The sequence below is a fragment of the Gouania willdenowi genome, chromosome 8 (genome assembly GCF_900634775.1).
Source record: "Gouania willdenowi chromosome 8, fGouWil2.1, whole genome shotgun sequence".
In the NCBI taxonomy this organism is placed as follows: Eukaryota; Metazoa; Chordata; class Actinopteri; order Blenniiformes; family Gobiesocidae; genus Gouania; species Gouania willdenowi.
Genome location: NC_041051.1, coordinates 29,102,315 through 29,345,617, shown reverse-complemented (window position 1 = coordinate 29,345,617; position 243,303 = coordinate 29,102,315). Strand labels below are relative to the sequence as shown.

Genomic DNA, 243,303 nt, shown 5'->3' with positions numbered 1-243,303 from the left:
GGAGGTAGATGTCTTTATTATTCAAATTTTAAAAAAAGTTTTACTTCAATCAAAAAAAAAATATTTTCAATGAAAGAAAAAAAAGTGTCCAAGTGCAAAAAAAAAATAATAATACTTTAGACCCAAATAATGGCACTTTCATTGAAGTTATATATATATATATACCTCCATAGTACATTTGTGTATTTATTATCCGATCAAAAAATAAAAACAAACATTTTCAATCAAAGTTGAACAGTGTTTAAATGCAATTATTTAGGTCTCAATCTTTTTTCTTTTTTTTTTGCATTTGAACGTTTTTTTTTTCCCTTTGATTGAAAATATTTATTTTTTGATTGAATAACAAAGACACAAATCTATCTCCGAACAAATCAAGGATAAAGTCGAAATACTGGGAATAAAGTAGAAATTTCAAGAAAAAAGTTGATATAATCTTGAGATCATAGTCGGAAAAAAAAAACGAGAAATATAGAAAATAAACTCAAATACAATATTATGATAAAAGTCGAAGGTTTGCTAATAAAGTCATATATATGGAACCGGATTAGGGCCAATTTTGATGGAGAAAATTATTTTGGGCAAAGCAAGAATAAAGTTGAATAATACTAATATAATTATTATTATTATTAATAATAATAATAATAATAATAATAATAATAATAATAATAATAGTAAAACACTTGATTTAGATTTTCAAAATTTTCAAATTAATCAAACATATGCATGTAATAAAATGTGTGAATAATTAAAGTACAATATTTATGTTCATAGAACCATTATGAACAAACCAAATAACAACTAACAAATGTAGTTGTATTCCATTGTTGTAATAAATGTGATTTCCTGGAAACGTGACTCCTGTCCTTTGGTACTGGACAGTTGGTCTCTGCGTCACTATGTGTGATTAAACTTCACATAGTGGTATTTGTGTGACGTTCAGTCCCAAATAAATCCTAATCCTTCTTAATCCTCACCTTTTTAATCTGTGAATATTCAGATTATATACAGTGACATGACTTCCTGCAGAACAGCTGATCTCTGGGTGAGGAACAATGAACAGCTGCTGTAGGAAAAGCATCACAAAGACCAGAACAGAGCAGTGGAAACAAGAGACCACACATGAAATAGAACCATGGTGGGATTATTCCACAAGTGCATCATAAAGACTGTTACTGTTAGTGCATGCTGTGACCGCTAGGTGGTGGTGTTGGGTCACTTGAATGCACAACAATGCAGAATAATGCAAGGATTGTCATTAAAAAAGGTGTAATTTCACCAACATTGAACATGTATAGGTTTAAATTGTTACTCACAGATCACAGATGATTTGATGTGAAACAAAGAATCAATTTGTTTGGTTTTTTTCTTTCTTAGTATGAACTTTACATTTTGTTAAGCGCATTGAGATGACTTTGTTGTAATTTGCGTTACCTACCTATAAAAGCAAGAAACCTGAAACTTTGTCAACGACTTCCACACACTCCCAGTGTGTGCATCTGTTATTTTGGAGTAATTTGGTGTTGCAAAACATTCAAAAGGTTCATTTTAATTTTAAGATTACGGCTCGCTCTCGGTATTGAGCGCGCTACTTCGGGTTCCGTGTGTGAGACTGCGCCCACGGACAGGTAGCGAGACACACACGCACACTTTGCCCTCTGGGGTGCGACTCAGACTTTGAAAAGGTTTCTGTTGGGAAAATGAATTCCCTATCAATAAATATTATATTTAAAAATACATTATGTATCAGGAAACTAAAATCAGATTTAGCAAAAAGTTTTCATTCAAAAAGAACGCATTATACTGCTTGTTGTTAGGGGCTATAGAGTATTAATATGCAACTGATGGCCCAGGGGCCCCATGGGGCCCTCAGTTCTAATTGTTTGTTTTGCAACCGACGCATTGGTACAAACTGTAATTATCAATTCATCATGCGCATGTCCTAAAGAATTAAACCAGGGAAATTACACACACGCTATTTTACTTTGCACCCGCAAATATACCCCTTTAAAACCCTACAGAGTATGTACAGGTTTTTGTACATCCAACCTTCAAACACATACACATTTGGCCATAATTGACAACTCTACTTAAGCTCCCACTTCAATACATACTTCCGACGTGCACTGTACTAGTATAAATAAAGGTGAATTGAATTGAATTTACAAACACCCCGAGCTGAATATGCAGAAGTGGACCAGTAAGCTGATTGACACGTAAAGTAATAATTATGTAAATAAACTTTAGATAATCAGTCGAAGGCTGAATAATATAAGACGTTATTAATTTATCTCAGAAATGTCTTTGTATTGTCATTTTATGTCAACTTTTAGCCTCAAACACTTGTAATGACCATTTTAATAACATTTAACATTTATATTTAAATGTAACATTTAGATTAAACTTTTAGATTTACATGTAGATTCAACATTTAACATTTAGATTTATTAGTTAACATTTAGATTTATTAGTAAACATTTAGATTTAGATATAACATTTAGATTTAATACTAAACATTTAAATTTAGAGTTCATTTTTAACATTTAGATTTCACTTTTAGATTTAGACTTCTACACACAAAGCTCAGACATCCGAAGTCCTGCTACCAATAGGAGTTCATGTTAGAAACAATAAATCAGGACAACCAACACAACTTATCACAGGTGAGGTACTGTATGTTAAAGGTAAAGATTTTTTTTTTCAAGTCACTGCTGCTCCTCCATATAGGGCGCAGATTGTAAAGTTGTGTATGCTAAAATAAGCAACTTTTTGCAGCATTTAGCAGTAAAACACGTTTAAAAACGTTTTTTGTTACTTTTGACCAGATTTGCAGCAATATTTGTGCTGTTTTTTGTGTGAAATCTAAATATGAAAGCTAAATGTTACAATTAAATATAAATATAAATGATAAACATTAAATCAAATCTAAATCTAAATGTTAAATGTGAGCTTTAATTTGGTACTTCTGGTGAATTTGTATATAAGCTAAATATTTAACATTTAGATTTAACATTTAAGATATAGAATTTACATTTAACATTTAGATTTACATTAACATTTAGATTTAGATTTAATATTTAGAATTAACATTTAGATTTAACATTGACTTTATATTTTTATGAGAAACGAAATACCACAAATTTCACAAATATTGCTGTAAATCTGGTCAAACCTAACAAAAAAAATTCACATAAATTTTTTAAACATGATTTGTTGCCAAAAGTTGCTGTTTATTTTAGCATGCACAACTTTACGATCAGCGCCCTATACATACCTCCATGTTTGCTAACCTTTAAATAATAGGCTGCATGTACTGGGAGAACATGCAAACTCCACATTAAAAGGTAGACAAGCTTCCTCCTGCTTTCCAAAAACATGTATTTTGGTTGTGAGTTGGTGCCTATTGTGTTGCTTAATGTTAAGACCTTCATTGTGTTACAGCTGCAGGTATAGTTCAGCTCACACACACACACACACACACACACGCACACACGCACACGCACACACACGCACACACACACACACACACACACACACACACACACACACACACACACACACACACACACACACACACACACACTTCCCTCTAGGGTCCGACCCAGACTTTAAAAAGGAAGTGAGAGCTCTGACGTGGAGCTGCGTCACAGGCCTCATTTTAACAAGAAGTGGTCAATGATTGGCTGGTGAGTCTCTTTGTTGTGAGTGCTCATACAGATAAGGGGAAGATTAGATCTGTATTGGAAGGGGGTGGGGCTAAGGTCTGTACTAGTGTATTCTCAGAGGTGTTGATAGTCAGGGAACATTCCTGGAAACATACACAGTCCATACATGTTGTGTACACACGTGTACAGAGTTACATCAGTCAGCCTGGAACAATATGTTAGTCACATGATGTTAAGGACATCAAAGGTCAGATGAGAAAGCATTGGTGACCCTTCAAAGATCAAAGAGGGAATCATCAAAGGGTTTGTCTTTAGGATCATAATTCACCCTTTGACGACAAGCTGGGACCAAATTATATAGAGGAAAGTATACTTGACAAATATGGCATATGTATTTATATTCCGCTGTAAATTATTATCCTATAGGTTTTTGTTGGGAAAATTAATTCCCTATCAATATTATATCTAAGAATACATTATCAGGAAACTCAAAAACAGATTAATCAAAACATTTTCATTCAAAGAGAACGCTCTATACTGCTTGTTGTCAGGGGCTATAGAGTATTAATATGCAACTGATGGCACAGGGGCCCCATGCGGCCCTCAGTTCTAACTGCATGCAGCCCCAAAAGTTAACTTTGAACACACACACAAACACAAAATGACAGAAAAATACACCAAATGACAAGAAAAATACCCCAAAATAACAAAAAAATATACAGAATGACAAGGAAAACACACAAAATTAGAGAGATAAGTACTAAATGACACTAAAAACACATAAAATGACAACAAAACACACAAAATGAGAAAAATATGTACTAAATGACATTAAAAACACATAACAAAATAAAAACAAAAAAGGAGAATAATTTACTAAATGATGCCAAAAACACACAAAATGACAATAAAGTAATAAATGATACCAAGAACAGACAAACAAGAACACACAAAATGAGATCAAAATGTGAGAATATATATAATAAATTACACTAAAAATGCATAAAATGTCAACAAAAACACAAAATTAGATGAAAAAGTAAAAAATTAGATGAAAAACCCTAACCCTCATTATTCTAAATGTTGACATGGATTAAAAACTCTCTGAACTCCTGCCTTCTACTGGTAGAACACAGGCATAACCCTCTATTTAAATGAAACTTCAAAATAAATAAAAATAAATCGTTTTTAATTGCTGGTTATAGAGCGGGACAATCGTACACAGTGTTGTTACACACACCATCCACACTGTCAGACAACACTTATCTAAATCTCGTTCTACTCCCGCCCGCCACGAACTAACGCGAGAGTGGGGACACAACAAAAGGAAACGTCACAATCACATACATCAACCCAGGGCGGCAAACACACACGGGAAACACCAAACGTGGCAACCCAGACATGGCAACACAGAACACCACCAAGGCTGGATTCACCGGCATCACAATATTTTAACTTGAGCAACATAGCAAATGCCCAGCCACTAAAAATAGATTTTCAGCCCATTTGTGGGTCTAAACGTGTAAAATAATCATTCATGTGGCTTTAAAGGAGAAAGGGCAGAAATCAAGGCTGTCGTAACTTTCATTTTTAAAAATTAGATGTTTTTTTCCTAATTTATTTACATTGTTGAACTATATGATCATTCAACTATAGAAGCATTTGCTCATTATATAATATTATATAATATTATAGACACACTTTAAGTACACACTTAGAGAGGAGAACAAACTGGGAATGTGTGAGGGTCACATTTCGCCTCCTGAGGCCCTGAAGACGACAGCTGAACCTGTCAGTGTAACACGCCCTGGTGGGTCACCCTTCACTACAACTAGGCCCTTGTTGGTTTTTGCCTTTTTTTTTATCTCTTCTTCCTCCCCATCGTTGTTATCCCATTTCTCATCTAAATAAGGGGCGCCGCCCTTGCGGCAAACCACAGTTCTCCCGCTCCTGTGCTCCCATGTTATGATTGTCTTCATGTTTTCTTGGACGGGATGAAACTGAAGTGTAATTTTGTTGCTCTGTGACGTGCAATGACGAATAAACTCAACTCTAACTCTATGGACCCAAAACAATAGGACCACCTGCATCATTATGGGCTTCAAACAAGAATCCACAGACCACAGGTTGTTTTATACCAATTACATGATACCTTTATTTCCATTTATATTCATCAAGTCGACAATTTACATCTCAGCCCAGTCCGACTTCCTGTGGACTTCCTCATGGACTGTGTGTCGGCCGCAGAGGGAGGAAGGGGAATGACGGGAAGACCGAGGGACACCAAAGGTCCTAAACAGAGGGAGCCGGGGGGAGTCAACACATCATCACTCTTCGTTCTTCATTGTAGTCATCATCGTCATCGGCGTTGTCGTTGTTGGGTCCAGTGCTGTTGTGCAGAAGGGAATGCTGGGAACTTAGAGGACTCAGTGCGGTGGACCTGAGGGTGGGATGACAGAAACATTTAGACCAGGTATCACCAACCTTTCTGAAACTAGGAGCTACTTTAAATCATCCAAAGAGCTACCAGTTTCATTACACTTCTTAGATATTACATTTTCATGAGTTCACTATATAATTAGAGGCTAACACAATGAAGGATGGCGAGCAGTAACTTCAAAATGTTTAAGTCTCAACGTACAAAACTACCGGCATATTTTTCTTAATTCATGCAATTGTTTCATTTTCATTACATTTAATAAGAAATCATCATGTCCTGATTTTAGCCACTAATCTATGGAGCGCCGACTGTAAAGTCGCGCATGCTAAAATAGCAACTTTTTGCAACATTTAGCAACAAACCACATTTAACTAACATGTCAGAATTTTTTTAATGTTAATTTTGACCAGATTTACAGCAATGTTTGTGAAATTTGCGATATTTTTTTTCTCATAAAAATAAAATGTCAATGTTAAATGTCAAATCTAAATGTTAAATATAAATATCTCGCAGTAAACTAAATATTTAACTAATATGCAAATTCACCGGAATGAGCTTTTATTTTCGTACTACTGGTGAATATGCATATTAGCTAAATATTAAGTTTCACCCATGACATTTAGATTTAACATTTAGATTCAACATTTAGATTTAACATTTAGCATTTAGATTTAACATTTAGATTCAGCATTGACATATTTTTACAAGAAAAGAAATGTCAAATTTTACATATATTGCTGTTTATCTGGTCAAAAGTAAAATAAAAAAATTCACACGTATAATTCACATATTGTTTTACTAACAATCTTGAAATGTTTATTTTCACTGATAAATTCTGATGAGACAGCAGTATTTAACTCCACAAAAACTCTGACCACATCTGTCATCTCTATCTATCTTTGTGTGTTTGAAGCCCGGCAACTAATTCAGATTTTAAACAGATTAAAGGTTAAATTTGTTGCAAAAAAAAAAAAATAACCCAAGCAGCTCAAACATTTGTTAAAACGATTGACAGAGTGAGATTCCACAGCACAACATGGAGCTTTTTCCAATAATTATTGGCCAAATTAAACATTGTCAAACCAAATTTGGACAGAAATTCACATTTTTTAAACCAATATTGTTGCTATTCCTGGAAACGGCCTCTTCTTTTATCATTATTATTATAATGGAATATATAGTGTGTTTTTGTAAAAGTGCTGATAAAAATAAGAGTTTCCTGTTGTTTTTGTCGCCCTCTAAAGGCAGTGAGAATAAAATGCATTAAACCGATGTTCTCTGTTTATTACAATAATCTTCATTTATTTTTAATCCAAACTCTAATGTGTATAAAACCACATGTGATTGGTGGAAAAATAGATAATACCATTAAGTCTGAATACCTCCTCACTCCCGCCGTTGTATTACGACAATGAGGTAATGATGCTCATGTTTCCTTTAAAATAAATAAATAAAAGTTATGCAGTTAAACTGATTTATTAATGAGAAAAATCCAAAGCTGTAAAGATATTTCAGTTATTTATTAATTTCTGTGTAAATTGAACTGAAAACGTTTAAGGTTTTATTTGTTTTTACGTCTTTGGTTTAAAGTGATGATGTTTGCAAACCATCTCAGTTGCTGCTTTAATGTTGTAATTATATTTTTCATATACATCTTTATATATATACACATACACACACGTACATTTTTTTTTTTTTTTTTTGATGAGCGGGTGTTGGCAGAAAACAGTCAAGAATGGCCAAAAAATGGGCAAATTAAGAGGAACCAGGTGGTATGTAATGGAAAATGACAGTGAAAAAGAGGTAAAATGTGGCAAACAATAGTTAAAAAAAGGTAAACTGTGCCACATTTTCCCTCTTTTTTTACTATTGTTTGCCACATTTTCCCTCTTTTTCACTATTGTTTGCCAAACAATGGTAAAAAAGAGGGAAAATGTGGCAAACAATAGTGAAAAAAAGGTAAACTGTGCCACATTTTCCCTCTTTTTTACTATTGTTTGCCACATTTTCCCTCTTTTTCACTATTGTTTGCCAAACAATAGTAAAAAAGAGGGAAAATGTGGCAAACAATAGTGAAAAAGAGGGAAAATGTAGGGAAAACGGAAACAAGTGGTATTTATTGGGCAAAAGTTAGCTTATTTGGATGAAAAGTGGCCAAAAAAGGAAACGTAAAGACAAAAATTGGATAAAAGGAAGTTGCAATATAGCTAAAGGAAGTAGGTTAAAAGAGGTTAAAAAATTACCCTGTTTTAAGGTTTTCTGGGGGAATAATAATTAATATTAAGACTTAATAACAGCTTCTAATGGTGTTTCTGATAATGTAATGGGCTGGTGTGGACACAAAATACCAGGGCTGAATTTTATCCCAGTCCACCCCTGCTCAGCACGTGAATGACTCAGCATATTATGTAACACCCTTACATTGGAGGATGGAGGGCGACTCCTCATGATGTCCCCTCAGCGGAGCTCTTCACACAAGCAGCAAACGCCTCCATCAGATCTTTGCAGCCGTCGGCTCCGTTCTCTGCCACGCTGCAAACACACACACACCGTCACATCCCCTCTTTATTCTGTGGGCTAAATATGAGCTTGTTTCATGTGCAAACAGGTTTAAACGTTGAAGAAAATCCAAACAGGAACTAACAGTGAAGTCAGCAGAAATAGGAGAGCAAAGAGTTCAGGCCTGCACTTTGTTTCAGGCTCTCATTCAGGAGCAGCCGAGGCTGCCACAGTGTGTTAGGGTGATGGGGCGAGAGTGTGGGGGTGGGGAAGGGAGGTGTGTTTGATCACAGCACAAGAATAAAGCCCAACAAGACACACATTCATTAATATAAACACAACTAGAGGCTTCGCTTATAGCAGAAAACGGCCATTTTTTTTTTTAACAGTAGAGCCCCAAAAATGTGTTTGTGTCTGATCTAAGGGCCACATTATCAACGTTCGTGTCAGCATTAATAATGACTAATCTAAGCATTAACAGGAAGAACAAAGACTTGTCTACATTTGTGAGGGTTGCTGTTATTTATGAACATTTTTTGCCAATTATGTGTATTTTTGCTGTCCTTTTGTGTATTTTTGCATGCTTTTTGCAGTCCCTGTGCATTTTTGTTATCTTTTAGTATAGTTTTCTGCAATTCTTTTATGCATTTCGTGCGTTTTTTTTGTTTGTTGTATTTTGTACATTTACTGACATGTTTCTCACACTTGCTGCTCCTTCTTTGGTGGCATGCGGGCCACATGTGGCCCTTGGTCTAAATGTGTACGGCCCACAAAAAAAAAAAAAAGAAAAGCAAATCACAAAATTACTCACAATACAGAAAGGACAGAAAAATTCACACGATGACACCACTACAAAAACCCACAGTACCAACACAAAATGAATGAAAAAACAGTGAAAACGATCAAACGTGAACAAAATGAATGCATGCCACACAAAAGGAAAACAAACACACAGAATGACAACAAAAACACAAAATGACAGAAAATTCACATAAGGTTTAAGAAATACATCAAAAACTGCCAAAACGCATCAAATGACTCTAAAAATTCCTTCCTGTATTAATGCTCAGATTGGTTTTTATTCTAAACGCTGATATGAATGTTGATAACGTGGGACAATTGGATCAGATATCATCACAATTTTGCCTCACTGTGATAAAAGTTACCCATTTCTTATGAATAATGTACATATAAAGGACTTCAGCTGCTGTCACATTACTGGGCTACGCTAACACTGGCTACGGCCGCTACGCTAACACTGGCTACGCTAACACCAACATTGGCCCATTTCTGCTGCTTTATCTCCTTATATTGTGGCCGGTTGGCTGTTAGTGACGTAAACCACAGCTGGCCACTAAAGATTATCTCTCTGCACTCAACGCTGAGCCACCAGTGTGTGTGTGTGTGTGTGTGTGTGTGTGCGTGTGTGTGTGTGTGTTTGATCCAGTGCTTATGGATTATTAGCATGCATTCATAAGTGCATTTCTGCTTATGCTAGGCTACAGTCAATGAATGCCTACGGCCACTAATGAGGCTGTACCAGAGATGGAACATACAATTTCTCACGCACACACACACACACACACACACACACACACACACACACACACACACACACACACACACACACACACACACACGCGTATATATGTATACACCCTGAGAAAAACCAAACAATGAAAAGGAGTCTGTAACGCAGGGATGTTAGACTCATGTTAGTTCACTGGCCATATACGAAGCAGTTTGATCTCTAATGGGCCACAGATTTTAATGCGGGAAAACTAGTAATTTCAACATTATTGTGCTTTAGTTTGCATTTCTACGTATACATGAAATACAAAATATGTAAGAAACTGACCATATCCAAGCAATAAGTGACAGATATCAGTCCCAACAGGATCTATACTTTCAATTTACTTAATTTTTTTCCACTTTCTATTTATTTAAGAGAAATGTTGTACAATGTTTTTTTATATTCAACAGTAAAAATAAAAAAAGCAACATTAAAAATGATTGCCGTCATGTGATATAAGCATGGCCGGCCTTCCCGCCAGGCAACCCAGGCGGCCGCCTAGGGCGCCAAATTGTACATTTTCCTCTCAATTAAATATTAATATTTAGTCCAGATGTGTGATGTTTTAAACAACATTAGAGATGTTAGTGTTTATTTACAATGGCCTGCTCTTTATTTGCTGCTTTATTTAGTTATTTGGGGGAGGGGGGGGGGGGGGGGGGGGGGGGGGGGGGGCAAAGTCCACTCTTGCCTTGGGCACTGAATGACCTAAAGCCGGCCCTGGATATAAGCACCAGGAAAACTGTGAGCCCCTGCAAATATTGTTCAGTTTTGTTTACACAGTAATTTATGTTTTTTCTGTAATGTTTTTGCTTTCTCTTGTGGGCCGGATTGGATAATCCAAAGGGCCGGATTTGGCCCCCAGGCCTCGAGTTTGACACATCTGCTGGATCTCATTTCAGATTCATCGGTGTTAAGTCGATGCTGCAAAATTGTGTGCGTGTTTGTCGGATTAGAGCATCACTCGTTTGTCACGCACACACCAGATAGAAAGAAAGAGAAACACTGGCGTCACCATCGCAGCATCACATACACGCAACTTGGCCAGAGGTCACGCCACGGGGTCACGGAGCAGAGCCGCGTTGTCAGGGCAACCAGGAAGCCTGCTCTGAGACCCGCTTTGATCCAATAAATACACTCACGCCACAAACAGGAGCAAAAGAAAAGCTGCAACGATAGCGTCCACGCCTTTTTGTCCTCAGACACAATCAGGAAATGAATTGTGAATTATTTAAGCAGTGACTCCCACTTCCTCCCCAGGGCTAAACATGCATCATCATCATCATCATCATCATGAAGCAAGGCTGGGATAAAGAGCCGGAAGAGGAGAAAAAAAATACAGATTATCACAATTTATATGATTGTGATGGTGTAAATATAAGTCATATTTACTTTATCATTCACGTGTACAGAATTTACCCCCACACAAACTCTCAATGGGGTTAAAATCTGTTTTTCTTTGGTAAGTATGAAATTTTATGAAAAGTAGTACCTTGATTTAACTTTATATTATCTTTTTGTCTTTGAATACTATTTTATTATTACTATTTTCGTATTTGTTATTATTCTATAAAGTATAATAAAATGAAAAAAATGCACCAACTTATCCTGATCCATAAATACTGGTTTATTTCTAAAATTATGAGTAAAATTTTGTATTAATATTTTTTTTTAATGTTCCCTTAAAGCTGAATTCCAGTGATGAAAAGCAGTACCATGATTTACCTTTATTATATCTTATTGTCATTCAATACTATTTACTATATTTGTTATTATTCTATAAAGTATAAATAAATAAAAAAAATACAAAATATAAATAAAATAAATTGCACTGACTTATCCTGATGCATAGACATTTCTAAAATTATAAAAGTTAACTTCTGTAAATATATAAAAAAGGTTTTTTTTAAAAAAAAAAAAAAAAAAAAAAGTTTATGTCCTTTAAACTGAATTCATGTGAATCTGTGCACCAATATAAGCCAACATGGAAATGAGACTCTGCATATACTCTTTTATGGACGTTTGTTTTGGTTTTTTTTTACTGTCAAGCACTTTACCTAAATGTAATTACACATACAACTAAGTAATAGGAATAATCTTTAACTATAAACACAAAACAATCAATTTTAAGCTGCTTTTAGGGACCACAAGACATGTTAATAGGAAACCGACCCATTAATTGACCTAAAAAATAAATGTATTAAAATTAAGTCTGGACATTTCAAGCTGTGCAAATGATGAAAATCTTTGGAGAATACGAGGTGTGAACAGATGAGATTTGTGTGTGTGATGTATTTTTACCAGTGAGGAAGTACGACATGTGACACTGACACAGCACTCAGCTTACACACTTCTGCATCATCACCAGATTCCTTAATGAATGCCAGCAAAGAATTCGTGTGTGTGTGTGTGTGTGTGTGTGTGTGTGTGTGTGTGTGTGTGTGTGTGTGTGTGTGTGGTGATAAGGGACAGAAGGAAAAGTCCCCTGAGTCTGTGTGTCAGACAAAACATGTTTAATGAAACCTATTAAAACATTTTATATCCCTGTGATTAGCAACTAAAATATTCCACTATTAGTCATAAGAATGTTTGAAGTAGAAATGGGAAACTTTTATCACAGTGGAAGCCAATAATGTCATTATTTAGAATAATGACCATTCAGGGGAGAACAAAGATATTTGTTGTTGTTTTATTGTGTTTTCTGAGTCATTTTATGTGCTTTTAAGTCACTTTTGTTGTCCTTTCAAAAGTATACAAACAAACAAAAATACACTTTTTGTGTATTTTTTGCATATTTTTTAGTCATATTTCTGTATTTTTGGTGTCGTTAAGTTATTTGTTTTAGTCGTTTTTTTTTTGTTATTTTGGATTTCCTTTGTGTATTTTTGTATATCTTTTAGTAATTTGTTTATTCTTTTGTTTAGTATATTTTTGATCATTTTGTGTACCTTTGTTGCATATTTTCTGATCAGTTTTGAGTATTTCTATTTTGTATATTTTTCTGTCATCTTGTGTATTTTTGTTGTTTTGTATATTTTTTTGTTAATTTCTGTGTCATTTTGGTGATTTTGTGTATTTTTGTTTCAATTTTCTGTATTATTGTTGTCGTTTTTTATATTTCCCATTAAGTTTTGTTTATTATTGTAATCATTATTTGCAAATGCATTGCTTTGTGTATTCTTCTGTCATTTTGAGTGTCTAATTTAGGGAGCACGTGGCCCCCGGGGCCACCAAGTTTAAAGCTTATAGAACATAATATATTTGAATCAATTTATGATTGTTTAGTAAATCTATGGTAGTTGATTTAAATCCTATATACGTTTTTGTTGTCATTTAAGTGAAAAGCATCTGATAGTCAATAGACAAAGAATTCACTTTGTCTATTGTTTTTATTATGGTTCATTATCTACATATGTGTAAAAAATGTAAAGTACACCTTATTTGCCTTTAATGCAACTTTCCCGACGTGTCCTTGACAAGCTAATATCCATTTCTGCAATGTTCACCATTAAAAGTTGGATTTTATGACACGATGAGGCAGAGAAATGCTACACAGATGATTATAATCCCAGTAACAGATAATCTGAAGCCAACATGGCCACCATCATACAACCCACGCTGTCTGCAGGTCCTTTAGAGAGGTGACACTGTCAAAGTGAACAGCTGTTAGGAGGCACAGTAAGGTGATCCATGTCACTGCATACTGCTGCACATACAGTCCTGACCGGACACTCGACCATACATGTTTCATCTATATATAAACACAGCAGGCTGCCCCGGGTGCTTGTGACTGAGGAACGTGCTGCTTTAACGTCCTTAGTCCAGGTTTGATCTGCTGGGAATTTACGTTCAAATATACATCGGCCTCGTTATGAAACAGCAACACGTGTTTTAAAGTAAATCTGGAGTTTACAGGTTTGAATGACAGTGAGTGTCAGTGTATAGGACGTAACCTTGGTCACAGACGACAAAGGACACTAAAGATATACTGTATGCTTGACTGTCCAGACTCAAAGGTGTTGGTTATTTAAAGCTTTTTGAAGGAAGCTATGGGCAGATTTTACCTGACGACAGTTTAGCAAACAGAAGAACAAGTCAAATGTTATGCAATATAATCTTGTGTTTCTCTTCTGCACATATGACAAAAAAAACTAGTTGAATTAATAAATCCTTAATAATCGAGTTGAATAACCAGTAATGACATCTAATTTGGACAATCAGAAGCTTGAGTAGTCTGAGCATGGTAAGACTTTATTTTATTAATAATAAGATGGAAAAACTCTAAAATCCACAAACCTTTTAATATTTAGATATAAAACCATGAATGTTCTGATTATTTTGTTAGCATAATATGAGGAGCTAAAAACACTAAAATATTACAGTAGCTCAAGGGACAAACTGCAGAATGATTGATTTTATTGAACAATTTCATCAACAGTTTAAGATGCAACTTTTTTCCTTTCAGAATTGCGGGTGTGACCTAAGCAAAGATGCAACTTATGTTTTTCTTTTTTTTTTGCTTGTAATCTGCTTTAAATATTTCTTTTAATTCATCTTTATGGTGTCATATAATGATATTATGTATGATGTCATTGCTATTTTCTCATTTTATGAATGAAAGCTGGAAATTAATCCTACATATGAGTCGCACTTTATGATATTTACATCCATTTGTGACAGTTGAATGGAAAACAGATGGAAAATGCAGAATGTGTTCTGAAAAGCAAAAAAAAAATCCCTCCCCCCAATATGACAGAAATGACTTACATGGATGTTTTGTGAAAATATATTACATTTCAAATCAAATTTTTTTTTTTTACTGATTGTATGGCATGTAGCTATTACCATGGTATTTTACGGTATTTCTGGCTATCTAATTTTGTGTGATTTCACCGTAACCCTTCCAGCTTCCATAAGTTATCTGAAGCGTAAAAGTATAAAATTAACAACAGTTTACTCTATAAACTATATTTAGCATGTTTTATGTACGGGTTCAGGAAGTTTAATAGCGAGTAAACTCATAAAAATAGAGAAAAATTATGAAACAAAAGCAAAAAGGAACTGGGTGAACTCTAAAAACCTAAACACAATCTAGGAAATTTTAAAAGAAAAATCCCTAATTGAAAAAATCCCCAAAATTTGCCATTACTGATTTTTAATCCAAACCCACCAATCAGATTATGGTGCATAAAACCACAGCAAATTGCACCAAAATCTGAATATAAAGACGGTTACTCTAAATTCATGGGATTCCTTTAGAATCAAATCGAAAAAACAAAAAGTGGAATAGTGCAATGTCAAGCTTTTTGCAGGGTTGTGCCTGAACCAGTGCTGACAGAACAGTCGTCCATTATAATCTGGAAAGGTGCGTCTACTCACACATTTCTCTCTTCACCAGTGAAACTTGTTCCGCTAGTCGTCGAATAAAAACACACTTTCTGACGATAAGTGTCAGACATTGGTTTACATTGGGACAATAGGGAAGATATGGTTCATTGTTCCAGGAGCAGAAGATCAGAAGAACACCATAGATAAGTCACTTCATATCTCGTCATGATTATGTTCCAATTATGCTCCCAAATTCCTCTGATGAATCAACACCTCCACATCTTTTCAAAGGTCAGTGTTCTCGCCTCAGGAGAAGCTTAAGCTCTGAGTCTATGATGGATTGTTTGTATGTATGCAAAAGCATTAACATGGGGGTGTGTCCTACAGGAGCTTCAAAAGGTTGTCGTTACTTGTGCAAATGTAACATGTTCAGCCAACCTTCCACGCCCTTGCCCTCCTTATCCTACCTGGACCTACCGTCTTATCTAAAGGCCTCACACGCCCACAAGTCGCTTATCAACCCGCTCAGAAAATGTGTATAAAAGTCGTTGGAAATATCACAGTAGCCATGGTTACATGATGTTTTTTTAATTCGGAATTAAAGTGTTCTGCTTCGTGTTTACATGGAAATAGTTCCATAATTCCGAATTGAGGAATTTACATGGCACACAGGTTTATTCGTCTTTATCTAATTCTGCTTTAAGTCTGGGGGTTGAAGAGGGTTTTGATTGGACAGGGGGCGAATGTGACGTATTCACGTCTATCGGAAAAAACAAACCGCAAACCTTTTCTTTTCGGCGACTACGTAGAAGACCACATAATAAGAATTGTTTTCACTTTTATTTTGATTGTAGTTTTGAAGCAGCAGCTCGACAAAATCATATTGTTTCACTTTCGTCCGTGGAGCAGGAGAAGGAGATAGAAAACCGTACTTTGGTCAATCAAAGCCAACAGTTAGTGCAACAGCTGCTTTACCTCCTCTATACAGGGCGTTGAATGAAAAATGAACTTTATAATGAACTGCGCGTCATTAGTGAAGCTCTGTGTGTCCGTTGCTTCATGGCCCGATGAAGACCGTTCCGTTTGCCATTGTCCATGAGTCTGTAGTAAGTCTGTTTCCGTGTGAATGTCCGCACTTTTATGCTTCCGTCCATCCACTCTTTTCATTATATCCATGTCTTTAAAGGCTCTTATTAAATAAATAGTCTCGGCTCCCGTCTGGGCCGCCATCTTGGATTATATCGTCACCAGCGCGTCATCTCGAAAATTAGAGCATGCGCAGAATGACCAGAATAAACTTAAAGCGGAATTAAGTGTTAGTGGCATCTAATTTGAATTTTAAATTTAATTCGGAATTACATTTGCATTTGGAATTAAGTGTTTACAAGCTCAATTTAAAGAGGAATTCACTTTTATTCTGAATTAAAGAGGAATTAAGGCTCCCATGTAAACGTGGTCAGTGTCCCTTTGACTGAAACCTCATGGTGTCCATTCAAACACGTCCCGTCTTCTACTGTGAATAGTTACATGTGTGGAGGTGTTATGTAATCCCTGGTCACAGTAGAGCAACACTGACTGATGGCTACAGAAAAAAATGGGGACAAGTGGGTCGAGCCAGCGCGAGGCATTCTGGGTAATGGGTGAGCAGTTGTGACGTAAACAGATTCCCAGGCTTCAACCATGCATCAAACATCATCTCTGACCTCTGGATTAGCTCTTCGCCCTGGATTGGTTCAACCAAACTGTCAAATTCAATCAAGCTGTGATCATTTGAATTCATTCCAGCTTGGTGGGTTTGAGGAAGAGACCGTCCTCAATGTTTAATGACGCTGCGGCGTAAGCACAAATGTTGGATGCATTCTTTGCACAGCTGTTGGGAATTCTGTTTGATAACTGCAAACAAACACATCGGAAATGCTTCAGGGCAAGGCTGGTTTGTCTACTCAAAACTCTCCAAGAGTAAAGTGAGGGAAGAAGAGGGACTCGGGTTAAGGAATATTCAGGGGTAAGGAGTAAGGAAAAGTGATGGAAGGGTCAAAGGTGGATCATGCACTTTCCAAAAGTCCTGATCTAGGATCTGAGTGACCTTTCCATGCGTGTGTCATCACCTACCACTTATCCAGGTCGGCCTTGATGCTCGCACAAGCAGCAGGGACAGGTGCCTCGACGGGGGCAGCGGCGGTTTCAGAGTCCGACATGTTTACTGGTGCTGTGTTGTCAGGGATGCGTGTCCTGGTCCTGGTCCTGTCCTCTGAACGTGAGAAAGAGAGAGAGAGAGTGAGAGTGAGAGAGAAAAAGAGTGAGTAGAGATAAGAGGAGGGGAGGACCTCAGGAGGTGGGAGGAGGAGTACAACATGTGAGCGGGAGGCGCACGTGTGTGGAGGGGGGGGGGGCAGTGACCCTGGGTGATGAGCAGGATCAGAGGGCAAAGTAGGAAACCAGGGCAGTGCAGTGGGAACACTTGAGTTTGATTTCAAATGGTCACAACCAGGGTTATGGTCCATTACGTTGTTCAGTTACAATTACGTTTTCAATTAACCACGTTCAATTACAATTAAATGGTGGTGCTTTTCTTTAAATTCTGGAGTAAGAGTCAATAAAAGATTGATGATGATGAATTATAGTTTTACAATTACAGTTTTTACGATTGCAGTGACCAGCATTTTTTACAATTACATTAAATTACAATATTCTTTATCCTCAGAAAGCCAATTACAATTACGTTCTCAATTTCAAATTAATCACAACTAACCTTCATCTTGTGTTAGCGTTCTGTTAGCATCTCTTATGATAACGGGTCCTAAATCATCTGTAAAATACACTAAAAACAAAAATATATATATGTATATACTGTGTATATTGGTTACCTTGTTAGGCTTCCTAATCAATGAAAACACAGGTTTTAATATTTTTGCTGTGGGCGTCTCAGCGTTTTTTTGTCAGTACAGTATACCCCGAGATTTATATACATATATATTTTTAAATGGTAAAATGAGGGAAAGCTCGATATGATACATATTTAATTGTACATAGAACTGTAACCTCGTTTCCCAGTTTTGCGTCAAATTATAATTGACAATTTTGATAGAATTTTCATGGCAATTACAAAGTCAATTATCTGAACCAAATTACAATTTAATTACAATTACGACAGCAACAGAATTATAAAATTACAATTATGTCATAATTGTAGCAAATGATCAATTACGCTATGACAATTATAATTCACCTTAACCCTGGTGTAAAGGTTTAGGAACTTTAAAAATACGTGACAAAATGGCTTAAATTCCTACACTGATGTGTGGCTTTTCTTTTCTTTTCTCTTTCTGCTGAATGCTGCCATCTAGTGGCCGATGTGACACATCACAATGGCTGCCTTTCCTCTCAGTTGTTGCACATGCCTGCTGATCTGTACAAGTGGTCGTGCTCCCAGTGTTGAGGTCAAACTAAACGCGCTACAATAGTCAGTGTACTTACTCTGTGCTACCGGGTTTACAAGTCAAAACCTTTGGGCTGCACAAAGTCACACACACTTCTTCAAAGAACAAGCTCAAAGTCTCAAAGGTCATGGGTCAAGGTCAGTGGAGTTTCAAAGTTCAGACAAAGAATGTGTGAACAGTAAAGATAAAGCAGAAATAATTAATCATTATAAGCAACATGACGATTAAAATGTGGCCATTTTGGTTGTTTTCCCTCATTACAATATGAAACCTGTTACTCCACGTTAATAACGACATCTTTGCTCTCTGAAGTGTAAGACACGAGTTTATTCATCCGTGCAAGATTTTCTTTTATAGTGTTTGCTTGTACAAACAGGACTTTTTCTTGTAAACATTTTGTTATCGCTGGTTGTGTAATGCTACGCCACTGAGTGAAGGTGCCTCACATTTCTCTTGTTGTGCAACAGCGTGAGTAGCTGAAACTTGTTTTCCCTCAAAAGGTTTGATTTGGACCGTTTTAACTTTTTTTACCTTCTGAACCAATTTTTCTCAAATGGGGGTACGTGTACCCCTAGGGGTACGCAACGGCACGACAGGGGTATTTCAGCGTGAGAGAGAAAGAGAGAGAGAGGGGTCAGTCCTGGACCCACCCCAGTCGTGATATGACCAGCTGTAATACAAACTATAGAAATTAATCTATTCAGGAGCCACTGGAATCTGTGTTTTTCAACCTTGGGGTCGAGACCCCATGTGGGGTCGCCTGAAATTTCTGAAAAATTAGAATACATTTTTGAAATTACTTGATTTTTATTATTTTTTCAAATTGAAACAATGTTAAACAACTGTAATTCTATACTTTCACATTGTAAATCTAGTTTATATATATATATTTGACCTCAAACATGATCAAAAACTAATTCTAGAACCAGAAATTCTTGATATCAAAATGGGGTCACGATCCAAAAAAGGTTGGGAACCCCTGCACTAAATACACCTATTTACAAAATGTGTGTTGTCACTCATTCATTCCATCATTATGCTCTATAGTTGTGATGAAATAGTTTTCTAAGCAAAATGTTGTAGTCGGACAAAGGGCGAGCTAACAAGCCTCAGCTCCTCATACCAGAGTGTGTGACCTCTGACCCCTGCACCAGCTGCATGCTGGGTAAAGATCACCAAATGTGACAGAAGTCTATAAACCTGATTGTGGTGATTGAGTCGTCACCAGGCTCTACAGGGGTCTATATGATCACCCGTTCACTTCAGTCAGAAGCAGGTTGGTGGCCCCTGAGAAGAACTCCCATACAAACTATTCTTAAATGAGCTTTGGCTGCTCTCAAAGAAAGTTATGTATGAGTCAGCACTTCTGGAACCAAGATTCCATTTTGACTTTCGTGCCCTTTGTGACACGCCTACAATCTTAGACCCATTTTAAAACCATTAAAGCTTCAATATCTTTGGTTTTTTTAGGCTTTATTTCTAATGCAAAGATGTTTCAGTTTGACTAAAATGTTCTAATTATTCTAAAAAGATGTCTTAACCTCCTTCGAAGTTTGACCTTGAAATACCATTAAACTCCTACCATGTTTCAATATCTGCTCTTTTTATGTCAACATTTATATCTATCTATATTATCTATGTCGTAGAATCTACAAATTTAAACATTTTATGGATATTTTTTTACATTTTAGTGCTTCTAAAAAGTTTTTCTACATCATTTTATTTCAAAACTAATAAAAACGTATTCCATACTCTGTTTTTTCCTATACATCAGTATCTTATAATATTGTTATAATAATTATATTAATATTTTAATAGCTGGTTCAACCTCTTTTTTTTAAAAAAAATAAGCCATTTCAATTTTTTCCCCCAACACTTTAAAGTCCTGAAAACAATCCCAAAAGTGCCGTTTCTTGCTGTAGTCAGACGTTGCAAAAGCTTCAGTTAACATTAAATCACTCTAATGAATACTGGCAGTTGTTGAAAACCTGTTTCCCAAAGTTTCCTATTGGCTAAAATATTAATATTAGGTTTATTACATTTTAATCTGTGGTATGATTTAATTTCTACTCTTTTGGAATGGTGCATAGAGCAATTCTTTCAAAATCCTACAACTTTACCTTTAAAGAATAAGCTTCATTTCCAGCATGTACCAGTTCACTGGATTCAGAGTTCCTCCTTAAGTGTAACAAACTGTTGCATTATTAAATTAAAACTCTTTGAGGCCATGAATGCCGTGATCAGCAGCTTTGTGCACTTTCCTGAAATACCCCATCCTCCTCATTCATATTCTGCTCAGAAACATGCCTTTAAATTACATTAGCATTAAATGTCAAGGAAATTAACTCCCTGCATGGAAAAACCTCCCTCTGCACCTCCTGCACTAAAACAACTAGACGGAAAAAAGTTTGTGAAGGTGCAAAGAGCTCCCAGTGAGTCCACACACAGGAGGGAACACTGTGTACTTTAAGTCCAGTCAGGGGCTTCCTGAGCAGAAAAAGCAGCAAATGAGCTTGAGATCTATTGCTGTTAGTTAGTTCTTACCTATATCTGCTGATGGGACGCCTGTGTCCTGAGTGTGAGGCTGAGGAAAAGTGTGTGTGTGCAGGAATCAGCAGGGAAATGCCAAAGAAGGGGACTTACATGTGCCTGCAACTGCACTGCTGAATGTGATCCCTGTGAAAGGGGGGTGTGTACAGCTCTGGTTAATGGCCATGTGCATGCATGTGTGTGTGTGCATGTGTGCACGTGTGTGTATGTGAAAGACAAAGAGAGAGAGAGAGAGAGAGAGAGCAGGCTATGGGGGAGGGGAAGGAAAGGGAACAGAAAACCTGCAGAAGAAGATCTGAACAGATCCAAAACTAAGGGGACTAAAAAGAAGAATGTCCTGTTTGAGACCCCCCAGGGCTGACATTGAGCTCCATGCAGGGGAAGAACACACTCGCGCACGTGTGTGAACATTCACTGCATGTCGTTCAGGCTGCTGCACTGTGACAAGGTGGATACCTCAACACACAGAGCCGTCACGTATGAATGACTGGTGTTTGATCCAGTTTTTATTGCGGCCTCCTACTTTAAAACATATTATATCTATTCCTTGGTGTGCAAACATGACCCTCTGGCTGCACTCGGCATGTTTAAACATGCACACCACACAAAGCTGACACACAAAACCCCTTCCCCGATAGCATGCAGGCAGCAGTTTGGTATTTCAGCACTAAATGGTGTATGTCCTGTTTAAAAATGTGGTGATAAAAGCTAAAGTTGGTTTTCAAAGTCAGCCTGTAGGTCGCACATGGGTCGCTTGCTGCTGCGCATGTGCACGTTGACACATGTGTAGCTGGTCATGTGCTGCAGCTGCACTGTAAAAAAAAACCACACGTCACTTCAGCTGGAACAGCTACCAGTGGAAGTTCTGTTTAAAAGTCTACGACAGGAAGGAGAAGAAGGAGGAGAAGAAAGAGAAGGAGAAGGAGAACTTTTTGGAACATTTAGCAACAAAACACGTATAAAAAATCTATTTTGACCACATTTACAGCAATAATTGTGATTTTTTTTCTCATATAAATATGTCAATGTAAATATAAATGTGAAATATTAAATCTTAACTAAAAATGTTAAATCTAAATGTCACGGGTGAAACTAAATATTTAGCTAATATGCACATTTACAGGAATGAGCTTTCTATTTTGATACTTCCGGTGAATTTGCATCTTAGCTAAATATTTAGTTTCACCCGTGACATTTAGATTTAGATTTGATATTTAACATTTTGATTCAGATTTAAAATTGACATATTTTCAAGAGAAAAGAAATATCACAAATTTCACAAATATTGCTGTAAATCTGGTCAAAAGTTTAAAAAAAATGTCCACATATAGTATATACAGTATTTGGGTATTTTTCACATACTCAATCTTTGCATACTATCTGTGTTATCTCGTTTATTGATCAATTCCAGTTTCTTTCTCATATACAGGTTTTATTCTGACGGATTACTGACTTCACCACCTCTTTTGATTCATTTTTCACGTTGCATGCTACACGCTACATGCTAATTTAGTGCATTGGGCCTAGTTTGGCTCCTCCTTTGAGGACGTATTGCTTTGGAGTGACACATTAGAGGTAGTTATGGAGTAAAGTGTTGACCCTCTGAGAGCATTAAAAGCACAAACTGAAGGAATGAGGGCACACGGATTTCACTCATGGCAGATTTAAGGCAACAATGTTAGCTTAAACCCATTTACACATGCTTTATTTCAAATCAAACTCAACCAGGCTCACGGGTTGTGTTTTACAGTGCAGCAGACATACAGTACCTTAAAGCAATGCATCCTGGGAAATACTGTATATACTATACACAGGCAACCTGTTTTGGACCCTGAACATGCCCGTTCATGAAGGACACACACAGGGCTGCCATGTTTCAGAGCACAGCACAGAACAAGTGAAAAGTTAATGAGTCATGTCCATAAAACCAATAGTAGCAACTTCACTGCTTACGTTGATGATTTGCTAAAGTTATGTCTAGTAAAAAAAAAAAAAAAAAAATCTATTTATGTAAATTCAGTTTAGAAATGTGAGTTTGGATTTTATTTAGATAAAAAACTGAATCTAGTTTATTGCCCCTCAGTGAAACTATGTGTAGGTTAAAAAAAACCTGTTGATCTGTGGACATTAAAACCCATCCTGTGACGTATAGCCTACCGTAAAAGTTAAGAACTAGTTGAATAGGACTTGTGTCTAGCTGGTCTGTATTTTAGTTTACAAATGACAATATACAAACTGACAAAACAGCAGAGAAATACAGAAAATTACCTAGACAAACACACAAAAGACAGAAATAACAAAATAACTCCATAAACACAAAAAATTAAAACAAAAATACATACATTTTGCCCAAAACACACACAAAATTACCACAAAAACAAACATGAAAATGAACAAAAAAACACACAAAAAAATGAAATGAATCATTAAACATGGAAAATGACAAAGAAATACACAAAATTGTAGACAAAAAATACACAAATTGACAACAAAAGTACACAAAATCACTCCAGAACACAGAAAGCCATAATGAGTTTACACAAAACCACAACAATTATGAATAAAATGACTCAAAAAATACACAAAAAGACAAAAAAAAACACTTTTTCACATCTAACCCCATTGTTGTTTCCTGTGTTAATGCTCTGATTGGCCATTATTCTTAATACTAACATGAATGTATATAATGTGGCCCTCAGATCTGATATCACCCATCTCTGTACGACAACGCACTTCCAAAATCAGTTCAGTTTTACACTGAACATCAGTGTGTCACACAACGTTTGGTGTGCTGTCGTGTTTAAATGCATCCACTTTAATCTTAATTAAACGCACACGTCTACTGCATCCATTCAAAACCCTCGACCACCATGTTTCTCATTATAAACTGGTCCAAGCAAGTTCCTGATGATTAGTGCACACTCCACAAACTGCTGCATAACCAAAGCCTCGAGCCTGGAAAGTATAAAACAAGAGACAAAATGGATCCAGAAGAAGAAGAAGAAGAAAAAAGACAAACAGTAAAAGGAAAGATGGCTCGCAGAAGGACCGATAGAGGAAGAATCTGTGTGACAGGTGAGATCATCTACTTAATATACTGATGATAATACATGTGTCACCTTATTAGGACACACGTGCAGTTAAGGAACATCCCATAAACAAAACTTAAGCAGAACCAGCCTAGTCATCTACTGTACGTCACTGTAATCTTTAGTTTATATCTTTCGCTAACTTTTAACAACCCACAAGTAATTAACTCCTTCTGGGAATTATAAAAAATCCCAGACGTCCCAATGACATCTGATTGGATGGAATGTTGCATGTTCTCCAAACAGTTATTTATTAAAAGGAAAATGAGTTTTAGTTTTCAGGTATTTTCAGGGCTGGATGGTAAGGTTCTGATCAGATCTGGTCACCGTGGGAAACACAATGATGTGATTGTTGATCATGTGACTCTTGGATCAGATACAATCTTGTCAGCATTTAGTATTAATACAAGAAAGAACAAAGGGTTTCTTGTTGTTTAGTAGATCTTTGTGAGCGTTTTGTGTATTTTTGGAATCTTTTATTGTATCTTTGGGCTTTTTTGTATGTTTTTAGAGTATTTTGTGTATTTTTGTTGTTTTTACGCTTATTGAAGGGATTTTGTCCATATTTGTATTTGAACATTCAGATGGTCAGCGCAGTGCGGTGTGAACATTATCAAAGAATAAATCCATGCGGCCTTGGATCAACGGTTCAGGCTGATGTTTGTTTCCATAATGAAATGAGGAGATTGTTGGTTAACTTTGGGCCACAGTTTGATATTTGCAAAACTCATTCTCACCACTTACCATAATTTAACTGACCTGACTTAGTCAAGCTACGCAAGTGTAATGTTGCTTTAAATGTCTTCCAAGTAACATCCATCTTATTTCAAAGCAAATATCAGCTTGGAGCTTTCAGAGTTGGGTTTTAAACATCTGTACAGACCAGCAGGCATGACTCAGCGCTTCTGTTCACAGTGTTGTTCGTGGTCGCAGCAAGTGGCGCCATTCCTATCAACGACCTGCTGGACCGAGCCTCGCAGCAATCCGACAGAATGCATTCTCTCAGCACGATGCTCACCCACGAGCTGGTCAGTGTGTGTGTGTGTGTGTGCGTGTTATTGTGGGTTTGTGTTTTAAAGGCCGATTTAGTGTTACTGCCCCCTTCTGACGTATAGAGGAACACTAAAATAAATCACATTTTTAAACTGTATTTCATTCAACAGTTATTATGATGTCAGTGTGACCCCAAAAACTCTCCCTAAGTGCCATTCCTGCTGGTTTCACGGATTGAAAGTTGATGTCAAAACAATAGTGATGTTTATATCTGGTCTTGAACAGAAACACAGCCGAACAAGGCTGAAACCAGAGTGACGTCATGTCACGTGAAACACAAACAAAGCGGAACAAAAATGACGTCAAGCAAATCCCTGGCTGTGTTTGAAAGGTCAAACTAACGTACTACTCATACTAGATCTGACATCAACATGAGCACGTAGTGCGTTCACATTAGATAGTATGAAAAGATTGAGTACGTAACAAATACTCAGATGTATACTATATCTGGACATTTTTTAAGTAAGCACGGTGGTCACACTCGTGAAACTCAACCCATGATGCATTGCGAGCTGAATGTAAAATGATCCTAGGACGAGTGGGCGTGCACTGTAACTGTTCCCACTCAACGTTCTTGAAGCCAAAATACAGCGCTTCGGGGTGCTTCCATGTTGAAATGTTGGAGCCAGTGTCTGCGCAGTAGGGTCCGGTGGGAGGAGCCCTGGCGAGACGCCCCGCCCATTTAGCGTACTGCCCTGATGACTTACGCAGCTCAGTTATGCCAAGAACTTAAGTATCCTTTGCACTGGAAATTCTACCAATGGCTTGTTCAGAATATAGAGGTTAGTACAAAATCATGATATATTTCAACTCAAATATCTAAACGTACTTTATTTAAAAATGAAGAAAGTTACGCGTCTTGGCTTTCCTTCACGACGTAACTGCTATTCCCAAATAGAGCTACACAAGACCCGCGGCTGTCAATCATCGTCATATATGATGTAAAGTCCCGTTTTTCAACCACAAATAACTTATTTAAAACAAACTTCACAGAAAAATGAGCACTTGAACACAATGTATGGGGATAATAACTAATGAGCACAGCAGAGTTTAGGTTTGGAAAAAAATTATGTGATGAGTATTTTAACTTTACAGTTTGACCCACATCCCATTTGTTATCATTGAGGAGGCAGGGTTTATGACCTATACTCTAGCTCTAAAAATAAAAGCTTCACTCCACCAGGAAGCTTGTCCCGTCCATTCTTTTTACAGTCTATGCCTGGGACCAGCTTCAAGCTGAAAGTCAAACGTCCCTTTTTCAAAATCTTCTTGTCTTTCATTGGTTTTTTTAATGCTTTTGTAAATAGGGCTCTTGTTTTGAAGTTAACTGGAAGTTTAGTCAGTAGCACAATGGAGGGTTTCTGAAGATCTCCGAATTGTCGGCATGAAATGTGTTTCCGTGAGTTTTATGGATCAAATGAGCACATGTTGATATTCTACTTGGTCACTTTCTGACGTAAAACGTTTTCAGAACTTTCAAAGGTGGAGAATCATCGGAGATATTTAGCCTCAGTCTGCTTCAGGTTTTTGTATATTTCAGTGGGAACGATCATCATACTAATAGTATATACTTATTAGTACAGTGTGCTATTTCCAACACAGCCTGTGTCTTCCTTTGTCTGGCAAAGAATCACAAAAAAAAAAAAAAAAAAAAAAAAATCACAGAAAGAATGAAGTAAAAACACTTTTTCACTTTGGTGCCGCCTTGGCCTTCAACAGGACTCCAAATCCCACAATGCAAAGCGTAACGGTGTTTTGAAGTTCAAGTCACATGAGCATTTCTCAATAGACCCATTGGTTATGATGGAGTGAATAAACTTGGGAGCCTAATTGAGCAGAGTTTAAAATTTGTGAGTAACTTAACCCTGTTTTTCAAAAGAAATACCTTTGATATATTGATCTATAAGGCCTATGCTGTGTCTTTATTAATTAGTTATCATCCCCAGTAGCTTTAAATTCACTCGTTTTCATGGCACAACCACACAATCTCTCAACTTTAACATTGCTGTCAGTTTTCATTTATTTTTAAAATTTAAGGATCTTCAATTAAATTTAAATTGTTTGCTTTTGAGTGTGTTGTGTTTGTACTTGAGTATTGTGAATGTAACAGAGATTTTTCTTTATTTCCCTCCTAGGGCTCCCATTTTCCTCCAATAGGCAAAGTGATGATGCCCCGCCCAGGGTCGTGTCACACCTCTTCCCTACAGACACCCAACGACAAGGCTCAGGCTCTTCAAATATCTGTGAGGATTTTTTTTTGCTTCATCTTTTTCAGGCTTGTGTGTGTGTGTGTGTGTGTGTGTGTGTGTGTTTTCAAAAAGCTTCATGAAGGTTTGTGTCAGAAGAGCGTTCCGTCACTGTCTGTCGTGGACACATGTTAGCGACAGAGGTGAAAGTAATGGATTACAAACTCTCATGTTACTGTGTTTCAGTTGCTTTTATGGGTACTTAAGTGTACTTGTACTTAAAGCTGCAGTATGTAGAATCCTCCCTCTGTTCCGTTTTGAAACCGAAACTTAACCTCCCTTACCGGCATCTTTGTCAATGCTCTTAGCGACTTTTTTCTCAACAGAGACTACTGGCAAATGTATGGACTTTATCTTGTGCTATTGGGGAGTTTTCTGGTGTTTTAGAGACAAGAAAACTTGGATTACTCTATGGTTGCTGTCCTGAACAGTGGCTGCTGCCATTAGCTCGTCCCCGCCAGAGAGCACATGCATTCGGCTGTGATTCCACTGCCGCTCTGAGTGGACCGACAACCAACACTCCACATCCAGACTGTAAAATAACTTGCATCTATTCTCTCCAACTTAAATAAGCTTCCCTTAGGTTTACACGTGATTTATCCAGTCTGTTCTCACTCTCTCTCTGACACCAGTGTGTGGGGCGCAAAAAGACGCAAAATGGTCCGTTCCACACAAATATGTTTGAGACTTTAAACTGTTGCCTCTTCACATCTGTCTTTTTCCTCTTGCTTTGCCGTGTAACCGCTGTGCCTAATGCCGATATGGGGATTTTTGCTGGAACTTATGCCATTACACTTTGGTACGTGAACACCCTTGACTTTAGTCGGACAACCAATAGTAATAGCCAAACAGCCCATACAGCACACGTGTTTGTAGAAAAATCTCTGATTGGCTGAAATCCATCGTCACACTCCTGGATTTCGAAATGTCTTTTACAGAACCAGGAGAAAAGATTTACTGTCCACTCAGAACACTTTAAATTATAATATGCTCAAAAATGATCATGGATTTTTGACAAACTATGCCAAAAAAAAACTTACATACTGCAGCTTTAAATACGTTTTAAAAGAAGGTAATTTGTTATATTTCTATACTCTGAGTAATTTTTTTTTTTCTAAATGATTAAGGGACATTGTGGAACCACAAAAAAAATGAAATGACCAGACAACAATCAAATGCATCACATCATTGCCGACCAATCAGATGAAACGTAAATAACTGCAACAAAACAGCATTGAATGGAGGTTATTTTCTATTATTTAGCTATACTTAGAGCCAAGTCTTTTTCTCTTTTTTTCTTTTAACATTTTTTTATTGAATTCATTGGTGTTATTTTATTTAAAAGAATTGTACATTTTGACAAACCTTTTATTTTATACAGATGCCTTTGTGGAAAATAAATGAATTTCCAATTGTGCAAGATTTTGTCTTCTTCCGTTAATACATTCGACGTTTACTTTATGCAAGGGAACCGCGGCAAGATTTATTACCCAAAATTGAGCTACTTTTTACTTGTACTTGAGTACAATTTCAATCCAGTAACAGTACTTCTACTTGAGTAGGACGTATCATTACCCTTTACACCTCTGGTTAGCACTATAGCAGTAATGGCCAGTGTTTCTCCTACAGGAGGCCGACCTACTGTCTCTGGCTCGCTCGCTGCTGCAGGCCTGGTCCGACCCTCTAATGGTCCTCTCCTCCTCTGTCTCCACGCTGCCCCACCCGGCCCAGAGCCGCATTTCCAACAAGCTCCAACAGCTCCAAGAACACTCCCAGAGTTTGGGAGACGGGCTGGAGATGCTGTCCGGCAAGGTGCCACAGTTTGACATGAAACACATTAGCAACTAATGTTTCACGTGTATCTAAGTATCAACAGAACGGTTCTGCTTCCCTCTCAGATGGGTCCAACGGCTCAGACCATCTCTCTCCTGCCCTACAGAGGAGGCAACGACTTGGGTCAAGACAGGATTTCCAAGTTGGTCAACTTTAATTTCCTGCTGTCCTGCCTCCGCCGGGACTCACACAAGATTGACAGTTTCTTGAAAGTCCTCCGATGCCGAGCTGCTAAAATGCAACCTGAGATATGCTGAGTCACTCTTGACTGCTTCTCTTCTGCTAGCACTGTTAGATTAGAGCTTAACCACCGAGGCACGACAATGTTTGAGGAGGATTTACCTTTGCATTTAGAATAGTGTAAAACATAACCTCAGAGCAGCGATAGGACAACTCTCTACCCCATTACAAGGAATGAAGAAAGATACGACCAATGTTTGGGGATTTAAGTCAGACGTGGGAACCTAGGGGGGACATGAGAACCTTTTGGCTAAGTCTGTGCAGCCCCCAAAACAAATCCCCTAAAAATTGTTATTCAAAAAGTTGGACACAAAATAACTCCAATAACGCACAAAATGAGAAAACTGCACAAATCGTCACCAAAGTAAAAAATACACACAAAACCAACAAAAATGCAGAAATTTATTCCAAAAGCGCACAAATCGACAACAGAAATTCAGAAAAATACACAAAAAGCGTAAAAAAAACTCCACAAAAATAACAAAAAACGGTCTAAATCACAACAAAAATGACAAAAATATACACAAAATGACTCCAAAAACATGTAAAAATACTAAAAACTCACAAAATATAAACCAAATCACACAAAAAGGCAACAAAGACCAAACCATATGTTCTTTCTTGTATTAAAACTGCAGATCATAATCATCCTGCTCATCATGTCTTTAAATCAGCTTGTTGAAGTAATTTCTACGATATTGCATATAACCATCTTCCTGATTAGTGACGTGTTGCACTTTAGATATTAACTGATTGTACTTTCAGCTCCTCCCTTTAATTTGAAGCTATGTTTATTATCATTAAAAATCTATTGCACTGAAAAATGTTGAAAATGTGTTTTCTTCCAATTTGAACGTTTGTTTTTGTCAACTATCTATCTATCATAGACTAACATATAGGCTACTAAGAATGGAAAAAATATTGATCCACAACATATCACAATTTGTATAGTGACAATAAATATTGATATGTTTCTTTCTTTTTTTACCATGTGGCTCGTGATATACATAGTTTGTGAAACTATGACTCATATTGATCCTGAAAATAAGGAAATTAAAATTGCAACAATCGTTACTATTGAATCGCATTACTTGTAGAATCGCAAAACATATCTCGAGTTGGCAACCAAGTATTGTGGTAAGGTAAGGTAGTACTGACCAGATACAAACCTAATCGGTAAGAAGGTTGTTTTTTGGCATTTATTGGACTAAATACCTCATTATTTGATTTTTTTTTTTTTTGCAAAAAAAAAAAAAACATTTAATGCCTTTCTTTTTAATAAAGTTGGTATAGGATTGTATCATTAAAAGTCATAAGCCAAATAAAAACGATGACCCTACTATTTTCCCCATCAATATCTCCTATACAGATATATTGTTTCCGTGCTCATAAGTGTGTAATTCAAAGCAACAATTCTCAACTGGTGGGTCGGGACACAAAAGTGGGTCACGGACCTGTACTGAGTGGGCCACGTACAGCTGGTCAAAAATAAATGAATGGTAGCACTTTATAATACAGCGTGCCTGTGTCGGGCTGTATTATAAAGAGTGACCAAATGAATAAATAAAGAAAAACTTAATGTCTCTCATGTTGGAATTGTCTTATTTTGAAATACATTTTTATTTTAAAGAGCATGCTGTGAAATGCATGTCGCACTGGAAAATATGCAGATTTATGTTTTTGAAAATATGGTATGTGTGAGAACCCCTGATTTTTAAAGGATCTTTCGGTGGAACCCTGCCGATTACGCTGCTCAACGCTACGGTTCAACTGGAGATCATTATAGGTAGTGACTAACTATACCCCAGCTAGCTTGTAGTAATAGTAGTTAATACGATATTAGACATCGATTGAAAACGTATATTTAAAATAATAGAGTAACTTCAAAGTAAAAAAAAGATTAAAAAAAAAACAAAAAAATAAAAAACATTAAATTATGGATTTTTTTTTTTTTAAGAAAAGCTACCGTTGCTACAACAACGGTGATTAAACCGGAAGTTGATCACCAGTTAGAAAGGTGACCGGTTGTAGCGGAACACCAGCTCTCTCCGCTGGTTTGTTTACAGCTCAGAGTTCCGGGGGAGGCACAGAGAGTGTAACCCCCGTTTATTAGCCACAGCAGCCCCGGTTAACCGAGCCGTGTTTCCACCGTCCGTGGGTGTGTTTGTTTCGGGTACTATGAAGAATAAACACAACCAACAGGTGCGAGGGTCCGGCCCGGAGCTGGAGCGTCACGACACGGACAGCTTCGAGGTTTCTCTGCAGCAGCTGAACGAGCTTCTGACGGACGACAGCGGCTTTTACAGCTGGCCTACGAAACACTTCCATGAGGTTTACCCCAGGATCTACGTGGGCAATGCGTGAGAATAACACTCTTTATTATTAGTTACATATTTAAAATTTATAATACTTTTATTTTGAAAGCCTTGCTTTATAATGAATCCGTTCAAACAAGTCACGAAGCATCCATGTTCTACAGCCTCTATTATTATTATTATTATTATTATTATTATTATTATTATTATTATTATATATTTATCTACATATTATACAGTAATAATCACCCTTTTTTTTAACTTTTCTATTACAAAATACCAACACTAGTCTCTCTCTCGCTCTCTCTCGCTCTCTCTCTCTCTCTCTCTCTCTCTCTCTATATATATATATATATATATATGATAAAACCCTATATGTCTATTATAATCAATGTGATTATAATATGAATATAGAATTAATATTCAAAGTGTGCAATAAATTTATAATTCTAAAGAAAAATAAAATAAATATTGCAAATGTCTTATATGTTAGTCATGTTTTTATGCTTTATTATTAGAGGAACTATACCACTGGTTTGTTTACAAATGCTGTGATGTTGGAAATGGCCAAATCAACATCAGTAGCGCTTTTAAATATAATAATAAATATTTAGAAATAATGATATTAACATTTTTTTTTAAAAAAAAAGTGTTGGCTTTGCATTATAATGAAACAAACGGGTCACGAAGCATCCGTACCCTTAGCTTCCATATTATTACCTATATATTTATCTACATTATAAACAGTAATCACCATTATTTCACTTTAACAATTCAAAATACCAACACCTGTTTCCATATATGTTAACACACTACATTTGTCTATTATAATATAATTATGATTTGCTGCTTTTAATAGTCAAAGTGTGCATATCAACATTGTAATAGCTTAAATTAATTTATACATTAATACATTATTATGGTATATTAATATACAATAATGAAATGCTTTCATACCTAAGCAAGAAGGACAATAACTTATTAATTCTTCCTACTTTTGGCTTTAAAATTTCACAAGGAGCCAGAGACGCAGATGTTGAATTTTTGAAGAGGAACAGCATTTTGAAGAGGAATTGGAGCAGCGAGTATGGATGGAAGATAAAAAGAATATCAAAAGTTCATTAACACACACAGAGCCTCCGCTTCAAAATTTCCCCAATTTCATTTGATAGTTTACTCATTTCCACGTCAGTGTACCATTTTTGTTTTGTTTCTGTATTATCGGCTTTCCCTAATCAGATGTAATTACTGGCTTTTAAACTTCCCGAAATCGTGCAAAACATGCTAGAAATTAAAGTTTTGATCATATAAAGACATTGTGTAGGCGTAGATCAATAAATCCAAGATCATTTGCTCGAGGAAAAAAAAAAATAGCTGAAATTGCCGCTGGAAATATATTTGGTATAATTATCCCAAGCCCATTATCGTGTATTGTAGGGTTTTTCAATCTTGGAGTCGTGACCCCATTAGGGGTCGCCTGAAATGTCCAGAAATAATGAAATTAAAAGATTACTGATTAAAATTATATTTTTAAATTTTATTGGACCATATTTATTTATTTTTATCTATTTTGCACAATAATAAAAAAACTATACATGATATCACAGAAATAGATGCTTTTTTACATTACCACTAAATGGAAAAGTAATGCAATGGTTTTAGTCATACTTGGAGGAGCGAAGCTATTTTGTAAGCATTGGAAACTTTGAATCTGACAGATTACCAATGTCCTGTGGGGTTCCTCAGGGATCTGTTCTTGGACCTCTTCTGTTTAGCCTTTATATGCTTCCTTTAGGACAAATTTTACAGAACTGTAAGGTTGATTATCAGAGCTATGCAGATGACACACAACTATATCTATCACTGAACCCAGATGACTATGGTCCCATTGAGGTGTTGTGTGACTGTTTAGAAAAAGTAAACTTCTGGATGAGTGAAAACTTAGGGCGACCGTGGCTCAGGTGGTAGTGGGTCGTCTTCTGATCGAGAGGTTGGGGGTACGATCCCAGTACCTGACTATGTGTCGAAGTGTCCTTGGGCAAGACACTGAACCCTAAGTTGCTCCCAGTGGTCGACTAGCGCCTTGCATGGCAGTCCTGTCCCACTGGTGTGTGAATGTGAGAGTGATTGGGTGAATGAGCTGATGTGTAAAGCGCTTTGAGACTGCTTCAGTGTGGTGATAAAGCGCTATATAAAAAAAAAAAAAAAAAAAAACTTCCTTCAACTAAATTATGACAAGATGGAGGTGATTGTCTTTGGTAACAAGGAAAAGAGGACTGCTGTCAGCAATTATCTTCAGTCTGGATCTTTAAAAGCTAAAGACCAAGTCAAAAACCTTGGTGTTCTGATTGACTCAGATCTTACATTCAGCAGTCAGATCAAATCTATCACAAAAACATCTTCTACCACCTAAAGAACATCTCCAGAGTGAAAGGTTTAATGGCGCAGAAAGATCAGGAGGAACTGGTCCATGCTTTTATCTCCAGCAGACTGGACTATTGTAATGGTCTTCTGACAGGAATCCCCCAAAAGAGCATCAAACATCTACAGCTGGTTCAGAACGCTGCAGCTCGGGTCTTAACCAGAACAAAGAGGTCAGAACACATTAGTCCAGTTTTAAAGTCTTTACACTGGCTCCCAGTCAGCCTCAGAATAGACTTTAAAGTTCTGCTGCTGGTGTATAAATCTGTGAATGGGTTTGGTCCAGAATACATCAGTGACATGTTAGTCAGGTATGAACCCAGCAGGTCTCTCAGATCTATGGACACAGGTCAGATAGTGGAGCCCAGAGCTCACAGTAAACATGGTGATGCTGCTTTTAGTTGTTATGCTGCAAAGAAGTGGAACAAACTGCCAGCAGAGCTGAAGTCAGCATCACATGTGAACATTTTTAAATCAAAGTTAAAGGAACTATTTTTCTCTACTGCATATGATTGAGAGAGAGATTTTTTGTCATGTTGTTGATGTCATGATGATTTTACTGATGATTTTAATTGATTTTACTGATGATTTTAAATGTTCTTATTGATTTTAAACAATTCAATGTTTTATCATGTAAAGCACATTGAGTTGCCTTGAGTATGAAATGCACTATACAAATAAATTTGCCTTGCTTTGCCTTGCCTTGCCATAATCTCAAACAACTGTATTCTATAATTTCACTTTTTCAAATATAAATCTAGTCTGAATAAAATGCAGAATAAAAATATTGGAGCTGGCAGTTATTGTTACTACTACTCTGTATTTGATACACTGTATGACAAATATGATTAAAAAATGAATTTTAGAGAAAAAAATGTCTCTGGGGTTGCCAGAAAATTGTGGGGTCACGACCCAAAAAAGTTTGCGTACCACTGATTTATTGTATCATATTGTGAACTTAGTGTATTATTCCACTTCTAATATATATATATATATATATATATATATATATATATATATATATATATATATATATATATATATAAATACAACTATTCCAAACCTAATTTTAATTAAAAAGTGAATTTTATTGAGCAACAAACTCCTAAAATACAAATGACTAAAATGTTTTTTTACAGTGTAGGTTTGTTACATTTCCATTTATTAAGGGTATATAGTTGGTGGTGTGTTGGACAAACTCAGGGTTAATGTGATACATGGAGCTTAAAGCGACACTGTGGATAAAAACATCAGCTGTGAGCAGCCTGAGGAGAGAGAGGTGGTGAAATATTTAGATTCTAAAGGAACGTAAAGTCTTCCATTTCACGTCTGAGCATGGTGGAATATGTGCTACATTTAACCAGACTTAAGTCACTGTTTTTGAGGAGAGAATGAACCTCCCACATGTTGATTTTTATGATGGATTCATAAAGAACATGATAATAATGAGAAGCATCTACAGATCTAGGAGTGAAGCTCTGTGATGAGAACGTGCATCACAGTCTCACAGCGGGTGTCTTCATGCTTTATTCTGTCTGTCCTGATTCCGTTCTATTTTTAGCTGCTACATCTGAAAGGCGGGAGGAGCTGCCAAGTGATGCAGCAGTCTCACAAGTTTGGAGGGAAAAATCAGCTCATCTCTATTTGGCTCTGCATTATATTTATACTGTATGTCAGAGAGAAAACTCCCCATAATCCTCCTGTGGAGTGTCTTAGAGCTGGGACACTTAAATAAAAGGTCGGGTTTAGACTACTCACAATACTGGCTAACTTTAGCATTAGCATTGATAAATGGTTTCATGTCATTATTTGGTTTTACAGTCTTTTTCTACAACGATGAAAAAGTATACAATATGGTTTGAGGGCAACAATTTACTTGACGTTTTATACATAAAGGCTGATATTACGCTGTCATTATTATGACATGACACCTGTCATTAGCATGAATAAGGTGTCATCAAGGCTGTCATTAAGTGTCGTTCATTACCCTCACCTAACCCCTAATCAAAGGTGAAAGTAACAGAATACAAGTGCTCACATTACTGTAATTGAGTTCCTTTTATGGGTACCGTACTTGTGCTTAAGTACATTTTAAAAGAATTAAAGTCATTTGTTACATTTCTACACCAAACCATACAGAGTAAATATTTTTTTCTTTGTTTTAAAATGATCAACGGACATTGTGAAACTACAGAAAATGAAATGACCAGACAACAATGAAATGCATCACATCATAGCCGACCAATCAGATTAAACGTAATGCACAGCGCCCACAACAGCATTGAATGCTGGTTATTTCAACCTGAGAATTTTTTTATTTTGACATAGATTAATTGGTGTTATTATATATATAAAAAAATTATAATTGTACATATTTGACACCTTTTATTTTATGCACAGACTCCTTTGTGGAAAATAAATTAAGTTCTAATTGTGCAAGATTCCTCTGTGTTTGATCTGCGTTAAGGAACCAAATCTTAGGACTGAACCTGGACTTATCGATCTCTAAACCTTTGCGTCCTCTGAGATGATGTGTGCGTATTGTGTAGAACACAAAGGACGTAAAGTCAACAACCATTAACTACTGCACACAGTCAAGACACAAAAGAAGCTGTTCTAGAGCGTGGGTAGTGGCCTTCCTGGAAATAGTAAGAACTCAAACAATCCAGGTTTATTACAGGGCTGTGAAGGGCTAAAAATAAACTACAGTAATAAATAAAAATAATTAAAAGTGACTCAAATGGCCTGGATCAATTTAGTGATCAAAACCAATAAATGACTAGAATTTAGCAAACATTGAGATGGTCACAAAAGTCACAAAATATAGCGACAAAGTTACTAAGTTAGCAACACTGTGGGTCAACACTAGTATACTGTAGCTAACATTAACCCTATAGGCTACTCTACATTACCGTAATGTAGGGAGAAGGTGGGGCTAGAGAAGATCTACCAAATTACCAGTAGTTTAAATAATGTACTTTAATGTAAATGCTAGCCTAACTGTTCATGTAATGTATTTACTGTACCCAAGCACAAGAGTTCTTTAGCATTTTTACTTTGTTGCTATCGTTAACATTTAGCTGTGATTACTGAGGAGATGATTTTGATTGAGATTTGATAATACTCAAGCTCATCTATTCGTGCAATATCTATTTGGTCAGAACTTGACCACTTTTTCACCATGGTTTTTAACACTTGTCTTTCTCCGTTGGGATAAATGAATTATCTTTAAAAGTTAGAGGCTAAAATGAGATCTGAAGGCTTTTTGGACTGTTTAATGCCCTCAGTTTTGCTGTGTACCAATGCTTTATCAAAATACACTTTTTACAATTTGGTACTTCAATAAAGTACTTTATTAGCCCAACTTGTTCTGATGGTGAATGCTTGATAAGAGGAAGCCATTGAAGCGTTCAAGTCCTTTAACTTTGTCCACCTCTTGTGGTGCAGGGATTGTTGTTTTGACAGGTACTTGGTTGGTAAAGAATATGAAAATAGTCCGTTGGTGTTTTGGCATTATTTGCTCTTTAATCCAGGAAATAAACAGGGGATTGTGAATACAAAAAATGTACTATTTAAATGTCTGTCGAAAAACTCCCTGATTGACCACACCTGTGCAATCACCATGGCAACCTAAATAACCCATGTATGGGTCAGGTAGATGCTAAACATATTATACGGAGGTAGCTCAGAAATAAATCATGGCTCCTACAGTAATCTTAAGGTTAAAGTACTCGGTGAAATGAGGTTTATTTTTGTCTCTTTGGTGACATTCTTATGCAGGTTTGTGGCGACCAATGTGATGCGCCTGAAACGTTTAGGCATCACCCACATCCTGAACGCAGCCGAGGGAAACTCCTACATGCACGTCAACACCAACGCCGAGTTCTACGCCGACACGAGCATCGTCTACCACGGCATAGCAGCCAGCGACACAGACCACTTTGACATCAGCGTGTACTTTGAAGAGGGGGCGGATTTTATCGAGAAGGCGCTTGCATATAAAAACGGAAAAGGTAAACTGGCCTTAGAGCAAGCAAAGCTAAACATTTGGGTTGATGTTTTTTTACAGTTTTTCAGAAAATGTATCAACTTGCACTTGGGGGCAGTATTGGTTATCACGGAATAGTTTTGTGTGCCATAAGTTTGATGAAAGCCTGAACCTATGACCGTTTCTTGGTTCCCCTTCCCTGGACTAGTGACTACTGAGGGTCCAAGGAGTGAGGGTGGGGACCCAGATGCAGAGAGGGAGGCAAATGCGGGAGTAATGAAAACTCATAAACTCACTCCAAACAAAGTACCAAAAAAATCTCAAAGAAGTTCAAACTCAAAAGTCCAACGAGGAATCAATCCGACGGAAAAGTAGAAATCAAAATCATCCATTTAGTAGTTTAGTAAAGATGGGCGATATTATTGGCCAATATTTGCCATAAAACATAATAAAATAAAATCACTTTGTTGGATTTGGTTTGGTTTTTCTTTACCCTCCATGTCTGCAACGTATTCATTTCATGTCTGCAATGTATTCTAAAATATGGTTGGGTGGGAGGGGGTAAATTAAGTTTTTGGCTATATCGGATATTGTCAAAAATAAAATATCCAACATCTCCATTTATTGGCTATCCTGGACGTTGGTTAGAGATTCTGCCGAGTCATACTAAATATTTGAGATATCTACAACATCATTCTGTCCAGGCCACATTATGTCACCTTTGCAATTAATGTCTATTAGGTTTGTCAATTAAGATGTCTTCATCTACCCTCAGTTAAATACATCTATATTTTTTGTTTCAGTCATTCCAAATGAGAGGTATAGACTCGATGAAATGAGGTACAAAATACACAAGAAAGGGACCAGTGATGTTGTTTTGTAGAAGCAGAAATACGTTTGAGATATCTGGAAACATACAGTAGGTGGCACCCTGTTAAAACATCCTACCATACACCCAGTGTTCAGACACTCCTTAAGTAAGTGATGAACACCTGGGTGGAAGCAAGAGGTAAGAGTAGGAATTACTCCATCTCACAAATAAAACCCACTGACAAGACAGGGAGTGAGGAAACCTGACGGACAAAGATAAAACTCAAAAGGAAGCCATCAGGTGTTGAACCTGTGACCTTCTGATGACTGTCAGAACAAAGATGATGCATGTGCCACATACCCAGAATAACACGTCATAGACAAATGAACTAGAAACACATCCCATCTAAACAAACGTAGAGTTTGTTCATAAAACACTTGATATTATGACACTGAGCAGAAGCAGAAGAAGAACCGTTCCACGCTGATATTTGGTGATGTTGTGACCCTGTCATCAGGTCTTTCCTCCTACAGTAAATATGTGTTTCTCAAATGGTGGTACGTGTACCCTTAGAGGTACACGATGGAACTACAGGGGTACTTGAGAGTGGAAAATTTACTAATAAAAAGTCTAAATTCTAATAACTATAGAAATCAATCTAAGCCACTAAATCAGTGTTTTTCAACCTTGGGGTCAGGACCCCATGTGTGGTTGCCTGAAATTTCTGAAAACTTAAAGTAGATTTTTTAATTATTCTTTAAAGAAAAAAAAAAAAAAAATGAAAATACAATCTTAAACAGTTTTCACTTTTTCACTCTATAAAAAAACTGTCTTTGGGGTTGCCAGAAATTCTTGATATCAAAATGGGGTCACGATCCAAAAAAGGTTGGGAACCATTGCACTAAATACTGTTTTTTTCCCACAGTTAGAATATTTCAAATGTGTGTTATCATAAATATGCTCTGTTGTTGTTTTTGATTAGTTTTCTAAGCCAAATGTTGCAGTCGGGCAAAGGTGGTACCTGGAGTCAGAATTAATAGAAAGGGGGTACTTGAGGTAAAAAAGCTTAAGAACCTAATCATCTCCTAATCCTGTGCAGGTAAAGTGTACGTTCACTGCAGGGAAGGCTACAGCCGCTCTCCCACTCTGGTCATCGCCTACCTGATGCTTCGCCAGAACATGGACGTCCACACCGCGCTGGCCATGGTGAGGCAGAAACGAGAGATCGGACCCAACGACGGCTTCCTTCGGCAGCTTTGTCTCCTGAACCAGAGGTTGTCCACCGAGGGAACGCTGAGGAACAAGTGAGGAGGCCGACGAGTCGCCTGAACGAGAGAAACAAAAGCACCTTCGGTCACTTTCACTTTGAACGAGAGGCGGATGTGAAAGGACGGTGGCAAAGGTTTTCAATGGGACGTGCTTACTGTAGCTACATCACTTCATATTGCACATCACCTAAACTACGGACACATGCGTACGGTGTTGTAACGTGGACATCACAGTTCTCTGCATTTGGTGCCGTGTCTCATGCCTTGTCTGAACAACACTTGCCTCTTAGAAGCTGCATCGCCCCCCCCCCATATCTGAACCTCCAACCTCTACTCACAGATACAGTTTTTTACTTCAAGTTCAATTGACGGACAAAAGAGATTATTTTCCAAAAATTAAAATATTGTGCTTTATCCCTGTTAGTTACTTAAAGAGTAACTAAACCCCTGCTTTCTCCTGACCTGCCACTAGGAGGGAAATTCAAAAAAATGTTCGATTATGGGCGGGGCTTCTGGAGCAGTTAAGACACTCCCAGTCTATGCTATAAAATCTCCAATGAACAATCTATGCTATGCTAATTAGCTACTCATTACTCAATATACCTCTCTGTTCACTCTTCTCTCAATCCAACCTACTCACCACAGATTGTAGAGCCCACAAGTGCTAGTTTTTATAAAAGGGGTGGGGCTATCAGTTTGTGATACGCCAAATTGAAATACTTTGACTAAAATGGTGAGCGTTAGACCAGGATCAATCAACAGCACTACGTCATGTGGGGTTTAGTTACAGTATGTCGCTGTCAGTGTTGTGCTAGTTACTGAAAAATGGTAACTTAATACCATTACTACAGTAGTTAATTTATTAAAATTGTAACTCAGCTAATTTACTGATTACTTAAATCAAAAAAGTACTTTGTAACTATGAACCTTTCAAATGCTCCAATTAATGCCTTTAAAGCCTTTATGTCACTGCTGTTACTGTATGGAGGGTAGAACACAGTTTAACGTGTTACGTTAAATGTTTTACGTCCTATTTACAGTGTGACACTCAATCACGCTATCATGCTAGCTAGCTAGCTATCTAGCTTCCTTTAAAGCTGCGACTCCACTGTGAAAACAGGCTGCATGTTTTCTGCCACATACCATGCGACGTCTCCGTCAGTTTAAATCCAGCTGCCGTTGCGTTGGATGGAGTGGCTTGACTCGCGTTGGATGTGTCCATCGTCGGTTCTCCTTTAGCTTGTAGCTTAGCCGTACTTTCACAGATTAGAAATAGGGCTGTCCGATGTGGACCAAAACTCTCCTCGACATTTTTTCTCAAAATGTCGATATACGATATAAATCTAGATATTTTTAATTCAAATGAAGTCGGACCAAAAATGTAATTTGCTGATGCAAAATGCAACGTAGGCATATTTATAAACAAACAGCTGCACAATATGTGTCACTTTAGTCTCTTTCTCCCCTCTAAGGGACAGCAAGTGTGAGTGAGTTATGTAATGTGGCTTGTTTAGCGACTCCTAAAACAAGTATTTTAATGCAAAATGTCTAACTCGTATTCAAAAATATATACAGTATATCGATATAGGCGATATTGTCATTTTCTGTATCGCCAAAATAGAAAACTCAGTATATCTTGAATCTCCATATATTGTCCAGCCCTAATTAGAAATTCTGTTTCTGGCTGTAGAAAGGAGGTTTGAACTTAGACACAGCTCACATTTCATGTGTTTTTATCCTCCACATGAGAGAAATAGTGAGAAAACACTCATAATGACAATCTGTGCTGTACTTAAACACGTTTATAAAGTCTTTAAAAAGTTTTTTTGGCTAAAAAAACACAGGAAATAAGATGCTGAGCTACAACGTAATCTACATAAAGACAAGGCAGTAATGCACCGTACGCTAACACACATTCTTTAATTTAATGTTTTTCAACCACATTCTTCATAATCTGCAGGAAGGAGAAATGATTGCTGAGTTAGAACTCACAGTAAAGTAAAGTGATCGATCCATCTTTTTACTTTTAACTCACGCTTCATCAAAACACAGCTTTGAGTTCACATTCATTTCCTGGTTTGTGCAACATTTTTATAATAGACACATGCTGAGCTGATCTTTGGATTAGTCAGTTATTTTATATCTTTAGTTATTGTTCCTAGCAGACACGAGCAACTGGTGGTCCGCGGGCCACAAAAGCAAACACAAAATGACTCAAAAATGCACAAATCGACTAGAAAGAGACACAAAATGACAGAACACACAAAACAGGAAAGATGACTATAAAATAGCACAAAGAAAACCTCAGACAAATGAACAAAATCACTAACAAAATATACAGTAACTCCAGATATACAAAACAGCAAAAACTAAATTATTCCAAAAACACACATTGACTTAAAACCACAAAAAATGACGACTAAAAGACCACATCAACACACAATGATACAATACTACAACAAAAATGTTCAAATTTGACTCCAAAAGAGACAAAACTAACAACAAAAATACACAAATTATAAAAAGAGAGTCCAAAAATACAACAAAAGTGAGAAAATGAATCCATAGACATAAAAAGGGAACAAAATACACACAAAAAGATTCTAAAAACATACAAAACAAAAACAAATTGACTTAAAAAAAAAAAAAAACACACTGAAAGAACAACAAAAATACACAATAACTCCAGACATACAATACTAAGACAAAAATACTCAAAGTTGACTTCAAAAACAGACAAAAAAAACCCACAAACTATATAAATATACAAACACAAAACTCTTTCACTTCCTGTATTAATGCTCAGGTCATCATTATTACAAATGCTGACATAAATGTCTGATTGACTTCCTTTAGCTTTCAGTCTAAGTTATGAACACAGCATGTAACATCAGCCATATTTGTTTCTATTAGCACCAAGCTGCTGCTTTATTTTTGTTTTTTTTTAAATGTATCCTTTATACATTAAAAATAGTAGAAATTTTGAAGTTTTCCCTTTTTTTTTCCAACAACTGTAGTTACATTTAAACTATATTTTATAAAAGAAAAAACACACAAAGCCCTGATCATATAAAGAAAATCAGCTGGATTCACTGAGTGGGTGTGAATGAACTCTTTATCAGGTGTAAATCTGATGTGGATGCTTGGTAACGATCACTGAAACACTTTTAATTAAATGAATCAAATGCATCGAGTGAAGCTAATCTGAATCCCTGTTATCAAGCATTAGATTCACTTCAGCAACAAACGCTTTATCAGTTCCAGCTCCATCCCAGCCAGACTTGGTAGTATCTACACAGCTAAAATTGCATGTGGGGATGATTGATGGAGTTGCCATGGAAACTCTTTGAACTCCCTGGGAAAGCGAGCCCGTGTATGTTTTAAAGGGACGTTAATACAATGCTCTGTCGTGTATCGCTCTCCTTCTTTTGGCATTGGGCTTCTCTATGTAGGCCACATACACACACACACACTATCAACATTCATGTTAGCATTAAGAATAATGACTTTTCTGAGCATTAATACAGGGAAGAACCTTTTATGTGGTTTTGTGAGGTTTTTACTGAATTTTTATTGTCAAATTTGTACATTTTTGGAGGTTTTTACTGTATTTTTAATTGTTTTATGTGATTTATTTTACATTTTTGTGTAATTTTGTATGTCTTTGGAGTCATTTTGTAAATTGTTTGAGTCATTTTGTGTATTTTTTCTGTCAATTTGGGAGATTTTGTTGTCATTTTGTGTGTTGTTCAAGTCACTACGTGTGTTTAATATGTTGTGTTTCTGTATTTTTAATTGTTTTGTGTGTTTTTTAATGGTTTTGTTGAATTTTATTGTTAATTTGTGTGTTTTTGGAGTCATTGTATGTATTTTTCATTGCTGTGCGTGTTATCCTGTGATTTTGTGTAATTCTTTAGGCATTTTTGTGTGTCTTTGTTGTAATTTTGTATGTGTTGTTGTTTTGTGTATTTTTCGAGTCATTTCGTGTGTTCTTCTTGCCACTTGGTGTATTTTCCCTTACTTGAATTTTTCGTGTCGGATTTGTGCGTTTTTGGAGCCATTTTCTGTTGTGTAATTATGTTGTTTTGTGTGTCTTTGCTGCAAATTTGTGTGTTTTAAGGGTTCTATTGTGTATTAATGTAGAGCTCATGTCACTGCCAGTTGCTCACGTCTGCATTAGAGGATGATATTGAAACACGTTTTCCATCATTTATTTTTAATCTTTGTGACGTTCTGCCGTGTCACTGGTAACACAGTGTTTCCAACACTGCCAGAATGTGAAACCTCACCTTTTGTGACGTGAACACCACAGTTTTGTACCACTGTGACTTTTTCTCACTCTGTGTGCAGCAGCTTTGTATTGTGAAGCTTTGTGAATGTGTGTGTGTGTGTTTTTACTGTACATTGTGATTAACCATGTGCACCAATGACTTAAGATGTCTTGTAACCAGGGTTGGGGTCAATTACATATTCAATTATCCATGTACAACTCAAATACAATTACAGTGACCAGCATTTTTTCCAATTACAATTATTCTTTATCCTCAGAAAGCCAATTTCAATTACATTCTCAATTACTGAGCCTGAAATAAATAATTAATAAAAGGTAATCCTCCTCTTGTGTTAGCATCTCTTATGATAACGGGTCTTAAATCAGCTGTAAAATACACTAAAAACAAATCAATTTATTTCCTATCTATTGTTTACCTTGTTAGGCTTACTAATAAATACAAATATAAGTTTTAATATTTATGGTGTCAGCATAGCCTTAGATTTCCATTTTTATGGTAAAATGTGGGAAAGTACGAAAGCGTTTTGCGTTCAGTTGAAAAAAAAAAAAACGTTTTCTGATTTTTGTTTTTCAGGCAATTTTTGTCGTTTTTCAGACTAATTTTTTGGTTTGTTTTTCTGACAATTTTTTGAGTGATTTTTCTTCCGTTTTTCGTGCAAATTTTTTATTCAGAATAAAAAAACGACGCCGAAAAACTGAAAAAAAGTCTGAAAAACTAACCCCCCCCCAATCAAAAAAATATAAATAAAAATTAGGAAAAAAAAGTTTTGTTTTTCTTTTCAATAATACGCTTCCATAGGAAAGCTTGATATGAAACACATTTTAATAATTGTTGACTCCATATGTGTAGAACTGTAACATGATTCCCACAGTTCTGCGCTAAATCATAATTGACATTTTTTTTTTTTTTAAAGAATTTTCATGGAAATTACAAATAAAGTCAATTATCTAAACTCAATTGCCATTTAATTATGATTACAACAGCAACAGATTTTAAAAATTACAAATACGCCACAATTGTAATTCATTATCAATTACAATCGAGCCCAACCCTGTTTGTAGTGATGAGAACACAGCTTTGTACTAAGTGCACTTTATCCAATGATGACACCGCTGAATGTTGTTGTTGCTCTTTTCATACATTGTGTATTAAATAAATAAGATCAACTCCAACCTTTGATTCCATCTGTTTAAAGTTTAATACCGTGTGTGTCCAGCAGAGGGCGCAGTAGCACCACTGTGAATGGAACACTGTGAGGGTCATTGGGTTCGTTTCCTACAGATAAACCTTCCCTCCCACAGCAAACTGAGTGCATTTCACTCACTATTCACATCAAGCTATTTTTAGAACACCAACATATATGGAGACACTTTACAGAATTAAGGATGCTTTCAGGATTAAAATTTAAATACCGACGAGTCGAAAAGATGCTTTTTGTGAACAGACAGGAAGTGTATAATGTGGAAACATTAAATCCTCTTACCTGCTGCATCGCTTCAGCTGGAGGAGTGAGTCATTGAGGTGTTTGATAAGGAGCACACAGGTGTGATCAATCAGGTGATCAGCACACAGGTGTGATCAATCAGGTGATCAGCACCAGGTGTGATCAATCAGGTGATCAGCACCAGGTGTGATCGATGAAAGAAAATAGTTTCATATCAGAAATCTAACTTTTATTTGTTTGAAATTGTATCACATACAAGTACAAGTAAGTCATACATTAAAATAGGAGTAAAAAGTAGCTCAGTCTAATAGAACTAGTGGCAGGTTTTACCACAAACATGTAAATGTCACATCCAAGAACCACGTTATCAAGATAAACAAAGGGTTTGTTTTGTATATTTTCTTGTTTTGTTTTTTTTGTAATTATGTGTTTTTGGAGTTATTTTGTGTATTTTTGTCGTCATGTATTTCTGTAATTTTCTTTCTGTTTTTGTTGTTGATAGAATCAATTTGTGTATTTTTGTTGTCATTTGTGGGGTTTTTTTTGTATAATTTTTGTCATTCTGTGTAACTTTTTGTTTTGGAGTCAGTTTGTGTTTTTGTGTGATTTTTGTGTTGTTTTTATACCTTTTTTTTTTTGTATTTTTGTGTTATCCTAAATTATGTGTATTGTTCTGTCATTTTGTGTGGAGATAGATAGATAGATAGATAGATAGATAGATACTATAGATAGATAGATACTATAGATAGATACTATAGATAGATAGATAGATAGATAGATAGATAGATAGATAGATAGATAGATACTATAGATAGATAGATAGATAGATAGATAGATAGATAGATAGATAGATACTATAGATAGATAGATAGATAGATAGATAGATAGATAGATAGATAGATAGATAGATAGATACTATAGATAGATAGATAGATAGATAGATAGATAGATACTATAGATAGATAGATAGATAGATAGATAGATAGATAGATAGATAGATAGATAGATAGATACTATAGATAGATAGATAGATAGATAGATAGATAGATACTATAGATAGATAGATAGATAGATAGATACTATAGATAGATACTATAGATAGATAGATAGATAGATAGATAGATAGATAGATAGATAGATAGATAGATAGATAGATACTATAGATAGATACTATAGATAGATAGATAGATAGATAGATAGATAGATAGATAGATAGATAGATAGATAGATAGATAGATAGATAGATAGATAGATAGATAGATAGATAGATACTATAGATAGATACTATAGATAGATAGATAGATAGATAGATAGATAGATAGATAGATAGATAGATACTATAGATAGATAGATAGATAGATAGATACTATAGATACTATAGATACTATAGATAGATAGATAGATAGATAGATAGATAGATAGATAGATAGATAAATAGATACTATAGATAGATACTATAGATAGATAGATAGATAGATAGATAGATAGATAGATAGATAGATAGATAGATAGATAGATAGATAGATAGATAGATACTATAGATAGATACTATAGATAGATAGATAGATAGATAGATAGATAGATAGATAGATAGATAGATAGATAGATAGATACTATAGATAGATAGATAGATAGATAGATAGATAGATAGATATTATAGATAGATACTATAGATAGATAGATAGATAGATAGATACTATAGATAGATACTATAGATAGATAGATAGATAGATTATATTTCTACAGAATAATTCAGTCTCTTTATAACTATGACAGTAGATCTATTAGTAATGATCTGTTCATGTAGAGATGTGAAGCCTAGTGTTGCTCACTATGGTCTGTATTTCTTAGTGATTAATGGTGTGAGTGGTTGTGATTCTAAAAGCTTCTCAGTGGCTCTTTTTCACTCCCTCCACTGTTTTCTTTCCTCTCTGGTGTTTTTCTGCGTGATCTGACACAGAGACATGTTTGTTAGCAGTGGAGGGCAACGCTCTTACATAACACGTCTGCATGACTGAGCCCGAGCGGGCGGGGTGTTATGGGTGGGTGGGTGTGTTGGTGGGGCGCCCGCTGTGTGAGGTACATCCTCATTATTTTATCTCCCCTGATAGCTTCTCAACGCTAACGCTCATTGTTAGTATTTAGGTCATGTCCAACTCACAAAGAGCTGTCAAACCTCCATCAGCAACAATTCATATCCAAACCAACAGCTTGTGCAAAAGCCTTTGTGTGATTAAAAAAATTAGCCTGTGAAGTTAGCAAACCATGCTAACATTAGCATCAAACTAAAGCTAAGAATTTTACTTTCCATTCCCCCCCCTTTTTTTCTCTTTTATATGTTATTCAAACTATTTCATACAAAGATCACAGCTAGCATCCGACGTGCTAACATGGTCAGGTGTTTTTATAGCTACGTAGTAACTTTAACTCAACTTTAACCGCTATGTAAGTGGCTAATTTTCCATTTCGATGCTAATCTGCATCAATGCTAATAGAAAAGCCTCCAATTAATTTACTACGTAGTTTATCTGTTAGCGCTGACACAGATTAGCATCAAAATGAAAATTAGCCATAGCGGTTTGTAATTATTATTGACAAGTTTTGTTTTTTAAGGTACACAACACACAGTTTGAGTTTCTGTTATTAGCTACGTAGCAACTTTAATTTCAGGCCTATCTGTTAGCGCTGAAGTAGATTAGCATCGAAATGGAAAATTAGCCATGGTGGTTTGTGATTATTATTGACCATCTGTGTTTTTTCGGTCCACGACAAACAATTTGTGTTTAAAAAACACAAATTCAGTTTGAGTTTCTTTCATTGGCTACGTAGTAACTTCGAATGCAGGCTTATCTGTTAGCGCTGACGCAGATTAGCATCGAAATGGAAAATTAGCCACTTGCATAGCAGTTTGTCACTTGAAAATCTGCATTTTTTTTTTAGCTACACAAAACACAATTTGTGTTAGAAAAACACAAATTTAGTGTGAGTTCCTTTTATTAGCTACCTAGGCTATCTGTTAGCGCTAACGCAGATTATCTGTGTGTGTTTTTATGAAGTATAGAACATAGCTTGTGAAGTTTGAAAAACATACTAACATTAGCATCAAACAAAAGCTAAGAATTTGACTTTACGTTACCATTTTTCTCTTTTTCAAACTATTTCATACAAAGACCACAGTTAGCATCCATCACGTGGGGAAGTGTTTTGTTTTGCAATTTGGAGATTAAAAAATTCTCTCTTTCCTGTAGTTTATTGGGTTTTTTTGGTCAGAAATTGAGAAAAATGAGTGTCGCCTTTTTTTTTTTTTTTAAGTTGGTTTGACATTTTGATTTCTTGGTATTAAATATAAAGTTTCTCAACAGTTTGTGTCGTGTCTTTGTTATTTGAAGGTGACGTCGGGTCTTGAGAATGACTTTATTACACTTATACTTAAAGGTATAGAGGAGGATTTTCTGGACGAACACGTATGACGGCGTTACGTAAACATATCACCAGAATGATTGACAGTTAGGACGACCAATAGTCTTGATGATCCACCCGGAAGTTGAAGCCAAAATAACATCTTCTACAACAGTGTTTCCCAACCAGGGGTACGCGTATCCCTAGGGGTACGTGAGCACATTGCAGGAGGTACGTGGAAAAATTAAGAATTTATTTCCAAGATAATAAAAAATATTCTCAGTCATTTCACAAGTTCGTTAATAAAAAGGTACGTGTGCGCTATGACTTGTTTTTAAAGTGTAAATGCCTGTTTAAAGGGGACAAATTCATAACACTCATAACACAGGCAGGTTGATTATTTGTTTTGTATTTATTTATTCATATTATTTATTATTTTTATTTATTTACCTATTTATTTTCTAATTTCTTTTTTTTTTTTTTTTTTTTTTTTTTTTTTTTTTTTTTTTTTTTTTTTTTTTTTTTTTTACCTTGTCTGCACATGCTTTCGAAGGTTAACACTACAAGAAGTGCAATCTTTTGACAGCAATGCATATTTTATTATTGCAATTAAATAAATTTATTTATTTCATTGCATAATTGTGACCGTCACCAGCCCTCCCTAGGGAAGGGTAAGAAATACTTTATTAAAGGGAGGATGTAAAAAAGAGAGGGCAGTGTTACACCAAGGTGAGGGGTTGGAGGGGGGTGGGGAAGTTAGCAGGGAAGAGGGATACAAGATAGGATATGGAATGGGTGAGGAATAGTTTTAAGTGATGCGATGTGAAATTGTGGTTGTGTATATTGTGTTTATTGTTGTGTTGTCAAGCCAGTTTGGTGACCAGTGTGTGGTTTAGGAATAATGGTGGTGGCTGTGAACAGAGGAAGAGGTGAGTGGAAATTCCATAAAACAGGTATTTGGGAACAACGTGTCTAAGGTTGAGCCCAGTATGAGTGTTATCCCACAGCCCAAGGCCAGTGCATCCATGACAAATGTATTTCCAAGTACCGCCACTGCAAAACCCAAGAGCCGCCCCCGGGCCCGAAGAAGCAGTCAGGCCAGCAGCAAGAGCAGGCAGCCTAAGGGCCCCCGGCGACCACCCCACGGCCAAGCAGTCCCCCGAACGCCCCCAAGATCCCAAGCCGAGAGGCAGCCATCGCCCCCCCATACACACTCGAGAAAGCCCCAAGGAGCCAAGGACCCAGCGCACCACGCCACCGATCCCACCCCCAACCCCCAGACCCCCCACCCCATCGACCCCCCCACCCCCCCCACCCCACCCCCGCGCCTAACCCCCCGAGGGGAGGGCCCAGAGAACTCCCTGCCCGAGGCCCCAGCGGAGGAGCCGAAGCCCACACCCAGCAGACGACCAGAACCGCGCCGAACAGGCAGCCAGTGGGCACCCGCCGGCGAGCCCAGAGCCAGCAGGGGCCCGACCCCAGGCCAGAAGGACCCGGAACGGATGCAGCACCAGGAGCAGCCCGCCCAGGGAGGACGACCACACCCCAAGCCGCATAAGGCACCAGGGGGCCGCTGGGAGTCTCCCCGCCGGCCCCCAGGCACCCCAACCTAGCCCCCCACGGCGCCCCAGATCACCCTTCACTGATGCCGCCCGCGCCACGAGCTTCAGTTCTTTTTTTTTTTTTTTTAAAGCCAGGGCCCCCTCCAAGGGCCAAGCCAGACCGCCCCGCCGGGATGTGGCCCCCTATTCCGGCCCCCGACACCCTACCTCACGGGGCACTGCCCAAGCAGGGGCCGTACCAGTAGGTACGCAAGGGCGCGGCACGCGCCACCCGCCCCGAAAGACCCCCGCCAGGACCGGCCCGGCCAGCAGGCCAAGCACCCCGGGCCCCAGGAGCACCCCCCGGGACCAGGACCCCCCAAGGGCAAGCCCCCGGGCCAAGCCCCCCGGGACGCATCCCCCACCCCCGCCCGGGACCCGGCCACGGCCCAGCAGGACCGCACAGCCCCGGACAGCCCACGGCCAGCAGCCCAGGGCCCGCCGCCCCCCGGACAGCGCCAGCCACGGAGCAGCGCCCCCCGCCGGCCCGCGAGCAACCGGCGATCCCCACCGCGGGGACGGAGGCACCCCAACGGCACACATCAAGTGCGGGACAGCAGCCCCCAGCCAAAGATGCCCCGGACCCACCCACCAGTCCGCAAACGGCAGGATAGACCCACCAGGCGGCCGACAGCAACCTCCACCACCGGAACAGCTAGCGCCGCCCCCAGTAAACAGCATCACCCCGAGGCGCCAAGCAACCCCGCCCCAACCCCGGCGAGGACACCAGCACCCCCCCAGCACACCCACCCCCCAAACCGGCGAGGCAGGCCGCCCCGGGCCCGCACACCGCGGGGCCCGCCCCCAAGGCCACCAGGAGACAAAGCAAGCACCAAGCCACACCCAAGGGGGAGAGGCACCCCCGCGCCCCACCCGGCCGACACAGCCCGGAAAGACCCCGCAAGGAGAGACCCCGGCAAAGCCCCCCCGAGACCCACCGCCACGCCCGACCGCACCATCTTGATGTGCTTTTGCTCTATGCAGTGGCCCAGCCACCAACAGAGGGGCCGGGCCCCCACCGGAGAGGCCCAAATATGTGTACCAACCCACCACCCTGTTATGGTGCCTCTCCATTCCCCAATGGAGAGGCACTTCCCGATCCCCTGTGTGAATGTGTGTGTTTGGTGAATGTATGGGGTGTAATTAAAAGAAGGGGGATGGAGGGGAGCGGTGCTCCCCCTCCAGCCTCTGTGGATTTATGTGTATGTGGTGTAATAGGCCGGAGGGTGTAAAAGATGATACACCCTCCGGGGGGTGACATGTTGAGATGCGATTAAAATTGGAGGGATTAGTAGGGCAACTAGAGGTGGGAGGGCCGCCCCCACGCCACTACATAGTAACACAGGTGGCGGCCCCCTCCACCCCCAGCCCCACCATCCAGCCCCCCAAGGGTTGGGTATTGGTGTGTGGTGCATTTTGTGAGTGAGCCAGACCAGCTGGGAGTGGGGTGAAGTGAACATGTAGGAGGCCTGTCCAGTGTGAGCCGGGCCCGTCCGCGTGGCGGGCCACGCGAGAGGGTAGATGGCGCAGACGGGCAAGTGGCACTGCGGGCCCCGGAACAGCACAGCCGGAGACCCCCCCCCACGGCACCCCCCAGACCGCGCCGGCCCCGCGGAGCACGGCGACACCCCCCACCCCCGGGCACAGCCAGGCACCAACAACATCCCCCGGCGCCCCAGGGGGCGACCCCCGCCGCCCGCCGGCCCGGAGCAACGCCACCCCGCCACCAAGGGGAGCGGCCGAGCGGGGGGGAGGCCCATGCCCGCACCAGGGCCAGCACAGGCCCACCCGGCGCCACGATACAACACTTATTTTCTAATTTCAACTTTATTATTTTTCTTTAATGACAATATGATCATAATATATTCGTATTAATAATACAAACGTTTACTATATTATTATTTCTTATATTTATCATTTTTATTGCCTTAAAAGCAACATCATTTTATGTTTAATTTGAGTTAAATAAGAAGACAGTGCCTAAATATTAATTGTTTAATTTAAGAAGATGAAATAAAATGAGTTAAATATTCCGTTGTGTTATGTTCTACTTTTGGAGAATCATGAACACGTGTGAGTGAGAAGGTACTCATGGTATGACAACAAGGCTAAAGGGGTACAAGACAACAAAGGTCTACAACACCTTTAGGTAAACGTCAAGGACTTTTGGACTAAGCCAAGGTCATACCTAATGTCCTCTTTTATGGAAATATTAATAAAGTCACCTTATGTAATCTGATTCATAAAAATAAAACGTTTGAATCCTTCAGTATTGGTGCATTCTTCACCTCAGACTTTGTCCCTGGAGTCGACTTCCTCGACAAGGTCATGTGAGGCGGGAATCTGCTGCTGATCACTGCGCTACCAATGCGTTTTCATCCATCATTTGTAATTGAATTAATTTGCAGAAGGGATTGTAGGTGGAGACGTGTTGGTGGGTGGAAGGGAGAAACAGATGTTAGCCGTCTGCAGGCAAAATGTCAAACATGTCCGACTGAATTCATTCTTTATTGGAAGAAATGTACGGCGTAGTTTAACGTAATCATCAAAGGGTAACTGGATCATTTAACCTTTAATCAATTTGGGTTGTGTTTTATTTCCATCATAACACAGTCGAGGGACCAGAGTGGTGCATTTTTACAGATGGAAACAAATATGAATGTGATTCAGTTATTTATGAACGATGGCAGAGCTCGAGTCGTACGACAAAGAGCTTCAAACCGTTTTAAACTCACATTTACTTCTTCTGCTCCATGGTTTGGAGGCAATTCTTCCTTTTTCATTTTTTATTTTCATTTGAAATGTTTGACCGTAACAGAAAGTGATATTTAAAAATAAAAAAAACTATAGTTTTGAAGATATGCTTGTATACATATTACATCAGACATGGGTGACTTTTTATCCCAGCCACAATAATGTGATTGTACTGACCTGAGGGTCACAATCAAACAATTCCTGTCAGTATTTAAAAAATGACCAATATGAGCAGGATTTCTTTGTTTTTATTGTGATTTTTGTTTAGTTTTCTACTATTTTCTGTCATCATTTTGTTTATTTTGTTGTCCTTTTGTGTATTTTTCAATTATTTTGTGTATTTTGTTGTCCTTTTGTGTATTTTCCTGTCATTTTGTGAGTTTTTGTTGTCATTTTGTCTATTTTTCTGTTAATTTGTGGACGACTTTTGTGTTTTTGAAATTATTTTGTTATCTTTTTGTGTATTTTTCTGTCATTTTGTGAGTTTTTGTTGTCATTACGTTTATTATTCTGTTATTTTTGTAGATGACGTGTTTTTGAAGTAATTTTGTGTATTTTTCTGTCATTTTGTGAGGTTTTGTTGTCATTTTGATGACTTTTCTGTTATTTTTGTAGATGACTTTTGTGTTTTTGAAATTATTTTGTGTATTTTGTTGTCCTTTTGGATATTTCCTTGTCATTTTGCTAGTTTTTTGGAGTCATTTTGTGCATTTACTTTAGGGGCCGCACAAAATTAAATAAAGGTCACCCGCTTATTGAAGCTGTATTAAACATCCATAGATTACGTATAGTTTTAGCATTTTGATAATATCCCTTAAAAAAGCATGAATAACATTTAAAATAACTCCATTTTTCTTCATGTGAATCACTCAAGTGTGTCTGAACTCTGAGAAACTGAGTTCACGTCTGAAAAACATTGAACTGTTCTTTTCGTTTGATTCATACTGACCTGGGTTTGATGTCAAAGTTCTCCTGAGGTTTGCTTTTCCTCGTCTTGTGCAGTGGAACGTGATGGCTTCACCTGATAAAACCCCTCCTCCACAGACAATCCATCACTATTCTTTACCTTTGTATCAATAATGACAAAAAAAAAACCCTAGAAATGTAAAATTAAGTTTGTTTTGAAGCCTTTATTTCATTTTTGTGGCAAAATTAAACAAAGTTTGTGAAAAATGTATCCAAACGCAGCACAATAATATACATGTACAGATTTTAACAATTTCTTAAATTAATTATTATATATATATATATATTTTTTTTTTTTAAAAAAAAAGCTTAATTTAAACGACTGAAGCATGGAAAATAATTATCCTGCTATTGCTATAGGTCACAGGTTCCCAACATTAGGGTCGTGGGCCTGTGCCACAGCATTAAAAGTGAATAGTGCTTTTATTTTGAAGGGGATTTATTTAGAAATAGTAAAAAAAAAAGATTAAGTATCACATTTTTTTTACAGAATTTTTTTCTTGTTTATATTTATTTATTTATTTTTTTCCAAGACAGGTTTTCAAAGGGAATATTTTCCTCTTTAGCATTAATACCTGCTGAATATTTCTCTTTCATCATAGGTTTCTGTTTCATCTGAGGTTGCAATGTTTTCATTGTTTTTAATGCATTGATATATTAAAGTAATGTGAATAATTCTTTGGTTTAGTCATTGATATTCAACACATTTGTGTTAATGTTAATTACAGCCTTGTCAAATGACTGAATTCTAATATTTGGAACACGATTTATTCATTCTACAGGAAAAAAATCAGGTCTATATCAGACTTTTGTTATTTAATTTAAACTTCCGTCCCATCGCATCCTTATCTGATGTGTAAACTTGTATTTACAGGGTTTAGCGTGTCTGTAGTGGACGATAAACGTGGACAATGATGCACAAATGTTATTAGAAACACATTAAAGCTTTAGGAAAGTTTGGGACTGAGATCCATTGAAGCCAAGTTCAGGGTTAGAAAATACATTGTTTGGTTGTTAATGTGCTGTTGAGATTGTTTGGATTCTACTCTAAACACTTTTTATCAACTCGTGTCTGTCACAAAGCGTTCAGCGTCTGGTTAGGATTTGGTTCCAAACTTTATTGTATTTTATCATTTTTTTTTAAAAATAACTGACAGAAAAAAGGCTTCTGCATCACAGACATTAACACTAATATTTTCATTGATTAGAAAGTCTAACAATGTGACCAAAAGATGAAAAACAAATTAGATGATAGATAATATTTTTTTAGTGTATTTTACAGCTGATGTAAGACATTGGTCAAAACTGACCCGTTGTCATGGAGATGCTAACAGAAAGCTAACACAAGAGGAAGGTTACGTGTTATGGGATTATTTAATAAAGCCTCAGTAATTGTGATTATTTGTAATTGAACTTTAATAATTGAGGACAAAATTGTAATTGACTTTTAGTGGAACAATAATAATTGGTATTACCTTCGCTAAGTGCAGAAGTGCAGAGCGGTAAGATTATGTTTTAGCGTCCGTCAGTGTGTTAGCAAGATAACTTGAAAAGTTATTAACGGATTTGGATGAAATTTTCAGGAAAATTGATCAATGGGACCAGAAACTTGTGATTCAATTTTGGTGATGTTCTGGCTACCAAAATAAAATATATAGATATATATATCTCATTTATTTTCCCATCCACACTGTGGAACTCCTTGTTGATGATGTCATAGGTTCTCTCAGAGTCAACAGCTCAATGTTGAAAAGTAATCATGGTAACACAGCTCAATGTTGACAGGTAGTCATGGTAATCCTGAGTTTACCATGTTAACGTGATCTGAGCGTGTTAGCTGAGCTTGAGCTGCTTGGCGGAGGTCTGCGCTCTCTGAGCGCTTTTCTACTTTTAATTGTAATTGGAGAAAATGCTGGCCACTGTAATCATCATGTAGTTGTACTTGAACATGAATAACTGAAGACGTAATTGTAACTGGAAAATGTAATTGACCTCCAACCTTGGACCACAGTCACCTCCCATTCAACCCAACAGAGACGAGGAAGACGAAGCTGATATCAAATAATTTTATAATGTTTAAAATGAATGTCACGTAGCCACAAACACAAACAGCTTTGAGCCATTGAGATGCCATTCTCTGATTGTGCCATGAATGATTTGTCACAGAAAACAAGACGACAACCGTGCCCATTACAAACCCACGACCGGCATTTTATCAAATACACCATCAGACTCTCATCTCAGGGCGCTTCAACCCACATCACATTCAGCTTTACATTCAACTCTGTGCTCTGCCAAAATAAGTCATGGCTGCTTTTAGCAAAAAAGGTGGAAGTATCCCACTGCCTGTGTAGGCCACATGTCTCTACTCTAATTTGGGGGGGGGGGGGGGGGGGGAGTGTGCATAAAGTCAAAAGGGACGGGAACTGCGGAGGAACAAACCAATAGAAACAAGAGAGGACGTTTTCATCGTGGAAACGGTGATCTAGGACTTTGGGTCCGACACCTTTTTCTTATTCAAGGCACAATTTTCTGGCCTGTGAGAAATTGGACAGGAAGCAGACGGCAGCGAGGGTGGGGGTGGGGGGAGTTGGGGGCTGCGTGCCTGCGCTTGAAGAGATTCAAAGAGGGTGACATGTTACTTGGCAATTGCTACACACGCTTAACTGTAATTCAAACTTGTAAAAATTGTCTTTTTTTTTTTTTTTCGGCCACACGACGACTCAGCGCATCCCTCGTATACACTCTGGACCTGATGAAGCTTCAGTCCTCTCTTGGTTTGTCGGGGCAGAACACACATACCGAGGGAATAAATATCTATCAGCTGATGATACATACTCAAAGCATGGTTTCATATTTCATGCTATAAGTTCCTTATAGACATAACAAAGTTAAGTGCATTGTTTTTCGAGCCACAATATTGTCACAATGGTAAGCATTTTAACCAAATTCACCCAACAATGATGAGAAATCTTGAGCGGTTTTTTTTTTTTTTTGTCTTTTTCTTTTTCAAACCAGGCGAACCTTCATTTCTAGGATGTGAAAAGACTTCAACCAGAAACGTTCAAGCTAAACTTTCCCAGTAAATCTCACTCATCCAAAGCCTCCAAATGTTTTTTAAAACTTTGGGGCCGAAGGTTTGAATCTTCCCCCCAAAAAAACTGCTGTCAGATACTGTTCTGTAATGTTCCATGCTTGAGACTGATCACTCCCCCTCCTTTACTCTGGTGCAAAGCGGTACGATGAGGTATGAACAGTTGTATAAATCTCTCTCTTTTTTTTTTTTTTTTGGTTTCTATTGTGATATTTTTCTCATGTTTTCCATTACACTTTTGTCTTACGCGTGGTGAGGCTTAGTTTCCATCAAAAGCAATGTACTTGTCACAACATTGAGATTTTACATATAGTATATATATGTATGGCAGATTTATACATTGCCAAGATGAGTCCTGGTCTGAGGTTGAGAACGTGACGTGAGTGTTGATTTTATCTGTTGAACCCAGATCAGGAGTAAGAGCGAATGCTCAGCTTAGCAAGTGATACAGCTCAAGCAACTGCAGAGAGCAGGACGGGAGTTCGTTCACCTTCAGTTCCGCCAACGGGACAACGGATTTGGCAAAAAACGTTCAAATTGTAACCTACGACATGGACGAGGCTTTTTTAGGTCAACGTATTAAAGGGTCTGGGGTCAGTTTTTCTTAAAAAACCGTAAAGAAATAGGTGCAACATTGTCAATTGCATATAATTAACCTTTTGTGGTTAATTAGTAATCAAGTTGTACCAATGATGTAATCTTTAAAAAAAAAAAAAAACGATTAAAATGGAAGATAGGACAAATTGCGATGGATACAAACAATAAAAACAGAGCGAAACAACATTTATCGTAAAAACAGATAATCGAAGGCTCTGCTTTTTTTCTCCACACATCAATCATCGTAACATACCATTTAAGTCCTTTTATTTGTCTCATTATTGCAATAAAACCTTGTTTAAATGCATCATTTGCATACATCACAACCTCTACCTGAAGTCAATGCCAGAGCTTTCTAAAATTATAATTAAAGTTCTTTAATTATGGAGAATAAGATTTAAAATAATTTTTTTAAATCTAACCGTCTTTCGTCTGATTCATTATTATTCAAATTTAGAACGTAAATCGAAGCACCATTGAATATTTAACAAAACATGGTTTAACTTCCACAACAAGTGGTTCTTGTTAACAAATGTTAACATGCGAACATCCATATTCTCACATTTAAATGAATAATCTCTATATTTGTAGACCAAATTGTTTGTATAATATATACAGTAGTAGAGTTTGTCAATGTACACTGTCAGCATAAAACTCTGCATTTTTATGCAGCAAGCTATAATAGCATAAAAGTAATCAAACTACCAAGTTAGCTCCACACATATTGTTCAAACATGGTGGAAAAGAAGTTATTACCAATGTTTATTCTAAAGTATTAAAGCACTGGCTGTTTTTGGTCTAATAATCTTGGTAAAAAAAAAAAAAAAATTAAAGTGCTTGGATTTCCATTATTTCCCACTGTACAGCAGTAACATCTAACGCGCTGTAAAGATTTAGTAGTTAGCTAACAAACTGTTAGCTAAAGTGCTTCGCTACCAGCTATAGTAGAAGATTCAATGTTTGTTTTATGACTTTTTTAACCATCGAGGATAGTTTCTGTAAGGTGGTCGTGATGCTAGCTTGCTAGCTGCTAGCTTGAAGTGAAAACTAGTTAAGAGGATCTGTTTTGATATGATTTTAAGGCTTTTAAAGACACTAGTATGCAGTTTTATTTTTCACTTGACTAATAATAGTGGAAGGAAATAACTTTGTATAATCGTTATTCTATGAACATTGTGTAACGTGTGAATGTTCGGCTACACTAGCTTTGCTTTGTGAAGTGTAATTTTTGGTTAATGAGGGTTTGAAAACAATAAGGCGAGTAGTGTTTAGGAAGTATCTGATTTAGCAAAATTTGTGTCTAAAAGAATAAATGTAAAAAAACAATACTGGAATTGACCCCTGCTATTCAGCAGTGACTATTAAAGTGCGATCATTCAAAAATTGTGAATATTGGTTGGCTCTGGTGCCGTATCATCATTATGCAAAGTGACCAATCAGTAAAAAGTCATTTTTACAGATTAAAGATCATTTTGATCTTGATTGATTGTTTGTATTTCCCGATTGGGGAAACTGAAGGTGAACTGAACCCCAACCACTGGGTGATGTTTGATCACTAGCTACCACTGCACCAATGATGGTCTGAAAGTGCATATACAGCCATATTCTCACAGTAAAGCATCAACACAGATAGACAGATATTCACTTAGCAAGAAAATTAGATGCAAATTAAAGACATAAAAGAATTATCTTAAAAAAACATCTTTTTTCTCTACCCAAAACAAAGACACTTCATCCCTTACTTTTTTTTTTTCTTTTTTTTTTTTTTACATCATTGAAGATATTCAGTCCTCACACCACAAGTCTTTTTTTATAAACATACTATATCAAATGATAGTCATCAGTAGCAGTCTTGTCACACAATCTGGGTTTTAAACCCAACCTGCCAACTCATCCATCCCTACATTAAGCAAAACAACAAACACTTGGTGCACAACGAAAGCAACATCATCAACAACATCAAAAACAACATGAGTGTGTGACTCCACACCGTGTCTTTAATCGTACAATTTCAGTATTTTACATTCCACATGCGCACTCTGTGCGAGTGTGTGGGGGAAAGGAAGAGGAAGGTGCGCAATTCAAGGACAGAGACGATTGAAATTGAAAAAAGGGAGCTGGGAGGCGAGCTTGGGATTGGAGATGGAAGAACGGGAGAAGAGAGATGTGAATAAGAGTGAAAGGATGTTAACTTACAGATGTATTTTCCCTGGGTAAGTAGTAATTAAAAGTAGTAGTTGAACTTTTTCAGAGTGGTCGTTACGAGTTTTGTGCCATGCTGCATTAAGTTCACATTTTAGTTAGCTGTAAACGCAAAACAAACCTAAATCTTATCTAAGAGACACAGAGAGAGAGAAAAACACAATTCTGCGGTCAAGGTATAACAAAAATATTTTTCATTTTCTTCTGCAGCTTGGCGGTGGAAAACGTGGACGGGGGGTGGGGGGGTGGGGGGGTTGGTAGTAAAGCGCAGCTTTAGGGAGTCTAATCACTCTTGGTGATACTGCTTTTGTCAAAAAATGATTTATTGCCACAAGGATAATAAATAGATATATTTATTTTATCTCTGTGGCTCTCATAACTTCCCGGCATTTCGGTTTCTCCAACATAGGCTGCAAAAATTGCCTGGCAAACCATTACTTGGGCAATTTTCAAGCATAGAGAGAAAATCACTTTCTCCATCTTGAGATTACTTACATGCTTCACAACCCCAAAACTAAAAAACTAGGGAGACAAGGATGTGCAAATTATTTAAACCATTGATTTACTTGTATAACATTGAAGTATCATGCTGACTTAAGAGGTATTGCTGTATTACATGAAATATATATATACTTATTTTATGCTTATTCAAAACTAAACTATTAAAATACCCTGATTTATCAGAATAAACATGTCTGGATCCAGTCCACGGTAGAAATGTCAAAGTTATTGGTATAAGCATCCAGATACGTAACCAAAAGGTCTAGGTTGAAGGAGAAAGTGTCAGTGGTTGTAAAAGAGTTTGGGTTTGATGGTCAAAGAGTCTAGATACACGTATGAGTCTGAGTTCATGGTAAAAAGAGCATGAGTTCATGGAGACTACGTTCAAGGTCAAAAAGTCTAGCGTAATGCTAAAAGAATCTGGGTTCTAGTTAAAAGTCTACATTATAAGTGAGAGTCCAATATATTAGATGTTAAGAGTTCATCGTAAAAAAAAGTCTGACTTTGCAGAAAATATTGTAAGTTGACAGTAGAAGAGTCTGGGTTTACGGTTGAGGAGTCTAGATTGACGATAAAAAAGTCTGAGTTGAGGGTAAAAAAAAAGCCAAATGACCGTTAAGGAGTTTGGTTTCATTGGTTAAAAACTTCAGTGTCATGGTAGCTAAAGTACCAGATTAGATTATCAGTGGAAGTCCAGAATCTGTATATGGCAAGGGTTCCAGATAGTTGAGTTCCATTGTAAATGAACCACTCCTTAAATCAACAGTAAAGTTCTAGGTCAAAATGAAATGGTATAGTTGCAAAGTAAAGAGCCAGAATCCTTTATAGAAGAGCTACACACCACTATGACCGGTTTATAGCACAGAGGACACCATCATCTGTATCTGACTGTTTCATGAAGGGTTTAAAAGAAATTTGCACACCATTGCTGTGTATCATCCACCATATCTAGACTTTCCTGGACTCGGGTTGTAGAAAAAAAAAAAGGGTTTTGTAAGCACGTTTCTCATCGCAAGGAGGTTATGAAGCCGTTAAGTTATGTAGCCATAAAGTACTCCATCAGATCGAGGCGTGGCAACGCTTGGGAAGTCATGCAGAAACATGCTGGCGTGCCAAGTCTCCTATCGGCGGTCGTAAAGACAGCAAGGCGGTACATTCTGTCCAATGAAGCTAATTAGGAAGCGTCGCTGTTAGAAGATTAGATTGAAGAACTGCACTGGAGTTGCCTGTGGTCTGAGCGTTATAGTTTTGCCAAATGGCGTCTGTGGCCGAGTTTCAATGGCTTTTCCAGTGAAGGAGTATGGTTTGCTTTCTCTCTGCTATGCTGGTGCATCTGATCATGGCTGAAGGCAGTGTGCTCTGTGGTGCTGGTGTGTTTATATTTCTCAAGAGGACAGGGAGAAGATTTCTCCGGTGATCATTTGGCTGAGAAAGAAAGAAAGAAAGAGAGAGAGAAAGAGAGCAAGAGAGAGAGAGATAGAGAGAGAGGCTGAGCTGCCAGCTCAAATCACGAAGCGTGACTCTGACCGCGTCTTCGCAGTCCTGAATCCAAGCGATCACAACAAAAGAAGATGGAGATGTGAAGTCGTTCGGGGGGGTGGGGGTGAACGAACTATGGAGGTGAGCTGATGGGTCACCGCAAGGCAAAGAAGCGTCGTAATGTCGACTGAAAAAAAGAGGATTTTTCAGGAAAAACAAACATGACCTATGACACTCTTTGCTACATGATTGGTCAGACCGTTGATCTGACTGGAGCTGGCAGCGTAGCTTCAGCCTTTGATAGCTCTAATGCCACGAACAACATCTGTAACATTATATATATATCTATATCTATAAATATATGCTTCTATATACTGTATAGTGTATATTTGTATTACCTCTGTGAGGCACATTGACATGTCTGAATTACTAAGCCAGCAGATTCCCTGTCTGAGCCACGAGTCTCCCATTCGCTGCATGGCTTTCATTCACAGTGATAGTGAGCGGAGTACATACACAGCAGGCCTGGAGACACCGGGTGTGAACCTGTACAGCTCGTTCATCCTATTGCTGCGCGCGCGCGCGTGTGTGTGTGTGTGTGTGTGCATGCGTGGATCCCTGTATCATCAGCATGTTCTATTTCAATACCCTGCAACATAGATTAGTAACACTGAGAGTGGCGGCGCCTAAAGGCCATGACACAGTCCACGTAGGTTTTGGGACCAGGCGATGGAGGGTCGAAAGAACGGATCGTGGTGGAGAGAGTATTGTGTTGTTAAGACTGCTACAGACAGAGAGATGTGGGAGAGGAGGCGGGGGACAAAGGACAAACTGGGGTTAAAGGTTAGTAAAGGATACAGACATTGTGGTTTTAGTGCAACACAAAAAAACCTGATAGTTTTGTAGTGGATGGCATTTTTGGGGGATGGATGGTGGAGATCTCTTCAGCAGTGTTCAACTCATGTTGTAAGTTTCCGGTACAGGACGGTCGCTCAGAGAAGTCTTTCGGCGTAGCTTGGTTTCGTTGGTTTCTGTTGCGAAGGCGAAGGGAAGGATCTGAATATTCCTGTAGGGCTTGTATTTTTTGCGTGGGGTTTCCAAGCGGCTTGGCCTCTGCGTCACACCGCCGCAGTTGCACACTTCCCTCACCTCGGCCTTTGGGGGGCGGGGTGACAGCGTTATCCCAATACTGCTGATGCAATTACTGTTTGTAGTTTTCCTCCCAGTCACCACCCACAAGAGTCTGTTGGCCTGACCCAATCAGGGCCATGATGGCTTTCACTGGAGTCCCAGCTTCCTGCTTCTCCTCGTCCTCCTTTGCCACTGGACAGCGGTTTGTGTGAAGTCCCACCGGCGTACTGTAAAGTCAAAAATTTGCCGCCACCTCCCTGTCCTCGTCCTCGCTGTCACGTTGGGTTTATGAATGGAAACAGAATTCAGGCTGACTCTTGGTCCCATGTGTGGTTAATATGAAGAGAGAGAATCCATGTGTGTGTGAACTGGTGACGGTTGATCCATGGCCCGTTTAAAAAAACATAACCAGCACACTCAATTGGTCCATGCTGGCAATTCATGTGTCGATAAATCTAGACATATGATAAATATATATATTTGTATATGTATATATAGGAGTGACAAATTAAAGAGACACTTTTCGACTCAGATTATCCTCTAATGGTCTTTTTGTATGGAAGAGAACCGCAAAAAATCTTAAGGCATCAAAAGTTGTACCAAAGCTACTACAGCTTGTGTTTCTATGACTTCTAAGATAACTAATTTAATCAGATGAAAAGAAAGACTTTAGCTGGTTCCTATTTTATCTTAGAGATTTATCTTAGTACCTGGTAAAGCCTCCGATTGTCCAGGATTACGAGATCGGATGAAAATCATGGAATTGATGGGAAGGGAAACAGCGATAGACATACCCTCGCATTCATGTTTATGGAGAAAATCACATTTACCATATTGAGCCGTTAAACATGTGGGTAATGTACCAAATGATTAAACAAGGCCTTGTCAAAGCAAAATCTTACGCTACAAAATCTTGCGAGAACGCCCAATCTAGCAAGGTTTGTCAAGATTAGAGCACTGCTTCGACTTCTGAAGATTCAACTTAATTCATCTCTATAAAGCATTTTTGGCATTATTTTGCATATTAGTGCCTCAATGATTACATAAAATAAGGAAAGGCAGAGAATTTGGAAAGTTTTTAAATGAAAAATCGGAGGCTCTAGCAAAGACATGTTAGTTCTCGTAAATGTCCTTCCTTATCAGTGGAAGGAACCTAAATATGCTACAACGAGATCTCCGAGGGGGAAAAACTTCATCACGAGAGGCTGTTTCTTTAATTTGTCACTCGTCTATGCATTTGCTATATATTCATGATTATATGCATCTATTCGTGTGTTTTATGTGTTGCAGACAGAGGGGCAGCTGCACAGAGATGTGAGGTAGAATCTGTCGGTTACTGAGTAAGAATGGTTCTGAAACGGGTACATGCTATCGATCGCACAGGCTAAGGAGTACATAATCTCCTCCCACCAGCACCGTCACCAGTTAGCGCTAGCTGGCGCAGAACCGAACGCTGGACGGCGGAGTTAAAATGAGTCGGAGCTTTGAAGCCACCATTCGGGACACGAAGGAGACGCTGAGGTTAAGGTAAGGGAAACGCTTGAGCATTAAAATAACTGAGGTATCGCACGTCAGACAACAACTGAACAGGTATGTGTGAGGTAATGAAAACAAGAGGTATGTGTTGGAGAGGTATTATCACTACTGAAGTAACCGTACTGTGTAAACTGCAGTTATAATATCTGTCAAATTGCTTATGATAAAGATGTCATGAATAAAATCGTGCTTTATGTACAGCTAGCTTAAAGGCGGCAAATCACCCTTCAATCGTATTAACAATGATTAAGTATCTAGCTAATAAAAGTAGCATTAATTTTATTTATTTTTCAGCTTATTTGCACTCACAGTAAATAGAAAATATATATTCAGTCACTTTTTCACTCAGTTTTTAGTCTCCGTTAGCTCTCTAGAAAACAACTATTCAATTACATGTAGCCCAGTATTTACCTTATTTTAGCTAAATGCTACATTAGCCTATGTTCCATTTGGTTTTAAACTGTCTCTGATCACATTTCACAGGATTAAATGCAATATCAAGTGATAAAGCTGTGCATGTTTAGTGTATTAACCAATTAGCATACACGTTACGCTAACCTTTGCTAAACTAGTCCTTGTAGATAAAAAACAAACAACAAAAGTGATAAGATTATTGTTCGATGGACATTGTTTGAGGTATTGAGAAGCTAGGCTAGCTTTGATATTGCAAGTTGAGTAAAGCACAGAGACGGGAAAAAAAAAACACTTAACGTACAAGATAACAGTTCATTTCCGATGAAAACGGCTTTAACAGTTCTGAACTTTTTTTTTTTGTTTGGTTGTTATTTTTTGCTGCCTTCCTGAGAGTTTTATGAGTTTTCATGATTTATTTTTCACAAATAAAAGACAAACAATAGCATTCAGTGAAGTGCTTGCATTCAACAATACCCAAACATGCCTCTGGAGACGAGAGGAACTGGGATAACGCAACACTTTGTTTTAGCTATTCTTGCTAAACTAGGCTTACTCGCCATTTACGTACATTTAGATTGCTGTGAGGGTTTGCGACTCTTTTCTATTTGCTAACTGGATACACAAAGCACAATATTTATGACATCTTTTAAAGGTAAACGTTTTTTGTCGTGCCACTTTCAACGAGTCACTGCAGTCTGTCTGTCTTTCGCTGTAGCAGTTCATTGTTGTTATTAATAGCCACGAACAGCACAGTCTCTCTAGGAAAAGGACAGACTGAAGGCTGGAGTGACTCCTATTGGTACAAAGTGGAATTACAACAAACAACTTACTGCAGCTCTATTCACAGACGTGGTTGTCAAGATGACATCAAAACAGTTTTCTGACATTCGGTTCATTATATTATGTTAGCTTAGCCTTTTGTAGCATAATGTGACATATTGAATCTTCAATAAATTATCTTAATACCTAGCGTAATGCATTAATTTATCTATATAGCATGTGTGAAAAAAAACAATATACTACGTAAAAGACAAAATGTGTTCCTGCTGTATTTTTACAGCCACCCACACAATCAAAGAGGAAACATGTTTTTTGATATGAGGTAATAGTGTGGGTGCTGGGTTTGTTTTTACGAGAACGTTATCGAGAGGTCAGTACGTGAGGGAGGTAGGTTGACAGACACTCACAGGGCATTAACAGACTGCTGGATTCAAAGTTAACGCCTTGAAGCGGATGCGAGGGGAGATGTTTGTTACTGAGGAACTAATGCGAAGGTCCCCGAGATTTAAATGAAACACACAACTCTCATCTGTAGTGATCTGTGGGTGTGCAGCAGTCAATGCTAAAACTGAGCCCCCCAGTTTGCATCAGTCAGACCAGTAAAGGTGCTGGATGAATGAACTGTCGTGGTGTGTGTGTGTGTGTTTGCATAAAAGAGATCCTGGAGTATTTCGTGTGGCAGTGTGTTTTCAACCTGTGGATATTCCTGTAACCTGTTAATGCGCATTTCTACTAATGCTAAGAAGCAATGTCATGTTACCAGTGTGTTTCAATGTGTGTTTGCTGGTGGCAGGCGGAGAGTATTGTGAGTGTCTGACAAAAACAAAAAAAACAAAACAACAGAGGGGAGGGAAAACGTTTCCGCTGAAGGAAAACTTAAAAATCTTTTTCCTCTTGTCCTTCGCCTACACGTCTTCTCCTACCAGTCACTCCACACGTGTACTTTCAGTGGAGCAGGCTGGTTCACACCTCCTGGTCCTCAAAGACCTCCAGGAAGAGCGGGGGAAACAGTTCGTTAGGACACTCCACCTTCATGTGGAGGAAGCGGCTGGCGTGGCACGCCCCAATCATACGAAGGTCCGTCACCTTCATCAACAGCTTGGGCCAGAAATGGGGAATGTTGTGCTTGCGGTAGTTGATGTAGTGTTCGAACGCCAGCAGGTACGCTTCCTGGCACTGCTCGATCTTCTCTGTGCTCGTCAAACCCGAACGATCTTGAGCAAAAGGACAAATAAATATGTCAGATTCTTACATTGTGGTCAGTATATGTTGTAATAGTTCCTGCAAGATTCATTTTGTCTTCTTTTTGAATAGTAATAGTTGTCAAAAAGAAGACAAAATGAATCCTAGATTTTGTCACCAATTTCTATTTAATTAAGGGAAATATTATATCACAATTTGAGGAAAAGTGAAAGATTTTGTACATTTTTGTATTTTTTTTGACAGTTTAACATTAAAAATGACTGCAATTGTTTGATATGAGCATCGGGGAAAACTGTGAGCACCTGAAAATACTGTTGAGTTTCATTTACACAATGATTCATGTCATTTTGACTTTCTCCTGTGGGCCGCATTATGCTAATGAGCTACACAATAGGTTTATCAAGGTTAAGAAGCTTCTTTGATGAGAGATGAAACGTCTTCATGTCAACTAAAGAATCAACATGACCTGAAAACCTTCACAAACCTCTCTAAGTTTTAGATGTTACCACTCTATTAAAGGGGAAGTTGAGAAACTCCTGTTTATCAGGCAACAACAATAACCAAGTAATAACTGACAGATCTCGGTCTCTGCAGGGTATTTGCTGAATTTTCATTGATTTTTGAAAAAAATATTTAAATAACAGTAAATTCTGTGAAATAATTTTGAGTAAAAATTGCAGGATTTTGGCAAAATTTGGAATTCATCAGCAATTTGCAATTAAAAATGACTGGCATCATGTGACATAAGCATGGGGAAACTTTGAATGTGTGCATTTGGAGGCGCTGAGATACCTCAAAGTGAATTAGTTTGGTAATTTACACAATGATACGTTTTCTATGCCATTTTTATTTTTTCCTGCGGACTGAATTTGATGCTCTTAAGGCAAGGCAAGGCAAATTTATTTGTGTAGCGCATTTCATACACAAGGCAACTCAATGTGCTTTACATGATGAAAAAGTGCAACAGAAAACATTCAACAGCTTAAAATCAATAGGAACATTTAAAATCATCAGAAAATTAATTAAAATCATCAACAAACACGTTACATCAACAAAATGACCAAACAATTTCCCGGGCCTTGAGTTTGACACATGTGCTTTAAAGCAACGGGACAAATAAAGGTCCAGGAGATCCAGTGCGTTTCTCCAGAGGCTGTTGCTTACATCACAGGTCACATGTGGACAACTGGGCTCATTACACGTCTAGAGAGCAGTTCAATGCTTTGATTTGAGAGACCATTAAGACATTATGGAGGTGGTCATAAACTTATGGCAGCTCTGCCTCTGGTCAGTAGGAGCTTTTAGTTTGAAGAAATGGAAAAATGCTCCATGAACAGAAGTTTTTATGAGAGCTGGAAGAGATTCAACCTCAGCGGTCAGATGGTTTCAAATGAATATAAAACAACTCGTTCATGACAAACATATGTTGCATTCATTAAAGTACACAAAGTAAAAATTGTGTTTCTCTGTGAAACATGTTCGCATGAATAATAAAAATCAAATTTAGTGAACCAGTGGAGTGATCTGAGCTCAGATGGTTTCATTTATCATTCATGAGGTTCCTATTGGATTTTTGAGGTCTAGTAAAATTGAAGGAGCTTCTGCTGCAAAGAGTTGGCGAAAAAAGAATCCCAGAACGGTAGAAAACTCATAAAAGAGGAACCAGAAGATTTAACCATGGGTCAGCTGTTGATTTTAGACACTTTGCGTTTCCTCACCTGAACTCATGAGCAGCACGGCCTGCATCAGCGCCACCTCCGTGTCGTCCAGGTTGAACTGTGCCAGGCTTTTCCCCAGATCAAAGATGGCGTCCGACACCACGCCCAAACCGCCGTTCTTCAGCTGTTCGCGTTTCACGGCCATCTCGCCGTTTAGCGTGAGCGTTTCGCTTTCGGGGTCGTAGCGCACGGCGGCGCGCAGCGACATGATCTCCATGCAGCAGCCCTTCAGCAAGATGATCTGATCTTCGCAAGGCAGCTGGAAAACACACAAAAGTTCAGAAAACTGTCACAAAAATGACTTTAAAGGGTACCTGTAGTCAAAATGTGTATAGAAAGAAATGTGTTTAATGTGCCATGACACCCCCCATGTAAGCAGAAATGTAGTAGTGCTCTGAACAAGTACGTTTACAAGCTGCTTTGAGACTTTCTGTGAAGAAATTGTGTCGCGACCGCGTCTGATTTCAGGCATAACTTTGGTATAACTTTAGCTTAGCCCGCAGATCCCTCTCATGGTAGCTAGGCTTGAAACTATCCTCGCATATCCTGTGCAAAATGGTGACTCTCTAATCCATAGTTGATGCCCGACGGCACAAAATGGTTCTTAAAGTTATTTTAATGTGTTTTCCTAGAAACAATTCCTTTTTTGTGACAGTGTCACGTTTTCCCATGAGATTGTGTGATTGGCGCCTTCCCCAAACCCATAAACCTTTCTGGGGCCAGACTTGAGGGCGTAGTTCTGGCGCTCCAAACAAACTGTAGTCCAAGGGCCACACATAAGGGGGCCAGAACTGAGAACTTTGTGTACTGACCAGTAGAACCACGAACACACAGGATAGTTTCATCCTACACGATCTCACGGGCAAACGTGACACTGGCACAAAAAGGAATGTTTCTAGTTTTGTGCGTTCCAACACGACTCTCAAACTCGTGCTTCGATTGGAAGTTATTTTGTGCAATTATATCTTAATAGAGCAATTTATTAAGGGTTTAGGTTATGTGATAAATCACATTCTTTGCTCGCAGCTTCATACAAATTCGTCCCGCGTAGCACTCGAAAAACTTGTAAGAAAACATGTTTCTGCGTACGAAAAATCACAAAGTCATTTTTGTGTCACAAAATCTGTGAGACTGGGCTGTTTTATCAGCAATTCCATAACAGAGCAAACACACAACCACTCACATTCACTCCTACTGGTGATTTAGAGTCCAATACATGTTTTTGGATGGTGGGAGACGAGGAAACCGGAGAACCCTGAGAACATCTATGCAAGCACAAGGAGAACATGCAAGCTCCACACAGGAAGAGCTTAAGTGTCACAATGAAGAATATTGGTAGGTTTGATTGAGGAATGTACTCTCTACTGGCCAACAAACCAGCTTCAAGCAATTGTTCCAGTGTCAAAGTGAAGTTGCGTGAAAACACTGAAAGCAGCTGTCCTACACTATTATAATTCAATAATACACAAGTATTGTTAGAATTATTTCCACGTGTGTTGTTCAGAATTTAAAGCGGTTTACAGCACAGCGCTGAGAGATCTGCTTTGCATCACTTTTCTGCAGGAAAAAAACGCTTACACTTTCCATTTCACAACAAATCCCCTGCCACGGCTTATGTAAGCGGGGAGGCCCCTGCAATACACATGATGTGGTGGGGGAAGCACACATGTTCTCTCTCAGGTCGTCTGCACAGAGAGCAAAAGAGTTTTTTGTTTTTTTTTTTACATTTCTTTCCGAGAGCGATGTGTCATCATTTCATCGGTAGGAGGAACGAGTGTGCGGACAAAGAAGGTGTCCATTTAAAAGGCTTCATTTAGATTAATAACCTTGTTTTCTGCACAATATGCACCGTCAGCCTGGAGAAAATCAGTGGATAAATGTAATTTACGGTCTTTTCCCTCCTGTGTTTTTGGTGTCATTTTGTGTATTTTGTTGTTGTTTGTCTGTTCTTTTTTATTATTCTGTATATTTTCATCTCATTTTGTGTGTTTTTGTTGTCGTTTTTGTGTGTTGTTGGTATTATTTAAATTATTAAATCTCAGTGTGTGTTTTTTAGGTGTCGTTTGGTTGTTTTTTATGTTGTTTTGTACGTTTCTCTGTTATTTTGGTGTATTTTGTAGTGATCTTGTGTATTTTTCTTTCATTTAGTGTGTGTTGTCTTGTGTGTTGCTGGTAATGGTACGTATCTTTCTCTCTTAGTGTGTGTGCTTCTGGTGTCATTTTGTGTGTTTTGTTATTGTTTGTCTTTTGTTTTTACACTGGTGGTGGCACCAAGTTAATTGATAGACAATGTGAGAGGGACTTTTATTTTTTTTAATGAGACAGAAAGTCATTGCCTTTAGCTTTTCACTGGGTTTGTATTTGATTCTTTGAATGATGAGTAAAAACTTTACTCTTCTTATTAATAAAACAGTAGATTATACCATAAATGTCAGCTTTACACCTTGTGTTCAGGTCAAAACTTATGTTAGTCTATGGTTTGTATGTGAAGCGCCCACTGCAGACACATTTACACATGTTTAATATTTTCAGCATTACCTACTGATATGAACGAGTACTTAGTTACCCTCCATAAAAAATGTTGAGGGTGTTGACGGTAAATTACCTACCTTACATTAACCTCTTTAGAACAACAGCTTTACACTACACACACACACACACACACACACTGCAATCACAGTTTGTGTTAAATACCATCAATTTGCTGCTCCGCCTACCTCTGAAAACATGGGCAACTTCTTGGCAAAGTCGACAACGCGAGTAATGGCGGGGGTCATGATCTTGGTGAACTCGCTGAAGGCCTCCAGGTCCACTTTATCTCCATCTGAGGTGGGCATCATTGGACCCTGGCCGATGTCATCAGGCTACAAACACAACACAACCACATTAGATGGAGTGAAGACATACACCAAAATAAATCACCCAGAAAAAAAAAAAAAAAAAAACATTCTTTCTGCCGAGACCAGCACCGGTCCACGGCCCAGTGGTTGAGGATCACTGCTGTACATACTGTAATCATAACTGTGAAGATGTTTGTATGATAAAGCAGAACATTATCCAATAAAAAACATTTGCAATAAATTTCAATGTACATTTGAGATCAAAAAAACATTAAAAAACATTAACTTTTCATGGGAATGATTTATGGGAATTAACTGTAAATTTCTAGAGTATTATTTAATACCTGTAACATATCCAAGCATAGATATTGGCATCCCTGCAAAATAATAAATGTCAACTAGGGTTGCAAAATTCTGGGAATTTTCCGTGGGAGTTACAGGAAAAAACGGGGAATTTAGTCAATTGAATATAGTCGGGAAATCATATTTAATCATCATCTAGAACAGTGTACGGAGTACATTATGGCACTACAGAGGGTACTTGAGAGAGAAAGAGAGAGTGAGAGGAAAAAAGATAATCACACCAAATATTACCAACAACAAAAACACACAAAATGAGAAAAAAATATACTGAATAATATAAAGAACAGACAAACAACAATAAAATACACAAAATTACACAACAAACACACAAAATGATGATAGAAATGATAAAGTACAAGAGGGAAATGACAGGAAATGATACAAACTAGAGAAATAAATATATCCAGGAAGCAGTAAAAACTGTTTCATTCACTTATTTACAAAATCAAATTCTTTAAAATGTGTGTTATCACTCGTTCATTCCATCATTATGTTGTAGAGTTTTCACAGTATTCTGAGCAAAATGCTGTAGTTGGACAAAGGTGGGGGGAACTTGCATTCCAAAGTAAGACAAAGGGGTACTGGAGCCAAAAAAAAGTTTGAGAACCACACAAAATTTACTCTTAATTTCTGGTTTATTCCAATAAAGAATATCCATGAAAAGTTTACATTTCTGAATATTTGTTCCGCCCCCGTGCAGCCCTGGTTGCTTTGATGAAGATCTGGTGTCTCACATGACAGCTCTGTTTCCATTAGTGAGAGTTTGTGAACCAGGGAATCAAGTTCACCAACCATTGACGATGCAACAAAACCCCATCAGGATTAATTTAATTTGACTGTTTGCTCTGAACACAGAGGGTTTCCCAAGCATTCTAAGCCTAATTGCACAATGTTGGATGTTGGCAGGCGAAATCCTGTTGGATGTGAGAATGCAGAGCAATCCGACAGCGAGAGGAGCTACAGACTGTAAATGATTGAGAATGAGTGCAAACCCAGCGTTTCATGAAGAAGAAACTGCTCCACAGAAGCTTCTGGAGGTTTAAAGATCGACAGAAAATTTGCATCGCAGACCTTCTTTGAATGTCTGGAGCAACGTAAACCCGCAGCTTTAAGGGAACGCTCAGCATGGGAGTTGATCCTTGATTCTCTTTCTACTTCAAGCCATCTTTCTTCTTTTGCTTCTCATTTGAAAAACTTCACAATAAAAAAAAGAGATCTTTTTTTTTGGTGCCTCGGCTGCAGCTGAAGTGATGAAATAACGACTAACGCTGAGGAAAATCCAGAAACTTCAAAGTGGCTGCTCATTAAATGGCTCTAAATTTGCATGGAGCCAACAGTGTGGAACCAGATGAACCCATTAAAGACACACAATGGACAGCAAGGTGGAGGGAACCTGGGAGCACGTCTTTAGACTTTAACACACTAATGAAAAGATGATGAGAAAAGTCGTATTGCAGAACAAGAACTGGCTTCAGTAGTCGGCTAAAAGGCCTGTAATGAAGTCAATTACTTTTGTCTGACACAGATAAAAACATTTCATTCAGGGAACAATAGCTCAGGGTTGGTCGCGTGTTTTTAATAGTTCAGGAAGACAAAGCATTAGGGGAAAGTCTTTATTTATACACACAAAATGACTCCAAAAAAACAAAGAAATTTCACTAAAATTCACAAAAGGACAACAAAAATGCACCTAAAATGTGTTCTAAATGAAAAAAAAAAAAAAACAAAATTACTCCAGAAATGAACAAAGTAACAAATACGTACGCAGAAAGACTACAACAATGACTCCAAAACACAAAATATGACAGGAAAACCACAAAAATGACCCCAAAAACACACAAACATTACAGAAAAATTCACAAAAGGACAACAAAAATGCACCTAAAATGTGTTCTAAATGAAAAAAAAAACACAAAATGACTCCAGAAACCAACAAAGTAACAAATACATACGCAGAAATGACTACAACAATGACTCCAAAAACCCAAAACAAAAGCAGAAATACACAAAAATGACTCCAAAACACAAAATATGACAGGAAAACCACAAAAACATTACAGAAAAATTCACAAAAGGACAACAAAATACACAAAACTGAATCCAAAATAGAATCAATTTGGATATTTTTGTTGTGTTATAGATTTTTGGAGTCGTTTTGGTTGTTTTTGAAGTCATTGTGTTTGTTTTGCTGTCGTTTTGTGTGTTTTGTTAACACACTTATAGACCATCAGTTGCCTGTGTTTGCTATAAAGAAACATGTTTCTAAAAGTCTTTATGGGGATTTGCTGACATTGAGCTTTTGGGCATTTAAAAACAGAGCGTCGTCAATCTCTGCATGACCTTTATCACACCGTGGTGATTAACATTTACTTTCAATATCTTTGCTGCTACTGGTTTGTCGTCTCCAAATGTAGGATCCACTTTCCCTCCTTTAGATCGATTCCATAAAAAAACAAAAAAAAAAAAAAACTCATATTCATCTGTAAAATCTGTTGCCTGGTAACAGTCGTCTGACCTTTGGGCCCAAGTAGTCGCTGGCACGACTGAGACACGTGTGTTGGCACGTGTGGCTCACCAAAAGGAAGGACAGAGGAACAGTAGGTGGTGCAAGGTCTTCTTTTGGAAATGAGAAGAAGTTGACTTCTTTTATGCTGAGCCTTGAGTTCTGATGTGCAAATGACTTCCGAGCGCACTTTGGGAGGAAGAGTTTGAAATAACGAGCTACATAAAAGGAAAGATTAAAGTGGCTCCCAAAACAACAGCCTGATAAAGAATCCTGTTATCACGTTATGAATAAATCAGGGTTTTAGTAAATTACAACACAAGTGGTTTGGCTAAAGCTGAGCCCAAGTCGAATTATAATTAGGGGTGCACAGAACTTATATGGCCCGGTGCTTCAGGGGAGCACCAGGGGTTGATGTTGGGGCTTGTTTTCCAGAACCACCTCACATGAGGAGCAGAATATGTGGATGACGTGACATTGAACTTTCTATTCAAGTGAAAAGGAATAGAAACAGAACTGTTCTGCCTAATAGAATATGGAGCTTTCTAAAGAATGAGGTGAAAGTAATGGATTACATGTACCTACGTTACTGTAATAGAGTTTGCTTTTGTGGGTACTTATAGTTTTTGGAGTATATTTCTAAATCAGTCATTAGGGCCTGAGCACCAATGGTTTCTGCCCAAATCTGCCTATTTTTCATAGACTGATCAGAGCAAAGTTGTAGGACCTGATGGAGCAGTTACATTAAATTAAAGGGAAACATATCATTAGGTTTTAACGTTTTTTAAAAGAAAAAAAAAAAACACATTATTATTTGTTTACTTACTTTTATACATTATTAAATGTTTGTGCAGCAAAAAGTCCATCTGCCTCCAATTTAACTTCCTCAAATGTCATTGTGTGCTGCTGTACACTCCCCTCTCCACATTAAATGAGCAAAACGCTCATAAAAATAGGGCGGTCTCCACCACTTCTGCACGTGCACTAATCATTGCTGCGATCTTAGTGAATTCCTCGCAGCGGGTGAGGAAACTGCGTAACCAAAGGTTTTAGGGACGCACCTGGTTTACCACCCTTTATTTCAGATCTTAGTAAATCTGCCCCTTAGTGTCAAGGATAAGGTGAAAAACATGGAAGTATGGCACCTGTTAATATCTACCATCTGAGAACAGGAAGAACAAGAAGACATAGTCATCAACATCCCCCGCCAAAAAAAAAAACAGAACAATAGCAAAAACTCCAGAAAAAATTATTATGCACTTCTCATTTTCGAACTCCATTAAGGTATTGATACCCTGAAGCCACACACCAAATTTGGTTATTGTATCTTAAACAGTGAGAAAAGCTGTCACCTTTAACTCGGACGGACGTACGGAGCTCAAACCTACATTCCCTTCTACACTTTTTGTAGAGGGGGATAATAAAACACTCCTAGTGAAGAACCTTCCCCCGTTCGTTCTAACATCTCTACTTACCAGGAACTTGCGCTTCTGTTTCCAACTGGAGCCCTGGGCGTTGGTGTGCCGGTGGGCTTCGGTGGCCATCCGGATCAGCTCCCACTCCGCCGTGTCTGGCTCGGGCCGAACCTGGAGCGTCTTCACCAGCTCCTCTTTCTTTCTCTTTTCCCGATTCTCCTCGATCAGGCGCCGCTTGGCCACTCGCTTCGAATCGTCCAAGACCACTTATAAAAGAAGAATGAAAAAAAGCTTTTGTTGAGCTAAAGTAGTCGCAAGATAGGTAAAAATTACACATTGACCACAGCAAGTAAAATTACTGAGCTTGTAATTACACAGTAATAATTTATCGAGTACGTTTTTATTTACAGCTTCGTACCTTTTTATCACAACTGATGCAAACCTTTAAAATCGCTGACCTTTATCTTGTGTGTTGTTCTCAAGGTTAACAAGAGCACAGTGCATGTTTTGTATTGGTTTTTAAGATTATGACCTTTTCTCTACATCCCTGTTAGGAAGTGTAAGTCTACCACAGAAACCCCTTTAGCGACAACACTTCACATAACCTTTATAAAGGAACTGTTTCCAGGCAATACCGCTGTTCTGTGTTTCCTTTTAAAAATAGCCTCTGTTTTTATGTGGTAATAAATGTCACAGCGACCACAGTGTTAAATACTCTAACACACTGTGCTCTTTAATCTGCTTTTAAATGGATACCCGAGTGGTGCATCAAGGTGTTGAGTCAACACAAGGCCAAAGAGCTTCCGCTAAAAGTTGAGATTAAGATTAATCCATAATACGTGCGACTGGCATCTAATTTTTTGTGACCCCCAAAAGGAAACACACAAAATGACTCCAAAAACACAAAAGAAAAGTGTACAATGAAAAAAAACCCCACAAATTTCTCCAAAAATACACTAAACAACAACAACAATACATCTAAAATGAGTCCAAAACAACAAAAAAAGTAACTAACAAAATGACAATTAAATGTGCAAAAAGACAAGAACAATGACTTCACAAACCCAAAACAAAAACAAAAATTAATCCAAAAACAAAAAATAATATAGAAAAAAGCACAAAAATGACTAAAAAACACACAACCAGCCAGCTGCTAGCTGCAATCCTTTCCTCCGCCCCTAACCCTCAACCTGCACATGTTCTTTGCACCAACTGCCAAGTTAAATTCCTTGTGCTGTTTTAAACTGTACTTGGTGAAAATTACTTCAATAACACAAAAAATTACAGAAAACTCACAAAAATGACTGAAATAACACAAACATTAATAAAAAATGCACAACAATGACTCCAAAAACAACTCCAAAATTTACAAAAGGACAACAAAATATAGAAAATTCAATCCAAAATGGAATCAGTTTTCACATTTTTGTTTGTCGTTTTGTGTGCTATTGGAGTGATCAAGTGTGTTTTTGCAGCTGTTCTGTTTATTTCTTTTGAATTCTTTTGGATATTTATGTTGTTGTTTTGTGTGGTTTTTGTTGTGGTTTTGTATGTCTCGAGTCCTTTTGTGTATCCATATTGTCGTTTTGTGGGATTTTGTTATCATTTTGTGTATTTTTGCTGACCTTTTGTGTGTTTGTATTGCCATTTTGTATGTACAAAGCCATTTTGTGTATTTTATGTCACTTTATGGGTTTTTGAATTCATTTTCTGTGTTAATGATGTCATTGTGTTTATTTTGCTGTCTGTTTTGTGTGTTTCAGGGATCAATTTGCCCATGTCTGCTATAAAGAAACATGTTTCTAAAATCTAAATATGACATTGAACAGTGTGACTTCCACAGGCCCCTGCAAAGGTGTAAATATTTCTTTCACGGCAGCTTTTAATCTCAGTCTAGCTGCTTTCACAGAGACACATTTATGAGCTGGTAATAACTCACAGTCCATGGCCATGCCCACAGAGATGCATTTCTTAAAGCGACACAGCTGGCACTGGTTGCGGGTGATCTTGTCGATAATGCAACAGCTTTCGTATTTACAGGAGTAGGACGGATGGAGGTTTTTCTGAATGGTCCTGCGGAAAAAACCCTAAAAAAAGGCATAGGAAAAAAAAACAGAGTGAGAAGAAAAAACAGATAAAAGGTGATAGCGAAAAGGAAAAGACATTTCTCCAGTATTCACTCATGCATAAAGGAAAGTATGTGAAATCAAAATTTAATCTGAAAATTAAATGTTCTCAAGCTCTGATTGCCATGAAATAAGCACACTCAAAAGAGTTTGATCACATAGTGCGTTTCTAACAGTGTGCTACTGTCCTGTTTCCCCTCAAAGAATGATTAAATAATCAAACGATAGAACACTCAGCATCTCTCACAGTCTGATTGAAATCACACCACATAGAGGAACACAGCGTTCCTGAATATCTGCACAAATAAATGCCTGCTCATGTCTCAATATATCCAGACTCATTGCCAGCAGTCAATAGATTACAGAGGTGTAAAGAGTACTGATCTATCCTACTCAAGTACAAGTAAGTCATACATAAAATACTCAAGTAAAAAGTACAAGTAAAAAGTAGCTCAAAGTAAACATCTGATGTATAAACTCAAAAAGGAAGAGACCAAATCTTGCACAACTGTTCTCAAAATATACATTAAAAAAAAAAATCACACCAATAAATTCATTTCAAAATGTAAAAAAAAATCTCATCCTCAAAGTAAAGCAGTGCCATGTGGGTAACAACATAATAGATAAAAGCCAGAACCATAGAAAGCGGCTGGGCGTTGATCAGAAATGGCACTATATATTATAAAAAAATTCTCTTTATAATGGTTTTGCTACAGTGATAAACATTCCTTTAGCCTCATTCAGAGGAACAAAGTTGAAAAAGTTCTGTTTCCTCCCTCCCTTGTTATTCCACATTTTGTAAAAAGTCAGCTCCAAACGCTACTTGACGGCACCTAGCGGAAACTCCTCCTCCTGACAATCCTGGCTCCTCCTACTCTATAAGAATGTGAGCTCCTCCCTCTCAAACTACCTCACAGCTAAAACAAACACTGTGGTTTAATATAGAATATATATTCTACTTTTTTGTCATATATGTAAAGCTACATATACAAAATGTGTTCTCTCCCTGAAGAGCAGTGGGCAGTAATGGTGTAGCACCCAGGGAGGGGTTAGGGTTAATATAAGGGACTGATTAACATCCCACGGATGGACCAGAGAGATTAGAACCAGTGAGCCTCCCTGAACAACTAGTCCCTTTATCCACAGATAAGATATTTACGTCCAGTATATAGATTATCCAGTAGATAATTCGAAGTGCAGTGTAAGTGCTCACCATCAGTTCCACTTTTAGTAGCCGTTATACCGCCTCGTATCACCTTTGACATGATCTGACGTGTTTGTGACCCAATGCGACGCAGCGGTTGGACAAAACAATGCTATATCGTCTTAAATAGACTATGAGTGGTTAGAATAGTGAGAATGACAAGAAAGTGACGTAGCAGCCCCGGTGAGTGTTTGAAACAGCTGACTGACTCCGCTGCTGATGTGATAAACACACACAGTGGAGCAGCATTCGATGGACTCACGATCACAACAGCCGCTTAAATATGCATGTGTTTTACTGAAATGTGTTTTTTTTGGCCGAAAACAATAACAAGAGTGTGTGGATAGCAAAAGAAAATACGTCTGCATCTACAGACACGCCCACTCATGCATATGAATGAAGGCTCCCCAAAAAAGCTTGTTTTTAGAAGAATCGTGAAAGTGATTTTTCTGAGGCTAAAACTCCAGAAAACAGGCGAGTTTAGGAAAATAAACCTTAAATACTATGTTGCTGGTGTTCTTAGAACAAATGGAGATGGTAAAAAAATTACATAATACTGGACCTTCGAGTACAAGTAAAATGACTGATTTAGAAATATACTCAAAAAAGTACAAATGTCTATAAAAGCTACTCACTCACAAAAATGTGAGTATTTGAAATCCTGTTAGATTACGACCAAATAGCCTTTAACAGATGAGTCCATGATGAATAAGGTGATTTGTTACTTGTCAGAGCCACTGCTGAGCTTAGCTGCGTCTCAGTCTTCCACATGGCAGCGTGTTCAATAATAGCAGCACAGCCATATTTAGAGGACGCAGACAGGCTTCACAACAGAACGCCTATCAACGGATAATAGATCTGCTCTAAGAAGCTTCACACCTACTATCAAAGAACCACCTGCCCTATCAGCACAGCAGTGTAGCAGCTACTTAATCACAGTGTTCTTAAGCAAATGACCTGAGAAATATGGTTTTTTATATTTGAGTAGAATAAATAATGTACTTTTTTATAAACTTCAGCAGAGGTGTAAAGAGTACTGATATATCCTCCCCAAGTAGAAGTACTGTTACTAGACTTAAATTGTACTAAATTAAGTCATACATAAAATACTCAAGTACAATTAAAACGTAGCTCAATTAAATAGTACTCGAAGTAAAAGTTACCAGTTACTTTCACTCCTTATGTTTACTTTCGGTAACAAATCGTGCAATGGTTCCCCTGCATACAGTAAATAAAAGAAGAGCCCAAATCTCGACAGAAAAACACACAAAAATGACGATTTATATATAATTTAATTAATTTAATTAATTTCATTAATAATTTATAATTTATTTTCCACAAAGGCATCTGTATAAAATGTTAATAATTATTATTATTTTTCAAATAAAATACCAATAAATTTAATAAAAATAAAACCCAATAAAACTCTGCAAAAATATTAACCAGGAATAAACATTTCCTCCCTGGTAAAGATAGTAGCTCTAACAACTGGTACAATGATAAACTGGTGATATTACAGCCTGTGCATGCAGTATGGAGCAGAATTTTCTTTGGTATGTCTCCAAAATGTCTCTGGGTTTTAGTATCTCCATAATTACTTAATGTACTAATTTTCTCACATGACAGGCCCTGTTGAAGTTTAATACACTGTGAATTGTCTCCATTTTACTATAATGTATGTCTGCTTCAGCCTGTGATGGACAGTAAGAGTTGTGTGACTGTACCTTGCAGCCCTCGCAGGTGATGCAGCGGTAGTGGTACCCGGTAGCTTTGTCCCCGCACACCACACATGGCTCATCCTTCTCCAGGTAGCTGGGGATGTACCCTGGAACAGAGACGCTAAGAGCTATAGGAGAGGAGGAGGAGGAGGAGGAGGAGGAGGAGGAGGAGGAGGAGGAGGGGGTTGAAGAGAAGGATGAACGAAGGAGTGCCAGCGGAGGAGCAGCGGGCGGGCGGATGGTGCTCAGAGGACTTTTGGGGGACATGGATGGAGCTTGTATGAGGACGGAGAGTCTTTTCTGCATAATCTAAAGCTGCTGGAGTTGATTTTTTTTAATAAAGACATTAGTAGAACTCATAGATCAATAAATCAAAGATCATTTGCTCGAAAAAAGATGTAAAAGTGTGAAAGTAGGGCGGGGCAAAAAATGACTTTTTATTTTGCAAATTTAAGTTTAAAAAATAAAAATAAATTTTTTTTTTTTCCTTCCCCAACACAGTTTTTTCAGACTTTTTCGCGTTCCGTCCTTGTGGGTTACCGTAGCACGATGTGAGCCCGGCCCCTCTTTGTTTACACGTGTTTACCCTTTGAGTAGGCTATATGTGTACCACAAGCATGTTTAATGTTTTATTCACAGTATGCTGAGAGGCTAATGGAAGAGTTTATTATTTTTTGTTATAATTGTAATGTTATATGTTATAAAATATGTAGTTATCTAATTTCTTAATCAGAAATTTCAAGCTACTGTGAAGTTGCTGTTGCACTTTTGCCTAAACCTGGGTTAAAGCTTGAAATTGTTGAATGACAGAGAATCATTACATTTTATTTTGGGATTGTTTTGCATTTTAACAACAATAAAGTTGATGATATATCTGATGTCTGCAGTCATTTTTAAGTACATTGAAAAAAAGAAGAAAAAAAAGAAATCGAACCGGAGATTTTTTTTTTTTTTTTTTTTAGGCAAAATCAGCCAGCTCTACTTGAAAGTTTGTTTCGATCCCCACTGTAAACACTATTTTATCCCATTGCATTATGGGATCTGGAGTCCCTTAAACAGATGCATTGATGTGTGTTGACTTTATTCTGTCTGTGATTTGGTGTGTTTATTTACCAAACAAGGAGGACAGTGATTGAGGTGGATTTGTTGGTTTTTTTTTGTTAATAATTTTATATTTTGATGAGTGCTATGAGATGCCTATTGTTTCAATAATTATGTAATTAATTTCAGGAAGATTGAACATTTAATTTGAAATTTAAAATGACTGCAGTCATGAAAAACGCATGCGGAAATTGTGATCTTCCAAATATTGTGGAGTTTGATTGAATTTGTGTATTTGATTTATCAATAACTGAATTATTTAATAATTTGAAGAATAATTCATGTTTTTTCAGTTTTTTTAATTTCTCCAGCGGGCCGAATTTGGCCCCCGGGCCTTGCGTTTGACACCTGTGGTGTAAAATAAACATCCATTGGTTGTTTTTTGGGCAAACACAAGAAATCACAGAAAGTATGAAGTGAAAACACTTCTATGCATACATATAGGGCAGTGTTTCTCAAATGGGGGTATGTGTACACCTAGGGGTACACGCTAGCACTACAGGGGGTACTTGAAAGAGAGCGAGTGGAAAATTAACAAATGAAATCATTAAAAAATGAGGTTTTATAATGTGTATTTTTAGTTAGAAATACAGTAATAATCGTAATAATGATGAAGGAAAGAATATTGATTAGAATATAAACTGAAAATACAAAAAAAAAAATCGAGTCAGGAGGCAATAAATACTGTTTCATTTCACTTATTTATGAAAATAGGACTCTTTAAAATGTGTGTTATTACTCATTCATTCCATCATTATGGTATAGTTTTATGGTATTTTGGTTAAAATTGTAGTTGTAGTCAGACAAAGGGTACTTAGATTCACATGTAAGAGAAAGGGGGTACTTGGATTCACCAAAAAGGTTTGATAACCACTCATCTAGGGGACTCCATATCCCATGATGCAATGCGCTCAACTTTTTCCAACAATGCAATAAAAACTCACTTTTTTAAACTAGCGTTTAACTTATAATTGTCACATTTTTTCTGTATTTAACTTTGTTGTTAGTTTCTTTTTTGACTTGTGTTTAATTGTTTTAACTGTAAAGTGTCTTTGAGTTTTCTTTTTACATAAGCACTTATAAATAAAATGAATTATTATTATTATTAATATTATTATAATAAGAGAGTTAGTGATCAAAACAAAACTGTTGAGTGGCAATGTCAGCCTTTTACGTCCTTGTTTTTCAGCGAATGATCTTTGATGGTCTCCAGCAGCTTTTACTAGTGACGTTTACCAACACATCTCACTGTTCTTTTGTTAAAAACTCCTTTTGTGTGTTATAATTTTATGATCTTTGCTGTCGTCACATCCTTCTAAAGACCTCTGTTTCCATACAAGCTGCTCATCTAACAGACTAATGCAAACATGCAGGCATGAGCCGCTCACTGAAAAGCCTTCGTCCCTGTACACACCCCCCCCCCCCCCCCCCCCCCCCCCCCCCCCCCACACACACACACACACACCAACAATAACACAAACACAAGCCCAGCACTGAATCACAGCCGCTCGTGCACGTGAGGCGTCAGGCCAGCAGAGGAGCTGAGGATAAAGCCTGATCATTTGACTTTTATTCATCCTTTTTTTTTTTTTACCTGCATTGGGAAAATAAAGAGATTGAAAGTCCTTCACTCTCACGCCTACACACAATGTTATAATGTAACCAAATAGTTAAAGTGCATTGAATGCACTGCATTTCACAGATTCACTGCCAGCAGCTGCTCTGGTTCGCTGAGAGAAAAGGAAAACGTGAATGGAAGCGCCTTAGCCGCTCCTGACCCTTCCTCCAGTTCACTGCTTTTCACTTTGATGGAGGTGCAGATCTACTTTATAGACTTTACTAAGTGCTGCCTACGCATGCCTGTTCTTCCTGCTTCCTGCTTCTAATGATAAAGCCTCAATGATAAGAACCTATCAGTGCATGTTTGATTACTTTTATTAACATCTAAGGAATTCTATGGAGCATAAATCTTTACACCTGTCACTAAATGCTAGGAATGTCCCGCAATAAAAAAAAAGGGTCATTTAAAATTCAAAGGATCACGAAATAAAACCAAGTAAAAAAGTTTTAAAGGAGCACAGCAGCACGATTACATTTGAACCCTCCTGCTTCCCGTAGCAGCTCAGAGGCTGCAATGTTTACGGCACCCGCGGGTGCTCCGTAGACCCATTAAACACGGGACGTGATGTTAAACTGTCCTTTTTGCTAAAAGATAGCAGTGACATGATGTTTACCATTTGAGAGTGAGAGCTGTGTCTCAGATATGGAAATGATGTAATTTGGGATGCCTCATGTTTCGGCCTTTTTACCACTAGACACCCTCATCAAAGGTGGCCAGCTACAGGGTGATCAGGTAGAATCATAAGTGGGTTGTATGTAGTGCGACCCCATCTGAAACAGCAAACGAGTAAACACCGCGGTCAACGAGTGCTTGTCTGGATGTGAGCCAACGTGTCTGTTGAGCGAAGTTGTGCTAATCTACTAGCCTGTAGCAAAACTACATTATACTCAATTTATGCAATGTTTAATTTTCACTCCATTTAATAGGAAATCATCATGTTCCTATTTTAATAGATACTAACAACTTTTAACTAATCGCAAAACATGCACTATGTACAATTTTGCAATTTTGTTACAAAAAACGTCACAAAAAAACACCAAATCTGCAGCATATTTAACAAAATCCTATTTGCGATACTTGAACACATTTGCCAAAATTTGGAATTAATTTTGGCAGGTCCATGAATCAAAACTTATGTTACAGAAATGAAAAATAATGATAATAATAATAAAAACAATTAGATTGGTACATTTGTTTTCATTCCTTATTTATGAAACTAAACACTCCCACACACTGTCTCACACTTTAGCAGTCAACTTGTTTTTCATCAACAAAGATTTGTTACACATTTGTGGAATGTTTTTATTTGATTTTTTTGTATTATATTATTATAATTCCATATTGTATCGTGAGTTAATTATATCATTACACCCCTACTAAACACTGTAACAAACATCTGTCTACAGCTGTGACTCACACCCACTTAACGCTATTAGAAACCAAAGATGACGCATCAGCATTATTGACGCACTGAATTGGCCTCACATGTGACGAGCGGTGAACTTTAGAAGTGCTATCAGCAGCTCCGCTCAGAGCCGCCTCCCCTGGCTCAGCTTCTCTAGCATCAAAACCCCTCTGAGGAGAAAAATCGGAGACGATGCTGATGAGTGGTTTATCATATTAATGCCATCCACAGGGCCCCGGGGGACAGCCAGCTGTGGTGCTACGGGGCCACACTGATCATCAGCCAAGAACCTCCAGGACATGAGACGAAGCGCGGCACAAACAGAGAGGCGACTTTGGATTGTGTGGAAGTGACACAAACAGAGAGGCGAGGGATAAAGGCTTACCCGACATGCTCTTCACCGAACATTGGCTGTTCTTCCTCTTCCTCTTGGGCACATCTGGCCACCTGTGGAGGAGATGGAGATGATCAAGGAGTGCATTCTTTAACTCAATTAGTCATCAAAACACTTAGTTAGTCATAATCTTTCTTGTTCAAGCAAAATCACTGACAAATTGTTACTTTTACCCGTCCATGTACCAACGTTTAGAACCAGTGCAGCACTCTAGCTCTTTATACAAGTATATAGATATAGATATATTAGACATGCACCAACACCCAAGTGTGTACATCCACTGACAGAATTGTTGTAGCCTCATGAGTCATTTTGCATGTGAAAAAACAATGTAAACTGTGTAAAAGGACCTCATTGTTAGTGAGAGTCAGCTTAAAATGTAACTAAAAAATAGGTGCAAACTGGAGTTTTATTTAATAATTTGATATATCATAGAAATTATTTGCATCAATAGGTCAATATCTATCTATATATACATCTATCTATCTATAAATATATCTATAAATCTATTTATACATCTATCTATCTATATATATATCTATCTATACATACATCTATCTATCTATTTATACATCTATATATCTATCTATATATACATCTATCTATCTATACATCTATCAATCTATCTATACTATCTATACATCTATACATCTATCTATATATCTATCTATACTATCTATGTGTGTATGTAAATAATTAAAAATGAAAAAGTCTGAAGACAAACTTCAGATTCACTAAAGAGTGGATGACTCACTGATAAATGCTAAAGTGTAACACACACACACACGCACGCACGCACACGCACACACACACACACACACACACACACACACACACACACACACACACACACACACACACACACACACACACACACATCTGCCTGATAAAGAGCCTGCACACTCATCTCCTCTATAACGTTCTCTTCATCCTTTTGCTGTTGGATCATCATCATCATCATCATCATCATCATCCTCCTCTCTGTGTGAGCACATGACTCTCCATCACTTCCACTCTCTTCTCCAAAAGCAGAAGAACAACTACTTCCTCCATTTTAGCGGGAAAAAAAAAAAAAATCCACATTCCTGGTGTTTTCCTTTCCCAGAGCAGGCGTGGGTAACCCTACTGCCTCCATCTCTCCCTCCCTCTCTGCAGCTGTCACATTCACTTTCTGTTTTCATCAAAACTGTATAAATACATAATAGAGGAAAAAAAAAAAAAAAACTGAAATCCTCTGGCATCTCTTTTATGTTTCCTGCTGCTGTTCACGGTTGAGCAAACTTATTAATTCTTATTGCGTTGCACAAGGTCGGCCAAAGTCCTGTTGGTGAGAACCCGCCCTCTCCCCTCACTGCTGCTGCTGCTGCTGCTGATGATGATGATGATGATGATGATGATGATGATGATGATGATGATGATGATGATGATGATGATGATGATGATGATGATGATGATGATGATGATGATGATGATGATGATGATGATGATGATGATGATGATGATGATGATGATGATGATCGTCATCACTATTTATATTCCAGCATTTAGGAAATGTTAAATATCCTTTATTTTATTTTGTTTTAGAACAACATGGTTAAACACAAGGAGTCCAAACCACTGCCTGAGATGAATGAAACAAGACATTAACACTTACAGTAAGTGAAGAAAACTCTGAGGTTTGGTGCAAATGAAACATTAAACATTTGATATTAACTGAAAAAAACCAACCCTTCCCATAAAAGCATGTTAGATGATCGCTCTAAAGCTGAATAATAAATAATTTCTTACTAATGATACAAATTTGTATCTTTGGGGTCATTCTAATCAACATTTAGCCTCCCATTTAATGTGGGCGTCACCATTTGGGAGATTTCAGCCAATCAACATTCACGTATCAAGTTGTCGCCATGTTAGGCTAACTTTTCATATTTCTGCTCCTTTAGAAAATCTATGGTGAAATAGCACTGATTGTTAAGCATAATATTAACAACAATAACAATAATAATAACAATAATAATAATAATAATTCATATTTTTATTGTTAAGTTTTTAATATTAAAGGGTAAGATTAATGTAAATGTAAGACACACAAATATGAACCTCATGCTTCAACTTGTGCCCTGTCAGTTGTCTGATAATTTTTCTTTAATTTTGGATTTATTTATTTTTATTGTTATGGCATACCAGTGTGGCTGTGGCTACAGATGTAGCTGCTCTCCATAGCTCTTTTCATTTCAGTCAGTCTCTTTGCTCAATTAATGAAGTTTTTGATTTTTCAACAGTGATGAGTCTCAAGTCGATCTTAAAGACGACATTCATCGAGTGAGGATTTATGCTCATGTTTCCACATTTATTCTATTCTATCAAAACAAACTTCCGTGCGACAACTTCAACCTCGTACAGAACATCTTATTTTGTACAAATGATCTTTGGTTTATTGATCTATAGGGCCTAGATCGTCTTATTTGATTTTTTTATTTTTATTTTACCACTATTAATTGTTCCTGCAACCCCTACAGAATGACGATGCCACTACCGTGCCCTACACATAGGAAAGTTTTATTGCGGTAAGAAGAACTTCTCAGTTCCTTCAAGCCTTGGCGATTTTGAAAGACAACCAGTCTAATCTGGGGACTTTTTTTTTTTTTTTTGGGTCCGTCTGGGTGTCTGTGCAGCTCAATTTGCCTTTGAGTGGACGATGGACGCTCTCCAATAAAGCTCAGGTCAGTGGAGCGTGGCACTGATGGATGTCCGGGCCCAATTTCTGGATCTCGACCAGAATGAGAAGCTTGATCCTGATAGTGTTACAAAAAGCCTCTCTGCACCGTCTGCTCAGCACAGCACAGACCACTTTTGAAAAAAAGCCCTCATTGTTCCAAAGTTCTTGAATGTGAGAGTCGAATGAACGCCTGTGCTCTTGGGTTGACCAAGGACACGACCAATAAATTCTCATCATGGTGTTCAATCCTTCTTCTTACTAAAATACATAAATCACTGCATAAATCACAGCGATTCAGGGATGTTGCTCTGGATATTTAATCTGTTTTAGCATAAACGTGAGTATAATGTCATGATATCATTGGCACGATGCTGCTTTTCTCAGTTTTTTGTAACAAACAGCATTTTTAATTTTGATTTTAATGTTCTTATTGATTTTCAAGCTGTTAAATGTTTTCTGCTGAATTTTACTATTTGATCATGTAACGCCTTGGTTCACAAATTGTCATAGGGAGTACGTGAATAAAAATTAAAACCAGCGTGACAACATTGGAAACATATAAATAGAGTAGCAGTCAGGAGCCTTCATGCATTGCCACAAACTACACATTGGCCTTTGCAAATATGACAAAAGCTACACTGCTTTGCGTTAGCCAAACGTGCTTGATGCTCCTTTATAAACTTGTGTGAGAGTGGATTTTTAGCTTTGACAAACATGAAAACAAAGACTTGTGTGCATCTTCTCAACCCTTCTCAGTAAAGTTGTAGTAAGTTGTACTTCACAGTTTCAGGCTGAAGAATATGTTGTATTACTGGTATATGTCCAATCAACAAATGTCCTTTTCAAAAGTCCTTTTCCTCTAACGCGTTTCTAAGCCTGGAATAAGTACAGCGCCCCGATAAGGTGAAACATTATATTACACCAGAAATATGGACTTAGTTACATTTGAAGCCACACGGACTCGTGCGTTGTGAAGCTAATCTGTGCACACCTGAGTTGTGCTCAGCTGCTGCTGCTGCTTGATTAATTAAAACTCTGACAGATGCAGATTTTCTGTCCACATTGGTCACAGTGATTCAACTATTTTCATACTATGTCCAACGTAAAGCCACAGTTTGATCCACTACAGAATAAATAATAATGAAACAAGCCGTCATATGCAGGATGGATACCAGAAACTATTCCCACACATACTGTATTTAAATGAGGCTCAGCTCCATAAGGCATTAAACAATTTGATGAAGATGATGATGATGAAGCGCTGATCAAGGAGAGAGATTTTAACTGTGACTGGGACACAATGCGGCTGATCCTCACACTGCAATAATCTGATCAATGATCTGATCAAATCAACCTGTTACATTGTTTATCAATGAAGGTGTTTCAAATTAAAAGTGAACTTTGTCATTTTCACAGATTTCAATGACATTTACAAGCGTCAGAAAAACTCCATGTTCCGTGACTTCTCGACAGCCCAAAAAAATGACATCTTCGCCTCCTTTCCTTCAGCCCGCCTTCATTCACACATACACGCTTTTTGGCTTCTTATGCGCGGTGGGCGTGTCGGCAGCCTGGACCGGTGAATATGATCAGGAGAGAAGTGCGTAATTGCAGGCATGCAAAAAAAGCGCTTAAGTCCAGACGGGAGAATAGACCCCTAAATAAATAGTGATAATTCTGAAAAAGTAGTTTTCTTGTGTGAAAACAGATTATTATATATTATTCAGGGACAAATTGTACTGTAGGGCTACATTGTATAAGATATTATTGTGTAGGGGGTACATGGCTTCAGGTTAAATGTGTATGGGACTGGGAAAAGTTTGGGAACCATTGATGTAAACTAAGCACATTGAATTACCTTGTGTATGACATGCACTATACAAATACATTTGCCTTGCCTTTTAAAATTAATGCAAACTCATTTTATATGTAGACAACAGCAGTGAACAGGACAGTTAAAGAGTTTTTACCGTATGAGAGACACACATATGCCATTACACTAGTGCTGGGCAATATATCGAGATTCAAGATATATTTCGTTTTCTATTTTGATGATACAGAAAATTACAATATTGCCTATATCGATATATATATATATTTTCTATAGCTTATTTTGAATAAAAATACTTGTTTTAGGAGTCGCTGCTTTTGCTACTTCTTAGAACATCATGAAAAGCTCAGTTAGATGGATTACTGAGTGCGTCCTAACACAAACCTTCCTCTAAACAAGCCACACGACAGAACTCACTCACACGTGCTGTCCCTTAGAGGAGAAAAAGCCAAAAGTGGCACATATTGTGCAGCTGTATGTTAGTAAATGTGTCTGTGTGGCGTTTTGAATCAGCAAATTTAACCCAGAATTGTCTTCCTGGTATGAAATTAGCTGTGTTTCCATTACCTTTGGAAATGCGCAAAATCAAAATAGCGCAATAAAAACTGGAGATGGAAACACCTGAATTTCAAAAAACACTCAAATATCGCTAAAAAGTTTTGACGCTTTCATGAGTAGACGTTTCAATATTACGCCATGGAAACACTTCCTCTGCAAATACACAGGAGTTACGAGGCTTTGGCCTAAAAAAAAAAACAACTTTCAATGGAAACACGTTCAATGTGCAATTATACTTTGTAGACATTTAGAAATACTGCTTTTATTTTGAAAAAACCTGTAATGGAAACACAGCTAATAATTGTATTCAAATGATCGAGATTTACATCGTATATCGACGTGTTTTGGTCCCATATCGCCCACCCTACATTACACCCTGATCCATCACATCACACAGACGTTTTTCCCACTAACCTGTTGATGCAGTAGGGCTGTAAGATATGCATGGTGCCTCTTTTTTGTGTGAAAAAGCCAGCAGACGTAGAGAGTGTGACACAGCACAGCAGCGTCCCTGTGTCGCTGCTCACATTCAAACCAAACCAGCCTCCAAATCCTCCGCAGCCAACGTGCCAGTACAGTAAAGTCCTGCTGCGGCTGCAGTTTGCAGCTACGAAACACCCGAACCCAACGCTACAGTTCTCTGACTCCGACTGGGAGCTGGGGAAGGGATGGTCACTCTGTTTCTCTCCGTCTTAACACCCTCCCTCTCTTCCTTCTGTTTGTCTCCCTCTGCTCGCTCTTCTTTTCTCTTCTCTCCCTCCCTTCTCGTCCACGCACATGTGTAGTTTCTTCCCTCTGGTGACACGTGCTCCGTCATCACAACAAACCTCGTCACGGACTAGTTCCAGCGAGATTCATTTTGTCTTCTTTTTGAATAGTAAATATTGATAAAAAATTCCTGAAAAACCTTGTCTGAATAAACGAATTTAACAATTTAACATAATATTCAAAACAAAGACAAAATTAATCTCGTTGGAACTATTACATGGAAGTCAAATGAAACTTCAAAGGAAACATCAAAGGCGATCAGCAGAACTCCACTGAGGAACACTGGCAGTTAACTGTCGAAACATGACAGGCAGAAATTGCAATTAAATTGTAATTGGGTTTAGAAAATTGACTGTAATTGTAATTTCTATAAAAAATGATCAATTATAAAAGTGGGGAACCATGTTACAGTTCTATGTACAGTTCTAAACATATGTAGTTAATAATTATTAAAATATGTTTCATATCAAGCTTTTCTACATTTTACTATTTAATAAAAAATGAAAGATAGGGGTATACAGACACAAAAAAGGCTCAGACGCCCAAACCATGAATATTAAAACCTATATTTTCATTGATTAGGAAGCTTAACAATGTAACCAAAAAATTTTACAGATGATTTAGGACCAGTTATCATAAGAAATGCTAACAGCAAGCTAACACAAGAGGAAGGTTCACTTTTATTAGGTTATTTATTTCAGGCTCATTAATTGGGATTCATTTTAATCGAACTTTAGTAATTGAGAATGTAATTGGAATTGACTTTCTGAGGATAAAAAATAGTTGAATTGTAATTAAATTGTAAATGAACATGGGTAACTGTAACTGAAAAATGTAACTGACCCTAACACTGTCTGTCACCTTTGCTCTTTTTTCAATTTTTCACTCTCAGGGGGAAACAAAAAGCAAAATGGTTAAGCTTTAACGCTAACTGGATGACATAACAGAGGGTGAATGGAGCCGAGTGGAATCATGTGACCACACAGAAGACGCTACCATCTGATATTGGGCTAACACAGTTTGTCAGAACACGTCGTCCCACATGGCAAATAAAATAGAACAAACATGGGAGGATTTTATCACAGCGGGAGCCACAGAATGTTATTGATCTGAGAGTTATGTGATTAATATTCATGTCTGCATTTAGGAAAGAGGCCAATAGGAGCATTAATATAGGAAAGATCAAAGGGTTTTGTGTATTTCTGTTGATGTTTTGTGTGTTTTTGGAGTCACTTTGTTTTTTATTTCGGGCCTTTTGTTCATAATTGATGTTGTTTTGTGTTTGTGTATTTTTTCTGACATTCTGTGTATTTTTGTGGCATATTTTGTATTTGTATGTTATTAAAGTAAATGTTTGGATTTTTGAAAAGATTTTGTGTATTTTTGTTACATGTTTTAGAAGTCATTTTGTGTAGTTCTTGTGTAGTTCTTGTCTTGTCAAGTTATTTTGTCTACTTTAATAGAATTTTGTTTATTTCTATGTTATTTTTGTTGTTGTGTTATGTGATTTTGAAGTGATTTTGGGTATTTTCCTCACATTTTGTCTATTTGTGTGTATTTAATGTATTTACATAAATTTTAATGTTTTTCAGTTCTTTTGTGCATTTCTGGAGTAATTTCTTTGTAATTTCTCTGTAATTGTGTGTTTTCTTTGTAATTTAGTGTGTTTTTGGAGTCATTTTGTGCATTTTTCTGTCATTTTGTGTATTTTTGTTGCCCTTTTTTAGTGTTTTTGGAGTCACTGTGTATCTGTTTTGGGGGTACACCAATGGTTTCATGTGTCCTGTTGGTTACCAGTTACCCATGTCTGCAGTAGGATGATAATAACTGGGAGTAATGGAAACATTGCATAATTAGGAAGCTAATCTCATTGGTAGAGTTTTTCTGATCCGACCTCATTGGGTTACGAATAAGGTCTTTTTTTGGATTGAATGAAGCAACAGGAAGTTAGTGTAGGAGGCAAATGTTTTAATTTCCAAATCTATTGCAGGATTAACTGAGGAGAAGGTATGAACTTTGCTACATTAAGATATCAACACTGAGTAACATTGATGTGGCGCTGCTGGTAACAAATGGTCGGAAGGATTCCCCATTAATCCCAGTTTATATTGAGCTTTAAACTTACTTCACCTAATGTTCATCCTGATTCCAATTTTACCACAGGGTTTGATGTTTATGAGCCGCCACATCAGACGGTGTCCTTCTCCATCTGATATCAGCTTGTTGTCTGCACACTAAGAATAGCAGATTTATGAGACCAATACCCGGTGTGTGAATGTGAACAACAGCGTAACCTTTTCCCTCTGGGCTTTTTTTGTCTGAACAGTTTTCAGGTCAAGTCTTGGATTGCTGATGTTTGTTACTCAAGGTGGTAGGAACTGGTCTTCCTTAAAGCCAAGGGTTAAGGGTTCAATCCCCGACTCAGCTGTCAAACAGCAGGACGCACGAATGCACATGCACACGCGCACACACACACACACACACACACACACACACACACAGCTGTAAGTAATGACATCTGAGCCTCTCCTTAGCACATTAACACTAAGCATTAACATAATCGAGTAAAAATTATAGAAAAAACATGAAATATTTTGTAAATTACCAACTAAAATTCTATTAAAATTTACAATATTTGCAGGGCTCAGTTTTCCAGATCTTATATCACATGACGGCAGTCATTTTTAATCTCAAATTGTTGAAGCAACTCTCAATTTTTCCAAAATCTTGAAAATTTTCCCTAAGTTATTGCACGTAATTTCCCCAAATCAGAGAAATTTAAAAGAAGATCCTGCAAGGTATCATATAAGATATATTCACATATTTATTAATACTCATTAGTATGTGGAAGTGCAAACCAGGGCACATTAATGTTGAATTTGCTGTTTTTAATCACCTAAACTCCGTGGCCCACAACTGATCCGTGTTTGGCCCATGAACTAAAATGAGTTTGACAGCCCTGACCTAGTGTAAAGCCTTATATTCTGAATCATTTATGTCGGTTCACACTGGTGGTTTTTTACTGTTAAATCATGCGTCATCTCAGCGTGTGCTTGTTTTTCCGTACTACTTCTGTGTATAATTATGAGATTAATGAAAATGATTAACTCCAATGACTATATTTAGCATGATTTCGGGATGATTCAGTCTGTAATGACATCTAGTTATGGAAAGCATCACAAGCATCACAAAAAGAAAAAAGAAGGACCTGATGACGTACATTTCTATTGTGCTACTTACTGCCCCCCGCTGGCCAGGATAAGTATTTAAACACTTTTCAGGCACAGGAACGAGTAAAATACGTACATTTCAAGGGTGTAAGAAAAAATCAATTCAGCAATATATCGTGATATTTATTTTAATCGTTTTTTTTAAAAAGAAAAAACATTTAACTGCATGCATGAAAGAAATGGAAGTTTCTTTTTAGCACTTTTATACATCTATGTGGTTACTTTTTTTTTTTTTTTTAAATAAAAAATTTAAGAACACAAATGAATCAGAGTTTGCTGTAGAAGCAAAAGTTAAACTTTTTTGAAAAATGTTATTTTGACAAATAAACATACCACTTGTTTTTGATATTACGACTTGAATTACAGTTAGTTACCATTTACTTGTTCACGCAAGTTTAAATAAATTGAATCAATTGTATTTCATTCCATTTTGTACTTGTAAAGGTGCACTTTGCAATTATTGATATTGCGATGTATCGCGGTGTATATTGTATTGTTTAGTATCGAGATATATCGTATTGTGACATGCAAATCGTGAATCGTATCATTAGATTCATGGCAATGTACACCCCTAGTAATGGTATTCAAAAAAACATTGGACCAGACTTTGGACGTTATAGGCACTAATCGTCGAAAAAGTTGAATTTGGCATTTTACAATCTATCATTACTAATGTTTGCACATTGCCATAACTCCACCCTTTCATTTCACACGTATGTTTCCCTGCAGTTGTCCGGGGGGAGATTTCCCTTCCTGTATATTTCAGTGCTGGCGCTCCTGTTCAGACACCTGACAGAAACGAATGGGCTGTGATGAAGCTCTGCTGAAGGCTGATAACAACACACTCGTTCCACTCATTGTCCTCCACGCAAACAATGCAAAGACCGCTGTTGGCAACAACGGCCTCCGTGGTATCTCCAGGGGCCACGTCTTTGTAAAAACACATGTTAGGTGAAAAAGAAAAAGGAGGATGTTCCACGAGCGTGTCCAGAAATACCAAATTATCAGCTGACGCTATGAAATAAAGCTTCTTTATTGTCTTCCCCTGATGTTCAGATAATGCCTTTCTGTTATCTGTTGCACCACGTCAACATCACAGTATTTACTTTGACAACATATCTATCCATCTCTCACTCACACTGTACAGGGATATGAACAAGCACAGCTTTTATAGGGAAGCCAACAACTCCATCTGTGTCCAGGGACTCACTTTGTTTGAGTTAAAGACACATGACAGTCATGTGGGGTGAAAAGTACATGCATTAGAAACAGCTGGTTTAAATCTTGATTTCTTTAAAAGAGCCATAACATGACAGCACAGACGAGTAACTGGCTAAATTAAAAAACATAGACACAATTTGTTCTTAACCTGACAATGAAACCAAAAGAAAAAGTTCCTAATAGTAAAGAATAAACATGTAAAAAGTCTTAGAGTGTCAGGTTTTAGGAAGTTCCACATTAGTTTAAACTGTGGGGTTTCTCTACATTTAAAGAAAATAAATGTTATGTATTGACATAAGCAGCTATGGTTAGTACTGTGTAAGAGGCACTACTTTATGTTGCGCATGTGTACAGGCGCATACGTTATGTGTACAGTGTCAGCGCACTAATGTTTGAGTTGTGATAAGGCACCTGTGGAGTAAAAGATGTTTAAAACGTACCGGAGCTTTCGTCTATTATTTTACAAGGTTATGTAAGTGACAAACATAACAATAAAGGTAAAATATTTTTAATTTTTACTCAATAATCAAGAGTGTTATAAAGTTGGAAAGCAGATCTACTAACTAGATTAAAATAAGGGACGAGCAACTTTTATCACAGGCACGATTTGTGTAATTTTGTTCCTTTTTGTTTGTTTTTTGTCGCTTTTGTGTGTTTTTGGAGTCATTTAATGTATTTTAGTAGTCAATTTCTTTCATTTTCTCTTTTTTTGTTGTTTTTTGTATCTTTGGAGGCATTTTTGTGAATTTTTGTCAATTTGTATCTTCTTCTGTCATGATTTGTATTTTTGTGTGATTTAAGAATAATTTTTTTGATGGGAAGATACAAAACAGTTGTTTTGTATCTTCCCATTACATTCTTGTTGTCATCTTATACATTTTTCTCAAATATGTTATATTTTTGTTGTTGTTTTGTATATTTTTAAGTTATTTACATGTATTTTTGTAGTCATTTTGTATGTTTTTTATTAAAAGTAATTTTGTCTATTTTTGTTGTCTTTATTATGTGTTTTTGTTTCTTTTTTTGTGCTTTTCTGTAATTTTGTATGTATTTCTGAGTTACTTTGTGTAACTCAGAAATGCAGAGAGCCACATGTAGCACACGAGCCACCAGTTGTCCATGTCTGATTTAGAGGTAAGCACATAACAGTAGCGTACATCAATGGTCCCCAACCACAGGACCGTGGACTAGTAACTGTCTATAAAGAAAGACTTTAAAAAGTAAATAAAATGTAGTTACATTTCATGAAAGTTCCCGTAATTTTATTTTGAAAAACAGCTATTTCCACCTTTGCGCTAACAACTTCATTCCTTAACTGCACTTACTTGATTACTTTTACCATGACTGCAGTTATTTTAATCCTCCAATTGATCAAAGGACTACATTTTCTTGAAATTATTTCTTGTTATTTCCCAAAGTTAGATAAAAATTTGTAAACTCTGGGAAATTGTTATTGCCCTTGGTCTAAACAGTTAATATGGTACGGTAAATAGTGCCTTTTAATTGGTTGCAGCCCTGTGATGAACCTTTAACCTGTCCAGGGAATGTGCTGCATCTGATTTTGTATTGATTGAGACAGCCACCCGCCACCTGTGACTTGATAAACGATGAAGGACGGATGAATGGCTAATTAGGCGTTAATTCAATAACGCACTGAGGAGAGGAAAACAGAAGATAAGGTGTCCATCAAAGATCAATCAGGCTATTTTAGGCTCTCCTGGCACTGACATCACTGAGCTCTCCTTTTTTCCAGCTGTTTCCTGCAGCTCAGTACACTGTCCTAGAATTCTCTCTTGGCCTGAGACAAACTTCCTGACCAGACCTGAATTCCACACCCACAGCTGTGCCTTCATCACGGCTCCTGAATGTACATCGCATGACAGGTTCACTGTGCTGTGCACGCTGGGGAACTTCAAAGCGTCAACCTTCTGCACCTGCCCATTGGTGCAGGAATGCAGGCCAGATTTTAGAAAGGAAGACTCTCTGGCTGACTAGGTTTGCCTTTCACTCTGCTGTTGGAGATTCCTGTGTGTTGCAGAGCTCAACGCTTCGGGCAAAGCTGGCTTCACTAATCAACATGCATTCAATTCAAGTGCATCATTAGAGGCTCTGTACCTTCGACGTTGTTAGACAGAATTCAGATTTGCATGTGATGAATAATCATTGTGGTAGAGTAAGTCAGGGATAACGGAAAAAGAAATCTGCCTGAATCCAAATCAAAGGTTTACTCATTATGGTATTTGCAATGTGTGGATTGGAGGTTTTGCTGACAAACTGTCCAGAGTGCACCCTGAAGCCTTTAGGCAGCAACTCTATCCAGACTTCAACTGTCAGAACCCGGGTCCAAGGGACGAGGATCATCTCTAATCAAAGAGAAGGTCTTTTATATCCAGGACCTTTGGATGAACTGCTGAGCCTCTGCCATGTTTAAAAGGATCATCAACCAGACTGGCACAAACTCAACTGAAAGACTTTTCTATGTAACCTTAACTAGTCAGATTTAGAGTTGACTTAGAAGCTGCAGACGCAATAAAAACACTTTAAACTCATGCTTGTTGAGGTTGAGATGTTTTACAAACTGTGACGTAGTGATTACTCAAGGAAGTGCTCCATTCACGTAACTCACACTGGATTGATGAGGTTAAAGGCATCCGATGGTTGCCCTGGTAGTGTATACTTCATGTCTTACTGTTTTTTCCTTGTTCAGCTGGAAGTCATGTGTAGATCTGTAGTAAGATGTATGATAGTGGCATCCGCATACTGCACAAAAATCCCATTTCTCATTTCCTGGTAAGTGCAACATCAAAATCCATCCACTGTAATGTTCCAGGTCTTCTTAAAAAGACACATTTTTTCTCTGCAGATGCAAAGCTCATTCTTGGCTTTCTGCAGTTACACCCTCACACTGGATTTCCATTGGATGCGTAACGTCTCCGCTGTGTAACGCCGCCGTGCTTTGCTGTCCATCAATCTCCACCTAATTCACAACTCGCAATATAGTGAATTGTAGTCAATACAAAGAGAACACAAAGCTAAACAAACAGTTCATTGTGTCCTTCGAGACGAGCAGAAAGAAATCGACTCGGTCCTGCCCTGTAGATCTTCAGTTTTTGTAGAGATTATTGTAATTCAGCCATGACTTTGTCCTGCACAAGCTTATCTTTGCTGAATTTATGCTTTGTTGCTTTGGCATCCGGCAAGAATAGAAGGTCTGTGTATCTGGTGGCATGACGGAGTCGTTACGGAGCATAACGCATGCGGTAGAAATTGACACATTGACTAGAATGAAAACGTATCGGCTCCATCCAAATCTGGTCCAGTATAGTTGCGTAACTGCTGCAACATGCTGGAGCCCTCTGAAGCAAATACGTGCAGGACAGGAAGTAGTGAATAGACAGAATAAAATATCCGGATTATTTTCAAAATAAAATACTCCGTGTTCAAGGTGGATCGCAATTCCCTTGGTAGAGGAAAACGCAGACCTTATGGGGCCTCCAGTGGGCCGATTTCAGACTCTAGCCAAAAACCTAGCACATATTCGGACAAAATTTGCACTTTTCTTCGGCCCGAAAATACTGCGTTTGGGCTCTAGTTGGCGCAATTCGGACTCTACACAAAAACCAAGCACATATTCGGATCTTGGTATCAGCAGAAAGGGGACCAGACCTTTCTGCTGGCCTGATCTGACCACTTTTAAAACCGGATTTCACATATAAAAATTGCACTCATCCATGGTTGAATTACAATCATCTCCACAAAAGCGGAAGGTCTACAGGACTAGAACGAGTAGATTTCCTTCTGCTGGAGGCAGTGAGGATTGCTGGACTGCAGATTGCACTCTCGTTTCGCAGCGTAGCAGTTACGGATCCAGTGGAAATTGGGTGTTAAACAACCTCCAGGACCTGCAGACCTGTACATGGATAGATCCCTCCCTGCCTTTGTCCACTCTCCGCACATGGTGAACATTAAACAGTCCTATGGACACAAACACAAGGTGCTGAATATGGCCTAAAAGGCACAGAGCCTTTAATGGCAAAGCTGGATGTTGTGTAGCCTGAAGTCAGTGACTCCAGTGCTTTGTGTATCTGCTTACCTCCGTGTCTTTACATTGAAAGTAAATCCTCGGGTGACCTGCAGACCTACAGTGTGCCGTGTGCGGTAATGGAAAAGAGACGCTTGAAAGGTTCTTATTTGACAGTCCTGAAAACACTGCAGGAGACTTCAACCTCAGCTTTGTGTGTGGAAGTATTTGGCCCGTGTCACCCACTTTAAAAAAAACACACACACACAGCTGTGTTTGCTTGAAGGGCAGCAGATGTAAAACTGCATGTACAGTACAAATGCAGAAAGGACATTAATCAGAGGAAGAGTGTTTCTGCTAAAGCCCATACGGCATGTTTATAAAGTCCTTAATGAATGAAACACACTGTTTCTGAGGCGTGAACCCAATAAAAAAGAAGAAACGTCATTGAAGGCTTCTCTAACATCAGTATTAAGTGATACAACGTGTAACTCAGTGGATAAAAAGGAGCAGGTATTAAAGATCCAAGATCAACATTCTCCCACATGTTGAACCCCCTCCCCCCCCCACACACACACACACACACACGGCTTACGTGTGTGTTTCTTCCATCACTACAGGTCTCTCTGCTGTCAGCAGCTACACGCTGAACAAGTGCCACCATCACAGACCGTTTCCCCGCAGAGACACTACACAGAATAATTTGTTTAGGCTGTCAAAAGGAAATGAAATCAGCTTTGTGATGTGAAGGACGCACTCTGTGTAGAGAAAACCAACCGCCGTGTTTGTGTGTGTGAATGTGCTGGCGTTAAGTGTCGGGAATTGATTGTTTGCTGTATTACAGCGTCTTTGTGAATCTAATTAATGCAGGATTTCAAACAGCTGAGCAGAGCATTGAGCAATGACGACTGTGACGATTCTGCCTCCAACAGATACGGTAAATTCACTACAGACGAATAAAAATAAATAAAACACACCATCCAACCTTGTAGACGACAAAACATAGAGTCAAGGTTTGGTGCCTGAACGAGGATATATTTCATAGTTTCCTATTTCTAATCAGGACAAAGGACTAACCATCCAATTACTTGGCGGGGACTGGATTGTAATCTGTAATAGTTTAATTGTTAATTTTCTCATGCAGAGTCTGATTTACTGCAGGGATGGCAACAGGGAAATCTATTCTGAGCTAAAATGTGTTTGTGGTTTCATTCAATTAGGGGTTCAGGCGGGCAGAGGAATAATGGTTAGAACAAAGTAATGAATTGTAAAAAACTTTTCAGGAAACGTAAATAAGAGATTATTTCCAGTGAAAATCAAAACAAACTTTCCAGTGACAATTTGAAGCTTTTACATCTTTTTTTGAAGCAAATGATCTTTGATCAATCGATCTCTGACACCTACACTATGCCCTTATCTGATTGAAAAATCATCATCTCTGCCATCCTAAAGTAAGCTTTAAATCACCATTACTAATAAAAAACAAATGAATGAATGAATGAATGAATGAATGACATAGTCAACTAGTCTGGGACACTTGGATGGTCTATCCTTCTATCCTATTCTGTTCACTAACCCCAACCAGTCAAAGCTCATGGCTGCCACCTCTGAACCTGGTTCCACTGGAGATTTCCTCCCACTGTTGTTAAATGCTTGTTCATGTGGATCTTGTTGGGTTCTTTCTTTCTTACTATAAACTATGTATTTTGTTAAACGCTTTGAGATGAATTTGCGCTATATAAATAAAGTTGAATTGAATTGAAATGAATGAATGAATGAATAGGCTGACAGTTACAGACAAACATAACACAGATTGGTTCCAGTACTCTTAGTGGTTATTTCGAGGGTCAAAGTAACTAATATATGTTCCTGTATTCTCTTTTGAAATATTTGATCAATGATTATTTAAGAATCAGAATCAGAATCAACTTTATTGGCCATGTAATGTATGTTATACACAAAAGGAATTTGACTTGGTGAACTGTGCACCAAGGCAAAGGTTCTGAAACTTTCTGGATCCAGGGATCCCTTACAGAGGAGAAAGATTATCAAGAATACCCTCCAGCATCTGTATAGTGTAGATGTAAAAAATATTTGTTTTATTATGGCATTGGTCCCAGTATGTAGTTATTATTATTTTTATATACTACATGAATAACGGCACAAAAAAAAAAAAACAAAACAAAAAAAAAAAAACACGGACCCCTAAACTACAGCCGGAGGACCACTGGGGGTCCTTGGACCCAAGTTTGAGATCCACTAATTTCGATGCCTTTGAACCTGCTGAGGGTTGTAGCATCAGGGCCTGGTATTTTACCATGCAGTAATTTAATTCATTAAAAAAAATGCTTTTCTAAATGTAAACAGACCGTATGAAATGTTCCACATGCCAAAGAATTTTATTGGCAATACACAAAGAAAGAGAGGGTGACAGTGCCAATATCTCCACAGGGAGCACAGTGTGAAGAAAGCTGTTGATTTACCTTTTCAAGAGGCTGAATTAATTAGAAAGACATTTATGGAAACAGAATAAACTAGAGTATTTGCATTTCCTGAAAAAAATGCAAGTGAGAATGCAGGTGCTGGCCCACGTCGCACTGCATTAGCTAAGTATTAGCTAGCATTAGCATGATCTAGCATTAAATAGCATTAGCCTAGCATTAGCACTAACCTAGCATTAGCACAAACCTAGTATTAGCACGAACCTAGTGTTAGCATTAGCCTCACAATAGCAGGAGCCTAGCATTAAAATTAGCATTAGCCTAGCATTAACACTAACCTAGCATTAGCGCTAACCTCGCATTAGCATTAACCTAGCATTAACACTAAGTTAGCATTAGCCAAGCAATAGCATTAACGTAGCATTATAGCTTTAACCTAGCAGTAACACTAACTTCGCATTAGCAAGGCAACAGCATTAACCTAGCATTAATCTATTATTAGCACTAACCTAGCATTAACAATAACTTAGCATTAACAATGCAACAGCATTAACCTTGCATTAATTTGTCATTACCACTAACCTGGCATTAACACTAAGTTAGCATTAGCCAAGCAATAGCATTAACCTAGGAGTAGCTTAACATTAGCATTAAGGTTGAAAAAGGTTGAATGATGTGTAATTTGTTAGCATAGTTTTTAAGGTAAAAAAAAAAAAGTAGAGCAGCTCCACTTGAGCTTCACCAGTTGTCCACTCTAAAAATGGGATCAGAGCTGAACTCAAAAAGTTTAAAAGGAAAACAGTAGTGAGGATGCCGCCCTTCATCCAGGACTCTGTCTAATGTAGGACACAGGAATGCTGAGAAAGCATGGATTAGCATCACACTGCTAATACACAGGCATGACAACGCAGCGATAGAACACGGAGCCTCTCAAAGCGTTTCATCACGGTCTGCGTACAAGGTGTGGCACTCCCCACCTTGATCTGCACGTGTGAAATGTTTCCTCAGCAAAACATTCAGATCACACTTCATCTCATCATGACACACACACACACACACACACACACACACACACACACACACACACACTGTGCACACTAACGTCCTCCTCAGCATAGCAAATTCAAATGTGCACCGTGAATCAGGAATCAGGGATGGGAGGGGTCAGGGCATGAGGCAGCGATAGCGGTAACACGTGCGTGCTCCAGTCACACACACACGCACACGCACACACACACACACACACACACACACACACACACACACACACACACACACACACACACAATCCCCATGTTGATGTCACATATTGCAGTCCTGAGCTGTCCTCAGCTTCTGAGAATCCATCTGCCCTCGCTGCTCCTAATCTGGCTCTCCACAGCCCACTAATCCACACACACACACACACACACACACACACACGCAGGTAACGACTGAAGCCTTCAGTGTGTGCTCACACCAAAGTTTGGAGAACTTTAAATTCAGGACTAACAGGTCACGATTAGGGCTGGGCGATATGGACCAAAACTCGTATCTCAAAATTTTTCCTCAAAATGGCGATATACGATATAAATCTTGATAATTTTAATTCAAATAAAGTTTGACTATGACAATTCTAGCTTAAATTTGCTGATGCAAAGGACCACACAGGCACATTTATTAACAAATAGTTATAATAAATGAGGCACTATTTGGCTTTTCTACCTTTAAGGGACAGCACGTGTGAGTGAGATCTGTAGTGTGGGTCGTTTAGGGGAAGGTCTGGGTTAGGACGCACTTAGAAATCCATCTAACTGTGTTTTTAATGCTTTTCTGAGAAGTAACGAAAGCAGCAACTCCTTAAAGAAGTGTTTTAAAACAAAATAAGCTATAAATATTAATATAAATATAGGCAATATTTTCATTTTCTATATCACCAAAATAGAAAACTCGATATCTTGAATCTTTATTTATTGCCCAGCCCTCGTCAGGGTTGATTTAAATCCACCATTTCACATAAATGCGTCTAACTCCAGGGAATGAGAAGCTAATGCAGTAGGTGGGCTCAAAATCAGAACAGTGTTTAGGCTGGGGCAGCTGTGGCTACAGACATAGTTTACTCCCGCTACTATGACTGCGAATAGGATAATTCCATGCTTTAAGTGAAAAGTACCGTTTATTCTGTGACTATGACAATAGTCCCTTCCCTACAAAATATCGCAAGATTTGGTGTGATTTGAGCGTGCAGGTCTGTTCTGCACTTCTGAAACTTACAAAAATAAAACAATATCCAAATTATACATTTTCATGAGTCCAATAATTAATTCCAATTAGTTAAAGACAATAAAAAAAACCTGGGGAACATTTTTAAATGGAAAAATAATAAATGTATATTCATATTTACAATATGTATTTATTATTAATATTAATAACATAATTAGAAATTACGATATTAACATTATATATTAATAACAATACAAAATATCTACAATGCTATTCTCAGATACTCATTATAATACATTTTTGTACTGAATGAAAATTTAATAGAATAAAATAAATCAAAATAGCATGAAATAAAATACGTAAAGCAAAATATATATAATAAAACCAAACTAAAATGAAAGGCTTTGTAATGGTTTTTCTAAAGTGGTATACATTCCTTTTGCTCTGGTTTACATATTGAATAGACACGTGTTGAGAAACCCAGAGCTGATGTGAATCTCTTTTTCAGTCGGTTTGTTGAAATGATTCTTTCATATTTCACTGAACAGATTTGATCGTTTTAAACTTCTCCTTTGGACGGTTTCTTCTATAAAGCCTCGTATTTATGTATTTACCCGCCTTTTTCTAATCCCTGCGCTGGCTTTGTTTGGCTTCCAGTGAGCCATTTCCCAGTGTTGACTCATTTCCATTTTGCTATTGACAGTTTGTTTTTTTTTTTGCCTCATTATGCAAACAACAGCGCTACGGGTCTGACTGACAGCACAATCTATTCACAGCTTTAGCAGAACACGAGGACTGGCACTGTCTGTCGTTGAGGTATTTATTTATGCCCATTTTAAATCCATTAGTCGATCAACCCAATGATCGTCACTCATCCAGCGCATAACGTTGCTTCTTTGCGTTCTCTATTCTGAGCTAATGCAGGAACTTGGCTGAGACTTCCTCCTGATCGGGACGCCGTCACTCGACGTTTATTGCTTATTTTAAATAAGCTCATTTTAGAAATGGGGGCTTATTTTAAACCCCTGTTATTACTTCCTTTATAGCTCTTATTACCTTATCCAGCCAATAAAAAGGCTTTTAAGTCCCTCTAAGGCGAGATACGAGCAATCGTTTTACTTTGCAGGTTGCGTTGACCCTTTACAGTGGCAACACAAATATATCTTATATATGTATATATACAGTATATCACAGAGATACTTGTATTTCATTGTATACTCTAAGTCAGACCTGATGGTGGCGCTAGAGAACAGGTCAAGGTTTCATTATCAAGGGTTGATTTATGTATTAAACAAATAAATAAAATTATACACAAACATGTCATGTATATCCAAGGTGCACATTAGGTTATAAACAGGTGGTGAAATAGTGAAATAGCATTTATAATGCCGGGTTCGCAGAGAAATGTGCATTTTTACACAGACTTTGCAGCCATGTTTTCACAGTACAGAGCTCGACGCCCCTCCCCCCTCTCATGTCCGGTCTAGCCCACGTTCAAAATAAAATTAAAATAAACATTTTGCAACACCAAATAAGTCCAAAATAAAGTATGCACACACTCGGGCTACATGCAAGCTGGTAAAAAAGTTTCAGCTCGATCGGACACCTCGTCAGGGAGATATATGCGCACGCACGCACGCACGCATGCACACAGACATTCCTTGTATTTATAGACAGATGAAGCGTTGATGCGAGCACGTCTGAGAGTGCAGATGGCAGCGAGGACGTTCTACCTTTTCCCAGCTCACAGATTTAGAAAACAAGTCACCAAAGTTCATCTTTTACATGTTTCACTTTTCTTCTTCGTTGGTTGTTCCAAATGATTTTAAACAATATTAGACCGGATCGTTCGTCTGATGGTTTCATGAAGCAAGCACAATATCTCAGTTACAGGTTTAAGAGTTGTGCTTAAAACCCTTAAAACAGAGATGGGCAACAAAAATGTGATTATCTGATCAGAGGGCCACATTATCAAGATTCATGTTAGTAGTTAGAATAATGACTAATCTGAGCTTCAGGACAGGAAAAAACAAAAGGTTTTGTCTTTTGTGTGGGTGTTCTTGGTGATTTTTTAGTTTTTAGACATTTTGAATTTCTATTTTCTTGTCAATATGGCACATTTTTTGTTTCGCGTAATCCTGAAATGCAGGGATTGCTAAAGTGCAGGCCTTGGAGCCCTGGTGGACAGTGGAGGTACTGCAGGTTGAGCCATGACATGTTACTCCTGCTGTCCAGTTACAACCAAGGAAGCTAACGGATGTGTTTCAGGATAGTGTGTACATTTAAGGATATCCTCAGGTCTCAGAATGAGGTATCAGATATCAGGAAAACCTCTGTATTTTATCAGACCAAACAGATTCGAGACTCAGCAAAACTCAGGCCGTAAAACACGATATCAATATGTGCTGCTTTGGATATGAGAGTAAGTTGAAAGCTGTTATTTCATTTCTTTTTAAAGGTTAAGATGTATCAACATTTCATTATTATTTATTAATCAATCAATATGTCGATATATCTTAACTTTTAAAAAAATAAAAGGAGAGAACGGCTTTTCAACTAACTTCGTCCAGTGTACTTTTGGTTCCTTCAAAATAAAACGCCATGGCGTGTTTTAAGGCCTGAGGCCGTTGAGTCTGATGACTTTTATTTTGAAGCCAGAGGCCGTGTCATTGGTTTGACAAGTGAGGCCGTTAGATTTGACGAAGGTTTTTGCTGAGTCATGAGTCTGTCTAGTCTGATAAATGACAGATTTTCCCGATACCTGATACCTCACTCTGACCTAACATATACACCGTAATAGTGAGGGGAATTATACACACACACTCACCCTGGTGATGTGTTGTGAAGGTGAAAGAAGAAGTGTTGAACCGAGCGGACTACAGCTTTAAAACCCATGGTAACAGTATGTGGGCGGTAGGAAGTCTCAGACCCCCCCCCCCCCCAGGACTCACCCTTTCTCATCTCCCTCTGACGAGTTGCTGTCTTGCTTGTTTGACATTGGCTCCATTGGTCCTCAGTCCCGTCCAGCGGTGGCCAATCACAGGACAATAAGGCGGACCCCGGACTCGCCAGCCTGCTCGGCATTCGCCGGCAGCTCTTTCAGCACTCTACGGTCTGAGGCCGCGGGCCGTGACTGGCTGGGAGAAGCACGATGGGCGGGACAAACAGCTGCATTAAGAGAAAGAGAGAAAGAGAGAGAGGATGTTAAACACCTGTTTTAATCTGAACTCGATCACAACTGGTTTAATGTTGGGACCCAAATCCACATGTTGTAAACAATCTGTGACCATTTTTAATTCCTGAAACCAGCAGGTGGCACCATTTGATGTCGGACATATTGTTTTTTGTTTTTTTGTCTAAAAAAAGCCAAACAAAAACAAATATAGCATGTATTACCATTGATAAACACTGAAAAACATTTAGCTTTTTTGCATTGCAGATGATGAAGTACAATATAATTCCCATCAGAGCCATTTCTGGCTGTATGCTGACTATGTAAAGGCTCCGCTTTTTGGTTTTAAAATTCCAGTTTAAATTTAACACATTTCTGTTCCATTCCGTCAGTTTACATATTTCCATTTTGTTTCCATTTCAGTGGATTTCCCTATAATCAAATGTTATTACAGGCTTTTAAAAATCCCCAAATTGCCCTAAACGTGCTTAAAACTGTTAATTCAGTTAACGATTGTTATTCAATTGGCACAAGATTAGAAATCTGTTTGCTAGAGTTGCTACACGTTAGCCACCCGTTTATGATACAAAATTGCGTGTACATGCGTGATGTTATCCCAAAATATGTCAATGAGGGTTTAGTCCGGGTCATATACGGTAGCTATTTCAATATCAAGGGGTAAACTCCACCATACTGCGTCAAATTAACCACATATTTTGCAAAATATTTGACATTTGTGTATCTTTGCCTACCAGATTACGGCAAAAAATAGCAAATAGATGTGTGATATTTTCAGAAAACGAGCACAAGATGGTATTTTACCAGTCATGTTGCAATTTTCGCTTGCTTTTGTCACAAAAAAATCTGTAAAACTATTGAAATTTACTAATATTGTCATTTCAGTTTCAAAATGAAATGAAATCAATTATTTCCGTCCGTTTTCACAGAAAATCAAAGCCCCATGAGCCACTAGGGGGCCCCGAGCTAAGTCCAGGACCTCATCTGAGGAGAATGAAATTTACCAGTTTTATGGGTAACAAGCTTTAAAAAACAACAACGATAAATACTAATAATGGGTAGTGTTTTTTTAAGGTGTGTCATGCTTTCAAATGTTTAGATGAACATTTATCTAATGAAACAAAGGAGTGCTGTTGTCCTAGTATTCTCATTTATTATCACTTATCTGGCTTCAGTGCCTCACCATAAGATGTTTCATTTCAAAGACAGGTTGTAATTACCGTCTGTAGTCCATTTAGCTGGAAAAGTGGAACAGATTGTATCGGTGCGTGGACCATTTAATGGATTAGTTTGGCAAACTCGAACTCCCTGAATTGCATCTAACATAGGGGGCACACAAATATAAAAACGTCTCTGACTGCTGTCAACCATCAGACGATAAATACTTGATTTTCATCATAAAGATTCAAGAATATAAATAGCGTTCTGTCGTTTGAATGAATCGCTTTTCAAAGTGTTTTCCTTATTTGTTCTTTGCCCTTAACAAAAGTGGATCCTGACCCACTAGTTGAGAACCCTGGATGTAGACCATGTGGTTTTATTATTGCACTTTAATCGATCCTATGGTGTAACTTAACACTTTAACTGATACACCTCTTACATTAACATTTTGCATCCAAACTTAAAAATATAGTACTTATATAGTAGTAAAAATATATACTTTTCCCCATCCATTTTTCTACCCTGACTCCCCCTTCCCCGTTCCCTTCCCCCCACACCTAGGTGTAACACTGCCCTCTCTTTTTACACTTTTTTCTTTCGTTAATATGCATTGCTGTCGTAAAAAGATTGCACTACATGTAGTGTTGACCTTCGACAACATGTGCAGACAAGGCAAAAAATAAATAAAAACAAGTACATTTCCTCTTTTTTGTCACATCCGCTTTCTGTAAAGCCTTAAACAGTTGTGGGTTCAAATCCCAACAGCTCCCATTCAATCCCCTTTCTTCTAATTCTCAGTTTATACGTAAGCAGCTCATCTTAAGGAGGGGTGTGCCTAATAATTTGGCTGTTGCACGGCTTAAGTATTTCTTCCGTAATAATAATTAGTGACCTCTGATCTAGCTCAGTGTGAAAAAGGCTTATCTCAGCCTCTGCAGGAGACACAGCACCAGTGTGTAAAAAAAAACCAAAAAAACCTTTGTTTTGCAAACACAGTGCTGATATTAAGTGTCTGGGTTTAAACACAGCAATGTTCAAACATGGTCAATCCAATAATTCTAACTCCTGATGTAAATCTAATTCACCTCAGGCCAAAGCACGAGGACTTGGAAGGAGAAACAAGCTTTGTGTTTTTGTAGTATTGGACCATCATCAGTGATCTAAAGATGAATAAAGTCCTCTTTGTTTGAGGGCAGCACTTCCCCATTACCTAAATGTGTGTCTAACTGTGATGCACTTGGCCTTAAAGGAGACAAATTGTCCATTAGTGCCTTAACCATCTTTAGAGGGAATGCATCGCGTGTTTCCGGCGTGTTTCTCTCCGTCTTCTGTCACACTGCTGACTTAGATCGTTGTGCTTCTTTTCGCCTCTTAATTTAATAATGTGGAGGGAGAAAAAAAGCCACAGTTTGCAGCTTTTTGCACAGACGTGCAACAGCGTTGGTGGAAAGTGTAATAATCGGTTCACGGTATGTTCGCGACCAGGGCTACCACGTGAAGCCCCTCAAAGGGAACGGACACAAAGCCCTGTTTGTTTGTTTGTTTGGGTTCGAGGACGTTTCCAGTGAAGGAGGACGTCCTCAGAGTCAAGTCCTGATTCACATTCAGCATAAAACTATTTTCATTTGCAGAGACTCACAATTTTCCATTTCAAAATTCACAGTTTACGCCAGGGTTGGAGTCAATTACAGTTTTCATTTACCCATGTTCAATTACAATTCAATTACAATTACAGTGACCAGCATTTATTTATTTTTTTAATCCTCAAAAAGCCAATTACACATTCTCAATTACTACAGTTCAATTATAATCAATCAAAAATGTAACCTTCCTCTTGTGTTAGCTTTCTGTTAGCATTTCTTATGATAACAGGTCCTAAATCAGCTGTAAAATACACTAAAAAACTCATATCTTTCTTTCCTATCTATTGGTTACCTTGTTAATCTTCCTAATCAATGAAAATATAGGTTTTAATATTTATGGTGTGGACATCTGTGTCAATATACTCCTAGATTTCAATATTTAAAATGGTAAAATGTGGGAAAGCTTGATATGAAACATATTTTAATAATTGTTAACTCCATATGTGTAGAATTGTACATAAAACTGTCACATGGTTCCACAGTTTTGTGTTAAATTATAATTGACAATTTTTTTTATACAAAAAACAGCAACAAAGAAAATATATTGTAAATTATGATAGCCCTTTTTTTAAATGTTAAATTTCTTTTTTTTTTTTTTTTTTTAACTGTTATTAAATAGGTCATTACATCATAAATAAGCTGAAAAAAATAGCATTTATTTTTCCATTTATGATACATTTTATTTATATTTGTATTTATTTATATTTTTTATACTGTAGAATTGTATTAATTATTTTGTAATATGTTTTTTATTAATTCATCCATTATTCTTCTGACCCCTTATTCCTGTTAAGGGTTTGCTGGTAAATAGTACTCTATAATATATAGTTTAATACTATATAATAAAACATTCATAAAGATAAAATGCAGCACATATATAAATATGCACAAGATAGATCAGTGAAGTCTAGCATGAGTCAAGCATTACTTTTTAAGTGGGTCATAAAAATGTATTTATGAAATGGAAAGTTAAGGACCCTTTGACCTCAGTAGAAGCTCCGCCCACAGGCTTCAAAACCTCAGGAAAAACCAACAGTTATGCTCCTCCTCCTCTTCCTGACAGCTTCATGTTTCTAATTATGAAACATGTCCAGTTTTTACAAAGTTTCACCAAAAATTACACAATAACCATTAATAACAGTGTCATGTTTCAAGGCCCGTCGGCGTCACAGAGGATTATCCTGTTAACTCCACGGACACTTGCCAGAGATTATAAAATGACTGTCTGTGTGTTCATAGTTTAGTGCAGCACTGTTGATCCCTTTGAGGAGACAAATAATAAACATAATCTCAGACTTAATGTATGTCTGGAACCAGGAACCCATGACAGCTGCGTTTCACTTCCAACGCCCGCCACACAAACGAGGAGCGACCGGGGGCCACCCGCTGCACCACAACACCGGTGGACGACGTGGTGTCCTGAGCTGACCCTAATCCTGAACACAGCTCGGCATTTATGGAGGTCGTCCTCATAACGGTTAGCGTGAGAACTGGGCTATGGCGGCCTGTGGAGCGTGGCTGATTCTTTTAAGATAGATACTGGCTCCAGTACACACACACATACACACACATACACCAATTTGTGTGCGTTAAACTTGTGACTCAGAATCAGTGTTGCATTGAGCAGCTCGTGGGCCATCGGGGTCACAAAAACAGAGACTTTAACACAAAAACACCACGAGTTCTCTTCCATGCTCCCTGTGCCTATAAAGCTCTATTACATTAGCTCTTTAGGTTGTGTTATTCTTTCAGCTCAATAACGCCTTTGTATTGTGTGTGTGTGTGTGTGTCTCTGGACAAAAACACTTTTGATGCAGCCGATAAAACCGCATCCATAGATCAAAATCAATTTGTATCAATTATACATACTGTATCAGAGATATAGGTACATGTGACCCTCAGTTTGACACTGTGCAGCCCCAAAAAACAAACACACAAAACAAGAAGACATGCAAAACCATAGAGAACTGGACAAAAAGTGATAAAATACCAAAAATGGCAACCAAAATACAGAAAATGACAGAAAAATACACCAAATGACCCCAAAAACCTACGAAATGAAACAAAGACACACCAAGGCCCTATGCTATGAATCTAGATAATTACATCCTGGATTAATCTCCATCAGCTGGCTTCAACCAACCAAACAGTCCCTATCAGAGAGAAGCTGTCATACGACGGTTGATAACAACACTAATTTAAACCAAGAGTTTTCAGCCCGTGTGTGATAATTTGGCCCTTGGATCAGATAATCACATTTCTGTGGCTCTCGCTGTAATAAAAGCTGCAGATTGCCTGATTTATGGTATACATCTATTTAATCTTGTTCTGTTTGTGTTTCTAATGTTGTGTTGAGTTACTAGTCGTTCTCCTCTGAAGTACGATGGAAGTCCCCCTGACTTTGCTCTGCTGAGCACCACTGTTACAGGCGGGACAGTAGATGGCATCAGAGTGCAGGAGATCCCAGGGACCTCAAACCCTGGTGACACACTTCTTACAAAACAACAGGACAAACAACAAACACTATGTGGCAGCGCAGCACGTGTGCGCTGCGTAAAAACACTAGATGTTTGACATTGATCCTTGAGATGTGTCGGCGTCTCATTCTCAGCTGTGGTTCGTGCACGGCCACAGAGGCTTATTGTGCCTCAGCTCCTCCTCATGTGAAAATATATGAAAATAAACTGTGAAGCATTCACTGTTGACAAAGATGATTTATGGCCTTGAATTTTAATGGGATTGCAGAAAATAGACGGAAATGACGGAATTCACTTTCTGACAATGAAATGGCAATTCTGTTAAAATCACCATTTATATTATAATTTTTTCTAAACAAAACCAAGAGTAAATTGCAATATGACACAATATGACACATGCAGGTTTTGGGACAATATCACACATTTACAGGCAATTTTTCACAGTAGACGAGTGGGAACAGAGACGGAAATGTCAAATCTTGCGCAATAATATCTTTTTACGGAATTCCGGACTTTACAATAGCTGTATGACATGGACTATGTCGAGCAAGTGTAGCAAAAATCAGACGGACATGTCAAATCTCGTGCAACATCTCGCGTGGTTTCAGCTTTTGGCACACTGCTGCAGCATCCAAATATGAATTTACATAATTACTGTAAGTGAAATTAGTTAACCCAATTAGATGTATTAAGGCAAGAGTTTAATATCCAGTAATGACTCTAATTAAGGAAAGCCGATGAAACAGAAGGAAAATGAAACTGAAATCGTAGAAGTTCCTGATTCAGTAAAATAAAGATGAAAGCGTGTTGTGCTTTGGTTGATTGATCACTTATTGATCACTGTGGTACTTTAGTATTGATGAGAGCTCCATCAATCACACTGAGGCTGATGAGAATTGCGGATGTTAAATGTGTCCAACACTTGTTCATTTTAACATTTATCTATAATAAATAAGATGGTTTTGCTAGAATTATGACATCAAAAGGTCATGTGACGTGATGTCATCAACCAACTGATGATAGTGTTTGGATGAAGACTATCCATTCATCTAATCTTATGTATCTATCTATCTATCTATCCGTATAGATCTTTCTGTCCAATGAATGTACATCTACTGTATATCTGTCTTTCTCGCCTGATATATGAAAAACCTTTCTGTATATATCTATACCCGTCTATGTGTCCTCATAAATCCACATCTTTAATTATCTATCCACATACAGTATATCTATATATCTATGTCCTTATATATATATATATATATATACTGTATGTCTATCTATTCTTATATATTTATATCAGTCTATATAGCTACAGTATATCCGTTCATCTGTCCTTATATATCTATATCTGTCTATCTATCCTTATATATCCATATCCTTGCATATCTTTATCCGTCCATCTGTCCTTATACATCTATATCTGTCCTCCCTATTTATGAATAATTGTCTTTATCCTTATATGTATCGTAAATGTGTCTTTTTGTGTGTATATATCTAAATTAATCTATCTATGCTTACATATCTATATCTGTCATTTTACATCTATATATGTCTATCTATCTTATATATCTATATCCATCCATCTGTCCTTAGATACAGTATCTACAATTGTCTTTATCCTTATGTATGTACTGTATATGTGTCTTTTTATCCATACTGTATATTCATCCTTCTATGCTTATATATCTATATCTGTCCTTATACTTTATGTCTATATCTGACTATTAATCATTATATATCTATATGGTCTATCAATCATTATATCTGTCTATTCATCCTTATATGTATATGTGTATTTTTAGCCATATATATGTATATTCGTCCATCTATGCTTATATATCTATATCTATCTTTATACATCTACATCATCTATCAATCATTATATATCTATATGTGTCTTTTCATCCTTACATGTATATGTGTCTTGTATCTATATTCATCTATCTATGCTTATATATCTATATATGTCCATCTATTCTTATATACCTATATCACTTATCAATCATTATAAATCTATATGTGTCTATTCATCCTCATATGTATATGTGTCTTGTATCTATATTCATCTAACGATGCCTATATATCTATATCTGTCTATCTGTCCTTGTATATCTACGTATATCTGTCTATGTGTAAATATATATCTATATCCATCCAATCAGAAAGTTAAAAATAATGTTGGTTTTTCATGAGACCAATAAACATTCCCTCCAAATTGTGACGAATCATACGTTTATTCATGAGCAATATGCACACTTCATTTTTTTTTACTCGACAAAGAAAGTCTGTTTTTTTAGGGACAAAAGGAGGATGTGAGAGGATTGATTCCTTTAAAGTCATGAGACAAGTGATGGGGGCGGGGTTAAACTCTTAAAGAGTGCACACGTACACGTGCACGGCATGCACACGAGCACACGCACGCACATACGCAGTGGGCCGGGGTAAATCCTATGTAGGTCAGTGACGACAGATCAATGTACTGTGCATTGACCACAGACTGTTCAGTACACACTCTGCTGCTGTGTACATTCTGTACCAGTCTGTCTGGAAACAGGACGTGGCAATTAGGAGATCATACACGGGTATTATGCAACACACACACAGAGAGAGAGAGAGAGACACACACACACACACACACAGAGAGAGAGAGACACACACACACACACATAGAGAGAGAGTTTTTCTTTTTACCAAAGACACACACAAACCTCAGGCTTCTGGAACAATTCTATCCATAGTATGTACAAAAGGTATGTGCACTGACACATAAATGCAGACACACATGCACGCACATATGCACATGCACACACACACATGCACGCACGCACACACCTGAGTCTGTCTCGGTGTAGACAGGCTTTGGATGACAGCCAAGCTGATTAGATGGAGCAGCAGCAGCAGAGTGATCAAAGATGACGCTCTCTCTCTTTCTCTCGTTCCATTTTCAACTATACTTTTTTTTTTCCCTCCGTCTCTTCCCTCTCCAAACGTCACTCTCAGCTTATATATATATATATATATATATATATATATACTGTACTTTCAAAGCCAAGCAAAAACCAGGACAAAAAGCATGCCAGTGCACAGAGGGGGAGACTGATCACATTTCACTGCAACTGTTTTGTGGATGCAGGGGATTAAAAGTGTCACAGTAACAGTAGCTGAGAGGAAAACACCAGCGTCCATCTTCATGTTATATACAGACGGATTCACGTTACTGTAATTGAGTTATTTTTATGGATACTTTTTTGAGTCTATTTTTAAATCAGTAATTTTACTTCTACTTAAGTAGGTTTCAAAAGAAATGAATTTGTTACATTTCTACACCCAATCGTTACAGAATAAACTATCAGATTAAACGTAATGCACAGCGCCAAAACAGCATTGAATGGAGGATATTTCAGCCTGATATTATATTTGCTATAAGCCACAGCTTATAGGAAATACTGTATGCTTGTTCTAATTGAGGTCACTGGCACTAGTAGGAAATATCATGATGCTGGAGTCAAATTACAAGCACCGTTTACTAAAATAGTGTCCAATATTTTGAGATACAGCCATAAGGAAAGACATATGGGACCGGTGTAAGGCTAGAAGATATGGAACCAAAACTCATATCTTGATATTGTTGTACGTTCAAGCCCTGGTGGTCACATTATGTGAGGTTTCTCCCTCAGTGTGTTTTGGCGTTTCCTTCAGGTTTCCTCTCACAATCCAAAGGTATGTGTTTCGTAAAGATTCATGTAGGAATAATGCGCCAGAGGACACTAGGATAGGTGAACAAGATAAGTAGGTATACAAGTTGACTCTCAATAACATTTTTTGGTTTTGGGAGAATGAGACTCATGTTTGTTCACTGTAGTTTTTTCAATTAGAATCATTAAACACGGGAGGTGATGTTAATCTGTTCTTTGTGCCAAAAGATGGTAGTCAGTCACATGAGGTTTGCCACTTGAGAGTGGCGTGGGAGCTGTGTCTCAGATATGGGTCAGATGACCATCCTTTGAATCAGGGGGTGCTTCTGCCTTTTTAACACTAGACACCCTCATCAAAGGTGGTCAGCTACAGGGTGATCAAGTCTGAGCTTGTGTCCCACTGTTTCCCACTCTTTCCTGTCTCCAGCTTTGGGCCCCTTCCACCGGGTGCTGATGCTCTGTGAACTGTGGTTTTGTTCCCGTCGCTGTGCTTCACTCAACTGATTTGACTGTTTGCTTCGTAAGAAGTACTTGTTATTGTCATTCCCTTGCCTCTGCTCTCTCAAACATCCTATCTTTCCTTTTTGGATTCTCAGTCCCCTATGTGTTATCATATTTTCCAGCCACAGGTGCACACCTGTCCCATTCTCAATTGTTTTATTGGCGTAGCCCATGTGACTATGGCAAGGCAAGGTGTGTCCCCTTCCCTGAGTCACCCCTTGAAATCTCACGAGACCACTTGATTACACTGTTATGACTTTTGAAGCATGGAAAGATATAATACTTTAAAAAAATTAACTAATTTAATTTCTACTAATCATTTCCGCCATGACCTTTAGTTTGTCAGTAGTTACATTAAATTAGGAAAAGCCAAATTGCTGAAACGAAATGTGGGAACTTACGACTAGATTTTCTTCCAATTGCAATATTTAGCTTTAGATGAAACAAAGTTTAAAAAAGTGGAAGGCATTTTTTTTGTGGAGTGTCTTGCATTTCCCTTTTGTTCCTAGACATCTGTATGAGTTAAAGAAAGCCAACAGAGCATCGTTGTTATTCTGCCATATTGTTTTTTATCATTAAATTAATCCTAAAGGTTGTAAACGTTTATGCGTTCATACGTGAACGTTAGGTCAATAAATTACAGATAAAAACTCTATGATGACTAACTTTAAGCTTCAATCACCACCTAAAAAATGTTGCCCTGGCAGCTGGTTCTTCCCAGACTAACTCTGCTGGTAACAGCTGACATTTGGAGGCCTGGCAGGTCAGCGAGTGCATGCTAAACATGAGTGGCCTCGGAATTATCCGTGACACGCGGCTGTGAGTACTGTATACAGTCAGTATTAGCCGATGTCCATCTTGGCTGATTATGTTGCACGGGGGTCCAGCATCGGCTGCAGTGGCGTACAGTATCTGTGGCACAGATCTGACAGAGCGGCTCGGCTGGAGTCGGGATTTAAAGGGCCGCGTCAGGGTAAAAAGATTAGAGTGTTCCGGGGCTAAGATGATTTTATCTAAGCAAATGAGTTAATGAAAAGTGGCTGTTAAATCTCAGCCTCTTTCTTTAACCAGGCCAGGGTCGCTCAGAGCACCAAAGTGCAGCTAATAGTCGCTATATTCAAAACACCAACACATGTTTTCTCTGGAAAATATATGATTTTTGGTTGATATCGGCCAGCCTTAGATTTAAGTTTGGCTTAGGGTTTCAAACCGTAATATGGTAAATGAACTTGATTTATATAGTGATTTATCCCACACTGAAGTAGCACTTTACAATATCAACTCATTCACACACCAATGACATTCAGCTGCCATGCAAGGTGCTGGTCAACCACTAGCAGCATTTTAGGGTTCAGTGTCTTGCCCAAGGCCACTTTGACACATAGACCGGTACAGACTGGGATCGAACCCACAACCTCTTGATTAGAAGATGATCCCCTCTTTTTCTCTCTTACCAGTCTTTTCCTGCTCTGTGACCAAAGAAGCGGCTGTAAACTCAGACACAAGTGTACAATACACTATCTGGCTCATCTCATTGGTCAAGCTGCTTCCTAATAGAGGTGTTCCGATCCGATATTGATATTGAATATCGGTCCGATATCAGCAGAAAACGAATATCGCATTTTATCGGACTGCATCTAAAATCATAAAATGCTCCACACAAAGTAACCTACTGTTGCTGACTATTGTTCTCTGTTTGAATAACATCACTTGATCAGGCCTTTTCTAACATTTCACACTACAAAATAAGTAATAAAAGTATGTATGATTTGTGCTGATATCGTATCGGATCAATATCGGTATTGGCCGATACGCAAGGATGCAATATCGGCATCATATCGGAAGTGAAAAAGTCGTATCGGGACATCCCTACTTCCTAACGGGAAATATAGATCAAACCAGATAATAACTACACCTTAATGGACACTGGGTGTGACTTAATGGGTCTTGGACATCACTGATTGTCCGTTCCTTTGTAGAACATTTACTCCTACTCTGAGGAAAAAAAAGGAAAAGGCTTCAAAAAATAAAACACGGAATGGGAAAAGGAAAGATTTTAAACAACCATATGGGCAAAATTTTCATTAGTGACACAAATGCGGGAAAAATATATCCGAGCCCAATACTTTTTAACATATTGTTTTCAGAAAAAATTGTCCCCACTGTAAAATCCAGTGTGTATTACTTAATAAAACAGAAAAATCCTTGTTTTCCTGTTCAGCTTTAAAAAGTCAATGAAGGACATTAGGTATGTCCTTCATTGCCTACTGTCCTCAACAGGAACCGTTTGAGTTGTACCTCGGTGTGTGATGGCTGTGACCCACTTTCATGTTGTCCATTCCACTCCGTTACCACAAAAAGGTAATGGAGTGAAAAGACCTTCATCGTTCAGCCCCATGTTAAACAAGAACGAAGAAGAATTCAGCTCTGCTGCTCATACAGCCCAGCTAATATGAAACATGAAGTGAGCTACTGCAACATTTCAATTCCATGATTTTCAACATCCCAAATGTGCCCCGAGAGAAAATATCGCCTGTATCTCCGTCAATATTTGCCCCATTGGAATAAATCCAGGAGTTTCTGAAAGCTAGTATATTGTAGTATGATGTTGTTCCTGGAATTCTACCCACACATCAGAGCAAGAAAAAGGGTGAACAGCAGCAGCTTTTGATTAAAAAGAAACATTAGTTTTCAAACATTCAATAGCATAGACTCTTACTTATCTACTACACTGTATATTTCCATTACAACAGAGGTTTTCAACGTCTGGGCCAGGGGTCAAAATTGTGTCACAGACAGTTCGGACAGACAAAACAAACAAGTTTTTCTCTGACTTTTCTCTTTACCAGTAGTTAAATTCATAAAAACTTATTTTTCTTTTAATTTACAACTTGATAAAAAAAAAAAAAAAACAGCATTTTATTATTTTACAAGTTATTTTATCATAATTTTAGTGAAACGTGACTGTGATACTAGTGCATGTGACTGTCCTTATTTTCTGCTGCCCTGCTCTGATATTCTGTTTTATTTCAGTCAAAAACTGCTTCATCTTTGAATTTTTATTGGTATTGAAATAGAATTTGATTCCTCAGTTTGGCTCGTGTGTTTGGCTTGTTTTTTATGGTGAAGTTAGTTGAGAATCATTGACTATAAGGTACGTTTAAGCAAATGTTAACTGTATTTTAAGTATACAGAGGCAAGTGTTAACTAAATCTGCTCCAAATACTAAGCCTAGCTAGTAAATTTGATTTGTCAGAGAGTTGTCGACCCTAACCAACCCTAACCATGCCTAACCAACCCTAACCATCCATAACCAACTATAACCAACGCTAACCATTACTAACCACCCCTAACAAACTCTAACCACCCCTAACCAATGTCTACTGTACAAACCTGCATTAGGACAACGAAAATTAGCCATTGTGCTAACTCCGGCATATTTAGGTTGTTGCTCTATGCTGACATGTTGATGAATATGCATTGTCCTAATTCAAATAAAGAAATAAATAAACCACCCCTAACCATCACTAACCAACCCTTACCACCCCTAACCAACACTAACCAATCCTAACCAATAATGGACAGCACGTGTGAGTGAGATCTGTAGTGTGGCTTGTTTAGAGGAAGTTCTGGGTTAGGACGCACTCAGTAATCCATCTAACTGTGCTTTACATGCTGTTGGGAGAAGTAACCAAAGCAGCGACTCCTAAAATAAGTATTTTAATACAAAATAACCTATTAAAAAGAAAGAATTGTAAAGAAGGACACTGTTTGACTCAACTCTATGAATAATAATGAATACTTGTATGATGTGATACGTACTGTGTGATTGTATGAATAAAAACAAGTGGGGGAAAAAAAATAGATAAATCTCGATATGGGCGATATTGTCTTTTTCTTTATCGCCAAAATAGAAAACTCGATATATCTTGAAACACAATATATTGCCCAGCCCTATTTCTAGGGTTAGGTTAAATGTTACAATAAAGAGGAAAACATAGGTGTTGGATAATTATTGACTTTCCAGGTCTTAATGAAACCACACTGAGCTAAAAGAAGAGGTAGAAGGTCGTTTCCGAATGAGCCAACCCTTCAGTGTCCTCCTGCTTCCCCTGATGGATTACCTCACACCCGCCGGCATTTAGCTTCTAATAAAAAAGTTCTTCTCCTCCACCAAACTTCTCTGCACATGTGGTGTAACGGTTAGCCTAAATTCACTTCTTAATATTTCAAACTGACACAGAAGCGTTTGGAAACCCCTCCTACTCCATCTTTTAATTTTCTCCCAGCATTCCTTCCACACCCTGTTTCTGCTCCTGTGAGCTAGGAGCATTGTGTCCTCTTCCTCCTCCTCCTCCTCCATGGTGCTCCCTTGCTCCACTTTCATTATTTTATTTACAGCAATCATCTGCTGTGTGTTCATTGTTTTCCCTGCTCTCATTGACTATGTATGGCTGCCTTTTCTCTGCCAGCGACTGCAATTACCAAGCAATGGGAGTGTGCGTCCGCGCCCGCGTTTCCCAGCAAGTGCACATACATGAGTGAATTTATGTGGCTGTGGCAGTCTGCCTGCATGCACTAATGAGTTCGAATGCATCGCCCGTCCCTCCCGTGCACTTTGGCGGTCACCTCAGAGCCTAGACTATCTGTTTGTTATCCTGGTGTCTTCTCCTCACAGAAGCTCACTTTCTTCCCTCATTTGGTCCCCATCTGTTTGTCCCCCGCGCATATTTCTGAGGGTGCCAGGTGACTCCCGCAGCCGCGGCGTGATAAATGTGTCATTTTGTCACCAATGAATTGTAATTCCAAGGCATTTGTTCGGCTTCATGAATAGGAATTGAAATGAAAAGAGGGAGTAAGGGCTCATTACTGCCGAGCGGCTGAAAAACAAGCTTTTGTGATGAATTGTTACAGAGCAGGTAGTGGTTAAGTACAAGCTAAGCCTGTGTCTGTTCTTCATCGCTCCGTCGGATCGTTTCCTCCCATCTGCAGACGGCAGCCACTCCTTTGGATGGTCGGGGAAATGTTTCCCACGCACTGATCCGCATCAGGAAACAATGCCACTGATTTTACGTGATCAAAGAAAATGTGCAAATTTTCTTTATAAAATCCACTTTCTGAAACAAACTGTAGCTGGATGACACGGATTAAAACCCAGACCAAACAGATCGAAAAATCAATTTAGATTCCTACGATCCAACTACGTCAATCTGTGCTCGGCAGGTTGGCCTTTCGGACATGACACTAATTGATCTAAAATTGTTTTAAAAGGTAAACAATCTATTGTATCTATACAAGGAAATAACTCATTGGATTTAAGCATGGCAGACTTTATATGGATGTGTTTTAAAAGCACTTTTAATATTAAAGACGTTACGTTCGACTCTGGCAGCGTTTACTGCAGCAGCAGCACATGTAGCGTTAGCTCGTTAGCGTTAGCTTTGCAGAAGCCTCATGATAACCTTCTGAAATGCAAATAGCTGTATGGCACGGACTAAAACCCAGACCAAACATTATCACTAAGGGTGTAACGATTCACCCATTAAATAGATGAATCGATTTATATTCCTACGATCCAACTACAGGAATCTGTGCTCAGCAAGTCGTCCTTCCGGATGACACTTATCAATCTAAAATAATTTTAAAAGGTAATCAATCAATTGTATCAATACAAGGAAATAACGCATTAGATTTAAGCATGGCAGACTTTATATGGATGTGTTTTGAAAGCACTTTTGATATTAAAAACGTTACGGTCGACTCTGGCAGCGTTTACTGCAGCAGCAGTGCATGTTAGCGTTAGCTCGTTAGCATTAGCTCTGAAGAAAGCCTCATGATAGGCATTACGTAAAAAGGAAAAGTATCAGGTTCAACCACTGCTCATTCAACCTGAACAGATGTTGACTGCACTTCATTTTTGACATGAATATTGTATTATGTTTTAGCAGAAGAGTCAGGTAAACCTAATGTGTTTTTTTTTTATTGAAAGCAGAAAAGCTAACATCCTGTTAATTCAAACTGAAGTGTTGGTTGGACTTTATTCAAATAGAAAGAGCCATTAAATGTTGTTTACTTGTTTGTTTATGTCTGTTATAAATGTAAAAAAAAAATCGACAACAAGAAATTAACGAATTATCACGTGTTTCAACTATATTTTATCCCCCAGATGATGAACGTCCAACAATTATATTGAATCTTGTGAGAAATATCACATGATTTAAGCGTGATGTTCTCTTCACACATTTAAAGCACTGCTTTGAACCCTATTAAGCACTTCTGGTGTGATTTCAGGACGTTCATACAGAATGAATACCAAAATGAGGATAATCTGAAACGGAAGATCCGAGGCACTAAACATGTTAACAGGCTGTGACCCAAATATAGCAGAATGCTCAATTTCTCAAATACAATTGATGCAAAGAAGCCTCAGTATGAAGTTACGATAATGATTACAGTAGGGCACCATTACAAAAGGAGATTACTGTGATAATTTGAAATTCTTTTTCTCTTGTCTTGCAAACGAAAACGCTTATGACCCACAATTCAAGAAGCACAGCTCTAACTCATTTAGAGAAGTGGTTCTGGTTTGAAAAGATAGGTCTTCTTGCACAATTTAAGCAGAAAAAGTTCAAACTTAACATTTTCTCACTTATCAGCCATAATTTTTGAAAGCGACTGCAGTGTGAATGAATAATGGTTTCTTTAAAGTACGCTGAGTGTTCAGTAAGAGTCGACATAAAATCCCACCACTATTATTATTACAGCGGGATGATGATGAATGGGGCGAGAGGAATTTTCCTGATTATCTCCTCACTATGGCACCTGCTACTGACTCTCTTGTATTTTAAGTGGATGTAGTAGACACAGGAAATGCCTGTCAAGGACAGGCAACTGATTACTAAACTGCAGCTTGTGTCAGTTTGGAAATGAAATTGATGCATGAAAGGAAAAGCAGTAAATTGACATCGTAAAACCTAGTGATCCACGTTTGAGGGAATAAATTGTGGTTTTAAGACATTTGAAAGTGAAAAAGTAGATAAATGTGTTTATTTCTGATTAATTTCTGAAGCAGAAAAGTACTGGCCGTTCACACTTTTGACAGTAGGTGGCGAAACATAGTCCTAAATTGTGAATAATTGGCTTATTTCCATATTTACCAACCAAAAAGGATTCTTTTAAACTTATCTTCAGCAGTCTAACCTGGTTTCGGGCCACCGATTTCCTGTGATCACGAAAAAAGGACGAAAATCCTCCAATTAACTTCCTGAAACAGAAATAGCTACTGTATACGACATGGAATAAACACTCAATGACTCGTTTTGGGAGAATATCACAGATTATCACCAAGTTTTACAATTAACCTAATGTGTAGCAAGTGTTTGTAAGAAGAATCTGGTCCTACAAAATATTGCGAGACTGCTTGGTTGTGGTTGATCTTGCAAGATTTGGTGAGATTAGAGCCATACTGTTTTGCTCTGTACTTTCATGTTACTTATGCTTGAGTTACACAGACTCGTTACAAATGTCAAATCTGCTTGATACGTGACTCATTTAAGTGCAGCGCAATGTCACGAACGTGATCATACTCGTGGAGTGCGTAGCAGCGAGTGAACATTCCTGTCGCCCTGTGTTGATCCGTTTAGACACGAAACACAGTGTGAAAGCATTCGGAGTGTATCCTCACTTCATTTCTCAGCGTTTCAAGATGCCACAGCTGAAGAACATGTCACAGTCCAGGAGTAGACAGCAGCCGCCACCCTCCAAACAGTTACTCTAGTTACTCCTGCGTCTCTGGTCTATAACAGAGCCTGGCAAGTTGCCACTGACCGCTTCCATTTATTATACCTTAACTTGAAATGTGAGGCACTCTGTTAAGAATATAGATTTGGAACGTGTCGGGGCTCTGTGTAACCCCAGCATTAATTCATCCTTATTAGTGAGGCTGTGCAATTACGATTTTGATTATTGCATTTAACAATTACAAAAATAATATAAGAGAGAAAAAACAATTATTTAAAAAAACAGACGAATTCATACATACACGTTTTATTTACTAAATAAAATAAACTTCCATGATTTAGCATATCTACAAAGAATAAAGTTTGGTACACACTAGAAAAAACTATTATCATTACTAACTTTGAGTTGTTTAATGCATGTGCATGCAGGCGCCTAAGCCCCGTCCCTCTCAAAGCTAAAGCTAAAGCTAGCCTCCAGGCTAACCCGAGGAAAGTTGTTGCTCGTGATCCGGAAACATGGCATGAGAAACGTAGCAACAACACTTTTGCAGAAAACAAAAATGTTGGTTACATCATCGTGATTTCAATTGTGACTAAAATAACCGTGATTATTATTTTTTGTATAATTGAGCATTCCTACTTATTTAGGCAAGACTGTTGGACCTTTAGTTTGTCAGTAATGACATCAAATCAAATACTGGAAAATCACGGTCCTTATTTATACACAGACAAGACAGGGGGTGCAATACATGAGAAGGAACAAAAACATATGAATGATACCAGGAGAAAACAATGTCATATTAACAACACAGGAACTAAAACAGAGAAACTCAAGCAAAACAAAACCCTGACTTTAAAGGAACCCAGGGCCGTTACTGTAGTTACTGTACCAAACCATGAACAGAAAGTAACTCAAAGCATCACAAACCCACTGAACATATAAATGACCACTAGACACCTAACCTGTAACTCTATATAAACCAATAAAGTCAATACATAATGGCTTGAAACTGGTATAGCCAAAGTGCTGAATCAGCCTCTGTCCTGCTGATGAAACAAAGATCTTTGCAGTGGCTTTGCACATGGACCAAAGCCAGGAAAAGGTCGTTTTCCAAGGTTTTAATGTGTAAATGAGGAGACAACGTCCTTCATCCATGGACTGGGATGTCCAGCATCATCTTCCCACATTATTCTGCCCAGCCGTGCAGTCGGAGGGTCAAGGCGCTGAGCTGAGATGAAGACAAATCCTCTGACTTGTATTCTCTCTAAAGTGGCCTCTTAATGAGTCCAAACCACTCACCGTCTTCACTGAGCCCCTTCCTTTGTAAGCAGGAGCTGGGGGGGGGGGGCGGGGCTTAGCGCACAGCCCTTGTTTCATCTCACACTCCCATCCTGGAGAGAAAAATGTGTTTTTCTTCCTGTTCTAACAGCGCTGTGCTCGCAATGATGTATGAGCAGAGTTTCGATCCAGAGAGCTGCAGAAACAAAGCTTAAAGGCTCATTTACAGAGCGTTCAATTTACAAAGGAACATTGAGTTATAATTTATGATGAAATGACAATCCCAACAATTGTTTCCCAATAACTCTGAAGCTCTACGTATGAGCAAGTGAAAAATAACACGTACTGCAAGCAACGGCAAATTTTTGTCTTGTTTAGCTTTTTAATGCAACGGATGGAATCGAAGAGTTCTCTCTTTCTCCAATAATCAGCAGAAGCACGGCTGCCAAGAATGCAAGTCTGCCATTGTTGACCTCCCCTTCGCCCCCCCCCCCTGTGTTATGAGGATGTGTGAGAGCGCCTGCACTCGCCCTCACCTCTGCGCTCGCTGCTATTCTCGCTCTCTCAAAGAGAAACTACAGCTTAAATCATAGGATCTCATAAATCTCATACTGTACCTGGAACCGGCACAACAGGAGAAATGATGGAGAAAGGGAACCTACCCAAGGGGATGAACGGGGTGTCTCTCAGTCACATTCTAATGCATTCATGATTAATTTGTGCTATTTTTTGGTTCCAACAAAAATATGACTATTTCACAGATCAGGCTTCAACTTTTCCTGGCTGAAACGCTGCGTGATATTTGGGAAAATATTCTGCAGGGTAACGATGACTCCTTCTGTCCACGTGGGCGATACTTTAACTGGGTTTGTACTGGAGCATAATGTCGTCCCCGTCTTGGCATGGTCTAGGACAGAGGACACCAACACAGTGCCCACGGGCCCCAGGTAGCCCACATGGAGCACTAGAGGGGCCCCTCACGTTCACCAATGAGCTCCATCTAAAATCTGATTTACTTTCCAGGATTCAAACTCTCAAAGATACATTTAGATGACAGATGTAGTTACGATGTAGAAAAGTTAAATACTGCTGCACTTCATATAGTTTTTGTATTAAATGAACCATCTTTAAATGCTTATTTTCACTGAAACATTATGACAAATTTGTTCAAATAACACAGACAGGAATTTGTTAAAGAATGCAGCAGATTTGGTGTTTAAATCGTGATGTAAAAAAAACAAAAAACAAAAGGATTTTTTAATGTATGATTGTTAAATTGCAAAAATATGTTTCTATTAGTTAAAAGTAGTTTGTGTTTTATTTATGTATCCATTTATTTGATAGGGACAAGTGTGAACAATACAACATTTATAGCTAAGGCTAATTTGCAATGCCCGTCTCTAGAAAGGCTTTTCAAATGCACACAGAAAATACATTTACAGTAACATTCATTATGACATTAAACAAAGGAAGTGCATTTGATGATTTTTAAAAGCCCTCAGATCAAAGTGGCTAGTAAAATAGAAACATTATGGTTTTCTATGACATGTTTCAGAAGTGCTCATTTGAAAATGAAACAATGAATTAAGAAAAATGAAGTATTTCCTTTCTTTTTTAGTTAATGCTAGTCATCCTTCATTCTATTTCCCTCTAATTAAAGTTAAACCATGACATTTTAGTATTTTAGTGTGTATTAAACTGGGAGCACTTCAAACAATTTAGTACCTTTGAAGTAGCTCGTGATTTCAGAAAGATTGGAGACCCCTGGTCGAGAATTTCTTCTACAGTTTCTGCCTCTCGTGTCCTGAAAACTAGTTTTTTTGAAGCAACGCATTAAGTTCCACAACAATGGTGGTGCTAGAGTGTGGGGCAGTGTTAGATCAGGAAAAACTGAACATTAAAAAAATAGATCAGGAAATGGAGGATATTTTTTTTAATATGTTTTAAAAAAAAAAAACTAGTTATAAGTGGAAAAACAGGAACACACAGAATAACGCAGGTGGAGGAAAGTGAAAGTAGAAACTTTTTTGTATTGTGTGAAAACATGATCTTTATCCCTGAGATGAAGGATTAGAGGAATGTGGCGGTGGTGCATGGTGCAGCACTGTATGAGAACCAGAGTTCAGCATGAACTTAATCTTAAAGAGGAACAAAGACAAAGACAAAAGCTGAAGGATTTGAAAACTTTGGGAACAAGGACGTTGTTTGTGTGGCTGCTGCTGCTGACGTGATGGAGGTCAACATCAGGACACGGTGTTCACAGCCCGACCTTGGAGGAGCAATCACTCCTGACCCCAATGGCCTTCTGTGTACTCGCTCAGTGTGTGTGTGTGTGTGTGTGTGTGTGAAGCCTCTGAGACACACACACACACACGACATACATACATGAACTCACACAGGGAGACTTGTCCACCTGTGGTGATAAAGGCACGTCACGCACGCACGGACACACACACACACTGAGAGCTCTGATTACGCTACTCGCAGCATGACTAGACGTCAACCTTTAACACGTAATAAAGCCATATTTGATGTGCAGAAGCTGTTTTTCACAGAAATAAATGGCTTTATATTTGGTTGGAGATTTTTTATGTGAACAGCGTTTGAGTTTAATTAAGTATTGACTTGAAGTGGGGAAAAAAAACCAAAATGCTCCACTCGTTTATTTTCTATTCACTCTTATCAGTTGCCGAGTCTCAGGAGTGGTGCAGTCTATGTAATCCAATTCAGTCCAAATTACTTCATTTGTCCCCGAGGGACAATTCGCCTGCACAAAAGCAGCTTTAAAACACAAACATCTGAATTAGTCACAAAATAAACCCCCCAACATTACAAGACAAGTGTGGAAGAAAATGCCTGATACAAACAATAATTGTAACTGAAAAATGTACGGTAAATGACAACCCTGACCAACATTATCCAGAAAACTGTCATAGGAAGAATTCTACAATATTTCTTTTAAGCTGCAGGAAATGTGTTTTATTTCAGCCCTGACCTTGTCTCCGTGTGAACACTTTGTCTAACCTGGAGGACACAGCGTCCACAGAGGGAGTCACCTGACACAACGACGGTTATTGGATGGAGTTAACCTTCCAGTCCGGCCTTCCTCTCCCTGACCTCCCATCACTCATCTAATCCCTTCCTCATATACGACCTGGAACTCCTCACTCTGTCTGTCCCCTGTCCAATCTAATATTTGATATTATCAGATTAAGTCGTTTGGAAAATGCTCCGGAGCTGGAATTGGGAAATGAACCTGAATCCCAGCTGGAAATCCCAGTCAGTCTGTGTGTGTAACCTTTGCTTCTCTGGAGTAATCGTTCTCCCTACTGTTCTTCACTCACACATATCTCAAGGTGCATGGATTACCATTTAGACGGATGCACCTCCAAATGATATTAAAGGTCAGCTACGTCCTTTTCAGCATTTTTTATTTATTTATTTTTTACCACCAACAGGACAAGTAGCTTATCGGTTTACTTTCAATCATGAAATCTCTAGATTGTGAGATTTATGATTGTGTTTCAATCTAATTCCTGATTTATTTAGTGTTTTCTCCATCTGTGTTTCTATTACAAGCTAAGGTACAGGTGCTGTATTAGCTCCTAACAGTCCGAGGTGATAATAACCATCTATGAGTATTTCTGTTTTATTAATGGTAACCTTCAGTTATTATCTGCTTATAAAGATGAAGCTCCGATTAAAACCACCAGCAGTGTTTCTCAAACGGGGGTACTTCGAAGAAAGACAGAGGGGAAAATGAACAATGAAATTTTTATTTTGAGTTAAAAATTATAATCATACTAAATATTACCAGCAACTGAGAAAACAACAACAAAAACACACAAAATAAGAATAAAAAATGAATGAATAAGAAAATGAACAGACAAACAACAACAAAATACACAAAATAACGCCAAAAAAAAAAACACACTAAGAAAAAAAAAAAATACTTACTATTACCAGCAACGCAAAACAAAGACACACTACATGAGAGAAAAATACACAAGATCACTACTAAATACACAAAAATAACAGAGAAACATACAAACTGACATAAGAAATAAGCAAACGACACAAAAAAACACACACACACACACAAAGAGAATAATTCAAATAAATAATACAAAAAACACACAAAATTACAACAAAAAATGCACAAAATAAGAGAAAATATATAGAATAGTGAAAAGAACAAACAAACAAAAACAAAATACACAAAATGATGATAGAAATGATCTTGATTAGAACATGAACTGAAAATGCAAGAGTCAGTCTTGGTCCCACATCAGGAGGGAAATGACCATAAATGATAAAAAATATAAAATAAATCTATTAATGAGGCACTAAATACTGTTTTATTCCACTAATTTACAACATGAGATTTTTTAAAATATGTGTTATCACTCATTCATTCCATCATTATGCTCCATAGTTGTTTTTTTCAACAGTATTCTGAGCAAAATATGGCATCAGACAAAGGGGGTACTACTACCTGCACTGAAAAGTAGGAGAAAGGGGTACTTCAGCCAAAAAAGTTTGAGAACCACTGGTGTAATGCAACGTTTTACAATAAAAACTAAAACGCTGCAAGGCAGTGAAAGCAACACAGACAACCTTCACCCTAACGAGAAGTGCCGACTCCTTAATTTCTGCTAAATCCTGACTCTGCATGTGTAGATGATGATTACTCCAGAGACCCCAGCACACCTTCCAAACGTGGGGTCGACACCCACCGACCACAGCTCATTACCAGACTCATCAGGAGCTCAGGCTGCAGGCAGGGATTGTACAGCAGTGACTTCACCACAGGCTTTTACTGTGTGCATGTTCACCTTCTACTCCAGTGGTTCTCAAATGGGGGTATGTGTACCCTTAGGGGTACGCAATGACACGACAGGGGGTACTTGAGAGAGAGTGGAAAATTAACAAATAAAATGAGGCATGAGATGATTAGAAATGATAAACACTGAATATAACTGCGAGATATGGACCAAAACTCATATCTCAATATTCTTTCTCAAAATAGATATATACGATATAAATCTTGATCATTTTAATTCAGATGACGTCTGACCAGAAAAACAATTCAGGGTTAAATTTGATGATGCAAAATGCCACACAGACACAAATTTATTAACAAACAGCTAAACAATATGAACCACTTTAGGCTTTTTCACCTCTAAGGGACAGCAAGTGTGAGTGAGTTCTGTAGTGTGTCTTGATTAGGGGAAGGTCTGGGTTAGGACGCACTCAGAAATCCATCTAACTGTGTTTTTTATGCTGTTCTGAGAAGAATTTTAATATTTAAAATAAGCAATAAAAAATATGTCGATATACGCAACATAGTAATTTTCTATATCGCCAAAATAGAAAACTCGATATATCTTGATATATTATTAATTATATAATTAATATATTGCCCAGCTCTAGAAATAAATCTATTCAGGAGCCACCAAATCAGTGTTTTTCAACCTTGGGGTCGACTGAAATTTCTGAAAAATTAAAATTGATTTTTGAATTTTTTGAATTATTATTATAATGTTTTTTTTCAAAACAACACAATCTTAAACAATTGTATTTCTATATATCTGAGCTCAGCTCAAACTTCTCGAAAGAAAAAATGTCTTTGGGGTCGCCAGAAATGATTTGTTTATTTGTTCATTGGATCCCCGTTAACTTCCAGCGGGTGATCTAGTACAAATAAGAAAAAATAAATAAAGACAGTTAAAAATATACAGAAACATTACATAAAAAGGTACATTAAAGGAGACATATCATGCATTTAAATCCTTCCTTTTTACATATAAATCATACAGTTGTGGTCTATATAAAGCAGAACTGCAATGCTTGGGTCTGAATTCCTCATTATTATAGCTCCACCCCTTTTCTACCCCTTTTCTGATGTGCTTCTGAGAGCAACTCATTTTGGTGCGGTCTCTTTAAATGCAAATGAGACACTTCATACCCCGCCCCCTCTCCAGGTTGCAGAGGTGACACTCCGCTTAACTCCACCATTTTTGTAGTTTAATAGAAGAGATACGATTGTCTAGCGGCGCAGAAAATTTTTATTCACGCGTTATTTACAAAAGTCAACAACGGAAGACTTGTCCATCCAGCCTTACATGTTCGAGCCAGAGTCTGACCCGGCTGAGCGAGATGAAAATGATGATGATGAACCTGCAGAACCCTAACAAGTGAGCTAACACAAGCACCGAGCTAACGCTAGCGCCAGGCTAACGTCAGAAAATGCATTTTAATACAGTCTTTAAAACGGCAAAATGAAATGACTAATGAAAACTTTAGACTTAAATTAAATCACGTAGGCCATATCATCAAGGATCTAAAACAAGCACACAGCGCTAACATATGAAGTCTGAAGACGGTGCAACTGCTAATGCTAACAAAACAATGACAGGGACGTCTTATCATCACACTTTTTAGCGTTATTTACAGCTTACCGAAGTGCTCTGTTCGTCGTCTCCAAAGATAGAAGGAATTGAACCCTCAATCAGACCAAGTCTTTCGGCAAATCCTTCTTTATACTGGTGGAGGTTGCTGAAGCAGTCATCCTTGAAGTGCTTAGCGCACACAAAGACCTTACCCACAGATGTGGGTACATTTCCGTGAAAAATAAAACTCAACCAGGCACTTTGAAAAGGTTCTGATGCTGGGAGACGGTGTAATGAAGCGTGTGGGTTACTACATCCAACAACCAAACATTTTGACTTTTCCTCTCGTAACTTCGGCATCCTGGAGCTTGGACTACAAAATAAAAGCGAGAAATGAAAATGGCGGATTGCTCGAAGTGTTGGGCCTGGAGTTGATGTACTAATTTGGCAGTTCCACTGCAAATACTGTGACGTTATTGTTTAAAAAATGTAATAGAGAATAGAAAAATTTAAACAGATTGAAAAATATGACCAAAACAGAATATAAAGATATCAACGGAGCACCTGAAGAGATTAATTTGAACTTTCCTGTACTTCTAAACACTCTAAATATACAACAAAATGCATTTAAGGGCTAAAAAAGTGGATTTAGCATATGTCCCCTTTCAGACACATTTTCATTGCATAAACAAATCTCTCTAATAAATCAAAGAAGTTCTGTGTGTGTGCGTGTTTGTGGAACGCTGTCTGTTCAACCTGAAACTGCATCTGCTATTTTGGACTCATACGTTTCAAAATGTTTATTTTAATTTTATTGTGAAATCACCGCAGAATCAACGCTGGTTACACCGGATGGAGGGTTAGACCGAAGAGGCGGGAGGGGCACATTGATATACTAGCAAGGCTCTCAAGTCTCACACATGGGTGCATGCGCGCGGCTGATGCACGTGCATGTGAGAGTGAGCCCACAGAGGCGACCTGGACAGGTAACAACGCACACACACACGTCTTTTATCAGATTCTACCTAAACCTCCTTTATTTATCAATTTATCACGCAGATGTCCAATAGATTTAAACCAGGGAAATCGCACACGCTATTTTACTTTGCACCTTTATAACACTACAGAGTATGTACACCTCTTTGTACATCCAACCTTCAAACACATACTTATTTGGCTATACGGTCAATGACAAAGGGGGTATTTGGATTCAGAAATAAGAAAAAGTGGGTCAAAAAAGTTTGAGAAACACTGTTCTACTCTATCCTGTCTGACCCCTTAGCTTTTACACCAAACTGGGTTTATAACATATATTTTTTAACTATAAATCATTTCTACTGCGCAGCGTGTAAATAAACGGTGTTGTTAGGATCCAGCTCAGGCCTCACTGGTACATAGGTTGATGGAGCCATGACCCAATTACAGCCTCCAGATAAAACTGTGCACACAAGAAAACAACACTCACACTAACTATGTTGAAATTGCAGACCTGTTCTCTATCAGCAGACGTTGTGCTAACATGGGGCAAACAGATGGAGCGACAAGGGTAAACTTGGTGTTAAGAGTTATGAGCTGATTGTGCTGCACTTTAGCGAGAAAAAAAGCTGTTTTTCTGTCAAAAATATATTTGGCTCATTAAATTTAAGTGCTGAAATTTACATATATTCCTTCAAGATCCTGGAAACGCTGTGGATTCATTCTGCCGCTCGTTGCTTCCTATCGTTAGCACGCCCCTTAAACTGCAGAGAGGAAGCACCGGTTGCCACCTGCAGACATCTGTTAGCTCGTAAACAAGTTGCTAAGGTAAGACATGCCAATGCCTTTCTTTAATGTGGAGCTCGTAGATTTGTCTCATCTTTAAAGGCTTTATCTGCATCCTAAACCGTGCAGCTTCATGAAACGTGTCTCGCTGTAGCTGCTGCTTCTTGGTCGGCCTAATTTCTAACCAGGATGGTTATGGGGTCAGCTAGCAACTGTGTCAACACAGAGCAATTACCAGTACTATTGCATGTACAGGATGCTAAACAGGGTTCCAACAGCTTTAGTCTTTTCAGACTTTTTATTGTCATTTGAAATCAAATTTAAGGCCAACTTCACAGTAAACAGAATTGGGGAAAACAAACGGAAAAAAACCAAAACATTCTAGTGTCTTGTGCAGACGCGCAAATTGCGCCCCCCAAAATAAAGACACAAAAATACACAAAATGACAGTAAAATATACAAAAAACAGACTAAAATATTTAAAATCACTCTAAAAACTACAAAAATAGCCAGAAATCAATAAAACAACAAAAATACAAATGTTACCATTTATTTTGAAATGTAAGAATAATTACAATCATAAAATTATACTTATAAGTGTTAAAATGTAAGACTTTTGAAACACTGATTTAAGACATTTTAATGACAATGAAGGTCTTATTTTTAGAATCATGAATTTAATGCCTTTTAAGACTTTTTTGCAAGAACCCTGCAAAAGTTAGCTTTGAATGTTTTAATGCAAAGATTAAATATCAGTGAAAAATACCTTACTAGGCAAGACAGCATGATGCAATAATAAATATGAAACAACAAAATAATAAAAATGATGGGACCATTAGAATAATGACTGATCTGAGCAATAATACAGGAAAGGACAAATAGTTTTGTCATTTTTGTTGATATTCTGTTTCTTTTTATTGTCGTTTTGTGTTTTTTTTGATGATTTTTGGTAATTTTGTATATTTCCCTCTCTATTTCCATGTTTGTGTTCTCTTTTTGCGTGTTTTTGTAGTCATTTTGTATTTTTTTTGTCGTCATTTTGTGTGTGATTAGTAATTTCTTCTGTTCTTTTGTCATTTTGTATATTTTTTGGTTATTTCGAGTGTTTTTGTAGTTATCCTGTGATAAATGTTGATGTACATTTGTCGTTTCTGTTGTAATATTGTTGTAATTTTGTGTATTTTACTGAGATTGTGTGTTTTTGGACCAATTTTGTGTGTTCATTTTAGGAGGCTAAAATTAGATAAGATTGAGGGCTATATGTGGCCCTCGGGCCGCCAGTTGGTGCCTGCTTTAAAGCTCCATTACCTCGTGCTTCGTCCACCTGTGTTTCATTCAATCAGCCACCACTCAAGCCCACAGAGACTCAAATGAAATTATGGCTTCAGCCTGATTACAAATTTTGTTTGCCAGCCCCCCCCCCCCCTCCAAAACAAACCTTAGATGAAGCTGTTAGTCATAATTTACCCAGACGGCACTTTAATCTGGGGGGAGCAACATGAAAACTTAATTTATGCACGAATGTTATGAGCAGAGCTCGTGCAGAAAAGGAGTAATTTGAAAGCACAGAGACACGACTGGCAATTTATTCCCTAATTTTGATGCTTTATATCACACACAGACAACTGGAGGGCAGGGGGCCACATTCGGCCCCCTGTCTTCTAATGTTATGCAGCCCCCAAAGTAATTATACAAACTGACAAAAAAATGACACAAAACAAGAGCAAGAATACAGTAAAGAATTACAACATTGCAGGAAAGTACAGTAAATGACAAAACCAAAATAATCAAAAAACACACAAAACGACTACAAAAATGAACAAAACCACAACAGTAATACACAAAATGACAGGAAATGTCAACAAAAGTACACCAAAAGACAAGTAAAACAGGAAAAATGACCCACAGTACTAACAAACAAGCAACATGACAACAGGAATACACAATATGACTCCAAAAACATATATTTAACAGGAAAATACACAAAAAGGTTCACCAAAATGCACTAAACTCACAACAAGCAAGTCAACAACAAACATACACAAAATGAGAGAGAAACACACAAAACTTCTATAAAAACTCTTTGTTCTTTCCTGTATTAATACTCAGATCGCTCGTGATTCTAAATGCTGACATGAATGTTGTTCATGTGGCCCTCGGATCAAACAAACACATTTTTGTGGCCCCGCTGTGATAAAATTGCCTGGGTTCAATTTTTGCACAACGAAAAGTTGTTGAAACTATTTATATTCAGTTTGATACTTAAAAACTTCAATTCAAAATAAAATACATTTAGTTTTGTTATAAATTTTATAATGAATAAAAATTATATGTTTTTTAAAATGTAATTTTTTTCCCCAATACATTGCATTGTATCGCATCGGTTTGTCGTCACACCCCCTTTTTTTTTTTTTTTTTTTTAATTTTTTTTTACAGAAGCTAACAATGATTAATGACAAATAAAATCAAGATATAACAATGCGTTAACCTAAAAATAAATCATGTTGTGCAATGACTCAGCAATGACTCAGCACCTTCCTACTTCACCTCCTGCAACATCTACAGACCATCTCCTGCACCTGTGGCGAACCTTAACTTTTAAATCCCTGGTAAGATAATTAAACCAATAAATACACTATTCTGGAAGAAAATAGAGATTTTAATTGTGTGGGAACAGATTTATTTAACCACCAATGTCCCGGTTAAATATGCGTGTGTAATCAAACTTCAAGTTACTTTTTGTAGCCTTTCAAATACATTAACAAAAAAAAAAACTTCTTCATATAAAATTGAGTTCATGTAAACTGAGATGCGTAAGAATTTGAAGATGCAAAATACTGTTTTATTTCTTGATGTCAATTTATTTCTATCATTTTAACTGTATAGAATTTAATACACTGTATTGTCTTCATTGAGAAGGTATTTTTTCAGCTCCAGGAGGACTTTAATCCAGGTGAAATGAGGCGAAATGGTTCCTTTGAGAGAAAAGGTTGCAGAACTAAACATAAGCATGAATAATAAGTAAAACACACCAAACAGCCCAGATAGTGACAAAAGCACAGCCTGTGTTAATTATCAACCATCGCTGTCCAAGCCTCACCCTATTTTTCCTCTTTCTGGCATTATTTTATGGACAAATTGAATAGAAAATGTTATTACACCTGTTGAGTTTAAAGTATATATTTGTGTTATGAGTTTGTCACACCACAGAAACGTGTCTTTGACCACTGAGCCAAATTTGAAAAATGAAAAAGGAATCATGGGGGGAAAAAAAAGCACTTCTCTCTGCTCTGAAACGCTGTGGGCGTGTCAGTTAGAGCCGCCTATGTGTACTGTGTCTATGGGAGACAGCAGTGTCACTAGTGCTTCTCCCATTGGTTTTCCAAAAGTGCTCGGATCGGGCCAAACGAGGTGTCAGCGGAAAGGTCTGCTCAATCCGAGTCCGAATCTTTTCCCAGGTAGAGTCACAACTGCACCCGCTAGAGGTGAAACACACAATCACGGTGCAAAAAAAAATGTCCTAATTTCATGGAAAATGTGGCACCAGCGGACGCATTTTATTCCCCGAGTCTGAATATGTGGTTTGTCTTAGGCTAGGGGCCGATTGGCGCCCGCTGGAGGCCGCAGAAGTTTGATGTGCTTCAGCAGCAGGGTCGGGGTTAATGCTAATAATGGTACGTAACGCGGCTATGATTTCTGACCCGCCCATTAAATCCTGAACACAGTTTGTGAAGCCCAGCTCCACAATTACATTATGAATGGTTATTTGCATGCAAACCTGCACAGGAAGTGCAGGGTTTGAGGAAGTGCAGTTGCTATGGTACAAAAATGCTGAGAACAGCCAAAAGATTATGACCAAATGATGGACTTTGACCTCAATATATGTACAGTTTGTTCTTCTTTCCCTACAGAAACCCAAGTGACCTCACAGGCACTAAAGATTATATTTCTGAACTTTATGTCTTTGATAATAAAGATATGTTAGAGTGGAGATGATAATCAGTAACAATATCTCTGATAGTCTTTATGAGTTTTTACAAAGAGCAGGCTGATAAACAGCATCCAGCAACGCTAAGTACGCTATAGCAAGTATATGAAGTATACAATGTGTTATAGATTATTATAATGTACATATTTAAATCCATACTAGTGATTACATAAGAAATGAATTATGTGTACGTGGGACACTAACCTTTGATATACTCAGCATTACTGGCTGGTAAACAGCATTCAATACTGAGTATTATCATTAATTCATTTATTTCAGACAAACATAATAAAGCACAATCTTTAGAATATAATTGATAATAAAGCATTTCATGTGTCCAAAAAGAAGCAGAAGTTTTTCTAGTCCTACCCCCGCACACTGTCTGTTTATAATCTCTTTATAAATGTATTTCTATTACTCTTTACCCTGAACCAGTGGTTTTCAATCTTTTTTTGGGTCGCAACCCAATTTGAATATCACAAATTCCTCGTGACCCCAGAGAATGTTTTTTCTAGAATCAGCTTTTTGCTGAGTAGCCAGAATTAGTGATAAAATGTGCCAGCTCAGATATTTTTATACCTCATTATATTTGAACTAGGTTTATATTTAAGAAAAATAAATTGTGGGTCGTGTCTTCATGATTTAAAAAAAAATAAATATATATATATATATATATATATATATATATATTATTTATTTATTTTTTTTCCCTATCAATACTACCCATTTCAGGCAACCCCATTTGAATTCCAGTGGACCCAACATGGGGTCATGACCACAAGCTTGAAAAACACAGTCCTAAACCCTTCATTTTCCAAGAGGAGCTGATGGACTTCGAAACCTCCATCTGGGCTTCTCTGCTGAGGATTTTGCTTTCACGACATGAGGTGTAAAGAGTACTAATATATCTTACTCAAGTAGAAGTACTGGTACATGATTAAAATTGTAGTCAAGTACAAGTAAGTCAAACATAAAATACTCAAGTACAAGTAAAATTAAATAATACTCAGTAAAAGTTACTCGTTACTTTCATCCCCAATAAACATATCATGTATGAAAAAGAATTACAAAATCTTGCACAATTGGAACTTAATTTATTTTAGGGCATCTGTATAAAATAAAAGGTTTGTCAAAATAACACCAATGAATTCAAATTCAAAATTTAAAGAAAATTCCCAGATTCTAAGTACAGCTATGTTTATGAACTCTAAAACTGAGAAAATACTAAGTACAAGTAAAATGACTGATTTAAAAATATGTTCAAAAAAGTACAAGTACCCATAAACGCAACTCAATTACAGTAATGTGAGTACTTGTAATTTCACCTCTGTCCACGACTCACGATGAATCAACAAACATAAATGTATATGTTTAATCTTAATACAAATCTTTACATCTCTGCTACATTTATTCAAACACATAAATCATCTTTTTTTAAGCTCCATTCAAACCTCAGCAGGATAATCTAACCACGCCCACATGCCTACTGATATCAAAGTGATGCAGCACGATTGGCTATTTAGCAGAAATGAAAGTAACTGAAGCCAAGTGCTCACGTTACTGTAATCAAGTTGCTTTTATGGATACTTGTACTTTTTTGACTATATTTCTAAATCAGTGATTTTAGCTGTACTTAAGTACATTTTAAAAGAAGTATTTTGTTACATTTCTACACCCAATTGTTGCTGAGTAAAGTATAATTTTTTTGTGATTATTTTTCTTTTAATTTCTGTTTCATGGTCTCTTTCAAGGCACATTGAACATAATTCATATCTTCTTAGTCATGTCATTACTGATCAAAATCTACTTCCGACTGCATATGGTTTAGGTTGTGGTTTCTACCCATTATGTTGTTACTCACAAGGCACGTGTTTTAGAGTTCATAAATGTATTTTATTTTGAAATAAATCCATTGGTGTTATTTCATTTCACTGTATGCAGGGAGTTAAAGTAACTAGTAACTTTTACTTTGAGTACTATCTAATTGAGCTGCTTTTTACTTGTACGTAGGGATGTAATGATTAATTGTAAGGCAGTTAAAAATCGATTCATAGGCATCACGGTTCACATCGATATTCTGATAATTAAATCGCAGTACTTTTTTATTTTGATCAGGACTTATCCTTCAACTCTCACATAAAACAAACTTCAAGAACTGCCTTCTTTCATCTCCGTAACATTGCTAAAATCAGATCTATCCTTTCTCAGGGCGACGCCGAAAAACTAGTCCATGCTTTTGTTACCTCTAGACTGGATTATTGTAATTCTCTTTTAGCAGGCTGCCCGAGCAAGTCGCTTAAGACACTTCAGCTGGTTCAAAATGCTGCAGCACGTGTACTGACTAAAACTAGGAGAAGAGATCACATTACTCCTGTATTAGCCTCTCTGCATTGGCTTCCCATAAAATATAGAATAGAATTCAAGATTCTTCTTCTCACTTATAAAGCCCTAAATGTACAGGCACCAGTCTATCTCAAGGAGCTTGTAGTGCCATACAATCCCCCCAGAACACTACGCTCTCAAAATGCTGGACTACTCGTTGTTCCATTCATCTCTAAAAGTAGTATAGGAGGAAGAGCTTTCAGTTATCAGGCCCCACTTCTCTGGAACCATCTACCAACCACGGTTCGGGGGGCAGACACCCTCTCTACCTTTAAGGTTAGGCTCAAAACATTCCTCTTTGATAAAGCTTTTAGTTAGGAACCAGCTCATAGCTCATAATTAAGATGCAATAGGCATAGACTGCCGGGGGGGGGGGGTCTGGCATGCTCGGTTGGAGAGAGGTTGGAGAGGGCGTTAAGAGAGAGGTCATTTAGGTTAGAGAGGGACCGGAGAGGGTCCCATTCCTCTTTCAAACACTCCCTCTATGTCTGCTTCTTCCCTTGTGTGTTTGCTCCTGTACTCCTTCTGGCTTTTGTCTTGCAGGTCCGTGGGATCCTCAGTGTGGAGTTACAGAGACTCAGCGGCTCTGTCTCCACCCTTTTCTCTGCACACACCCAACACAGCATAACGTGGATGGCTGTTCATCATAGGAATGGGATCCACACAAGGTTCCTGCTGCTTAACAGAAGGTTTTCCTTGCCGCCATGATGAATTCATGTTGGGTGTGGGATACATATGTATGTGTATATACGTATATATGCATATGTGTGTATCCATAAAATGAAGAGTCTGTCCTTAAGACTGCTCTACTGTAAAGTGCCTTGAGATACCATTGGTTATGATTTGGCGCTATACAAATAAAGATTGATTGATTGATTGATTGATTGATGCAATAGGCATAGACTGCCGGGGGGGGGGGGGTCTGGCATGCTCGGTTGGAGAGAGGTTGGAGAGGGCGTTAAGAGAGAGGTCATTTAGGTTAGAGAGGGACCGGAGAGGGTCCCATTCCTCTCTCTAACACTCCCTCTATGTCTGCTTCTTCCCTTGTGTGTTTGCTCCTGTACTCCTTCTGGCTTTTGTCTTGCAGGTCCGTGGGATCCTCAGTGTGGAGTTACAGAGACTCAACAACTCTGTCTCCACCCTTTTCTCTGCACACACCCAACACAGCATAACGTGGATGGCTGTTCATCATAGGAATGGGATCCACACAAGGTTCCTGCTGCTTAACAGAAGGTTTTCCTTGCCGCCATGATGAATTCATGTTGGGTGTGGGATACATATGTATGTGTATATACGTATATATGCATATGTGTGTATCCATAAAATGAAGAGTCCGTCCCTAAGACTGCTCTACTGTAAAGTGCCTTGAGATACCATTGGTTATGATTTGGCGCTATACAAATAAAGATTGATTGATTGATTGATTGATATTTTTATATATTTATCCTCTTGTTTAAAAGTGTTGGCAGCAGGCATAATCTGCTACTACTTTCTTTCTGGCCGTCTTCTACTCTTAAACATGTTCATAAATGATTCCTTACCCCTTTAGCGCCGAAAGAATATCTGTAATATTACGTGAATATCTGTAAGAGTCACGTTTTTCTATTAGCTCTGTCTGCTAGCATAGCATCTCTTCTTCAGAGTCACGTTTTTCTATTAGCTCTGTCTGCTAGCATAGCATCTCTTCTTCACTGCAAGAATTTCAGCATGCGAACCGACCACTGGGTTACCAGCGCCCTCTGCTGGTACAAACAAATATCTGACGTAAATACAGTGTAATTTTTTAAAGTCCAATTGTTAAGGCACAAAATACATTTTCAGTTGCACTTTTAAAAAGAAAAACAACTATTATGTAGTTTTGCATTGTTTACTACAGAACCAGAATTTTAATTAATAGACTTCTTCTTCATTTGTATTATTCCTTTATTTAATTAAAAATTTATTTTTAGTTAAATTGCATTGTTTTGAATAGTTTATCAAGGGAACAATGACAATGAAAAATAAAAATAAAAAATAGTACAGTATTTTCCCAAAAAAATAAAGGAATATTTTTCAGTCCCATTTTGTAAAATAAATTGTGAGAGAATCGTATCGTGAACCCAGTATCGTGAATCGAATCGTATCGGGAGTTGAGTGAATCGTAACATCCCTACTTGTACGTATTTTATGTACGACTTACTTGTACTTGAGTACAATTTCAATCAAGTAACAATACTTCTACTTACTGTAAGTAGGATATATCAGTACTCTTTACACCTCTGATATTTACGGTATTTACGTGTAAAAGTCATGTTGAACATGTGTCTCTAAATGTTATAAACAATGCAGCTAAGCTATGATGCTGGTGAGATCTCCCACAATGCAGCAGTAATAAAGGATGTAAAGCAGTGAACTGATCCATCATCTACACTTTGTGTCGAGCAGCACAAATGACAGGCAGTCGGAGGTCATTAGTCCAATAATAGCTCCAATAACATTCATAATGATGCTTCCACTGATAAATAGTGGAACAGCCACCACAGCTCGCCCCTTGTGTGTGTGTGTGTGTGTGTGTTCATGACACATGTGTGTCCTCCACGCTGTGATTAAGAGCAGCAGGTTAACATGTCTGTCATGTGTGAGGACGGCTCATTAGAGGAATATGAACACAGACACACGATGTCAACAGCAGCACAGAGAAAAGATAGACTTTATCACCACTGACAGTTGAGTGAATGATTAACTCACTCACTCATAATATCATAACTGTAATATATGTTTCAGGGTTTGATTCTAAGGTTATACCTGTCCATGTGCCAAAGGGTCCTCGGGCAAAATATTCAGGGCTTTAGATAAACTCTTTATATCAGCATGACTAGTAGATTCTTAAAGTTACCAGTTACATTATGAGTGCCACGAAATAAATTGCAGCGTTTTTATGTTTCTTTAAATAGTTTCTATTTTAGTTGATTGGAGAAATTAGGGCTGGGCGATTTTGCCTAACAAAAAAAAAATTGAGTTTTGATTCGTTTTTTTTTTTAATGCACTTAAAAATTACTGCAGGCATCAGATATATTGTCAAAAGTGTAATTTTATTGCTGTGATTGTCCTCAAAAGTTAAAATACATAGAACAATCGAAAAATAAAAAGTCAATGATTCTCTGTCATGCAACAATTTCAAGCTTTAACCAGGTTTATGCAAAAGTGCAACAGCGACTTCACAGTAGCTTAAATTTTCTGATTAAGAAATCAGATAACTACATATTTTATAACATATAACATTATAATTTAAAAAATAATAAAATCTTCCCTTAGCATCTCAGCATAGTGTGAATAAAACATTAAACATGCCTGTGGCACACATATAGCCTACTCAAAGGGTAAACACATGTAAACAAAACTGTGGTGGGAAATAAAAGAAAACAAAAAAAACTCGAATTCGCAAAATAAAAATCTTTTTTATCTACAAATCAATTTTTTTTGGCCCAGCCCTAGCAGAAATACATTAAAATATAAACATTTAACTTAAAAACAATGTTGTAACAATCACTAAAAGGTGCAATATGGAACTTTGGGTGTGTGTATATTCTCATAACTTAATAAACAAACTTAACTCAGATTAATATTGGATTCCTGGAGCACTGTTTGAAGTTAGAAAGAATAGAAGTAATAAGTACCAAAAATTACTGTGATTTCTAACACGCTGATTAAATCCTGAACACAGAAATATGAAACACAGATTGTGAAGCCTCGCTCCACAATTACATTCTAAACGATTGAATGGCTTTGTACATGTTTTAAGGAATACATTTATGACCTGTTTAATGTATTTAGAAGAAAATGGCTGAATTTGCTTTACACAGTCTATAAATGAACGTTGAGTCGCACCAACTATTCTTACGGTGGTCAAATACAGACATTGCACATTGCAATTCTGGAACAATCCAGAATGTATTAACTCTTGATGATCCAACTGTGTCAAAGCAGACAAATGTATATTATGCCCTTCCTATTAATCATTTACAGAGAACATCAGACAGGTTAGTATAAACCGCGTTCTCCTCGCTAGCATGAGCGTAAAGATTAAAAACATGGCGGTAAGAGGGCGTGACAGTGGGGTTCAGGCGGAGGCAATGGTGTGATTACAGGCTGCAGCATAGATGCAGACCTGTGGGTCCAACAGTTACCGTCACTGTAATGATTGATTTGTTTTAATGAGGCTTGTGTTCAGTCTAACAGATAATTGTATCAGTGAAAAGCTGATCTGCAGAATGCTCAATTTCTGCTGCTTAACAGTTCAATGAAGTGCACGGCCTGTGCGGTTTGCTACTGTTCAATGTTTAATTACTGTAAACGCTGTGTTACTGTGGCAGCATGTCTCTTTAATGCTGTGTCTATAGGAAGCTTTATTCCCTCAGCTCAGTCAGCTACAGTTCACCACGGCTGCTCCCGCGAGGTCACCGTCTCTTTCAAACAGTACCGCAGACATAAACAACTGGCGGGAAACAAATCCCCATAAATAGTTTTTCAAGAAGTTGGAAGCAATATAAAGCCCAACATAATACACAAATTAAGTCCCAAAACACACAATTTGACAGCAAAATGCACAAAGTACACAATAGCACACACAAAATTCCAAAAATACACCAAATGACTCATAAAACACAAAATTAGAAAAACCACTTAAACAAACAAAATTACTACGAAAAACACAAAAATGACGACACATTACAGAATAGTTCCAAAGACACACAAACTGTGAACAAAATTACACAAAATGACAGAAAAATACAGAAATTAACAACAAAAATACAGAAAGTGACCCCAAAAATGCACAAATCAACAACATAAGTGAACAAACAAAATAACTAAAAACAGTAAAAACAGACAAAACAACAAAACCACAGACAAAAAAAAAAAAAGAAGATAAATGAACAAATCAGGTAAGTATTTTAAAAACTAAAAGGTTTTGTCATTCATTTACGACTGAATTATTTGGTCATTTAGACAAAGATACACTTTTTCTCTGTCATTTCACTTTCTCCTGCGGGCCATTGTGGATGCTCTAAAGGGCCGTATTTGGCCCCAGGGTCTTGAGTTTGACACACGTGATATTACTATTTTCATTTAATTCATTTAAATATTTCTATATTTGAATGTCAAAACATTTTCAAAAATTTGGTTATTTCATAAAAATGATTCTAACTGGTGTTTAAAATTATGTAATAGTTATTAAGTATTTAACGCTAACCTTTCATATACTACATTTCCAATGAAAGTTTGCTTTTAACTTTCCATAAAACTGTTTAACAGCACGCCTTTTTATTTATTTCCATTTTTTACACAACCATTAGTTTTTAGCAGCTCAAAACCAGCACATATCTATCAGTTTTGCAGTGTTTTAATAATAATCTGTTACATTTCCAAAGAGTTTCTCAATTCTAAAGATGGGAATGCATTATTCTCCTCAGGATCACTTATCTCCTCCACCATAGTGGTGTCTGAAAAGCCAGCTATGATTAATAACAGTAATATGCTTTATGTGAGGATGAAACCTGCAGAGAAGACTGAATGTAAAGCTACAGATGAAACAGTAATGATGTTCACGGGTTATTCTTCATAAAAAGAATCATTTTAGAGATTATTTGAGGCCTTGAAAATGTACGGCTGGTGGTCGTATGTCAGCTCTTTATCACCAGTATTGATTGGTTGGTGTGTTGGAGATGAAAGGCAGGCACACAGCAGTTTGGGGAGGAATAATTTTACATGTTGTGCATGTATGTATGTAATGTATGTATGTATATATGTCTGCGTCATGCTTCAAGTCTCGTCCCATTTGCCACTCTGTGGGTTTTTTTTTTTGCCTTCACGGGTTGTTCGTCTTTATGTGAGATATTTTTAGGATGTTCTTGAACATCCCTGACTTCTTTCCACTCTGACTGCAGTGAATTATTCACGAGCAGCATTTATGTGAAAAACATGAGGTGACATTATTTAATCATATGTAAAATGTAAAATGTTGGAACCTCCTCTGGACGGTTGTTGCTTTTATTTGGACCACTGAGTCCTTCTCAGTGGTTTGCATGTTCTCAGATTCTGCATGGCCTTACAGTACTTTACAGCACTTATTACAGTACTTATTACAGCGCTTATTACAGTACTTATTACACTGTATATTACAGTGTTTATTACAGCACTTATTACAGTGTTTATTACAGTGTCATCACTAAGATGATAGGGGGAGTGTGTCTGTAGCTAATGGCCAACCCTTCACTGTCTAATAAAGAGCAACATTCAACATCTGAACCCCTATGTTCAACTTTGGGTGTTCCCACCATATGGCGAAAAGGAGAGAGAGAGAGAGAGAGAGAGAGAGAGAGAGAGAGAGAGAGAGAGAGAGAATCAGACTTACTTTATTGGTCCCAGGGGGGAATTACTTAACACAGAGAGAAAGAGGGAATATTAAAAAAAAAGATAGGAGAACAATAGAAAACAGTGAGAGAAAGAGATGAAGAGAGAGAGGAGATAGGAGACGAAGCGAGAGATATAAAAAGAGAGAGAGAGAGAGGGGGAAAGGAAAGATAGAGGAGAGAAAGAAAGATGAGAAAAAGAGGAGAGAGTGAGAGAGACAAAAAAGAGAGATAGGAAACATGAAAGAGGAAGAGAAACAAAAGAGAGAGAAAGGAGAAAAAACAGTGAGAGAGCAGAGAGGAAAATATGTAGAAAGAGAGAGAGGGGGAAGGAAAGGGGGGAAGATGAAGAGAAATTGCAGATAGAAAAGAGGGAGAGAGGATGAGAAAACACAGAGAGAGATGGTAAAAGAAAAAAGAGAGAAAAATGAGCGCAATGGAGAGAGAAGAGAAACAGAAAACAAAGGATGAAAGAAGAGAGAAAAAGGGATGTAGAAAAAGAGAGAGAGAGGGGTGAAAAGAAAGAGAGCAGAGATAGAGAGATGGAGAAAGAAAGAGGAGTTAGAGAGAGAGAGAGAGAGAGAGAGAGAGAGAAAGAGATGCTAAAAATAAATGTAGGTCGTCTCCAGTGATATCTACAGTTTGGGCCTCGTCTTCATCGCAGACAGAACATAGAGTTTAGAACTAAACACCTGCTTGTTTTTTCTCATAGACAATAATGTGTTTCCATCCACTGTAAGTGGATGTTAATCTTTATAAATCAAACATTCACCTGTGTTAAATCATGTCAAACTCTGCACAGAAAACATCAAATCATAATAGAGCAAACAATAATTAATCCTATAACAGTAAAAAATAAATAAGCTGTAATATGCACAAATAACAGTTGGAAGGCTTTGTAGTTCGTTCTAAAACTGACGAAGCGTCTTTCCACACATTCAACTTGTTTTCCTGACATTAGAATGTGCTCCCTGTGGGTTCAGACACACACACACATCCATCCATCCATACGCCCATGCAGGCACACACTCATCATGGTCTCCTGGATGACTCATCCGTCGCTCTGGTTTCATGTGTCTACACACTCACACACGTGCGCGCGCGTGGCTGACGTAGACATGTGAGCGTGCACATAGCTGGGGATAATGAGCTCTCATCCAGCCAACGTTGGCCCCGTGTGCCCTTTAAGAACACGCCGCCATGTGTGCGACCTCCAGCCCAGATTGGGGCGGGAAAAGGTGGGCGGCGCCATATACAAAACCAGCCCCGCAAGCTGAATGGCCGACGTCCTCCTCCAACATCACTACTGGGAACATGTTATGGCGCCGAGATGTGAAGAGACTATCAATGATGGGTGGGGGTGGGTGGGTGGGGGGTGAGTGAGTGAGTAATAGAGGGAGAGGGACAGAGGGTTCCTGAGGTGAGACGGTGTTCATGGTGAACTCCCATCTGTCTTGGTCTCCTCGGTCCTCCCTCAAACACCGACTCCTATCTTTGCAATCTCCCCAGCACTCCTCGTTCTCCTCCTTCACGCTCCCACTTTGTCAAAAACAGATTAGTATGTGGCCACGATTCCAACATCCTTTATCATGGCAGGGAGGACATTTAGCATCTCTACGCTGCGGCGTGCACAATCCCTGCACACGTGTCTCAGCTATCTCCTCCACTGAAAGGCTAGTTTATAATAAATCATGGCACGGGGGCAAAATCTGGCCCGCTCAAGAAAGGAAAAATTATAGAAAAAACATGAATCATGGTGTAAATCAGTGGTTCTTAAACCTTTTAGGCTCAAGTACCCCCATTCTCTTATTTCTGGATCCAAGTACCCACTTTTGTCCGACTACATTTTGCTCAGAATACTATGAAAAAACAACTATAGAGCATAATGATAGAATGAATGAGTGACAACACACATTTTAAAGAATCTCATTTTGTAAATTAGTGGAATGAAATATACTTTTTTTGGATCGTGACCCCAATTTGTGGTCACTTTATTTGATAATTTTCCACTCTCTCTCTCTCTCTCTCAAGTACCCCCTGTAGTACCATCGCGTACCCCCATTTGAGAACCACTGGTCTAAATAGTGAACTAATTCAGTTGTCGTTATCCCAGCACTTCCAAATACAAAAGTTAAATTCACAATATTTGCAATGGTCAGTTTTCTAGTTCTTATATCACATGTCAGCAGTCATTTTTAATCTCAAATTGTTAAAAGAATCCTCAATTTTTCCAAAATCTGGCAAGTTTTCCGCAAATTATTCCACAAAATTTCCCCAAATTCCCAAAATCAGAGAAATTTAAATAACAGGAGCAGGACACACACACACACACACACACACACACACACAAGTCGCACTGAAAGGACAGCGCAGTTTAATGATGTGAGTGCATATGTAAAACATACCTCTCTAAGTCAGGGGTTTCCATCCTTGTTTCCTTGGAGATGAAAAAAAGGCCTTACGTACCCCCTGATATTTACCCACCCAGGCTGGAAACCACTGCTGTAAGTGATGATGTCTGAACATTAGCACTAAACATTACCCGTTTCCCTCATTGGACTACATCAGTGTTTTTTTTTTACGTACGGCACACACTACCATTGAAAAGTCATAAATGGCACATTGTAGCAATACAGCACGTAAAATGACATTATTAGCATCAGTAATTCCTGAATTTAATCACCTAGTGCGCATGTGTCAAACTTGAGGCCTGGGGGCCAAATGCAGCCTTTTAGAGCCTCAAATTCGGCCCGCTCAAGAAAGTAAAAATTATAGAAAAAACATAAATCATGATGTAAATGACGAACTGTTGTAGATCTTTCAGCTCCTCCAAATAAAAAAATTCAATTAAATTCCACAATATTTGCAGGGTTCAGTTTTCCCAGTTCTTATATCACATGACGACAGTCATTTTTAATCTCAAATTGTTGAAGGAACTTGAGTTATTCCACAAAATTTCCCCAAAATCAGGGAAATTTAAGTGAAGATTCTGCAGGAACTGATATACTCACATACTTTATAGTTTATATATCATTTACGTCACTCAAAATAACAAAAAAAACAGTGTGGTTATTGTGTTTTACTGACTTAAAACCAAAACAGAAATACAGATCAAACCAGACAAGCAGCGTTTTTCTGTTTATAAAAATAAAATCTTATTCTATTTGTGTGATATTCGGATGTTTAAGGGAAACTATGGACAAGAGCTTCATGTTTTAACCTCAATACACAGAAAGGACCCACAGAAGGGGAAGGAGCAACGCATATGTCACATTACTGATGAACTGGTGAATTGAATAAATAAATCAAAACAAAAACATGGATGTTCCGAAAAGCATGCACATGGTATGTGATTTAAGAAACCAGAGGTGGTGTAATGAGTCTACTGGTGCTCCTCGTTTCTTGTGATCAACTTCCGTGTGTGTTGATGGCTGCTGTTAGTGGCTAGCGGTATTAAAACGTGCAAAAAATATATTTTTACTGCCCTCAAATATCTTTGTAATTGTTTTCGCAAAAGTGTCAAATCATAGACGTTCTAACCTCTATTGCTCCTCACACCAGCCTCACCGTTGATAGTCAGTCACAAATATTTGGATACTCAAAAGATATCCACAAGCACAGGCAGTGGGCGGAATCGCCTACTACTCTCTTTCTGGCCGCCTTCTACTCTTAAACATGTTCATAAATGATTCAGTAGCCCTTTCGCACCGAAATAATCATTAAAATCCATGAAGGATTGAAGTTTTCCACACTTTGAGGAACTTTTGCAACGCTGTTCCGGTGGCCATTTTCTAAATCTTGCACAAAGTCTCTCGAAAGTTCATCTCACGCTCCACCAAGCAGCTAGCATGGTGAAGCCACACCCACTTCCTTACCTGGAAGTGGGTCTGGTGATGCCGTCATTTCTCGAGACAAACAGGAAAAAATGTCATAACCAAAGAATGAACAGTACAAAGCACAGTCGGGTTGGTTTTTTCTTTTGTAACAAATCTAGGCTACATTTTGTCCGTTAATTACCTCATGAAGTGCTCCAATGTTCTTCTGCTTAGAAAATATCCGTCTCATCATCTGATCACATATAAAAAGGATTCCCTGTCTGACAGTTTCACAGTTTTCAGCTACTTTGATTCGGCAACACAAGTAGATACGGCGTTCATAGCCAGTGGTGGTGAGATTCTATAGTCGAAAACACAGGATCATTAAAGAAGTACAAGGGCTAAAGCTGTGTAGGAACCTCTACACTGTGCTAAGTCTTCGCCCTACATATTTTAATTGGCTGTTCTGTGCAGCCTCAACCTGACTTTTCCGCTCTCACCGCGCAGACGACCCCTGACGACCTGAGTGGAGTCGACATTTAATATAATGAATCTGCAACTGATTTAAAGTTCAGAGAAGTTAATCTAAGCAAAACAACGGCATCCTTCGCAATTACACATTCAAGTTGTATTACTGTTAGCTGTTGATTGTGCAGCAAAGATGGGAAACTTTTATAAGAATGTGAATTTCTGATTCGAGGGCCACATAATCAATATTCATGTCAGCATTTAGAGAAATGACCAATCTGAGAATTCATACAGGAAGGAACAAAGGGTTTGTGTTTTGGTTGTCATTATGTGTGTTTTGATGAAATTTGGTGTCTTTTTAGAGTCCTTTTGTGTGTGTTCTCTTATCATTTTGTGTCAATTTGAGTAGTTTTGATGCGTTTGCTTTTGTCATCATTCTGTGCATTTTTTGTGTCATTTGTTGTGTTTCTGTTTTCATTTTGTGTGTTTTTGTTGTCCTTTCTGGCTTTAATTTGAGGTCCTTGTAGAGTCCTATTAAGTAATTATATAGTTGTTTTGTGTATTTTTGTTTTCAATATGTGTATTTTCTGTAATTTTGTGTTTTTGTTGTCATTTGATATATTTGGTGGTCGTTCTGTATGTTTTTGTTGTCATTTGATATATTTGGTGGTCGTTCTGTATGTTTTTGGAGTAATTTAGGGTCCTTTTAGAGTCCTATTAGGTAATTATAACGTTGTTTAGCGTATTTTTGTTATCATTTTGTGCATTTTTCTGACATTTGTTGAGTTTTTTTTATTATATTTTGTTGTTGTGTTGTGTGTTCATGGAGTCATGCTTTGTATTCTGTGTATTTTTGGAAGAAACAAACTAAGGTGTTTGTCTATTTTTGTTGTTGTTTTGTATATTTTTGTCTGGTGTGATTTTAGAGTCATATTGTGTATTTTTCTGCAATTCTCTATGTTTTACGGAGTCATTGTGTGTATATTTGCTATTGTTTTGTGTAATTTTCTGGTCATTTTGTGTGTGTTTTAGTCAGTTTGTCCATTTATTTTGGGGACTGCACAAAATTCAACCAAGGGACGCAATCTACATTCTCCTTAAAAAATTAAAACTGGATATCCCTATAGCCAGGACTTATTTTGGCCTTCACTCTTTCCAGTTCACCGCCATTCATGACTATAACAAAATCAAATCTCGTGATATGACATATGAAATGAATATACCTACATGACAACTGAAATAAATGACAAAAGTAAAAGTGATAACATCTGATTAACAAAAGCCGATGAAATGAAAAACAACATGGAAATGGTAAACTGACACAGAAATGACACCTAAAATGATATACACTGAATCTGGGAGAATTTAAAAAAAAAAAGAAAATGGAAAATAAGAGGCTCTATTCATGATGAGGGACAGAATAGAAATAGAGACTTTTCTGGGTTCGAATGCATGTTAGAGGAGCCCTTCTTTGCAAAACTGCGGTGGAACTAATCAGACACCCATTCTGAATGGTCGCTTTTCTCTTGTGAAGCACTGGAAAATTGCTTCTTGATGACAAATAACCGTCACTGAACCAAAATGAGGGAATGCGACAGAACATCTTAGTTTCATCAACTGCTTTAGGATCAGCGAGGACACCGTGTAGCTTTGGCCCTTTTTCATTTTAAGTGATTTCTTCTCCCACTTCAGATCCCTTTTATATTAAATGCAAAAAGCAGAACTTCATGCAAATAAGAGTAAAAAGGTCTGAGCGAGTGTCTGTGAAGGTCTGCTCTGGATTATGAGGAAATCAAACTCTTTTGTTGTGTTATTTTGGGCATTTGCTTGATGTTTGAAGTCTAAAACACTTCCTAATAATATATCTACTAACATTTCCCTCAAGTTGTTTTGCCAGGAAATATTTTATTATAGGATGACGGGAGTTCAGTCAATGACCTTTACTGCAAAGTGCTCTCTCCAACCTCTCTTAATCTCCTGTCCTTCCCCACGCTGTATCATGTAATAAGCAGAAATGCCATTTAAATGTCAGTTAGTGATGCAAAGAAATGAAGTGATAAGAAATAGAAAATGAGGGAAAGTAGAAATTGTTCTAGTTATTCTGTGTCCAATTGGCCGACAGCTGAAGTTTTTAATTATCTTCGCTGTATTCGATGACTTCAATCACACCCAAAGCTGCAGAATGAAGAAAAAAAATAAAACTGAACTCACCATTGCATTCTTCTCTTCACTCTCCTCCTCTGTTACTCGTCTCAGTGTTTCTTCAACTTGTCGACGAAATGGCCCGGAGCTTCTCTACAGGTCGAAAAAGCTGGTGAACTTCTGCTGCTCCTCAGGGTTTGCTTTTCTTCTCTGGAGGCTTCACCAGGTGAGGAGGGAAGTGGAAGGCAGCGGCACAAAACACCTCTGAGTATCCTCTGTGATCTTTGAAGCTGCCCCGTAGGCAAGTGCTGATTTATGCTACTGCTGGAGGAGAGTGAGGCTATTTGTAAGACGCCGATGCCGCAGAGCCAGCAGAGTGGAGTTACCTGCCAGGCACTGCTTCTGAGTCTCTTTGCACCTTTGGAGGCCTCCCTGGCTACTGTTGCTATAAATCTTGCCTCGGAGGCAAAGAAGGAAGATGCCGGCTGTAAGAGGGGTTGGTTGATTGAAGCACCAGGCTGGTGAGCACGTGTTACCTGCTGGGCAAAATAAAAGCACCAGGATTGTGAACGCAGTTGCTGGACAAGTTATTCCCTTTTGACTTAAGTGTGTATCATGAAGCTGTGTTGAGGTATATAGTTGACTGCCAGGTAATACTGAATAGAAGGAGGGAGCCCGGTGCGCTGTTGGGTTTAGCCCGACTCCCCCTTGAAGTAATAAGCCCCTCCTCCGTTTCCAGACTTGTGTGGATTGGTTCAATTTAGGCAGTGAGCGGGTTCGAGCTGGCAGGTGGCAAGAGGTCCAAGGTCATTGCTGGTCGTCGCGCTTGCAGTAAGGTGAGCTTGAGAGGCAATACAGGTTGTCACGGTAACAACAGTGAGAGGTCACGGCTGTATTTTATTTACTTTTTTGCTCCGCGATCCAGTCACTGAGCCGGCTGTTTCGGTGGAGGAGGTAGGCAGTGGGAGAGAATCCCTGAGGTAAAATGGAAAAAATGTTGCACGACGTGTAGAAGAAGAAGAAGATGCTGGAGGAATAGATTCCTGTCCGATTTCTCCGGGAGGTAACAAGCAGAGGTGGCTTTCACTGACTGGATCGGAGTGAGACGCAAGAGGTAAAACTGTGCTGTATCAATCTTAAGTGCGTATAACATCTATCTCTACTTCTTCAATATATATATATATATGCTTTGATAAAGAATGCTGGTGGTTTTTGTGTCCATCTGAAGGTTAACTCATGCTTGGGTTTGCTGCATCACAATCCTCTGAACATGAAGGGTTCGTCAAGTCCTCCACCTGGAAAATGGATGAAAAGAAACTGATTAGAATGACCAGCTTCCTATAGGCACCAACAATCATACCCAGTCAAAGGGCAGTCAAAGAGAGAAGAAATACTCGCTGTAAACCATCAGCAGCACGACACTTTAATAGAGACTGTGAGAAAACTCCAGCTCAGGTTGCTGTATTTGTATTTACAGGTAAATTTGTTCTGCAGTGACACGACGACACGCTTTGACGAGACAAAGAGACAACAAGACAGGCTGGAAACATTATTGATGTACCTGAGGCTAAAATAAACACACACACAAACACAAAATATGGTTCTTTTGTACTATACGTGCTTTTCTTACAAGGCAGCAAAAGTTTCTGTAGCTCCTACCAACTGATTTAGAGGGAAACTTGCTACTTTCAAATGACTTGTTTATAGATCTATGAATGGAGTCGTAGGGGTCACATTTGGAAAACTTAGATACTCCAGCCTTAACGTCACACAAGCAAACATTTTAAATGGGACGCTTTGAGTAAAGTTCTTGAATTTCAGGTGGCCAAAGAAACAAAATGATTTATTCATATCATAATAACCTGCTGAAAGGTATCTGTGTAACCAGAAAGGTTTCATTACTAACACATACCATACAACACAAACGCCAGAGCAATTAATAAACACGCCGACACTTTTAATCACATGTAAGCTTGTCTGTCAAGATGTTTTGGCTCTTTAAATACTCTTTTGCAATAACACACCTTTCCATGCTGTGCTCTATATACAGTATATAACAGCATGCCAGACCGATTACACAAGAAAGGTGGTGGAAGCAGCGGAGAGAGAAAAAAAAGTGTCTGTGATGCTGCATTTCTTCATATGACAGCAGAGCTCTGCGTTTCTGTAATTGATGCCATTAGCAAGTGAATACAAAGAGCTCACTCTGCAATAACAAAAAGCCTGTATAAGACTTGTTCAGCATGCACAGCAGCTCGAGGGTGGAAGATCTATTGTTGGCATCCTCCATTTGAATGCACACAATGTACACACACACACACACACATTCCCTGTTAATCTTCCTCCATCTGTCCAAGCTGCTCTTGGTTTGGGTCTCTGTCACACTTCTATTTCTCATTAAGACCAAAATGCTCCCATATTTACTGGTATCCACAGCAGCAATCCTAAATTTCAACATCCCTAAGAAGAAAAGGAAATACACACATGATACAAAAAGCCTTGAGTTTCCAAAGTGGGCTGCAAGAAGACACTTTGTGCCACTTGTGACTGTTGATGCATTACATTCAGACTGATGCATTACTAGTTGAAAGGACGACCACGAGCACTTACTCCCACACTCAACGGCTCGCTCTCGCACACTCAAACACAACTCACCTATTCAATTAAAGCCCAATGTGCTCAGGCTTTATGCCCACACACCTGGACTCAGTTTATCCCGAATGAGGAGCCACACTGCGGCTCTGATTAAGACAGAATTTGTAAAAAAAGTAAGGATGATTAATCTACTCCATGTCCCGGTACACTTACATCATCATCTGTAGTGCACATGCACACTCTGTACAGTTTGTTCATCATATCTGCACTTCCTACTCCTAGATTTCTTCAACATCCTGCTCCCGCTTCTGTTTTGGATGCACGGAGGACACTGGAAGCACCATTAAATCTCTGTTACACAAAGACTTTTATGATGAATGTTGGAAAGAATCACTTTCGTGTTAGAAAATGAGCTGGGTGAGTAATGTTGTTCTGAGGATGATCCATGGCGAACTACACCCACGTAACTACGTTTAAAGTCCAGTTTCATGGGGAGATTGAACTGTTTTATAGCAACCAAAGTAGTTCCAGTTCAAAGGCTCACAGTAGTTCACTCTGTCTCTTTCTGATAATATGTTCATTGTTTTCTGTCTCGGCTTCGCTCCAGTTACAGTTTTCTCTTTCTCTTATCTTTGTGGGATTCTGCGTGGGTGCATTCATGCTTTTTTCCACTTTTTTTTCTTCCGTAGAGGCAAATAAATAATTGCTTGGGTTTGAATAGAACTTTTTAGAACAACGCCCAACATCCAGACATGTACTGGTGGAAGCACAGGCATTTCTGGCTATAGGCAGACTATGCTATTGCAGAGGGCCCTATGAGCCACAAGGGGGGCCCAAAGCTGAGTCTTTGGCCTCTTCTGAGGACAATAACGTGTCTTCATTCTTAATGATCTTATGGATAATTGTAGGATTTAAGAATAGAATAAACTGCAAACAGATGCCTTGAAGTGTTTTTGAAGTGTAAACATTCACACTCTAAACTACTCTAAGCTTTGTTTTGCAAACAAAGCCTAGAGCGCATTAGGCAAGCAAATTCTAAAACATCACATTCGCAGTTATGATGGAGCGAGGATGGGCAGGTATGTGTTAATGTTTATGGTAACTCACTGGAAAAACAAGGTTTTAAAATGTTTCATGTTATACGAGCATCGAAAACAAGCAGCTCTGTGACCGACAGAGTTTTTTCCTGTCACTTTGGAGCGACTCAAAAAGTGAACAGTGAACACAAACCCTAGCCAAATGAAGGTCATAAGTATATCAGCAGTACTCCGCTCACTCTACCTAAGACCAGGACAATACCTCTAAGTTAAAGCAGCAGGATTCTCTAAATCCTAACAAATTTCTATTACAGACCCCACATATGAACATAAAAAATCAGGACAGTTTTGAACGTAAAGAAAAGGAAACATAGCAAAAACCGACACCAACCCATTTCGGAGCTGATTATCAGGAAAAATTCCCTCTAAACACGTCTCAGAGCACAGGATAATCCTATAAAACATGAGATAATGTGGCATTTGTAGTCCTTGCTCAGGAAGGGGGAAATCTGGATTAAATAAAAAAGATTATCTTAATGTGTGTACCTTGCTTTAGTAATTAAAATAAAGTCTTCTGGTTATTCTTAGCATTGTTGTACTTGTTCTTATAGTCAATGTGGTGATGCTGTGTCAGATTCCATTCGCTATTTATGTTGTACTTGTTTGTCCTGTGGTAGGTCAGAGAAGTTACTATTCTTGAAACAGTGAACAGTTATTTACTTCTGAACACGATTGATTCATTGAAATTGTAAGTCTGTCGTAGTTACTTTTTGACTATTTCTGTTTTCTCCTTCCTTACAGTGAAAGAATTGTGTTTTTTCCAATTTGTCTATTTCTGCTTGCCCTGCTTTCCTTTCCCTCTGTGTCGATATCTTTCAAATATGTGTAGAATTTCCCCTTTTTCAATGAATTTGTGTGTGTTTTGTATCACTCTGTGCTTGGTTTGTGTCCCTCTATGGCCATTTGATTGACCTTCCAATCAAGCAATGTCACAAGCCACTTGATGCAGGGGTGAGGTTTTCATACCCCGTCAATCTCTCCCCTATCCTTAATCCCCCCTTCTTTTATGAACACATTATTGCAGTTTCTTGTCATCTAAGTACAAAGAAGTCTCCAAAAGAAACAAATGAGACCACAGGAGAAAGCCTAATTAACGCAGGAAAAAAAAACACCAAAATGAATCGAAGGCACATGCCAAGTACATCTGAGAAATGCTTTGTTTTGTTTAAAAAAAAAAGGAGGAGGAGATGGTCCCACCCCCACCACAAACAGTGACAGATGTGCGTTACAGGCTGCTATCAGTAGTTCAACAGAGATACTGTATGACAGTCAGAAGGTAGGTGCTAATGGCTGGTTGGCTGCCAAATTAGCTGTGAAGGGAGGAGAAGCGAACAACTGGTCACCCGCTATTTGTCTGGCTCACATTCAGAGTGTGAAAAAAGAGAGGGATGCCCGCTTCTCTTAAACTATGGTTACTGCCAAAAACAGTTACTCTTGTGCCAAAATTCAAAGGGAGTGTTTGCTTTTCAAATGAGTTTCATCCAGGATATCTTATCTCATCTTATCAGATGCAAGAAAGTGAAACAAGACGGCAGGAATTTGTTTATTTAGTCAGTGGCTCTGGTAGGGAAGCGTAGTTGTTGGTTGTTGGATCCTGGGATCCATCTGTCCATGTGTCCCACTGTCTCTAATTTGGAGGGTTAGCACCTAGCATGGCAGCTATGTCGCTGTGTGTGAATGAGTAAATGTGGCTTTGAGACTGCGTAAATGCTATCTAAATTTAAACTTAAACACCAAGAAAAAAACGTTCATCTTTTCCCAGCCTTGATCTAATTGCAAACATCTTTATTCATCCTTAGTATGTCAGACAGTAGTTCATTCAACTTTTCTGACATGTTTCAACCTATTCTGAGCCTCTGCACGCTTCATGCATCTCGAAAAGTCCGGACATAACTAAAGACACCACATTGCTGGCCATTTGTGCAACCTTTTGCATTCTTGTCTTTGTTTCTTGATTTATTTTTAATTCTTGTTGTTTGCAAAGACTAAAGGGCTTTTGCAATTTTGTTATTCTTGTTGCAATGAAAACTAAAGTTCTATTTAATTCTATTCTACCTACTGCTACCTACTGACAAGAGAGTGAATTTAATTAAGTAAGACGATTGGACAAATTCAAATCTATTGCAGAATAAAAGCAGTAACAGCCTTAAAGTTAGATTTAGAGTGACATCTCAAAGCACTTGTGTGCCATAACATGATGGTTGTAAAATGCAGATGGGTAATTAGTACTCTGGAGGAGTAGATCTCTATAGTGTTAATGATGGGTCACAAATAATTCAGAGCTAATTCAACAGATTTGATGGGCAAAGAAAATAAACAATTGCAAGAGCAAGCTAATGTAGTGTCATAATCAAACGGTTGGCAGATCAAATCCTGATCATCTCCATCCTGATCATGGTCTTTGGCAAGACACATAACCCATAACACAACACATTCACACCCCATACTCATTTCACTCACACATAGTCTAGCACCAGGGGTTCATTATTTTGTATTTTGTGGTGCACACAATGAGATGAATATTGTTGTAAATAGCGCTATTTAAATAAAGTTGAATTGAATTGAATAACCTACATCGTCCCATGAATAATTGAAGAATGAATGAATTTGGTGAAGATTCGAAAGGGTCGTTGTGCAGACTGGCAGCTGTGGCTAGAGAAGTAGCTAACCTCCACCAGTATGACAGCTGTGGAAAGGAGTAATAGTTTCTATAAAGCACTTTGAGAAGGAGGTCTTTGTTATTATTACCATCAGTGCCTTCTGCCTTGCATCAGACTGAAAAACTTGAGACAAACTTGATTGTACTATTTCTAATCTTTGCACAATCTTTTGTTTACACTATTTGGCATTGCACCAGTATGTACAGTATATAGATATATTGTTTTGTCTCTTTTTCTGATTTGCAGCCTTTTTCTGGAAGCAGAATAAGATTTTCAGTGGGCAGGGAGACGTGTTTCTTCTGTGCATTTGATAATAAACGCTTTGATTCATGCATCGTCAGTGTCTTCATCGTCTCCAGAGGCCGCAGAGTAACCAGAGGAGGACATACTGTCTTTATCTGGGTGGACCTTTGTGCTTTGTGAGTAACACTCACATTTCCTTCAACATATTATCAAACAAAGACCCAGGAGTGACAAAAAAGTTTCCATAAAACAATCAATCGCACCTAAGAAAAGGTAGCATCTGTGCCTTTAAAATAACCTTTTTCTAAAGAGTTATTTAAACAACAGTACCAGAGTTTACAAAATATATTGGCAAACGTAAGCGAGACAGCAGTTTGTCTGTATCGCAGTGTAGCACAATCCAACACACCGCTCCGACTTTGGATCTTAAGAGATAAAGCTCGAAAGCGGAGAGGAAAAGAGTCTTTGCACCCGTAGACTATCACTAGCAGCTTTTGAAAGCATGGACTCGTTCTCTGAAAGCCTGGCACAGTGACCTGCAGAGAGTAAACAAACTCACTCTCACTATTTGGCAGCAGCTAGCGATGAAGTCATGGAGTCAGATCCTCTTTTCTCCAATTGTGACTCATTTGCAATTTTGCATGTGGGCAGACTAAAAGCCTGAAAAGCACCAGTACAAACCTCCTTCTACACACTGAGCAGTGTGTGTGTGTGTGTGTATGCATCTGCAAAGTGCATTTCCTGCTTTAAGTGTAACATTGCAGCGCATCACTTAGAGTAAAAGGTTTTTTATCACCATTTATGGGAAACAGCAGAGATCCCACCAAAAAAGTACCAAAAAAAAGAGGGAAAAGATAAGAGTGGGGTGTGTAAATGTAATTGAAAATGTTTCCCAGAGCTTTGAAGCTGCTTTTTCAAATGTGCATTTTTTAATTTACTAAGTAGCTGAGCTGTAAAATTAGGATATATGCTTATTAGGGAGAGTATGTCACTGCAGAGAGCTTCCCTGTGAAGAAGGCACTGCATAGTCAATATAAAAGCAGGCAGAGGAACGAGATGAGCCATGAGATACTGCAAAAGTGGGAAAGCCGGTTTGACAGCGCAGGGAATGTTGATGTGGGTGTTCACGCCTCACTGATCTCTTCCTCTTTTATCTCAGAGCATTTTGACACCCATGGAAACCACTGCTACATTCTGGATTAAGCCACAGAATCATACTGTAACATCTGCGTGAGGATTTTTACCTTATAGTGAGACATACTGGCACACGGTGTGCTGTTTGAGAAGCCATTAAAGAGCAATTCCACTCAAATTTCTGTGCATACATTTTATAAAAATGATTCAGTGTTTTGAATGGAAAATGTCCAACATAGAGTATAGGGACTTCAATTTTCCGTGACGTAAAATGACAAATTCACGTTCCTAAACCAAAAAAAGAATTTTTCTCTTCATTTAAAATCAGTCGAAAATATGACATGAAAAAACCTCACATGCATGCATTTACACATTATTTTACGAGTAAAAACAACGACTGAATGTCTAGCAAGAAAAGTAGCAAATGGATGAAGATGTCGAATTTCGCTCAAATCCCGGTTAAATGAAATGGAAATGACTACATGACAAGGACTAAACCCTTACTTGTTTTGGAACCATATCACACATTTCCATGGTACTGGCTGAGTGTCTAGTATATTGTAGAAAATGAACATGTCAAATTTCTTGCGATGCAATCTTGCATGATCTTCCTGGCTTCTGCAAAGTATCTGAAGCAAATAAAATTATTAACAGCAGTTGACATTATTAACCCTATTTAGGATGTTTCGTGGGATTTAATGGAAATTTATTAGCCAGTAAAGTCAAATAAACAGGGAAAGACCATAAGTCACGCATTGACTACTGCTACTCCCTTCTGGCAGGTGGCCCTGCATGCACATTTAAATCTCTGCAGATGATCCTGAATGCAGCAGTACGTCTGGTCTTTAACCAGCTCAAATTAGCACGTCACCCCGCTCTTCATTTTTCTTCACTGGTTTCCAGGGGCAGCTCAAACCAAATTCAAAACTTTTCTTCTGCCTTGAAAACAGTGACTGCTACCTGGACAATCTCATCCAGATCTACACCTCTTGCCCGTTATGCTCTGCCGGTGAAAGACGCCTGGCACTCCCAGCCTAGCATGACTCTAAATCTCTAGCTAGACTCTTCTTCTCTGTTGTTCCCAAATGATGGAATTAATTATCCAACTTCATTCGATCTGCAGAGTCCCTTTCTACTTTGAAAAGATGTCTGAAGACGTAACTGTTCAGGGAACACTTATGTACTTGATCTGATCTTCCCCTCTTTGTCCTTGGGGTAGAATGAGTCAGATGGTCCAAGACCAGCTCTTAGTGAATATTTTAACCAACAATGTTGAGTGTTGTTGAATGATGAACAACTTTGTTAATTTTGATAATGATTAAAAAAAGAAGGTATTTGATTGCAGAACCTGAAGCCAATCAAACTTGAAGCACTTTGTTGCACTTACTGAGGGTTTTCCCTCTAGTCTAAATTCTTGCTTGTGTTGTGCGTCACTTTGAATAAAAGCGTCTGTAGTGTTTTGTAGGAACTGAAATGTGAAAACTGACATGGGTTAACTTTGAAATGGATTTCAGGGAGTTTTGAAACGGAATATTTGAGTTCCTAAATGAGGAACAGGTGCTAGCAACGTTATGAGCCACAATGTCAACAAGGTGGCAGTAGTAAGTGTATCAGCCTTAGCCTTCTCAATGTCTGCACGTTCTCCTCAAAGCTGATTCTGAGTAAAAAAAAACTAGGACTGGGTTTTCTACAAGGATTCCGGGTCATGATCATGAGTTTGCACTACCCGTGTCACCGCATTTGAAAATCTTCTCCCAACAATTTTTGAGAAGTCTGAATAATAAATTCTACCTCAGAACACTCAAGTGGGACGCTTTCATGGAACTTTTCTATGTGGAGTTGTGTGGGTTCTCTCTGGATTATCCAGCTTCCCGTATACTGTTTTTCTTTCAGCTAGTCAAAGACAAACAAAATACTGGAGTAACGTGATCCCCCTCAAGGTAAAAAGGGGGCGTTAAAAGACAGGAACCAAAGGCTAGTTAGTTCTCGACTCAGCAGTACACCTCCATTTAAAGGAAACAGGACGGTAATGTACAGATCCTGACAGAAAATAAAGATTTTTGAGAGAGATCGAAAAGAAGTCATCTTTACAAACCTGGAAGAGCCGTCTTCGAACAGTGAAGGGGGGCCAAGACATCATCTATCCTCCGTCTATAATCCCATCAGCTGTTCACTCCCCTAACTGCTCAACACCAATATACCTGAGTCAAACAATACCAGGGACCTTTTATTGTGTTAATGAGCCACACTGTAGGATAATCAAAGGTAATGGACTCAATATCAATCCCAGACTCAAAACAAGACACTTTCAGAACTGAAAAGTTATCTTGGATGAGAAGCGAAGCGTCTGCAAGATACACTTCAAGTCCAGTTGCCTCAACTAAAATACCAGAACCTGGATGACTGGGAACCTTTAGAGACAAATGAGACTTACATTACCTACAAAGCCTAAAATAACGAATCGTTTCTCATGTGTAAATTTACATGAGCCAGTGTGAGAACTTCATTATCTGCCACAATCATATTTCTGTGCAAATACTGTAGATCTAGTTCAGCGGTCTGCAACCTTTACTCTCAAAGGAGCCATTTTGCCTCAATTCACCTGGATTAAAATCCTTCCAGAGCTGAAAAAAATACCATCTCAATGAAGACAATATCGTTGATAAAATTCTGTACAGTTAAAATGATATTGAAAAATGTTATAGATTATTTATTTTTTTAGATTATGTATTTGAAGGGCTACAAAAAATTACTTGAATTTGATAACACATGATCATGTCAGTCAACACATGCTAATTGCTAATTTCTTGCCACATATCAAGCATGCATATTTAACAGGCACGTTAGCAGTTAAATTAATCTGTCCTCACACAATAAAAATCTATATTTTCTTCCATAGAATAGTCTTTTATAGGGATGTAACGATTAATCGTAAGGCAGTTAAAAATCGATTCATAGGTATCACGGTTAATATTGATTTTCTGAAAATTGAATCGCAGTACTTTTTTATATTTATCCTTCTCTTGTCCAAATGCTGAGGCGGCGGGCGGAATCTGCTACTACTTTCTTTCTGGCCTCCTTCCACTCTTAAACATGTTCATAAATGATTCTTTACCCCTTTAGCACCGAAAGAATATCTGTAATATTACGTGAATATCTGTAAAAGTCACGTTTTTCTATTAGCTCTGTCTGCTCTCTTCTTCACTGCTATAATATCTGCATGGCAACTGACCACTGGGTTACCAGCGCCCTCTGCTGGTCCAAACAAATAAATGATGTAAATACATTGCAATGACTGCAAAGTCCAATTGTTAAGGCATAAAATACATTTTCAGTTGCACTTTTAAAAAGAAAAAGAACTATTATGCAGTTTTGCATTGTTTAATATAGAACCAGAATTTAAATTAATAGGCTTCTTCTTCATTTGTATTATTCCTTTATTTATTTGTGGCAGAGTTATTGCACAATGTGATTTATTTTTAGGTTAACCAATTGTTATATCGTGATTTTATTTGGTGTCAATGTAATTAATCATCAATACCCACTATCAGAAAATAACTATTATTCATTTCAATATTTTTTTAAAGCTATAGGGAGCCATTGCAAAAGAACTGAAGATCCACATGAGGCTTCAGAGCCGCAGGTTGCAGACCCCTGATCTAGTTGATGCCAAATGTCGAAGCCAAGAGAAACTACAAGAACCATTTGGTACAACCAACAGAAAACTTCACTGAGTGCCAAGTTTTAACCGGAGAAATCAGCAGCAAGTGATCACCAACTATCATAATACCATGATGTTAAGAGAATAGATTGAGAACAACAGCTGTTGGCTTGTGTAAGTCGGAAATATAAACCCAAAGAATATAAAAGCACAAAACGTTCAGCTCTGCAAAGATGAATAAGTCATATGGCTTTCCACAGCTTGGATAATCACCTCCATATTTCTACTATTTTTCAAACTGGAAGTAGTTGGTTAGCAGGCCTGAGAGGTCTGATAAATCCATTTTTGTGGGAACAGTATAAAGTATGGAAAGCTTGTGGAAGGAGGCCAACGCTGGAGTGATGTGCTAACGTTCGGCTTGCCCTGATTAAAGATGAGCCGCAGCACTCGGACCAGAAAGCGGGCGAGTGGCTGACGGTCGGTGGGATGATGTGGGTCGTGGTTTGTGTTGGTGAAGCTGAATTTTTCATCTCAATGCACAAGTTGTCTCTACTCCTCATTAAAATTGCAGTCAGCCCACCTGTCTTTTCTGATCATCGTCTGTCCGCACAACCAAAGGAAAAATACACCTACAGCTCCTTTCACTCCTTTTTATTTGATATTATACTAATTCCTGCCAAACGACTCGGGCAGCATCAAAAATGCTAATTTTTTAAGAAATATGTGGCACTTTCCTGAAAAGGTCTGACATGATTACACATCACTGCACGTGTATGCATATTCAAAATTTAAATCCAGCTTTTTTCGAATATGTTAAACACCCAGTTTTCCATAAAAATCTTAAAAGACGAGCTCACACAGGTTTGTGTCAGTGTGGATAAATCGGTATTAGCGGCAGCAGGCTTTGCTAACCATGACCAGAGGGTCTGAGATCCCCCGCTGCGAAGAAGCTGAGAAAGCCTTAATTATGAGAAGGGAAAGCAGGAAACTCCAGGACACTGTGAACTGCAAACAGAGCAGCGTTAGTCAGTCTCACTCTTAATTTCCCAGAAACAGACGACAATAGGGCCACAAAATAACATTAATATGAGTCATAAGTGCTAAATTACCTATTATTCTCTCATTATTGTGCATTTGCCTTGTTGGGAAAGGGTTTGTCTTGGATTTGCCTACATTTCATATACACTGTATATAGAAAGCAGAGATGAGCAACTTTCATCACAACTCAGACCATAAAAATGTGATTTTCTGATTCAAGGACCACATTATCAGAAATCATCTCAGTATTAAGAAAAATGACTAATCTGAGCAGTAATACATGAAAGAAGAGAAGATTTTGTCCATTAATGTTTTAGTTTAGTAATTTTACTCTTATTATTTCTGTCTTTGTTGCCGATCAATGTTTTGGGAGTTATTTTGTGTAGTTTTATGTAATTTTGTGTTTTTGGAATCATTTTTGTGTGTTGTTGTCATTTTGTTTTAGTTTTTGTGGTTGCCGTGTGTGTTTATGAACTATTTCGTGTATTTTCTGTAATATTGTGTTTGTGGAGTTATTTTTGTTGTCATCTGGTAATTTTGTTATTTTACCTTTGTGTATTGTTGTAGTTGTCTTGTGTATTTTTGATATAATTTTGTCTAGTTTTGTTTTTCAATTTGTGTAATTTTGTTTTTAGTTCATGTTTCTGGAGCGATTTTGTGTACATTGTTGTTGTTTTGCATATTTTGTAGTTGTCTTGTGAGATTTTTGAGTCATTTTCTGTATTTTTGGAGTCATTTTCTGTATTCTTCTTTTCATTTTGTGTTTTGGTGTCATTTCGTGTATTTTTGATGTTTTGAAAATGTGTCTTAAATTTGTAGTTGTTTTGAGTGTTTTTGCAGTCATTTTGTGTATTTTTGTTGTCATTTTGTACATATTTTTTAAACTTTTGTCTTTATTTTGTAGTTGTCTTGTGTGTTTTTGCATACATTTAGTGTGTTTCTGTTTTTCTTGGGTATTTTCTTGTGTTAGTGGGGTCATTTTTTTTATAATTCCGTTTTCATTGTATGCATTTTTGGAGTCATTTTGTGCGTTTACTTTGCTGGGTGCATGTGGCCAGTTGACCATTATGAAGGTTATTCTTTACTGCTTTCACTGTGGGCACACATGTGGCCACAGCTTTAAAATGGAACATACAGTAACGCTCCAGTTGGACACACCCGAAATGCTCTCCGCCTGCACTTTAAGCCCTTTTTCTCCGTGCATGTGTCAGCTTTCTGCAGACACACTTTTCACAGCAAGCACGGCTGAACAAACAGTACTAGTTGATAAACCTGCAAAGGTATTCATTTACCTCGACCATCTGAGCATGCACGGCGTTTCGTATCGACGGGTCAATATTTGCTGGGTGAAGTGCTTTCAAGAGTGATAGACAGTAGGTCATACATGTTGCATACAGTACATAGTCTCCTATATCACCAGCTATATGACCTCAGGGGACGGTTATACAAGCAGGCCACTCTGGGACACGGTGCGTGTGCTGAATGAGGACAGTCACATGCACCTACACAGGGCTCATGGTGCACAGCAAGAACATAAAGAAATTAGACATAAAAACAACACGCACTGTTGTTCACAGAAATATGTAGATACCAGTGACACATTCTCCCACTTTCACACATACACACACCCACTTGTCAGACTGGGAGCACAGCATAGATGACCTTGGATGCCGCTAAGCTTTGCCAGCAGCTGAGCCAAGACCAGGACAGAGAGGACGACAGGAGGGGAGGTGGAAGCCTGGGAGATGAGAGGGAGGGGGAGCCCAGTGATGGACAGATAACCGACAGACAAAAATGGTGAAACACGAGGGGAAGGAACGAGGGAAAAATGTGGATAAAATAAGAAGTAGGGAGAGGATGGGAGGAGAAGGAACAGAGCTGGAGGTAGGTGTGAAATCTATGTATATGGATTAGCTAGAGATGTCCTCCTTCTGGTTGCATAGCAACCATATGAAAGTCATGAAAACTCAACCCTGCATGCACAGCGTGCCAAAAAAAAACCCTACAGTAGCGCCGTGTGGTTCTCAGCTCCTCAGAGGCTGAACAACTCCTCTGTTCTGAATCCAAAATACAACCCACGCAGATCCTCGGCAGCTTTTGGAGCCAATGAGGAAACAATAAGGGCGTTGGGCTATTCTGACAATTCAAAAACCTTTAAAAACAAAAAAGCTCCCCAGCCTTAAAGTCACATGATAGAAGGATTTAAGATAAAGGATGAGTGAATCATCATCATCATGTGACACCTTCCTGTCCTTACAGTCTGGAGGGAATAGAAGAGAGACGCTGATGAAACATTTCACTGTGATGTTATACTCTCACAGTTATATCGCCTCTAGGATTGAAGCTGCTTATCAACACTGTCACGCCTTGATGTTTTAACCATTCCATGTACAGCTGCTGTATTTGCCAACAACTGGAAACTAGAGCAGTGGTTCTTTACATTTGTGAGCTCTGGAACCAAACCTGAGTCATGAACAAACAAGTTAATGAATTTACAAACAAATGCATTGTAATTATAAACATTTTTATAAGATTTGATTCATCATTTCATATATTTTGCACTCTCTTTTTATATTCTCCCTTTAATAAAGGTTTCTTACCCTTCCTTAGAGAAGGCTGATGATGATGACAATTGTGCAATAAAATAAATGAATGTATTTCATTGCATTAATCAAACATGTATTGCTGTCACGACAAGATTGAACTACATATAGTATAGTGTTAACATTCAACAGCATGTGCAGACAAGATTAAAAAAAAAAAAAAAAAGTATATTTTTTTGGTTGGTTTGTGGGTTTTTGGAGTCGTTTTGTGTTTTTCATTTGGTTTTTGGGAGTTGTTTTTTTATTGTCGCTGTCATTTTGTGTTTCTAATTCATTTAGTGTTATTTTGGAGCCCAATTGTTGTTTTTCTTGTCATATTGCGCTTATGGAGTAATTTTTTAAGTCATTTTTTGTGTTTTTGTTTTTCATGGCATCCGACTTAAAGCCCTGAGTGACTCATCTGTAGATTTCTCCAGCACAATGATCAACTTATAACTTATATACGAGTGCGATGTCTCGCCTGGAATTTGGTCCTTTTTTACTGGAGACATATTTCTGATGTAAAATAAATACTAATAATGTTATTCATACAAGCTTATGCCTAAATGCAAAAGACTGCTGCTTTAAGCAGACACAGTAGAAGTTTTTTATCAACTGTCGGAGACTTGGTCAACAGTAGAAATTCTGACAGCGCACGGCAACGACCTCCTTTAGGATCCGTATCTGTGTTTGATCAAAGGATGTTCTCATCCAACCAACACTTACTTTCTCCCATCACAGCTAAAGTAATTGCCAGGACTTGGTACCACATCATTCACCACTGTGTGCTTTAAATTGCTTTACAAAGCACTGAGGGATTTAGAGTTTAAAAATATCACACATCAAGGGAGCAGTTAGAAGCGTTCAGTAAAAATCTCTCTCTTGTCTACAGATGGCCGAGATAATGACACTACACTTTTGTCGAGAGGTAACACTTCTTCTTGAGTGTCACGTCACCACGGCCGATGAAATGAAATCACAGAAACGTCACAATGGTTTTCCCTGGTCGGTGCTAAAGTGGTCCTAATGAGGTGGATGGTGTTAAATCTGCTTCTACTATCACATATCTAGAAAACCAGGCGCCTTCGTTTCTATCTGGCACATCATTTGGCTAACATACAATTACCTCTGATAATAAAGAAAGTTCGCAACGCGGCTACTTAGCTTGAAGGTCATGGGATCAATTCCAAGCTCTGGTGCACAGTGCCGACTTCTCTCAGAGAGTGTATGTGAATTTTTCCAGGCACACAGCATGTTAGGTTAATTGGGGTCTGTGAAGTGACTGTGGGAGTCTTTCCCTGTGTGTTAACCCTGCGATGGATTGGTGACCTGATGGGTGTACGTCCTGCCTCGGACCCCTGGTACTCTCTTTGGACTAAATGGGCTCTAACGATGGGAGGATAAATGGATGGCTTGGTTTTAAGGCAATCAGTTAAAAGGTTACAGCTTTGTTCAAAGACAGAATGAGCCAAAAGAACGAGAAGGAACAAAAGGCACAAGGCAATGATTACTTGGATTAGTCTTGGGAGATTAGATCACAGTACCTCCAACGCACTACATTACCTTCCATTCCTGTTCATAAAGAGATGATTTGATTCATTACAGAATTCATTACACACATATCAGATCAGAAAGAACAGCCCCAGCAACCAAACAATGGTTCTTATGAAACAAAGACGGTAACGCATATCTTAGAAATGGACCCTAACCTTCATTATTACCTCTGCAAGAAACTAATATTTTCACTGGTTCGCTTATTTATTTGTTTCTTGTCTTTTAGGAGGGTTACCTCTACGGATTTTGACAAAATTTCAATCAAAGATGGACGTTACACCATGGAAGATTCAATTACATTTTGGAGGGGATCCAGATCAATATACTGATTCTGGATCAGTTTCAAAAATGAAAAAATCCCTATCTCTCACTATTGGCAACATTTCAAAGATTCATTTCTCGGTTTGTCATTGACTAATCTTTATGAAATTTAACTCAGTTATGTAGGGCCCTATAAAATCCACGTTAACGAAATCGCAGTCGGAATCATGGAATCGACTAATGAAAACGGTTAAACGCGAAAATGGACAGAATCGGCATGAAACGCCGTCACCATGAAGCAAGGAAGGTTTATTTTTATGGGTTATTTTTAGGTGCACCGCCCTCCCCCTCCCATCCTGGCTGTATTAAACACTGCCTAAACCTAAACCACCCCAAACATAGTCTAAACTGCCAAAAAAAAACCACAAATCACTCACTCCTAAACACAGAGCCATCAGTGTCCGCTTAACTTTGCTGTGCCTGTAAAGCTCCGCCCGTTTCTCATGTAGTGCAGCAGCGCTCCGTGAAAACATGAGTCAGCTTTAATCAGTTTCACCTGCTCAGACTTTTTAAACAACATCTCATCAGAGCTACAGAAGATCTGTTGTTGTGGACGAGACCATCGATGCCAGGGATTGTAGATTATTAACTTCTGATACTGTCAAATATTCTGACCCCTCGTGGTGAAATAAGTGATGTATCCTTAAAACTTAATCAATAAACCTGATCAGTTTCAGTAAAACATTGATCCCTGAGGGGAAATTGGGTGACATTAATGCTGCTCTCATACATCTTAATATAAAAGGAGCAGTCAGAATAATCCATGTCACTACAATTTATATTACTTTATTTTTGACATACATTTTTGTTTAATTATGGGTTTTTTATTTATTAGTATTGATTTTGAGTTAAAAACTAATATTTTCTGAAAAAAATGAATAATATTTCTAAAAAACAGAATCTAAAAAAATTAAAGTGGAAAACACGGAATTTGGAAAAAAAAAAAAGTTATGTTGTGTTGATTTCTCAATTATCCCACTGAGATTCTTCCAGATCAAATCTAGATTGCACATTTTATTGCGTATTGCGACTACTTTTTAATAATAGGAGTGCCATGTACGATATTAAAAAAGGGCAGTATGGACAGAACCGCCTGCATTGAACTAAATCCATAATTTTCTATGTTTTGGAATGACTATTATTGTGAGTAATGTTTGTTATGGAAATTTGCCTTTCTAGATAAAAAACAGAATTAAAAAAACAATTTGGGAGTGGCCAATACATTTGGACCTATTGTATGGTCATGAAGGGGAATAGAAATGTCTTCTGACTTTGAAGTGTAATCAATGATCCAGTAAACTGCCAATATCTGGCAAAGAGGAGATTTGGAGCTTGGCAGAGGTTGGAGCTATCCTAGTGCTCTTGTATGAAAATGCATCATAGGTTCTACATGGCAACAAGGGCAAGTGTGCACTCGTGGGCAGATCGACACAAATATCAATCATACCGATACAAACATCGGTATGGATATTGATCAACACAAGCGTAATGAGATCAATATGTTACTTTCTCTTTCTATCTTGTAATCACTGCTGCAATTTGGTCAAAGAAGCGGCGACCCGGCTCTCTGTGTCACATCATGTGACTCAGACAGCACACACACACACAGCGGAGGGAGGAAGCAGAGAGGAAGAGGAGCGCCGTGTGGCTTTGTTTTACAGGATTATGGGAAATTACAGAGTCATTGATGTTCGGATTATGAGCATGTCCTCTGCATGTCCCTTCACTTTAAAGGGATCATCAACCCAAATAACAAAGACAGTTTTACTTAAAAAGACTTTTCTATGTAAGCTTTCCTCGTAGGAATCAGAGGTGATTTAGAAGCTGCAGATGCAATAAAAACACTTTAAACTCAGGGGTGTGGAGGTCAACATGTTGGACCAACTGTGATGTAGGGATAACCACTGGGACACAAATTCAGCCCTGGTATTTTCAGTTCAGACCAGCCCACTACATTATCAGACACCACATAGAAGCCGTTATTAAGTCAGTGATGCTCAACATGTGGCTCTTTATGACTTGTTTATAATTATTTCACTATTGTTTGCTGCATTTCTGCTCTTTTTCACTATTGTTTGACACATTTTTCCCAATGAAGCTACCATTTGCCATTAAATATCACCTGGTTCCTCTTTTTTTTGCCCATTTTTCAGCCACTCTTGACTGCTCTCGGCCCATTTTTGTCACTATACACTCTTTTCTTGCCACGTTTTTGCCACTTTTAAACCATTTTCTGCCTTCCACTCGCTCTTTCTTTAAAAAAAACAAAAAACGTAGCGGACCAGACCAGCCCATCGGGACGATGCCCGCTATGCCTGATGGCCAATCCAACCCAGGTTATTACTCAAGGAAGTCCTCCATTCATGTAACTTACACTTGTTTGATGACGTTAAAGGCATACGATGGTTGCCATGGAAGAGTAGACTTCCTGTTTAAAGGTTTCTTCTGAAGGCATGTGTGGATCCGTAGTAAGATGGATGATAGTAACATCCAAATGCTGCACAAAAGTCTAATTTCTCCTTTCCTGGTAAGTGCAACATCAAAATCCGTCCACCGTAATGTTCCTGGTCTTCTTTGAAACAACGTCATAATGTCCAAGGAACTGGATGATGCGTAACTAAGCACTAAAACGTCAGATTAAAATAATATTCCACTATAGACTCTCCATGGGAACGGAAATACAAAAAGTTAGCCTGATTTAATTTTATTATTATTTTTCAAAACATAAGACAAATACAGAAACAATAACACCATACGATACACCGATAGACGACATCTACGCATTTACTTATTCCAATACACAGTATGCTTGCGCGAGTGTGTTTTTGTGTGGAGAGGAAATAATATATATTCACAAATAAATAAACAATACAATTATGAGGTAAAGAGAAAGTGCCAAGAAAATAACCAGTAAAAATAAATAAATAACTGTATTTCAACAGGCCGCCCTAAACAAGACTGACACCATGACACATAAACACTGATTGGCTGAATTCTCCAAATTGTCGATGCCCACATATAAAGGGATATTACATGTGTTTGAGGTTAAAACTCCATATAAATTACACAAATTAGTAACAAAGTTCTTATTCAGCTTTAGTCTGAACATGATGTGTTGGTATCACTTTAATTGATCCTCTGCCCCTGAATGACTTTGCTTGGTTAAAGCTTCTTTTCATTACTAAATGGTTTGTACATTGAACCCCAACATCCATCAGGAGAAACTTACCAATTCCTAAATATATTGAAAAAACCTGTGCAGCTTATCAGTGCACATCAGTCTCCTCCAACATCTTTTATTGATAACTGAAATCAGATTATCTGCTGTCCCTGCACCCAGACATATCATTTGCACATCCAATTACCATTTTGTTAGCTGACGGCAAACGGGAACAGTCCCAGTCATTAGTCTCACTACCAAGTCATTAAAATGTACTGATAGCGCTGATAGCTGCGCTGTCATATCAGCCAATGATTCGCTGACTGGAGCGGACAAATACCACAGGGGAATATCCACAGAGGCATCTTTAAATACCCCAAATGAGTCACTCCTTACTGTGTAAAACTCACACACACACTCACAAATCCTAATGAGTTGGCAGTTGGCTGGTAGACACAGAATGTGTTGCATTAATACTTCATACTCAGACCTAGATGTGCAGAGAAGAATGGAGCCATTGTCCTTCTATGGCCAGTTATAAGTCGTGCTGTGGTGACACGTCGTCTTGTGCTCCATGCCCACTCCCTTTCATCCTCCACTCTCCATACATTCACTGAAGTGTTTTTCAGTCTCTCCCAGAGGTCAATGACCTGCACTTAGGCTGTCTGGGCAGCCACTTATGAGCTCAGTTATTCATCATTTTTTTTTTTTACAATCTTTGATTCTCGTACAACTGTATCCATAACAGCGACACTGTCAGGTGTTAAAACACATCTAGCAACAACTTAAGCTACTGTATTGTTTTAAAGAGCAACGGCCTCTGTGGAGCAAGATAAATGTATTATTTTCTTTGTGTGAGCGGAAATAAAATGGCGTTATTTTTCTTCTCTTGGCTGTTTTTGAGACGTCGGATCAGAACTTTGCTGCTCTAGAAGAACTGTTGCGTGATTGCTCACAAATGTGAAGTCAGCATGTTTCGGCTCCCTGGGAGAGAAAAATTGATCAACTCCACTCAGAAATGAACAATGTGATCTGAAATAATTCAAATGCATTTCCATCCACTGCAGCTGTTGGATTTCCCCAGCTCCCTTTAGACAAGGAAGCACAGAGACCAGTAAATGTTTTGGTTCTGCTGGTGATTATTTTATCTGGCAAACGCTTTCCAACCCTGGTACCAATTACACCAATTTGAACAAGAAATACAACAAACTTAGTGACTTTTACCAATCATGACACAGCAAACATTTTTTTCAGAGAGGTTGCCAGGTGTGCTGTGGGAAACTGCTAACTAAAAAATATTACGACAGCAAGTGAGTTGGGTTGTTGTTTGTCTGAGCCTGCAACGTGTCCATGCTGACAGTCATATAGGAGAGCGTGTAGAACCTGTGCTCTTAGTTAAAGTTGCTAAAACTAAATAAAGTTGTTGACAGAGTAACATGTGGCTCATTCTGAGACACACGCAGTGTGATATAACAGAAAGACAAAATAAGGGACCCAGGTGGTGTTTAAATTCAACAGGGCCTCATGTTACCTTATAATCTGTGTATCATTCGTTTTTCATTATGTAACCAAAACATGAAAAACAAAAAAAAACACTCATTATTTGATATTTGTTTCCAAAACCAAAATGAAAAAACAGAAAACGCCTTGTTTTTCAAATTCAAGCTCTTTTGCTTCGGGACAGAAAATGAAAAACGAACACTTTTCTCCATTACTGATTTCCCAAAGTACGCAACCCGGAAGTGAAGCGTTGCACATTCCGAGATATCTTTAGCTCTGCAACACTTAAGAGTCTCTAAATCCTCCGAAATGTCCTTGAGGAGGTTCTGTGCCCAACACCAGCTAAAGCGAAAAGGACACGTTTCAGATGCACAGTTGGAAGCAGCGATCTTGTCAAGCCAAACTGCCGTTAGCATAGCCGTTAGCATCGGATGAGAGTACACTTCCGGGTCACGTACTTTGGTAAATCGACAATGGAGAAAACTAATAAAGGTGTTCGTTTTCCGTTTTTTGTTTTCTGTACTGAAGCAAAAGAGCTTGAATTTGAAAAACAAGGCATTTTCCGTTTTTACATTTTGGTTTTGGAAACAAATATCACATGTTTTTTTTTTTTTGTTTTTCCTGTTTTTGGTACATAATGAAAAACAAATGAACTAATGATACACGGATTCCTTGTGACTAAGTTTGTGTAAGTCACTGAACCGCAACCTCAGACCAATAAATGCGACGATTCTGGATCTTATTTACAAATGAATTAGTTCAGAAATTACATTTAGGTGGTTTGGCAACACTAAACGCCGACAACCGACAAAACACTTGTGCTTTGGGCTCATTGAAACAGGGCCAGGTTTCATACTAGGTAAGTAGTCATTAAATATGTTTTACTCAGCTACAATGTGTCATTTACTAACATATGAATGGCAGTGTGACATGGAACAAAAACAGGTTTAGTTTAATGTGATAGCTGTTAGGGACAGCATGAACACTTCACCTCGCCAACTCAGCAACAACACCCACTCTAACAATAATCCACAACGACTTCACACTGGTGACACGCCACACATGTTGTTCTCCTCTCTGCACAGACCAATGCTCAAGAAATGACCAATAAAGTCGTCTGTTGACTTCTAACAAAGTCTGAAAAAAACATTTTTCCTCGCTATTTCAAGGATAGGCAAGGCAAATCAATGTAATTTACATAATCAAAAAGTGAAACAGAAAATATTCAACAGCTTAAAAATCAATAAGAACATTAAAATCAGCAGTAAAAACTTTAGATCCACAATAAAATGATGAAAAAGAGTGCCTTTGCATTGAATTTAAAAATGTTCATGTGATGCTGACTTCAGCTCTGCTGGGAGTTTGTTCCCCTTCTTTGCAGCATAACAACTAAAAGCAGCGTCATCATGTTTGCTGTGAACTCTGGGCTCCGCTATCTGACCTGTGTCCATAGATCTGAGAGACCTATTCTGAACCAAACCCATTCACAGATTTATACATATAAATTCATTTTAAAATAAGTTATCAAGATCCCCTTACCGTCTCGCCCTACTCATGTTTAACACTTGATTGGACAACATAAACTGAGGACATGCTCGGCAGGAAGTGAACACTGTGTCCCTGGAGTTGAAGTGTTTGAGGTAAGAACAATGGACTGGCTCAAGGGTTTCGGCGCGTTAGACAGAGCTTTGGAATAGCTGGGTAAATGTGGCTTTAAAATTGTTGTTGCAAAGTCTGAAACGCTCCAAGGGCGGAAAGAGGGAGAGTTTGTTCAAGCCGGTAATGAGCCAATGAACTGTACCCTAAATGCTGAAGAATGAAGCAAAGGCACGGTTGACTAATTGTCCTATTGTTATTGCTCATCAGTGCAAGTTAAAACAATTAGCAAACAATGCTAACTAGCTTAAAGAAAACAAGAAAGCTGCATTGAAAGCAGACAGGTGATTGTTAACCACCTAAAATTACTTTAGACAGTTACATAAGAAGAAGTTTGCTGAGATGTGTACAAAGCTTTCTAGCCTTTCTACCTCCAGCCCTTGTATGGAAGGGAACCCAAATCTAAGCGTTGGCCTACATCAGTGACTCTCAAATGGGGGTACGTGTACTCCTAGGGGTAGGTGATGGCACTGCAGGGGGTACTTGAGAGAGAGAGAGAGAGAGAGAGAGAGAGAGAAAAAGAGAAAGTAAAAATTAACAAATTAAGAGTCAGTCTTGGTCATACCCCAGGTGTGAGATAACTGGAAATGATACAAACTATATAACTAAATCTATTTAGGAGCAACTAAATCAGTGTTTTTCAACCTTAGGATCGGGACCTCATGTGGGGTCGTCTGAAATTTAAACGGGGTCACCTGAAATTTCTGAAAAATTAAAAGATTTTTAATTTTTTTTTCAAGAATTATTATTTAAAAAAATTAAAAAATAAATCAACACAAAATATCAAAGAACTGTATTTATATACTTTCACTTTGTGAAATATAAATCTACTTCAACTAAAATGCAGTAAAAATAAATAAATATCTGAGCTCAAACATGATCAAAAACTAATTCTAGAAAAAAATTTCTTCGGGATCGCCAGAAATTCTTGATATCAAAATGGGGTCACGATGCAAAAAAAAGGTTGGGAACCACTGCATTAAATACTGTTTTTTCCCACTTATTTACAAAATGAGATTCTTTAAAGGGCCCATTTTACGCTAAATCGACTTTTCTGTGCTTTAAACATCATAAAGTGCTATTTGGGCTTCATACACATGTCCAAAGTGTTTTTTTATTGATTCCCTCAATCGTTAGTTAGAGGGTGATTTGCTCCTTTCTTACTGCAGGGTGAGCACAAACACCTCGCTCCAATTTGATGACGCGTTCCCACTTTGATGACTAATTTGAAGTGGCACTGAGCTGGAGAAGCCACGCCTCCAGGAAGCTCTCTGCCATGATTGACATGTAAACAGACACGCCCATGAAGGTGAGCATTTCAGTGTCCTTTACGCAGTGCTATGTATGTACCGGTGAACGCCCCGCCCCCACGCTCTGTCTCGTGTTTATAAAGCAGCATGAGCTCGGCTACGGAGTGGGTGGGAGGAGGGCGGGCCGTCCTCTGGCCCTACGTCACCGTGCGGGGAGGAGGAAGTCAGTGACCCGTCTCACTCAAATCAGCCTGTTTGGGTGGAGTTGCTCAAAAAGTGACTTTTCAGAGGTTAAAACTCATATTCATACGAACATATTCATATGAACATACTCATGTTCATAGAACAAATGGAGATGAGTGAAAAATAGCATGACATGGGACCTTAAAAATGTGTTATCACTCATTCATTCCATCATTATGCTCTATAGCTGTTTTACACATGACAATTGTTGGTGATCCACACAACACCACGTTCAAGCACAGCATGAGAACCACTAGACTCTGGAAAGCTGTGTATCAGCAGCCTGCTGCAGGATAAGCTGAGGATTCATTAGACATTTGGACCACTAGAATCAGCCTCATCAGTTTGACGACCAACTGGCTCCATTTTATTCACACTGTTTGGCCCCTGAAGGCCGAGCGGCTTTGAACTTCACTCACCAGCCAAGCTATTTCAGGTGCCTTTGATGAGGTGCTTCAGATGTGGGGCGATCTTAAAAGGGCCCACAATAATGCTGAAAACATGATAAAAGCCATGAAAATATGCTGCACTCCAGAGCCTGTCATGCATCACTCAATCCCTGCAGCAGGACCAACACCAGGACACTTTATTTACATTTACATGCAGTTATCATCCTCCTGCCACCGGGGAAGACCCATTAAGCCCCATGTCTAAAGTCACAGATTACTGAAGGCTCATTTCACTTCAACTGGCTCATTTATTTTTATCTCTTTCACACAAACTTACCCCAGCCTCAAAACTAGCAAGCGTAGGGACTTCCATTTTCTTGTCAAGTCTCACACAAAATGTGAGTGAAATGTTGTGAAACGGTTTGGTTACAAGCGTACTTTTCCGTCACGCCCTTGGAAAGCATAGTCAAATTGAATTTTTAGCAAGATTTACCTCATTTCATTCCTATTAAGTGTTTTTGGCATGATGATAGTATGTCAGTAGTTATATTACAAATTAGGGAAAGCTGATCAAACAGAAAAATAAAAATAAGGGTTATACCTAAGCAAAATTTTTCGTCATTCTTGCAAGAAATCTTATCTAGTTGAACATATTTATTTGTGGTATTAGTAAATCAAGCCCTTAGTCTTTTATTTACAAATCCATGTCATTTTAACCCCATTCTGTCTTTATTAGAATTCCTATTTGTCAAGATAGAGAATTTATTGCTAGATCTAATACAAGACATCTGCAAGCTGCTTGATATGATATATATATATATATATATATTGTCAGATTACAACATAGGGTAGGCCTCATAGATCAATAGATAATTTGCTTGAAAAATAGATGTAAAAGGTAAAAATTGCAGCTCAAAAGTCTATTTTGATCCCCGCTGTAAACACACTGTTTATTGACTTTGTTGGAAAAGTTCCACGCATTGCATTGTGGGATATGGAGTCCTGTAGATGAATGCATAAAAGAGTTTTTCCTTCATTCTTGCAGTGATTCCTTGCGTTTCCCCCAAAAAATTCTGCCAAAATGACTACAAAACACATTTCTGTTGTTTTCAATGAAAGTTGTGGTAAAACAACAGCAGATGTTTACTTTGGTGTTTATACGAAAATATTTAATTCTGCCCAAAAATGTTATGTCTCGCAGAGTGAGGGGATATCACGTGGAATACCAGGAATAAACTAGAAGAAAACTAGTGTTGAGTGAACCACTGTCCTTAATGATGGTAAAAGTAAAGTAAAACATCTTCTATGCATCCATCTACAGAACTACAAATGACATTAACCAAGTGTTTACAGTGGAGATGAAAAAAACTTTCCGGCAGCAATTACAAACCATCAAGCAAATGATCTTGGATTTATTGATTGATGAGGCATACACTGTCTTTATCTGATTAATACATTTTAGTCTCCAGCAGCTTTAATAAAAAATGCCATCAGTGCTTTACTTGATGAGACGACTGTGTTCGTTTTCTCCCAATCTAAACGGTTAAGTGAATTATTCAACCTCTCTGTTGCCAACATATAGCACTTGATGCATTCACAAAACATTTAAAGCCAACTTTCCAACGGGATGCCATGAAAGCACGCTGATCTCATATGATTTATTCACATCATAACTTATTCACTGAGTCTGGGAAAGACTTTTGTCCGGCTTTGCTTCGACTGCTTTTGTCTGTTCTCGGCCTTTCTGTAAAACACGCAAGCGGAACAACTGATGGTAAACACAGTTATACGACTTCTCAGTGAGGTTTCCTACTCACAATGACACAAACCACTTATTAAAAACTGCCAAATCCTTAAGGCGCACCAAGTATGTTCTGTATGATACGGTTGACCTCCCCTGCTTTGGCACAGTTTTTATTTCCAGTATTTATTTTCCATCCCAGACAAAGACGTGGCTCTTTTTGTGCATGGCAGATATTAACAATCACACAGACCATCAAATCATTCAGTTTAATTTATATAAAGTCCATTGTTTATGCGGTTATTTAATCTGTCGCAGCCCTTTCAGAGTATATTGCAGATTGCTTGTTGTATTATGCGCCACATTAGATAACTAAAACCTTACATTTGAAGAGCTTTTATAGATGCGAGGCCAATCAAACTGCGTTCTTTGGAACCAACCCTGAGGAGACGTCTCACAGTATTTTCGTCCTTTCTTGAGACGCTAAAAATGGGTCATCACACAGATGTCCCTCCGCCCAGCCGGCGCGACCTTTGATCCCAACTTGATGACAGGTTCACAACACGGTCAGCTGTCACATCGTAGGTTGGATGTTCATATCAACGAAGCATCGCCAAAACACGGAGCCGCAGTGGATGAAAGGGATAATAAGGTGAGCGGCGCTAGATTTTGATTTGGTGGAAGCGCCGATGGGAACAAAAAGGTCTTCTTGTATGGAGGTTGCATGTTGGATTCACACCACATGATCCCAAAGCGACCACTTTAGGGTTTTTGTAAATGAGGCAGGAGAGCACTCCTGCGGATCACCAAACGTGGCTCAAAGAACCACGGCTCAATGTGAGCTGCTTCATTATCGCCTCGTGAGTCGTGATGAATAATTGTTTTAGAAACGAGACACAGCATTTGTTGCGAGCATTTCTCGCGCCCTGACATCACCTTATCTCGCTGTGACATACATGATGTAAACATGTCAATCCCACACACAACAGGTTTTTTAATCATGGATTTACACACATTTGTATCTTATTTATTCTCAATTCACTTTTTTCTAGTCATAAAGGTGTATATACTGTATGACTCCTCTGTACCTGCCTATCCTGTACAACAGTGTTTCTCAAATGGGGGTACGTGTACTCCTAGGGGTACGCGATGGCACTACAACTACTACTACCCTGAGAAAGACTAAGGAATGTTAAATAGATACTTGTTGAAGTACCCTGAGTAGAAGTTCCCCTTTCCAAACAATAATGTTTGAATTTCAGGACATTTTCACTTCCCGGTGATAAACATTTCCTTAAAAGAAACCTTGTCTGATATATATATATATATTTCTACAGTCTATGTATGTACCGGTGAACACCCCACCCCCATGCTCTGTCTCGTGTTTATAAAGCAGCATGAACTCAGCTACGGAGTGGGTGGGAGGAGGGCGGGCCGTACTGGCCCTACATCACCGTGCGTGGAAGTCAGTGTCCAGTTTATAGGCACGCCCACTCATGAATATGCATAAGTATCCCGCAATGGGACTATAGAAAATACATACATAGCACTGCGCAAAGGACGCTGAAATGCTCACCTTCGTGGACGTGTCTGTTTACATGTTAATCAGGGCATACAGTTTCCTGGAGGCGTGGCTTCTCCAGCTCAGTGCTGCGTCAAATTCGTCATCAAAGTGGGAACGCGTCATCAAATTGGAGCGAGGTGTTTGGGCTCACCCTGCAGTAAAAAAGGAGCAAATCACCCTCTAACTAACGATTGAGGGAATCAATGAAAAAGACACTTTGGGCATGTGTATGAAGCCCTAATAGCACTTTAGATGTTTAATGCACAGAAAAGTCAATTTACCTAAACATGGGCCCTTTGAAGATTTACAGAATATATAATAAGTGTTTCAGTTAAGAAACCTTCACTAGCCTTTGCTGCTAGCCGTTTGAGCAAGCACTCATTTCAAATAAAGCTTTACATTCTTTGTTAATTATAGGATAATTACTGCAAGATATAGGTGAACAATAGAAGCTTACCATTGTGGTGTACTCAACACTAAATTAGTGTAAAAACAGTTCCAGAAACTATGGCTAATGCTAGTGAAATGCTTGTTGTGAAATACCCTATCCAACTGTTTTTTTTTTGACTGCCAGTCTGTAATTTATTTTTAAATTACCGAGTCACACGTGAAGCTGCCTAACAACGGAAAGTGGGTTGGGCTAAGTCTGGATCTAATTAGCTCAGGAGTGATTGTGTCTGTGAGAGAAACACAGGGACAGACAACCACAGGTGACTCTTTTATGAACTCAACTCTACAAACTCAAGTTCAAGTTGAACAAACATGTGCTGTGTGTGTGTGTGTGTGTGTGTGTGTGTGTGTGTGTGTGTGTGTGTGTGTGTGTGTGTGTGTGTGTGTGTGTGTGTGTGTGTGTGTGTGTGTGTGTGGTTGTCTTGACTGGGGGCGTTTTCAGGGTTTGTAAAGGTTGAACTCAGTGATCTGCTAGAGCAAACCTGATTAGAATAAGCTGATGTGAAAGACATACGAACAAATTGGACTTATAAACAGCGACTAGGAAACAGTCGTCACCTGAGTTAAAACAATATATGTGGCATTTATTTAAAAAATAATCATGTTATTTGCTCAAATAAAATAAAATACAGAAAATCCAATAAAGTGAAACTGCTACAACAGAAAAAAATCTTATATTTAGGATGGTTTAGTTTGTTAAGTTGAGGTTTCGTTTATTCAGACAAGGTTTTCAACTCTAAAATTACTCTATGGAAAGGTGGACTTCTGCTCACGGCACTTCAACAAGGATCTATTTAACATTCTGATATGAGGAGGTAAAAACCATAGCCAGACACTGGCTGCACCATGACTTCCCCACAATTAACTCACTCAGTGCCATTGACGAGATATCTCGTCATTTCAAATCCAAACGTTCAGTGCCATTGACGAGATATCATTTTTTCACGGGGATTGACAGAAAGGATCGTGTACTGACACCAACGTTAACATCACTCTTCTTTGTGGATTTTTACCGGACTGCTTTCGTGTTGTGTTGTGAGCGTTCGTGTTGTGAGCGTTCGCGTCGTGAGCTTTTGCGTTGTGAGCGTTTGCGTTGTGAGCCTTCGCGTTGTGAGCATTCGTGTTGTGTTGTGAGCTTTTGCGTTGTGTTGTGAGCGTTCATGTTGTGTTGTGAGCTTTTGCGTTGTGTTGTGAGCATTCGCGTTGTGTTGTGAGCGTTCGTGTTCGTGTTGTGAGCATTCGTGTTGTGTTGTTAGAGTTCGTGTTGTGTTGTTAGAGTTTGTGTTGTGTTGTTAGACTTCGTGTTGTGAGCGTACGTGTTGTGAGCGTACGTGTTGTGAGCGTACGTGTTGTGAGCGTACGTGTTGTGAGCGTACGTGTTGTGAGCGTACGTGTTGTGAGCGTACGTGTTGTGAGCGTACGTGTTGTGAGCGTACGTGTTGTGAGCGTACGTGTTGTGAGCGTACGTGTTGTGAGCGTACGTGTTGTGAGCGTACGTGTTGTGAGCGTGCGCGTTGTCAGCGTACGTGTTGTGAGCGTTTGTGTTGTGTTGTGAGCGTTTGTATTTATATGGGTGTGTTGCATTGTTTGTAATGTGTTGCATCGTGGGGTTCTTCATTTTGTGTTGTGAGCTTTCACAGCCACCGTAGGTTATTGAGAAAAAGTGTTTTAAGTATGTTACAGTTTTTTTTTTCTAATGAGTGTAAACAAGACTGTTAATGTGTAAAATAACCCTGAACCTTTCATGAATGAAGAATTAAAATAAAATAACAAAAAATCCTGAAAAGCTTTGTCTGAATAAACTAAACATCAACCTAATTCAATAACTATTCAGAAAGAAGACAAAATGAATCTCACTGGAACGATTAGGATGGTTTAATTTAATACTTATCTGACAACCTGGCCTTGATGTAATGAGATAGGAAAAGAAGAAACCAGAGAGAATTCAATGTTTTCACATCTTCTCCCATGTGACGATGCTTATCTTGATCTCAAACCCAGATTCGACTTTTCTGACAAACCACTGAGAATATTGACTGTTGAGGAAAAAGCTGATGGAAAGCAAAGAGACGAACGTATCAAAGGCATCGCCGTTAGCTTCGCCGGCAACAGACCCTGGCTGATTATCTCAAACCACAACCCTAATGTCGGACGGCGTTTTTCTAGTGACTTTAAATCATTTCCACCAGAGCCACGTGTGCCACTCTCCGTTTGCCGGCTGTTTCTGATTTTTATGACTGAGTCATGGTGGATGGAGATCACAGGAATCACTGACAGCATTAAACCTCTTGAGATGCAGTCAAGGATTAAAAGCTTAAGTGTGTTTTGTCAGTGTCTAACGCCTGTTTTACTTCATTGTGGGGTTGAATAGTCTTACTTTACCTTTCGTCGAGCAAATACAGCCGAGGAACTGAATCCTATGGTTCTCTCTGACGTGATGATCATGAACCATACGGAGCAAATTGTGGTCGATTATCTCCTAAAACCCCACCAGTACATTCGTAATCATCACCAATGCAACACTTTCCAGTGCTTTGATTGGATTAAGTTACATGCTAATGATTATTGACAATAAGTGCGGCTCCAACTTTAACCACAAATTACAGCTTTTATGAATTTACAACATAAATGCCTGGAAAGAATATTGATTAGTCTGTATTTAGGGGAATATACTGTATAAAAGGTGAGAGACAGGGTGCATATTTTATTATATTAAATCAAATTACATTATATACAGTAATTATTTAATTTAATGTTATTTTTAGAATATTAATACTATATATATATATTACCTTTGTTCACATAAAAAGTTTAAAACTTCTTTTCTCAAAGTATCTATTCTCATACTTTATTATACATATTATATAGGTCTGGGCTTTGTTATATTCTGTAAGTTGATATAAGAAATATTTTTTTCTTCTTTTTGCTAAACATGGAAACCGAGTTCAATCAAAGCTGAACAAAGTTAATAAAATGCTCTATGAATTTAAATTTACTGGTACTTTCTGTGTATTAGTTCTACATTCATTCCATGACTTCCCATTAATAATATCTATTACCACCTTCAGTCTTAAGTAGAAAAATGCGATTAATTGCAATTAATTACAGAAAATTGTGTGATTAATTAGTTTTAAAAAATTATCAATTGACAGCCCTGATCAAATTACATACAATTACTTAATTTAATTATTTAGAATTGTTTTCAATTACTATTATTATAAATATTATTACTTTTTATTTGTCATTTTATATCCAGCCAACTTTAACTTTCACCTCCTTTTTAAAAATACTCAAAACTAAAGGTTCTCCTTATACCATTAAAGAACATAATTGTAATTATACCAGTGAAATACCGATGTAGCTCTTAGTGGGAGGAGAAAAAGACAGACATAGAAAAGAAAAAAAGCAATCGTCTCTTGTGACAGAGTCTGTTATAGGAAGCGTCTATCAGTTCTGTGTACCTTATACAATAATGGCTGGTAATTATGGTTTCATAGCTCTAAGGCCCGTTTACGTATTTTCCCAGGTAAAGTCTGAGGCTGCCCCTCCCTGCTGACTGATTCATGCTGGGAAAACACGCCATGCCTCCACGAGTCCCACTACAGCAGAACATTAATCACAACGCTTGTCAGAATCGCTGCAATCGCGAATAGAGACGCCACCCAGGGGCCCGAGAAGATTTCCTACGCGGCTCTTAATCTGGTGTGCGAACAAGAGGGAAAATAAATGGAACACTTTGTACACAATGCTCTCTCTTCAGATCCCTTTATTTCTAACAAATGCTATGAAAACTGGCCCGGGATTATTGAGGGAATAATATGTGATGTCATGTGACTGACTCAGCCCAAATCCCTCCGGCGAGCAGCAGTGATGACCGACTTCCTATTGAGAGATTTGAACATGAGATGCATATGTTGCCTGGAACTCCCAGTGGATCACGGTGTAAGGACAAACCTCCCAGTGCAAACAAAACAAAGGCTTTTCAAACTGATGAGATTCGGCGAGGATGACCCACACAGCACATGTTCATTCATTCTCCTTCCTCAGGGCTGGGAGGGATGCTTCTATACAGGCACCGGTGCTGCTAAAGCTCAAGTATCTCCTGCTGCCATACATTTCCAATAGTTTGTGCTATACGAGCTGGAGTGGAAAAGCATGCAGAGTTATTTCTGGAGCCGCTGGGACACAGTTGGAAAACTAAAACTCCTCCTTTCATAACAAAGTCTTAACATTTGGCGTCTATAAAACCTGAAAGGTCTAGATCAGTGGTTCTCAAACTGTTTAGGCTCAAGTACCCCATTTCTCTTATTTCATATTTGCAACGACAACATTTTGCTTAGAAAACTATTTAAAAAACTATAGAGCTTAAAGATGGAATCTTTTTTACTGTATTTTAGTTGAACTAGATTTATATTTCACAAAGTGAAAGAAATACTGTACAAAGAGGATTAGGACCACTGGGGGTAAAAAAAAATAGTGGAATAGTAGAAGAAATTAAATTGTAATGTTATTTATTTTATTTTTTTTAGTCTTTAATTTTTTTAATAATTTTTTTTGTCATGATTATTCTTTAGTCTTGATTTTCTTTTTGTTTATTCATTCAAGATTTTCTTAATTTTTTCTTTTTTTCTCTTATTGGTTTTAACTTGTTTTTCCACTCCAGTTTTTTTTTTTTGGCCCTAATCCTCTCCCGTAAATACAAGATTGTGTGTTGTTTTAATTCTCTTTTAAATTCAAAAATGTATTTTAATTTTCTCAAAATTTCAGGTGACCCCACATGGGGTCCCAACCTCATTTTGAAAAAAAAATATTTATTGACGTCTGAATAGATTTATTTCTATAGTTTTTATCACTTTCAGTCACTTTATTTGTTAATTTTCATCTCTCGCTCCCTCTAATACCCACTGTAGTGCCATCACGTACACCCATTTGAGAACCACTGGTCTAGATTATCTTAAACAAGCGTGAACCAATCAGCCACAGGGCTACGAGCGTTAATGGCTGAGGTTAATTACACTAAATACATCCTTATCAGAGCAGGTCTTAGTGGTTTTACTGTGAGTCAGACTCAGAGCCTCCCTCAGGTTGTGGGAAACCAAAGCTAATTGATGCACATTGGAAAGTTTCCCCTTCCACTTTATTTCTCCTGCAGAGAGTCTGTGCTGCACTCACAGCTACTTTAGTGTCCTTTTAAAAATGGAAGTAGCTCATGTGTTGGTTCAATGTGAGAATGCTGGATACGCATCTTGTGTGTCCCCCAAAGTAAATGCACAAAATAACTCCGAAAGCTCACGAAATGACTACAAAAATATAATAAATTACAGAAGAATGCACAAACAATACACAACAGACAACAAAAACAACCAAAATGACAACAAAAACACAAGATACTATACGAATATATTTATCATATATAATATACAAAATACTATAAAAAATACTGTATACAAAATAACAAACACACACAAAATGACTCAATACAAATAAAAAAAAGAGGAAAAAATGTAAAAAAAAAAAGAAAACAACAGAAATACACAAAAGAAAGGCACAAAATGAGAATACAGTATATATTAAGACAAAACTTCCTTTCTTGAAATATTTACTCTCAAAGTAATGAGGCTTCACTTTGATAATGAACTTGAATTTATTTTTTTTTCCATAAATAAACATCTATTACAGGCTTCAGTCTTAAGTAGAAAAATGTGATTAATCGCAATTAATTACAGAAAATTGTGCAATGAATTAGTAAAACAAATGTAATCAATTGACAGCCCTGATAAAAATTATATTACATACAATTTTAGAATTATATTATTGATCATGGTTTTTAGATTATTATAAATATACTCCTGAGTCTGAAATAAAGAATGATGATGATGCGTTGCCCATCTCTGCCGTGAGCGCTCTCACTAGTCAGATCATTTTGTTTTTGTTGATTTGTCGGCTTTATGTGATTAGTGTGGCTAAACCTTCCTAAAGTTCAGAAGTTTCATGCTCTGTTACGGCATCATTTTAAATTTTATAATTTTTGATTCATTTAGTTTTATTTGTGAGCGTTTGGCTGTTCATTTTTGTTGAGGATTGATGTGCGCCATCCTGCTATATACAGTAACACTATGTGTATGTATATATATCTATATATATAGGTATATTTTATGTTTCTGTGTGATTAGCATAATTGTTCATATTTAGCAGGATATATAATGTGTATGGTGCAATAAGGTATGTGTGGGGTGGAAATATATTGGAACAAACTGATGTGTTTTCTTTCCCTAGAATTTAAAAGATAATTAGAAAAAAAAACACTGAACACAAAATAAAAATTCAGTTCATTTTCTGTTTTTAATTTTTTTTTTCTATTTTATTATGTTTTCAATTATCTATTTTACATATTCTGCATATAATCAGTCTGTTTCATAAGGCGCTACACACTGTGATGTGGCTGAATTATTCCAATCAATTTAATACATTTATAACCTCCACTGCTCTTTTGAAACTAACTTTTTTTTACCACATGCAGCTCATTAGTTTCCATCGTTAAGCTGCTGATTTACAGGTTTTTAAACACCCAGAGAAATGTCACAGACCAACAGTGCTGTGTTAACCAAGGAGCCTATTACAAATCAGAACCGTGTGTTACAGTTTAAAACCAACACACTCAGCAGCCAGATGTTTTCTATCACTTTGTGTCAATTTGTGGTTAATTTGCACCATTTTTCAGGAGTTCTTTTAGCGCTATTTGAGTTAGTTTAGACAGATTCTGAAAGAAATGTAGCTTGTTCACTGCCTCTTTGAACCTTTGGGCTCCACAGGCTGCTGAGAAACGTCCACACGGAGCAAACAAGAGCCCGGCTTTTTAAAGAAGCATCACTTCTATTTCCACATCCGTGACCGTGCATATTGATCCGACGTGTTGGCTCAGAAACACAATTACTTTTCCTATCACCTGAGGTGAGGTGGCAGTAGGAATGGTGATGTGAAAACACCCTTTTTTTTCTTTTTTAAAAAAAGGCCGGAAAAGGAGATCCAACAAACCATCTATTTAATGTGTTTATTTTGGTTTTTTTTGTCGGTTTTTTTAACTGCATGATTATTTTCTAATTATTTATTTTTAATTAATAGTTTGGGTTTTTTTACTTTAAATTTTTTTCAATTATTTTTATAACAATAAAAAAAAAATACATTACTTGTTCAAAGACTATTAATGTAATCAATAAATCAATAAATAAACATGAGCATATGTTCATTAGAGCATATGTATATCTATCTGTATATGTATATCGATATATATATATGTTTCTGTGTGATTAGCATAATTGTTCCTGTTTAGTAGGATATATAATGTGTATGGTGCAATGGGGTATGCGTGGGGTGAAAATATATTGAAACAAACTATATTTCATTTTTTTTGTTTTGCTTTTGTAGAATTTAAAAAATAATTAGATTTATTTTATTTTTTATTTTTTTTTCCTGCATTTATTATTAAAATTCTCTGCATTCTGTAGGACATCAGACTTAAAGGTTCCGTGATAAAGTGTGTTGCTCAGTGTTCATTAAGGTTGTAGTAATTGATCCTGGCTGCATGGCACTATAGACAGTTCCGCATTGATTCAGAAACCATTATCGACTACATTACAAACTCACTTTTTAAGAGATTTGACAAAGACTCTACTGGGCATCGGGGCATCAATACGCTGAGCTGCGAAAATATCTCTAAGGATAAAGTGAAGTTATTTAGCACTTAATAAGTGAACTAAACCTCTACATCTATACTAATCTTTTGACAGAGCTTGCAAATATAATAGTTCACTAATAGGTACTCTATAATCCAAGGCATAAAGGTCATTTATTCCCATTTGTTGTAAAATGTTAACTCTAAATCACAATAAAAATATAACCAGCTGCTGAGGACAAACATCATCCTCATAAATGTGAGCTATTGCATCCATTGCAAATTCAATGCTATCCAATAGCACCGTGTTGCATCATCATGTATAGATATGGGAGACGGTTTAAAGTGATAAATAAAACCCTTTTATGGGCTTTATACAGAAGAGCAAGATAGAGAAAAAACTGTTTTTTAAGCCCTGCTAAGACACAACAAAGCCAACGTTGTACTTTGAGTTGTGCACAGAAAGGAGACACCATTAGATGTATGTTGCACTTTACAATGTGAAACCAATATGGGGGAAACTCAGCAGAGCAAAGCCAGAGGTCAGAGGTCAGTGAGAGGAAGCTGTGGGCTGAGCAGACTGGGCGTCCATTAGCGAACCATTAGAGGGGGCTGTTGGCAGACAACAAAGAATATGCCTTTAAGTCCATCATCACACTTAATGCTTTGTGTGACAGCCCGGTGGACGAGAAACACGGAGAAAAGCTTATAGTGGTGAATAAAGACACACTTAGACTGAAGATAATTCAGGTAATTAGCCTCGCCTATGAAGATGAAAGTCATCTTGTCTGGATTCTAACGCTGCAGTGTTACACACCGAGGAAAACAATCAAGACTTTCAGCCAGGGGTAGACTGGCCATCTGGGATACCGGGCATCGTCCCAGTGGGCCGTCGACCAAAAGTGGGCCGGTACGGTCCGCTACTTTTGGGTTTTTTTTGACCATCGAGTGGAGACAGACAAGGTAACAGGTGGCCAAAAATGGTCCAAAAGGGGCAAAAACATGGCAAGAAAATAGTGTAAAGTCACTAAAATGGGCCAAAGGAACCAGGTGGTATGTAATGGCAAAGAGTAACTTTGGGCAAAATGTGGCAAACAATAGTGAAAAAGGACAAAAATGTGGAACAAAAAAAGGCAAAAAGAAGAGAAAAAATTAAACAAGTGGTATTTATAGCTAATTTGGATGAAAAGTGGCAAAAAGAACTTGAAAAAATGGACAAAAAATAGGAAAAAAGGATATTTATTGGAAAAAGGTAGATAAAATCTGGAAAAAAAAAATGGGGATGTAACGATTCACTCCCAATACGATTCGATTCACGATACTGGGTTCACAATACAATTCTCTCACGATTTATTTTACAAAATGAGACTGTAGACAAATGATGACTGAAAAATATTCCATTATTTTTTTGGGGGGAAAAAAATGAAAAATAAAAGGAAAATAGTCCAGTATTTTCTATTGTCAAAAGAGTCCCTTGATAAATTCATGTAATATTACAGATATTCTTTCAGTGCTAAAGGGGTAAGGAATCATTTATGAACATGTTTAAGAGTAGAAGGCGGCCAGAAAGAGAGTAGTAGCAGATTCCGCCCGCCGCCAACACTTCTGGACAAGAGAAGGATAAATATATATAGGTACTGCGCTTCAATTTTCACCGTATCGATGTGAATCGTGATACCTAAGAAAGAAAAAAAAAAAAAAAAAAAAAAAGAAGTAACAACGACTCCTAAAACAAGTATTTAAATTCAAAATAAATTTCATTTCATTTCATCAATAGGGGCAATATTGTAATTTTTCATATGTCCAAAATAGAAAACTCGATATATCTTGAATCTTGATATATCTCCCAGCCCTACACAGCAGCACATCTGCTGGTCTTTGATGTGGGCTAATGTATCTTCTACCTTGTGGTCTGTGGCGTACTCACATATTCATGCCAGAGTTGCAACCAAAATTATTTATGCAACATTTAAGCTGAGACGCCCGTTTGAATTTTACAGTGCGTGTTCAGTGGCTCTGAAAGGGCTGAGCGCTCACTGGCCTACATAGGCATTTAGCTCAGTGACTGAACTTCTTACCTCAGGAAAAAGGAGAAAAAAAGGAGAAAAAACCCCAGCAGATACTCACAGCAGTGAAGGACCGAGGACACATGCTGAGATGATGGATGGATGGAAGAACTGAGATATACATTCAGCTTCTGCATCAGAAGATTTTCTGTAGCTGAAACCTATTCCAGCACATTTAAGGCAATAATTCATAAAGATTCAGTGCATAAAAATTTGTATTTATTCAGTGTTTGAGAAGCAAGCATGAACTGTCACAGCTTTACCCATAGATGGCTGCAGTTATTGTTGAAGGGAGCCGGAGAGAACGGATCTTTTCTGATCGAATGAAATTCCTGGAATTAATTAATCTAAAATATTGTAAAAATGTCTTACGAGTATAGGACAATTCAATAAACACACTGTTTTTAAAAAGTCTTATGAGGCATTTTCTTCTTTGTTTTCTTTTTACATCCGTTTATTTTTGTTGACTTCAACTGCTGTTCTTCATCTACCATTAACTTTGTCGCAAATAGCCTCCTATGTGGTTTTTCTCCTGCTTATAGTCACATTGTTTTGGAGTAATTTAATAATGTGTTTATTCTCCAATTCCACTACTCTCCATTTTGTACTTGTGGCCCTCTGCCCTAAATAAAATAGGATGGTCCCCATCACTTTAGCATTGGGAATCTGAGTGAATCCCCCAGCATGTGAAATCCATTTATGACCACGCTATCCAAGACCAAGACTTGCCTGAGACCAGAATGCACCGAGACCAAGACTTTGGGGAATTCAGTCCACGCCAAGACCAGGACCAACATCAAGACCATAAAAATCTATTTTAAAAAACCATTGACAAGGTTGAACAAATAAAGAGCATTCTCTCTTTATTTTTAGCTTTCTTTTAAATACATTGACAGGAAAAAAAAAACCAAGAGCCTCCTTTAAAGCACAAAAATCTGGAATATTAACAAATCTGTTCTTTTAAATTCTAAAAAAAAAAAAAGTCCAGGATTATTTTTTAATATATAAAAAAAAAAAAAAAAAAAAAAAAATATATATATATATATATATATATATATATATATATTGGTCAGGTGAATGAACCCCTAATGGCATTTCTGACTAGAAATCGAGTGACGTCTGAGTTTTTGCAGGCGTCTGACACATAAGGCACTGGAAAAGATTTCCAAGGAGTCAAATTGTGAGAAGAGTTCCAAGTGCTACTTCTAATTCTCACATCAATGAAGTTGAAGAATAGCAGATCAGTGCCTTGACTGGTCTCGAAGGAAATTCCTGAGTCTGGCCAGTCCAAGTACGAGACAAGACCGATTAAAAATGCTCTAGACAAGACCAAGGCCATCAAAATGTGCTCTCGAGACCAGGAACGGTCTTGAGTACTGAGAAAAATGAGTCAACATTGTGAAACATCGTCATCTATTTCTTCCAGCTAGGTGTTAAAGTGTCTTTAGGTAAGACATTGAACCGCTAAGTTGCTCCTAATGGTGCATGGTAACATCTCTCACTATGGATGTCTAAGTGTGAATGGGTAAAAGTGGCTTCTACTGTTAAGTGGTAACAAAAGCACTCTCTAGGTCAAGTCCATCTACCATTTACCATCTCACGCTACACTGAAACAAGATGCAATGTCCAATAAAACACAATCACTGCCTTTGGTATCATCATCATTGACTAATGCACTTAGAATAGTTTCTTTGGCATTTGAATCCATGAAGTTCTCACTAATTTAGCTTTACTGTCCACACCTTTGAATGAGATTTAGATGAGGTACGATTCGTCGTATCAAAGGCCCTCTTATCTTCTCCACCAGTTTTCTGGATCCCAGTGAGTTCTGCTTCGAAAACCCAAACAGTTTCCACAGAAAGCCAGAGCTAAAGAAGTGGTGAACTCACTTGTTACGTTGCGTGAAGACTGAGGGTCTCTAATCTTAATGCTTCAAGCATCTCTGGCATGTCGCATAGAATGGTTTCGTGCAGCTTTTGGGTTGCATGTGAAAAAATTGGGACAGCGTGAGCCGAAGCACAGAGGACATATGAACTGGTAATTTGCATCACGGGAACTCGCTGGTGGGAAATCATTTAGGGGGCTGAAGGAGACCTAAACTTACATTAAAACACATTACATCGTCTGTCACATCATTGCCAACCCTGTCGAGCCACATCTCGTCACAGCGTCCGAGCATCTGTCTAACTCTTGCTCTGTTCTGGTTTCCCTGCATTTGCTCAGCGGGGTAAGAGGCAGCCATTCTCCATTGTCTCTACAGTTGAGTCCCAGCAGGGGAGTCGAGGCTTTACAGTCAAGGCGTATAGTCACGCACCTCGAGCGCCACTTTGCTAATTTAAAAACAGTGGGTAAGAATTAGTTAGTAGATGGATAAAGAAAAAAGTCGGAAAAGGATTTTAGATTAATGTATTTTCTAAGGATTTTTCAGTCCTTTATATATGTAAGAACTTATCACGACTCTCACCTTCCTTTTGCAATTAAGTAGGGGTGCACCGATTGCAGTTTTCTGGCCGATTGCTAATCTTTAAAAAGCCAAACCCAAATCTTCCAATTTTATTTTATTGTAAAACATTGAACAATACCCGTGAAACAATACAAACTCATTGTTTTAACTGCACATTAGGTAGTAAAACTGAAATGTTTAGAGCTTTACTGTCCAAACTACTAAATTATTTCAGTTCCTTTAGTCTTTCATTTTCACATTCCTTTGCAGAGGTAGAAAAGATCAGTGGAAAAGATAAGTTTCATATGCAAATACCGGCCCATCGCCGATCCCCCAAAATCAGGGAAATCGTCGTCTTTTATCAACAGCTTCTTAAATAACAGAATATGACAACTTTTTTCTCGTTTACAGTCTAACTTAACTGTTTAGAGTATGGAAAACCTGTGAATGAAGGAAGACTATTGCAGATAACATTAATCTATCTCCAAACTCTTACACAACCATGCCCTTCCTTCCAAAAAAACTGAAAAATGATTTTAACAGCTTTTATGGATAGTTTTTAGGGTCGGTGAAATGCTAAATAGATTCACAAGTTCACGGAAAATGGCTTTTAGTTGTTATGCTGCAAGTTGTTCATTTTAAACTCTAATCAATGTTTTCTAAGTGTTGCACTTTGCATCATATACATATACAATGTTGTGACTTAAACAGTAGTGAGACTGATACCATGGTTCAACCTACACAGTGGTGAGACTTATACAGTGGTGGGACTTGTAAATAAGACGGTTGGAATTATACGATGATGTGACTTATACATATACATATATACTTTATTTTCATCATTTTATTTTTTCTTATACAAAAGCATTCGATACTTTATCAACCATTTGCATCTTGTTATTCAGTTTCCCTCACATCCTTGTCTTTATGTGTGGGTGTGTATTATTATTATTATTATTATTACCCGTGTTGTTTTCATTTCTATTATTATTATTTTTCCTCAATTTTCTTCCTTTATGTACCACTCTTTGTTTTTCTAATTGCCCTATGTGGATGATTAAAGTTTTTTTCTGATTCTGATCATGTTAAGCACATTGAAGTGACTTGTCTATGCAAATACATTTGCTCTGCCTTGGTTTTTTAATGAGGCAGTTTGATGGCGGAAAAGCAGCTTTATACAGTAAATAAATACAATTGTTTAAAGCAAAACAGATCTTCCTGAGATGTAAGAAAAAAACCTCCTATTTAGTGCATTGTCTCATGTGAAATTCGAGACAAATGTGCACAGAATAATAGTGAAAATCTCCAAGCTCTCATGTAAAACATGTATAACACTTTGAGCCAAAAATAGAAGTACAGGAAACACATTTCTCACCCTTTAGCTTCTCCCTTCCACCTATTATCAAAGGAAACGCTTGCTGAAAAAGAGCAGGTTGTGTGCTGTATACAAGTGAAAAAGCACGTTTGTATCAGGGTTGAGTTCTTAACTTCATTTAGGATTTTAGCAGAACTTTGTAAATAAAACCCCTTTCTGTGGTTTTTCTGTAAGCAACATTTAAAAGAAATATGATGGCAGGAAAAACAGCCTCTTCCAGGTTGCGTATGCTATCATTAGAAGTGAAACATTAGACATGCCAAAAGCATAGCCTGCTTTTTGTTGCTGCACAAATGCTGAGAAAAATACAGAAAAATGTGAACACACATGTTCCAACATGCCACTGCCTGTAATTAAATAGATATTTAACTGGCAATATTTTTTTTTTTTTTTTTAAATCAGACTTCTGGCTCCAATCTTGTCTTACCATGTTGAGTGCTGAGCCCCGGAGGGGAGACACGGTTCTGCTGCCGAGTAAAAAAAACATTAATTTCACATAATGCCTGCAGTAAACTACCAGAAATAGTCACATGACACCTGGTGAGGAGTTTGTGCGTTATCAAACGTGGTCTTTTCCACTTTTTTGCCGATCGGGACTTCACACATAAGCGGTGAGTCAACGTTTTGCATTGACTCGCATTAACAGCTGACGGCGCACCCTGTAGTCTCGCCTCTCACACAGCTCTATCTCCTTTTAGCTCTTCTTCAAGGTAATTTAATCTGCTTAGTAGAATATTGTACTGGGGATCGTATGAGGTGGAAGATCTGTTATTTGAAGAAGAAAACATCTTAGTAATGGGACTATCTGAGACCAAAAACAACAATGGCAGGTTTTTTATTACTTATACACATCCACGCCTCATGTTCTGCCAGGCCAAGTTAATCTTTCACAAATAGAGTTCAGTTTCCCTTTAGTTTCTGGAGCTGAACTCTAAAAACAGTGACTGTGATTATGATTAATAATTTTACGTATATTGCCCAATTTAATCAAACCAAAGTAAAAAGCGCTAAATTGGGTGCACACGCAAAAATTTTACACTGTTTATCCACCTGTTGTGGGGGATTTAATAAGCCGGCAAAATAAAGGTTTGGACGTTTTAGTGCAGACAGGCAACTGGCGGCCCTTGATCTAATTTTGTGCAGCCCCCGCCAAAAAAAATTGTATTTCATAAAGTTGGAAGTAATATAAAGCCCAACATCACACAGAAAACTCCAAAAACACAGAAAATGACAACAAAATGCATAAAAAACAACAATAACAAAAAAAAATATGACAAAAAAACACACGTATAATGACTCGAAAAACACACAAAATGGCAACAAAATTGACGTATTGACAAGAAAATAGACAAAATATATTCAAAAACACACTAAAGATCTAAAAACTCAATAAACACCTTGAAAACCCCACACAAAAGGACTACAAAGACAAAACCCTAATCCTGTATTAATACTCAGATTGGTCTTTATTCTAAATGCTGATATAAATGTTGACAATGTGGCCCTGGGATCAGACAATCACATTTTTTTGGTCCCTAAAACAAGAAGAACAGCCAATGGAGTGAAGAGAAGATGACGAGAAGACAAAAGGGGGAAAAAAACAGCTAAAAAGTCCAAGTGTTGACATTATTTTCTAATTTCCCGATACATTCCAGAAATTTCTATTGGTCAGAAAAGCTGAGTTTTCTTTTTCTGGTTATTACGCCAACATCTCCTCCAACAGTAACCTGCTTGCCAAACGTGCTGTACAACAGCCACTACCATCAGCTCCAGCTTTTCTAAATCGTGTTGATCTGTCAACATGCCTTTCTCCAAATATTTTACATGTTCTGGCTAAGAGAAAACAAAACTAAAACAAGTTTCTGGATTTTAAAGGTTTATTAAATCTGACTGAAGTACTATTATTGCAACACCTCACCCTTAGGTTGAAGCTATTTGAGGAAACCGTTGTACCTTGAGAAACGCCACACAAGCTCAGGGAGAACATGCAAACTGCACACAGAAAAGTCAGATCCAGAACTACTACTTCATTTACAGATTTTATGCTCATTTTTACTGCTACTTTACAGCTGCTGCTGCTAGCCTGCTACGCTAACTGTCCACCAGCTCAGAGTCCTGTTTTTCATTTACAATCAGACATGAGCAAACTTAATTTTTAGATTTAGATATTTCATGTAGAGATGCTGATTTTCCGCTTCAAAATTTCCTCAATATCTTATTGGAGTTCACCCATTTCTGCATCATGTCCTCTTCCTAATATTCAGGCTAAAAAAAAACTAAACTAGTTTCTGGATTTTAAAGGTTTCTTAAATCTGTTTAAGTACTATTACTGCAATAACATCTCATCCTTAGGTTGAGGCTATTGGAGGAAACCCTAAAACCTTGAGAAACCCCACACGAGTGTAGGGAGAACATGCAAACTCCACACAAAAAAGTCCAAAGTCAATACCAGACCTACTCCTTCTTAATATGACACAGACATGCTGTGATAAAAACAAACAAAAAAAAAACATTAAAGTTGAAGACATACATACACACTTTATTTTCTGGGGTCCCACAGGGATCTATACATTGACCCCTTCAGGTTACTTTTTATTTGCATGCAAAAGATTCTGAACCTTTTATATTTCCTGTTAAAATCTGGGTCAAATTTAGTAAAATAGTTTGCAAATTTACTTTGTTTCACGTCGTCAACTGAGAGCTTTAAAACTGAGTCATCACAGGTATCTTACCTTTAGTCACTTTGTTAAGACAGAGACACTTTAACTCATCTACTTGGCACATAACTAACAACCTGATGGTTAACCACAGCTTTAATAAAATAATCAGTGCCTCAGGGGGTCATACTAACACTTCACATCATTACTGTCGAGCAATAAAACAGACAAATTATGTGCGCACACACACGCACACACACACGCACACACGCTCTGCCAAGTGAAATTATAGCTTTCATTGTGTTAAAAGAAGGACAACTGTACACAGTTCCCTATTAAACAGGAATGTGCAACCACACTCATGGAAGAAGATAAAAAACAGAAACCAACCTGGTGCTGCGAGGATGGAGGACGAAAAAACATCCGAGAACGAGACTGGAATTGTTGTTACGCTTTCACCTTTACAGGCCTGGAAAACCTGAAATAAGACAGGTAGCTATATTAATTATCAATATCAAGATCCTTATTAATAGGAACTCTTAGAAATTGGAATTGGAATTTGGATATTCCATGTAGAGATGCTGATTTCTCTCTTTTCAGAGTTTACCCATTCCATTATCGGCATTCCATTTCATTTTTGATTTGTTGTCTTTTTCCCATTTAGCTGACTTTATTTGCTATTAAACTTCCTGAAATCAAAAATGCTTATTGAGTCAACCACTGCAGTTAATTTTATATTCATATGCTTCAGATGACTTACGGAAGCAAGGAGGGTTACAATGAAATAACGCTAGGTTACATCGCAAGAATATCGTGACACTCGGGCATTCGTTTCATGGAGAAAATATCGTGAAAATTTGTGGTATGGTCTCGGAATATCTAAGTGAAGGTTTAATTGCAGTCATACAGCTACTTCCATTTCATTTTGCACAAATCCCGCACAGCTGTATGATTACGTAGAGCAAAGGTTACATGTGAAATTACACATATTTGGCACTTTACACTCGTCATTCTGACGCCGGTTTTGTAGGGAAAGATAGAGTATAAATGTGTTTTATTGTCCTAAAACATGCATGTGAGGTATTTCTGTTGCATGTTCAGGCCTGATTTTAACAGTTTAGATAGTTTTTTCCTTTTCAGAATGTGAATTCTTCATTTTCCGTCCGTTTTCCGCGATCACAGAAAATCGGAGGCCCTGTTCAAGCCAGTTCCTGTATTATTTTCAGAAATCGGTTGACATTTTCTTCACTAGAATGCACTGTTGACTGGAGGAAAAATCCGCATATTGGTCGCTCCGTCGTATAAGTCGCTTCCACAATTTCAAATGAAAGAAAATAGTCACCTATATCCTCATGAAATAGGGTACTTTTTGGACTGAAGATACATTATCCTGACTGATGCTTACTTACATGTTGTCACCCCTGTGCGTCAAGGGCACCACTCACTCTGAACTATGGAAGTGTGACTGTCCTAAAAGTGTGACTGTCCTTTTAAGACCGCTACAGTGTGACTGAGCATTAGGATCCAAGGGGAATTGTATCTCACTTTAGTGTTTGTTGAGGGTGGATGACTTTAGATGTAATGAAATGAACTGTACGACCATGGTGACCTGTTGGCAACTAATGGCGTGTTTCCACTGGCGGTATCGGCTCTACTCTTTTTGCGCGTTTCGACTGGGAAAAAGTACCTCCTCCGTGGTAGCTGGTGCTGTTTTTACTCCTTTGTTGAGGTTCCAAAAAAAACAGCCCTGGTCTGAAAATGTGACGTAGGCACAAAGCAGACTTGGGTCTGAGAATCATCACAGCGTAGAGTCATCAACTCACGCACAGAGAGGAAGCATTTGTCCACCCATGATTTTTGTTGGAGATCTTGTGAGGATGGCAGCAAAAAATTGCAAATAGTGGAGCATGGCAGTTTAGCGTGTCAGGTTGGTGCTCAAAATAAACGCTCCAGAAAAACAGTATCGGGTCCGGAAGGCAAGGCGTGCGGAGCCGTGTAGAGCCGATACCGCCAATAGAAACGCGCCATAAAAGAACTAAAAAACTTAAAATAAAAAATTGACAATTTACTGTCTTTTGGATGAAAACCCATCACTCCCATTGGGAATAACTAAAAATCTATATCCTAGGCTACGAGTTGTGTGGGAACATAAAAAATAAGTCCAAGAGGAAACTCACTGTCATTCCCTATGGACTAAACAAAGCCCAGACTCACCAATTCTCACTCATTCTTACTTAAAACTCACCAGGGGGCACCAGCTCCATCAGGGCTGAATTAGTTTGTAATGCATTAAGTGAAGGAGAAAAAATATAGGCCACCGTGTGTGTGTATGTGTGTGTGTGTATGTGTGTGCATACGTCTTTGTTATACTGATTAATCCGGTTTAGTTTAAATGAAAAGGAAAGGGGGGGGGGTTAAAAAACAATCTATTCATGATCTGAATGTTAAGGCTCTTTATATAAGAGGGCCGACTGGAGCCTCGAGTCAAGTCACATGTTTCTGATATCAGGCAGAATTTCCCAACTTGTCTCAAACCAGCCGCTTGAACACCTTTCCCCTGCTGGTTAGCTTTGACCTCCATGGCTTCCTGGAAGCAGTAGCAGCACTTCATTAATAAACAGGAGAAACAGCAGCCTTTGATTGTGGAGCTGGCCACTGGCAACTACTGCACTAAATCCGAACAGAAAAGAGGAAAAAACACTGACGCTGCCTGTCAGGCTATTTGCTACTTCCACTCCACTTGCCTCGTTTCCTCCCGTAGAGTCGGGTCTGACTAGTGCCACTCTCAATTAAAGCTGACATTTCATTTTCTCCACATGCCTTTTAAAAAATATGACAAAGCTTCGGAGAATCAACAGGCAGTCGAAATGAAACGAGAGACGATCTGAGAATGGGCGGACAGATTGGTTCCCAGATGGCTGAAAGCTAGCGAGGCATCGGCTCCATGGATTAAGCAGCTAATCAAGCCATCGGACAGAGAGGAGAATATGAATTTGTGAAACTGTTCATTATCTTTAATTTGAGAAAGGGATAAATTTACTGTAAATGAATGAAAGTTGCGCACGCCTCAGCTTCAGGCCACCTTCAAGCTTTATGAAAGAGGGCCACAGGTAGTTCAAGTAAAGTTTAGACCATGGCCGTCCCATTTGGGGCCCGCAAGCAATTAGTTTTGGCCCGCTGCCCATATTTGAAATTGTTTTTGTTTTTAATATTTAAAAATTTTTTAAATATAAAAATGTATGTAATACAGTACAGTGATATATAACAAAAAAAATATAAAGTTTCCTGTAAGGCATCTTTGAGTTTTCTTTGAAAAGTGCTGATTTATTATTATTGCTATTAAAGCTGAGGTCAAATTACATAATTTTTTCTCGAGTTTTTAAGAATTTTTCAAGGAAGGGAAAGTGTAGTGTTTTTGTCGTATAGGCGGGGTATGTTGTGTCCCATTTTGTTGAATTTAAACATTGATTTAAATGTTTCAGAATTTTATGCCATGAAACACAATAAAGAAGTGTGTTCTTGAATTTCAAAACTACTTATAGTGTTTACTTTGCACAGTGATGTTATTGGTATATTTATTTCATGCACTGGAACATGAATGTTTAATTTTGGTTTAATAATAATCAGGAAATATTCCTAGTTATTCATTTAGGCTATTTTTTAACAAATTGACTACAAACTAACAATTAAACTATTGCTTAATAAAATACTATATTGTCTTGTAATTTCTTGAAACAGGATTTTTTCATGCAATAGGAGACAACATTTAGCTATTTGCTTACTATTGAAGTAATCACATAAAAACTACAAGGTATTTGAAAAAAAATTACACTTTAAATTATATTCATTGTGTTGAATTTGTAGATTAAGCCTTAGGGAACCAATGTTTGAGACACTGTTAGGGGTTTAGGAGAGCCGCTGTTCCACAAATGAAAAAGCATATGAAATTATGGAGAGGGTACTTGATATAGAGGGGGTACACATGATCTGACCAAAATGCAAAGGGGGTTCATGGAACGAAGGAGATTGGAAACCACTGATCTAAACGTCTTGCAGCTGTTAATAATAAAAGTATCATAGATAGATTTTTGATTCATTCATCTTCTGATCTGCCTTTGCCTATTCAAGTTCTCTGAGTTTCGGTGATCACAAAAAACTTGCCGATATCACGGAAATTACTTCCTGAAATGGAAACAGCTGCAAGACACAGAATATAGCCTCTCCTACACAAATATGAAAAACAAACAAATAATTTCACGAAAAATCTGAGGCTAAAAAATCTCACACAAACCCTAGAGTACGCTTGAATAGGCTTTGGTAAAATGATCATTAAGGTTGAAATACACGTATCCAACCTTCTTTTTGAGATGCAAAGCTTCCTGTAAAGGTTAGAAACACGTTTATGGTGAATGTATGAGAAAGTAATTAGCTAGTCAAACTTTGAGGCTACCAATAAGGAGACGGATATTAAAAAGAATATCTTCTGGACAGAAAGGTGGGGGAGGCACTGGTATTTGTTTAATTTAGAAAACATATACGTCACACGTTCCCACCATATTTCCCCGTTAAACAGACGGTTTAAATGTATTTCAAGTGTTCAAATAATTTCGCAAAAAATCTGAGGCCAAAAAATCTCACACAAACTCTATGTCGCAATCGATTGAGACTTAAGTGTACTGGTTCATCCTGCACTTCTGGAGAATAGAAAAAACGATTATTAATGCTTTTGTGATGGTCAGCAAGTAGGAAGCTGATAAATTGAAAATAAAACAGAATATGGTATACACTGAAATGGAATTTGTGAAAATTTGAAAATGGGAGAACCTATACATTGAGCAAAGTGTGAAAGTGTACGAGGTTAGTCACTAGTCAAACAAACTAGTGACCCGTCCAGGGTGTACAGTACACAGTCTCACCAATATCATCCGACCAGCGTTTTGGTTTGTAAGCAGGTACACCCCCTTCAAAGGCAGAAACACCCCCTTCTCATTCGCTTCTGAATTCTAAGATAACGTAATCCGGAATAGTATTGTTACATTTCATTTTAGGGTTAGGGTTAGGGCTTCTACTTGACATTGACGGAGGTCAAGTGGTGGAAATTGCGTTTTTTCAAAGCCTTTCTGATTGGTTGGTGGAAAGGTACCGAAACGTCCACTAAGGCAGTTTTGTACCCCATCTGAAACGCCCCCACAGCTGGCCCGACCCTCCTCTGTCTCACACGAAGAGAAAGCTTCAGTACAATGATCATCAACCTTCTTTTTGAGATGCAAACCTCCCTGTAAAGGTTAGAAACACATTTAAGGTGAATGTATGAGAAAGTAATTAGCTAGCCAGACTTCGAGGCTACCAATAAGGAGACGGATATTAAAAAGAACATCTTGAGGACTGAAAGGGGGGAGGCACTGGTATTTTTTTTAATTTAGAAACCATATAAGTTGAAATAAGAATGGTAATGTGGAGGTTGATGGTTGAAGTTGATATGAGAAGCGGTGCTAAGGTGAAATTAATCTAGCATAGCTGCGTCGTTCTACAGGACTTTGCCTCCACTGATGTGGATCCATGCCCAGGCCATGACCTCTCCTGAACACAGCATCCCTTATCTCCATCTCTCCTCATCTCCCTTCATGGTCTCCTTCGCTCTTAGATGCTGGGAACAGTGAGCTGCCAGAAAAATAATCTTATAGAAGTCGCTTTGTGAGCTTTACTGTACGAGACCACTCAGCCCCCCCTCCCCTGGAGGAAGGCCTCGGCCTCTCAACACGAGTTCATTCTGAGCCAGGAGTTTGTCCTTCTAATGGAATCCCTGGATCGCTTCCTGTTGTGGCTACTCCTGACGCCGGTCTTGGCTCCTTTCTCCGCAGGCCAGAATGTGAACTATATGCATCTGTGTATTGCCATTGCTGTTGTTTGTGTGCCCGTATGTAAGGGAGAGCTGCCCTCTGAGATGCACAAAGCTTATATTAAACACCCCGTGTCGCCCCAGGAGAGCAAGCTCAGTTTTTGTTCATTTGATTCATTTTTCCTTTTATTCCTTTAAACATTACGAGTCCCTGGAGTTGTGCTGGTAAGAGTCAGTGAGAGAAATTGTGCAGCAGTGAACAACAAACAGCTGCATACAGAGGATACTAAACACAGGGTTGGATATCAGGGATCCATTGCACAAACGTTGGATTCAGAGAGCCAGGCTGAATGACTGAGCTGAGTTCAATGAATCCAAAACAAGAGCGTCTAGGATTAATTAGTTGTACAAAGACCAAGCAAGGCTGAGCAGACACGGACTCATCAAGCCAGGTGAAACCAATCCTGGATCAGTGCGCGCACGCGGTTTCCTCAAATAGACCTCTGTTAGTGATCACAGGTTCACTGATTAACTATGGCAACCAGAGCGACGTACTTTCATGTACCGGTCGGGGGCAGAAATCCTCATGGAGGCTTACGAGGAGGGAAAATATGCCATCAAAAAGAAAAGCAACCACGCCATAGTTATTATAAAACAATGACAGAAAGTGTGGCAAAGACTGCCTGAATACACAATAATAATAATAATAATAATACATTTTCTTTAAAAGCGCCTTTCAGAACACCCAAGGACACTGTACAGGGCAGTCATTAAAATAAACACAATAAAAACAGCAGAATAAAACAGATAAAAACAAGTACAACACACACTCACTGCTCCACTGAAACATCACAACTCCACTCCAAATAGTAGGGGTGTCCAGAATCCGATATTGATATCGGTCCGATATCAGCCAGAAAACAAATATCGAATTTTATCTGACTGCATCTAAAATCTCTAATATATATTATATGTATTAAATTGTAAAATACTGTAGATAATATGTTTTAGGTTAAAATGTATGAAACCAACTGGTTAATAAAAAATAGGTCCGTTTTTCTCTTTTATATTGACAGGTGGAGTCTCTGCTATGTTGTTGGGGGACAGGGGGATGGATGTCTCCTGACACCATACACACACCCCCAACAAGAACAGCAGGCTGTAATCATCTCCATGCCAGGACAAGGGCCAGGATCCAAATGACCTTTGACTTCCTGAAGACACGCTTTCACTGACATCAAGATGGCCTGTGCTGTCCTTTCAGTTAAATATATCCTACATATACAGATTAAATTCATTTGGCCTCATGTAGTTTGTGCTGTACAGTATATACTGTGTGTATACATGCTTGCATGGAGGCCACTGCATCCATTCATTTCTCTGCTCATTTAACCACCCACCCACTCATGCCTGTTTCTTTACTAATGTTCTTTCTTTTGTCTGATTAATATTTCTTTGTTTTAATCACCATATTTGCTGTTGTTGTTTTTAACCTGTGAAGTGTCTTGAAAAGCGCTTTTACATAAAATGTATCATTATTTTTATGATTGTTATTCTGTTCATTTGTTGTGTATGGATTTGTCCCACGTGTGCAGACAGGCGAGTGTATTTATTATTGTGCTGTATAATATGCTTTGTTTCTGTGCGAGCAGGGGTGTAAAACTCATTTTAGTTCAGAAGTCAAATACAAAGTAGTTTGATCATAAGTGGGCTGCAGATTTTAGGCGGGAAAACGAGCAATTTCAACAGTAATGTCCCCAAGTTTGTACTTTACACGGCAAAGTATGAAAGACGCCAACAATATGACATGTCATCGATTGTGACCAATTTTGATTTCATTTGCAGAAATGATGTGACAATTGCCATCCTCCAAATAACAATATGTATTTTTTTTTTCTGTCTTTTATAACTTTCTCCTGCGGGCCAAATTTGATGGCCTAAAAAAGTTCAAGGGGGCCGAATACTTTCGCAAGGCACTGTATATTTTATAATCTATAGTCTAAAATCATCATTTATATGAAATTATTGAAATTAATGATCACAGATGTTTAAATAATGACATAATCTAAAAGAATGTGATAATAAAGTGTAGTGGGCAGTGGATTAATTTACTATTGACTGAGATAAGGGATGAGATGTAATACATTCTGGAATTTAGCCTGGTTTGGAGCATGCTAACTCCCCAGAGTAAATCTCCATGGTAACATATGTCACAAAATATCCCACTTTCCACTATCTCGCTTTTGTACAACCAGATGCCAGATAATTTGAGCCAAGATAACCAAGATATCCCAGCTTTATCCCCTTTTGTAAAATGGGCCTCAGGAGATTAGTTCATCCCCAGTCTGATCACTGGTTTCTGGGAGAAACTACGCCAGTAAAGACTGGTGAGATGACCACAACTGTGATTTCATTCTCTATGTAGGGCTTTGAATTTTGCGTGATCGTGGAAAATGGAAGTAAAATAGGGAAATCAATTTCTGAGATGGAAATGGCCAATTTCTTTTCATATCTTAAACAAAATCAAGCGTAAATAGCTGGACTAAACCCTCACCGACATATTTTAGGACAATATCACACAATTTTACAATATTTTTTGCCGTAAAAACATAAAGGTGGCCTGATGTCTAATGTCGCACAAAATCTATCGCTGTGCCCTATTGCGGCATCATTTTATATATTTAGAGCATGCTTTGAGTGCAGTTCTGCAGCAATGAAATATGAAATTGACAATAATTACTTGAATAAAGCATGTTAAGCACTATTGGCCAGTAATGACGTCTAACTAAAAATGGAAATGACCAAACTGAAGCAGAGATGACACTGAAATGGTTAAACTGGACTCTGAAATGGGGACGTTATGAAATGGAAAATGGGAGGCTCTACATATTAGCAGGCTTTACTTTAGAGTTTGATAACAAGTAACCAACATGGATGGTAACATTACAGACCAGGTTTATTTATTAACCCTCATCCAGTCCATGTTATGTAATGTACATGATAACAGAAAGTCATCTGAATTTTAGCACACCATGTGAGCGTGTACTATTTCTATAAACAAATAGTTAATTACACAAAATGTTGTGCTAAAAAATCTTGTGAAATTTGAGAGTAATGTTATGTCTCCTAAGGCCCTGTTTAATGTGCAAAACCTGACAATTAGCTTGAAATACAAATCAGCTTAATTAAGATTACTTGTTTACATAAATACATATTACGTCCATTTACACTACGCAGTTGATCACGACAGCATTGTGCCCTCAACTGCCCACATTACCAATGGATTACAAAGGCAGTGCAGGCCTATCTTATCCATATTGCTACATTCAGGGACTACAAATTTCCAAGATCGCAGAAAACGGACAGAAAATGCGGTATTCACAATTTTGAAACAGAAAAAGCACTCGAAACCTGTTTTTTTCTTCTTCTTTTAATATCAGGCCCTAATATGACATAAAAATACCTCACAAACATGTTTTAGGAAAACATCACACGTTTACATGCTATTTTAACAACAAATAACATAGCAAACATATATAGCTTGTGAAGCAAATGGACGAATATGTCAAATTTTGCTACTAGTTTTGTTCAGTGATGGGCATCCATAGAAATCTAAAATCTTGTGTCAAATCTCCAGATAGGAATTGTTGTGAGGCTAATTTTTAAATAAATAAATTAGCACACCTTGAAAAAGAACCTTAAACAAATCCAAAAAACCTAAATATTATAAATAGAGAATCTGGAATGAACTGCTTGTATTGGAGTGATTATTTCCAAGACTTGAGATGCAGGCCGTTACCTTGTTTTTTTGCTGATGTCGCACTGATATGCAATATCACTATCGAAACGGGACACTCTTAGTGATTTCACCATAATTCTAGCTGGCTTCCGTAAGTAATCTGAAGCATATACATATAAAAAATATCAACTGTAGTGAACTCAGTTTTCTTTATTCAGCATACTTACTTTGTTTAGCATGATTTTGGGAAGTTTAATAGCCAATCATTTAAATAAGGAAAGACGATGAAACGGAAACGAAATGAAAAAGGGTAAGCTGACGCGAAAATGGTTTTAATCCTAAAGGGAATTCAGGAATATGTAGATAACCAGTAAGCAGGGGTGGACTGGCCATCTGGGATAGCGGGGAACGTACCGGTGGGCCGTCAACTGGACCGGTCCATTACGAGTGGAGGCAGATATGGAAACAGATGGTCAAAAAGTGGCTAAAACGTGGCAAGAAAAGAGTGAAAAGTGACTAAAATGGCCCAAAAGCAGTCAAGAGCGGCCAAAGAATGGGCAAATAAAAAGGAATTAGGTTGTATCTACTAGCAAATGGGAGCTTAAATGGGCAAAATGTGGCAAACAATAATGAAAAAGGGCAAAAATGTGGCACACAAAGAGGCAAGATGTAAGGAAAAAAGGGAACAAGTGGTATTCATTGGGCAAAAGTTAGATTATTAGGATGAAAAGTGGCCAAAAAAAATTAAAGAAAGGACGAAAATTGGAAGTGTCAAAAAGCACTTGCAAAAATGGACAAAAATAGAAAAATAGGGATATTTATTGGCGAAAGGTAGCTAAAGTCTGAAAAAAGTGTCAGAAGGGTTAAAAGGTTTTGCCATTTAAAGGTTTTCTGGGGGATAATAATTCAAATAGATATAAAGAGCCACATGTTGAGCATAACAGCTTCTACATGGTGTCACTGATAATGTAGTGGGATGGTCTGGACACAAAATGCCAGGGGTGACATTTTTGTCCCAGTCCACCCCTTACTGCCAGTAAGAACTGCTTTTTAATCCATTTATAGGCAAACAAAAGGAGATTTAGTGTGGGAGCTTAAGTTAAACTGAAAATGATCTTTGCTGGTGCAGTAATTAGTGTTCCTCTGTTACATTGGATAATCCTAAATGCTGAAGGTGTGAAATTGTTGGATACAGGTGTTTGGTTACACAGGTGCTTCTGTATTAACAGGGAGAGAAACCCATCAACTGAACATGATACTAAACTGTAATTACCAAAAGTTGTCAGTACATCATGGCAGCCTTCCAATAGGTGCAAACATACGAGCCATCCAACCAGAAGGTGATCTGACAGTGCTCGTTTCCTCCAACAATGCTGCTGCGGCTGCTAAATGACAACAAAGCTCAACTGCTGAAGGTAATGGGCCGTCCTGAACCAGCAGCATTGCAGGACTTCTCAGCCCGAGGACAGTGCTCCAAGGTGAAACCAGTGATTAAGACAAATCTTCAGGGCAAGAACACGCCTCCAACCCCCCTCCCTCCCCACCCCTCCCCTGCCTCCAGCACTAACTGTTCCCTTTCTGTACCTTTAGCTGAGCAATGCAAATCAATCACTGGCTTTTTCCACTGCTTCCAAGTTCAACCACAAACTCCCAACACTTAAAGAGATGCACTTTTGCCTCTACTTTGCAAGTCTGTTACTGTATTTCAAAAGCACTGGAACACAATTTGCTTTGACTTGACAGTTTTTTATGACAACAAAACTTAATTTAAGCCCGTGTCAGGCTCCTTAACTGTACATCAGGGGAGTTCTGGCCACTTTCAACCCTGATTTAAGGCCGTCTTTTAGTAATTTCCTGTCAGATAGAGGGAAATATGTCCTTGGCTCAGAGCGAGAAGTTTAATTCTCTGTGTGGGAGATGCATGTCGAGATCTGGTGTTTGACCCTAATTGAATAGAGGGCGCATTAAATAAAGATGTTCCAGCCTTAACAGAAAGGAACAGGACATTCCTCGGAAAGTAGTACCAGGGCCCTGAGGCGCTTCTTTAATACGCCGTGTCTGTATGTGTGCGAACGCTCTGAGGAGCTGTAGAACCTGTTTTATATTGTAGCCAGTCAGGCAACATGTACAGTATGTTCTTCCACCTGGTGATAACTTCTCTGTCTCACAGTCCGATCAGATTACAAAAGAAAAGACTCCTTAGGCTGAGATTAGCTCACTCCCTGCAGTTTATTTTTCTCCGTTTCGGTCAAACCAACAGTTTAAGATCCAACTTATCAAGGAGAAACATTCACACCAGATTCCAGGAGCCATTTCATAAGACACGGCTGTTTTTATGTTTTAACAATCGCATAGTGATGAATTCTTTCTGAAGGTCTGATTATTATTCCAACCTATTTATTCAGACTGGCTCACATGTAAAGAAAGAAAAAGAAAACCCACAAAGGAAAAGCAGTTCTTCAAATCTATTCCTTTTTAAGCCAGGGTTTGATTTGTGTAGAAAGTAGCAGGGCAAACTTTGAACACACACAATCATTCAAAGGGAGTTCAGGTGAGTACAAAGTTCTTCAGCTATTTCTGTTTTTTTCCAAAGCAGAGGTCGTGATCTGGAGTTAAAGGCACATTTCTGCTTACTATGGGTTATGATAAAAACACCAATTGGAACAGCCTTGTTATGAAGAATATTAGAGACCATGAAGAAGTGGTTGAGGGGGAGCGATCAGGAATCATCAAATAGATGTTCTATTACATTCATTATATTTCTGAAGGTCAATGTCCATGAACTACCATGAGTCTTCATGAATGACAATTCAAGCATCTTTGAATCCTTGAACATTCCTGAAAGAATGTTCATAGTAATAGTTTTCAATGTGCGAGAAATACATATAGAAGTGCATAGATAAATAGAATTTAATAAATAGTGATTTAGGCGAGTTTTTTTTAAGCGTATGGTCGTAGCTTTGAGTCTCACCCTGATCAACACTACTATGGGTCCAAGAACAAAAACCCTATGTCCCAAAATTATTATTATTGTTATTTTATTCGTTTAACTGACCTAATGAATGATCTCATTATCTCTGATAATAGTTTGGGTTTTATTCCTCTCTTTTTCCAACTCATAGAAACAACAAAGCGCAGACAGAACTACAATCATTCTTTCCTACCGGTGAAAGTTAACGACATCGTCTACGTTTTTTGGGTAAACATTTACCAGGGATCAATACTCACCCACCTGAGGAACTGCTGACCATGATCATCAAGTTATTTAGATTCTCCGATTTTCCCCGAACACAGAAAACAGATTGAAATCAATTTAATTACCTTTCTGAAACTAAAATATCTATATAACACAAAAAATACCATGACCTACGGTACATGTTTGGGGTGAATTTCACTCATTTTCATGATATTATATTCCTGTAAAATCCATGAGTGATTGAATGTTTATCAGGTGTTTAAATGAGACGCAATTGATCTTGTGAGACTGCATGATTTGAGTTCCCTGGCTCTTCTAAAGCTGGAAAGTATAAAATAATTAACACTTAATTCTTTTTATCCCTATTCAGCCTTTCTTGGCACCATTCTGGGATGTTTAGCATGCCAGTAATGACATCAAAGTAATGGAAGCCGATTAAATGGAATTTGGTATACCGTGAATTGATTGAACCCTGCATTACACACCTAAAAATCTTAAAGTGTTTTCTACTCCCTGCGCAAGTGGCTTGGGTGCGTTTTTCCCCAATCTCACGCAGGTATTCTCTGGATACTCCGATTTCCTACATCTCTTTGTTGAAAGTACGTGAGAAGTTTGAAAGACTGTCCACAAGTGGCTTTGTTCCAACCTGTCAGGGTGAGGACAGATTATACCATCATACTGTCGCTATTTCAGTTGGAACAGCATCCACGCCTTCAGACAAAGCAGAGGTATTATTACCCAACTATTGAAAACACCTGTGAGGGGGAGTCCTCCCGTATCCTGTGACAACACAGTAACTGCACTGGCCTTTTGAGGTTGACACTGATATCAGCAACAACACGCGTACAGTACGGAGAAATCTGAGGAGTCGGATTTTTGGTTTTTGACTTTTGACTGGGAGACTTCAACAAAAAAAGGAGTGCAAAGAGTGATATTGCTGAAAGACTTTGTATTAATGAATTAAATATGTAGTTTTCTTTTCATGCAATACAAGATGTTTAAAAAACAACAAACGCACTAAATGGTGCCAGTTATGTGGCATAATGTCAAAAGCATTTTAACACGCCCTAATATGTAATCCTAATTCCATTTCATCGGGTTTCCCTAATTAGATGTCATTACTGGCTAGTAAACTTCCTGTAATAGTGTGAAACATGCTTCATAGGGTTAATTAGGTTACCTATAGTTATTGATTTTTAATTGTATGCTTCAGATGTGCGTAAGGGGATCAGGCTGAAATAACGCAAGATTACAATGCAATTTGAAACGTCGGTCGGTTTGCTACACTTGCTAGACATTCAGCCAAAATATCATAGAAATGTGCGACACTGTCCCAAAACATGTAGATGGGTTTAGTTTATGTCAGATAGCTGTTTCTATTTTAGAAATCTAAGTCCGTTGTCAGGCGACATTTTGTAGCAAGATTTTCACGAGATTTGACATTTCCATTTCTTTGCTTAACACATGGTAATGGGGGAGAAATAACGTGTAAATGTGCGATATTATCCAAAAAATGCATGTGAGGGTATCATTTGTGTAATTTCTACCTAATTTAGACAAATGATGTCATTTAAATAAATTTGCATTTCTGGAAGTGACTTCCATGATCACAAAAAAAATCAGAGAACCTATAAATTAAGGAATTCTGATTCTGATTCTGATTAGGGTGCATTCACACCAACAAATCCTAGAGTGGTTGAAAGACTCTAGAATTCATTTGCTCGGGTAGTCCGCCCCTTTTGGTCGGTGTGAACACGCAAAGGAAGTCTAGAGCAGATCAAACAGACAAATTCTAGAGCGATTGTTTTTGCCAGTCTCAGAGCGTTTTCAATCGAAGCTCAGAGCGCTTGGGTGCGTCGTGAACACAACCACAGAGCTGATCAAACACAGGAAGTATTGATGATGACGTATAGCACACAACATTGTGGGTGATCAGTACAGCTGGCAACGGTGAAAACAGGGTTTTAAAACAACCTAAAGCACGACAACTTGTTGCTGCTCCATTGTTGAATGTTGTGAAAGAACAAAAGGAGGAGGCAGAAGTTTCTGCACACTCGTAAGCGCTCGCTTTGACCCATTGCTGAGAACCCCTTCCTCAGGTTTCTGTTTCTATGCTGAGAGACGTCTCTACTCCAGTAACGGCGCCCTCAAGCAATTAGCTCATGCGGCGGATCAGAAGTTGCACTCTGAACGTTAAACCGAGCCAAACTAAGGTGATAAAGCTATCTCCTGCCCTGCACCTATTCGAACCGAGTCCAGGACTAAACCGATGTAAATGGCCCCATAGTCAATATATTTACAGTGGATACAACTTTCTAGTTTGATGCTTTTTGCCAGAAGTTCTATAAAAAATAGCCTAAACTACTATATGACCCTCTGACCCTTGTCAACGAACCTGCCAGAGCCCTCAAGGCCTGGACCTGCTCTGGTGTTCATTGCCATGACAAGACTAAATCTCCAAATGTGATTTTCACTGACATGACTAGTTTTTATATACATTAACTATATGCCTCTGTGGTGGCTCAGGCATTGTATGACCACCTGATAAACGATCATGTCAAATAATCATAAATTGGTTTATGCACTTTGGAAGAGCTACAAAAACAAATACTTAAATCACAAAACATATGAAGGCTCTGCCTAATCTAGTACAGATGCAAGCAAACCATCAACGTATGGATCCACGAGAGCTCTGAAGGTCTGCTCTGGTGTTTATCCCCAAGTAGAGGATGCTTTAAGTCATTTAAGTTGCATGATGGGATTTACATCGACATAATTAGCATGTCCTGCACATCCCACTGACGCCAGATTGGACCAAGATCCATAAAATCTTAAGTGTTTCCCAAACTCTTCTTCTTCAATCTTTGCCCTGAGGGGATGCACTGATGCTTACTTAGTCCTTCTTTGGTGCTTTTGCCAACGTGACAAGTCTGCAGGTGTGCAGCCACAGCCAAAAATAAGGAGTTGCCTTTGCTCCACATGTGCATCAATGAGGGCGGGGGCCATTGGGTCAGTTTTGATAAACACTGACCTCTGCAGACCACGGCACGCACCAGAGCTGCAGAAACAATACTCCCTGCCCCCGGTCATTCTGCCTTCACAAGTCGTCCCTTTTTGTCGACCTTCCTCAAATTTTTTTGCTTGCACATTTTTCCACATTGAGAACAAAATCTTCATGTTCTGCCAAAGATTGCAACATGGCATTTTTTATCTCGTGCCAACTGGAAACAGTCACCAAAAGATCCATTTTACTACTTCCTCTTTACAGAATAACATGATCCCACTTTGCATCACACTCGCTGTGAGACTGGATTGCCAAACAGACTGACCCTACGACACAATCGGAAACCTTACAAAACACAGCGGCATTGATTCAATTTCCCCTACAAACAAGACCTTGGAGGAAACCAGGTCGACCACTGACCACTGTGACATGAGTGAGTGCTGCAGGCTAGAGAACAGAAGAAATCCTGTAGTGAGGCCATTCTTTTAAAAGACAAATGCTGGCACACACACAGTGGATGTAATGTTATTAGCCAAAGTGAATGGGTTGGCATCACCGCACACAAAAGCATGGCAGGATCGCTGCAAAAGCCATCACTCACCAACCCACAATCCTGCAGAGTCTGTCAGACCGTGAGTGGACGGGCGTGCACTCGCTGGAAATACCTTTCTTTATATTAAACATGAAGTTGACTTGGGTAGATTTTGATTTGTGATTAAAGCTTGAATAAAAACCTGCACGTGTGCTTTCATCCTGAATCCAGCTGCAGCGGATACCGAGCGGGAAAAGGAGATTTTACACAGTTTACTCACAGTGAAAATTACATTCACTGCACTGTCACATCAGCTAGGCTGTTATTTACCAACAGTGAAGATACAAATTGGCTGTGCCGCTAATTAGGGCCCTCTATTTATTTCTGGGAGCAGCTCGCGGAGAAGAAGCCGGATGCAAATGAAAGCCTGGGTAATCGTTTCCTTTCAGCCAGATTAGAGGAAATGATAATAAATGATCAGCTGCTTTCTATAGGATTGTGTAGAAATATGAGTCAAGTAAATGCAGGTATTAATAATGTGCAGTGTATCATGATCAGGGTCACACGCACGGCACATCCTGGACAAGCCCCCGGTTATTACACACTGTAGCATGTACGATATGCCTTCATTTGATTTGATTGGGAAAAAAAAAGAAACTATTAAAAAATAAATGTAAGTTTTTATAGATTGAATTAATTGTATGGCCTTTTTTACAATACAATTTTGTAAAAACAACAAAAGAATTAAATAAAAATACAAAACAGTTTATGAACACAGGCTAAATATTTAAATAAATATGGGGTTATCTTGTCATAAAAACTGCATATTAATGTACAAAATGATCTTTTAAGAAATTATATCATTTATATATATACGTGAGCCTGGTTCTTCTGGAGGTTTTTTCCTGTTAAAAGAGAGCCTTTCCTCTCTGTCACTGATGCTTGCTCAAGTGGAAATGTTGTGTGTTTGTGCTATGAGATGATTTATTGTTATATTTGTCAGTAAATAATTTAAGTTGTTTTTAAGGCAAAGCTTAAAACCTGTTTGTACACAGTTACGTAAGTCCTTAAATTCCTGTTTTTATATATGTCTTTCATATTATTGTTAGGATTATTTTCATGTGTTTAATGGTTGATCTATTTGATGTGCAGCACTTTGATTGAAAGTGCTCTATAAATACATTTATCATTATTTATAAATAAATAAAGATGAATTTCATAGATTTTTTTTCTTCAAATATACACAATTTTATATTATTTATAAATAATACACAGTTATATTTATATATTAGAGGTCTAATTATTTAGAGACTTTGTAATTAATTAATCTTGATTATTTCTAAATTAATCTTATTACAATATTTGACATGAGAAGCAACATTGTTCAGTTTAAACGGATTTTGGTTCATGACTGAATCACTTGAAAGAATAAATGAGCTAAAAAACAAAATTGTGTTTATTACTTTCATCACTGAGTGATAACATAATGAATATAGAATATTATGATTGCATTGTTCATAAAGCACAAACTTACATTTAAGTAAACTATATTCATGCTTTTCTCGATTTTTTGTAAACTTTCTAAAACAAATGTGTTTTTGTGTATCAAAATAAAAAAACAGCACTGGTGTTGTGGTCTGTGCATCAGTATTATGGGTATACCGGGAACTCGTTCAGTGAGAAAGGTTCCGCACTGTTTAGAGTGAAAAAAAAAAAGCAATTAAATGCACTTTATAAAAAGTGCATTATTTTTCAGTAATTAATTCATCGCAATCAAGGAACAGCCCTATTATATATAGATGTGTATAACAGAAAATGTGAATTTAAATAGTGCGTTAACTTTAGAAAGTTATAAAAATTATTTGGATTTATTAATGTTATTTAATTAGGTCCATACTTGAATTAAAACACAAGTTAATATGAAGAAAGAATCAATACTTGTTTGTTCAAAGATTATTCTATGGGTCATAAACAGTAAAGTGGTGCAGAGAGTGTAAGTCAGGACATGGGCTTTATGTAAAGCATGCGTTGCGTTGTATAAGAGGAGGAGGGCACGTGGTGGAGGTCACGTTAAACAGCTAGAGTCAAACCAGGCCATTTGTGCACTCACTTTTTCCCTTCGTGTAGAAACAGGACATATACTTCATTGGACAAAGTCTCTCATTTCAGACTCATATTTTAAAAATCTAATAAAAGTGTTTTATGGCATTGTGCAGCGTGCACCAAGCCCTGCGTGCTGACACGCACACACGTTGCACACACACACACTGCCTGTGTGAGCACATTCCAACAGATATGTAACACGATTAATCTATATATGCTCCAAATTTACTTTGGGTACACAGTGAACCACACAAGCCCCTCCCCCTCCCCTTACTGCTGCCTACATGTGTGTGACGTCAGCGGGTTGAGGGTCCTCGGGGGACTGGGGCAGCGGCTGCCTCCACACTGCACTGGTTATGTAACCGCTCACACATGAACACATATAGACACACACACACACACACAGGCAGAAAGGCGAGGGGGGGGGGGGGGGGGGCTGGTTGTCTTTCCTGTCTCTCCCTTCCTCACCTCCCACCCACTCCCCCTCCCCCCTCTATACATTAAGCCTCAACCTCAGAAAACCAGGACGCCGGCCTCCCAGCACACACGAGGAGGGGAGGGGGAGAAGACGTCAAAAGAGGTCACGTCTGGCTGCTGGCAGAGATTATATAGCTGCGCATTTATGTACGTATGCATGCACATATATATATATATATGTGTCTATATACATATACAGGCGCACTCACTCAGAGGTGAATGTAAAAAATTTGTAAAGCACTCACGTTAGGGCTGCTCGATTATTGAAAAAAAATTATAATCACGATTATTTGTCAACCAAAAACTTATTTCTTTTTTGTACAAAACGATGTAAAATATATTTTTCAAACATCCTCCAAACACTAAAATCAAGTGCTTTTGCACAAAACAAAAAAAATATGAAAAAAAAAATATTATTTGAATACAAATAAATAACAAAAAAGGTACAGAGTATTTTTGATTAAAAATATTATTAAAGTATGTTCTCTTTTGTCAACAAAAGGAAGGAGGAGCTTGCATGTGCATGCATTAAAAAACTCAGTTAGTATTAAAAATATATTTATTTTTTTTTTCTCGTGTGTGCCAAGCTTTATTCTTGTAGATTGTGGACGTTTCTTATATTTATCAAATAAAACATATGTATGGAAAAATAAATAAATAAATAATCGTTTTTCTTTATTATGTTATTTTTTGTAATCTGTGAGTGTAATAATCAAAATGGTAGTAGAATTTAGATGAAGTGCACAGCCTTAACTCAAGTTACTGTAATTAAGTTGCTTTTATGGGTACTTGTACTTTTTAAGTATGTTTCTAAATCAGTAATTTTACTTGTACTTAAGTATGTTTTAAAAGAAGGAAATTGACTGATATCTGTTACTTATTGTATGGATATTGTAGGTAAAAGTAACAGATTACAAGTACTCTCGTTACTGAGTTTGTGATATTTCTAAATTAGTCATTTTTACTTGTACTTAAGTACATTTAAAAAAAAAAAAAAAGGAAAATCATTTTTTACAGTTCTACAACCCAAGTGTGACGGTTTTTTTGTGATTATTTTGTTAAATCTGTTTCATGGCACATTGAACATAATCCATATGTTCTTAGTGGTGCTATTACTAAACAACACCCGGTCACTTTCTATGGGCTCATGTTGGGGTTTCTACGTTTTACTGTATGTTGATACCAACATGGCACATTTGGCATGTTTTAGAGTTCATAAATGTATCTAGATTCATACATTTTCAATTCAATTCATTTGTGGTATTTTATTTTTTTAAATACATATAATATAATAATAATGTACATGAGATGTTTACTGTATGCAAGGGAACCGTGGCAAGATTTATTGCTAATTAGAATTAAACAAGTAACTTTTACTTTGAGTACTATTTAACTGAGATTAGAGCTGGACAATATAACGTGATTCAAGATATATCGAATTTTCTATTTTGGAGACATAAAATGACAATATTGCCTATATGTTTTACTAGTTTTGATTTATACAATCACACAGTGCAAATCACAATGTTTCCATATTTCTGAGATATATATTTTATAGTTTATTTTGTATTAAAATACTTGTTTTAGGAGTCGCTGCTTTCCTTACTTCTCAGAACAGCATGAAAATCTCAGTTTAGATAGATTTATGAGTATGTTCTAACCCACACTACAGAACTCACTCACACGTGCTGTCCCCTAGAGGAGAAAAAAACCCAAAAGTGGCACATTTTGTGCAGCTGTTTTTTTTTTAATAAATGTGCCTGTGTGGCATTTTTAAATCAGCAAATTTAACCCAGAATTGTCTTTCTGGTAAGTGAGTTAAAAATATCCAGATTAATATCGTATATATCGCCATATTGAGAAAAAATATGAGTTTTGCCCAGCTCTAATTGAAATACTTTTTACTTGTATTTGAGTATTTTATCATCTGTGACTTACTTGTACCTGTGCTCGAGCACAATTTTAATCAAGTAACAGTACTTCTACTTGAGTAGAATATATCAGTACTGTTTACACCTCTGTCCGTACTACTCATACATACACACACACACACACACACACACACACACACACACACACACACACACACACACACACACACACACACACACACACACACACACACACACACACACACACACACACACACACACACACACACACACACACACACACACACACTTTGAGCGTGGCTGTATTTCTCCTACCAGCCCTTCAAACAGGATGGATTTCTTTAATCATCATCTCATAAAAAGTAAATAAACTAATCCCTCTGAGCTGTGATGTACTGGTACCTGCCTGGGAACACATACAGCAGCTGCAATGTTTACATTCACTGCTTTTCATTGGAGCTCCTTGTAGTGAGGGGTCTAATGAATCTCTGACAGGTGGCTGAAAACTAATGGAAAAAGCCCTGCGTTCCAAATTGATATGTGGGATACTGGGAGAAAACTCTCGTAAAGGTTGTTGTTTTGCTGTTGTTGTTGTTGTTGTTGTTGGTTTTTTTAACGCTAAGCTTAACTCGAGGGAAATACAGTGTTTTATTATTTCCTGTTTCCATATTCATCCTCGTTTTCACAGCCCCCTTGTGCCGATGTGACAGTTTGACAGTGGACTCTTTGAAAATGTCACACGGCCTGTTAAACAGATGAAGGGAAAAAAATTAAGATGAGAAACACATTACACACACACACACACACACACACACACACACACACACACACACAAAAAAAAAAAAAAAAAAAAAAGGTAAATGTTACGCGACCTCCAGCTGAGGAATATTTCACGCTCACTGATGAAAACGCATAGTGACAGCGGCGTCAAACGCAGAAGACCCAAAACTGTGTTCTGGGGGTAAATAATTGAAAACAACAACAATCCCGATCACGCTCAAACATTTTTCTGGGCAAGTCATCAAAGATTCAAAACTTCTTTTACATGCACGTGGGTAGGCCTGCACAATTAATCACATTTTAATCCCGATTACAATTAAATTAACCTGATTGTCTGCAATATTTACATTTAAAATATGGGTTCTGCACTCTGTATTAGTGAATTTATTCAGTTAGCCTTTGGTGCATTTTAAATTCTTGGATTAATTTTTTATTTATTTTTTTAATATAATTTGTTTTTTAAAGCTTAAATTTGCACTGTAAACTGGACACACATTGTTTAAGTAGTGCAATAAAAACACACATTTTTCCCTAATATGATAAATAATTCTGATTATAATCATAATTACAATATTGACTAAAATAATCGTGATGATCATTTTGGCCGTAATCGCGCAGCCCTACACGTGGGTGACGGAGAGAATAACAACCCCTCCCCCACCCCCCAAGAGTCAATAAGTCACTAACAACTCCACACTTATCGATACACAACAATTAGGGAGCAACAACAACAACACAATGAGAAAGCTATGCACACACAAAGACACTGGCTTTGTTTACACAGATAAGCTTCACTGATCATATAAAAACATGCCACGTGGATTAAGACAGGGGGATAAAAGAACAATAAACAGGACTGATAATACAGATTCAAAGCAGCTGCATAGAAATAACTGTGATAAATACATAGTGAGGGTATAAAAAACTGACAATTAATAAATAAAAAAAAAGCTGTAGACCTAAAGCCATGGTCAGTTACTGAAGAATAAGTCAAATAGCTTTAGATTCAAACAAGAAAATGTATAGAGATACGTATCATATATAAGCAATTGAACCACACAGAGGTGCATAACGTCAAAGTATCATGAAAAAAAGATCCAAATAGGGCTGGGCGATATATCGAATATACTCGATATATCGCAGCTTGTAGTGTTGAAAATGACCATACCGTTAAACTCGCGGACTTTTTTTTTTTTTTTTTTTTTTTTTTTTTTGAAATGTCATCTTAATGACAACATGCACAAAAGGGCACTATTTGTTTTAAAATATTGTAGTGGCATTATGTACAAAAAGTGCACTTTAATTTTGTGTTTTGAAATGCCATGTGAGTTGCATCCTGCACTAATGTCTTGTTTTGAAATGTCTCTGTGACAATTTTGCACAGAACGTGCACTTTCTGTTGACAATTTTATGTTTGAGCGACTCACTGTTTAATAAATACAGTTATGTCAACTTTGACTTAGTTGTGATATCCCCTTTTTTGCATGAAAGTTTAAAATTGGCATATATTAATGCAGTATGATCAAGAATGTTTTAATGTAGACATATAGAATCATCATACTGGTGTGATTTTGTGCATCAAAGTGTTAATTCAAGGGTAATACAAAATAACGAGATATATATCGTGTATCGTGACATGGCCTAAAAATATCGCGGTATTTATAAAAGGTCTTATCGCCCAGCCCTAGATCCAAAACAAGCAAAAAATGACCAAAAAACCCCACATTTCTACATTAGATACAAATTAAAGAAAAAATGCAAAAACTAAACAACAAAAAGAGTAACAAATGGCAACAAAATGTCCACAAAACCACCAATATCACAAAGACAAACAATAAATGACAAGACAAATTTATTTGTATAGCGCATTTCATACACAAGTCAACACAAAATGTGCTTTACATGATAAAACATTCAACAGCTTCAAATCAATAAGAACATTTAAAATCATCAGTAAAATCAATTAAAATCATCGACAAACACATTATATCAACAACATGACCAAAAATCTCCCTCTCATTCATACGCAAAGTGCCTTTAACTTTGATTTAAAACTTTTCACATTGGATGCTGACTTCAGCTCTGCTGGCAGTTTGACAGAAAATTATGATTATTTTGAGCAGTTCAAATCACCTACAAAATGACCACATGAGGATTTAAACACATATGCTATTATTGAACAGTAGAAAACACAAAATATAGCTCAATAATGTCCACAAAAACAGCCTTAAAACAACTAGTGCTCACCAAAAGATCCAAATAACTGCTAAAATCTAACAATAAAGAGGACAAAACAACGGTGCAAAACTATAACAAATGTCTACACAGTGCAAAACTTTATACATTCTAACACAGAAATATGCAAAAATCAAACCACACCTAAGAACTACTACAGAAATGAAACGATAACACATGCACTAGAGCTCCAAAACAACTCAAATGTCCTCAGAAACCATTAAAAACACAACATTAGATCAAAGAGCTCATTGACTATTAAATGACATCACAAATATCTAACGTTATAAATCTAGACCATGCTACTTCAGTTACAAAAACATGCAAAACAGCCCCAAAATTAGGACATTTATTGCAAATATTGACTACAAATTGGCCCAAAACAACCATAAAATGATCATGAAAACACATTACAGCACCAAAACGACCAAAAACCACCAAAAAAATGGATGCCAAACAACATCACAAATGACCACAGGAAGACTTTTATAGACGTACAATAATTAAACATTAGATAACACAAAAAAAGCAAAGCATAAATTTAAAAATGACTTTAAATAAAAGGCCAAAAACATGAATTTACAGCAGCTACACAATTCCCAAAATGTGGTGCAAAAACAACAAATAAATAACAGCCTCAAAAATCAAGAAATATGAATTTATAACAGCAAAACTGTATAAAACCTAGCAGACAGGTTCCAAACACCACTAAACAACCAGGGTGATACTTAAAAAACATGTAACAACACAATATACAGCTAAAATTAAAACTAATAATACAAAAAAGACTAAATGCACAAACAGAGCATAATAGTCCCATAATTAAAAAATAGATAATGATCATAAAGTGGTGCAAAAACACCAGAGAAAAACTTATGCAGTAAACAACCCCTAACCCTAAAACACAAAGTCGTGCTAAATATAGACTAAACTATCATACTGTGCAGCAGCCCTCCGATGTAAACATGTGACTAAATAGAAAATGGTGCAAAACAACATCATAATCACCACAGGAAGCCCTATTAAGCAATTAATAAATATTAAATAACTCAACCAATACATAATAGCTAAAAAAATATAGATACATAATAAACTAAATATTAAAATACCCTTAGAAAGCCCAACATACAAACATACATACACACATATATATACATATACATATACTGTACATACACACCTACACATACATGCATATGCACATACACACAAAAACACTACACACATACATAAACATACACATACATACATTAGGGCCCTATTAAATCCACGTTAACAAAATCGCGGAATTGACCAATGAAAACGAAATGGACAGAATCAGCATTAAACGTGAGGCAAGGAACTTTTTTTTTTTTTTTTTTTTTTTAATGGCTGCTTCAAACGCAGCCTAAATCACCCCAAACACCGTCTAAACTGCCAAAAAACTACGCAAATCATCACTGACTCCTAAATACGGAGCCACCAGTGCCCGCTTAACTTTAACGTGTCTATGAGACTCCGTTCGTTTATCGTCAAGCGCAGCGGCAATATTCTGACCCCTAGTGGTGAAATAACTGAGACATTCTCGCAACTCATTACGGTCTGGAATGATGTCATCAAGATCGTTTCAATTAGGTTAATTAAAATTAAGATGATCAAAACGCAATCAATAAACCTGATCAGATTCAGTAATCCATTGATCCCTGAGGAGGAATTGGGTGACATTAATGCTGCTCTCATAAATCTTTATATGACATGAATAATTAAATAAAAATGAGCAGTCAGAATAATCCATGTCAGTACAACTTATATCTACTTTTTAATTTTTGACATACATTTTTATTTAATGATGCTTTGTTTTTGGTTTTTTTTGTTTGTTTTTGTTTTTTTAGTATTTATTTTGTTTCCTCGCAGGGGTTGAAAAAAATTGATGAATAAAAAAAAATGTGGAAAAAAAAATTTGGAAAAAAAAATAAAAACATTTTTATACGGCCCTAATGCACACATATATACATAAATACAGACTATACACATACAGACATAGATATACACAAACACACACACAAACATGTATGTATATATATATATATATATATATATACACACACACACATACAGACACACACATCTAAACATATACAGATATACACAGACACACATAAACACAAACATGCATATACACATTACACACACACAAACATATATATATATATATATATATTTATACACACACACATACATACACACACATCTAAACATATACAGATATACACAGACACACATAAACACAAACATGCATATACACATTACACATATACTGCATACACACGCACACATATACACACACACACACACACACATATATATATACATACACACATTACACGTAAATACATATATGAATATAGAGTCACACATAAACAAATACATAAATTTACATGCACACACTCACAGCGTCCACGCCTCAGCCCCAGCCTGTACATGCAGCTCTATAGAAAGGCTCCTGCAGCTCCAGCCTGACACACATGCAGCAGGATCCACGCCAGCTCCCCGGCTGGCAGCGGACTGTTGTCGGCACCTCTTCTGTCAAAAGGCGGAGGAATGCCGGTGAAACGTGGACGGTTGTGAGGAGTCGTACGAACGCGCAGCAGAATGTGGGTTAACAGGTTCCTCTGCGCCGCAAACACAATGTTCTGACAGCGGAGGAAGCACATGGGCTGTAGTTTCTCCACCGAGGGAGGAGGAGGAGAAGGAGAAGAAGGAGGAGGAGGGGGTATAGGCTGCAGTGCTGGACTCCCCCTCCCTCCCCTCCATTAACATATAGGTAGAGTACAGTACAGCCCGGGTTGACGTGAGGACAACACTCACCTTCCACCGCCGCCGCCTTTTCAATTAAACCCTCAACACACACACACACACATATATATATATATAAGTTACACACGCGGTATTCATCACCATCTAATGCACAAATAACAGACACAACAGTACACGCACGCACGCACGAGCAGGAATAAAAGCAGCTTTACCGTTCCTCCGTTAGCCAAAGCCTCTCCCCGGTGCTAGCCCCCCTCCCCGCCCGGCACCGGCCTCTCCCTCTTCCGTTATAGTCCGCTGTGTGCTGCGCTGCAGACGGGACGGACACGTCCGCCGGGCCGGGACTGCCAAAGTCACGGTCACGGTCCACGGAGGGGAACTACTCTGGAGGGGAACTACTCTGGAGGCGCCGCCGGCCCCCTCCGTGCTGTACAGTACGGGTGAATGCGGGTCAGGAGGGGGGGGGAGGCTCCACAGCAGGGGACACAGTGACCCCCAGCGGCCAAACACAGTCACTGCAGCTACAAGCGGTTATATAAGTGTTAGGGTTAGCGCTGGGCTTATGTTATCTATTAGGGTGAGGTGACGATATACGATAACGAAAGGAGATCATGCTTTTTAAAAATGGAAGACCAAAGTATAGGATAATAATGCAGTTTGAAAAATAGATTAAGAAAAGTTTTTGAATCATGTTATTGTTGATTTAATGTTTTTACTGCTGATTTTAATGTTCTTATTGATTTTTAAACTGTCGATTCTGTTGCACTTTTTGATCATGTAAAGTACATTGAATTGCCTTGTGTAGGAAATGCACTATGCAAATAAGTTGGCCTTGCCTTGCCAGAGGTGGGATAATATAAAGAGTTCACGAGGCAATATACGATACTGATCTCACAATAATGACACAAAACAATATTTTTGCACAGGAAAAAAGTCCTAAAATCAAAGGCAGGTTTTTTTGTTCTTCAAATATACACAATTTTATATTATTTCTAAATAATGCACATTTATATTCATATATATATATATATATATATATATATATATGAATGTACATTATTATATACTGTATTCACAATTGTGCATTATTTTTTAATAATATAAAATTGTGTATATTTGAAGAACAAAAAAAACTGCCTTTGATTTTTGGACTTTTTTTTCTGTCCAAAAATATGAATATATGTATATATATAGGGCGTGCGGTGGATGAGCGGTTAGAACGTCAGTCTCACAGCAAGACGGTCCTGGGTTCAAGCCCTAGGGTGGGCAGGACACTTGGGTCCTTTTTGTGTGAAGTTTGCATGTTCTCCTCATGCTGCGTGGGCTTCCTCCGGGTACTTGGACTTCCTTCCACAATCTAAAAACATGATTAGTAGATTGATTGGAGTATCTACTGTAAATTTCCCGTGAGTGTGAGTGTTTGTCTGTCTGTGTGTTGCCCTGCGATGGACTGGTGCCCTGTCCAGGGTGCACCCCCGCCCCACGCCTATCGAGAGCCGCTAGGCACCAGCAGACCCCCGTGACCTGAAAATAGATTAATGGATGGACTTGATTAATAAAAAATATCTAATAAATTAAAGACTTTGTAATTATTGATCTTATAACAATAATTAAAATGAGAAGCAACTTTTTTCCAATTCAAATTGATTTTGGAATATGACTGAATCAAAGAAAACAATAAATGAGCCTTAACAACAAAATTGTGTTCATTATCTTTTAATAACTGAGTGATAACATAATGTGTAACATATATGAATAATGAATATTATGATTGCATTGTTCACAAAACACAAACTTAAATATACGTAAGCTATATTCATGGTTTTCTGATGCCCCTCAGTTCACCTGCTGGGCATCAGGTTTCTCCCCCCTTCTCATCTCTCATATATATATATATTTATATATATATATATATAGAGAGAGAGAGAGAGTAGCTTTATTGATCCTGTAGTACATTTCCTGCACTGTGCGATCAATAAAGCTACTCTACTATATCTATTGACTATTGTGCATATATATATACACAGTATATACATTGTTCTCTTCCCTCCACACCTACGTACTGTTTTATAATGTATACAATTTGTAAATACTGTCTATGGTAATCTGTTAGTGTTTATTTCCCTATAAATGTCTGTCGTTGTGTTGAATGTGGCACAAAAAAAAAAAAAAAAAACACAATCCATGAGGTTTCCCACTTTGAACTCACTGGTTTTCCACTGGAATCCAGTTCCTGATACGTTTAATGAGGTTTTAACAGCAAAACAAGAACCATAACAAAACAACTGAGACAGGAGGTCATGAGTAGCTTCATTTTCATGTGCACAAGTGCCTTTTTATTGCAATAATACATCTGCATGTTGGTGTATATTTACACACACATCCCAACAGAACAACAACTTTGGACTTTGAAGCACTGAACACACAATGTGAGAAGACGAATTCAGGAGTCAATAAAACACACATATATCCACCATATCTTGGTCCTTCTCTTTTTCTGGTTTGATTGTGAACGGTGAGATGTCCGACCGAGTCCTTCCTCCAGTCGCTTCTACTCGTAGAAGCTGCGATCACTAGAAAAAGACGTAACAGAGCTTTATTTTAACTTCTCACCAATGTAAAAAAATAAAACCAGGAACACAAAAATACTGGAGAGGTGGCTTTCTGTGTCTCCCTGCACCAACACACCTGATAAATCAGGCCCTCTCCACAGCTGGATGATGATGCATAGATATAAAGTCTACTGGAGCATCTAAAGCAGACACTGGCAACTGGCTGTCTGGGGACCACATGAGGCCCCTCAGGCTAATATAGAGCAGCCTTTCCAAAATAAATACACAAAATGACAAAATGAAACAAAACTAAAACAAGAACACGCTAAATTACTCCAAAAACATGCAAAATTACAAAAAAACAAAAGAAACACAAAAACACATAAAAAATACCTCCAAAAAATAGAAAGATGACTTTGAAAACATGTACAATTACAGAATTACAAAAGAACAAACAAAAGAAATACAAAAACACGTAAAAAAATTACTCCAAAAACACACAAAATGACTTCAAAAAAACATAGAAAACTACAAGAAATACACAAAAATGACTCCTAATCATGCAAAATTACATTAAAAAAACCCCAAATGAACAAAAATACAAAAAACTCCAAAAAATATAAAAATGACTCCAAAAACACACAAAACAATATCAAAAATAGACAAAAACACATAAAAACCACAAATAAATACAAAAATGCCTCTTAAAAACACACAAAATGAATTTAAAATTCTATTAAAAAAAAACTACAAAAATTATTCCAAAAACATGTAAAATTACAGAAAACAGACAAAAACACATGAAAAATGACTCCAATAATACACAAAATGACTTAAAAAAAATACATAAAAATCATAGAAAACCACAAAAACACACAAAAATAACTGCAAAAATACACAAAAATTTTAAAAAACTAAAATGACAAAAAAGACAGCCGAAAGAACAACAAAACCCATTAAAAAACTCCAAAAAATACAAAAATGACTCCAAAAACATATAAAACCACCAAAGAGTAAACATAACAATAGACAAAAAAAAGACACAAAACAATAAGAAAACAAAACACACAAACTTCAATCAATCAATCTTTTATTTGTATAGCGCCAAATCATAACCAATGGTATCTCGAGACACTTTACAGTAGAGCAGTCTTAAGGACGGACTCTTCATTTTATGGATACACACATAAGCATATATACGTATATACACATACATATGTATCCCACACCCAACATGAATTCATCAAACTTCTTGTTCTCTCCTGCATTACTGCTCAGATTAAATATTTTTCCAAATGCTGACATAGATTTTGATAAGGTGACGACTGAATCAGATAACATACAATCCCAGTTTTGTGGCCCCTGCTGTGATAAAAGCTGCTCTCCAGTTTCACAACAGCTCTGAGTTATGGCAGAAACCTCCTCAGAGCTGCTATCCTGCATGCTTTCCATCCCTCTTTGCTTTGTAGTGTCTTATCAGGTCCTCAGCAGCGCTGGAGGATGACACGACCGTCACATCCTCGTGTGTTACTGTAGGACAGAATGTAAAAGATGCAGGACAGGAAACCAAGTCTTTGCCATCTACAAACTCTGCTTCATGTGAGCTGTCAGGGGGATTTTTTTAACGTTTCTGAACTAGGAAGTTGCTTTCCTGCAGACATCCTGCGTACTTACAGAGAGTCAGGTGTGTTGGTGCATGTGTGGTGACATCTCTAACAACAACAACAACAAACACAGCAAAGATCTATGATTTAATTCACAGATTGTACAGAAACGTCTAAAGCAGGGGTGTCAAACTCATTTTAGTTCAGGGGCCAAATACGGATAAGTTTGATCTCAAGTGGGCCGCAGAGGTTGGAAATCAAACAATTTCAACATTAGTGCGACTTTGTATTTCCACATATTAATAATATAAATGTATGTAGTATATAAGGCACAGACAATATCCAAGCAATAGGTGACAGGTAGGGACTATATTTATTTAATTTGGGGAAATCTTGTCAAATAATTTGAGGATTGAGCAGAATTTTGGAAAAATTTAGCTTCTTTCAACAATTTGTGTGTAAAATGAATTCCATCGTGTTATACAAGAATGGGGAAAACTGTGAATCCCTGCAATTATTGTAGAGTTTCATTGAATTTGTGACAAATTCAATGAAACTCCACTTGTATAATTGAATAATTCTGCTTCCATCCAAATACAACTGTTGAAATGTTATTTTTTTCAAAGTGTATCATTTTTGCATGGATGCCAATATTTATGTTTGGATATGATACAGTGATTTAAAATTACCCAGTTTATGCTTAATTTCCATAAGTAATTTCCATGAAAAGTTTCTATTTTTTGAATTTTGCCAAAATTCCTGCGCTTAAGTTTCAGTAGAAATTTGACAGTTGAGTTTGACATGTGGTCTAAAGCTAATTTAAACAATCTATTGCTAATAAAACAAATGAATTAAAGCACATTGTGAGTGTAGAGTGTGGAGAATTCCTGTATAACGTCATATGTTTGGAATGGGTGTGAGAATGGAAATGCTGACTGGACAACAAAAAAGAGTGAAATGGTTTAAAAATAAAAATGATTATAACACAAAATGAAACAAAACTATAAAGAGTGATTTTTTTTATGCTCCTTCTGTGGTAATGTTGTTTCCTGGCACCATAAGTCATGTGACACCTAGAATGGAATATTGTAGGAAGAAAAGTAAATGATACGTGATATTAAACATCACTTTTTATTTAATCTCTTTTAATCTCTAGTTTAATAATAAAAAAATCCTTTTTTTAGTAGTTTGTATATTTTTTTATTTGTTTTTGTGCATTTCTTTCTGCACATGTAAATTGTGTTTTTGTTTCATTTTAGCTGCTGTAACAAGGGCATTTCCTCATTGTGGGATTAATAAAGTACAATCTGATCTCATAATAAAGCAATAATAACTAGAATATTTGCATTTCCTGAAGAAGATGCAGATACTGGCCCATGTCACACTGCATTAGCTTCGCATTAGCATTTGCTAGTATTAGCTAGCATTAACACAAATTAGCATTAACACTAACTAGCATTAACATTGTTATAAGTCATCATTAGCATTTGTTAACATTAGCATTAACATCAGCTAGCATTGGCAAAAAATAACATTAACCTAGCTTTAGCATTAATTTAACCATAACATTAGTCTAGCATTAGCACTTAGCGAACAATACCATTAACCAAGCTTTAGCATTAACCTAACGTTAGCACTAACCTAGCTTTAACATTAACCTAGTATTAGCAATAATCTAGCAATAGCATTAGCCTATAGCAATAGCTTTAGCCCAACATTAGCACTAATATTAACTTAGCAATATCATTAACCTAGCATTAGTTAAGCATAAACCTACAAATAGCTTAACATTAGCAATAGGTTGGAAAATTGTAAATTGATATGCAGTATAGCAATAGCATTATCAATAGCTAGCATAAGCATAAAATTAACTTTAACCTAGCTTCAGCATTAACCAACAAACAGCATTAGCCTAACATTAACACTGACCTAGCAATAGCATTAGCCTAACATTGGTACTAACATAGCAATAGCAATAAACAAGTATTAGTATTAACTTAACATTAGCATCAACCTAGCTTTAACATTAATCTAGTACAAGCATTAACGTAGCAATAACATTAACCTAACATTATTTAAGCATGAACCTACCAATAGCTTGACATTAGCAATAAGGTTGAAAAATTGTAAATGGATATGCAGTATAGCATTACCATTATGACTAGCTAGCATTAGCATAACATTAACCTAGCAATAGCATTAACCAAGATTTAGCATTAACCTAATGTTAGCATTAACATGAACCTTGCAATAGCATTAGCCTAACATTAGCAACTAGACAATTTCCGTGGAAATCGTGAGAGGGGCTCGGGCAGCTTGCTGGACGCTGAAGCATTAGCATGAGCCTAAGGTTAACATGAGCCCAATGTTAGCATTAACCAAAGGTGAACAATAGCCTAACGTTAGCATTAAGTTAATGTTAGCAATAGCCGAGCAATCTCATTAGCTTAGCGTTAGCATTAGCCTAGCATTAGCATTAACCTACAACTGCATTAGCCTAACAATCGCATTAGCCTAGTAATAGCATTAGCGTAGCGCAGTGGCTCCACAACGAAAAATCTGAAGCCACATCTATTGTGCAAAGTAGCCTTTATAACAGGTGTTATCACTCATATCATGTACAATATCTGTAAATGTGCATAAATATTTACTAATGCCAAATAAAATGTGACAGACAACTATATTATTCATGAAATCTTTATTGACAAAAGTTTGCCCCTGTGTAATGAAATGAGTGCAGAGAAAGTAGTAAATTCAAAAGATAATTATTTTTCTGTAACTGTATATTGCCATAGTGTTTGGGAATCACTGGCCTAGGGTTTACATTAGCCTAGCGTTAGCAATAGCCGAGCAATCGCATTAGCCTAGCGTTAGCATTAGCACAAGAGGTCACTGATTGTTGTTTACTGAGTGAAAGGGGTCAATAGAGCGTTTGGAGTCGATGGGGAAAGAAAAAGGAAACAAGATGGAGGAACGTGAAAGAGAAGCTGATGAGGATGAAGATGGAGGGTTTAGGCTGATGAAGGACGTTGGCAGGTGATGAATACTAAAGTGATGGTGCAGAGCGGTGCTACTCACGCCCCCTCGTCTCGCAGCAGAGTCAGGAACTTGGTCACTCTGTAGTCCTGGTCCATCTGGGAAAGGAAATAGAACTTTTTTCCCTTTAACTTTATTTATCCAGGAAAGTCTCATTGATTTTAATAATCTTTTTTCAAGAGAAAAATCGAGAAAAAAATCTAAAAAATTCACAAAAAATAAAATTGTTAAATTGTACATGTTTTACAATTAGTTAAAAGTTGTTAATGGCTATTAAAATAGGAACATGATGCTTTCCTATTAAATGTAATGAGAATGAAACAATTGCATGAATTAGGATAAATAAAGTTTTGCATATTTAGACTTAAATTTTTAAGTTACTGCTCGTCATCCTTCGTTATCTTATACCCTCTAATTAAAGTGAAGTCGTGAAAATGTATTATTTAACAAGTGTTAATGGATGATTCAGTACCTTTGCAGTAGCTCGTAGTTTCAGAAACGTTGGTCACCTCTGATTTTGACAGGTTTGTAATTTGTTTTTAACATTGATTTATTATCACCATTAGTGAAAAACTGATGTTTAAAAAATGCTATTTTTGCATTGAGTCCAGTTGTTTGCATGAGTGCAAAATTCTAAATGCTGAAAAAAAAAAAATATATATTTTTTTGAGGTAAATACTAAATTTTTTTCCAAACATCCTTTACAATGACTCCAAAAAGATGAACATTGGAATGTATGTTAACAACACTGTTTAGATTCAAACACTGTACTTTACTGTAGACTCAGTTTTCCATAAATCAAAAACATTTAAAAATGGAAAAGAGTTACTTTTTAGTGAAAGTTACAAATGTGTTGATTTGTTGAGAAATCTGACATATTAAGAAGTGGGATGAGATGATCAGACTTTTGTCATGTTGAAATCAAATGGAGAATAAAACAAAATATCCAAACTAAGATAAACTTTAAGTCAGATATTGATGAGAAGTCGTTGTTTTTGGTTTGTTTTTTTAAATGTAAGTTTTATGTGGAAAAAAAAACCCTACAGGATCTTCACTTAAATTTCCCTGATTTTGGGGAAATTTTGTGGAATAATTTGAGGAAAATTTACCAGATTTTTTAAAAAAATCGAGAGTTTTTTCGACAATTTGACATCAAAAATGAAATTAAAATATTGTGGATTTTAATTGAAGGTGAGCGTCTATAGACACTCCCACTCATGAATATGCATAAGTGAGCCCAAAACAGCCCGTTTTGAGGACTGCTCAGAAAGTGACTAAAACTCTGAAAAACAGGCGAGTTTGGGAAAATAAACCTGAAATCACCTTTGAAAAGGATAAGTTCTGTTACGGTCACGAAGACGTTTCTCCACAAGCTTTGTACCCAGACTTTTCTCTTCTTTTTGAGCAGAAGCTTCATACGTTGGAATGGGTCACTCTGGAGGTTCGGGGCGCTCCTCCATGACGCTCTGCTGCTCAGAATGATACCTGTTTGCTGTTGTGATGGTGCACACGCATTCACTTTGACTGACAGTGGCCCACTCCAGGAAGTCAAAGCCTATTGGCTGGGAGAGGTCGGCGCTTTCTTGTAATTGTATAAGGGTCTATAGGATGAAGGCGGGACTTATATACATTAATGTATATGAATGACCACCAGCAGTGGACCATAGTAAAAGACTAGTTCGGTATTTTTTCGCATTTCAAAAGAATCATACGTGAACATAGATTTCTCAGATATCAGCTTTAATGTAACACTCACCGATTTCCATCTTCACCTCAAACCTCCCGGGCCTCATCAGAGCATCATCGATCAGGTCGGGCCTGTTGGTCATACCTGAGGACAGAACAACACAAACATTTTCATAATCATGGGTGTTTATCTCTTGATTTGGGGGTTTTCTATGAGTTGTGATGTTCCAAATACAGCTGCCTCCCTACACGTCATCATCAGAGCAATAAAAGAACTATTTCACTTACGTACATGGCTCATATTGAAGCATAACACGCTGATGTTTTTTGTAGAGGACGTTCAGTGGAGCTGAGGTTAAAGTCCAGGAGTTTTCCAGCTCCAGCTTTATTGTTAAACCTGATTTACAGTCAGAATAAAAAGCATCTATAAACATGAAACCCGTGCATACGTTCACGTGTGCGTGGGATTCTCTCAGCGTTCTTAATGACCGCCTATAAACCAAACCGTGTATAATCGTCTCAACCTGAGGGTTTGGGGGTCATTTATTAAAGATGGGGCTCCTTAATTAGATTTATTGAAGTTGTGATGGCCTTTAATTGGACACGTCTTCTAACTTCCCGAGGGAGTGTGGGTATTTTGTTAAAACCCAATTCTCAGCGGAGGAGTCAATGATGTCATCATCAGACAACCCGAGTTCAATTCCTGCATAGTTGCTTTTATTAACGATGTAAATTATATTCATGGAACATCTTTTGCAGATAAAATACACAAAGTGCTGCACATGACATCAGCAAGACATGAAAGAAAATGTAAAACTACTGTTTGTGGTTACTGTATCCAGACGAAACTAAAAGCATTGCACTCACTTTATCCATTCCTAGCTAATCAGCTGAATGCTGCACATCTTTCTAATATCTTTGATCAATTTACTGCCATTGCTTAAGTTAATGTATCCAACTAAAAGCATAGATGAATGGAAAGTTATGAATATTGTATTAATTTATACAACATCCCAGGTGAAGGGTTAGGTGAGGCTTGTACCGTGAACCCTCTGATTACAAGCCAAGCGTCCTTAACCACCAGGCCACCACTCATGTATGTTTCATACATTCTACTGTTATTTTTGTGTTGAAGTCATTCTGTATATTTACACGTTTATTTTTGGAGTAAATTTGTGTATTTTTCTGTAATTTTTGTATTTTTTTTCCCAGACATTTGCTTTTACTTTGGGGCCCACACAGATATATCTAGAGGGCCCCTGGCCTGTTGCCCATGTCTGATCCTAAATGTTTGTTTATTATGTATAATAAAGATGTAATGCTTTGGCGCCCCCCTGTGGTCAACACAGTGTGTGTACAGCTGTCACTCATTTGCTTTTCATGTCTATTTTGATGATTTGTTGCGTACCGATGACCAGGATGTTGTTGAGTTACACTACGCCTTTGATCTTGGACAAGAGCTGTTGACCACGGATTCGTGGATGCAGATGGCGTCCAGCTTGACGATGATGATGATGCGAAGGCCACTGTTGGCGCCGAGCTGCGAGTTAGAATTAAAACCAACGCTTTAGTAACTTTTGAATGTGTAGATTTGCTGCTCATTGTGAGAGCTGCGGATAAATCCTGTGTTTTCTGTCTTTGTAGATTTGAGTCAAATCTGACATCTTTAACAGAGCATAATAATGTGTCTTATTCTTCTATGTTTATAAGTTAGCTTTGTCCTTTAAAAACAACAGCATGAAATGTAAACGTTTATTATTTCCACTTTTCTGCTCACTATTTCTCAGGTGTCGCCTTTTATATATTTGGGACATATACAGGGTTTTCACTGCGCGTCATCAACCCGGAAGTCGCCATTTTGGAGATAAGCAGCAGGTTTACAAACAGTACACAAACGAGCAAATCCCAAATTTTGAGAGGAAATGGTGAACTATTGCCGTGTTTTTGGCTGCACGAATCGGTCAGACCGTGAAAACGTGTGTAGTTTTATAGACTGCCAAAAGTTATAACAGAGCAGGGAAGAACAATGTCTACATTTTATAGACAGTAGTTCTACATTAGGAGAGCAGTGACATGAGACCAGATCATCGTTGTTATTGGTGTACAGTAGTCCCTTGTTTATCGGGGGGTTACGTTCTAAAAATTACCCGCAATAGGCGAAATCCACGATGTAGTCAGCTTTAATTTTTTACAATTATACATGTTTTAAAGCTGTAAAACTCCTCCCCACACACTTTATACACTTTTCTCAGACAGACAAGGAGAAAACTTGCAAACAGGATAAAAAAATGTCCCCATTAGCTTCATATGCAAGTTTGAAAGAAAGCCCCGCCCCCCCAGCGACACATCCAACTCGGTTAGTTTCACTTCCTGCTGAAGCGAGGAGCTGCTCCTTTTTCTCCTCTCATAAAAATAAACCACCAGTGAAAAAAGCTGCTGTGATTAGCGGCTAATGCTATCCTAGCTCAGTGCTACAAAGATAACCTTTACCTGCTACTACCACCTGCTCGCTGATTCACCTCCATGCCAAATCCTATATATACATATATATATATAGTAGCTTTATTGATCTTGCAGTAAATGTCCTGCTCTGTGGGATCAATAAAGCTACTCTACTATAATATATATCCCCCCGTCTGTCTTAGTGTTGTATATGGCAAAAAAAAAACCCACAATCCATGAGGTTTCCCATCTTGAACTCACTGGTTTTCCACAGGAATCCAGTTCCTGATACGTTTAATGAGGTTTTAACAAAACAGGAACCATAACAAAACAAATGAGGCATTTTCATGTGCATATGTGCCTTTTTATTGCAATAATACATCTGCATGTTGATATATATTTACATACACACACATATCGTCAATGATTTCAACAGAACGAGAATTTTGGACTTTGTAGCACTGAACATACAACATGAGAAGAAGAATTCAGGGGTCGATAAAACACACAAAAATAACCACCAAATGTTTAAATCTGTTTCAGGCGTGCACGCACACACATAAACACACACTCTCTCAGTAACACACGTTTCACACAAGTTCTGTTAAAACAAGTCCGAACGGTTTGCGGGTTAACAGTGCAGGTTTATGTTCTTCTGTATTTTGTGGGTGTTTTAACACTGACGTTGCCATGGTTACACTAGCAAGACTGGACTGTTCTGCACTTGAAACATACTTTTTTTTTTAATTTTCACTGAAACACAAACCTGATAAACCTCCAGATGTGATACTCACAGAGAGCCGAGCATCCCTGCGTGATAAACTGCCTTTTTATGTCTATACAGTATATACTATTTACAGAACACACACCGTGTAGTTAAAGGGACTACATTTACACACAAAACAGCATCTCTTTTTGTTTTTTGTTTGTTAAACAGCTACTACAGATTCACTAAAAGCAGCAAGAAGTAAACAATGAAATATCTAAGCACAGTTTCCACTCTGACTCCACTAAGGAACGCTACTGTACCTTCAGCAGGACGAGCAACAAACACGACCAACAGAGAAGCTAAACACACACCCACACACACACACGGCCTCTATTCAGCACAGTACAGCACTTTTCCATACAATCGTCTATTGCTGCTTCCTTTACAGATAACAGGTTGTTTTTTTTTTTAACAGTACGACTTCCAGTAGTTGACTGTGATATGTTGTTAATTGTCACTGGTAATAGTTTGGAGGGATGTGAACATGCTCAGGGGGAGGGGTTCCTCTCAGATATCTTGGTCCTTCTCTTCTTCTGGTGGTTATGTTAACGGTGAGATGTCCGACCGAGTCCTTCCTCCAGTCGCTTCTACTCGTAGAAGCTGCGATCACTAGAAAAAGACGTAACAGAGCTTTATTTTAACTTCTCGCCAACGTAAGAAAATAAAACTAGGAACACGAAAATACTGGAGAGCTGGTTTTCTGTGTCTCCCTGCACCAACACACCTGATAAATCAGGCCCTCTCCACAGCTGGATGATGATGACACCATACATAGATATAAAGTCTACTGGAGCATCTAAAGCAGACACTGGCAACTGGCTGTCTGGGGGCCACATGAGGCTAATATAGAGCAGCCCACCCCAAAGTAAAAACGGAAAATAACTCCAAAATGAAACAAACAAAAACAAGAATACACAACATGACTCCAAAAACATGCAAAGGTACAAAAAAAACAGACAAAAGAAACACAAAAAACCTCCAAAAACCTGAAAGATTTGTCAAAAGCAGTGGCATAGAGTGCTGCATGGGTTTTTTGAAGTTAAAAGATGCTTGAAAAATGTTGTTTCTCTGGTGCTCTTTAGTTTGGGGATCCAACTTAAATCAGGGCAATCTGATGAAGGCCTGTTAGACTGAAACATGTCAGCATGATTTTTATGATTCTGTAGCCCTCATGGAATAAAACTTTTTAACAACAATCCCTCTGAGTGCCTCAGATCTTCTCAAAAATAGCGACTTCAAAAATAAAACAACAAATATGACTCCATAAACATGTATAATTACAGAATAAAATACAAAAGGTCAACAAAAACACATTTAAAAAACAAAAATGACTAAGAACAGACAAAACGACTTAAAAATGCATAAAAAACTACAAAAAATGACTCCTAAACATGCAAAATTACATAAAAACCGATAAAAGAAAAATTACTTCAAAAACAAACAAAACAATATAAAAAATATACAAAAACATTTAAAAAAAAAAAAACCTCAAAGAAATACAAAAATGACTGCAAAAATATGTAAAATTACAGAAAAACAGACAAAAGGAAAACAGCAAAAAAAAAATAAAAAAAATAAACATAACATCAATGACAATAGACAAAAACAAAACAATGAGAAAATGACAAAACCAGCATAAAAACACACAAACTTCTTGTTCTCTCCTGCATTACTGCTCAGATTAAATATTTTTCCAAATGCTGACATAGATTTTGATAAGGTGACGACTGAATCAGACAACATACAATCCCAGTTTTGTGGCCCCTGCTGTGATAAAAGCTGCTCTCCAGTTTCACAACAGCTCTGAGTTATGGCAGAAACCTCCTCAGAGCTGCTATCCTGCATGCTTTCCATCCCTCTTTGCTTTGTAGTGTCTTATCAGGTCCTCAGCAGCGCTGGAGGATGACACGACCGTCACATCCTCGTGTGTTACTGTAGGACAGAATGTAAAAGATGCAGGACAGGAAACCAAGCCTTTGCCATCTACAAACTCTGCTTCATGTGAGCTGTCAGGGGGATTTTTTAACGTTTCTGAACTAGGAAGTTGCTTTCCTGCAGACATCCTGCGTACTTACAGAGAGTCAGGTGTGTTGGTGCATGTGTGGTGACATCTCTAACAACAACAACAACAAACACAGCAAAGATCTATGATTTAATTCACAGATTGTACAGAAACGTCTAAAGCAGGGGTGTCAAACTCATTTTAGTTCAGGGGCCAAATACGGATAAGTTTGATCTCAAGTGGGCCGCAGAGGTTGGAAATCAAACAATTTCAACATTAGTGCGACTTTGTATTTCCACATATTAATAATATAAATGTATGTAGTATATAAGGCACCGACAATATCCAAGCAATAGGTGACAGGTAGGGACTATATTTTTAATTTGGGGAAATCTTGTCAAATAATTTGAGGATTGAGCAGAATTTTGGAAAAATTTAACTTCTTTCAACAATTTGAATTAGTGACAAATTCATTGAAACTCCACTTCAATAATCGGAAAAGTTCTTTCTTCCAAATAAAACTGTTTGAATGTTATTTTTTTCAAAGTGTATTATTTTGCATGAATGCCAATATGTATGTTTGTTGGCGGCTTAGAGAGGCGGCTCATTACCGGAAATTAAAAAAGAACGAGAATACGACGGCTTGCAGACTGAAAGAAGACATGCACGGTGGACTAAACTACTGTTTGGTTACACAGACGTACGCAGAGGCATATGCACAGGTCTTGCAGTAAACAGTCACATGAACGGCGAGTAAATAAATAACCGTGTCACAGAGTGCGGATCGGGCCGCATTTTCTCGTCCTAGTCTGACCCACCAGTGAAAACCTCTTTTTTCTCTCAAAGAAATGACATATTTACGTTTTTTTTGTGGTATAATGTCAACATCACGGGTAACAAGCCAAAGTGAAACACAAACAGGGGAGCAGTCCACACAAGAGACCCATCGGATCTATTTACATAATGTGTCACTATAAAGTCTGATTTATACATCCTGTCCTATGCTCTTTTAAATTTAATAAATCATTCTCATGAAAAGTTTCTATTTTTTGAATATTACCAAAATTCCCAAGCTTAAGTTCCAGTGGAAATTTGCCAGATATTTTCTCAATCATTTTTACTATCCCCTATGGGCCAATTTGGATGTTTTAAACGGCCGGATTTGGCCCCCGGGCCTTGAGTTTGACACATCCTATTGCTAATACAACAAATACAACAAATGATGATGAGTGACGTGCTCAAAGCACATTGTGAAAGTAGAGTGTGAAGAATTCCTCTATCATGAGACATGTTTGGAATGGCTGTGAGGATTAAAATGCTGACTGAACAACAAACAAAACTTGAAATGGTTAAAAAATGAAAAGGATTTGATATAAAATAAAAATAAACCATAAAGAAAGAGGAAAGTTTATGTTTTTATGCTCCTTCTGTGCTGTAATGTTGTTTCCTGGCGCCGTAAGTCATGTGACAGCTACGATGGGATTTTGTAGCCACATCTGGACCATGTGGTCACGGTCAGGACTCATTGAAGAAGAAAAGTAAATAAGTGAAATTAAACACATCTTTTTATTTAATCTTTTGGTTTAATCAAAGTCCTGTGATTTTTCTTCGATCTTGATTTTTAGTTTTTGTTAGTAGTTTGTATATTGTTTAATTGTTTTTGTGCATTCCTTTCTGCACATGCAATTTGTGTTTTTGTTTCATTTTAGCTGCTGTAACAAGGGCATTTCCTCATTGTGGGATTAATAAAGTACAATCTGATCTCATAATAAAGCAATAATAACTAGAATATTTGCATTTCCTGAAGAAGATGCTAGTGATGATGCAGACTGGCCCGTGTTGCACTGCATTAGCTTAGCATTAGCAAAAGTTAGCATTAACACTAACTAGCATCAGCAAGCATTAACATTAACAAGTATTAACATTATTACAAGTTAGCATTAGTATTTGTTAGCATTAGGATAAAATTAACATTAACCTAGCATTAAATCTTTAGCATTAGCCTAACAATAGCATTAGCCCAGCATTAGCACTAACTTAACGATAGCATTAACCAAGCTTTAGCATTAACCTAGCTTTAACATTAACCTAACAACGTAACAATATTGGTCAGACCTTAGCACTAACTTAGCATTAGCATTAACCTAGCAATAACATTAACCTAGCATTAGTTAAGCAACAATAGCTTAACATTAGCAATAAAGTTGAAAAAGTTGAAAAATGGGAATATGCGGTATAGCATTATCATTAGCTAGCATTAGCATAAAATGAACCTAATGCTAGCATTAGCCTAACAATAACATTAACCTAACATTAGCACTGACCAAGCAATAGCATTAACCTAGCAATAATATTAGCCTAACATTAGCATTAGCATTAATCTAGCAATAGCATTAACCTAGCATTAGTTAAGCATAAACCTAACATAGCTTAACATTAGCAATAAAGTTGAAAAGGTTAAAAAATGATAAATGGCTATGCAGCATAAGTCAATGCAGTTTCACAAAAAAATTAATTACTCAAAAAGTTTAAAAGTTACAAATTCTAAAAGTACAAGCATAAATCTATGAAACTTTCTGAACATTTTGATTAGGATAAACAGTGTTGAGGAGTTAACGACCGTCGGAAGACAAAAATAGATAATAGTGAAGATGCAGAAGGCAAAATAAAAGCATTCTATTCTAATCTAGTACAGGTCGATATCACTGATATTAAATTTATGCTCAAACAGCTTTCCATAGTAAAGTGTTGCCAGATAATGATGTACTTTTATAGTTACAGAGTAAAACCAATAAACTGAAATCTCAGCTCCAGAAGTTTCCACTCAAGCGTTTCAAACCCATATGAATGAACTCTATCAATCCCATTATGCTCTACGAGCCTGGATCCCATTTGTTCTGGTGTGGTGAAAATTGCTTTGTGACCTTTGTGTGTAATGGTGTGAAGTCCAATGGCCGTTGGAAGTCGCTCTGAGCGAGTGGACATTGATCTAGCG

The 243,303-nt window shown here is 37.8% G+C and overlaps 4 protein-coding genes and 1 long non-coding RNA gene across 15 annotated transcripts in view; 2 read left to right on the top strand and 3 right to left on the bottom strand.

Annotated features, from left to right (window-relative positions):
- Positions 1-5,789: 5,789 nt before the first annotated feature.
- Positions 5,790-21,705, bottom strand: LOC114468106 (uncharacterized). 2 transcript variants are annotated; one of them, XR_003674616.1, is made up of 4 exons: positions 21,586-21,705; positions 17,615-17,753; positions 8,524-8,634; positions 5,790-6,102 (listed from the first exon to the last, which is right to left on the bottom strand). It is a non-coding gene; the product is annotated as an uncharacterized LOC114468106 (long non-coding RNA). The 2 variants fall into 2 exon arrangements; XR_003674615.1 differs by having other exon boundaries at positions 21,487-21,640.
- A 2,794-nt stretch (positions 21,706-24,499) lies between these two features.
- Positions 24,500-30,382, top strand: prl (prolactin). The gene is made up of 5 exons (XM_028454807.1): positions 24,500-24,567; positions 25,497-25,609; positions 27,770-27,877; positions 29,510-29,692; positions 29,779-30,382. Exons 1-5 carry the CDS (start codon positions 24,525-24,527, stop codon positions 29,968-29,970), a joined length of 639 nt encoding a protein of 212 aa, XP_028310608.1. The 5' UTR covers positions 24,500-24,524; the 3' UTR covers positions 29,971-30,382.
- A 1,607-nt stretch (positions 30,383-31,989) lies between these two features.
- Positions 31,990-41,257, top strand: LOC114468105 (dual specificity protein phosphatase 3-like). Its single transcript, XM_028454808.1, has 3 exons — positions 31,990-32,313; positions 38,470-38,702; positions 40,588-41,257. Exons 1-3 carry the CDS (start codon positions 32,132-32,134, stop codon positions 40,794-40,796), a joined length of 624 nt encoding a protein of 207 aa, XP_028310609.1. The 5' UTR covers positions 31,990-32,131; the 3' UTR covers positions 40,797-41,257.
- Positions 41,258-57,264: 16,007 nt separating this feature from the next.
- Positions 57,265-226,650, bottom strand: LOC114468102 (thyroid hormone receptor alpha). 8 transcript variants are annotated; one of them, XM_028454806.1, is made up of 12 exons: positions 225,853-226,199; positions 200,015-200,102; positions 154,643-155,868; positions 108,500-108,716; positions 86,549-86,610; positions 82,043-82,164; positions 78,928-79,075; positions 77,049-77,254; positions 72,585-72,731; positions 69,868-70,126; positions 68,033-68,160; positions 57,265-67,933 (listed from the first exon to the last, which is right to left on the bottom strand). In XM_028454806.1, exons 4-12 carry the CDS (start codon positions 108,553-108,555, stop codon positions 67,910-67,912), a joined length of 1,152 nt encoding a protein of 383 aa, XP_028310607.1. In that variant the 5' UTR covers positions 108,556-108,716; positions 154,643-155,868; positions 200,015-200,102; positions 225,853-226,199; the 3' UTR covers positions 57,265-67,909. The 8 variants fall into 8 exon arrangements, with proteins under 8 accessions (XP_028310607.1, XP_028310602.1, XP_028310599.1 ...); XM_028454801.1 differs by having other exon boundaries at positions 57,265-68,160; XM_028454798.1 differs by lacking the exon at positions 225,853-226,199 and adding an exon at positions 226,430-226,650 and having other exon boundaries at positions 67,910-68,160.
- An 11,981-nt stretch (positions 226,651-238,631) lies between these two features.
- LOC114468555 (vesicle-fusing ATPase) overlaps positions 238,632-243,303 on the bottom strand; it is a 45,805-nt gene continuing 41,133 nt past the window's right edge. For all 3 annotated transcript variants that reach the window (XM_028455529.1, XM_028455527.1, XM_028455528.1), the window contains one exon: positions 238,632-238,915. Coding sequence is in view for 1 of the 3 variants with exons in the window: in XM_028455528.1 (XP_028311329.1) it covers positions 238,894-238,915 (22 nt within the window). In the remaining 2 variants the exon portion in view is untranslated. The remainder of the gene's footprint in view (positions 238,916-243,303) is intronic.

Excerpts from the sequence above, each read along its gene's own strand:
- prl (XM_028454807.1), top strand. The coding sequence starts at position 24,525 with ATGGCTCGCAGAAGGACCGATAGAGGAAGAATCTGTGTGACAG. Across the intron at positions 24,568-25,496 it reads AGGAAGAATCTGTGTGACAG|TGTTGTTCGTGGTCGCAGCA; the intron begins GTGAGATCATCT and ends TTCTGTTCACAG. Across the intron at positions 25,610-27,769 it reads CGATGCTCACCCACGAGCTG|GGCTCCCATTTTCCTCCAAT; the intron begins GTCAGTGTGTGT and ends TTTCCCTCCTAG.
- LOC114468105 (XM_028454808.1), top strand. The coding sequence starts at position 32,132 with ATGAAGAATAAACACAACCAACAGGTGCGAGGGTCCGGCCCGGAGCTG. Across the intron at positions 32,314-38,469 it reads AGGATCTACGTGGGCAATGC|GTTTGTGGCGACCAATGTGA; the intron begins GTGAGAATAACA and ends ATTCTTATGCAG. Across the intron at positions 38,703-40,587 it reads TGCATATAAAAACGGAAAAG|GTAAAGTGTACGTTCACTGC; the intron begins GTAAACTGGCCT and ends AATCCTGTGCAG.
- LOC114468102 (XM_028454798.1), bottom strand. The coding sequence starts at position 108,555 with ATGGAGCCAATGTCAAACAAGCAAGACAGCAACTCGTCAGAGGGAGAT. Across the intron at positions 72,732-77,048 it reads AACAGAAGCGCAAGTTCCTG|CCTGATGACATCGGCCAGGG; the intron begins GTAAGTAGAGAT and ends TTGTGTTTGTAG. Across the intron at positions 70,127-72,584 it reads AGTTGCCCATGTTTTCAGAG|CTGCCTTGCGAAGATCAGAT; the intron begins GTAGGCGGAGCA and ends TGTGTTTTCCAG.